Source organism: Vulpes vulpes, chromosome 5 (assembly GCF_048418805.1).
Source record: "Vulpes vulpes isolate BD-2025 chromosome 5, VulVul3, whole genome shotgun sequence".
NCBI classification, from domain to species: Eukaryota; Metazoa; Chordata; class Mammalia; order Carnivora; family Canidae; genus Vulpes; species Vulpes vulpes.
In genome coordinates, this window is record NC_132784.1 from 61,302,533 (window position 1) to 61,563,742 (window position 261,210).

The following is a 261,210-nucleotide window of genomic DNA, read 5'->3' on the forward strand; positions in this document are numbered from 1 at the left end:
TAAACATACATGCTTTCTTAAAATATAGCTTTTGGATTTTTTTTTCTTTTCGTTTTTTGCCTTCGGTCTCCCTCCTTTATTAACAGCCTAGTGTATGTCCTCTCATATAATCTCATCCAAATCTGAGTCTACTGGCCAAAAGTCTACTGCTGAGGAGCAGGATAGAGAGAAGCAAAGAAAAGTAAAGTATAGGCACATGAATGAAGGTGAGGACCATTACTACTTGTCCTAAACCTAGCTGGATCAGGCTTTTCCGCCCCTCTCGAGCCCCTGCCCCAGGTTACTGGGACAATGGAATTTACTTTGGTCCCTGCAACCTGCACAGAGGTTACTGGATGTCACTTCCAGGTAGAAGCCTTCACAAATTGGGGTCCAATTTGCCGTGCATCCATTTCTCTTGCATCAAGAGGGCACATCCATCAGCTTCTCTCCCCATGTGACTGACAAGCAGTCCCCTGCTAACCCGTGTCAGGTGGGAATGAGCAATGAACCTTAGTTGTGTTGACCCACTGAGATCTGGGGGTTGTTATGTCTTCACAGAGTAACAGTTTATCTGCACTGAATGAGGAGAGCATAACAGGAGATGTTAATTGTTTCGTTCTTCCCTTAGGAATCAAACCCCTAGCCTAGGACCACTCGGCTAAAGAGTATATTTCCTAACCTCTATTTTACCTAAAAGTACTCCAGTGACTTCATTAGAGCCAATGAGATATGAGTAGAAATAATATTTACAATTACTGGCTATGTTCTTTAAGAAATGGGGTATATCCTGCTCCCCTTCTCTACTTCCTGCTAGGTGGAATACAGATGTAATGACAGGAGCTAGAGCAACCACATTAGACCAAGAGATAAATATCACATGTTGAAGATGGCAAAGCAGTGAGAAGGAATTTGGGTCCCCCCCTCACTGGGGAACCACCTGGAGTGTTATTACATGAGAGAGATGAAATTGTATTTTATTTAACCCTCGGTTATTTAGACTTTGGTTACAGAAGATGACCTACAACCTAATACCCAATCCATGTGTTAGCCTTGTTTTGACAATTAGAGTGTGGAGAATGGAAACCATATCTCCCAGGGTGCCTGGGTAGCTCAGTAAGTTAAGCATCTGACTCTTGGTTTCAGCTCAGTTCACAGTCTCTTGGTTGTGAGATGGAGCCCTGCATCAGGCTCCGTGCTGAGCATGGAGTCTGCTTCAGATTCTCTCTCCCCCCTCCCTCCCCTCTGCTCTCCCCACCCCCACCAGCTTGAGCATGTGCACACACACTCTCTCTCTCTCATATAAATAAATAAAATATTTTAGAAACCATATCTCTCCTTCCGTGGACTTATGAATGAGTCAAGTGAAATCCCTGCCCTCGGGTTGCCTGAAAAAGAAAACGATCTTACATCTTCTTATGTCAGCTTCCCCAGAAGTAGCCCAAAAGATGAGGTTTCATGTAGGGGAGGTTTATTTCAAAGTTGCTCTCAGAGAAACCAGGAAGGGACAGGGGAAGCAGAATAGGGAAGTGACCAAGCCAAGTCTGGGTGTGATTCTGCGCAAGTCCTGCAGAGGGAAGCTCTAGCCTGCTCCCAGAGGGAACCCTGGAAAGTAAGTCCTGCCTTGAAAATTGCCCAACCCAAGGCCAGGGAGCTGGGCTCTCACACTGCCACAAGTTCCTCGGCCGCCTGATTGCTACCTTGTGACCCTAGGGCTGTAGTAGTAGATCCTCCAAAGACAAGTCACAGGTACTGCTGGAAACAAAAGCATGCCAAAGCGAGGGAAAATGCAACCTCAGATAATGTCCAGGCATCCTGTACCACCTCTGCTCTGGCCAGCGTGGGCTCAAGGGGGAGAGCCTCTTCTAGCCTCTAGAGTAAGACATTCTGGTGAACCAGGGAAGAGCCATAAGCTGAGCAGGAGCACATATCACCTCAGCACTTAAATCTCCACACACCCCACATTCATACACATGCTTACTCATTTACACACACATACATGCCAGTTTTTTAAGAGCAAGAAGGAGGGTGTGCTGTGATTGCCGATGCAGTTATGAAGTGCTCAGCAAAATAAGCCAGGCTCAGTCTCCAGCTTGGGCCCCCAGAAACGTGAAGCCTTGAGTCCCACCGCAGCTCCCCACACTCGCATCTTCACAGGCTTTGGGATGGGCCATGGTAAGGTCCCAGTCAACCACAGCTCCCCAGGCCCTACCTAGAGCCAGCTGGTGTCAGAATGAAAGGACAGCCTCTCTTCCAGGCAGCAAGCCCCAGGCAGACCCCACCAGAGGGCAGTCAGGCAGCTTTCCATTCATCCCAGGCTGGATAGCCCCACAGAGCCCAACACCGAGCAGCTAGTGAGAGGCTGACTTGGGCCTCAGACGTGGGCCTCACAATGCCTCTGAGCTCCAGTTGCTTTGTAATTCAGTGGCATTGGTCCAAAGTGACCGTGGCCTAGTCCTTTCTGTTCTCTGGACCTTGACCTATAAAGCTAGAGATGGAACCAAATGGCCCCTCAGTCATGACATTGCGCTAAGACACAGCTCCTTCTTGACCCCTAAATCCCAGAGAGGCTTCCCACGTACAGCAGTATAACAGGTATAAATCTAGGTCCAAACTACATGATCAACTTTGTGTAATATTTACGTAGCACCTACCAAGATTTGAAGCACCCTATGCATACAAATGCATGAGGTTCTGCTATTATTCCTTCTTTAAAAATAGTGAGGGGTACCTGGCTGGGTAGAGCAAGGGACTCTTGATCTCAGGGTCCTGAGTTTGAGCCCCATGATGGGCGTAGAGCCTACTTTAAAAAATAAATAAATAATAAAGATGGTAAACATGAGGCCCAGAGAGAGGAAGTGAGTTGTCCAAGTCACACAGCTACTAAAGACCAAGCTAGGATGTGAACCCAGTCCATCCGGCTCCAGCGCTGTGTTCTTAAATGCTCCACTCTGCTCCCTCTCCTTTTTTTTTTTTTTAATTTATTTAATCATGAGAGACACGAGAGAGAGAGAGAGAGAGAGAGAGAAGACACAAAAGAGAGAGAGAGAGAGAGAGAGAGAGAGAGGCGGAGACACAGGCAGAGGGAGAAGCAGGCTCCTTGCAGGGAGCCCAATGCAGGACTCGATCCCGGGTCTCCAGGATCACACCCCGGGCCGAAGGCAGGCACTCAACTGCTGAGCCACCCAGGGATCATCCCCTCCCTCTCCTTTTGTAAGCAAGGTCACATACTCCCACTTCTCTAACTCACGTGCAATCTTCCCTTCCTTCCAGGCCACTCTTCCTCCTCCTTCACAGAACCCAGTGAGATTTGCAGACTACTGTGGTGCCAGGAAAAAATTAGGTTGGGGTCCAGACAACATGAGGGTCACTCTTAAGCCAGAGCTCCCCCAGCTATGTACAGTGACATGCCAATGCCCTCTGTCTCTGGGCAGGTCACACAGGTGCCCCTCTCAGGGCCCCGGCAGGGACAAGGGCCGGTCCTCAGGGATCCCACCAGCTCCTCAGAAGGCCACATGCTCAGCACCCACCTACCTACAATTACTGCCCCTTCCTGCAGATCTGAGTGGGGGAGAGCCAGCTTTGGCCGTGCATGGAAGCCACCACCCCTGTTTCTTCCTGCTTTCCATCCCCACACCTGCTCCTGAGCCCACCTGCCCACCAGTGGGTGCACCCACTGAACTTCACCTCCCAACTGAGCTGGCTAGGGGGCAAGTTTTCTGCAGGGTAGCTCTAGTGTTCAGCAAAGCTGTCATGCTTACTCTCCTGCTGCGGTAAGAACAGGAAGGAGATTAACATTTCCAAATATTACACACACACTCCTTTCTGTGCAGAGTGCTTGGCAAATAGTTCAAGAACAAGGAGAAGTTGATAACAGAAGTTGTTACAAAATTCAGGTTAAATCTGCCTTCGCACAGTTTAAATGTGGTCCTGTTCCACTGTGAAAATTTGCCGTAGAGTAAGGCTAGTCCCTTGTGTTGGCAAAAACCTTTTATTTTTTTTAAAGATTTATTTATTTATTTATGATAGAGAGAGAGAGGCAGAGAGAGAAGCAGGCTCCATGTCAGGAGCCCAATGCGGAACTCGATCCCGGGACTCGATCCCAGGACTCCAGGATCACGCCCTGGGCCAAAGGCAGGCGCCAAACCGCTGAGCCACTCAGGGATCCCCCAGCAAAAACCTTTTAGATTTGAGGGTGGTCTTTCCACCTCTAGGAAACCTTGACTTCCCAGGGTAAATGGCCCTCTGGGACCTCTGTGCCCTCTCCCTCCTCCCTGGCACCCTCCCTCACCCCCCCTCCCGAGACCTGTCTGCTCGCTCCCCCACCCACCTCCACAGCCCCCCTGCTCTGTCTTATGCACTCCCTTCCTCTTAAACTCTTTCTTCTCGGGGATCCCTGGGTGGCGCAGCGGTTTAGCGCCTGCCTTTGGCCCAGGGCGCGATCCTGGAGACCCGGGATCGAATCCCACTTCGGGCTCCCGGTGCATGGAGCCTGCTTCTCCCTCTGCCTGTGTCTCTGCCCCTCTCTCTCTCTCTCTCTCTCTCTCTCTGTGTGACTATCATAAAAAAAAAAAAAAAAAAAAAAAAAAACTCTTTCTTCTCTTGCAGCCTTCTCTGGGGTCTGGCCTCCTTCATGCTCCACAGTCTGTCATCTCACTCACCTACACAGCGCTCCCCATCTCAAGGGATACATTCCACGCTCTTGAACATGGTGTTCAGGGCCCACCCATGACATGGTCTTTGCTTTCCCTTCCCACATTATCCCCTGTATCATTGGTGCTGTCCTCTGGATTTTTCTAGACTTCCTTCTAAATGCATTCAGTGTGGCCATGTGACTTGTTCAGACCTATGAAATTTGAGCAGTAGAGGCACATGTCACTCTTGGTGAACTTTATCATGGCCTGTGTACAAGCTGGCACATGTCCTGCCCCCACCATGGCAACCAGGGGCACTACAGATGGTGACGTCTCCATCTGTCTGCATCCCTGAGTGGCAACATCTCCAATCACAGCCCCATATATATGACCTGTCATGGACAGACAAAAGACCAAGAAAGAAACAGGTTTTGGTTTTTTTTAATTATTTTTTTAAGATTTTATTTATTTATTTATTTATTTATTTGCTTACTTACTTACTTGAGAGAGAGACAGACATAGCAAGAGAGAAGATGAGATGCTTAACCAACTGAGCCACCCAGGCACCCAAGAAACATTATTTTTAAGTTGAATGTTGGTTATTGCTGCCCTTTCTGACGGATATAATGTGTCAGTTGGGCCTATGACTGTTGCAATTCCACCTTGCCAGGCAACCGACCATCCCTTGAGCTTACTGGGATGGCAGGACTGCCCTCTTTGAGTGACGTTCTCTGCTCCCCATGCCCACTCAGCAAAATCCTCTGATCCACTGAGACTGAGCGCAGTTGCCACCTGTGCAAGGAAGCCTTCCTAACTTTCCACCCAAAGCAACTGAAGAAAAGGAAAAATTCTTCTCTACCCTTAAGGTCTTCTAGCTGGACTAAGATTCAATTGACATGAGACAGATCAACAGGAGAAAAAAACCAAAAATTTTATTACATGCCCTCAGAGGCCAAATTATGAAATTAAGATACAAAGAAATGACCATGCTAGGCAGTTTTTATACTTTTTAGACAAAGAGACAATAAATCTGTGAGGAATAGACAGGACAAAGAAAACAACCTTGGAAAGCTCGATTAGAAATTCTAAACAGAACTTGGACTGGGGCGAATTAGTAAAAAGTAACAAGGATCATCTATATATCCTTCTCGGATCTAAATTTCCCATCTCTGGAGATAAGGGTCTCCTAGAGCAGGGAGGGTACCTTTCACAAGGGAAACTTATTTTTCTGCTTTTATGGGGACAGAGGAGAATCTGAGTGTCCTTCTTGTACAGACTGTCTCTTAAGTAATTTCTATTTAAAATAATATGCTAGGGTGCCTGGGTGGCTCAGTAGGTTAAGCATCTGACTCTTGGTTTCAGCTCAAGTCATGATCTCAGGGTCATGAAATCTAGCCTCATGTCCAGCTCCTCACTGAGTGTGGGGCCTACTTGAGATTCTCTCTCTCCCTCTGCCCCTCCTCCTGCTCACACTCTAAATGAATAAATCTTTTAAAATAAAATACTAAAATAATCAATAGGCCAAAGTGGCACATTTCGGGACAGCCTGCCCGGGACCCCTGCACAGCATTAGGCATCTTCTTCCTAGGATGCCTGGAGAATGCCTCCTTTATAATCTGGTCACACTTCTGGACCAGAATGGCCACTGTCAGCCCACTCAGAAAAAGCTGGCCCTTCCAGTGGATGAGCTCCCCAGGGCACAGCTCGGTGACAGATTATGGACTGGACTTCAGGCTACCTTCCCCTGGGCCTGTCAACTGTGTCCAAGGTACAGTCTGCACTCTGTCCCCACCTACCAGGCTCCTCTCCACACAGCGAGCATTTTATGGACTTGGCTTAGGGTACCTTCAAGAAGCATTCCCTGAGGGCGCCTGGTTGGCATAATTGGTTATGCGTCTGATTCTTGATTTTAGCTCAGGTCAAGATCTCAGGGTAGTGGGATCAAGCCCTGTGTCAGGCAAATGCTACTGCGTGTGGATTCTACTTAAGATTATCTCTCTCTCTCTCCCTCCCCTTCTGTGCTCCTCTCCCCCTGCTCTCACCTGAGCTCTCTCTCCCTCTTAAAAGAAAAAAAGGGATCCCTGGGTGGTGCAGCGGTTCGGCGCCTGCCTTTGGCCCAGGGCGCGATCCTGGAGACCCGGGATCGAATCCCACATCAGGCTCCCGGTGCATGGAGCCTGCTTCTCCCTCTGCCTGTGTCTCTGCCTCTCTCTCTCTGTGACTATCATAAATAAATAATAATAATAAAAAAAAGTAGTGTTCACTAAAAGAAGAGTCTCTAACATATCTAAAATTATGCCGTCCATTTCCCATCCCTCCCCTCCTATTGCTCCCCCATGCATTGTTTCCTGACCCCCAAGCCCAGCACTATTTGGCAGCAGAGTGGTCAAGAGCATGGAATTTGCAGTCAAGCAGACCTGGGTTCAAATCGTGACTCTACTACTCACTGCTAGCCATAGCTCCTCAAGGGAGTACTTGGGTCTTCAGGCTCTTTCCCTGGGAGGCTGGAGCAGCCACAGAAGGCCTCACTGAGGAGGGGACTGTGGAGACAAGGGCCGAAATGCGGAGAAGGAGCCAGCTGTGCAAAGGGCTGGGAGAAAAACATTCCAAACAACAGAAGAGCAATTGCAGAAGCCCTAGGTAACCAAATTCCATAACTGGCCATGTTTCCACCTCTGGTCTCCTTTCCACACCTGGACATACCAGCACCCACCGGGAGATGTCTAGGCCACAGGTCACCCAGCATAACCTCCTTGTCACATCCTTCACTTGTGAGTTACCAGCAACGAGCCATCACCTTCATCTCCAGAACCTCGGGAGCTGCCGCGGACCGAGGCAGGAAGACCAGGGCGGTGCTGCTAAGTTGACTCTAGGCACCAGGCTGGGTGGCTAAGCTGGTTATCTCCGGGGATGCAGGGAACATTACTGCCACCGCCAAAGACTCTCAGTCGGCTTGTCCTCCTGGGTGGAGCCTCCAGCATGCCGATAGGGCCCAGAGGAAAGTAAACACTCTTGTCTAATCTTCCCCTGTGTGATCATAGAGCCGCCTGAGGTGGCCGCTCCCTCAGCCAAATCTGGTCCCTCCGTTTCCTTCTCCTAAGGGGGCCACAGGGCATCGGCGTCGGTACCTGATCTGAAGGCCTGGTGGCTAGAACTCAGCTCACCAGCAGTTGATTCCATCAGTCAGGGCCCTCAAAGCTCCAAGGTCTTTCCTGAGCATCAGACAAGTCCCCTGAACACAGGCTTGTCAGAGCCTCAGACTCAGCCACATATTCCCTGAAGAATGAATACGACCCGAGGTCTAAGTTGCCAAAGGCTGGGGAGAAATGGTTCGTTGCCCTACATTCAGGCCAGTGCCTTGTGATCTGGCAGGGTCGGTGTTGCATGAACGAGGAGCCCTGGCTCTATGGAGCTGGGCATGAGTCAGGTGCCATCTGTAGGACAGCTTCCTGTCTCCTGCCGCCACTCCAGCTGGGGCTGTGCCCACTGTGCCTGGCACCCGGGAGAGACAGCTCTCAACATCACTTTTCTGCTGTCCCAAGAAGCAGGTCTGGTGACAGAAGCAGGCCAGGGTTGAGAAGGAGGAGAAGCACTTCCAGCCCTGGCACCTGCGGGCCCATGGGAGCTGGCAGCAGTGGATGCCACTGAGCCTTCTCGGAGCTGTCCCAGCTCAGTGCTCTCCCAGCCTGAGGACCAGATGCCTCGAGTCCCAACACTTCAATATTTTACCTTTTGGCAACCTTTGGTAAGTGACACTCCCTGGCTCCAGTTGCTTCATTCTAGGATGAGTGGATTGGACTCGTTTTAGGACAGCAGATGGTCCAGACTGCATGCCAACGCTGAGTAGCGTGACAAGTGGCCGAGGGGTGCATGCTGCTCAGTTCGGGCATGTTGCTGAGGCCATATCGAGGGATCAGATTGCCTGGCCATGTCTTCCCTGAACTTGGGGTGGGGTGTGACAGACCAGATGCCATCTAACTCCCACCCATGAACTGGAGGACCCCTGGGCTCTCTCCTGCGGAACATTCTACCCCTTGGAATGGGCTGAGATCAGGTAGTTAAAAGGCAGAAGTTATTGACGGAAAGGTTGTGGATTCCTTCAGCAGAAACACAGGTTAGGCCGATGAATCACCTCTCCTAAAGGAATAAATACCAATAAAAGGACTCTGGGTACAAGACAAGACAGGAAGGTCAGAGAAATCAGACAATATTTTAAATGCTTTGGATGACCTGCCCTTTTGCTGTTCAGCTTGAGATGATGCCGACAGCGAGCAGTAATTGGAGGGCCACCGGCTATGGTTATCCCTCTTACAGCTCACTAGCAATGACTATGGCTCTTATCACCTCCAAGTTTGGAGCAGGAATTCCAGCAGGCAAGATGCCACCTCCATCATTTACTGGATTCCTTCTGGGGTCCCGCACAAGCCGACCCCTCTCTGTTACTCCTTCCCCACTTCCCTTCCAAATCTCCCTCCACTTCCATCCCCCCACCCCACCTCCACCACCCCGCTTGACTCCCTCCCTACCCAGGCCCATCTGTCACCCTGCCCATGGCCCTAAAGAAGAAGAATCCAGGGAAGGGGGTGTCCAGATGGTTTTTCCTAAAAACGTCCTCATCCCTTCCACATCCAGGCCCTGACATGGCTCCTCAAAGTCTCAAGGAGGGGCGGGCAGGGGGTAGTTCTCAGGGGAAGAGCCGAGGGGATGAGCAGAGGAGGCTCCCAGTGACTCAGTCAGAGAGGTCCAATCCAGGTCTGCTCTTCTTAGGCTTAGTGTTCTTGGAGTAACACTAAAGGCAGAAATTTCAAATTGCAAGTTTTTTTTTAAGATCTTATTTATTTATTCATGAGAGACACAGAGAGGCAGAGACACAGGCAGAGGGAGGAGCAGGCTCCCTGCAGGGAGCCTGATGCAAGACTCCATCCCAGGTCCCCAGGATCATGACCTGAGCCCAAGGCAGATGCTCAGTCACTGAGCCACCCAGGGGCCCCAGAATGCAAGTTTCTAAAACTTATTACACAAAATATTTCAAATCTCACAAGAGTGAAAAAGGATAGTGTCATGAACCCCACGTACCATCACTTGGCATAAAAAATTACAACACTACTCTCTAGCCCAGGCCGCCATAATGAAAGACCACAGACCAGAGGCTAGACCTGATCAGAGCCCCCTTCCTGGCTTGCAGACAGCCCCCTTCTCACTGTGCCCTCCCATGGCGACAGGATTGAGGAAAGCTCTCTGGTGTCTCTTCTTTAAAGGTCTAATCCCATCATGAGGGCCCATCTTCATGGCCTCAGCTAAACCTAACTACTTCCCAACCAACCCACCTCTGAATACCATCATATTGGGAGTTAAGCTTCAGCATATGAATTTGGGGGACAAGGAGGGAGACACAACTCAGTCCATAGCAATTATGCAAATCTTTGTTTTATCTAGACGCTCATTTAAAAAATTTTTGTTATTCATTTTTACTGGTGCATTTTAAGGCACAGATTACCATCTTATTTTAAGACTTTATTGTACACCTCCAAGAGGTAATGATTTTTTTTAATTTTTTAAAAAATTTTATTTATTTACTCATGAGAGACACACAGAGAGAGGCAGAGACATAGGCAGAGGGAGAAGCAGGCTCCCTGCGGAGAACTCTATGCAGGTCTCAGACCCAGGACCGTGGGATCACGACCTGAGCCAAAGGCTCACCCGCAGAGCCCCTAGGTGTCCAGAGTGAAGGATTTTTAAAATATATGTAACCACAATGCTATTTTATCCCAAACAAAATTACCAATAGTTTTAATGTCATCTAATGTCCTGTCTGTGGAAATTTAGAAGTTTCCCTAATTCTCTCAAAATGCCTTTTAACAGTTTATTGATTTGAATTAGGGATCAGGATCTAAAGATGTACACATGTATTGCATTTGGTTGTTGTCTTTAAGATTTTGAATACATAAAAGTCTTACCCCTTCTTATGCTTTGTTTAAAAAGTGGGAGTGAGGGCAGCCCGGGTGGCTCAGTGGTTTAGCGCCACCTTCAGTCCAGGGTGTGATCCTGGGGTCCCGGGATGGAGGCCCATGTCCGGCTTCCTGCATGGAGCCTGTTTCTCCCTCTGCTTGTGTCTCTGCCTCTCTCTCTCCCTCTGTCTCTCATGAATAAATAATAAAAATAAAATCTTTAAAAAATAAATAAATAAAAAAATAAAAAGTGGGAGTGAGATGCACCTGGGTGGCTCAGATAATTAAGCAACCAAGTCTTTTTTTTTAATTTATTTATTCATGAGAGACAGAAAGAGAGGCAGAGACATAGGCAGAGGGAGAAGCAGGCTCCATGCGGGAAGCTTGATGTGGGACTCGATCCCATAACTCTGGGATCACACCCTGAGCTGAAGGCAGATGCTCAACTGCTGAGCCATCCAGGTGTCCCAGCAACCAACTCTTGATTTCCGCTCAGGTCATGATTTCAGGGTCGTGAGCTTGAACCCCATGTTGAGCTCCATGCTCAACCAGAAGACTGCTTCTCTCCCTCTGCCCTACGCCCCCCCCTTCTCTCTAAAATAAATAAATAAATAAATAAATAAATAAATAAATAAATAAATAAACAGATATTTAAAAACAGGGAGTGGGTGGGGGGGTCAATTATCTTACAGAATGTCCTAAGTATTGGGTTTAAATGATTGCTTCCCTTGTCCCTTTATCTACATACTTCCTAAAGACTGACAGTCAGATTCAGACTTGGGTTGAAAATTTTTTATTGGAATACTTCATAGACAGTTCCATGGGTCTCTTACTACATTATTTCAGTAGGCACATCACTGATAGATGCTGGGGTTCATCAGATGTTATCGACTTTATCTGTTGGACTTCCCCCTTGAACCTCTTGTCTTATGGTCCCAATATCCACTGATGCTTTTCTCCTAGATCCTTTGTTTTATTAGGAACTGCAAAAGAATGATTTCCTCATTCTACCATTCCTTCTGAATTTAATTCTGGAATTCTTCAATAAAGAAGAACTTTCATTCAGCATTATTTTTAGTTACCTGGAATATACTTCACTCAGACAAAAATAGCATAAATATTAACCATTATTTCCCTTTCTCTATCAATGTTCAGAATAAGGCAGTGCCCTAGCAATCCCCTATGGTGACAAAGTAGATGTTACATGATATTACATGGAGCTCATGGCTTCTTTGTATATTTAGTTTGTTTCTTTTGAGTTGATGTGATGCTCAAAATGTCCCACACTTGGCCAGTGGAAGCTTCTTCCTACTGATTCCTGAGCGTTTAGATAGGACTCCAGTGATCTTTGGAGGCTCCCAACTTTCTGGACTTTCAAGACGTGCTAGGCTCACCCTATGCATTTCTCCACCCAGCCCTGGAATCAGTCATCTCTTCAAGAATCCCTGATCCTCTAGTGGTAAATGGTATCTAGAGGCCACAAGCTGGGCCTCCAGATATTCTCTGCTATCACATTTATCATGACTTCTAGGCTTTTCGGCTGCCAGAGCCAGGAGATATGGTCAACTCGTGAGTAGCACAGGTCTGAGCTGTACAGGTCCACTTACACACGGAATCCTTGTAGTACGTACGGTGCAGTGCTGTAAATGTGTTTTGCCATCTTTATGAACTTTTTAATAACACTTTCTTTTCTCTAGCTCACTTTATTGTAAGAATACAGTATATAATATATAATATACATGGCATACAAAATATGTGTTAATCGACTTTGTATGTTATTGGTAAGGCTTCTGGTCAACAGTAGGCTCTTAGTAGTTAAGTTACAGGGGAGTCAAAAGTTATATGCGGTTTCTTAGCACCATGGGGGAGGGGGTCAGCAGCCCTAAACCCCACATTAGTCTCAGGTCAACTATACATATTTTGTTAGAAACAGAAAAATAATGAATTAGTACAAACTTAGACTTCCAATTCAAGTTTGTAGATGGTGGGGTTTTACTTCAACTTTTTTGTCGTGGACTTACATCTCTTTTTTCTTCCCCTGAAAGTCTTGCATCAGGACAATATTTGCAAAATTAATTACTCACTGGCTTTGACCTCTAACTTCAGGGTTTCAAAATAACAGTGGCAACATCACCAACAATAAGGTTACTAGATGCAGTTCCAGATTTCTTTGGTTTTTTTCCTTGCTGTCCTTATTGATTATCCTTAGAAAGTACCCCCCAGTGAATGTAGAGTTAAAATTCCGCATTTTAAAGCCACTTGAGGGGCCCCTGGGTGGCTCAGTGATTGAGCATCTGCCTTTGGCTCAGGTCATGATCCCGGGGTCCTGGGATCGAGTCCCACATCAGCCTCCCTGCGAGGAGTCTGCCTCTCCCTCTGCCTGTGTCTCTGCCTCTCTCTCTCTGTTTCTCATGAATAAATAAATAGAATCTTAAAAAAAAAAAAAAAGTTAAAGCCACTTGAGGGGCACCTTGGTGGCTCAGTTGGTTAAGCGTCTGCCTTCAGCTTGGGGCATGATCCCAGGGACCTGGGATGAGCCTGAGGTCAGGCTCCCTGCTCAGCGGGGAGCCTTCTCCCTCTCCCTCTGCTGCTCCCCCTGCTTGTGCTCTCTCTCCTCCCCTCCCTCCCTCTCTCTCTCTTTCTCTCTCTGTCAAATAAGTAAATAAAATCTTTTTTAAAAAATTAAGCCATCTGAGGTAATGTTGTGCTCTGTGTGGCTATGTCACCAACTTGATAACCATTGGGTTCATTTGTTTAGTTTGTTCTCAATTCTGAGAGATGTCTTTCTGATTGATGGGTTCTATAAAACATTTACCTGCTTGCAGAGTCAAACTATAAAACAAGAAAAATCTCACTTCTATCCCTACCTTTCCCTATTAATAACTAGTCTTATTAGTTTTGGGTTTCTCTTTCCACTGATTCTTATTAAAAGTATGCATGTCTTGGGGCACCTGGGTGGCTCAGTCAATTAAGCATCTGCCTTCGGTTCAGATCATGATATGGGGTCCTGGGATGGAGCCCCACATTGGGCTCCCTGCTCCATGGAGAATCTGCTTCTCCCTCTCCCTCTGCACCTCCCCCGCTTGTGCTCTCTCTCCCTCTCTCCCTCCCTCCCTCTCTCTCTCTATCAAATAAATAAACAGATTCTTAAAAAAAAAAAAAAAAAAGTAAAAGAGTATGCATGTCTGTGTATGTAAAAGCAGCAAGCTATAAATACTGTTCTGTTCCGCCCCCTCTTTTTTTTTAAACAAACAATATACCCTGGAGGTCTCTACTATCCCCTTCTTTTTTCCATCTGCATTATACCCAGTTGTGAGACCTGCTCTGTAGCTTATCTGATTGACATCCCCAGTTGACTGTCACTTCGGGCATGCTGCTAAGTCTTTGCTTTTGCAAATAACGTTGCAGTGCAGAGCTGGTACATACATTTTATTAAAAAAAGAATCACAGGCCCAAAATGGCATCACTTAGGCCAAGTCCCCAATGGTAGCTTTATTAATACATAATCTAACTGTAGTTTCAACCTCCCCTAGAAATGTAATCTTAACCAGTCAGTCAGGAATTTTCTGATTAACAAATGGGCCCTCTCCATCCCCTAAAGGAAGACGAGGTGATCTATATGATAAGACAGCTTGGTTTTCCCCCCAAGGGAAAGCGGCCTCACCTGGAACAATTTCTTTTGCTGGTAACTCTCTTGCCCAACCCTACTTCTATGAATTCTTTCCATTTTGTACAACTCAGGAGTTCTCCCTCTATTTGCTAGATAAGATGCTGGCTGATTCATGCACTCTATACTAAAGCCAATTAGGTCTTAAAAATATATGGGGTTAAATTGTTTAACAGTAGTTTTATGTTTTTGCCAACATATCTTTGGATTCAAAGCCTAGAAGTAGAATTGCTACATTTAAAAAGAGCATGTGTGGGACACCTGGGTGGCTCAGTGGTTGACCATCTGCCTTCGGCTCAGGGCATGATCCCGGGGTCCTGGTCCCTTGCATGGAGCCTGTTTCTGCCTCTGCCTGTGTCTCTGCCCCTCTCTCTCTGTCTCTCATGAATAAATAAATAAAATATTTAAAAAAAAATTAAAAAGGGCACATGTGTGTCATTTGCTAGGTGCTATCAAATCCCTTCCATAAGTCTGGGCCACCAAAACTAAATTGCAGCAATGTGGAGAGTTGAGGGTAAGATGCAGTGCCCCCACTCCTTCTATACCACCCAGCCTGGGCACCAGGCCCACCTCCCATTGTTCTACTCAAGACTCAGACCTAGAGAGAGCTCACAGAGGAACACCAGGTCCCCAGCAGTCTTGGAAAGAGCTGTAAAATTCCCATTCTCTTTACTTTGGCTGGAATCATACAGTTTAATGGGTAGCCTCATACATCTCAGGCTAAGCAGAAGCTGTAGGTAGTCTTTTTTTTTTCTTTTTCACCTTCTTTGATTGACAAGCTTATTCCTTTGTCTGTTTGGTTTGGCAGAAAAAGTGTTTCAAGCCTTGGATCCTTTTGGGGAGTTATGTCAGGTGCTCAGCAAATGAAGGTTAATGGTAAGTCTGTTGGTTGATTTGACCCTGGTTGGTGTTTCTTTACAAATGCACAGAAAACTCACATGGCTAGGATGCATTCAGTCTCTTACTCATCCAACCAACACGAATTGAACATCCTCTTAGTCTGCACTGTACTCTTGTCCCTAGGCTAGAAATAAAAATCTGTACAGCCTACATGTTGAATCCAGCCCACAGCTGCTTGAGGTTTGGCTCACACTGTTTATTATGGGTCTGTTTTGTTGTTTTTTAAGAAAGTAGTTGCTTACATTTGAAAATAAGGATTTCACATAAGCATCCAGACTTCTGACATCTCTTGAAAACTTGGCCAGTCTGGCATCAACAGCCAGACATGGCAACTCTGATGGGAACAGGGTAGAGGCTGCCTCCCTGTCACAGGCACGTGCTGCCCTTTGCCCATGCTGCCCATCCAGCCTTTCCATTCATCTCCCTCACCTCCTGCACCATGAGTTCTTGAGCCCTGCCCTAAGCTTCCCAATGGCAAGGACTGCTAGTGTCTTTTTTTTTTTTTTAAGATTTTATTTATTTGTTTATTCATGAGAGAGACACACACACACACAGAGGCAGAGACACAGGCAGAGGGAAAAGCAGGCTTCCTGCAGGGAGCCTGATGCAGGATTCAATCCCAGGACCCCAGGATCACAACCTGAGCAGAAGGCAGACGCTCAACCACTGAGCCACCAAAGCGTACCTTAAATGTAATTGTTTAGGGGATCCTTGGGTGGCTCAGCAGTTTGGCACCTGCCTTCGGCCCAGGGCATAGTCCTGGAGTCCCCAGATCGAGTCCCACATCGGGCTCCCTGCATGGAGCCTATTTCTCCTTCTGCCTGTGTCTCTACCTCTCTCTCTGTCTCTCTCTATATATCTATGTATCTATTTATCTCTGTCTCTCATGAATGAATAAATAAAATCTTTAAAAAATGTGTTTATGTATTTTTTTGGTAATCTCTACACCTAACATGGGGATCGAACTTACAACCTCCCAAGATCAGGAGTTGCATGCTCTTCTGACTGAGCCAGCCAGGTGCCCCAAGGACCACTTGTGTCATATTTGACTTTGACTTTTTGACATCCAGCCCAGACCCAGCACACAGTGTGAGTTCTCAACAAATGTTTGTTGTGTGAATAACAGGTCTCTTGGATGCATGCATCACATTTCTTCTAACATTAAAATTATGTAAGTGTAATACTGCTCTAAGTGGATCTTTGGAGCTGACTGGCATCATGAATGCCCCTGGTCTGTGCCATCCCACCACCTAAAATCATCTGTATGCCAGTGTGCTGTACTCGGTGTCTTCACAGTGACACTTGACCTCCCTTCCTCCTGGCAATCTCCTCTCCAAATGAGGACAGCCTCATGCCTCACAGGCCTGGGGGGACTACACCAGATCAGCAAAGCCAAGCATAGCACCTGACACTTATTTTTAGGACATTATTAGCAGCACCTTTATCTCCAAGATAGGAAGAGTCTACCCACTCCTGCTAGAACTTAGTTTGGGATTGTTTGTTTGTTTGTTTGTTTGTTCCAGTCAAGCCCCAAGGAAGAGATCATAATAGAAATCTCTGTATTCTGTGAATTTTCTAAATCCCCTCCTCACAAACACTGATGAGGATAGAGATCTTATCAGAGAGGTTCATATGACTTATCAGGTCCACTTAGCGGCCCTCAGGGGGACAACTAGGGCAGGTCAGAGTACATATAATGAGCAACTCGTGCTGGCCATTGCATGCTCAGAACCCAAGAAGAAGGCATGAAGTGGTTTGGGGTCCTCTGGCTGGTGGCCCTCTCAGAATGCTTAGTCACGTAAGTACAGGGACTTCAGGTGGCATCCACTCTTTTTCTGGACTCTTTCTTGTCCTCTTATTCTCCTGCTCCACCATGGGTAGAGAAGAGCATATAATCATTCCCAGACTATCTTAAAGTTCAAGTATCTATTTATTGATCAGTAGCTTACCACGTGCACCATGGGGTCCAGGTGTCTTGAGGCAGCCCTGCAGGGTTGTACAACTCCAGGAGTGCCAGTCATATCATGAACTATGTGAAATGGCACCCCTTGGAATTGTTCAGTGCACAACCTGTGCAACTGTAGGCATGGCCCTGTCTAGGAACAGCATTTCTCCTACATTTGTTTCTAGGTCTTCTATCTGCTCTCCCTGCTCTCTCTCCATTTCCATATACATATCTATATCTCTATCTACCTATCTCTTTGTCTTTGTCTCTTTGGATGTCTCTGCATGCAAACTCTGTGTTTTTCTAGTTTGTGTCCTTCTTGTTTCTCTGTCCTCTTAATTTCTCTAATTTATTCCCCATCTCCTCACTTCCTCCTCCATAACCCCTCTCTTCTGGTTGAGCCCTGAGAAAAAGATCAAGAGAGCTACTGATAGGCCCAGTTTTGCCTCTAACAAGCAGTGTGACCATGCCAAGTCACCAACTACATATAAAGAGAGGATGATTTCCACTCTACCTCCCCTCACCTCCACCATGGCTTCTTTGAGAAAAACACAATGAGATGACAGTAGCAAGAGGGATGGCTGCCTTTATTGGGACCTCCTATTGGTCAGATGAATGATAGCCATCATTTTGCTTAACACCCCAAACATTCTATGTGAGGGAGTTATTGTCATTCCACCTTTTTGCAGGAACAACAGAGGCACAGAAAGGGCATAGGGCTTACCCAAGATCATACAACAGAACCTGTATTCAAACCTAAGTTTATTGCCATGGTCTTTCCATTCTGTTGGGTGGCCTGTCTTGATGATGATATCATAAAGATGCCTGGAAAATACACGGTAGGATTACAGAGTGAGATGTGGCAGTTACATGTAACATGGGGCGGGCAATTACTGTCTCTCATTCATTTCTCTTTCCCAACGCTGGCTTACAGAATCCCTCTGACAAGGATCAAGTCCATGCGAGAAAACCTCAGGGAGAAGGACAAGCTGAAAGATTATCTAGAGAAGCATCCTTACAACCTGGCCTACAAGTTTGTTGAGTCTGTAGATCCAGACACAGGGGTCTATTATGAATCCATGAGGAATTACCTGGATGTAAGTGCAGTAGGCAGAATGGCTCCACAGAGCACACCCTAGGGCTCCAGCCAAGCGTTGGGGTTCACATGACTGGAGGTATGAGCAGGGATGCTGGGGCTGGGGCTCTTGCAGGCAGAAACAAGGGGGAATAGGAACCCTTCCCAGAGAAGTCACCCCCACCCTCAACTCCGATCTGTGGCAACCAGGTCTGGCAACGATCTGGTGGCAGGTAAATATCCATTTCAGCACCAGCAATACTTCATTGGGCACCCATGAGCCACAGCGCTTGGCTTGAGAGATTTTGTTCTTTCTGAACTAATGCAAATCACTGAGTTATAGTTGAAGGGGAGCCATGTCTGCGTAAACGACAAAACCCACTGTGACCCAAGTTTGACACCCCCGGCAGAGGCAGTGCAACCTCCACAACCCCAAGAATGACACCAGTAAAAAGGTTATTAAGTGCCTACGGTGTGTGAGGCCATAAAACACTAACATAAGATCATCATTATTGTTAACAAGGGGTCTCATCTCTTCTCCAAGAATGTATAGTACAACCTGAGAGACAGGCAATAAGTTAATGAATGTAAAAGGGTCAACTACATGGTATTGATATTATGTTTTGAGTTTAGAGGAATGGGCCTGTAGTGACATTAGGAGGGCTGCCTAGAGGGGGAAGCACTCAAGCTGGGCCTTAGAGGGTGGAAGGATTTAGTGAGCTACGGGTGACACTGAAGAGCTTTTCAAATAGAGGCACTAGTCTGAGTAGAGGCTTTAAGGGGAGTGGTTGAAAGCTGATTGCAGGAGACATGAGACACCCAAAAGAGGCAGAGGCACTGGGAGCCAGAGAGGACGAGGGCCTCGTCCAGGCCTCCTTCAGCACCCCTTCTTGGCCCCCGCAGCTAGCCTACGTTGGCACCATCGGAATTGGAACACCCCCACAGGAGTTCAAGGTCATCTTTGACACAGGCTCGTCTGACCTGTGGGTGCCGTCCATCTACTGCTCCAGCCCTGCCTGCGGTGAGTGCCTCCAACCCCCTCTCGTGCACCACCATCCCTTCCTCTGTCCTTGGCATCCTGACAGACACTCACCTCCTGTGTCTGCAGCTAATCACAACGTCTTCAACCCTCTGCTGTCCACCACCTTCCGGGTCTCGGGACGGCCCATCCACCTCCAGTACGGTTCTGGGACAATGTCAGGATTTCTCGCCTACGACACCATTCAGGTAAGGTGGAAACCCAAAGCTAGGGCAGGCTGGTCCAGGGAGAGTGACTGCTTATAGGGCCAAATGTAGGGTCAGGGGGGAGCACCTGTCTTTCCCAAAGCCTCCCAGCAGTTGGCTGCCTGCCCTGCAGGGCTGTGTCCCTAGGAAGACAGTACTCTCCCCCCAGCCCCCCTCCAGCTGACACACAGACTCCTAGAACAGCCACCCCAGAGAGCAGGTCATCGCACTGGTGGACCTTAGGGCCAAGGATTTGCAGCTTCTTTCCCCTCGATTAGCTCAAGGCTGATTTTGCTGGGAACAGGGACAGCAATGCAGAAAACCACCTGCTTTTATATTCTCAGACTGTGCCAGGCATGGTGCTGGGTGCTTTCGTTGTAAGAACTTGTTTGACCCTGTGTCAGCCCAATGGGCAGCCACTACTACTGCCATGAGGCAGATGCAAGCACCGAGGTATGGGGAGAGTGAGTGCCTTTCCCAAGGCACTCCGGTCACCCACCTGCTAAGAGGCAGAACTGGGATGCGAAGCAGGACTCATACCCTTGGAAGATACTTTGGGGGAGAGGGCAGAGAGGGCTCCAGGCAAAAAAGCAGAGGCTGGGGCAGCCTGGATGGCTCAGCCGTTTAGCCTGCTTTCAGCCCAGGGTGTGATCCTGGAGACCCGGGATTGAGTCCCACGTCGGGGTCCCTGCATGGAGCCTGCTTCTCCCTCTGCCTGTGTCTCTGCCTCTCTCACTCTGTGTCTCTCATGAATAAATAAAATCTTAAAAAAAAAAGAAAAGAAAAGAAAAGAAAAGAGAAGTGGAGTCTGCAGCAGTGGAAGGGCCCTGAGAAATGGGTTCTTACCTTTGGGGGACTTTGAGGCTCTAATAAAAACTGTGGGCTGCCTCCCCTAAAGTGCCTGAACACACACACACACACACACACACACACACACACACACAAGCATATTTCCCACGCAGAATTTTCATAAAAGCCCTGATGGCTGCATGGTATAATAAGCATGTCTATGTCCTTGGTGGACACAGAATCCACAACGAATTGCAATGAATTTGCTCCATTTCTGTCATCAGAGTAATGCCCAAGAGAAGACTGTCCTCCTCTCTCTTCCTTTTGTCTTCAAATGTGAACAACTTGGCCCCATTCTGCATCTGTTTCTCCACCTGTAAAAAAGGGATGATGTCAGCAAGAGGAGTAGTGTTGGTTAAAACCCACATAGTCCACGCAGACAGAGCGTGTACCTCGTGCCAGCGGAGGTCCCCGAGGGCACTACCATGCCTGGGTTGTCCTCTGCCGTGTTCGTGGCACATGCCTGCCCACCTCCACCCAGCCCCACTTTCTAGCCCTCTTCCTGGTAACCCTCTCTTCTCCTATAGTTCGAGGGCCTCGTTGACAAGTCTCAGGCATTTGGCCTGAGCCTGAGGGAGCCTGGCAAGTTCATGGAATATGCAGTTTTCGATGGCATCCTGGGCCTGGCCTACCCCAGCCTCAGCCTCCAAGGGACCATCCCCATTTTCGACAACCTGTGGAAACAAGGTCTCATTTCTCAGGAGCTCTTTGCCTTCTACTTGAGCAAGTAAGTCTGGGCTGGACGAGCCTTTTGTCCAAATCAGCTTAAGATGCCTCCAAGTTACATGATAAATTGTAGATTACTTGATCTTGAAGTTTCTTGAGACCAGGGGTCAGCTAACTATGGCCTGGGGGCCACGTCTGGCCCACCACCTGTTTTTGTAAATAAAACTTTATTGAGATGCCACCATGCTCATTTTTTCCCATTCTGTCTGTGGCTGCCATTGCTCTACAGTGGCAGCAGGGAGCAGTCACAATGGATATCATGCAGGCTGCAATTCCTGAAATCATGATGATCTGGCCCCTTCTACAGGAAGATTTTCCTGGCCCCCTTTTTCCAAGTCCCGCATTTGACCAATGGGAGAACCCAGGCTCAGAGAAGAGCTTGGTACAAGGTTGGCCAGGCAGGTGCTTGTCGTGGCAGGCCCTGATCTCAGCCTGTAGGATTCTCCCCCATGGTGTGTGGTCAAGTCATCAGCAGATCTCTGGTCCCTGGGCTCAGTAGCAGGAAGAGCTGAAGTCCCCTGTCTGGTTAAGGGTCTGGGGCAGGGGAGAAGCACAGAGTAGAGGAGGACCCTTTTGACAGGCTGTACCTTCCTCACCAAAGGTGGAGTTTGACCCAGAGATGTGTGTAGGAGGCAGAGTGTGGTGGAGGCTCTAGAGGGACCGGAGTTCAAACTTCAGCTATATACACGAACAGAAACAAGCTGCTGAACCCCTCTGAGCCTCAAGAATACTAGTCCCAGTCAAAGAAGATTTGTTCAACAAGTATTTATTGAGTGCCTACTATGTGTTGGTGAAGGAGACAGGCAAGAGGCAGAAGAGGCAGGGAAGAAATAAATACACGAGTAAAGGGAAAAGATAACTCTGGATAATACTCGATTCTGTGGCCGCAACAAGCCAAGGTGATAGAACAGACAGTGATAAGTGTGGATGTAGAGGGGCTACAGCAAAGGCCTGTCTCTGAGCTGAGTCTCTGTGATGGGAGAGAGCCCGGCTGCAGAGGCAAAGTCCCGGGCAGAAGGGAAAACCTGTGCGATGGCCTGAAGGAGCACCCAAGGACCAGCAAGGGAGCCAGTGCGGCTGGAACAATGCAGGAGGAGGGGAATGGGAATGGAGCATGGGGGGGCGGGGGCTGGGGGGGGGCTGGTATTGCAGGGGCGAGGCTACTTTGGGGTTTTGCTCTGTGTAGGAGTGGAGGCCTCTGGCAGGGATTAGGCCAGGAATAGACTTGATCCAATTTACATTTGTGAAAGTTCACTCTGGGTGTGCCCTGGAAAATGATGCAGTGGAGTGGAGGCAGGGAGGCCAGGGGAGAGGCTTCAGCAGTCTCTTTCGGAAACAGAGAGGGGCAGCTTGGTCCAGAGAGGTGGAGGGAAGAGGGAAAATAATGGACATATTCGGGATATGTGTTGGAGGAAGGGGCAACAAGACTCGCCCTTAGATTTGCTGTGGAAGGAAGGAGAGGGGTGGGCAGAGATGTGTCCTCCCTCACTAACATATTAGCGTGCTCCCAGGACCTGCTCCATAATTTGTAGGAATGATGCAAAACAAAAACAGGAGGCCCCAGCAGAGAGGTGGGAACTTGCTAAGCCTGGGGCTCTTTCCTGAAAGAGGCTTTTCTGAAAGAGGACAGGCCAGACCTCTCTGGCTGCCATGCCCTCCAACTGCATGGCCGACTGCTCTGATGGCCGAAGGGGACAGGCAGAGGGGGTGGTCAGAGCCAGCCCTGCTGCCTGACTGTGCAGGTTCGAACTCAGCCTCACCGTCCACTAGCCAGGCCCTAACCCCTCCGTGCCTCAACCTCCCTGTCTGTAAAGAGCAGGGGAGCACCTACTCCACAAGACTTTGTGATATGTGAACAAGTAAGCTGTGAAGAGTGAAGGGCACAAGTGAAGAGTGTGCCCTTAGATGGTGCCTGGTGTGTTTGCTGAGCTTGGGAAAAGCATCCTGCCCCCTCCCCTATCATCTTGCCCATCCAGTGAGCTCTTCCTCCCCCCCCCCACCCCCAGAAAGGAGGAGGAGGGCAGTGTGGTGATGTTCGGAGGCGTGGACCACTCCTACTATAAGGGAGACCTCAACTGGGTGCCCGTATCCAAACCCTTCTACTGGCAATTATCCATGGACAGGTAAGTTCGTCCCCCTGAGGGTGGCTCCGGGTGATCCTCACACACGCACACACGTGCAGACACGTGTAGACAGACACACAGACATAGCCCCCTGCCTTATGACAAGGCCCTGACCAAGCTGAGGGCTCAGTCCTGAATCTCGGTGCACGAGGACAGGGGAAGTGGAGGCCCTACAGACCTGGGAAGCTGAACTCCCTCTGGCAAGAGGGGCAGGTGGAGGTGCTCATCCACCTACTGGGAGCGGGCGGAGGTTGAAAAGGGGATGGGGGGGAAGTCCACCAGCCTGACAGGGTTCCTAGTACATGGGACAGGCAGTTTGAAAACAGGGAAAGTCCTGGGCAAACCAAGACGGCTGGTCACCCTAGGGAGAGGCTGCCCAGCCAGGGAGAGGGGTCATCTTCATTCTGGAGGTCTGAAAGCAAATCACATGAGGCGCCACCCCCACCACCCCCTGTCTCGGCCTGAGCGTACAGTGCAGCAGAGAGCATCAGAAAGTAGGGAATCAACCTGAGAACAAGGAGGCGATAACTAATGTGATTCTGTGTGACACCAGCATACAAAAGCTTAAAATGTCCTTTGGAAGCTTCCACAGCTGGTGTCCTGCCCCCTGAGCTAGATAAGGTGTTTCCTGGCCAGGGCCCTGGCATGTGAGCTGGGAGCTGGTGGAGAACAGCCTGTGGCTCTCTTCCTGTCATTCTGAGCACCTGCAGCAGGAGAACCTCCATCTGCCCTGTGTGACCCCATAGTGAGCCAGACACCAGATACAGAGCTCTCACTGTCCCTCTCTCACTTACTGGTTCATTCATTCATTCAACAAACTCATGTTGAGCAATCTGCTATGTGCTAGACACTTGAGGGAGGCCCTGAGGATAGAAATTGCTCTTACATCTAGCAGGGCAGATGTACATGAAACAAGTCACACAAATAATGAATTACTGTCTTGATATGTGCCAGAAGTGAGTATAGGTATGCTGAGGTGACCAAGAGAGGAGGCTGATTTAGTCTGGGGATAAGACTTCCCTTAAAAAAGTGACAGTGAAGCTGGAACCTGGAAGACGGGGAGAAATTAGCCAGACAAAGGGAGTGGGGATGGTTCTAGAAAGGGACACCAGCCTATGCAAAGGCCCTGAGGCACCAGAGAGCTTGGGACATTCAAGAACTGAAAGAAGTCAAAGAAGATCAGTATGATCAGAACAAAGAGAAAGAGCTGGAAGGCCTGAGCTAAAGGGCTGCTCTGGATCCAGCCAGGGAGGGGGTGGTAGTGAAGGGAGCCCCAAGCGTGATCTTGGAACCTGCTTTATCCTCCGTGATCCTGGAACCTGCTTTATCCTCCGTCTCTCAGCATCTCCATGAACGGAGCGGTAATTGCATGCAGTGGTGGCTGCGAGGCCATTATTGATACGGGAACCTCGTTGCTGATTGGCCCATCTAGTGTTATCCTCAACATCCAGAAGATCATCAATGCCAAGCAGTCCTACAGTGGCGAGGTGACAGGTCATGCCGCAGGGCCGTCTGGGGTTCTCCATACACTGAAGGACCAGTTGGGCCAACCTTCTCTCTCCCTTTCTCTGACAGTACATGATTGACTGCAACACCATCAACACCCTACCCGACATTGTCTTCACCATCAATGGCGTCAACTACCCAGTGCCAGCCAGTGCCTACCTCCAGGAGGTGAGGGGCCAACCCTGGGGCCAGGTCCTCAAATCTGGGACTTGCAGGAATGTTGGGGTAGCAGCCAGAAGGAGGAGCCCCCTGGAGCCCAAGCCACACCATAGCAGATATGGCCGAGTGGCAGAGGAGGGTCACGTGGGTCTGGGAAGGCTGCCTAGAGGAGCTGAGTTCGGTCTTAAGGGGTGGGTAGGGGGTGAGGGTAGGGGTGAGGAGAGAAGGAAAGGCAGTCTCTGTGGAGGGAACAGCCGAGAATGTGAGTCACAGGAAAGACACAGGACCCAGGCAGTCCTGGTTCCTGGATGGGCACCCACTTTTCAGTTGCTGGGAGAGCCAACTGGCTCAAAGGAAAGGAGGGAGAGGAAGCGGAGAGGCACTGGTTGTTGAAGGGGAGGCTGCAGGTGTGGGCGCAGTCTGACTGGTGAAAATTTCCGTCCCCTCCAGGGTCAAGAGGGCACCTGCTACAGCAACTTTGATGAGGGCAGAGGCGGCTTGTTCATCTCAGACTCCTGGATCCTGGGTGATGTCTTCCTGAGGTTGTATTTCACCGTCTTCAACCGAGGGAACAACACGATCGGCCTGGCTCCAGCGGTGTAAATGCTGGGACTGCTCAGGGAAGCAACCACGCCGTCCCCAAACACACACACACACACACACACACACACACACACACACACACACACTCGGGGCATTCCTGCCCTGGTGCCCGCCTGGGCTCTGTCTGCGGCTCTGTAAAGCCCTGCTCTCAGTAGAGAATAAAAGATCTCATTTTCCGTGGAGCACCTCTCTCCGGATCGGGAGGTGCCTCAGAAACAGGCAGGACTTCCGAATCTAGTCTGGACCAGAGTGAGAGGAGCCCAAAGCCAGCTGGCCTCAAAGAAGAGGGAGACTAACGCCTGGAAGGCTACTGGGGACCCAGGATGCGGGAATCAGAGCAGGTCCAAGGGCTCGGGAACCCACGAGATCAAAAGCTGTCAGCTCATTCTTTCTCTCCCTTCCCTCATCTTTGATCCTCTTCTCCTGGCAAGTTTCTTTCCTCAGTCTTCCATGTGTCCTCGGGGCTTTCTAGCCTTAAGGGATGCAGACCGAAAGGAAGAAACCCTAGAAAGGAGCTGAGTACCCAGCAGGGCTCTGATCGGTCCACATCAGGCTGTGTCCGACCCTGGACCAGCCACTGTGGGCAGGCTCTGGGGTACTCTGATTGGTTCTCCTTGGCCACGTGGCCTCTCACCAGTGCCAAGGGTGTGATCGACAGTTTCATGCCCAATCACGTGGCCCCCTGAGCTGAGGAGGAACAGTCCCCAAAAGAAGGGGCCGAGGTGCGTGCTAGACAGCTGGGAGAGAGGTCATGCCAACACCTCCAATATCCGCCACCTCCACATCCAGAGGGACGGTTGAGGATAGTAAAGGTAGATTCTATTTTCCCATCGCAAAAGCCTAGTTGGCAGTGGCCTTCTGCCCCTGGGGGCTCTGAGTGAGGTCCTTAAAACTCAGATGGTCCCACTCTGGCCACCCATGAGTGCCAGGTGGAGAAAATAACAGGCATTAGTAGGAGGTCCGAGGACTATGGGCTTTCTCTTTGGGGGAGTCAGGGAAGGTTGGGTGAGCTGGCACTGACCTCAGTCTTGCCCCAAACCCCGCAGCTACTGTCTGTGTGAGATCTACTCTATGTCCACGGTTCTGTCCTAGTCCCTTCAGGATGGCAGAGGAACATGATGTGAGCTCGTGGAGGGGGAGGCCAGACTTGGTAATGTTTTCAAACAAACAATAAAAATTAAAAACTGGGCTCAATGAAGACTCAGGCAAATAGTTTGTAAAACTCATGCTCAAGTCCTCTTCATGGACTATAGGCAACTTCTCTTTTGGTCAGAAGCCACCAATAAGAGCAAGACTAATAGGTCTAGTTAATTACATATGCTCACTGTCTCCCCATGACCCCCCACAAGGCAGAGAATGCTGCCCCCATTGTACAGATGAGGGAGGCATCCGAGCTGCTGGCTCGGATGGGCTCCAGCTCCCAATGACAGACACCTTGTAGACCCTCAGTAAATACATGTTGAATAAGCGAATAGATGAATTAGTAAGTGCTCCCACCAGCACACACTGCTGCATCCATGGCAGGAGACATGTGTGGTATCTCTGTGGCTTACGGCCACTCCATCAACCATAAAAGGTTGGGCTTTGCTCCCCCTAAACAAGCCCAAGATCAAGGCTGGAACTGGTGCCTTTTAATGAACTAAACTTTCCTTAAGGTTCCTGTATGTGTAGCCTGTGCTACCAACATGAGCATAAAATCTGATCTTCAAAGCAAAAAGCCCTCCACCACACCCCAGCCCTCCACTTTTACTCTTTGCCAGTTGCATACGGAAGGGATGTATCCAGCCTCTGGTGACAGAGAATGTGGAGGAAAAGGAAAAAGCTCTTGAACACTTCTTACACGAGGGCAGATTGGTACCATCTTTTCAGAGATGATTTGTCCTTAAAGGAAAAGGGGGGTAGGAGCTAAGCATTATTCCATGAAAGAGAAAGTCTTCTAACAGAGAGGAGATGGTGCGGTTGCACCCAGCAAATCCATTCCCATAGAAAAGCCCTCCGGGAACGGACTGTGACGTGCTGTCACCTAGTGGCCAAGATGGGTGTTGCGCACGCGCTCTGCGTCCTCTTTCAGGTCGCGGTGGACCTGCCCCTTGGTCCCAGCTGCTCTGCAAGAATGGCTATTTAGTAACATGAAACCACTGTCATATCGGCTCTCCCACCTTTAGACCTGATTTGGGTCTGTCTTGTCTCTCGATAGATCCCCAAGTGCCTAAGTTAGGGCCCGGGACATGGTGGATGCTCCATAAATATCCTGGGGATGAATGTTATGTGAAACCAATGTTAAGAGGACGCCTGGGTGGCTCAGTGGTTGAGCATCTGCCTTTGGTTCAGGTCATGATCCCAGGGTCCTGGGATCTAGTCCGGCATCGGACTCCCCGCAGGGAGCCTGCTTCTTCCTCTGCCTATGTCTCTGCCTCTCTCTGTATCTCTCGTGAATAAATATATAAAATCTTAAAAAGAAAAAACAAAAAGAGGGCAGCCCGGGTCGCTCAGTGGTTTAGCGCCGCCTTCAGCCCAAGGTGTGATCCTGGAGATCCGGGATAGAGTCCCACTCGGGCTCCCTGCATGGAGCCTGCTTCTCCTTCTGCCTGTGTCTCTGCCTCTCTCTCTCTCTCTCTCTCTCTCTCTCTCTCTCTCTCCTCTCTGTGTTTCTCATGAATAAATAAATAAAATCTTTAAAAAAACAAAAAGAAACCAATGTTGAGAAAACCACATCATCAGTTCACACTGAGCATAACTGCAAAATCAAGAAATGTGGATGCTAACAACTACTATCAGTTTACTCAGGCTGCCGTAACAAATACCATAGACTGGGAGTGTGGTGTGGGGGGTAGTGCAAGACCTTACACAATTGAAATTCATTTTCTCACAGTTCTGGAGGCTGGAAATCTGAGATCAAGGTGTTAGGAGAGTTGTTTCTTCTGAGGCCTCTCTGCTTGACTTGGAGGTGGCCACCTTCTTCTGGTGTCTTCTCATGGTCCTTCCTCTTTGTGTGTCTTATCTCAATCTCCTTTTTAAAAAATTTTATTTATTTATTTATTTGAGAGAGAGGGCTTGAGCAGGATGAGGGGCAGAGGGAGAGGAAGAGAGAGGATCCCAAGTGACTCCCCATTGAGCACAAAGACCAGTGCAGGGCTCAATCTCATGGCCCTGAGATCATGATCTGAGCCAAAACCAAGAGTTGAACGCTAAGCTGACTGAGCCACCTAGGCGCCCCAATCTCCTCTTCCTGTAAGGACACTGGTCAGATTGGATGAGTGCCACCCATATGACTTCATTTCATCTCAACCATTTCTTGGAGGACCTCATCTCCAGCTACAGTCACATTCGGTGATTCTGAGGGTTAGGACTTCAACATATGGAAATACTGGGGAGAGGGGATGTCACTCAGCCCATTACACAGATAAACACAAAAAATCCTGGGATGTGTCAAAAGAATAGAGGAGTCAGCTGAAAGGGGCTTCCAGGGGCCAAACCCAGGCCAGTCTAGGCATGAAAAGTAAGAATAATAATACTGGATTTTAACTCATTGAATAAAACAAGAATCTATGAATCCATATTGATCAATAAATACAAACAGATAAATAAATACATAGGGTGAAAGGATAGCTGTTCCTCACCACAGACTGCCAATTGAAAAATGTAAATGAAAATTACCACTGTGGCCATCACTTTAATGATTGATTCAGGCACAAATCCTCAAGGGATGCTTCAACTCTGGTGAAGGTCTTCGCGGCGGGGGGAGGGGGGACAGCTTATCTGCACCATTTCAAAGCACCTCCCCACAGAACACCTAGGAATCCCAGCTTGAGAACCACAGTGGAGGATCTGAGCAGTAGATGCCACCTTAAAGTAACCACCAAAGTCAGCACCCAGAGTAGGACTGATCAACACCCAGTGCCTCCCGTGACATTCCTGTGAAAAAACACATAACCTGAATCTAAAAATATAAATACCTCAAACTCAAATCCAGGTACATTCTGCAAAACCAGCCCAAACTTTACAACTGCCCATGTCAAGAACAACAAAAGGCAAGCTAAGGAGCTGTTCCAGACTAAAGGGGGGTGAAGAGACCAGGCACAAAATAAGGCATGAGCCTGAATTGAATCTTGCATCAGAAAAAAAAAAAAAAAAATCACCTAAAGGAACAATCTTAGGATAGCTGGTGAACTTGAATAGGTGCTATGTGTCAGATAATAGGATTGTGTCAAAGTTGAATTTCCTAAATATAATCATTGAACCGGGGTTACGTAAGAGAATGTCTTTGTTCTTTGGAGATACACACTAAAGGTTTAGAGTAAAGGGTCATGATGTCTGCAACTGACTCAAATTATTCAACCAAAATAATACTCTGTGTGTGTGTGTGTGTGTGTGTGTGTGTGTGTGTGTGTGTGTGTGTAGACAGAGACAAATGGCAAAATAACAATAGGTTGAATGTGCATGAAGTATATGCAGGAGCTTATTGCACTAGACTGGCAATTTTTCTGGAAATTTGAAATACTTTCAAAATAAAAAGTTTCAAACTTTAGAGATGGTTTCATGTTTAGTGCCAGGGGTAAGGCAGCCCCAGGACAACAGGGGAAGGGAGGGTGCCTTACCTGAGTCAGCCCCAGGATGGAGAGAACATGTGGGATTCTGCTGTCCACCCTCACAGGCACACCTCCGGCTGAGCAGGGTGACAGGTGCTGGGAGCACACCAGCAGTGTGATTTTCAAGCCTCCAGAGAGGCCCTGAAGACTTCTCTACCACCAGTGATCAAAAGTTCATTCCAGAGGGTCCGTCAGGAGGCTTAATTCACCTGACATCTACTCTGTGCCAGTTTCAAATATCTATAAAAAGTTGATTCCCCCTAGGAGGGGGAAACACACTCTTAAGCTACTCTCATAAAGACAGCTCAAATGCCTCCTCCCCCATGATGACCTCCCAGATGTTCCCTAGAAGTGAGCTCCTTTTTCTAAATGACCTATAGCACCTTGGCTCTTTTTGGTATCCTGCTCTAGCTAACTATTGTGATGATTTTCTGCCCATTATTATAGTGATTTAAGTCTGGGTCTTATTCCTCCCACTCAGATGTGAACCCAATGGAGGCAAAATTAATGGCTAATTTGTCTCTAGTGGGCCTATTGACCAGCACATGGAATGAATGAATGAATGAATGAATGAGGAGATGGACCAGGCAAAGGAGGAATCTGGGTGCTCAGGAACCAGGCCAAAGTGGGTGATGCAAAGCAGTAAGAGGGTCTAGAAAGATGGCAAAGGCTTCCGCAATCATCCGTGGCCTCACAGCCCACCCCTAGGCCAAGGGAGGAGGCCACCCACGCTGTTGCTGCAGATCCTCTGGTTGGAGGCCCCTGCTGCTTCAAGAATGTTTTTTTCATCTGGAGCCTGAGGCCCAGGTCAAGGGTTTTAAATACCCTCCGGCCACTTCCCCAGCTCGCTCCACTGTAACCAAACATGATAAAGTCACGGGTCAGAAGCCAGGACCCAGGTCACTGCCAGAAAGAACAGGGCCTCCATCAGATCAGATTGGATCAGAACAGACACAGAGGGTCAGGTCCAGAGGCGTGCTCACCAGGGAGTAAGTAATGTGGCATTCGGAGGATGAAAGAGCTGGTGCCCCATGGGGCGGGACTCATTATCAGAGACCTAGCCCTCTGTCCCCAGCAGGAGTTCACCCCAGGCCACCAGCTCCAGTGAGTTTCCACTGCACCCTCCACCCTGGGCAGATCCAGCTCCAGAGAGGCACCCTGGGGCGGGGGGGCTGTGAGGGGCAGAGGGGCTTTCTGAGAATCCCTTTGTCTCTGCTGCGGGACTCCAGGCAAACTCCTTGGTTACACTCCAGCTCCCGAGAATTTTCCATACCCCGGTTAATAACTCCATCCTCTGCCAGCCCACTCCCAGGTTCCAAACATCACTTTGTCTGCTTCCAGTTAACCCTTGTATTGCCCAGTTCCAGATGCCTGCCTCCCCCACGCTCCTCTCTTGCATTCTCCCCAAAGCTGGGTTGGAGGCTCCACATCATGCTTCATTCAGCCTTCTCAGGATTCTGCATGAGCACATCCCTACCCCCAAGGAACCACTACCTCCTTTCTGCTTCCTGACTGTGCTTGAGAGCCTGACCACAGCGCCCAGTGCCCTCGCTGCTCAGGGGACACAGAGTTGGGGCTATAGGGTTCCCATGGTCCTAGCCCCTAAAGGTCAGTGGGCTCCTGCTGTCCTGGGCCAATTCACTCACTCATCCTTTCATGTGTTCATTCACTTCATCTATATGGAAACATCAATTCTGCACCATCTGCAGGGGGCATCCCAGCTTCAGCTTGCATACCTCTCAGGGGCAGAGCTCACTACCTATTTATTGCCTTATCCACAAGCAGAAATTTTCCCCCCGGGTTGGGCCCAGGGACAAGCCTTGGGAGCTCTGAAATTGGGTGTGTGTATTCCTGGGAAAGTGGCAGTAAATGCTTACAAGTGTGGGCTCACATTCCAGACAGCCTGGATTTGAACCCCAGCTCTGCCCCCTGCCAGCTGTGTAACCTGTGTAACCTTGAACCACTGAACCTCTCTGCATCCTACCAGTGACACATAAAGAGGAGGGGTATCTGACTCATAGGGTCGTGGAAATGAGACTGAATTCCCAGCACACACTTGCCTTTATACCTGCTAGTCAGTGTCATGCCACTGATCTGCCTCCTTGTCCCAGGGGCTGGTCTGGATGGGAGGGGCTTGGTTTCACCTGCCCTAGGGAGATGGACTGTGCCTGGACCAGTGAGTGTCCTGTCTCCTGTGCGCCATTTGCCAGTCCTCAGAGGTCTGGAAACCAAACCAAACCAATTAGAAATTCACTTTCCTTAGTGAATAAGGAGGATCCAGAGCCAGAGTGAGGGGACTACCTGCTTTTTCATTTTTTTCAATTGTGAAGCATAACCAACATGTAAATAGGTTTAAAGCATAAATACACGATTTAGCATATTGTTATGAAACATTCAAGTAACCCCGTGCAGGCCAAGAAATAGAACACACCAGCTCCCAGAAGCCTTGCACATGTTTCCATTGAAGAGAATTTTCACCCCTACTATCTCAAAAATCTCAGGTCCAGCGGGGCAGGCACAGTTGGCATTAGACCCTCTTAGCAGAAGAGTCAAGGTTGCCTTCCACTGCTCTGAACCCTAAGCAAGCTGCTGAACCTCTCTGAGCCTCAGTTTACCAGCTGAGGTAAATGAAATGGTGCCATATAGTTCAGGATCTATCTCATGGGAAGATCTCATGCAGGTGTATAGGTACCTGGCATGACATAGGTAAGTACTCGACACTTGCAGGCAATTACTTTTGCTAACTTGGGTTGGGACAGCCATGGGGGAGAGATTTTCTAGGGGAGATTTCCTCTGCTCCTGCAAACTCCAAATCTGCAAATGAGGTAAGACACCTAAGAGGTAAGAGTGAGAAGAGCCTCTGTTTCAGGGGTTTTTCAAACTGTAAGTTCAATTTCCAGGGGTTCCATAGGAATGTCTTGTGGAGTTGGCGAGTCTTCATCCTCTCTGCTGCCAAGGCAATTCAGCTTGTTCCCCTTTTCCTATAACGGCATCATATGCATGTAAGATTTTATTTTTTTGTTTTTTAAGATTTTATTTATTTATTTGAGAGAGAGATAGAGAAAGACAGCATGAGCAGAAGAGAGGCAGAGGGAGAGAGAGAAGCAGACTCTCCACTGAGCAGGGAGCCTAACATGGCACTCCATCCCAGGACTCCAGGATCATGACCTGAACCAAAGGCAGATGCTTCACCGACTGAGCCGCCCAGGCACCCCACATTTTATAAAGATATTTTGTCCTTAAACAATTAAATTACTAATGTAAAACTCCTACAAGTTGTAATAAAAGACAAGCAACCTAATGGTCTTTTAAATGAGCAAAAGACTTGAGCAGGCACCAATGGCCAGTAAGCACGCGCTTAGCATTACTATTCAGGAAATGCAGATTAAAACCACAAGAAGGTACCTTCTTACACCCACTAGAGTAGCTAAAATTAAATGATGGACATACCAAGTGTTGACCAGAACGTGGAGCAACTAGAACTCCCACTATCTGCTGGTGGGAGCACAAAATGGTACAACCACTTGGAAAACTGCTTAGCAGTTTGTACTAGAGCTGAACCTGCCCTATGACCCAGCAAGTCCACTCCTGGTCTACAGCCAATAGAAATGCTACATATATTCACCAAAAGGCATGTATTGGAATGTTAATAGCACCATGGTTCCTAAGAACCCCCACTCTGGAAGCTACCCAAAGGCCCATTGACCAGAGAAGAGGTCCAGAAAATGTATATTTACACAACAAAACAATATACAGCAGTGAAAATCACTGATTTGCTGCTGCCCACTATCCTGGGGTAAATCTCATGAACATAATTTGGAGCCAAGAAGCTACACCCAGAGTAGATGTTAGGTGGTGCGGTTTCCCTGAAGTACAGAAACAAGCCAAATTAATCTTTACTGTTTGAAATTAGAGTGGTGATTATGCTTGGTTTGGGGGGGAGTGGATCTAGAAGGGGGGCCTCAGGGAGCTCTGTGGGCCCTTGCAATGTTCTATTCCTTGATCTGGGTAGTGGTTACATGGACTTTTTCGGTTTGTGAAATTGCATGAAGCCATTCCCTATGGTACACACCTTATAGTTCAAGAAATGCTTTTAAAATGATGATGTAGGGAGGGTACCTGGGTGGTTCAGTCAGTTAAGTGTCTGCCTTCAACTCAGATCATGATCTTGGGGTCCTGGGATGGAACCCTGCATCGGGCTCCCAGGTCGGTGGAGAAACCTGCTTCTCTTCCCTCTGCTCCTCCCTCTGCTTGTGTGCTCTCTCTCTCTCTCTCTCTCTCTCTCTCCCTCTCTCTCTCCAATAAATAAATAAAATCTAAAATAAAATAAAATGATGGTGTAAACTGACATGAAATCACCTGGAAAACACATGAACATTTCATTTTTCTTTTTTTTTTAAGATTTTATTTATTTATTCATGAGAGACACAGAGAGAGAGAGGGGGAGAGACACAGGCAGAGGGAGAAGCAGGCTCCATGCAGGGAGCCCAATGTAGGACTCCCGGAATCAGGCCCTGGGCTGGAGGCAGCACTAAACCACCGAGCCACCCGGGCTGCCCCTCATTTTTCTTTCAAAAGCAGGCTACAAGAGTATTTTATTGTCTGGCCCCATTTTCGGAAAAAATAAATTTATTCATTTACGACATTAATGGGGGGATCATTCTGGGTGCGGTTGAATCCCTTTAAAACTTTTATTTGCCTATAAGTAATCTTACAAGGGACATGCATTATTTGTAGACTCGGGCCCCAAAAATGTCATTATAAATTTAATTGTAAAACATGTGCCCATCCCTAGAGCAATTCCGCAGGGCTGAGGCTGGGGAGTGGAAGTGTGTGGTCAGTGTTGGAAGATTGTGTGCCTGGGGCAAGGCCTTGATTGAAAGCCCCTAGGGGACCAGCCAGCCCAAAGCCTATCACACCAGCTCGATAACACTTATCTTGCTTAAATGCTCCATTTCAGTCTTGCCAAGACTGAGTTCTTTAGATCTCATTCCATTGCTTGATTTGATACGTTCACGGAACGTTTCTGAACACCTGTGCCCTTGGCGGGGGGTGCCCTGCCTTAGTGATGGCGTTCTGAGTGCCCCTTAAAGCCAAGTTCAGGGCAGGGCTAATGGCAGTGTACACAGTGTTGTCTAATCTTTCTACCAGGCCAGTCTGGCACAATGAGATTACCTGGCATCCCCCTTGGCAGCCGAGGAGCGGCTCTGGCTGCTGATCAGACCTGCTCATGGAAGACACGTGGTCCTAGAATCGGGGATCTACTGTCCCTCCCAGGAATTCCTATGGGGACTGGGTGGAGTGGCCTCCCTGAGTGCCCCGGGAGGAGACTGTGGCCATGATGGAACATCCACCTTACGTTCTAACCAATGGGCAGGAACTAGGTGGGGGGTAGGGTGGGCGCAGAGCCTGCCCAGGGCAACGGTCTCCCCAGACCACAGACTTCTGTGACACAGGTTCTAGTCCCTAAATAGTGTCACTGTTTAGTTATAGGAACCCATGCTGACCACTTAAATCTTCTGAACTGTGTCAGTAGGGATAATTCAGGGATGATAATAATTCTTAAGAGCCCCTGTATCTCAAAGCACTGAGGAAAGCTTGGAGAGCCTCAGAAGCACAAGCCTTACTGTATGGACGGAGTTTCATATGTCAGCTCCCTTCTTGCCCGATGGCTCACGTTGCCTGGGCAGAAAACTGCCAGGAGGGCTCTGGAATGGCCCCAAACGGAGAAAAGCAGAGGTGGTTATGTCATTCTTAATGGAATTTTCAAGGGGGTTTATATTGTATTTGTTTCTTTTTTTTTTAAGATTTTTATTTATTCATGAGAGATATGAGAGACATATCTCTCATGAATGGGGAGCCCAATGCGGGACTTGATCTCAGGACCCCGGTATCACAACCTGAGCCAAAGGCAGATGCTCAACCACTGAGCCACCCAGGTGCCCTCTATTGTATTAGTTTCTACTGTTGGTGACGAATTAACACAAATTTAGCAGCTTGAAACACTCACATTTATTAGCTCACAGTTGCTGTGGGTCAGGCATCCAGGTTCATTCAACTGGTCCTCTGTTTCAGTGTCTCATGAAGCTGCAGTCAGGGTGTCAGCCAGGGACACTGTCTCATCTGGCATTCGACTGGATAAGGGTCCACTTCCCAGCTTACATGGTTGTTGGCAGGATCCAGCTCCTTGTGGGCTGTCAGACTAGGGGCCTCAGTTCTTTGCTGGCTGTTGACTAGAGGCCACCCCCTATTCTTTGCTGTTTGGGCCTCTCCATGGGAGCAGCTTGTTCCATCAGAGTGAGGGAGGAAAAACATCTATACAAAGAGTCTCACTGGGTGTTACACTATATGTTGGCAAACTGAATTTAAATAAAAGAAAAAAGAGAGAAAAAAAGACTCTACTGGCAAGACAGAAGTGATGATGATCCCATATAATATAATCACAAAAGTGACATCCCATCTGCTTTCCCACATCCTATTGGCTAGAACAAGTCACAGGTTCTCCTGCATGCATTCAAGGGAGGGGAGCAGGAGGGGCAAGGATAATTGGGGCTCATCATAGACTGAGACATAAGCTGGGGATTGGTGCCACCGAGCAGTTCAGCCTCTCTCAAGGTGTTAAAATCTCTAATATGGGAAGACTCAACTATCTTCACCCATCTAAGAGCTTCTCTTTAGTGCAATCCAAAGACCTATCCAGGTGGGAAGGAAAGAGCTCCCCACCCCTATCTGCCCTCTCTTGACTTGACTACAAACCCTTGAAGGCTTGGTGTATTTTCATTTTGCTCATGGATGTACCCCCAGCCTCTTGAACATGCCTGCCCAGCATGTAACAGGTTCATAGTAAAAATGTACTAAACGAATGCGTGAATGGCTCCCTTGGGTTCCTGCCTGAGGAGCCTTCCTTCTGCTTCCTGAACATATTTCTCCTCTATCCAAAATTCCAATGTGGGTCTCACAGACAAGCTATGCCCCCCAGATAGATGCCTGGACACTATCTACCCCTCCTAGATGGACCATGGCCACCCCACTCTCACCCCCAGGATGGCGTGAAAGAGCCAGCCAGCCAGTCACTCTGAGGAGTTTTGGTCCTCACTCGGTTCCCCAGGGCTTCACCACAGTGGACCAGCTTCATCACTGCCACCATTCGATGTGGAAGAGAAAAGCAGGCTGTGACAGGTATTACTCGTGGTTCTGAAGGACCGAAATGGAAGCAGGGGTGGTGAATGCATTGTTCTTTTCTTTTGTGTTTCCTTTAATGGTATTACAACATCTTATTTCAAAGGAATCAAATGGGTCCTCTCCAGGGCACCCCCACAAGCAGAACCTAGTACCCAATTTCCCTTCACCACCACCCCCCGCCCCCAGCTTGTGTGGCTGTTACTGGCTGAACACATCACCTGCTATAAAAGTCAAGTGCATCACGTCTGTTGTCATAAAGTAAAGCATTCCTTTTCTTTTTTTTTTTAAGCATTCCTTTTCAAATGTACGATCTAGAGAGTATTTCCATCTCCCCAAAGCCAACCTTTTCCTCTGGACTCTCACCTGTTTTCTGTTCCCATTATTTTGCCTTTTCCAGAATGTCATATAGGTAGAATCTTACATAGGTAGCCTCTTTGAGTCTGACCTCCTTTATTCAGCATGATGCTTATGAGATTCAACCAGCAGCTCCTTTGTTTCTGTTGCTGAGGGCTCTCCTGTCAAGTGGCTGCACCACCATTTGCATATCCAGGGAACAGCTGAAGGACTTCCAAGTTGTTTCCAGTTTTTGGCAATTATGAAAAAAAGCTGCTACAAACATCTGTGTACAGGTCCTTGTGGGGACGTACGGTTTTCATTTCTTTTCAGTGAATAGAAACCCAGTATTTCAGTGAATCACAGGAGGAAGATTGCTGGGTCAAATGATAAGTACATGTTTACTTTACAAGAAGCTGCTAAGTCATTTTCCAAAGGGGCTATGCCTCTTGCATGTCCACCTGCAATGGTGGCCCAGCATCCCCACCAGCACCTGCAGTTGACAGTTGCTTTCATTTTAGCCATTGTAAGTGCGTGGCTGGTTAGGGGCACCAGGGTGGTGCAGTCGTTTAGGCGTCTGATGCTTGGTATTGGCTCAGGTCATGATCTCATGGTGGTGGGATTTGCACTCATCATGGAGTCTGCTTGAGATTCTCTCGCTCTCCCTCTGCCCCCCCCACCCCTGCTCATGTGTGCATGTGCTCTCTCTCTAAAATAAATAATCTTAAAAAAAAAAGTGTGTGGCTTGTTAGCACTCCATGTTTTATCCTCACAACGATCCCATGAAAGTGGTAGGACTATTATCCCCATTACTCCCAGGTCTTACAGACATTCAGAGGCAGTACTAAGGTCCTTACCTAGACCCTGGATCCAGAACTCTTCATAAGATTCACCCATAGCCTGCAGTAAGCTCTAGTCCAGGGACTGAGGGAGAAGGCACAAGGAGCAACAGAGAAGGGCCAGGATTCAAGCTCCCTCAGGCAAATGTGACAAATTCTCTGTGCCTCAGTCTCTGCATCCATCAAATATGGATAATAATATTACTTAGCAGAGTGAGCTAAGAGTAAGAGATCAATAAATCCAAGCTCCTTGGTGTCTTCTAACTGCCAATGGAGAGAAACACATGGAACATGCTACCCCAGGTCAGTTAGCAGAATGGCTAAGTAGGGAATCATGACCCCACTTGGAGCCACATTCCCAACCTGCTCTTTTTTTTTTTTTTTAAGTTTTATTTATTTATTTATTTATTTATTTATTTATTTATTTATGAGAGACACAGAGAGAGAGGCAGAGACACAGGCAGAGGGAGAAGCAGGCTCGATGCAGGGAGCCCGATGTGGGACTTGATCCCAGGACCCAGGATCACAACCTGAGCTGAAGGCATCTAGATGCTCAACCACTGAGCCACCCAGGTGCCCCCTACAACCTGCTCTTAACTAAGCCCAGCTTTGCCTGGGATTCATCAAAACAGCATGATGAACACTCCATGCACCATATAATCTACTGAGGGAAATGAAAGATGAATAAAACATGCATGATCTTCATTCATTCACTGCATCTCAATCCTGATGGTCCCTGCTATCGCCCACCCACATTTCCCTTCATGTCTAAATTGAGAAGTGGGTGCAAAAGGCTTGGTCCTCCTTTCTTTTTTAAAAATTTATTATGAGGGCAGCCCCAGTGGCGCAGCGGTTTAGCGCCGCCTGCAGCCCAGGGCATGATCCTGGAGTCCCGGGATCCAGTCCCACGTTGGTCTCCCTGCATGGAGCCTGCTTCTCCCTCTGCCTGTGTCTCTGCCTCTCTCTCTGTATAATTTTTTTTTTAATTATTATGAATGGTTTCAGATACACATATTGCATCAAGTATAAAGAATAATGAGCACCCATGTACCCACCACCCAGTGCAAGACCCTCTTGAAGTCCTGATGAGTAGCCCCCAACCCATACTCCCTCCTGGCCAGTGGCAGCTTTGAGCCAGGGGTTTTATCTAATGCTTCCAGAACTTAGGCAAGCATCTGTCGGACCATAGGCTTGACCACATAAGTGCTGAGATCAGTTCACAAGTCAGGGTGAGAAAGTCTGGAGGGGGAAGAAAGAGAGAAGACAGGAAGCAGATATCAAAATACCTGAATGTGGAGATTATGGTGCAAGGATCCACATTTGGGGCACAGAGATGTCTTAAGAGGTAAGTCTGAAATACAAGTGTGCTTTGGACTAACCACCCCTGGTCCCAGCCTTGATCCACACTGCCCACGGCTCCACACTCACCCAGAGGCACTGGGGGATATTTGGGGCTTTCATGAAATCTATGTCTCCTGATTTGGAAAAAACAGGGGTGGCCCAGGGAATCTGATTTCAAAACAAGACCCACAGATAGGGCTTGCTGCTGACCTCCCTCCCCTACAATTTCTGAATCAAAATTTTCTTTCCATTTTGTCACTGAATAAATCCCACAAGGTAGAGAATCCTGTGAGTTGGTAAGTATCCTCTTCTAATAAGAGGATCCTCTTTTTATTTTTTCTTAAAGAGGACCCTCTTTGAAGTCATTCACGTGCTAGTATGAATTTGCCCGGATAGCTTTGCTCCACTGTAGCTGATTCGATCATATTTTAAGCATGGAGCACCTGGGAGACACAGACTCTAGTGGGATCTTCAAGATGGAGGCTTCCAGCCACCTGAGAGGGTGAGAGAGGAGCCCTAGGGAGAGAAGGGGTAAGAATGTGGAAGGTGCAGATCCCAATGACAAACCCAGCCTGGTTCAAGTTTGCTTCCTCCAGCAAAGGAAGGCAGTATTCTCCCACCTGTTCCTCTCCCTCCTCTTCCTCTGTGCTGCACACACCACTTTCCCAAGAGTCAGCCCAATTGCCCTGAGAAACAAGAACCTAGTAGGGCCGTAGGCTAATTTGACACCCTATATTTCCATATGAGGACATTTCTATGTGGAAATGTGTCCTGAGGTCTGAATCACTGACCTAGGCCCGTGCTTTGGGGTAGCAGCTCCAGAAACATGGTTCATCACTGAGTGGGGAACTGTCCTCCGAGAATCCCACCGTCCATCCCACAGGGGCAGATCAGGGTACAATGAGCCCCCCTTGCCATCTGCTCAATGTTAAGTGCACTTTAGACCAATTCTGTCAAAACATTCAGCTTGTCAAGTTTTAATGAATTCCATTATTTAAGTAATAAGCCACCGCTCCATAGCTTGCTCTCTGCAGGTCCATCCCAACTGTGGGGTATGGTTACAGTGGAAATCTACTCAATTGGAAACTTCTCAGATCAGAGCTGAGGGGCGGGGACAATCTTATCGGGAAATTTTCTGTTTGGGGTTACAATTATGGGTGACATTTGAAGGCTGATAAGGCTGATCCCTAAGAACATGGACTGTATATAAGGAGCAACTCCTGCCTGCTTCTGTACACTTTCCACCCACTTACCCTTCTCTGGAGATTGGGACCTGAGAAGAACCATGAAGTGGCTGCTGCTGATCAGCTTGGTGGCACTCTCTGAGTGCTCTATCATCAAGTGAGTCTGGGGGACTCGCAGCACCCGGAAGAGCTTCCATAGGCTCTTCCTTCTGCTGCCTGTCACCTTCCTTTCTTTTCCCTTGCATTTGTCTTCCTTCTTCCCTCATCCACATTCTTTCTGTTTCACCACCTCCAGCCTCCCTTCTTGTCTCTCTGCCCTTTGGGGGAGGCAGCGCTGCTGACACAAGTCTAAAGTCCTTCCCAGGCTGGCTTCTCAGCTCCAGCACTGGGCTGGTGACTCTGGGCAACCACTTCACCTCTTTGCATTAGTGTGCCCAAAAGGGAAGCATCTCTCCTCTTGGCTTCCCTCCTTCTTCCTCTCTTGGGCCAGCTTCCTTTTCCTTCTGAGGTTTCCAGAGCACCCCATAAGCAGATCCCTTGCCTAATTACTCTTCCTCCTCCAAACGACCTGTTTGCAACTGCTTTGCCACAGGGTTCCCCTGGTCAGAAAGAAGTCCTTGAGGCAGAACCTGATTGAGCATGGCCTCCTAAATGACTTCCTGAAGAACCAGAGCCCCAACCCAGCCAGCAAGTACTTTCCCCAAGAGCCTACTGTGTTGGCCACTCAGTCCCTAAAGAACTACATGGATGTGAGTCCCCAGGGATGGCAGTGGGGCAGCTCCAAGGACGCAGCCTTGGAGGAGAGAGGGGCTCCCAGGGGTCTTGGAGGATGGGCTAGGGCTCCCAGGCAGTAACCTAGGTGGCTGCTCCCAGGATCTCAGAGGCATGGGGGTTGCAGGAAGACTTGCAATCAGAGCCGTAGCTTTCATCTGTTCTTTGGTTCATTCATCCAGTGTCTATGCGTCCAGAGCACCTCCTTATGTGTCAGGCATTGTGCTGGGCCCAGTGCAGAGCAAAACCAGGCACAGCCCCTGCCCTCATGCTGCTCACACTCGTTCTATAAGGAGAGACAGACAGTAATCAGGGAGCCTCACAAACCATGCCAAGTAAAGCAGGCCGAGGGCTGTATAATAAAGGTCTCACTCAAACTATGTGGAAGTGGTTACAGCAAACAGCAAAGGTAGAGCAGGGCTTTCTAGGGGACAGGAGAGAGTCCCAGAGGGCTGACAGCTTGTGCCAGACCCCGTGACAGCGGGGAGCAGAGTGCATTTGAGGAAAGGAGGCTGGAGTTCATGGAGAGCAGAGAAGGAGAGAGAGGCACAAGCAAGACCTGAGGGGTGGGTGAGAGGAGCCAAAGACGAGTCTCATGATGGCTTGCTGCTGAATTGTCTTAACCAGGAGGGTTGACACGCCCAGATTGGAGCTTCAGAAAGATCACTCTGACTCTTTCATTTGAGATTCAATGGCCACACCTGTCCTTCAGTAGATGTTATGTGTCCCTAGTGTGAATGGCATTAGGCCCAGGGTATGAAACCAGGTTGCCTGTTGTTGAGAGTTTAGCCTACAAAATCTGCCAGACCTGGTGCAAAGCCAGGCTCAAATGCTTCCTGCCCACATGACCTTGGGCAAATCATTTGAATTTTGAGTGAGCCTCAGCATCTTTGTAAAACATATCTACCATCAGGGTGTCGCTGCAAGTAAATAAGGCAATAATGTTTTCTGGAGTGCTCAGCCCAGGGCCTGACCTTAGTCAGAGCTTGGTAAAGTCAGCCCACCTGGTCAATTAACAAATATTTATAAACCACCTACTATGTGCCAGAGGCTCTGTGCAAGGAGCTAAGGAGATGATAGTGAATAAGTAAAGTTCATAGAGCTTATATTCTAGAGGGCAAGACAGAGAAGAGACAAAGAAATATGTAAGATAATTTCTGGTAATGACAAGGGTCACAAAGAAAAATTAATTAGAGTAAAAGGAAGAAGAAAAATGAGGGAGGGGCAAATTTAGATAAAGTAATCAGGGAGGGCCTCTTGGCAGAGGTGACATTTGACTGGGGCTCTGAATGAGTGACAAGTAGGAGCCAGCCAAGGAAAGATCTAGAATAAACTTTGCCTAGCACAAGAAATACCAAGTGCTGAGGCCCTGGGAGGGGAATGAGCTTGTCATCATTAAAGAATAGAAAGACCAGTGGGGCTGGAACAGAGCTGGCAAGGGAGATAATGCCACCCCTGAGACCAACAGTCCTGACTGTGTCCTTTCTTGAACCTGCTACACATACCTAGATTTAGGAGGCAGACATCTCGAGAGGTTCCCATCATTAGGTGACTCGTTTATCTCCCCACCAGCGATTCAGTGAAAAGGCATTTCAGCATCTACCCTGATGGGTACGTGGGGTTCTAGCCCTTCCTGAGAACGTGCACTCTCTAGGCTGACGAGACTAAGATACACAAGACAAGAGCTGAAGAGAGGACAGCAGATTATTATTGGGTGTTTGTGGTGCTTAAACGAGAACAGAGGGTGACAGGGGAGCAATCGGGAAGACTCCCAGGAGGAGGGGAGGCCAGGCTGGGTCTTGGAGGATGGATGCGTTGGACAGGGAGAGAAAGGCTAGAAGAACAGTGAAGGGCAAGGCAAGAGGGTGGGCTGAGCAGCAGACCCAGCAGAGGCCCCGGGGAGGCCCCAACCGCGAACTGTACGCCCCCCCGCCCTGACAGATGGAGTACTTTGGCACCATCGGCATCGGCACTCCTCCTCAGGAGTTCACCGTCATCTTTGACACCGGCTCTTCCAACCTGTGGGTGCCCTCAGTCTACTGCTCCAGTCCTGCCTGCTGTGAGTGTTTGGCCCTGCCCTGCCCGGGGGGCTCCCTGCCACCACCCCACCTGGGAGCCCAGAACACCCAGGGGCTTCCAATAGGTCCATCTTCAAGCCTGGGGGAGTCACTCGGGGATTCACCCAACAGGCGTTTGCTGAGCACCTACTACATACCAGGCACTGGGCTTAGGTGCCCAGGGATAAGGGGTAACTTACACACGGTCCCCGCCCTCGGGAATTCAGTCCCCAGCAGAGAGAAGTGTGACAGGGCTTAGCACCATGGGCAGCTGGGAGCCTGCTCTGCTCACTGTTTGCCTGGGGGTCCTTGGGAGGACTGGCCCAACGAGCCAGAAGTGGCTCTAAAGTCTGGGGGAAAGGTTACATTTCTCCTCCAAAGCCCCCACGCTCCCACCCGAACCAAGGCACCCACCCTAAGAAGACATTCTCAGCCCATGAGTCTCACTCAGCTTTTCAAGTTTGACTTTGTTACTTCTCGTCCTGGCAGCCAACCACAACCGCTTCAACCCTCAGGAGTCCTCCACATACCAGGGCACCAACCGGCCAGTCTCCATCGCCTATGGCACCGGCAGCATGACAGGCATCCTGGGATACGACACTGTCCAGGTGAGCACCTGCCAGCTTGCCCTCCCAATCCCACCCAGCCCTGAAGCCATCTTCCCAGGACCCTGGTGACCACAGCGCACCCCCTGCCGAGCTAGCTTATTCAAGCAACATGGGTCTCAGTGACAACAAAGTAACCTGAGAGGGATCGCAGGAGGGGAAAGTGGAAAGGACATCACAGACATTTTTAGGTGGGGCAGTACTGGGTAAGGGGGTGGGGCACCAGAAGCCATAAGCCAACCTCAGTACCCCCAAGTCAAATGTTAGGTAGGGGAAAGGAGCAGAAGACAAAAAGTCTCAGTTCTCTTTCAGCACCTCCTCCCCCACTCATTCCCCTACCTGCAGCCCCCCTGAGTCAGGAGAACTCCAAAGGGCCACCGCCTGCCCCCCCCCCCCCACAGGGTGCAGCACGGGTCAAGGGCTCTCTGACTAGTCTGGAGTCGGCTTTGCATCCAGTCATTAGAAACATACACATAGACACCGTGACCATCTGCAGCAAATCCTCCCTTTGCGTCGCAGACTATGGCCATCTGGAGATCCATCGCAATGGTTACTTCCAGCAGAATAACAAGCATTCCCAGGGCCAGTCCTTCTCCCTTCCAGACTGCCACCCTGGAAGCTGGGTCCTACTTGAAATGAAACAGGGATGCTCTGAGCCCAGGGCTGGCACCCCGCTGTGCTCAATCAACATGTGCTGATGGTGAAAATCTTGGTTTCCCCCAATTCAGGTTGGAGGCATCGCAGACACCAATCAGATCTTTGGCCTGAGCGAGACTGAGCCCGGCTCTTTCCTGTACTATGCTCCCTTCGATGGCATCCTGGGTCTGGCCTACCCTCAGATTTCAGCTTCTGGAGCTACACCCGTCTTTGACAACATGTGGAACGAGGGTCTGGTTTCCCAAGACCTTTTCTCAGTCTACTTAAGTGGGTAAGTTGGGCAGGGAAGTCATGACCATAGCACGGGGCTGTCCAGGGCTGAGCAGGTGGATAGGATTTCAGCAAGCAAGGGATTTGAAAGGTCAATGTCTAAGTCTCAAGAGGTAAATCCCTCCCTGATGAACTGTCTCCATTCATCTTGTTTTACCAGTGTGAGTTTTGTCACCTTGACACTTACACAATTGAATGTCATTAGCCGTTTGCTCCCCAGCACCAGTCCTCTCATTGCTGGCCCCCAGAAGTGGATTTAGTGAATCCACTTAAAATGGAGGCCAAAATTCCATAGCAAAAAAAAAAAAAGAAAGAAAATAGGACTTATATCCTGAACAAGGGAACTTTTAAATGATGAAAGCAAATTTCTTCTGTTAGTTAACAAAACCTAGGTTCTGCCAGTGACTTTGAGTTAATTCTAAGGATGAATAAAGAATAAGCCAAGGGTTGGTTTGGTTGAGTAAAGGTTTATGCAAGAATATAAGAGGGTGTCATCAATTTTCTTGAGACACTCAATTTTCCTCTGACAAGTCGTTCTCTCTTGAAGCAATTTGTCATGCTTGACGTTCTTGAGTTGCTAACTGTTCTGCTGTAATCTCGACCTCGTTGGGTTACATTGTAAGGTCAGACGTTTGCAGGGAGGTAGGGTGGGGTTAAGTGAGTGGGGATTGTTTTATCCGCGGCCAGTTCTTCCATGGTTTATTTCTTATCATCACTCACCTTTGCTTCTCTATCTCACCCCAAACTGCAGAGATATAGAAAGTGAATGTCCCCGTTCCAAGAACTCCTGCAATTTACAATAGGAGAAGCCATTCATTTGTTTTTCCTCTTGCCCACTTAACATTCCAATCTGCTCCTACACATAACCTGCCTTTATGGATACTTAGGCGTTTCTTTCATCTCTCCAACCGATCAGGATTTTCTCTACCACAGCACTCTGGACGTTACAGACCACAGAATTCTGTGCATTCACAGAGGCTGTCCTGTACATCACGGGTTATTTAGCAGCTTCCCTGGCCTCTGTTTACTAGCTACCAGGAGCACCCCTGTACCCGGCCGAACCATGATGATCAAAAACATCCTAGACGTTAGCAAATTGGAAACTGCTCCTGGCTGAGAGCAGACAAGCGGACACTGCCATGCATTCACTTCTCTCATTGAGGTCCCCACAGCAATGAGAGTGAATATGCTATAGAAACCGCACGTGTTGGAACCAGAAGGACCTGGGCACTCCCTGGCTGTGTGACCTGGGGCAAGTTGCTTCATGTCTTTGAACCTCACTGTAAAGTGGAAATAAAAATAATGACTCTGTCTGTCATACCCTCGGCACAGCTCCTGGCACTAGCAAGAGCCCAATCGAGGGTGGCTCTCAGGTTGCACCTAAGAGATGTTCAGGTTGATGAATGAATGAATGAATTTCTATCTCTTATCCCAACTTTCCATAGCGATGACCAGAGTGGCAGCGTGGTGATGTTTGGTGGCATCGATTCTTCTTACTACAGTGGAAACCTGAACTGGGTGCCCGTTTCTGTCGAGGGTTATTGGCAGATCACCGTGGACAGGTCAGAGCACATGGATGACTAACATACTGACATGGGCAGGTCTCTTTTCCATATAGACTCGTAGGTAACTGAGCTTTCTAGAATCGCCCCCCAGAACAGCCAACACAGAGAAATGTACCCCAAGGGAAGAACATACAAGTTGACCAAGCCAGAGAGACTGCAAGGAAAGTAACTCACTGGAGGAGCAGAGCTGCCTGGGACCCCCAGATGCTCTGCAACAGTGAGATAGCCACTTCCCTTCTGGTCAAAGAAGCAAGACAACCTACCAGCATACATATCCACACATCCCAGCACTTAAGGGACCTTGAACTGATACATGCCCCTCCCACCCTAGGGTGAAGGGGCTGAATTGTTTCAGGGCATCCTTTCCACTTTCCCCTTTGGGGCCTGCCCCTCCCCCATGCAGACTCCTTCCCCAACTGCTCATCACCCAGCTGGCCTGCTGGGGGGACCAACTGCCCAGGTTTGCCCAGGAATGAGCAGTTTCCTGGGATGCCAGACTTGTAGTACTAAAACCAGGATGGTCCTGGACAACCTGGCACATGCTGGTCACCATGTGTCTGCCCCAGCCATGCTAAAACTTCATCACCTCTTTCACCTCCTGTCTGTGCTCCGTATCTCCATCACTCTCTGCCCATGATGTCTTATTGCAGCTCTGTACCTCCTTAGCAGCCTCTGAGGCTCTGCTTCCCTGAGAAGCTATCCCTAGCCACTCAGCACCACCACCCTCCCCCTGGATTATACTTCTGTTGCCCTGCCATGTGTCCTGCTCCTCCTGTTCCTACTCAATCATAGCCTATCTTTCCAGCCAGCTTGTGTGTTCTCTGCAGCCCAGAACCATGCAGCTGTCTGGTTTTGCATCTCCCATGCCTAGCTCAGAGCAGGCACTCAGTCAATATTTGTTGAGTAACAGAATGCATGCATGAATAAGAGCTGCTGGAATTTCATGTATTGGCTAATGGACAGAAGGAGGGACCCTCTGGGGACACCTGGTTCCTCCTTGGGGAGATATACCCTGGGGACTCAGGGGATCCTTACTTGCATCTCATCCTTAGTGTTACCATGAACGGACAGGCCATCGCTTGCAGTGATGGCTGCCAGGCCATTGTTGACACAGGCACCTCTCTGCTGGCTGGCCCAACCAATGCCATTGCCAACATCCAGAGCTACATTGGAGCCAGCCAGAACTCATACGGCCAGGTGAGTCCAGCCCTGACTTTCCCATTCTAGACCCAAGTGGTAGGTCTGCCATGTAGAAGAAACAGAAGTCCTCTTAACCATCACTCTTTCTAGATGGTGATCAGCTGCTCAGCCATCAACAGCCTGCCTGACATCGTCTTCACCATCAACGGCATCCAGTACCCTCTGCCTCCCAGTGCCTACATCCTACAGGTAAGGAGGCTCTGGTCCAGGCATCCACATGTGCCTGCAGAGACTGTGGCCACATACCACCTCACCCTTCTACCCCCAGACTTCGCACAAGAGAAAGTATACTTCCACAGGCTGAAGCTGACTTCTGTTCTGGACAGCCTCCAGAGAGAAAGAATGCATTTAAAATGAATGTATGAATGAAAATGTGGATGCAGGGCCCCCCAAGGGGAAAAGGGAGGCAAAGGCAGGTGGCAGGAAAAGAGAATTTCTGGTTGGACACCTGAGTCCAAGCCCTGGGTCTCAATAGCTAGCTCATTGATTCCAAGCAAGTTGCAACCTCTCCCGGCCCTTAGTTTCCTGGTCTAGAAATGAGAGATGTCAGTGTTCTCCACCCTCAGAATGTGGTTAGGGTAACTGAGAAGGATCCACCACATCAAAGCTACAAAGTGTTGAGCAAATGGAAACCATACATTCCATAGGGTCAGGGTTTATGATGCTCCCACTGTCTCTACCAAGTAACAAATCTTTACTTGGTAGAGTATGAGCCACAGGACAATGCTTCACTGACCCAGTGGGTCAATGTCATTCAGCAAGAAGTATGTATTACCAGGCTGTCCCCCACGGATGCTGATTAATTAGCAGGGGTAGTGGTGGAGGGGGTGGTTCCAAAACTCCCCAGGTAGTTCTAACGTGCAGCCAAGGTGGTGGCCCGTAGGCCGTAGTAACTGAAAAGGACAAACAGTGATCTGTTTTGCCACTGGATGGGGTCAGAATGGGAAAAGGCTGTGTCATCAGGGCTTCCAAAATTCTTCACAGTAGCTGACTTCTCCCTAAACCTCTTAGTTCTTACGTTAATGTCAAGGTTTGGACATCCACCAGAAACACTGAAAAATGTCTAGTAGTACCTGGAAACCAATAGGAGAGAAAACAGCTTATATAGGCAGACCCCCCGCCGCCCGCCCCCAGCCAATAAGAGCCAAGTCCCCGGACACAAGCCAGGAAGTTCTTCCGTGCACGTGCCTGGTGGTGGCCCGCCAGCCCTGATGCTCTGTACTCAGCACCTTGTCACTGCTGAGCCTGTGCCCCATCTCCAGCTTTATCCTCCTTTTCTCCAGAGCCAACAGAGCTGTGTCAGCGGCTTCCAGGGCATGAACCTCCCCACCTCCTCCGGAGAGCTGTGGATCCTGGGTGATGTCTTCATCCGCCAGTACTTTGCCGTGTTTGACAGGGCAAACAACCAGGTTGGCCTGGCTCCCGTGGCCTGAGCCTGCATCTCTCCTGCCACGTCCCAGCCTTAGCTGCCCACTCTAGATGTATATAATTCTCCCGATTATTCTTCCTATGGGATTGTGGAGGAGGAATCTTGACCCAATTCCCTGTCATTACCAATAACGTAGAATAAAAACCTCACCTCCTGAAAAATGTTCTGTGGAGTTGCTTCTTCTTCCCGTACCACCAGGAGCAGAATGCCAGGGCAGGGGGACACGATGACCATGTCCGCTTGGACAACACCAAACAGTGACAGTGCTACCCGGCCCGTAAGAGAGCCAGGGAGATGAACAGCCCTCAGCAGGTCTGGCCGGGAACACCATATATAAAGACGGGCACCAGAAATGCCAGGCCTGTTGCCTCCTGGAAGAACAGGGCCTCTGGGTCCTTGGCAAGGGAGTCAACTTCTTATTTCTCCCAAAGGCAGTAAGGGATAGGGAGAGGAGGAACGAGGGCAAGGGGAGGCAGCATTGCACTGATGGAGATATTCCCTAAGCAGACCAGGCAGGGGCCAGAGGGGCCACCAAAGCTGACACTCCCAAATCTACCAGGCTGCCATCTGTGATTAGCTGGTTGATCCAGATTAACACTTGAAGATCCCTCAATGTTCTGGGTGTAGGACACCGAACGGATCCATTTCCCTGTCGGTAATTTGAAGAGAATGGTGTTCCAGTTCCTGGGGCAGAGATTATGAAAAGGAAGTGGGCATGCCCGTTAGCAAATATGCCCTAGCCCAGCAAGCAGGAAATACTTAGAGCATTGTTTCTCCCAGTGGGTCTGGTAGCAAAACATCCAATGAAATACAAAGTTACAGAATAAGCATGGAACATATGGCATTCTGGGCCCTTCTTAGAGGTGCACGAGGTCTGTTTCCCAAGGGCTCTGAGCAGTGCTCCCACGAAGTCATCTGTTTCACCTTGACCCAGCTCAGCCTGATGCCAGAGAGCTGGATTCCAGGCTGAGGGCTGGGCCGGGCCTCCCCACGGGAAGGGAGTGACTTTGGGGTGCCCAGACAGGATGGCTTTGGAAACTGTCTTGTCACATCCTCTTCCAATTTGTCATCTGTCACTCATACAAATACTAGATGTTGGACTCTAGGATGCCCTGGGTCTCCCCAATGTCACTGGTACTCTTCCTAGCCCATTTTCCAGAACTGAACATAAACATAAACCTGAAACATAAACCTGATCACATCGCTCCCTTGCTTAAAACCTGCCCTACGACCCAGCAATTGCACTGTTGGGGATTTACCCCAAAGATTCAGATGCAATGAAACGCCAGGACACCTGCTCCCCGATGTTTCTAGCAGCAATGTCCACAATAGCCAAACTGTGGAAGGAGCCTCGGTGTCCATCGACAGATGAATGGATAAAGAAGATGTGGTCTATGTATACAATGGAATATTCCTCAGCCATTAGAAACGACAAATACCCACCATTTGCTTCAACGTGGATGGAACTGGAGGGTATTATGCTGAGTGAAGTAAGTCAGTCAGAGAAGGACAAACAGTGTATGTTCTCATTCATTTGGGGAATATAAATAATAGTGAAAGGGAATATAAAGGAAGGGAAAAGAAATGTTGGGAAATATCAGGAAGGGAGACAGAACATAAAGACTCCTAACTCTGGGAAACGAACTAGGGGTGGTGGAAGGGGAGGAGGGCGGGTGTTGGAGGGGAATGGGTGACGGGCACTGAGGTGGACACTTGACGGGATGAGCACTGGGTGTTTTTCTGTATGTTGGTAAATTGAACACCAATAAAAATTAATTAAAAAAAAAAAAAAAAAAACCTTCAATCAAGGGACGCCTGGATGGCTCAGTGGTTGAGCGGCTGCCTTTGGCTGGGGGCGTGGTCCCAGGATAAAGTTCCGGATCAGGCTCCCTGTGAGGAGCCTGCTTCTCCCTCTGTCTGTCTCTGCCTCTCTTTCTGTGTCTCTCATGAAATAATAATAATAATAATAATAATATCTTTAAAAACAAGAACAACAACAAAAACCTTCAATCAATACCTTGCAATTGCACTTGGAATAAGACAATCCATCTTTCAGGCCCTGGGCGCTCTGGTCCCTGAGCACCTCCCCTGCCTCACCTTGACCCCCCTCACCCTGACCCCTCCTCCAAGCCTCTGTCACCTCCACAAATACCCAGACTTCTTCCCCATCTCTGGACCTCTGTACACACTGTTCCCTTTGCCTGGGTTCCTGCTGACTTTTCTTGACCTTCAAGTAAAAGGCATCCTGCAGATCTCAGCTCACACAGCACTGACCTGCAAAGTGTTCCCTCACCACCCTCCCATGGAGCCTGGCCCCCCTATCTGTTAGGGCACTTGACGCATCCTGCAATCATGTATCTATGGGACTGCCTGTTTTAGATCCATCAAGGCAGGCACTGCTAAAGCCCCGGCATCAAGGGCAGGGCCTGGCACATCGCAGGTGCTCAATGAATATTTGCACACCCAGTGATGAATTCAAGACAACTTTTTGAAAGGGATAAGGAAGTGGCTCTAGTTTCACTGAGGACATGCTTGACACAGCAGATGGGTCTGCTTCCATCTCCACCCACATTCTGTCCCAGTCATACTTGGTCCTGAGACAAAGAGGTGGACTTCTCAGGTTTCTGAGGAGGAATTTCACACTGTCTTTGCTGCTCTGCTGTGTTTGTGTTTCTGGCATTTCTCTAGCGCTTCCCATGAGCCAGGCAGCATGCTAGGCTCTGGGGAGGCAGGCCCTGTTTTCCCAGACCTCTGCTCCTGCCCCCCCGCCCCCCACCAGCTGCAGCTCAGCCCTTCCCTCCCTGCCCCTTTTCCCTTTCCTCGCTCTGGGATTCCTGGATCCAGACAGAATCTAAAAAGACTCCCCTTTAAACAGACCATTTGGGCTGGGAAACCCAGAGCTGACAGGTCTGATCTGACTCTTTCCACTCTGCCCCTCGAGATAGGTAGGATAGATTCACATTCCCACTCTACAGTCTGGGGCTCCTCCTCTATTCATCTTTCTCCATCCCCCGCAGGCCTCGGGGGTCTAAGCACAGCTTGGTCCATCCTTCCCCTTCACACTTGTCCAGGAGTGTATTTTCATCTCTGCAATCTCTGCTCCACCCTCCTCAGGCACGGAGGGTCTCATGCAGTGCTGGTGAGAGCAGAAACTGGTACAGCTCCTAGGCACCATTTGGCAATATTTATCAATGTTAGAAATGCATATGCCTTCCGGCCCAATGACTTCACCTCTGGGAATTTATCTTAAAGCCATAAACTTGCACACGTGCTGAATGATATAAGTAGAGGTTATTTTTGTAGCATCTTCTCTGTAAGAGCAAGATTTGAAACGACCCAAATGTCCACCCATGGGGGGATGGTTAAACAGACTAGGATTAAAAATAAGTGTGCTCACCAGGTACTGGGAAAGCTCTTGAGAAGAGATTGTTAGATGAAATGAATACACACACAAACGGGTGACAACCAGGCTCATACAATGCTATCTTTGCATTACAAAGAAAGAAAATAAGATTTGCTCGCACTTAGATATGGGAACTGAAAAAGGACACCCAGAATCAGAAACCGTAAAAGGAAGAAGAGGGGGAGCAGGGTAGACAGGGGATGGGGGAGAGGTCTCACTGAACACAATTTTACATGACATAAGCGTATTACACATTAGAAATAAGTTAAGGGAGGACATCTAGGTGGCTTGGTCTATTAAGCCTCTGACTCTTAGTTTTGGCTCAGGTCATGATCTCAGGGTCATGAGATTGAGCCCTGTGTCAGGTTCTACACTGAGTGTTGAGCCTGCTTAAGGTTCTGTCTCTCTCTCCCCCACTTCCCCCCACCCTTCTCTAAATATATATATACATATATATGTATACATACACACACACACACACATATATATATATGTATAAAGGGAAGGTACTCTTAAACCTCTGAGTTATCCTAATTTGAAACCTACTATAGTTTGTCCTTGAACCTGTTGATCTGAAAATCTCCAAAATCAGGTCTCTTGAATGGGGTCTGGTCATTTGGCCATTTGAGAACTCCCTACGCCCAGTGAAACTGGATCACAGACCAGGCTTCCAGAATCCTGTCTTCCACATCCTCTACTGCTTCTCAGAAGATTCCCTAAGTGTGGAATCCCAAGTAAGGGACATTGAAGGGTGTGTTCACCCAAAACCAAACACCTGAGTGTTGAAGTCTGAGAATTCAGACCAGCTCCTCCCATTCGTTAAAAGCAGCCCTCACCCATCCTAGGGTCTTGAAGGCAGTCCTCCAGCCTGCTGGAGCCAGTGAGCCCTGGACAGGGGCCCTAGCATCCTGAGGCTTCTTTCAGGCTGGACATGTTCTTCCCAAGTTGGATCCCACTGGGGCTTCCCAACATGTCACATCAACCCTGCCTGAAGGAGGACAGCTCTGACCCCCACCCCGCCCCCACCCAGGTGACCTGGGAAGGGACTACACTGATCACAGTGTGAGGGTCTTGGCCAGCCTGGAGGCCCTCTGCAGACAGCTCCCTCACCTCTTCCCTGAGTGCCTGCATGTGGCTGGAAACCAGTGGAAAGGAGACAAGCTCCATCCTCAGCCCCAGGCAACTGGGCATACTGGAGAGCCAACAGCCTGGGAGCAAGAGAGGGACAAGAGTGTGGCATCCTCAGGCCCTTGGGAGGACAATTCTGAGGCATGCGCTACATGGTCTCCCAGAGGGTCTGCAGAAGAACTGGGTACCAACTGCCCATAGACGTGACCCACACTTTAACACCCGGTGATTGATTTTCTTCCTGTCTCTATCTCACCGCCCCCTCCCTCACTGTGCTCCCTGGGATCACTTTCCAGGTCAATGACTCTCCCCCAGATCTCTGGTCTGCTCTTGGGGGAGCCCAAACCAAAATAGGGTAATCACACTGCCCTACCATAAACTATCTCTGAAACCCCACCAGAAGAATCCAACCAGGAGTGATGTGAAGAGACAAAGCCCAAGCTGGAAGTCAGAGAAACAGGGCTCTCCTCCCAGTTCAGACTTCACCATCCACGCAACCTTAGGACACTTCTTCTGGGCCTCTGTGGTCCCCACTGTAATTGGGGAGAGGAAGTCTAGATAAGTGTTTTTTATACTTGGACCACCGTGGGGAAAACGTTTACAGCTGTTGTCCTGTCCTTTGCTTTTCTTTTATCATTTTTTTTATCATTCAAAATAAACATGATTTTCTCAAGCTCAAGAGAGAGGGAAACTGGTATTAAAACTCAAACTGCACTTTACTGAATAGCAATGAGAAAATTGGCACTGACTCTCAGCCACTACCACATTGACAGCTGGGTTGTTCAAGAGGTGACAACATGGAGGCAGCCAATATTTTACACTTCCATCCTGAAATTAGATCCCAGAGGGCATGGTGAGGTGGGCAGGCTGCCCTGGATTGCAAGCATAAACCACTGAGACATATGAAGGCACTAGTGCGTGCCATTGTCACGGCTCTCTATGGAGGGAGGGTTAGGATCCCCACTACACAGGTGAGGGAGCCAGACAGAACTAAGGTCCCTGGGCTGGTCACAGCTGAAGGGCATCCCAGATCTCACTCTACACCACACACCTTAGGTCTTACTGGACAAAAAGATCTCTAAGTCCTCTGCATCTCTCAAGTCTCGGGTTTCCACGCTCCTAACTAGAAATTCATTGTTCCTGCCACCACGCTCGGATTAGGACCTCACAGGCTCACCGGTGTCTGGGCGGATGCTTCACCCTGGCATGTGTGCTGAGTGGCAGGGCAGAGAAGAGCTAGTGGGGAAGGGGGAAGCGGGGCTAATGGCGGTGGGGCTGTGCCCCAGGAGGTTGCAGAATACACGGTTCTCAGTGGTAGCAAGCTGGTGACCCAGTGACAGCATAGCTCCCTTCTGTCTTCTGTCTCCATCCCGCCCCCATTAACAATAGCACTATCCTCTTTCCATCTGTTGTGGATCCACCGCCCAGATCCCCCCACCCTTTGGACTGACGATTTTTTTCTTTGGGACTGATGACTTATTTTCCCAGCTGCTGGGTAGGCTGTCGGCTAATAGGTCTCGGCCTTGGGCCCCTAGGAACAACCTGGCCTGAAGGGAGCTGCCCTGCCAAGGTCAGAGGGCCTTTCCTGAGGCAGCCCAGTTAGAATTACCGGTCAGCACGGGGCAAGGGGTGGCGGTGTGGCCACAGAGCCAACTCAGGACTACTCAGGACTACTCTGAGGGGCCATCCTAGCTTCCAAGGGGGTTGGCTGAGGCTTGCGATCCTCCCTCGCTGCTGCACTCCCTGCCTTCCACCCACAGGGGCCACTGCTGAGAGGGTGCCCTCAGGAACTGTCAGCTCCTGTCCCATACAACCCCCCACCCAAGGAACCCAACCTGCAAAGCCTCCTCTGTCCATCTTTTCCTATTTCCCTGGAGAGCCCCCCAGCATCAAAAGCAGCAGGTGCTTCCACAAGAGCCCACTCCACTCCAGTTCAGGTGCGAGTTTTTCTCCCAAGCTGGGAATGAGGGGTTGAGCTGCGGTGCTAGTTTACCACCTGGGGCTCGGAGTGAAGTTGCCCCACCTCTCCAAAGGTGAGAAGTGAATGAGCAGGGTAGCCTGGGGGAGACTGAGACAGCCTTTAATCAGGGAACCTCAGGGAGGGACACATGATGGCTGGTGGCACAAGCCCAGGGGAATCCTGGGTCCTCTCAGACTCTCCTCCTCTTGAGCAGGATCCTCAGTGGCCCAGACCTTCTTCCAAAGGCTGGCCGCAGTGTCCAAGGAGGATCCTGATCGTGGAGAGGGCCGATTGCCTCTTCTCACAGCACATTCCAAATGCTTCTTGGGGACAAGGCTGCACATGGGGCCATGCAGAAGCAAGCTCCCTGGTGTCAACCAGCCTCATTCGCCCCAGAGCCTCCCTACCAGCCCCAGGACCGCTGGCAGTTTTTTCTGTCCGGCGTGTCCCACGCAGATTCCTGATCTGGAGGCCTGCTTAGCTGGTGGACTCCTCCTCCCGTGAGGTCCCCGCAGCAGGCCACTGAGGGCTGGAGGTGGCCGAGGCTACAAGGGCTGCAGAGAGTCTGGCAGTGGCAGGAGAGAGTCTGCGAGGCCTGAGGAGAATGGCAGGGGTCTCTGAGGGGCTGGGGGCCCTCATGGAATGGACTGAAGCTTCAGTCAGGACAACAGCAGGTGAAGAAGCCCTTCTGGTCAGTGTCTGGGCCCCAGAGAAGGAGGATGAGGGCTCTGGAGTAACAGGAGGAGGCCCAGGAGACCCAGGAGAGACTGGAGGTAGACTGGAGGCTCGTGGAGGGATCAAAGGCCCTAGTGAGGGCTGGGAGGCCCCAGGCTCCCCTGAGAATGTGCCCCTGGGTCCCAAAGGGGATGAGGGTGAGGTGTGGGCTCCTGAGGGGCTCATGGGTGAAGTCTGTGTGTCAGACAGGTTCGTCCTGAGAAGTTGGAGGACACGAAACACTGGCTTCTGAGCCAACGCTGCTGGGGTGCCCGGGCACGAGCTACAGTTGACCGGGGCCTCTGCATCTCCACGGGGGCTCCGAGCTGCTTTGCCCACCTCCACTGCCTTTCTTTCCAGGGAATCTAGAGAGAGGCAGAGGAAACAAGATGCACAGTGGCTCTGTCAGATGGCCAAGGCGGCTCTGGGATGAGCTGCACTGGGGACAGAGGTCTCTCTGCCCTGGCCAGGACCAGCTGGCCCCTGCCTCCAGGGAACACCAGAAAGGAACCATGAGCAGAGGAAGGCAGTCCGCCAAAGTCACTCTGCTGGGCATTGGCCATGTGACTTGGCATAAGGCATGGAACTCTGCTGGGCTCCTGCGTCCTCTTCTGTAAAATGGGCATCATAAGGACCTGCAGGGCCACTCCAAGCATTGAATGAATGGTGCATGGGAATCTCAGCCTAAACCTGGATGTTAACAGGGGACTTTGAGTGATAACCAGGTGTCAGTGTGGGAGGCTCATTGATTGTAACAAACATCCTATCTGGTGCAGGACATTGATCATAGGGGAAGGCTGGACCTTCTCACTTTTGCTGGGAATCCAAAACTGCTCTCAAAAATAAAGTCCATTGAAAAAAATTTCTTTTTTAAGTCTCAGCCTGGAGCTGGCACATCATTAGGGCTTGATGCATGGGAGGAGAACAAGCAAAGGAAGAACCTAAGCAAAGAGAACACGGAGAGGGAATAAGCACAGAAGGAAGAGTACTGGAGAAAGGTATGGTCAGGAGGAGACAGAGGTTGTCAAGCCCAGGAAACCTAGAATGATTTTATATTTCTAAAATCATCCCAAGAATGGTCACCCAACTCTGGATATACTGAAGGCACTGGATTGTACACTCCAAGCCTGTGAGTTGCATGGTATGTGAATTATACCTCAAGAAAACTGTTACTTTTATTAATTATCAAAAGGAGGGCAGCCCAGGTGGCTCAGCGGTTTAGCGTTGCCTTCAGCCCAGGGTGTGATCCTGGAGACGTGGGATCGAGTCCTACCTCAGGCTCCCTGCAGGGAGCCTGCTTCTCCCTCTGCCTGTGTCTCTGCCTCTCTCTCTGTGTGTCTCTCATGAATAAATAAATAAAATCTTTTTTTAAAAAGTACAAAATAGCCACAATGAAGGTAAATTATGGACATGTTAAATCAGAAAAATTAAACTCAAGACACAAAGCACAGAATTGGCAGGAGTATGAGGAGCCAGCTACATCAGGGGGAGTTTCCTGTTTCTAAGGAGCCCCATCTGGTGATGCACTGTTATGCTTAAGGAGGTCCCACACAGCTCCCAACACCCCACGCCCCAGTACTCCACCTGCTAACCACAGGGCCCCAGTGCAACCCATAAATATTGAAAAATAAGTTGTCTGACTCAAGATTTCTCACAGTAGGTCCATTATGGATGGAAAAAGAAGAAGCAAGAAACTACCTAAATGTCAGCTTAAAAGTTAACGGGTGAGAAAACCAGACTAAATGGGAGCTTTTGACAACAGGTGGCCGTGGGCCTCTGTCAGTACTTCAAAACCACATGTTACAGCAGGTTGTCCACATCCTATTTATACCTCTGCCAAAAGATTAACGTGCGTGGCCACTCATGATGGAGAAAGACAAGACGAAGATGATGGTCAAGACAATGTAGAAAAAAAAAAGACAATGTAGGAGCTGAAAGCATCAACTTGGGGCACCTGGGTGCCTTAGTGGTTGAGCATCTGCCTTCAGTTCAGGTTGTGACCCCGGGTTCCTGGGATCGAGTCTCTCATTGGGGTCCCCACAGGGAGCCTGCTTCTCCCTCTGTCTCTACCTCTCTCTCTCTCTCCCTCTGTGTGTGTGTGTGTGTGTGTCTCATGAATAAATAAATAGAATATTTAATAAATAAAAGCATCAACTCTGGGCTTAAATCTGGCTCTACTGCCCATCCGTGGTGTGACCTTGAGCAGGTCACTTCATTTCTCTGTGCCTCTGCTTTCCTCATTGGGAAGACTGAGATGATAATAGGACTGGAGTTGCTGTGAAAAGGAACCTGGCACCTAAAGAGTATTCACATATTAGCTATCACTTTTCTACAAAGTTGATTCATTTCCTAAATTGTAATTAAAAAAATAGAAGAAGAAGAAAGCAGAAGAGATTAGGAAAAGAAGTAAAGAAGGAAAAGGAACAGCAAATAAACACACTTGTCACAGTGTGGCATCGGGAACACTGGATGAGGATGAGCAAGCCCGGGCACAGGCTTGTCCTCAATCCAGGCTGGCTGTGTAATCTTGAGCAAAACCCCTTCCCTTTCTGAGTTTGGGTATCACAGTTCCAGCCCTTTATAAGTTCTAGGTTTCTGGGAAGAAGAGCAAAGTGCAAGAAGCCCATGGAGAGGCTCCAGGACCCAGAGGCCTGCTTACCTGGGCAGGAGGAGCAGCAGTCCCCAGGGGGCTCAGAGGGGTCCAAGCAGGCCAGCTGGCAGGGGACCTTCTCACAGCTCACCTCTCCCAGCTGCGGAAGCACAAGGACACACATGAGGCAGCCCAGGTCATCTCCCCTCCTGAAACAGCACCCCAATGCATCTCTTCCACCCACAGAAAGGTACAGGGACAGAGGCTGAAAGAGCAGGGCCACTTTAAGGAAACCACAAACCTGAAGGTGTTCTGGCAGATATTTAACGTTGGGCAGGCAGGTGGAAGATGGGCTTACACTGGCTAAGGGGACTCAGAGTTTTGCAAAGGGACAGAAGGCAAGAAGCAGTGCCTGGCGGGGCAGCTTCTGATTTGCCAGGCCCGGCTTACCTGGCACATGCACTGGGTACAGGGCTCATCGTCCAAGGTGAACAACTGACCATTCACTACCTTCCTTCCCTCATAGTTGCAATCTGCAGGGCAGAGGAGATGGGGCCGTGAGAGCCATGGCGTGCCTAGGAGCCTCAGATGTGGGGCAGCGGGTCCCACTCACCTCTGCACACCGGGCAGCACTCTCCGTCGGGGTGGAAGGGGTAGGTGCAGGTGATGGGGCAGTCCACGGGGGAGCAGGCCACTGAGCCCAGCTGCACGACACAGAAAAGACACAGAGCCCTTTGTTCTGGGCAGCTGATGGGGCGCTTGGGAAGGGCCATCACAGAACCACCGAGTGACCATCAGAGCCCCCATGGGTGGGGGAGATGCTCACTCAGTTAGAGGCTATCTCCTGACAGAACGCAAACCCCACAAAGCCAAGGGCCTGACCACACCCATGCAGCGCATCTGTGAACAGGCCCCAGCTGAACAAATCCATGAATAACCCAGGGAAGGTGAGCACCGAAAACCAAGGAGAAAGGAGGAGCCTGAACCTCCCTGAAGCAGGTGAATGAACAAGGCCATTCAGAGGCCAAGATGTTCACTCTGAATCTCTCTGATCCTATAGATCTTGTCCTTTCCACTCTGCACGCACCGCCAGCCAAGAAGCTCCACTGGCATCAAATGTCGCCAGCATGATAAGCAATAGGGACTCTTCCCCCCAACCCCATCTTCCAAATCCTGGGTCATATTAACAATCTCACATGCTTTTTCAGACTGAGAGGCAGCCTGGCTTAGGGGCAAAAGTGCACTTCCAGGAACACAGGATTTAACTCTTGGCACTTCAGCTGACCAGTCTTGATCATGATCTTGAAGGAATGACTTTATCTCTCTGTGACTCAGTTTTCTGACATTAGCAGATGGAGATGACAGTGGCACATACCTCATAGGATTCTCCTGAAGATTAACTGAGCTCTTGCAAAGAAAGGGCGGAGAGCCATACGGGCACACAGCAAGAGCTCTGTGACGTGAGTACACTAAAGATTCCAGCACAGACCCTGGGCTTGAGTCCCTCATCCACACCCTCAGGGAGCACTCACACGTTAAGTTACAAGGAGCCCCCAAGATGCCCCCAGAAGCAGAGGACTTTCACCAGGCAGGTTTAAAAATATTTCTCTAGCCCTGGATAAAGATTCACCCTGAGGAGGGCTGGAGGGAGCCAACTTTCACCGTGACCAGAGTGACCTTCCTCTTGGAGGGCTCTGGATCCAGGGCCTGGTGTCAATCCCTGGGTGGTTTCCACAGACAGGGGGTAGGTCTGGGTGGTCCGTACCAGACAAATGCAGCTTAGACATGGGTCCTGCACTGACGGGAACGTCTGGTTGTTGTAGAAGATTCTGCCCGTGTAGGTACAGCCTGCCAGAGAGAGCATGGGGGTGAGCGCCAGCCAGGCAGGTGGCTGGTGACCAGGCTCCTGCCAAGGGTGAAGGTCTGAGAGTTTTCTGCATTGCAGAGGGCAGGCCAATTGCTTCCCCAGGCAGTCATCCCGGGGGTTTAGGGAAAGGACAAAACAGAGGTCTGGATTGGGTGCTGCCTTTTTTTTTTTCTCCCTGGATTTAGCTGAAGGATCAGAGTGCCTCCACTTCCAGGGAAGAGAGCGTTTCCTTCTCTGCCCCTCACCGGGCAGGAACAAGCCAGAGGGACTAGGAGACACAGTGCCCAGGCACCACAGCCGTCCTCTCTGCTCCCCGACCCTACCCCTACTCAGCCAGTCCCCACCTTCCAGGACATTCCCCCACATCTCTCCTTTTGGCTTCCCCAAGCCCGCCAAGGCCTGATCTGAGTGCTGCCACCTTGATGACATTCATCACAGCCTAGTAAGTATGAAAGCAGGTGAGAGCACAACAGGGACATATTTCAGAACATTCATATGTTATTTGTTAGATAGGGATACATGTTACAGATGTGTGACATAGAGATAGAGTTACTTATTTCATGAAAAGAGATTAGGAAAACAAACCAAGAGGCTAAAAGTGATAAGGGGCCCTTTTTAATTGTTTTTATTTTTGCTGTCTGCACGTTCTTCAATAAAATGTTACTTCTGAAATCATGAAAAAAGAGGAAATTAATATAAAAAAATGAAGTATCATTGCTATGTTCTCTCGCTGCCCACTAATTGTTTCACAGGTGTGGTTCCTTTGTCACCCCACCCAGGCTATAAGCTCAGCATATCTCTGTATCTGCTTCCAGCACACACACAGGGCCTGCCTTGGGCAAACTGCTTTACGTCTCTGAAGCCCTCATCTGTAAAATGGGCTTGCCCTGTGCGGCAGTGGGGATGAAGCCTGTGTGGCCCATCCTCTGCATGGAGGAGCCTGGTGCAGGGTGATCCCAGATGCGCGGGGGGGCGGGGGGGGGCGGTCAAGTATTCCCACCAAGGGGAGCAGGGGTGTTATGCAGAAAATCACCTGCAGAACAGTCCGGGCAACACTGTCCAGGGATCCGAATTGGGTGAGGGCAAGAGTCCACGCAGTCTGTCCTCTTACAGCTCACTGAGCCATCTGCCTGAAGGAAGAAAGAACTTCACCAAGACCCCACCTGTAACAACAGGCCCTGTGCCTCCCTGCCCCATTCCACCCTTCTAGCACCATCCCCAAGAAAGGGCAATGCTGTAAACTGGCTGAGGCTTGCCCAAAGGGGTCCATGATGTAGCTGGGAGGTGGGGGAAAGGGGGTGGGAGCCTTTCATGAGAACTCCCCTATCTAAGGAGAAGGAAGGTCAGAGCGGGGTTTTGGTCTCTGTGACTTCCTGTCCCTCTCCAGCAGCAGCCAGAGCTCACCACCACCCCATCCAAATCCTTCTCTCAGCCATTCCCTGGAACCCTCGTTCACCCCAAACCTATGGAGTACAATAAAATCTTATTTTTATAGAAAGCTATTCCACCGGAAATGTCTATTTCAGAAGACAAAAGCACCACATATGGTTTCTTTCTTTTTTTTTTTTTTTCTCAAAGAATCTGAACGTCGATGAAGGTTTTGTGTTGCTTTCTCATACTACGAGTTCTCTGGATCAGTCATCAAGCGAAAGGCGGAGGATGTGCCCTCCTCCCAACTGTAGCTCTGATGAAATGTTTTCAAGTTTTGCAAGGGTCTATGGCTTTTTAACAAATGCTGCATCTGGGAGACACTTGAAGGCTGTGCCTCTCTAACACCAATGTGCACATGAGTCACCCGGGATTAAAATGCAGATCCTGAGTCCAGACTCTGCGTGTCCAGCAGGCTCCAGGCATGGACCTCATTTTGAGAAGTAAAGCTCTAAGATCCAAGGGACTAAATGCTCTTCTAAAGCAGAAAAGAATGCCAACGTGTACTTAAATGATGAGCTGCAACAATAGCGTTTCTTGGTAAGTGGCTGTGTTTGCATCTGGGTCCATCTGACTCTCACACCTGTGCACCATATCATTATCCACTTCAGATGAGCTGAGGCCACAGATTCAGGCTCGTGAAGGAAACCCTGCAGTATTGCAGGGAAGCCCTGAACCCCAGAGCCTCGGGCTGTCCTGCTCCTTCAGTTACCCATGCCTGGGGAAATCCTGCGCTTGGGACCCCTGACTCCTCACAAGCAGTGGGTCACACCCCATTCTGAACAAATGAAACCTGCCAGCATAGGAGGAAGACAAAGGGCGGGCTAAGGCAGCCCAGCTTCAGGAGCAGCAGGGATGCCTGGCCAGGAGGGCCTGGTCAGGGGTGAGGCAGGGACAGCCTGGGGGAGCAGCCGAAGGCATGCAGGTTGCCATTCACCTGGCAGATGCATAACTCACAGGGGTCACCAGGAGACCAGATCTGTCCAATCGGAAACTCAACCCCGTTGTCATCGAGAGAGCAGCCTGGCCAGGGGACAGTGAGGGAGAAAGGGCAGGTGGGCACAAGTGCCAAGGAGGCCTGGAACACCTGCCAGACCTACAGCACACCTCCCCCCACACCAAGAACAGATGCTTCCACACGTGCCTGGTACACACAGCAGGCTCACACAAACATACGCTTACCTGCAAAACCATAAACATATACATTTGTACACAGGCACACACACACTCACAGATACACATGCACGGATGCTGGGGGCCCTCACCTGTCATGGGTGTGGACTCCCGGCAGGTAAAACAGCACTGTCCAGGGCCCAGCCACCACTCCTCGCGGGGGCAGTCCAGTTCTGGACATGGTGTGAAGGAACATTCCACCTCCCCATTCTGGAAGAGAACCGAGGGCACAGGCCAGTGAGGGCAGCTCCCTGGGCCTGGGCCATCTGAAAGCTAAAGAAGAGGCTGGCTGGCAGCTGTCCCCCTTCTAAAAGTGACAAAGAATCTCAAGGGAGGGGATGGAGGAAGGGGCAGGAGGAGGCCGGGAGCACGTTCTGAGATGTCCTGTCTGTTGAGCTGGGGGCCCCTGCCCAGTTAAGCTGGGGGCCCCTGCCCACCCGGGCTGCAACTCCTACACCTCTTCCCCTCACTTCTGCAACAGCCTCCTGCTCTCACTCCAGTCTGCCCTCACTCTGCAGCCAGAGAACGTTCTCATGTACCAATGTGATCGCATGGCTCCAAACCTAATATCCATCAGCAGCTCTGCCAAGTCCAGAGCCCTCAGCCTGGCCGGCAAAGCCCTTCATGACTTAGTCTGAGGCAGAGACTATAGGGCCCCATCCTCCCCAAGATCCCTTCCCCCAAGTCCTACCTCTGGTTAACAGGGACCGAGCTCTCCAGGTACCTGGACGGTTCCCTCCCGGGCACTGCACTCCCCGGGGAGCAGAGAGAATGTGTATAACTGACGATGCCCAGCTCCCTGGCCTCTGGGCACACCCGTCTCTGCCGTGCACCTCATTCCAGAGCTCCCTGTGGTATCTTCATCAGGCTCCCTTCCCTGCCTATCCTGCTTCCCTGGCCAGCTTCTCCTGAGAGCATTCAGAAAATCACTTACGTGAGAATCCTGCACTGAGCCCTGCTTCTCAGATCCCAACCCAAGCACCATCCCTGTTTACAGCCTCTTCTATTGCCTGACGCCCACATTCTGCGCTCCAGCCAGAGGGACATCTTTAGGCCCTTACAGCAGGCCATGACAGAGGGAACTGGGGCTGTCCTGTGTCCAGCTGTGTCCTCAGCACTCAGCATTGCTCCAGGCACACAGTAGATGCTCTATAAAAAGCTCTGCAGCAGGGTGACCTTCAAGGAGACTGTGGGCCGGCCTTGGTGAGGGCAGGTCCCGTTAATGCCTTTGCTGCCTCAGTGTCCCTTCTGCCACATGGCAGCTCCTATTCTCCTGGTCAAGGCACGCTAGGGAAGTCCTGTGCCTGGCCCCCCTCCTGCAGCCACTTACCTGGCAGACACAGGTGGTACACTCGTCACCACCCCCACTGAACACAGCTCCGTCTGCATACCACCGGCCGTGGAAATAGCATCTCACTGCTGAGGAGAAAGGGAGAGGCAGCTCAAGGGCTTTGGGCTGGGGGCAGCTAAAAAGAAAGGGGAACAGTGGGCAGCGGGACCCTCGGGAAGCTAACATACTCCCACCGTGCTCCACAGCTTGCCCCACTCAAGGAGCCAACCACTCCCCTCCAAACCCTTGATGAAAACTAAGCTGTTGCTTAAAAACTGATGGAGAATGAATCACATGTAAAATAATGTCCTTAACCAAAAAAAAGGGAGGGGACTCCCCAAATAACTAAAGAGTAAGAGAAAAGCAGAAATGAGATAAGACTGCCCCAGATACCTAAGGCAAGGACTGGGACCTATGCCACCCCTGGAGGCTGGGAGGAATCAGTGAAAGCCTCTCATCTAAAGATCTCCTCTCCAACCCCACTCCAATAAAACAGCCCGAAAGCTGGCTTAGTCAGACGCCCCTGGATTCAAATACCAGCTACACAACTCACTAGGGACAGATTTGGGGCAACATACTCAATTTCTCTAAGCCTCAGTCTTCCCATCTGTAGATTGGGGTTGATAAGAGATGATAACAGTTCCTACTTCATAGGTAGTATATTACTATTAAAAAACGTCTTAGCTAAAAATAATATTTAAAGGTTAAGAAAAGCATGTTTTTTGTTTAAAGAACACCAGTTTTGTAATTAGTAGGCTTGATTTCAAGTTCTGTTCTGGTATTAACTGGGCAGTCATCACTGACGTCAGTGAGCCTTGGTTTTGTCATCTATAAAATGGGGCTGTGCATAGTACTCCCTCAAGGCTGAGCCACACAAATGCAGTGAGATCAAGGGCTGGCAGGCAACAACACAGAGCCATCAGGGAACATTCATGATGATGATGAGGTCATCCCAGGAAAAGAGAATCACATTTTAAACAAAGGACAAACTCGTTAGTAGGGAAAGGGAGATGCCCTCCCAGTCTCAAGACAGAGCCATGCCAGGAGTGGACTCATAGCCCTTCCTGGCTGTGTGGAAGGGGGGGCAGGGCACTGGCTGGGCTGGGAGCCCAATCAAGCTTCCAAACAACTGTGCACATAGTAGGTGCTCACTTAAACTGGCACTTTGAAATGCTTCGCTTGATCTGAGTTTCTGAAGCAAAAATCAATCTCCTTCCTCTGCTCCACTCACCCTGCTCCCAAAATCACACCAAAAAGCAAAATCCTCCCACCCAAAGCCCGAAGAGTCACTGACCTGGAACACAAGTACAGCAATCTGACTTCAGGGAGGTCTGACAGGGGCCGGGAGGACACTCTGGGGAGATGCAGGACACATTTCCCGCCTGAGGAGGGAGACATGGTGGTGGGGGGGGGGGCAGAGGTGGGGAGGAGGAGAACTAGGTCCTACACCCCATCAGCTCATTCCCTACTTCACACCATCCCTCAGGTCTCCTGTGCAACACCAACGCCTCCTAATGGAAGCCATCCCAGACTGCTGAATGCCACCATGGTGACACAAGGACAGTGTGCAGGGACCCAGGCCCCAGTGTTACATCCTCCTAAAGCATAACAGAAGCTCTGGAAGGATGCCAGGTAGAGGCGAACAGAGATTGCTCCACCACTTCCCTGTGCATCTGAGTTTTGAACCAGGTGACTCTACTGGCTATTCAAAGAATTAAATTTAAGACCAGATTTTAAGTGCACCTGGGTGGCTCAGCAGGTTAAGCATCTGCCTTCAGATCAGGTCCTGATCCCAGGGTCCTGGGATGGAGCCCTGCATTGGGCTCCCTGCTCCACAGGGAGCCTGCTTCTCCCTCTGCCTCTGCCTGCCACTCCCCATGCTTGTGCTCTCTCACTCACTCTCTCTCTCTCAAATAAATAAATAAATAAATAAATAAAATCTTAAAAAAAAAAAAAGGTAAACTTTAAAATTTAAAGTTAAGGCAAACTCCTCTCCCCCTCCCACCAGCCCCCAAGCCAGCCAGAGCTGAGCTATAGTGTTTGCTCCTTCACTAATGAGTCCTGAGATTCTGGCCAATGTTGGTCAGCTCACTGAGCCTCGATCTCCCTATCTGTGAGATGAGCTGGAAACGACCCTTCCATCGGGGATTGCTGAAGATACGTGCCACAACAGGATCCATGAAAGTACTCAGCCACTGCACATGGGTCCCCGTGCGTGGCACCCAAGGGGACCTCGGTACAGGGCAGCGCTTGCTGTCTATGTGCCCTACCCCCTGTCCTGCGGCCTCTGCTGTCACCACCAGGCCAGTGACAGTCAGAGGATGGCAGTGAGGAGTGGTGGACAGAGCCCAGGCCATGGACGCAGACAGACCCCGGCTCACATCCCAGCTCATGCCTTGGTCTTTTCATCTGTAGAACAGGGCCAGGAAAGCTGACCCAGAGGAGCTGCCAGGAGCCTCGGGTGAGGCAACAGAAGAAAAGCCCCAAGCCCTGAGCCTGGAACTCACCAAGTACTCCTAGTCGAATCTGTGTGACAGCACCTGGCAGTGTCCGGAACACAGTAGGTGCTTAATAACTATTCTTAGAGAAACGAATTTACCTACAGCAAAATAATCCTCTTAATAAGCTGAGTCTGGTAATAAGCCTCCTCCCTCCCAAATGTGGATACCTTTGTGCTGGCAAATATTTTGCCTGGAGAGGAAAACAGCCTCCCTGGTGGGAAGTTTCCGAGGGAGTTTCATCCCCTCCCCTTCCTAGATGGATGGATCCTGTTTGCCTGCTGGCTCCTGGCTCCTCAGACCCCCCACGCCTTTAAATGTGACAGGTTCTGACCAAAATTCACAACCTGGGAACTCTTCCTCCATTTGACAAGCTCACCTTTAACATCGGATGTTTCCCTCTTCCTCTAAAACCCCCAAATGGTTAGGAAAATACCCGCAAGGCCTTGAGGCTCTTGTGATGCTCACCAGGCAGACACAGACAGTGCAGTTCTCGTTGGGAGGGGAAAACACGTCCCCTTCGGCTCGAATGACGCCACTATGAAAACAGCCTTTGAAAGACAAACAGGAGTGGAGGCCTTAGACATCTTCAAAGTAGAGGAAGCCTGAGGTCTCATTACTCTTCCAGGCATAATGTACCTAGAATCTTCTCTCACCGGCCTGGATGCCCAGGAGTGGCAGATCTAGATACCCAGGACTGTGTGGTCCTAGGACCCCTGGAGAAGTAAGGAGATACCCACAGAAGATGGCCTAGGAGAGGGTCCCATTCATGTCTGTAAACCCAGAACTCTATTGAGAACATGGCATTTTATTCCCATAAGGCAGGAAGGCCAGTCAGGCATCCCTGGGTTCCAAACTCCGGTCTGTCCATTCCGTTACCTGAGTGACCTTGGGTATGTCACTTAACCTCTATGGACTCAGTTGTTTTTATTGTGAAATGGAAACACCATGTGCCCTGCAGGGACCTTGGGAAGATCCACAGCCTCAGATGTAAGGTGCCTAGGCATTCACATTCAGGGCTCAGGACATAGTGGGAACATGGTAAAAGGTCATGATTATCATTAAGTCTATTCTCATTCTAACCCTTTGGAAGATGTCTTTGCTGCTGCTCCACCTGCAGCGGCCTCAGCATCTTATCACCAGGAGCTTCAGAGAACACAGAAGTTTAGGCCCCTTCCCGGATCTACTGAATGGGAAGCTGTGTCTTAATAAGATCCCAGGGATTCCTGTGAAGAGCAAGTTTTGAGAAGCTCTATCCAAGGACTCGTTAAGATGCAGGGTCTTTATTGTAAGCAGATTATGGGAGTAAATTGGAAAGGGGGACAGAATTTACAAAGAACTACTCCTCTGGCTGTAGGAGGGGAGATGGGGGAGGGGACGGGGACCACTGGGTTGATCTGGAGAAACTCAATGAACGAATGAATGAAGCTCAAAGAGAATCCACAGATGATGAAAAGTTCCCCTGAGGGATATCACAGCATAGACCAGTGGTTCTCAAAGTGTGGTTCCCGGACCAAAACATCAGCATCACCTGGGATCTTGTTAGAAATACAAATTCCCAGGCCCTGCCCATACCTGATAAATCAGAAGCTCTGGGGGTGAGGCCCAGGAATTACCCTTCAGGTGATTCTAATGTACCCAAAAATTGGAGAACAGTCTTTCAGCCACAGAAGGACTAGGGAAGGGAAGAAGTAGGACCATGTGGGGAACTCACAGCCTTCCCCAGACCAGCTCCCACCTGCACACGACGGACAGCACCCCCCATCTTCAGAGGGAATCGGGTGGGAGCAAGCAGCTTCACACGTCACCTTTTCACAGGTCACCTCCCCATTCTGCAAGCAGAAGCAGGAGTTCCAGCCATCACAAGGCCCTGGATGCCAGACCAGGGCACCCCCAGGGTCTCTCCCACCTACCTGGCACCAGCACTGGAAACACCCAGGCTCTTTCCAGTGGCTCCCTGATTCATACATGGCTCCCAGGTGCCAGCAGGCAGAGGACCTTGGTGCCATCTGTGTGGCTGCTAGGCCCCTGGGCAAGGACGGGGTCACCTCCTGTAGTTGTGAGGGAGGCCCGAGGGTCCCCGGGAGGGAGGCACTAGGTATAGGGATAGGCACCAGGGTGGCCAGCAGCTGAGTTGGGGCAGAGGACAAGGACGTGAATGGTACAGGGGTGGGAGAAGGCAGGCTGGTGGTCCTGACCCCAGTTCGGGGCCCCGGGGCCCCAGAAGGGGGACTGTGTCCAGGGAAGAGGGCAGGCCGGCCTGCCTCTGGGAGCAGCAGAAGCATCTTGGGTGGGTGCTGCAGGGGCTGCAGGATGGCCGATGGGGCCAGAGCGGCTTTCGAAAAAGCTGAAACAGAAGCAAAGGTGTCTCTTGAGGGAGGCAGTGGAGGCAGGAGGCAAGACAGGGGTGGGGGCGGGGAGGGTGTCTGAACAAAGCTCCTTCACCACCAGTCACTGAACGTCTCTGGGCCAGTTTCTTCAGCAGCAAAACGGGTCTAATACCACCTGTTCGACCCAAGACCACAGGGAGGGCCACAGTGATGATCACACAAGGTGGATGGAACAACACCACAAGAGCCAGCCCAATGACAAGTTGGGAGTAGGTCCCCTGCTCCCCACCCAGAGGTGGCTTCCCAGGAGGGGATGCTAAGGCCTGGGATGAAGGAACAGCCTGGGGAAAGCTTGCCATGAACTAGAAAGAACACGTTCAGTATCTAGATGACCTTATATGCATGTTAATAGGCACACCACTGAAGTATGGCAGTGAGCTGACACCACATTGTCCAAAGTGTCCCTGGGAGCCCAGGTTCCTAGGACTCCTGCCAGTCACATGCTCCTCTATCATTTGTTTTTCCTTTTTACCATTTGAAAGAAAACAAAAGGGTTAGGGAAACAGTAAAATGACAAAGGATGACGAATGGATAAAAAAAAGTGGAAGAGGAAGTGAGAAAGTGATGAGTTGGAAATAACAAGACGAATTGAAAAAGAACCGATGGAAAAGGAAGAAGGCGGGAGTGGGCACAGGGTGGGCCGGGTGGGGCCTGTTGTGGGGGCAGAGCCTGGGGCCAGGGGCCAGGACGGCAGGCTGGTTGCTCACCTTCACAGGACACGCGGTCAGCTCGGAGCCTGAAGCCAGGTCGGCATGTACACAAGAAGCTGCCCACGGTGTTATGGCAGGAGTGGTGACAGACTCGCCTTTCCAGTGGCCTCCGACACTCGTTTACATCTGTAGGAGAGCTTCGCTGCCAACAGCTGCCTTGTTGGGGCTGCTGACCCCTTTTTTCTCCATCCCTGAGCCCAGAAGCCTGGGGCAGTCTCCTCGCCATGTTCTTATAGGGTCCATCCCTGCCTCAGGGTATGGGACGTGACTCAGATGTCTAAGAGGGGCTGAAATCTACGGCTGGTTCCCTTGGAAGGTTCATACACCCAGTTGGCATTTAACGGATGCACCAGGGACTCATCTCCCAGCACTACTAAGGGATGGTTACCTGCTGGCTGGTGGGGATGAGCCCTGCTGGGAATCTCATCTCCAAACCTTCCACCTTCCCACGTGTAAGTAGGGGATAGTGTGGCCCCCTCTGAAAAAGAGTCTCAAGAATCGCTGTACTAGTCAACGTAGACTGTGGAACAAATACCAAACTCCGTCAGAACAAGGTCTGTTTTCAGGCCCATGGGACCCCCACCTTCAACTCATGAGCCAAGCTTAAGCCAAACATGCCAATCCCTTTCTGGAAATTTCTGCTAATGGGCTAAGAAAACAGGGGTCTCCTTCTAAACCAGAGGAACCAAGACATAACATGCTTTATTTACCAAGGGGAGCAAAGGCAGCCAAGAAAATGGGTGAGCAGAGAGGAATCCTTGGGGTGTATCTGGGAGAGGGGTAGAAGAGAAACATAACAGGATGAAAGTGGCATGTGGCCAGGAAAAGTCCAAGACAGGGTCTTACATGAGGAGCCACGCCAACCCCAGGGAAAGGCAGGCTCTGAGCAAAGGCTCAAGTGCTTACAGGCTCCAGGCGGCCAGGAGGTCCGGACCGCTGGCCTTTCCCTGTCCCTGGGCTCACCCTGCCCATCTTTCTGATGGGCAGCCTAAGTATGAAGACAACAGGGTCCCCCCACCTTACCTACACAGGAATGCTGGTTGCCATGGAGATGGAAGCCAGGTCTACAGGAACACCTGTAGCTGCCTACGCTGTTTTTGCATCTCTGCTGACAGGGGGTCCCAAGGCATTCGTCAGTGTCTGCAAGGGACCAAGGCAAGACTGCAGCTCATTTCCCCATGGAGCGTCAGAACTGTGTGCTCCCCTCTTCCTCTGTTGCCATCCCTCCCACTCGGGGCTGTGGGGGACCCTCCTAAACCCTCTCTTTCTCACCACCCACATTCGGCATATTAACGAAATCCTCCCTGGACCAGCCCTCTTCTCTCCATCCTCCCTGTCCTACCCCAGCCTGGGCTTCCTTTGCCTCTCTGATCTGGAGAAGAAAAATGGCCTGGTGCCTCTCCTTGCGCTCCTCCCAAGCCATCCACTACACTGCATCCGGGATATTCTGACCAAACATCCAGGCCACTCTCTGCTCTCGCAGACGCCAATGCCACCCCACAGCTCACAAGCCCTGGGCAGCCTTTCCCACATCCTTCCCTCTCCCTCACCTTTGTTCAGCCACCTTGCAAATGCACCATGTCCTTGTGGGCCTCCCTCTCTGCCCATGTTCTTTTGTCTGCCCAGAATGCCTGTCCATCTTGTCTGGGGGAAAACTCTTATACCTCAAAACTCAGCTTGCATAGCACCTCCTCTGTCAAAGCTTCCCCATGCCACTGTTTGAAATCGTGAAAAACTGGAAATGATCTCTATGTCCATCAACAAGAGAAGAGTTAGTACACTATGGGATATTTGTGCTGCAGAGCACCAGGCGGCATTTTAAAAAGAGCAAGGCAGGTCTGTTTACCCTGATACGGAGAGATCTCCGTATCAGCTCCATTGCTGAGAAGAAGATAGCAAGCAGAGAACAACTGGATTCAAACCCCCAACTCTAACATGATCTTGGGCAAGTTACTTAATTTCTTTAATGAGGAAAGTGTAAATAAACAGTAGCAGTCTCACAAGATCAGTCTGAGAATGAAATGAGAACATCCACGTCAAGTGGTTGGCATGATGCAACTGTCAGCTACTCATCCTGTCTCTGTGAGTACATATGTGTGTATGGACATACCGTGGGGACAGGCAAGGAGGGCATGCGTCAGAGCAGTAATAACCAGGTGCTGGGTGAATATGTTCAAGTCCTAACCCCTAATGTGATGGGGCGGGGGGAGCCTTTGGGCAGTGATTGGGTTTTTTATTTATTTATTAGTGATTCGGTTTAGATGACGTCATGAAGGGGGATCCCGCATAATGGGAGTAGTGCCCTTATAAGAACAGCCATCAGAGCTTGCTCTCTCTCCCCTTGAAAACACAGCAAGAAGGCGACTGTCCACAAGCCAGGAAGGGGGGGCCTGAAAGAGAACGGCCTGGCACCTTGACCTCGGACTTTTGGGACTCCAGAACCATTAGAATAAATTCTGTTGTGTAATTGGCCCATTCTGTGGGATTTTGTGATAGCAGCCCAAGCAAACTAAGATACCAGGCTTGGAGAGCAGAGCGCAGGAGTGGCAGAAAGGGTCTGGAGGTAGCAGCTTTTAAAATGTAGTTCACAATTTATGACTATTTCAAACAATAGAAAATAATACCAGTTTCATAGGGAACCTTTTTCCTTATCTGCCTCAAGAGAGAATGCTTCCTCTGTAAGTAAAAGTCATCTTAAAGGGATAGGTAATTATATTAAAAGATCTCCCTCATCCTCCTCACTCAGGAGCAGACTCCTTCTCTTCCCCAGGCTCCCCCAGCATTTACCCCTCACCCCAACCTAATTCTGCCCTCCCCACCAGACCCAGGCAGCTCAGCCACCGGGGCAGGTGGAGCTAATGTAGGCAGCAGGTGATGGACTGCAGCAGGCATATCTCTTCCATGGAACCTCCCTCACCTCAGTGGCCTCCTCCATCCTGTCCTTGGCTCTCCCCTCAGCATCTCTGGCTGTATCCCTCCACCCTGCAGCACCAGTTCAGAGCAGGGGCTGGACATGCCAGGATTCAAGATGACTCCAGTGCTTCCTCCTGGGATGGCCTTGGGTGAGCCCCAGTCAGTAAAGTACGGATGATAACAGTATTGCCCACAGAGGACCATGAAATGCAGTAATGCATGGAGTGCACCTGTTGGGCTGGGTGGGGCCACGCCTTTGACTCAGAGCCTGGCCGTGGTGGCATTACCTGTCTCTGGGCCACTCACCTTGGCAGCTGTGGCGGTCGGCAGCCAGCTGCATGCCTGGCCCACACTCACACACAAACCCGCCTTCCGTGTTCACGCACTGGCCCTCGCAAGAGGAGCTTAAGCATTCATCAATGTCTGGGAAGAGAGAAAACATCCTTGCACAGACCAGTCTGCATGTGGTTGGGTTCAGGGGGAAAAAAAATTGACCCCACAAGGACACTGTTTCAGGAGAAGCCTACCTTCAGCAGGGTGGAAACCACTCCGCCCCACAACACACACACACATACCCCGAGGAAGACCAGGCACCACCGGGAAAGTCATTGGCTATGAGTGAACGACCAGATAGCAGAGGTTGAGGGCTGGGCTCCTTTGTGACCCACAGAGACTGGAGGGCAGAGAATAGCTAAGACAGAACCATTTCCAATGGCCCCACCACAGGGCAACCCTAGAAGGGCAGAGGAGAGTGAGCAGGAGGGCTGATCCAATTCCATTAAATGTTTATTGAGCACCACTTGTATGTGGCAGATCTGGAGGGGTGCCATGGAGGACACAAATGTGACCAAGACATGGCACAGACTCTCCAGCTGGTTATAGTCTGCTAACATTAAAAGCCATGGCACATGCCCAGATGCTGGAGCCCCACCAGGTGATACATGCCCCACCGGGAAATGCCTGGCCCCAGAAGCTGGAGAACAGATGCGCAGAGGACCACGAGGCATCAGAAGGAGGGCCACCAGCAGAGAGAGTCTGAGGAGCTTCCTCCTGCCGGCCTGGGCAGTGAGAGGCTGAAGCAGTGGGTTGAGGTTCAGCTGTGGAGTGCCAAGGAGGCCCCAAGGCTTCTGCCCAGGGCAGGGGGACCAGATCCAAGTAGTCCTTTGGGGAAGTTCAGGCCTGTGGGGTGAGGAGTGCCAGGGACAGAACTCCCCACCCCTGGCTTCATGGCATCCCTTCTCTAGGAGCCACAGCAGGTCTTAAGGACCTATATAATCTATGCCACCCACTGCAGTCTGCATCTGAGTCGCCCACCCCCTGGCCCCGTGCCTGCTGGACACCTCCATCCTCCCCACTTGCTCTCCTCACAGCCAGCCCCTGGGGACCACATGAATGGCCTCTAGAAAGCCCACCCTGACTAAACCCCATCTCACTGGGATCCCTTGTGATGGTGGCCAGTGCCCTCCACCCCCGCCCCTGCCTGGTGCTAACTTTGACATTCTCTGGCTCTTCCAGGTCCAATTTGCCTCTGCAACAAGAAGTGTGTGCAGAAAGTGCTCCCTAGAAAACACATTCATGGGAGGATTACTGTTTCAGCCTTCCCGAAGAGGATGTGGCAATGGGCCCCGAGCACTAAAACTCCTTAGTGAGACCCTTGACCCAGTGGTTCTCCTTCTGGGAATAATGGGAGAGGCCCATGAAAAGCCTCTTTACTGCAGCATTACTTGTCGTAGTGAAGCATCGCAGAGAACCTACACAATGGACAGCAAGTTACAGCAACCACATACTCGGCCGCTAAAAATGACGTTGTGAGGACTGTTCCCCACCCACAATACAAAGTGAGAAAAAGGATGAACAAAAACTTTACGTAAGGTATAATTCCAATTTATGAAACACACAGATATACACACTTCACGCACACACACACAAGTGCACACACAAACACACACAGGTGCACACACTCACAAACACATATGCATCCAGGGAAAAAAGCAAAAGAAACGACTTCATTTTAGTAAAATATCTCTGAGTAGGGGCTTTGGGGATATGTCTGTTTTTACCTTCTACCCTTCTTTTATACTTTCCAAATGTTCCAAAGTAAGTTATTTTTTACTTTCATATTTGGGGAAGAAACATTTATACAAAGTCAAAACTCAAAAAAAAAAAAAAAAAAGAAAGAAAAGAAAAGAAAAAGAAAGGCTTTCTTTCAGCTTTCCGGAAAGATACTCAAGAAACTGGTCCCAGTGGCTGCCTCTGAGAAGGCAATAGATCTGCCTGTGAGAACGCTTTTAAAATCACAAACAAATGCACTGTTAGAAAACAATTATTGAGGTTGGCTTTCCTGGTCTTTCAAATACCAGGGTCCCAAGGGAACGTTCCGTGGTCAGCCCAGTCTCCAAGTCCTGGTTCCCTACCCCTCTGTGGGTCTGGCTCCCCGCACTTCACTGGTTACGGCCCCATTATGTGGTTATCCTGACTTGTCTCCCCTCGCCTGTTCAGGAGCAGGGATGGACAACAGCAGGAACCAAGCCGCTACTCGTCACCCCAGCCCCTAGCTCCATTCCTGGCTCACAGCAGAAGGGACCTGTTTCTTGTGTTGGCCTGCCTCCCTGCCCACACTCCAACCAGAGCTCGGCCTCGCTCAGCCTGGCCTGGCATCTCTCTGGAGGCTGTACTGGTGGGAGGGATGGAAGATGAGACAGGATGCCCACTCGCCGTGCAACCCACACCATGCCCAGGTCTCTCACCTGTACACCTGATGCCGACAGCTGTCTCTGTCATGGAGAAGCCCACAGGGCACACTCGGGCCACCTCCTGACAGCCGCCATGGTTACAGGTAAGGTCACAGCCATACTCGCCACAGGGTCCATGGACTTCTAAAATGGATCACATCCATGAGCACACACCCTTACCGCAGTGCCAGTTGCCCCCCCCCTCACCGGGGCTCCTCCTAAATTCTGTTGGTAAGGTGGCTCTAGAGGGAAAGACTGGAACTTAAATCCAGCTGTGCCACTTGCTAGCCATGTAACCCTAGGTGAACCACTAACTTCTGTGCCTCAGTTTCCTCATCTGTAAAATGGAGATGAGAAGGCCTACCAAGTGGGTTTTTGGAAGATGATATTCTGAAACAAAAGCCCTGAGCCTGGAACATAGTCTCAGTGTCAAAAGAGTATTTCCCACCAGCCACGGCCCACCCCCAGTTACCTGGGCAGGTGGCTCCTTGCTCTCCATCCTGGCAGGAACAGACATTGGGAGCAATGCAGATGCCACTCCCACAGCCAAAGGAGCAGAGGGCTGAGAGGAGAAACGCAGGTGAGGGAGTGGGGGGCCGGGGACCCCAATCTGCCCTACATAGGCCAGCCCAGGGAGTGAGCACCCTGCTGTGGAGGATGTCTGGGGCACAGGGACAGGCACTTACGAAGGGTACAGTGCCCACTGCCCATGGAGGGTGCCCAGCCAGGGCAGCAGCCACTCCCGAAGCCCGAGAGGCAGACGTGGGGGCCCAGCCGGCGTCTATAAGAGAGGAGAGAGCACTTTCCATATTTCTGTGCTGGCTGAGGGATTGGTCTGCCATGCAGGGAAAGCCTCCCAGCCAGTCAGTAAGTCAGTCAACAGTTCTTGAAACCTGCCAGAGGAGCAATGGGAAGTACCCCTCTGCCCCCGCCAAAATGACCCAGATGGTCTCTCCTGGAGGCAAGACAAAGACAAAGGTAGGAGAGAAGAGACACCAGCTTCCTACAGACACCACATGAACACAGAGCAGCAGTTCCCTCTATCAGGAAGGTTCTTCCTCAGAAATGTACCCAGCCCAGGGCACCCAGCTCAGTGGTTGAGCGTCTGCCTTTGGCTCAGGGCATGATCCCAGGTCCTAGGATCAAGTCCCACATCTGGCTCCCCACAGGGAGCCTGCTTCTCCTTCTCTGTCTGTGCCTCTTTCTCTCTCTGTGTCTCTCATGAATAAATAAATAAAATCTTAAAAAGAAAGGAAGGAAGGAAGGAAGGAAGGAAGGAAGGAAGGAAGGAAGGAAGGAAGGAACGAACCCAGGTCACTCGCTCTTTTACCTGGGTCTCTCTGCTCATGCACCTTCTCAGAGAGATCTATCTTACCTATCCTTATCTTGCTTTATTCTTCTCCATAAGAAGAAGTACTTCCTGGGACATTCAAGTACTTATCAGTTTGTTGATTCATTCATTGTCTGTCTCCCCTCTCATTCTCTGAGGACCAGGGCTTCATCTCTTTGGTCCACTTCAGTGTCAAGAGGAATGCCTGGCACATAGTAGGTGCTCACTAGATGGCTGTGGAGGGAAAGGCTGAGAAAGGAAGCCAGGAGAAGAGACAGAGGAGGAAGGCAGCCCCAGAGATCGCATTCCCCAGGTGACATCTCTGGGGTGGAGGTGAGGGTGCCAGGAAAGGGGAGCCAGTTTGCCTGACACTGGGTGAGGCATGGCGGTACAGCCATGAACAAGCCTCCCTGCCCTGAAGGGACGCTGGGCAGATGAAGAACCAGGTGATAACAAAACAGTGTGACTGGTGCCACAATGGGACAGGCTTTGGAGTCCTGAGGAGGGCCAGGGGAGGTCTTCTGGAAGGACGGAATCTGGGCTGAGATGGGCAAGAGGAGTCGGGGCAAGCCATGAGAGTGGAGGAAGGGAGAGGGTGCTGGAGGCAGAGGGAGCAGGTGCTCGTCCTGGAGGGGATGGGTGGTGACTGGAAGTGGCCCTGTGATGGGCTGGGCGGAGAGGGGGAGTCCAGCCGGGTTTTAACTGGGAATCCTGGCACAAGGGGAGAGGAAAACCCTCCCCAACTGCACTCTAGCCCTGCCCGGAGGCTGCTGCCCTGCCAGGCGGCCTCTACAGAGCACCCACCTGGTGCCAGGTGCAGCAGCAGGCACCAGACGGATGGCAAAGGCATCCACTCCACGCGGGAGAGCAGCTGTCAGACGTGACAAGTGCTCTGGGCAGGGGAACTTTGGGCACACTGGGTACGGACGGCTCCGCAGCGCACCGCGCCTGGAGCCTCCAAGAGACTTCTCTGGAGTCATCACAGAAGCAGCAAAGAAGCTGCCCGGGGAGGCGGGAGGCGGGAGGCGGGAGGCGGGAGGTGTTCCCGGCCGCGCGGTCTCACCCCCCCCCCCTTGCTGGAGCGGTTCTGGCGGCCGCTGGGGGTGCCCTGGGGGAGGGCCCGGCGGTCCTGCTCCTAAGGCGGGGCGGGCCCTGAAGGGGCCGGGAGCCACCAACGCGGCAGGCAGGCGACCCTCGGGCGCGGGCCGGCGCCCCGGGCAGCCTCGGCGACAGGCGGCAGGCGGGGGGCGGGCGGGGGGCGGGCGCGGGGCACGGCGCGGGGCCGGCGCATCACGCAAACCCGCGGGGAGGCTCTAGGCGAGCGCTGCACCGACCGGGGGCAAAGGGGCAAACCCCGCCCCCGCCCGCGCACGGCGGAAACCCGGACGTGCGCGCGGAGAGCCGCGCGGTTCAAGGTCCGCAGCCGCTCGCCGCCGTGGTGCCCTCCCCGGGTGCCCTCGCCGCGGTGCCCTCCCCGGGGTGCCCTCCCCGCGGTGCCCTACCCGCGGTGCCCTACCCGGGGTGCCCTCACCGCGGTGCCCTCCCCGGGGTGCCCTCGCCGGGGTGCCCAGCCGCGGTGCCCTACCCGGGGTGCCCTCGCCGCGGTGCCCTACCCGGGGTGCCCTCCCCGGGGTGCCCTCACCGCGGTGCCCTACCCGGGGTGCCCTCACCGCGGTGCCCTACCCGGGGTGCCCTCGCCGCGGTGCCCTACCCGGGGTGCTCTCCCCGGGGTGCCCTCGCCGCGGTGCCCTCCCCGGGGTGCCCTCCCCGGGGTGGTCTCCCCGCGGTGCCCTCCCCGGGGTGCCCTCGCCGCGGTGCCCTCCCCGGGGTGCCCTCCCCGGGGTGCCCTCCCCGCGGTGCCCTCGCCGCGGTGCCCTCCCCGGGGTGCCCTCGCCGGGGTGCCCTACCCGGGGTGCCCTCCCCGGGGTGCCCTCCCCGCGGTGCCCTCCCCGGGGTGCCCTACCCGGGGTGCCCTCACCGCGGTGCCCTCCCCGGGGTGCCCTACCCGGGGTGCCCTCGCCGCGGTGCCCTACCCGGGGTGCTCTCCCCGCGGTGCCCTCCCCGGGGTGCCCTCGCCGCGGTGCCCTCCCCGGGGTGCCCTCGCCGGGGTGCCCTACCCGGGGTGCCCTACCCGGGGTGCCCTCCCCGGGGTGCTCTCCCCGCGGTGCCCTCCCCGGGGTGCCCTACCCGGGGTGCCCTCACCGCGGTGCCCTCCCCGGGGTGCCCTCGCCGGGGTGCCCTACCCGGGGTGCCCTCACCACGGTGCCCTCCCCGGGGTGCTCTCCCCGCGGTGCCCTCCCCGGGGTGCCCTCGCCGCGGTGCCCTCCCCGGGGTGCCCTCCCCGCGGTGCCCTCCCCGGGGTGCCCTCGCCGCGGTGCCCTCCCCGGGGTGCCCTCCCCGGGGTGCCCTCCCCGCGGTGCCCTCGCCGCGGTGCCCTCCCCGGGGTGCCCTCGCCGGGGTGCCCTACCCGGGGTGCCCTCCCCGGGGTGCCCTCCCCGCGGTGCCCTCCCCGGGGTGCCCTACCCGGGGTGCCCTCACCGCGGTGCCCTCCCCGGGGTGCCCTACCCGGGGTGCCCTCGCCGCGGTGCCCTACCCGGGGTGCTCTCCCCGCGGTGCCCTCCCCGGGGTGCCCTCGCCGCGGTGCCCTCCCCGGGGTGCCCTCGCCGGGGTGCCCTACCCGGGGTGCCCTACCCGGGGTGCCCTCCCCGGGGTGCTCTCCCCGCGGTGCCCTCCCCGGGGTGCCCTACCCGGGGTGCCCTCACCGCGGTGCCCTCCCCGGGGTGCCCTCGCCGGGGTGCCCTACCCGGGGTGCCCTCACCGCGGTGCCCTCCCCGGGGTGCTCTCCCCGCGGTGCCCTCCCCGGGGTGCCCTCACCGCGGTGCCCTACCCGGGGTGCCCTCCCCGGGGTGCCCTCGCCGCGGTGCCCTCCCCGGGGTGCCCTCGCCGGGGTGCCCTCCCCGGGGTGCCCTCGCCGCGGTGCCCTCCCCGCGGTGCCCTCCCCGCGGTGCCCTACCCGGGGTGCCCTCACCGCGGTGCCCTCCCCGGGGTGCCCTCGCCGGGGTGCCCTACCCGGGGTGCCCTCACCGCGGTGCCCTCCCCGGGGTGCCCTCGCCGGGGTGCCCTACCCGGGGTGCCCTCACCACGGTGCCCTCCCCGGGGTGCTCTCCCCGCGGTGCCCTCCCCGGGGTGCCCTCGCCGCGGTGCCCTACCCGGGGTGCCCTCCCCGGGGTGCCCTCACCGCGGTGCCCTCCCCGGGGTGCCCTCGCCGCGGTGCCCTACCCGGGGTGCTCTCCCCGCGGTGCCCTCCCCGGGGTGCCCTCGCCGCGGTGCCCTACCCGGGGTGCTCTCCCCGCGGTGCCCTCCCCGGGGTGCCCTCGCCGCGGTGCCCTACCCGGGTGCCCTCGCCGCGGTGCCCTCCCCGCGGTGCCCTCCACGCGGTGCCCTCCCCGGGGTGCCCTCCCCGCGGTGCCCTCCACGCGGTGCCCTCCACGCGGTGCCCTCCCCGGGGTGCCCTCCCCGCGATGCCCTCCCCGCGGTGCCCTCCACGCGGTGCCCTCCCCGGGGTGCCCTCCCCGCGGTGCCCTCCCCGGGGTGCCCTCCCCGCGGTGCCCTCCACGCGGTGCCCTCCCCGGGGTGCCCTCCCCGCGGTGCCCTCCCCGGGGGTCGGCGCCGCAGGGCAAGCGCGGGGGGCTCGGCCGGCGCCGGGTCTCCGCCGCCCCTGCCCCCATCCTGCCGGGACAGCCCCGCCCGGGGCGCCGACCGCTGCTGCCCGACCCCCCGGAGAGGTGCCCCCCGCGGCTGCCGGAGCCCCCGTCGGCCCCACGCCCGGGGCGCCCCGCGGCGGGACAGGGGACGGGCGCGAGGCGCTTACCTCTCGGCCGCGAAATGCCCGGGCGGCTTCCTCCCGCCGTGGCTGCGGCCCGGGGCCCCCGGCAAGAGCAGCGCGGCGCAGGCGGCGCGGAGGATCAGTCCGGCCCACATGACCGGCGGCGGCGGGTCCCCGCTGGCTGGGCCCGGGCGCCGCGCGGGGGAGGGGGCGGCCGGCCCTCGGCCCTCCGTCGGCCCTCGGCCCTCGGCCCTGCTCCTGGCGCCGGGGGAGCGAACCGGAGAGCCCGGAGCTGGCACGCGGGCCCGAGCGGGGACCGGGGCTCGGAGAGGAGGGGCCGCGCCGGCCGCCGGGGTCCTGGCACCTCGGAGCGCAGCGCACAAAAGGCAGCGCCGCTCGCCGGCCGGTGGCCTCTCGAGGAGGCGCGGAGCCCGGGGCGGGGGCAAAGATCAGGGACCCCTGGGGGCGGGGTTTCAGCCTCGGCCCACACCCGCGGCCCGGGGTCGGAGTCGGCTTCCTGCGAAGGGCTGTGGGCGTCCGACCGAGGGCCGCGGAGGAAAGGTCCCGGAGCGCGGCTGGCGCTGGAGGCCGGCGCCGGGCACGGCTGGTCTCGGGGGAGCCCGAGCTGCCACAGCTGTCCCGGAAGGTGAAACGCTGGGTCATTCCGCTGCTGGGCAGGTCAAGGCCGGCTTCCCGCCTGCCGGCAGGTCCGCACACTAGTCCAGGGTGTGCGGGTCATGGATCCACCTGCTCCCTGGCCAGAGGACACTAGCGAGGCTTGAACCCAGAGGCTCCTCTTGGCCCCCCTCTGTAGCTGCCCCAGGCTGCAACCAGAGGCTGGTAGGCGGGGAAGTGGGGAGCAGGTAGTGGAGGGAGATCGGACCATCCAGCTGGGAGGAAGCAGGAAGGATACCCAAACTACCCTGGGCCTTGTGCAGGAATCCTCCCTAGCCACCCAGATCCTGTGAGTCAAGCTTCTGCTTAAACACTTCCAAGGATAAGGAACTCACCTGTCAAAAGGCAGCCCAAGCCAGTTTTGAGTAACTACATCTGTTAGGAAGTGCTTTATTTCCCAGCTAAAGAATTCCAGTTCCTTTGGTTCTGCCTCTGCAGCTGCCCTCCCACTGGCTACCTTAAGCTGTCACTGAGATCCTTAACACTGGTGACCACAAATGACCATGGTGTACCAACAATGGTCTGGACTTTTGTCTCCTTCCATTCCTTGCAGATACCAAAGTTTTATTAACACAGCCTAATAGGACTTGGCTTTTCCGGCAACCATAGGATGCTGGTGGTTCACAGCGGTTTCCAATAGTGGTGTTTCCGGCTGTCATGCTTTCATGTTGTTACTCTTGTTTCCTGAACTCAAGCTGCTAAACCAATCTCCCTACCTGAACCTGTGCACTTGAGTTTTCCCAGATGTTCAGATTTAGGCCCATTATCTCACCTTGTTAGTCTTTTTTTTTTTTTTTTTTAAGATATTTATTTATTCATGAGAATACACAGGAAAGAGAGTGAGGCAGAGACACAGGCAGAGGGAGAAGCAGGCTGCATGCAGGGAGCCTGATGTGGGACTTGATTCCGGGACTCAATCCCGGGTCTTCAGGATCACGCCCTGGGCTAAAGGCGGTGCTAAACCACTGAGCCATACGGGCTGCCCTCACCTTGTTAGTCTTGATCCATCTTCAAATCTAAGCAACAAATTCTCAGCAACTAAGTCACCAAAATATTCTGTATTGTAAGATGAGTGCAACTTTCATATTACTGTTCATCCCAAGGGATCTCTGGATGGCTCAGCGGTTTAGCACCTGCCTTGGGCCCAGGGTTCATGTGATCCTGGAGTCCCGGAATCAAGTCCCACATCAGGCTCCCTGCATGGAGCCTGCTTCTCTCTGCCTGTGTCTCTGCCTCTCCTTCTGTGTCTCTCATGAATAAAAAAAAAAAAAAAAAAAAAGGCCATCCTGAGTCATAAGGACCCTCAGGATCCTACAGCAACTTTCCTTTTTGCCTCAGACATCCAAAGGTGCGCTTTCTCTCTGTACCATTCATACCGCATTCCTCGCTGTTACTTAATCTAACCCTGAATTATTCAAGAATAGGGCTAAACATAAAGGCCTTCCTTCACTTGAGCCCACGAAATCTACCACACCAGTGCCCTATATTATGCCTACCTAGGCCACCACTCAGTGTCAAACAGGTGCTCCTTCCCAATCCTGGAAGCTACCCACAAATGCTCAACACAATTACACAGGACTAAAAGTCCCTTTTACACACCTGTCACACCTTGCGCCATCTTTTCACACACTCCAACACACCCCAGCTACCTCCTCCCTGAACTCCACAACTCTCTGCTGTGGCCTCCAGTCCCGTCTCTGGCTCACCCCAGAACTATGGCAGGGTTTGCTCCACACTGGCCAGTGAGCACCTGGATAGTTGAGATGCAGCTCTGTGCTTGAAGAAAATCCTCATTTTCCCCTCAAGAGGAGCTCAGGATATTTAAGACTTAGTAAATTTCTACTGGTCAATTTCAAAAAAAAAAAAAAAAAAAAAAAGAAAGAAAGAAAAAAGAAAACAACAACAACAACAAAAAACAACTTTCTAAATAGTCTCTGGCATTTCTTTCCTTTCCCTGGTTCATTTTGACCTGATGGCACTCACCTTGCTCCTCTTACCATCAGTTTGCTTCTTTTGCTTGCTGTTTGCTCTTTTTCTTGGCTTTTGGTTTGTTAGACCTTGAGGCTTCTCAGAGTTTGAACTCTGACAGCATCTAACTTAATATTATTCATCTTCAAGAACTAGTTTAGGCATATCCCCTGGTTATATATAGTTCTTCCCCGCTTCTGTGGCCTGTGGCTTCTCCATAACAAAAGGGACCCTCCGCTGAGGGCGGAGGATCCAAGTTGTTGTTGGCTGTAGAAAGGAGGCCTCTGGCTTGTGACCCTTCCAAATGGTCATGTGATGAGTCAGTGTTTCTATTATTCTCCCAAAGGTCCACTCGTGCAGAGGCCTGGAGTGAGTAGCTCATCAGCGCCTACATGGAAAGGAGCCATTCCAGCTGGCTGTAGCAAAGCTCCAAGGGCAACCTTTCACCCCTGGAGAGGTGATTAACGGTTTTTAAGAGAGGATGTGGGAATGTGGCAGAATGTCAGTTTCCAAAGAATTGCTGGAATTCAATTCTATCCTGACTGAATATACTCAAGATTATAAGAAACAAACAAACTGCAAGGACTCTATGGCTCCCAAAGCCCAGACTGAAGCCATGGATAGTAATAACCTTCTACTCACTGAGGTCTCCATGCTGCAGGTCGGACCACAAAAAAGCACCGGAATAATCATCCTACCACATGCTCTTTCTGATCTTAGCACCTTATAGTCAATCCTCCAACTAGGATTAACATTTTAAAATAATCACAATCTGGAGACTGTTCGTTGCTTTGCTGCCTCATTAAAGTTGGTCTCTGGCATGGGGGCAAGCCTTTTCAATTCAAACCATGACTTGAAGAATTCAAATCACAGTATTGAGTTTCAAGTTCAAACTGTGGTTTTTGAGAGATGCTGATGATTTTTTCCCCTTAAGACCCTTAGCTCCCACCCTCAGAAATTCCAGAAAAGGGGGAAAGAACAGTAATGAAACACAAGGAATAAAAAATAAAATAAATACAAGGAACGCTTCTAAGGAAGGAAGCTTATTCCAGAAGACCCCCAAAGCAGAGATGCTTCCTTGCCCTTTCTCCTTTAAGCTAGAATCTCTCTCTCAAAACCACAGTTTGAACTTGAAACCACAATTTTCCTGACACTGTATCAAAGGCTGATTTTAAAGGAGCCTGCCAATATGCCTAGGATCAACCCTACTCTCCGCTGTTGAGACACAGCAGCCTTTATTCCCACTGGATCACTGGTGGAAATGTGGGTGCAGGCACTCTGACCCACTGAGCTGAAAGAAGACAGGCTCTGTTTGCTGTACAGAAGGGTGAACCCCAAATGTGTCCTACTCCTGTATTTTCAAACCAAAGGCGCCAAAGGTTTACTTGATTAAACCAGAGGAAATAAAATCAGACTCCAAAGGGCATGTGGCAACAGGAAGCTGAGAGATGCAAGAAGAGCTACTTGCCCCAGCCAAGGAGCAGCGCCTGGGAGCTAGTTGGCCAGACATTGTATACACACCTAAAATGACATAAGGAAAGGCAGCCCAAGCAACTCCAAGGCTTGCCAGGTTACTAACAGAGGCAACTGGGAATCACATGGTGGCTACAGAGTCAACAGCAACCAAAGACCACTGAATTTTAAAAATTACCCCTGGGATCCCACCAAAAATGATTACATGGCAAAGGAGACACAGGGGTCATTTCACTACTCAAGAGGAGCTGTTGTGGCAGCAAAGTGCCTTGCAGCCACTGCCCTAAAGGAGGGAGACAATGGTGCCCTGAATTAGGCGTCGTATGACTGGGATGCTGGGGAGTTGGGCAGCAAGAAGGAAAGTGGAAGCAAATGGATCTTTCTTCTTAGATTCTACTTTATTTGGTAAAACTCAGAAACTAACAACCAATTCACCGTCCCCACCTCCTTCCCCCTGAAGAAGGCAGTTCCCCAGAGACAAAAAGGCTGTGGCGGCTTGGGTATCACCCACCATCTTCAGATTTCAGACTCGGGCAGCTCATGGCCTGGTGGTCAGGCCTCCAGACCCAAAGCTCTCAGGCAAGACAGAAAGCAAAAGGAAGCTCTCACTTCAGAGACAATGAACCCGTCCCGCCCCCACTTCCCCCTTACCCACAGCCTCCCTGCACCCCCAATCTAAATAAAAAGATAGCAGAGGACAACATATGAGTGTGAGATACACCACACACACACACACACACACACACACACACACACACACACAGCTTCCTTTCAGCCCAAGAGCTGCAAAATCCCTCCCTGGAAGGAGGACAACTGGCAACACCAATCAAGACTTGGTGGTCCAAAGTGATGGTTGGAATCCTCTGAGACTGGTAAAAATCCAGGGAGAAAATATTCCACCTTCACCCCATTTCCAGGTCTCCAGTGAACTGGTTTTAGTTCAAAGAAATCCCCATTTCCACACAGGTACTGTGGCTTCTGGGACAGCTGGCTCAGGGAAAGGTTTCCCATGGCCAAGAAGACAATGGTGGGGGAGGGGAGCAGGGCAGAGAGCAAAGCCTTCGGGAAGGGCCTGGAAAGGGGATCCCAGCCCTGGGCTAATGGATCCGTGTCAGCTCCTCCACAACTTTGATCAGGTCATCTGCAGTGGCCTCTCGCTTCATCCCGCTGCCATCATCATACTGCAAGGAGGAAAGGGGAGCGCTGTGAGGGCCACAAGGCTACTCTTCCCTCCCCAGGGAAAGGGGACAGTCAGGAAGAGGCACCTGGCTCCAATGCCACGGCAAGGAGGAAGGTCTCTTCAGAAACCCATGCCCCTCTTCTGAAAGGTTCAAGTCAGCAAGACCTACTTACTGACAGCAAAGCTGGCTCAGAGGCTACCATCTGGCATACATTTCTCCCCCTCCCAGGATGTTCCCCAGAGGCACCATCTCCAGTTAGCAATATCCCAAAACTCCACATTGTGGAAATTTCTCTTCCCTGCAGGATCCTGACCTGATCCAAGAGCCTCCCATCTGTGAGTTGCCAGAGATCCCGCACATGCCTGAACATGCCCTTGCTGCTCCAGCACAGAGGTCACATGCGTAAAGTTCCTAGTATAGTGCCATGACCCTTGGCTACATTCCTTTGCCCTCAGACTCCACCTTCCCACAGGGGAAGGAAACAACTTAGAAAGGGCCACCAGCATTTAAGGATCAAGGCAGGAGGCCCCCAGTGTTCTGAGACCCTCCAGCACGCCCAGCCTTGCCATGGACTTGTGTCACAGGCGTCACAAGTGCAGGGCCACGTACCACACAACTCACCTGCAGGTTTGCCACAACCTCCTGCATCTTGGGCCGGCTGATGTCCAGGAAACTCTCAATCAAGTCTCCATCAATGAAGCCCGTGGCTGGTTCTGTTTTTCGCTCAGTATGAAAGGATCTCCAGGTGGACGGGGGAGTTAAGGAATGTGTGAGATCTGCAAATAGCCTTACTCTTGGTCACCCCCACCTCTGCAAAGACCACAATCTACAGCAATCATCAGATGAGAACAGGAAACATTTTCAAAAATCACATTGCTTTTTGGACAGTTTTGGAACTAAAAGACATTAGGTAAAATTATTATCCAAACTAAGGTTTCTCAACTGTTAATGTTTTTAAAGCTACAGATGAGACCCTCCTTAGCACAAAGCCTGGACATATGTGGACATTTTCTACAAGCGCTCCAGGTAATCAGACATACACACCGGGAAGAACCATGCTCCTAAGTCTAGCCTGGATCTTCACAGATGAATAAACTGAGGCTTAGTGAGACAAGAGGCATGCCATCAGTCCATCGCCTCCCTCCCAGGCTAGAGCAGAAGCCCTCCCACCTCCTGCTTGGGGAGGACCTTTTCCATCTCCTGGAACGAAAAAATGTCCAGCAATACTTGGATCCTGAGTGTCCCGAGGGGGCTGATCCCTGGGCTTCTGGAAGTTTCCCGCTTCTTCAGTCTTCCCCTTCTTCCACTTCAGTCTTCCCCCTCTCTCATAAGGATTCTCAGATACTGCTGTCCCCAACATCTCCCGAAGTATGCTCCTAAAGAAGTCATCTAAACTGCCTATTTGACATGTAAGGCCAGAAAGACCAAAAGCAGATATATTTCAAGAACACAAATATGTATTTCCAAGATGAACCAGGTAAACTGGATGGTAGTACATGGGGATTCACTATACTATTTTCTCTACTAGTCTTTGAATTTTTCCATGAGAAAACTATATTAAAAAAACAGAACCAAATACATTTCCTAAGTGGATAGCAGTTTCCAGAAGCAGCTTAGGATAATGCGTCAGTCTACCTGTGCTGGGACATGCCTCTGGGAAGGATATAAGGAGTGCTCAATCTTGCCCACACTCTTGATGACTTTATTGAGTCGATTCTGCATATCCAACAGGAGGTTGTACCAGCTCTCTGACAGCGAGGTCACCAGCCCTGAAGAAGCAAAGGAAGCCGGGAGCTACAGAACATGCAGAGCCCACAGCAAGCATCTTCTACCAAGGGCAGCCCAGGAAAGCAGCACAAGGAAGGACGACCTTGTGGCAGCCTCTGCTAGTGAACTCCTAGGTGGTGTCCAACTGCTCTTCCTCACCCCTCAGAATGGTGGCCCCCTAGGAAAGGGGCCCGTGTGGGAGTGCACCCTGCAGGGGCTAGCCTTACCAATCATGCCATTGACTGTGCCAAAGAGCACTGAGCCCTGTGTAGGAGTGGAAGTCTCGCCCAGATTCTGCATGACCAGAGAGCCATGGCAAAAGACGTTGACAAATTCACCCAGATGGAAGAGACCGACCTCCTGGAGGTGTTGCCGCTCCTCATCAGTGGTGGCAGCACTGAAAGGCAGTGGGAGAAACTCATTCCCTGCACCTCCTGTCCCCACCAGTGGACACTCTGTGCTCAGCCTCTCTGGTGAGTTCACAGTGGCAGAGCCGGTCTGAGAGGCTGCCTGTTGTGGCTTTGATTCCCTTGTGAAAGAATTCTACCCCGTGAAGAGGAGCACCGATGCCTGAAAGAGCACCCAATCACCTGAAAGAGGACGCACCACCAGACCCAGGGGTGCCACCTCCTCCACACTATTCCCAAAGCCGCTACTCACCTATCCTTCTGACACACAAACAAGTTAAAAGCATTTTCAGCTCCCAGGAAATTGTCATCATCCAAGATTTCAACAGCACTCATCCAGTTGGGATTGAAGTCTCGAGCAATCTTAAAATAGATAAGGTATAACAAGAAAATATATTCAGCAGTTACATGGAAGCCAGTTCTGGGACCGTCTTTTGGCCAAGGCTGAGAGCCTGCCCTGCAGACGATGCAGCTCTGTGTTTTACAACTGCCACTCTAAAGGGATTCTACCCCCAATCTCTGGCCAAAACATCCCATTTGGTTGTAACTGACCATAAATGGAACCTACTCAAATTCAAGTTGAGGGGAGGGAGGTCTCTGAAAATACCTAATCAATGCAGAATGTACACCCCAGGGAAAACCTTCTGCCCCCACTGGACTTGATTACCCCCATCACCAGAGAAACACTTGCAGGGGCCACATCCTAAATGAGAGGTCTGCTCCCGTCCCCCAAATACCTCTTCAAAGTTCCCCTCCATGGGCTTGTAGGCAAGCAGCAGCACTGATCGCATCAGGTCACCCACCAGGATGAAGTCGCCCTTGGTCTTCAGGTAGAGGGCCATGATATTGTTGTAATGATTGCACTCAGTGCGAAGCTCCTTTTCTGTTGTCCACTCATAAAGCCGAACCTGGGAAGGACATCTTGTTTCTCTCAACCTGAGGGGCCCAAACTCTCGGACTGACCACTGTCCCCCTCCTCCACCCTCCATCTGCAGCACCATTTATCAAAGGGCACCATGGGATGTGATATGGTTTGCTGTGGATTTGCATGAACATTTTTTATTTTGGTATTATATATTTATGAAATACGAAAATAGAGCGAGCACATCAAAACAATAATACAAAGTTTTCCTTTACATAAAAATATGAGTCAGTGTAAAGAAAAATGCTAAGTAATAAACAGTGATGCTAAGGACACAACAACAAAAGATGGTCTTCTCATGACTGAAGGGTGATAACTGACCAGAAATATTTCTGGAAAAAGAAGATCCATCTCTAGTTTCCTGATCACAAAGGAACAAGATGGCCTCCCAACAAACCGTTTTTTCTGAACCCTTCTGAAAACATAAAATTCCAGAACATTCTGATGTGAACGCAACAAGAAGGGAAAATGAATGGAAAGTCCAACAGATACACTGTCAAATAACTAAAGGACTCTTCAAGCATTAGTCTGTGGCTGCCCAAGGGCTTTTGTCCCCTTTCTGTCTTCTCCACTGCAATGTTTCTTCAGTTACAACCATACATCCAAACAAACGCAGATGCTTTACAATTAGCATACAGATGAACAAATATTTGGCACAACCCAGTCAGAAAAAGAGAGACTCAACTCCCTGGAGAAGCCTCCACTGGCAGACCCTTCAGGATCCTGGTGGTCCCATCCCTGGCTTCTGCACACACAAGAACTCATGGGCAGAATATATTAAGCCATGATTTCTCGGGGTTGTGTAAAGAACCTGACCTCCAAGATTTATGCATGACAATTACACTGACCACCACACCCCCACTGGCAGGGTCAGGGGTGCCTAGAGGCCCCCATATTTGTTAAGCCCAGACTAACAGAGGAATTGAAAATGGGGCCAAATGTTCTATGTGCTACTGGCTACATCCCCTACCCTTCCACTCCACACTCCCAGTCTCCCAATCTGCTGTGAAGACAGTCAAGGCTAAGGTAAGACATCATCAAAACCCAAAATGCCCATTCTTAACCCAACAGGCTCTACATGACTGCTGTCTAATATGGGAGCCATTAACCACATGTGGCTACATAACACCAGAAATGTGGGGTGCCTGGGTGGATCAGTCAGTTAAGCATCTGACTCTTGATTTCCACTCAGGTCATGATCTCAGGTAGTGGGATGGAGCCCTGCATCAGGCTCTGCACTCAGCAGGAAGTCAGCTAGAGATTTGCTCTCTGTCTCCTCTCTCCCCCTCCTCCTCCCCTTCCTCCAGCACATACTCTCTCTCAAATAAATGAATCTTGGGACGCCTGGGTGGCTCAGCGGTTTAGCGCCTGCCTTCAGCCCAGGGCATGATCCTGGAATACCGGGATCGAGTCCCACATTGGTCTCCCTGCATGGAGCCTGCTTCTCCCTCTGCCTGTGTCTCTGCCTCTCCTTCTCTGTGTCTCTCATGAATAAATAAATAAAATATTTGAATATATATATATAGAATATTTTTTTTTTTTTCAAAATTTGAATGCCCTTGGGCAGCCACAGACTAATGCTTGAAGAGTCCTTTAGTTATTTGACAATGTATCTGTTGGACTTTCCATTCATTTTCCCTTCTTGTTGCGTTCACATCAGAATGTTCTGGAATTTTATGTTTTCAGAAGGGTTCAGAAAAAACGGTTTGTTGGGAGGCCATCTTGTTCCTTTGTGATCAGGAAACTGGAGATGGATCTTCTTTTTCCAGAAATATTTCTGGTCAGTTATCACCCTTCAGTCATGAGAAGACCATCTTTTGTTGTTGTGTCCTTAGCATCACTGTTTATTACTTAGCATTTTTCTTTACATTGACTCATATTTTTATGTAAAGGAAAACTTTGTATTATTGTTTTGATGTGCTCGCTCTATTTTCGTATTTTGTAAATATATAATACCAAAATAAAAAATGTTCATGCAAATACCACAGCAAACTATATCACATCCCATGGTGCCCTTTGATAAATGGTGCTGCAGATGGAGGGTATATATATATATATGTAAAATAAATAAATAAAAGGGGGTGCCTGGCTGGCAGTCAATTGAGCATCTAATTCTCAGTTTTGGTTCAGGTCGTGATCTCAGGATCATGGGGACTGACGATCCCCATGTTGGGCTCTGTGCTTGGCAGAGTCTGCTTGGGATTCTCTCTCCCTCTGCCCCCTCCTGCTCATGTGTGTGCACACATGCGCTCTCTCTCTGTCTAAAATAATAAATCTTAAAAAAAAACCCAAGAAAACAAAAGACACACTTGAAATGGGCCTAGCCCAAATTGAGCATACTTTTGAGTGTAAAATATAAATCAGATTTTAAAGTCTTTATATGAAATACATTCACAAAATATCTTCTAATAATTTTTATATAAATCACATATTGAAATAATAGTTTAGATATACCGGGCTACATAAAATACATTCCTAAAGAATGTATTTATGTATTCCATAAAATACATTCCTCATTTAACTTCATCTGCTTTTTACTTTCATTCACATGGCAACGAGAAAGTCCAAAATCACAACTGTGGCTCCTATGGTATTTCCTTTAGACAGCAATGGCCTAAACACCTGCTACCCTACCTCGTACCCAACCCCTCCAACTCCTGCCCACGAGCTCTGACCCCCCTGGTGCACAGTCACTGGGCAGCCTCTCCTCTGGCCATCCCCTTTCTCTAACTCAAGGGTAGCTTTTTCACAAGGACTCCAAGCCATCTCTCTCAGCCTCCCACTACGGCTGGGACTGGGGGACAGACGTCCTCCCTGCACTTCCTGCCAGCCCTTTCTCACTTCCATCTTGCCTCCTCCCTAAAATACCAGTCCCGAAGCTCACTCTACCAGACTCTGCCAGCACCACCAAGTCTGAACACCCCCATGCACACCCCCACCCAACATTCTCTCCAACACAACCTCTTGTAATTCTTGGTGACTTCTACATTCAGAGAAGACCCAATATTGACCTCTTTCCGTTCTTGACCCCCTTCTCCCCACATTATCTTGTCCAACTAGTGGTCACCCCTCAGAGCCTGTCACTAAAAACAACTCAGATGCCCCGAGTCCCTCAGCATAAACTTTGAAGATTCTCGACCCCATTGCCCACTCTCCCTTGATCCTGCTCACCAAACATAACCCAACTCTGGCATAAGTCTAGTCTTCAATAACAGCTAAGGAAAAACAATGGGAGCCCGATGAATGGTCTCACTTGAACTTCGAGACCACTGATGACAGTGAGTTCCTCAGACTTCCCAGTAACTGGATACTTTCCTGGTCTGTTACACTCCAGGTCCTGAAACAAGAAGCCATACCTCCTCAAACCTCTACTACCTCCACTTCTACCCTTCCTCTCAGCTTCTTCCCAGAGGACGGACACAACCAATAGAGGACCTCTGGTGCTTTCACCATCTGCGGCCCACACGGCGTAGTGGGTCCCCCCTCTCATAGGTCTAATTCAAAAACACGGCTCCAGCCCCTCCTCTCTTATAGACCATTTTCATCAGCACAGAAACACAGTCATATTTCCACACTCAAAAAACTAACAACGCCCTTGTCCTGTCCCCCACCCCGCCCTGCAATCACCAAGACTCTTCTTCACTGCAAAACTTGTCAAGAGCATTTTCTAGTTTTCTAATGCTAGCAGCCCTCTCCTCCCAGTCCTGGTCAAACCCTCTTCTATCAGCCTCCCATTCTACCACTCAAGCAAAGGAGCGCTGGTCCAGGGCAGTATCACCTTCCCTGTTGCTAAAACCAGCAGCCAACTCCAATCCTTAGATTACTTTCTGGCAGCATTTGCCATCTACCAATTCCCTCCTACCTGATGATGCTTTCTTTCCATAGCTTCCAGTTTTCTCTCTTGGTCCTTTTCCTACTTCACTCGTCACCATTCTGTTTGGTGTGATCTTCCTCATCACTCCACCAGGACTCAGTCTTCCTATCTTTCCTCTACCCACTCTCAGTGCGTGGATGAGCTTACGGCACCCCATCCAGACTGGTGGCTTTAAATGCCATGTCATAACCACTACCCGGCCATCCTCAGCCCAGCCCTTGCCTGGATTCCAGACCTCTCATCCAGCAACCACCGTGACATCTTCACTAACCCTGACTACTGAAACTACTGACACATGTCCAAAATCAGGCCTCTGATTTCCCTACTGACACATAGTAAGAAAAATATATTTGAGGATGTCTGGGTGGCTCAGTGGTGGAGCATCTGACTTTGGCTCAGGTGGTGATCCTGGGATCGAGTCTCTCTCTCTCTCACACACACACACACACACACACACACACACACACACACACAAATTTGGTCTCTGCTGCCAGTTCTTGACCCAGAGCTCCTAAAACCCTTGTAACTTCCTAGGTGTGAACAGTATTTTACACTGAGCTCCTATATCCTCCAGAATTTCCTGGGTGCTAGGAGTCCTTTATTCTGATGAGGTGGATCTTGATGGTTCCTGGATAGTTCAGGACATGGGCTAGTCACCATGACAAGAAGCCTAGACCTGAATGCCCTCTTCCCCAATCCTCTGGGGGAGAGGCTAGAGCTTCAGTTAGTGGTTGATCATGCTGGGGCACCTGGGTGGCTCAATGGGTTGGGCATCTGCCTTTGCCTTAGGTCATGGTATCAGGGGTCTGAGGATAGAGTCCTGCCTCAGGCTCTGCTCAGTGGAGAGTTTGCTTCTCCCTCTTCCTCTGTGCATGCTCTCTCTCTCTCTCTCTCACAGATCTATCGATCGATCATGCCTTGGTGATGGAACCTCCATAAAAATCCATCAAGTACAGGTTCAGAGAGCTCTCGAGTTGGTGAACACACCCACACACTGGGAGGATGGCATACATCAACTCCACAAGGAAAGAAGCTCCTGTACTCAGGACCCCTGTGGACCATGCTCTTATGTTCATCTGGCTCTTTGTATCTTTTATGATAAGCCAATAAATATAAGTAAACATTTCCTTAGGTTCCGTGAGCTGTTTCATCAAGTATCAAACTTGAGAGGAGGCTGTGGGAACCCAACTTTGTAGCCATGTTGGACAGAAATTTGGGTACCCTGGAGCCCCAGTGCTGGGGATAATGTCTGAAATGAGGACAGTCTCGTGGGACTGAGCACATAAGCTGTGACATCTGACAGCAGCTCCGGGTAGCCAGGGTCAGAACTGAATCGCGACAGCACAGTTGCCGTCTTGAGTCAGAAAACTGGTTGGTGTGGGGATAAAAACCCTACACGTATGGTGTCACAGTGTTGAGTAACGAAACATTCTCTTTACCTTCCAAACCCACTCTATTCAGTCTCACCCTGTCAATAAATGGCCATGCCACCCACCCTTCCTGTTGCTCAGGCCAAAAGTCTTGGCCCTTTATTCCCCCCAACACACAGGTCATCTTCCATGCAGCATCATAGCCTCTCCGTGTTCACCTCTTCCATCAGCAATCAGCAACCTCCTCCCCGCAACAAGAGGCTGTTGTCTCCATTACCACTACAGCCTCACAGATGTCACCACTCCTGTCCTTGGGCCCCTCCAGCCTTTTCCAAGGTGTAAAGTGATCTTTCCAAGACCAAAGTCCAATCACATCCAAATATTTGCTCAAATCCTCCTGAAATTTCCAACATTCTCAGAGTAAAACTGAAAAGTCCTTAAACAGCCTGTGCATTTGATCCCCTGGCTGCTCTTGATTGACCTCTCTGCATCCTCTGGCTCACTCCCACCTCCGACTCCTTGCACTTGGCTTCTCTCAGACATAGGCATGGCTTATCTCTCACTTCCCTCAGGAACCTGCCTGGAGGTCACTGTATCAGCAGAAACCCCAACCCTGTAATCAAACAACCATCTCCTCCTCCCACCCCATGCTCCTTTTGACACTCCTCCAGTCCCTGTCCCATTTTTATTTTTCACCATCTTGAAAACATATATGTACTATCTGCTCATAAGCCCCAAAGGGCAGCTCTTTATCTATTCTGTCCACTGCTCTATCTCAACACCGAAATATGCCCAGCCCTCAAGTGTTCAAAGAATAGGTTGTGAATAAAAACAGCTACCGAAAGTCTTGAATGCTTTTTACTCGCATACTTCTCAGCACCTTGAACAACCCATGATGCATTGCGGGGCTCCAAGAGGGGACACAGGACAAATATTTCCCAAATGTATTTGACTACAAAACTGTTTAAAACTTTTTTGCAAGGGAGGAGGAATCACGGCAGAAGAGAAGCAGACTATTCCACAGGATCAGTATTCTGGGGATATACATAGGATAACGCAGTTTGGCTCACCTTGTTCCATAAGGATGAAATAGTCCCCTGTCACCACACATTTGGGAGTGGTTCTCACCTTTTCCTCAATATCCACAGCACTTAGGATCTGATATGCAAGGGGGCTTCCCATAACGGAGGCTAACACCTGAGCCAACCTGAGTTCCTCCCTGGACTCCCAGTTCCACCTCCCATTCCCAATACTCTGTCATTCTTAAAATCTGTCCCATACCCAGCCTCAGGGAACATAAAGGGGACATGCTCTGTAGACGATGGTGTGCAACCTAGGGTGTGATACCAAGTGGTGTGGGCCTCACCGTGCTGTTGATGCTGGCTAAGAGCTTCCCATTAAATTCCACCATAGAGTACACAGCTCCTTTCACTTCCTTCTCGGCCACAGTCTGTAGCTTTCCTAAAGGGAGAAAGACAGACTCTAAGACTCCTTTCTTAACTCATCCAAAGAATCCTGATTCCCCCTGGCTCGAATTTCTGCTCCCAAACCACACATCAGAATGCAGGAAATGGAGTCAAGTGTCCACTGGGGTTAGCCACCACCACAACTGTGAGCCCCAACATGATGTGCAGGGACTGCAGACTGTGCCTAAGATCTGCCTGCCCCCCAAAACTGCTGATCCAAAGTCCAAGATGGAGACCAACTCTCATCTTGGCCATCTGAACTGAGGTTTTTGTCTTGATAGCGAGTCTTTATAACCATCTTACGTGGGGGAGATGAGAAGAGATGGATAAATGAACACGAAGCGCTAATACTGAGCAACCAAGGGGAAAGCAAATCTGGGACTCCTCTTATCTTGGCGACTAGACTTTCTTACTTATAGTTTACATCTCCCCTCATCTGCCTTTCAAAGAGTAGAAAAAGAAGCACAAGCCAAATTTTACTTGTGTGTCTGCTCATTCCCCTCCCCCAAAATTTATTCCAACTATCAGCAGCCTGAGTGGAAGGAACAAAAATGCTCAGGTCGTAGCAACTAACCCAAGCTCTTCTGCTGCTTAACTAAGCAAGCTCTGCAACCAAAATGGTTACTTTCCCAGAATTTCAAATCTCTCAATAGCTGGGGACTGTGCCCACTCACCGTCAGAATACTGAAAGACCACAATTCGACCTTGCTTGGGCTCTGCCTCTTCGGGATACACCATGGCTGTGCCCACAATGAAGTACGTGTTGGGGTCTTTGCCCAGCTTGCAGGAGACCAGGCTTAGAGCATACTCATTCTGCAGAAACTGGTGGGCATGAAGCACTGGAAGGAGAGCCAGAGAACATGACTAGCTGCTACTGATCCCCACACATATGACCCTGTACTCCAGGGAGGCCCCAGCTTGGGTCCATGCACAGTGTCCAGCTCCTGTTCTTCCTGTCTCCTCGGCCTGTCCATCCCTCACCAGCCTGTGCTGACAGGAGGCGGCCCAGCACCCTGGATTCCTGGCCAATCCAGAGGCCCCACCCCTCCTTTCTTCTCCTCCTAGAATGGTCTACCACAAGGTCTATCAAACTGTGGAATTGATCAGAGCCCAGAATAGACTGGTTCAGGGAGGACATAGGCACAAAATGACAGAAAAAGCTCATCTGTACCTTCAAAGGTATGCTGGTCAATGATGAGAAGATTGTGCACCTCCACCTCTTCTCCAAAGGAGGTCTCATGCGGTGCTGTGCTGCTGGAGAATAGCTTGCTGGAGCTGACGCTGCTGGACAGGGCCTGAGAACAAAGAACACACAGTCCCTTTCAAAAGCAGACCAGGCACTGGAAGCATCCAGGTGATGGGGTCAGCCAGGATCAGGGAACAGAAGCCAAGTCTGAATGAGGAAAACTGAAGGTTGGCAGCTCAAGTGGAACCTGAAGAACAGAGAGCTCTGGAGAAGGTTCAGGGATGGAGAATATGGAGCCAAATTCCGTATAAAATTGACACAGCAGTCCAAAACAGAACAATCTAATGGTTACTAATTACCATTAAAACAGTGATGCCAACTCAATCAAACCAAGCTAATGAGGAACTAAGGTAACCTAATAAGGGGAGAGACTCCGTATCTCTCAACGGAAAGAGCAGGGTGCACGTGAAATAGAAAGGTGTAAGAATCATATAACCTGGATTAAGGAAAGAAGTCTCACCACAGATGTTTGGGAGCAAGAAAAGCATAGAATATGTAATGTAAGACAATCAGCTAATATCTCCAATGAGTCTACTACATGGGGCTGTAAATTGTCCTACTATCCTCTGTATTTCACAAATGAGAATTTTGAAGTTTAGATTTACCCAAGGTCACACAGGCAGCGATAAACCTTGAAGCCAGTTCTGTCAGACTCCAAATCTCACTTCTTACCTATTATGCTATGCTGTCCCCAATTATGCACATCCCACAAAGTATCCAAATTGATGATGAAAGAGAATTATTCATCCTGCAAGGAAGGCTACAGAGTATCAGAATCACTGACCACCACACTTATCCCCAGTTCTTTCCCCAACGCTCCGAGGGGGCCAAATCCAGCTCACTACCTGTGTTCACACTGGAACTCAACTACCCTACCTGCTGTCTGTGGCTGTTTCTTTCATGGCACACTGGAGTAGTTGCTCCCTATGGTTGACAATGCTATACATATTACATGATCCTTTCCAGAAAAGTTCGTCAGCCCTACTCTAATGCTATCTTTCTCTGTCCGTGCCCTCACCTGGGTGCTAGCACTGGGCCTCAGGGCCGTTGTGCCGCCACTTGTGTCTTGGACTTCGATCCGGCTGGAGAGGACCCCAAAGCACTGGGACACTTCCTGATAGCAGATCTTCCTGGAGAGCAAGTGCAGACAGTGCCTCTGAGAACAGGTCGGAGAGGGGAAGCACCCCACACCAACAACCAGATCACTGTGTTCTGCGGCCCTCCTGCCCTGGCCCCCAACCCTGGCCCTCACCTGGGAGACTCATAGAGGGGAACTGTGCGGATGTGCAGTTTCTGGATCTCGTCGATGGTGCCAATGGTGAGAGTGCTGTTGTTGGCCAGTGCCAGGCTGGAAAGAAGGGTCTAGGTTTAGACTGAGTAGACCCAAGAAAAGAAAGGATACTACAAGGTAACTCCACAAGGGGAAGAAAAACAAGATATAATTACACTAGCTTCCTGCGGGCAATGGTTCTCCACCTGGACTCATGCTAAAAATCACCTGGGGAGACATGACATATTCCAGTGCCTGGTCCCACTGCCACCCCCATCTTATTTATTAACAGGTCCAGCTGAGGTTTTTAACTGCTCTCTCCATTTAATGCTCTTGTGTAGCATTTGAATCTAGAACAGTGATTCTCAAATTACCATTTGCATTAGAATCAGCAGGAGGGCTTGTTAAAGCAGCCAGCCAGCCCCTAACCCTCCAAGGTCTGAGTTTAACATTTATCTTTTTTTTTTAAGGACCTTATTTATTTATTCATGAGAGACACACAGACAAAGACAGAGGGAGAAGGCGGCTCCCTGTGGGATCAAGCTGTGAGACAAAGGAGAGGCTCAACCACAGAGCCACCCAGGCATCTCCCTGAGTTTACATTTCTAATGAGTTCCCAACTAGTGCGGTGGCTGCAGGTGAGGGACCATACTTTGACCAAGTCTTGCTTTAGGGGAATACAGAATGATCTCTAAATCAGGGATTCTGAAACTTGACAACCCTTTGAATAACCTGGGAGGTTTTCCTGAAAATACAGATTCTATGGTCCAAACCCTAGATCTACTGAATCAGAATCTGAAAAGGATTCAAAAAAATATATACCTTTTAAAAAGTGTCCCAGGGATTTCTAATGGGTAGCCCAGATGTGAGAACCTCTGCTTTACATTTCCCATCTCAGCTACTTACACTGATTTGACTTTGGGAAAAGGCTAGAGAGGAGGGTTTGAGGAAAACACCATGATGTCCTCAATCAATGGCTCCTGCTAAAGAAAGAAAAAGAGGCTCACCTGTCAGGATACCCATCAGAGTTTAGGGGACACATGTAGTTGACCTCCTTGAGGTTGACATTGGAAAAGACCAACTTGTGGTTGCTGCTGTAGATGACAGTGGGGCGGTCAGAGCAAGCAAAGACGTTGGTGGTAGAAAGAGAACGGAAAGTCCTCAATACCGTGGGCTGTGTGCCCAGAGTCACCTTCTTACGGTCGCTCAACAGGCCTATAGAAAGAATGGCATCAGGAGAAAGAAGGAAGGAAACAAGACAAACAGCTGGGCTGTGAAGGTTCAAAGCACTACCCAGAGGCTACGGCAACTCTACACTCCTTACTTCTCCAAAAGCCCTCCATTCAAAGTGTGATTCTTACCTGTCTCAACGTTGAGCCCGAAGTAGAAAAGTGCCCCATCTCCCAAGGCACAAAGGAGATAGTGGCTACTCTCAAAAGTGGTCATCAGGATGGAACGAGGAATGATCTCTGTGGGAAAGGGGCACATTAAGACTTGCTCCATTTTCTCATTCCAACCTTCAAAAGATCCTTACAAAACACCTACCTCCACCCAGCATCTCTTTGTGCAGCAGCTCAAAAGACGGCAGCTTCAAGATACGTGCAGAGATGTCCGTCCACAGGCCAATGGCACAAAGAGGGGACAGCCCATTGCTGTCTCCCAGTGGCGTGATGTCCAAGCAGGCCACTTCATGTTCCATCTCTGTGTGGCTGAACAAAGATGAATATGGCAGAGGAAGGACCCTAAGGATGAAAGAAGCCCCAGAGAATAGGAGAGGAAAAAAAGAGCAGACAGATAAACACACACCTGATCTGTCGGAGCTCCTGAGGATGGATCTGCAAGTAGTAGAGGGCCCTTCCCACAGCTACTACCACCTGGCTGCTGTTGCAGGAGGCCACACTGATGTTCTTGCCCTGAGGCTCCTTCCACTCACTGACCAGAGCTTTGGGTTCCTGAGAGACCAATCTCACAGATGCTGAAGTGATCTAGAAAAAGAAGAGCAAGGTCTCCAAGCATCTGCTGGGATCCATACACTAGTGGGAAGGTGGTAAACAGTGCCCTAGCGGAGCCCTAAAAATAAACTACAGAAATCCTCTCTGCCATATGTATTTTTTCCCTAAACTCCTGCAACGATTAGTTCTGATAGATGCCATTTTTAGTTGAAGCCCCAAATCAGACAAGCTGAAGGCTGCTTCCAACTTACCTACCTGCAACCAGAAAAAAGGCAACTTGTTTTATTCTGATTAAGTCTTGGGAGAGGTAGCAATGGAGGAAGACCCCATGACTACCAGTCTAGCAGTTTTTCTCAACCCAAAATTCAGTCCTCTAAAACAGCCAAGTTCTTTACTGTGCATGAACCATTAAAATTATTTAAACCTTGCAGGTGTCTAGCTGGCTTAGTCAGTGGCATGAGTGTGTAACTATTGAGCTCAAGGTCATGAGTTCAAGCCCCATATTGGGTGAGGTGATTATTTAAAAATAAAACCTTAAAAAATAAAATTCTTTAGAAAAGGCTATGAAAATATCTTGAAATATACTTTAAAAAATCTATTTCATCACTGACATAAAACAAAAAGCAGATTGATGACACTGTAACATATGTATCAATTCATCTTAACCTATCAAAGCTGACCTCCTATTAATAATAGATACATGAACTGGAACCAGTCTTCAGGCTTTAGTTAGAAAAACCTGCAAAGCAATGAATCAGTATCTGGGCACCTCCCACACTTGGTCCACAAACCAAAATAACCTTCCCTCTGGCTTTTATCAAATCTACCACTGCTAAAAGGAAGACCGAAGTGGATAAAAAGACGGAAAGAAAGTGCCATACCTGACACTGGCAAACATGGACTTTGGCCACAGTTAAGAAAAGTCAAGAGTTGAGGAGGGTATGTAGAAGTGAAGAATGCCAGGGGTCATTCCAAACTAAAATCAACTGGAGGTGGGCATGGTGCTCAGAAATCAGGCTCTCATGGCTATCAAGTGTCAAAAGGATATGTGACCCCATACTGCATATATAGATTTAAAGCAAATTCAAAACAAAGTAAGAGCTCTGGTTCCAATAATTAATGTGAAAATGCTGTCAACAGTCAAATATGGATGGGAGCACTAGACCTAAATAGGTATATATTATTACAAGGTAAGAAATGTGTCTCAGAAAATAGAGCATGGTTAGTGCTAAAATGATACCCCAAACCATAAAAAATATTATGATCCCAGTCTGTAAGAGAATGTGAATAAATACAACATATATATATTTGTACAAAAAAAAAGCTAAAAGGAATAACTCCAAAGTGAAGAGCTGTTGTCTTCTCTGAGTGGTGGGTTATTGGGTGATTTTAATTTTTTTTTTCTAGGATTTGTTACTTTCAGAGGCATAAAAATGGACTGTTGTGAGGCACCTGGGTGGCTCAGCGGTTGAGCATCTGCCTTTGGCTCCGGGCGTGATCCCAGGGTCTGGGATCAAGTCCCACATCGGGCTCCCCACAGGAAGCCTGCTTTTCCCTCTGCCTGTGTCTCTGCCGCCTCTCTCTGTCTCTCCTAAATAAATAAAATCTTAAAAAAAAAAAAAAAAAAAGGAACTCATAAAATCCTGCAGTGCTCTATACTGCACTCTAGATCAAATTCAAGTCCATGGGGCTTGCCCCATTCTCAGTTACTACCTGGATGAGTTGTTGATGAGCCACGTTGCCACAGAAGAAAGTCTGCTGATCATCCACAAAACCCATCAGTTCGGTTTCTTCCACTTCCTCTCCGTTTAACATGAGGACTCTGCAGGAGGAGGGAAGACTGGGTCAGCCAGACCTGCTCTCCCACCTTGCAACCTCGACAGGAGCATCTGGAGTAGGCACCAGACTCACCCTTACCTTGTCTGGCCCACAAAAGAGAGCACCAAAGTGTCATCAGTCTCCCGGTTTGGGTCAGACCGCAGTGGCCACAGACCTGGAACAAAGATCAAGGATAAAGATGCAGAGCAGAGCCCAACACTCGAGTCGCCACATCTAAAGAAAGGCAGCCTGGCCTCAAGAAGGAGCAGGAACTTTGTGGAGTCCACACTGAAGCTAAAAGAGCCACTCTCTTCTTTCCTGGCTTTAAGATTCCGAAGAAGCTGTTTTTAAAACTGTTTTGAGCTTAATATTTTAAAGTTTTTCCTTTGATTCTGGATAGGATGATACGTTTCTAGTACTAGAAAACAAAATTTATCTTTAAAATGTGTACATAGAAGTTTCACTCCCTGAAACCCATCCCCCAAATAAGTCATCAATAGTCTCTTGTTCAGGGCAGCCCTGGTGGTGCAGCGGTTTAGCGCTGCCTGCAACCTGGGGTGTGATCCTGGAGATCTGGGATCAAGTCCCATGTCAGGTTCCCTGCATGGAGCCTGTTTCTCCCTCTGCCTGTGTCCCAGCCATTCTCTATCTCTCTCAATAAATAAATAAATAAATAAATTAATTAATTAATTAATTAAATCTTTAAAAAAATGGAAAAAAAATAGTCTCTTGTTCATTCTTCAGAATTTTTTTTTTTAATTTAAAGAATTTGGTAATCATTGTTTTACAAATACAAATATAGGGGTGGCTGGCTGGCTGAGTTGTTGGAGTGTGCATGTGTGTGGGTCCAAGCCCCGTGTAGTATTTAAAAATAAAATTTATAAAAGGTTACACAAGGACACACACATATAAATAAAACCTATCATATACTGTTCTGCACTACGCTTTTCCATTTTATACTAAAGCCCTTATCACAATAGTACCTTGTTTTTGACAGTGACACAGCATTTAATTGTACAGATGTACCAGTTTTAAGTCTCCACTGATGGGCACTTTTTCAGTATTTTGCATACAACGCCACAACAAATGATCTTGTATTTACATCACTCTGTCTATATGAAGGTCTATGGGATTGATGCTTAGAATTAGAAATGTCCATAAATCACTAAATTAAATGCAGGTGCAGTTTTGGCAGAGTTTACCAATGTATGCTTATCTCCTCCCAGCCTCACCCACAGTGTTGTCAAGCTTTTGGATTGGATTCTGGTCACCTAGTATATAAAGAATGGTATCACCATTTGTTTTTTACTTTTAAAGATTTTATTTATTCGTGAGAGACACACAGAGAGGCAGAGACATAAGCAAAGGGAAAAGCAGGCTTCCTGCAGGGAGCCCAATCCAGGACTTGATCCCAGGATGCTGGGATCACAACCTGAACAGGAGGCATACACTTAACCACTGAGCCACCCAGATGTCCCCCACTATTCAATTTTGGTTTTGGGGGGATTTTTCGTTGTTTTTTTTTTTTTAAGATTTTATTTATTCATCAGAGACACAAGAGAGAAGCAGAGACAGGCAGAGGGAGAAGCAGGCTCCATGCAGGGAGCCTGATGTGGGACTCGATCCTAGGACCCCAGGATCAAGCCCTGAGCCAAAGGCAGACACTCAACCACTGAGACACCCAGGCATCCCCACTATTCAATTTTTATTTGCATCTCCCTTAGTACAAGTGAGGCCTGTTACCTGTCTATGCCTGTCCTTTGCCAATCTGGGGGCAAGACTTTTGGTGATCATGGGATGCCTGGGGGGGCTCAGTGGTTGAGCAGCTGCCTTTGTCTCAGGAAGTGATCTCGGAGTCTAGGGATCAAGTCCCACATCGGGCTCCCTGCATGAAGCCTGCTTCTCCCTCTGCCTGTGTCTCTGCCTCTCTCTCTGTATCTCTCATGAATAAATAAAATCTTTAAAAATTAAAAACAAATTTTTGGTGATCTTCTTTATAGAAATGTTTCAACATTAGGGAAACGAGGCCTTTGTCTATAAGATGGACTACAAACATTTTTATCTGGATTGCCATTTCTTATGACTTAGCTTTGAGCATTTTGTTTTTGCCGTGCAGAAGTCTTATGTTGTTGAATTAATTAATCTTTTCCTTTGCTTCTGTGCTTTGAGTCATAGTTTAAAAGGCCTTCCCCATTCTAAAATTATAAAGGGGGGGCATCTAGGTGGCTCAGTCGGTTAAGTATCTGCCTTCAGCTCAGGTCATGATCCAGGGGTCCTGGGATCGAGCCTCACATCAGGCTTCTTGCTCAGCAGGGAGCTACAGCTCCCCCTGCTTACGCACGTGCATGCTCTTTCTCTCTGTCAAATAAATAAAATATTTTTTTAAATAAATAAAATTATAAAGGAATTTGACAACTTTTTTACTTTCATATAATTTCCTTTTTTTTATTTTAAAGATTTTATTTATTTATTCATGAGAGACACAGAGAGAGAGAGGCAGAGACAGGCGGATATTGCAGCAGGCTCCATGCAGGGAGCCCGATGCGGGACTCGATCCTGGGACTCCAGGACCATGCCCTGGGCCGAAGGCAGGCACTAAACCGCTGAGCCATCCAGGGATCTCCATATAACTTCTTTTTTATATTAAGTCTAATCCATTTGGATTCTAGCAAGGTATGTAAAGTACAGTATGGATCCAAACTTATCTTTCCCAGTTGATAACTCGGAACACCATTTATTAAACAATTTATTTTTTTTTAAAAATCATCTTTAGGGCAGCCCAGGTAACTCAGCGGTTTAGCGCTGCCTTCAGCCCAGGGTGTGATCCTGGAGACCCGGGATCGAGTCCCACATCGGGCTCCCTGCATGGAGCCTGCTTTTCCCTCTGCCTGTGTCTCTGCCTCTCTCTTTCTGTGTGTCTCCCATGAATAAATAAAATCTTTAAAAATATAAAAATAAATAAATAAAAAAATCATCTTTATCTCACTGAACTGAGATACTACCATCAGCATACACTAAATTCCCACAGGTCTATTTCAGGACTTGTTTTTTAATTTCTGGATTTTTGAGTCTGCTCAAGCAAACTCTGCCTATTAGTGCACCAAAACTATACTTTAATTTACTAAGGTTTAATGGTATGTTTTAGTATCTGGTAGGGCTAGTCCTGTCTTGCTGCTCCTTTTTAAGTCTTCCTGGCTTTTCTTGCTTCTTCCTTTTTCCATTTGGACTTCGGCTTATCTAGGTCAAGAAAAAAACCTCTTGATATTTTTATTGAGATACATTTAATACAAAAATAGGTCAAACAGAGATCACTTTATAATTTAGTTTATAGGACCTTGATATAGTTTTCTTTTCTTTTTTTTTTTAAATGTAAGGAGCACCTTAGATTTTTTTTTTTTTAATTTTTATTTATTTATGATAGTCACACAGAGAGAGAGGCAGAGACATAGGCAGAGGGAGAAGCAAGCTCCATGCACCGGGAGCCCGACGTGGGATTCGATTCCGGGTCTCCAGGATCGCGCCCTGGGCCAAAGGCAGGCGCTAAACCGCTGCGCCACCCAGGGATCCCTTGATATAATTTTCATTTGATCAAGTCTATCCTTTGAATTCTTAAGGAGTATTTTAAAGTTTTTCCTGTACAGGTTTTGCACATTTCTTGTTCAATTTATTCCTTGGTATTTTACCTTTTCATTACTATTGTAAATTGGCTCCTTCCCCTCCAACTATACCTTCTATTTTTTTCTTTTTTTTAAAAGATTTATCTGAGAGAGTGAGAGAGAAAGCACAAGCACCAGAGAATGGCACAGGGAGAGGGAGAAGCAGGCTCCTCACTGAGCAGGGAGTCAGACACAGGGCTGAATCCCATGATCATGACCTGAGCCAAAGGCAGACTGAGCCACCCAGGGACCCCTTGATTGTACCCTCTAGCAGACTGTGTTTTCATATGAATGCTATTGATTTCAGTACATTAATTTTATACCTTGCTGCCTTAATAAACTCTGTCTAGTTTTCAGTCGATTCTCCCAGCTTTTATACTTTTATGATCTCTTCCTAATTCATAACTCTCTATTTCTTTATTTACCTGTTTCTATCCTCTTATTACCTGATAGTCTAATAACTTTTTTCTTTCTTTCTTTCTTTTTTTTTTTTAAAGATTTTATTTATTCATGAAAGACACAGAGGAGAGAGAGAGGCAGAGACACAGGCAGAGGGAGAAGCAGGCTCCATGCAGGAAGCCTGACATGGGACTCAATGCCGGGACTCCAGGATCATGTCCCGGGCCAAAGGCAGGCACTAAACCACTGAGCCACTCAGGGATTCCCACTGAGCCACCCAGGGATTCCCTAATAACTTTTTTTTCTGATGTGCCTTCTATTTGTACCTATGTTTTTGCTTTATGATTCAATCTGGTCATTTTCTTGTAATAGGTGAGTTTAGCCCATTTATATTTACTGATACTTGCCAGATAGATCATACATTCATGCAGATGTTTGATAACAGTTCTATTACCTTGAGTCATGTCTACTATTTATACATAAAAATCTTTCACTGGGACGCCTGGGTAGCTCAGCGGTTGAGTGTCTGCCTTTGGCTCAGGGTGTGATCCCGGAGTCCTGGGGTCAAGGTCGCATCGGGCTTCCTGCATGGAGCCTGCTTCTCCCTCTGCCTATGTCTTTGTCTCTTTCTCTGTATCTCTCATGAATAAAATCTTAAAAAACAAAAAAAACAAAAAAAAAAACTTTCACTATATAGTCTTTCTTTGATCTTTTTGATTAGTATAGCTCTCCTGGAATTTAGGTTTGTATTTTTGTTCCAGAAGTTACTACCAAAAAAAAAAAAAAAAAAAAGTTACTACCTTTATACTTACACCTTTGTATGATATTCTATGATATTCTCAGTCTCCTCTTTTTTCAGGGATTCTATCAGTTCTCTTATAAAAATATTAGACTTAACTTACAAATGTTTCCTTTCCATGTCTCTACTCCTTATGCAATTTTGGTCAACAATATATATTTTCAACTTTACTTGCTTTGCACCTTTTTAATTTTTTTAGAGATTTTATTTATTTATTCATGAAAGACACAGAGAGAGGCACAGACACAAGCAGGAGAAGCAGGCTCCCTGCAGGGAGCCCAATGTGGGACTGGATCTCAGGACCCTGCGATCATGACCTGAGCCAAAGACAGATGCTCAACCTCTGAGCCACCCAGGCATCCATTTGCACTTTTAAATATGTTTAAGCTTCTACCATTTATTTCTCATTAAGACTTTTTTTAAAATTCTTCATCTGACCTGCTTTCCTCTAAGCTCTCACTCATGTGCCTTTACAACACCTAATGAGGCCAAAAGCCAAGGTCACTTAAATAAGATTTGCATCCTATGTCTACCAAAAGGTTACCTTTGATGCCTGGTAAGTCAATGCTGGCATGCTCATGGATTCCGATTCCATTCCGGATGATCCGCAAGGAACCTTCCTTGAAAGCCCCAGAGCAAGTAACCAGCTGCAAGCAGAGAAAAGGTTTCTAAAAAACTACCTTCAGAGGCTGGGGCCATCATACTGATGCCTAGAAGATAAACGAGCTATACCTAAACCCAAGGACCCTTTCAGCAGAGCTAAGTTTGAGGAAGCCGACTCAACAGAGGCTGATTTCCAAGTCTCTCAAATTTACCAAGCAGATAGGACATTCTAGTCCAAGAAGCAAAGAGCAACTACCATTGCTCCTAACAAGCAGGCTTCCATCCTTGAAACCTAGTCTACTAGAAAGATCACAGGATCTGGAGTCAGACACACCTGCCACTTGGAGGTTATGTGACCTTGGACAAGTTACTTGATTTTTTCCTGCCCCAAGCCCTCTCACTTCTTAAATGGTCAAGAATTCCTATCTAAAAAAAAAAAAAAAAAAAAAAAAAGAATTCCTATCTAATTAGGGTACTCATGTGATCACAGATGATGTATATCAGTATCACAGGCCAAAAGATGCACTCAATAAAAGGTAGTTATCCTTGCATCACTGGGATTAATGAGTTATGCTCTTAAAAGTTATCTTCAGTGGGCATGCCCTACTCCAGACAGGCAAGTCTTAAGAGGACATGGTTTGAGTGGGTGTATCAACTATCCATTTTTGGGAATGATCTTCTTACCTGTCCCTGCCCCTGCCTCTCCAGGTCCACCACACACATATCCACAATGGGTCCTAAATTGGTAAAGGTTTCCATGGCCACTACATAGGAGCCTTGTTCATTGCTGTCAACATTGAGCTAAGAAGAAAAAAACAGTTAGTGCTGGAATGCTCCTAAGAGAGCCACCCTAAAGAGGTTATCACCCAAAAGAAACTCTCAATCCTTTTAGATCTGCCCTTCCTGTGCTCCACTGGATGCTTCAACAAGGGGAATGCTGACTAAGGAACATGGTTGGCCTATAGGAGATCCACTCATTATTCAGGAATTTCTCATCTGTGAGTCCCATGGATTATTATTATTATTATTAAGATTTTAAAATTTATTTATTCATGAGAGACACAGAGAGAGGCAGAGACATAGGCAGAGGAAGAAGCAGGCTCCCTGCGGGGAACCCGATGCAGGACTCGATCCCAGGACCCCAGGATCACGACCTGAGCCAAAGACAGACACTCAACCCCTGAGCCACCCAGGTGCCCCCCATGGATAGATTTCAAAGCAGCAGGTTGGAAATTAATGCGTTCTCATGCATTTTTTGGCAGGAATGGTCCAAAGTTTTTGTCTTCTAGACGGGATCTAAAACATTAGACTATGATCTACTTGAAGCTAGGAGTTGGGTCCCATTTATCACTGTATCCACTATGCCCAGCACCTTGCCTGGCACATCTATTGAATGAACTTTTAAGGCAAAGAGCTAGTCAGGGGAGGATGTGAAATCAGCCAAGGAGAAAGCTGCATAGTACAGATGTGGATGAACCGAAGAAATTCTGAGAGGCTCCAAACAGAGGAGAAACTTAAGGAAGAAGCAGTGGAGGTGGCAAAGAAGCAGCCAGAAAAAAGAAAGTATCTTCTCACCTTCACAAGCTGGGAGTCCCCAAGGCGAGACCCAACAAACACAACACCATTATCAAGGTATGTCAAGCATTCAGCAATAGAAGTCTAGAAGAGAGCCAATGGAATGAGAGACATTAGAACCAACACCCCATGACGCAAAAGCAAAATGTCCTACCACCTCGTGAACATCTGCTAAGAAAATGAACAACTGCAGCCATGAGTCCCAAAATGATTCTCCATTTCAAAACCTCAGTTCATACTAAACAAATGTTCCTAAATCTCTGAAGTTTGTGACTCCATTTACCACATCCTTACTGTCAGGAAAATCTATACTTTGTCTTGTAGGTACCTGCTCCAAGTCATCATTTTAATCCCAATGGTTCCAGTTTCCTCAAAATAATTAGATACCTCTAAAATTCACTGCATCATTCATAAACTTTGGGGGGAACTTCTTCCTGGAATTGAATATCAGCATTAGATTAATCTTTAATTCTGAATGGTATCCTTTTTATTTCTCTTCCTTTTTATACTTGAGATAGTGCTCAGCTGTCTGTGAAATTCTTTAACATCTTATTCAAAATCCAACTTCCATAGCAGGACTGACCATTTGTTTGCTGGGTGCTAAGGAGTACAATTCCCAGTCTCACACTGCTCACACTGAGTCACATTCCCAGACTCACATCTGGGGTCACTAGGCCCCTAGGAGAATGTAGCAGAGCAGGGACAATTCCTACCTCTCCGAGGAGCTCCACACGGAGATCTTTGAGGGTGACAGTGCCATCCATCTGTTCCTCCTTCTCCAAAAGCAGCATGAAGAGCCTTCCCTCCATGTCTCCCAGCAGATAGCGGGAACCATTGGGGTCCACACGATTGTGACACACAATTGTGCTTTGCTGCCAAGAGGGAAGACATGGTCATTAGACATTAAATCTACCACAACCAAAGAGCAAACCCTCGTGAACCACTCCCTTTACCAAACCCATCCATTTCACGAGCAAGGAATCCACTTAGCTAAGACTACCTGTGTGAAGACAATTTATTCTGAAGACAACTTTCTGAGAAACTCAATATACCTTAAATGTTTATTTACATCATTTCACTGGAAAATGAAAATATATAGAAAGTAGGAAGCAGCTTGAAGTATTAATTGGACTATATACTAATTCAGATTTTGTTATTTATCCTCACTACTACTGATTACCTCCCACTGTTAACGTTACCATAGATTTTGTTACTTAGGCTTTAACTTAATCTTTTTATTAATTCTTAAAACTTGAAACGTTAAAGTTTAAAACTTTTATAACTAATTTTTTATGTCTATATAACTTATTGCTACATTATCTGCACATGACTTGAGCTCTGAAAACATTGAACAAAATTTGCAAAATTCTCCCCTCCTTCTTAAAGTTGCCCTAGTCAATGGAAAGGGTAAACCTACTTTCATTATTACTTCTTTCTCATAGTTAGCTAGCAAGCTATCAGTAAGCAAAACCAGGCCAATCTCTTTGTATTCCCAATGACCACACAGCAAACACTATGACAGACATCTTTAAACGTCCCTTTGACAAATGAGGAGAAAGAGAGAAGCAGGGTAAGAACAAGGGTGAAAAACAGAGGAGGGAAAATTAAAAGACCACTGCTCACCTTGATGATAGGAGGAGCAATTGCCAGGTATTTGTCACCATTGTGATAGGTGATTGATTCCTGTCCAATGATGATGGCCCCTCCGAAGGGCTCTGGGACTGCAGGAGGAAGGGCAGCATTAGAATGCTCAGCACTTTGGACCCGCCAAGCCCTACAGCAACAAGGGCACTAATCCAGCCAGCCATCTCTGAGGCAAACCTTCAGACAATTATAATTTTTTAAAAATACAGCAAAGTCCAGGGAACATGATAGCTTTAACTGAGATTGCTGGCTGAGAAATTTTAGGCTGGCATTATCTAACCTTAGTAGTATTTTAATTGTCACTCTGTTGGTGCTTCTAAGTTCCTAGGGATGAAGAGTCTTCTCTGTGCTCTTCCACCTGCATTCCTTCCCTTTTCTCTCTGAAATTTTGATCCTTTCCAGCTCGAAGCTTTTATTTTTCTCCTTGTTCCTTAGCTTAATTTCCCCCATTATGAGGGCCACCATGTAGAAAAACCAATTTTCACTTGAGAGTTTTAAAATTTCTCCCCTAGGTGAGCCACATAACATAATGTTGTGACGGGGATACAGGATTAAGAAGCAAAGAGGCCTGGAGTCGGGCCAAGGCTTTGTCAATGAGGCACAGGCATGGGCAAGCCCCACAGGCCAGGCTTCCTCAACTGTGAGACAGTCAAGATTAGATAAGTTCTATAAGGCCCCTGCAGTTTTTAAATGTTATGCCCAACAAAAACATAATGAGAACAATTTCTGCAAGCCACTCTACAAATCAAACGGAGGGTTTTGTAGCTAATCCCTCCACCCCACATAAAGGAAAACTGTACTTTTTGGAAGAAGTAAAAAACAGACAATCCCAAAGACAAAAATGGGAAAAGCAAACGAAAGTACATTTAGAAAAAGGAGACCTCAGGACTGCTGAGTAATGCATGTCCATAATAATAATAGCACTTGAGCACTGAAATGAAGCAGTGAAGGTGAGGCAGGAACAAGGTGAGGAACAGGCCCAGACCTTGTGTGGGGGCACATTTCCAAAACCCCAACCAACCTGCAATCACCATGGAAGCTTCAGCTTCTACATTTTCCTGTTTCCAAGGGCCCTTATTGAACTCCTTCTCTCGGAGAGACACCTCGTAAGTTTTCACATGCCGCCCCTGAGGGTCCTAGGAGAGGAAAGGTGGAGGGTGAGTCCTTAGGACAGGGGAAACCTAAACTGGAAAGGAGTCCTGAAAAGGACAGACCACTACCAGCCAGCATCTGACCATCCCATCATGGTGGCCTTAACCATCCCGACCCATCCGTAAGTTGACAGCCACCAACTAAGGCTATGACTGGGTAGACGGAGACTCAGACCTATTGTTTCTAACAATTCAACCAACCAAGGCAGACTTAAAAATTAGAAAAATCAACCTGGCATACCATACTAATCACTATAAGAAATACAATATACGTACTTATGTATGTGAGTACATACAAGATGTATGTATGGTCTATATTCCTTGGCCTCAAAGAACATATGAAGTAGCTTTAAAAAAAAAAAAATCCACTGAGAAGCTAACTGCATCTAAGAGATTAAAAAATTTGTTTGAGGGGTGCTGAGCTGGCTCAGTCGGTAGAGCTAGCAACTCTTGATCTCAGGGTCATGAGCTTGAGACCCATGTTGGGTGTAGACTACTTTAAAAAGTTTGTTTGATACGATTCTTAAAAGCATTCTGACAGGATGACAGTAGGGAACAGAACATATTGCTCGTCTACAGTTAACTAAAACATCCAGTCCTAACTTTGTCAACACCATCTTCTCTTCCCCCCTCTCCTTCTGAATCATGACTCAAATCAGTGCTAAGGCTGTCAAAGTCACTTCTGAGAGACTGAAAGAACAGAGAGAGATGGCCTTCACAAAGGCCAGATGAAAGCCTAAGAAGTTATGGAAAGAATTCAACAATGTGTTTCAGGGCAGGGGCCACATCTTAATCACTGTTTATAGCTCCTGACACACTTAGAATGACTGCCTTTCACACAGTAAATCCTCAAATATTTACCAATATTTGACTTTTTTCACAAAACAGGGGATACTCATTTTTAGTTGATGAAAGATCTTCCCATCAATGACCAAGGGTAAGACTGAACTTCAGGAAAAGTTCAAGCTGGGGGTTTGATTTGGGCCCCTGAGAGAGAGAGAGAAAGAGAAAGAGAGAGAGAGAGAGAGAGAGAGAGAGAGAGAGAGAGAGAGAGAGACCCACACCCACACAGGAATGAAGATCAGTCACAACTGGCAGCTCTGAGGCTAGGAACACAGGGTCAGCCTTGAAGAGCCAACATCAGTATTTTAATAACCTGGTATTTACAAAACTGAAGAAGGGAAATTCTAAGTTGTTGTTGTTGGTTTTTTTTAAAGATAGATTATTTGTTTGTTTATTTATTTATTTATTTATGAGAGACATAGAGAGAGAGAGAGGCAGAGACACACACAGGAGGAGGGAGAAGCAGGCTCCATTATTTATGATAGACATAGAGAGAGAGAGAGGCAGAGACACAGGAGGAGGGAGAAGCAGGCTCCATGCAGAAGCCCGATGTGGAACTCGATCCCAGATCTCCAGGATCACGCCCTGGGCTGCAGGTAGCACTAAACCACTGCGCCACTGGGGCTGCCCAAATTCTAAGTTTTTATTTCAGCTCTGACTGTTATTTTTTTTTTTTTTTATGATAGTCACACAGAGAGAGAAAGAGAGAGAGAGGCAGAGACATAGGCAGAGGGAGAAGCAGGCTCCATGCACCAGGAGCCCGATGTGGGATTCGATCCCGACGTGTGATTTGATCCCGTGTCTCCAGGATCGCACCCTGCGCCAAAGGCAGGCGCTAAACCGCTGCACCACCCAGGGATCCCCACTGCAGGGGATTTTGTTTGATCTTGCTTACTGTGTTTTGACAGTCAGAGCTGGGGATCCCTGGCTGGCGCAGCGGTTTAGCGCCTGCCTTTGGCCCAAGGCATGATCCTGGAGTCCCGGGATCGAGTCCCACATCGGGCACCCTGCATGGAGCCTGCTTCTCCCTCCTCCTGTGTCTCTGCCTCTCTCTTTCTGTGTCTCTCATGAATAAATAAATAAAATCTTAAAAAAAAAAAAAAAAAAAAAATCCCCTGCAGTAATTTCAACCTCATTCAAATGAACTTGATTTCAACCAGCCTCTGAACTCTTAACACTTATGGTGACACTAAAAAACATACAAAAATACATCAGTATTTTCAATACTTGACACAACTATCAAATGTACCTACACACAGCACTTGGATTCGGACTAGGTTTTCTTCCACCATTTATTCAACCATATGTAAGTGAAATGACCTCACGCTGTATGGCTCTTTGTTTAAAAGGGTAAGATTTTACCAAGATACAAATAAGTTAGTCTGATGCTCTGCCACCCCGCCCCCACTTAACAAATCTGGCTCAGAGAACAGCTGCCCAGGATCAGCTCTGCTAAAGTTTTAGGCACAGACTAAAATAGAAGTCAACAGCCAACAAGTCACCAGAAAGGGAATGCTGGACAAAATGCAAACCTCTCCTTAGAAGACATAAGTAAGGCATGACTGAAACGTTTTTATTTTGCTTATAAGGCCAATTTCTAGATCATTTCTCTACAGTATGTTTTAATAATCCCCTAGCATGCCGTTAAGAGACTCAAAGTATAAACTGGGTCACCCTATAAAATCTCCAAGGTCCACAAGAATGTAATCTCGGGATTAAAACCTGCTACCAGAGCCAGAGAGCTTCCTGCCTCATTAACTACTACTGCACTAGAGACACAACCGAAATCGGACCCATATTAACTATACCACTTAAAACATTTCCAGACGAATACATTAAACTCTCTGCCTACCCTACTACCAAATCCAGACAGTCCAATTAGCGAAAATCAACGCCCACTATGCAAAACCACATAGCTTCTCCCTCTCTCTCCTCTGGCTCTGTACCTGGTAGACAAAGCAGATGGTAGGTGCTTGGCAACCATATAGGAACTTGACATCGATGACATGCAGCTCCTCGAGGCGGATGTTAAAGGCCTTGAGCTCTTTATTGTCCCGGTCTAGCGGAATAACCTTGAAAAGGCCATCATAGAGTCGCAGGCCAATCATCCGGCACTCAGGGTCAATGATGCCAATAATGCCAGTCTCTGAGGGGCGGCCAATACGGTCCTGAGAAGTAAAACTGGGGTTAGGGAAGAACCTCAACATTCAGAGTAATAGAAGATACGAAGCATCTCTTCCCTAAGATGATTTTCAGGGTGGGAATAAAACTAGTGGCATCCACTTGACATGTCACGGAGCCCACATGTTAGTGCACATCTTTTTGCAAAAACACTGAGTCTCAATGAATTAGTACCCTGTCCCCTGGATTCTTCCTTTCTTTGTAAAAGCTCAAACCCTTAGTGTTATCTCTGTTTCTCTGATCACAGAGAGAGCTGCCCCTAGCAGTTCAAGTTTCTTTTTTTGAAACATGACGGCTTTACCCCCAAAAACTCTCATCAGTTTGAAGCAGCCACCTCACCTGGACATTGCCATGGGCTCGCGTTATGATATCAATGCTCTCGCCACTCTGCTTATATTCCAGGATGCAGGCATTGTATTTAGCTGTCAGGATAAACAGTAGGTCCTTGCTCTCCCCCTGGAAACCAATGTAATATCATCAAAAGAAGTTCTTTTTCAAACAAGGATACCTACCCAGCCTCTAAACATCTTTCTTTAAACATGCTAAATTCTTTAAGAACTTTCTTTTCTCCCTAAGAGAAAAGTCCATACTGAGTAGGTAATACACACCCTTAGGGTGTGTGCAAAAGGCCAAAACTGAACCTGGTAAACATCTAGTCTGCACTTTAATGACTGTGCATCTCTACCCTACCTACAATAATGTCTTGTCTGTTTCCATCTCAAGCTAACCTCATTCTGAAAGATGAATATAATGCCTCCTCTAATCTTCTCCAACTATTTGAAGAGAGGAAAAAATAAAACATGAAAAACAAGGGAAGCTAAAATGGACCTACAAAGCCTTACTTAGTTATTAACAGAGCCCCAAAAGAGTAAATATTTTGTCCAAAGGGTTAAAATTAAGATTTTGAATCCACTGCTTACTTGTCAGATTCAGTTAGAATATAATGAAGCAATACGGGTGAAAACATTTGTATTACAATAATGATAATACCGTGATAACCACACAAATGCTTGCTATGTAATAGCTCCTGTGTTATTAAAATATTTCATCTTCACAATAACCCAGAGATTTTCTACTGTTATCCTCATTTTGCAGACAAGCAAATAAGGCTCTGAAAGGTTAAGAGACACCTAAAGTTAAAATTAATAAGGAGGAGCACCTGGGTGGCTCAGCAGTTAAGCAGCTGCCTTTGGCTCAGGGCATGATCCCGGAGTCCCGGGGTTGAGTCCCACATCAGGATCCTTGTATGGAGCCTGTTTCTCCCTCTGCCTATGTCTCTGTCTCTCTCCCTGTCGCTCATGAATAAATAAGTAAAATATTTTTTAAAAAATTAAATAAATAAATAAATAAAATTAATAAGGAATAAAGCTAGGGCTGCCTTAATCTAGAGCCTACTCGCCAAATCAGTATGGTGACCCACGTTTCAAACTGCTTTGATTTCCCCTTCTTTTTTTAAAAAAAGATTTTATTTATTTACTCATGAGAGAACCCAGAGAAAGAGTCAGAGACACAGGCAGAGGGAGAAGCAGGCCCCATGCAGGGAGCCTGATGTGGGACTCGATCCAGGGTCTCCAGGATCACACCCTGGGCTGAAGGCGGCGCTAAACCGCTGAGCCACCAGGGCTGCCCCATCAATTTTTTCTTAGAGTCTCTCTTCTACTTCTAGGAAGCTTGTTCAAGTATACAAATTGAAACCCACCAATCAAAAGAGAAGCTTTTCTCTCCTAAACCTCATTCCACTCATCCCAAGCAAAACTGTAAAACAACATAAAACCATCTAAAACAGTTCTTCATTGCTGGGCCCAACCCAGAGCACTTACCTTGGGCCTGAAGAGCTCCATGACTGCAATCTTCCCATACATGCCCACCTCTTTGACGGGCCGAAGCCCCTCAGCAGTGACCACATAGATCTCCAACCTCGTGTTTTTGGCAATCAACAGGTTCAAGTCTTCGGCTGAAGTAAAGTGTCCTGAAAGGAACAGATCCTCTAACTTTGGAAGCCAGAACAGTATCTAAATAATCCTATCACTTCTACTTAAAAACCTCCAGAAATCTCATTTACTTCGTATATTTCTCTAGCTCCCTCCATTCACTTCCTTCTTGCCAAACCCAGCACCTCGGAAGAGTTCACTTCGTACATTGAAGAAAGCTACTTCCCTAATCAGACTAAGAAAACTGGATTGGGCCTGAGGGCAGCATGTCCTTCAGCTGACAAAGACTGTGAAAACCTTTCAGATTTTACTTCTGTGCCCTCAAATTTTACTTCTCCTACTCAAGCGGCAGACTTACCTAGTTAAGAGACGCTGGGAAGAAAAAAAAAAAAGAGAGACGCTGGGAAGTGTTCATCCCCAGTCAGTCCCTACTTAAATCCTCACAAAATCTTTAACAGCAGAATGAATGCAAATTCTGAGCTTTACATGAAAACACTGTTTTGTCCACACCTCTTGCTTTCCCCACCGGCAACTAATACCCCATCCACACTCCAGAGCTTCCCACTCTCCAAAAACAGAGTTTCGTTTTGGAATCATGATTAGAGTTTACATAAACATACAAATCTGAAGTCTTGGTATTCTGCTAAGAACGTGGATCAGGATGATTATTCCCGGGTTCTGGATTTTGTGTCCTCTGTAATCCTTAAAGAGCCAACAGGCAAACCCAGCACTGGGCTGGGCCATCCAAACCCTCTTTTCCAGCAGCCCCCGCGAGTAAACAACAGCCCCAGGCAAGGAGGAGGACTCTCCTTCGGGTGCAGGCGCACATTCCTCACATCCCTCCACCTCCTGCACCTCCCAGGCTCTCCGACACGGAAATTCTGACCCTCCAAGTCGCCATCACCCCGGCCCCTTCCCCTGACCACACGAGGCCAACCTCGGGGCCCAAGCACCGGCGCACAATCAACTCACACTTCGCTCTGTCCTAGTGGGCCCGTCCCCGTACCCGAAGGCCAAGCGACCTCCCAGAACGGAAGGGACCCTCCACGCAGCTTCTGCCCCCCAGAAGGCGCGTGCTGAAGGCAGCTTCTCTAAAGTCGTGGGCCGGGGGGGGGTGGGGGGAGAGCTCGGCCGCCGGCACCTTCCGGTCCAGGGACTCGGCCCCGCCCGGCCGCCCCGGGGGCCGCGGGCCTCCCTAGGCCTCGGTTCGCCCCGGCTCCCTCCCTCGCGAGGTCTCCTGCCCCGGCAGCCTCACCGGTCACGCAGCCGTTCACGGCGGTGGGCTTCTGGGCCGTTACCACGTAGTTGTACGACATGTCGAGGTCTGGGGCGGCACTCGAGCGCAGCGACAGAGAAAGGGACACAGGCGAAGAGACGGCGGCCCCCACCCGCGCGCGGCGAACTCCACTGCCTCTGCCTCTGCCTCTGCCTCCGCCCCGGAGACACGTTGCGGGCCAGAGCGGCCGCGTCGCGGGGCATCACGGGACGGCCTCCCCTGGCCTCTTGGAGGACTCGCGGAGCCCGAGGCGGCCAATCGAAGGAGGCCCCGCCCCGAGGCCCCGCCCCCGAGGCCCCCGGAGGCCCCGCCCCGAGGCCCCGCCCCGTCTCTTACCGCCGGAGCCCGCAGTGCCCGGATGAGAGCGCGCCGTCGGGGGTCGTGGAGGAGCGGCGGCCGCTGCGGAGGTGTTCGGTGCGGGCGCGAGCGGGTGGGGGGCTGCGCGGGCTTCCTCTCCGCCCTCGGAGCCTACCCGCCACCCTCAGCCCCAGTCCGTGGCCCTCGCTCATCCGTAGATTCTGTCCTCTCCGCCTTCCATTGCTCCGGGAGCTGTCGAGGCTCTTCTCGTTTGGAACCGGAAGTGCTGCAGAGGGCTGGACGGGGACGGGGGTGACAGCAGTGTGTGCGCCTCCCCGGCTAGAACCGAGGGCCGAGGGCCGCACCTCCCCCTGCCTAGCACCCCCTGTTCCTCCGCTCTCAGCCGGTTCCCTCACCTGACCCTGGCCTCACCTCTCACCTCGAAGGACACTAGGAGGCTCGCCTCTCCCTTTAAAACTGTTCTATTTTTCTGACTTAGAGGAGCCCACTGGGCCCTTTGCCCGGCTATGTTAGCGTCCCTGCTGCTGTACCAAATTCTGGCCTCAAACACAAAACTAGAATTTTCCTGGTTAATGTTCCAGGAAAGCAGTCAGCCCCGCAATCTCCAGGCCACTTCACATCAGACAGGCTTTGCAAAGAGTAGGGGAAACCACGAGGCCTAGAAAAGAAAGCAACCTCCCTTTTACGGATGAGGAAGCGGAGGTTTGGGGACTTGGTTCACCTAAGATCGCCCGGTCAGGCCGAGGCAGAGCTAGGTGGGGGATCTAGTGCCAATTCTTTCTGTTGCAGACACAGCGTAAGTTCTTGGATGACCCCAAGATACCTTTGCACAGGCTGAAACTGCAGGGAGCTAAGATGTCTTTGTAGTTTATTTGTGTGGTTTCCCACACCAAGGACTCTGCTTGACTTTGGAGGCCCTGAATTACTGGTAAAAGAACACAGCCTTTGTAGAAAGACTAGGCTTGGTTTTGGATGCTCCTTCTTACCAGTACGATCTTGGACAAGTCACTAGAGCTCTCTGAGTCTGGTCCCCAGAAGTAAGACAGAGTCACAGCTTCAGTTGCCTCCTTCCTGGTGTGGTGCCAAGACCAAGTGTGTGAAGGTCTTCGTAAACTAATTCACTGCACACAATACCCATGTAAGAGATGAAGTTACTCTGTGGGTAACGGCTCTTGTGATGAGATAGGGTGCTGCTCCCGGGCATAAAGGCAGCCCTATGCCCAACATGAATCAGTCTGTCTTCTGGCAGCCAAGCGCAGGTGTGAACCTTGCTCAGCCCCACGCTCTTCCCCATCCCCAGTGCACGTACTAGAGTTTGGACTTGGATCAAAGTCTGGGGCAGCTCCCTCATTACTAGGGCCCTGGAAGCGTGACTGCCAGTAGGCTGCCAGTGCCTCCAGCAGCTCATACTGTCACCCTCTTCAGGTGCTGCTGCTACCTTCACTGTGAGTAGACCCGGGGAGCATCCACAGGATTTCGAATCCTCTGGCAGTTCATTGCGAAGGTGTGGATTCAGCGTGCTTTAGAGCCTTCCCCACCATGGTGAGTGCCCATGAGGGCCAGGGCAGAAGAAGGACACTGTGGTCTTGGAGCAGTGGAGGTGCCAGCTCTAGGCATGCTGAAGTTCCCTACACCCTGACCAAGAGATGCTGCTGCCGCCTGTGATTCAGAGAGGTTAAGAGAGAAGGTCACCCTCCCTCTTAGGGCTAGATCCCTACTTCCCTCCATTGCCCAGGGCTGCAGCTCCTGAGTCCCTGCAGGGGCCATCTGGTCCTGGTCTAGGTAATACGTTTAGATTAGAACCTTAGATTACAATGTTAATAATTACTTACTCTGAATAGACATTATATCAACAGCAGAAGGAGCCATGAAGGATCTGATGCCTGTTCCTGAGCCGGGGACAAGTGTGGGCTAGTCCCAGAGGTAGGATCTACACTGTGGGAGGCTCAGCATGCCCCTGGGCATTGTTCCAGGCCCACTCTAGAACTAGATCCAAACCAAAGCAGGCCTTGGACAGCCTTGGGTTCAAATTTCAGCCTGTCACCAACCAGAGACCTTCATACAAGAGACTCGTCTTCCCTGAGCCTTTCCCCACCCCCACCCCCATCCTCAATGTGAGGCAGATTAAGGCCCAATCTCCAAGTGGCTGTGAGCTATTGATCAGACTAGAATCCTGGGGTCCTCACTCAGTGCCTGATCAACTTTTCCTTTTCCATCCTGTCAGGCTACTGAGAACCAGGATTGGTCCTAGTCTCCGAGCCCTCCTCTGGCTCTGTTTCAGAAGTGGTTGCAAATCCCAGGCAGGACTGTCAGGGATGGTGGGGGTGGAGGTGGGGGACACATTCTTGGAGGGTGATGGCACTGGAGGCTGGGCTTGAAGTTAAGACCAAATCACAATTTCTTTGCATATTCCAGTCCCCGGAGGGCTCTCAGAGCTACAAGCCTATGTCCTTACTAGGCCAAGACCTCTGCCAGTCTCAGCCTCCCTTCAGCCCCTGGGGAAAGCAGCATGATAAGGCTAAAATGGAACTCTCTTTGGAGCCAGGCCGACCTGGGCACTTGCTGTCTGTGTGACCTTTAGCAAAGTCATTAAACTATGCCTTGGTTTCCTCTCCATGCCAATCTTTTCTCCATAGGTTATTGGGAATATTTATTGAATGAAATATGCTCAAAAAGCACTTAGACCCCGCACCTGGCTTTTAGTCAATACCTGGAAACAGAGCCAGGAATAACCGGGTTTTTTTTCTGCTTGCTTCCTGCTGACCTGGGCTGCTCTCCTTAGCCCAGAGTAAGTGGGCTCAGCCCACTTTCCTTAGCCCAGGAAAGGCCAGAATTTGCTCAAAGGAACCAAGTGCCTGCAGGGAAATGCCCCTTGACAGGCTCAGCTGTGCTGCCCAGGGCCACCAGGCGGCGCTGGGAACCTGCCCTCTGGGCCTCTGTTGGGCTGCTGTCTCTCTTGGGGACAGAGGCAGAAGCTGCAGCCTGCTCTACAAACCTCGTTCAGCTCACACCAGCTCTTCAGAGCCTGTGTGAGAAAGGGAGTAACCGTCGTTTATTCAGTTCTTTTCCATAACAGGTATATACTCTAGTTTATTAAGTCACCGATTCACTAAAGAAGACAAAGGTCAGAACAACAAGGTGGCTTCCCTGAGTTCTCACAGCTGGTGAGAGGCAGACAGGGGATTTGAACCCAAGAGCTCATGACCGCAAAACCCAAACCCTGTGCCACTCTGGCCCCAAGGCTGCCTACTGCTGGCACCCTGTGTCAGCTCAGCTCTACCTTCAGGCCAGTTGCTCGAGACCCTGCTACCAGAGTTTCCCCATGGCCAGGTCCCACCTTCTGCTTCTGAGGACCTGCCCACCTCTTCCTCGTGGTCATTGGTCACTCAAGTCATTCTAACTGGCTTCCTGGCCCGGCTACCGTACGATTTTACCACCATGGTGTGTACTCTCCCTCTGCTTAGAATATCCTCTCCTTTTTCCCTACCACCCCACACCATGGCTCTCACATTCTTTGCTTTCCTAACTCCTACTTATCCTTTGCAGAGACTCCCAGGATCTACTGAGGAGGTGGTACAAGTGCATTCCTCTTGTGTAGCACTTCCCATAGCATGTGGAAATGATATTTGTGTTTCCATCAAGGGCAAGACCAGCATTCTGTTATGTCTTCACTCCCAGTGCCTTGCACTAGGAACCCGGAGAGGCTCAGGAAGTGTTGTTTGTCCAGTACCAGAGGCCCTAGTTGGAATAGCAAATGAGTGTGGGGTCTCTTTTGTACCTTCTGGCACAGGTGCCTCAGCGTGGAGCTTCTCCTCTGACAGGAGAAGGCTGTTGGGCCCTAATTTTATGAATTTTTTCTAGACTCAAGACTCTGGTTCCTTTCTTTTTTTATACTGAGGCTTTTTTCCAGGTAAATTTAAGCCACGGTCCAAAACATGCCATACATTTTGCTGTCAATAAGTAGTCCCAAATATAGAGAACTCACAGAAACATCCAGCTAATAAAGTCATGCCCAATTCAAATTACTGCTGTGTCCCTGGAGTTTTTATGGCTGAGGAGTCTTTTTTTTTTTTTTTTAAGATTTTTTTATTTATTTATGAGAGACACAGAGAGAGAGAGAGGCAGAGACACAGGCAAAGGGAGAAGCAGCCTCCATGCAGGAAGCCCGGACATGGTACTGGGCTGAAGGCGGCGCTAAACCACTGAGCCACTCGGGCTGCCCTAGCTCAGGAGTCTTAACCATAGCATTGTGGCTGGGCAGCATGGGAGTGTCCCTGTCGCTATACCTGGAACTTCCTCCTGACTCTTCTCTTGTAGAACTCCAAGAAGCTGGTGAACACAGTGGCAGGCTGTGCTGATGATGCCCTTGCTGGTCTGGTGGCCTGCAACCCCAACCTGCAACTTCTACAGGGCCACCGTGTGGCCCTCCGTTCTGACCTGGACAGCCTCAAGGGCCGGGTGGCACTGCTGTCAGGTGGGGGCTCTGGCCATGAGCCTGCCCATGCTGGTGAGTAGTCTGGGCCAGAGGTGGGGGCCAGATGCTAGGCAGAGTGGATGGGGGCTCCCGGAAGATCCTCAGTGCTGCTAGGACAGAGCCCTGGTCAGGTCCTGATTCCTTTTTGTTTGTTTATTTTTTAAGATTTTATTTATTTATTCATAAGAGACACACACAGAGAGAGGCAGAGACACAGGCAGAGGGAGAAGCAGGCTCCTTGTGGTGAGCCCGATGCAGACTTGATCCCAGGTCCCTGGGATCACGACCTGAGCCAAATGTAGATGCTCAACCACTGAGCCACTCAGGTACCGTGGTCCTGGTTCCTACTGTCTCAATCCCTGAGGCTGTGATCTGGGGCCAGTCATGGTCTTTATCTGGGCTTCAATCTGTATGTCTTTAAAAACACAAGGTTGGGCCAAATCATCTCTGAGGCCCTGGCAGTTCTGTGAATCCTGGCTTTCCAGGCCCCCACTGACCCTTTCCCTCCCTCATGAAGCCTTCTTGACATTTCCAACCTAGGGTGGTATCCCTTTTCTGAATTCCCACCCCACAGTTTCACATGCAACACAGACAGTTGTGGATTGCTTCCTGTTCAGTGCCAGGCGTGTGAGCCTTCTCAAGAACTTCCGGGTGTGGGGGCGGGGCGGGGGGGACACCACGCTTTGTCCCCTGTAACCTTTCCTATCTCTCTTGACAAATCCATCCCTCCACTAAGCAACCTTACCTGTTGTTACCTGGTACTGTTTGGGGCCCTAGGGGTCTAACAGCAAACCAGAAAATAGGGGTCTGCCCTCACAGAGCTTCTGTTCTCCTTTGGGGAGACTGTAACCAGGTAAACACGTAAGTGAAGGAAAGTATCCCGAAGCATGTGTAGTGAAGTAGCAAAGACAAGAGAACAGGGAAAAGGAACAGGGAGTTGCTAGGGATGGGGTGATGACTGCCTCGGTTGGGAGATCAGGGGAGGCCTCTCCAAGGAGACTGCTCTTCAGGAAAGGTCTATGGAGGGCGACCCAGATGCTCTTTCAGCACCAAGCACACAGTGGGGCTCACCAAACCATGAAGCCCAGGAGCGTGGGAAGCCCTGAAGATGGCAGGCACAGGTCCCCAGCCAGCATCTCCTCCATTTCTAGGTTTCATAGGGAAGGGGATGCTGACAGGGGTCATCGCGGGGGCTGTGTTCACCTCCCCAGCAGTGGGCAGCATCCTGGCAGCCATCAGGGCAGTGGCCCAGGCAGGCACAGGTAAGCCTAGTGTGTGGGAGGGCTGCTGTGGGGAAGGCAGGCACTGATGGGGTCCTGCTGGCTGCTCCTGCAGTGGGGACCCTCCTCATTGTGAAGAACTACACTGGGGATCGGCTCAACTTCGGCCTGGCCCGGGAGCAGGCCCAGGCTGAGGGCATCCCCGTGGAGATGGTGGTCATTGGAGATGATAGTGCTTTCACCGTCCTGAAGAAGGCAGGCAGGCGGGGACTCTGCGGCACAGTGCTCATACACAAGGTGAGATTTCCCACCTGGGACGCTGGCTGGCCAGCACCCCTCACCCCCAACCTTCTCATTCCAGGCAGCACCTGGACCTTTCCAGCCACCCCATCCCCCCAGGACCACTCCTTCCCCCGTGCTCCCTGATCCAGGAAGGCCCACCATCCCCTGAACCACCTAAGCCCAGAACCGAAGCATTCTTCCCAGACCCTTCCCTCTACTTCCCCCACACCGAGCCAGTTGCCCTGTCCTAGTGATCTGACTTCCGAATTGCCCCTAGAATGCACATGCCTCTCGGAGCCCTGCCCTTCCTGTCCCAGCTTTGGTTCGGTGCCCATGTGCTCATGCCCAGCTGGCTGTAGCTGCTCCTCCCTGGGCTCCCCACCTGCTTCCTGCCAGGCTCCTCCAACGTGTGTGTTCCTCACACTGCCCCAAAGGTGTCTTTTGAAAATGTGCATCTGACCAGGGTTGTCCGCCTGCTGAAATCCCTCTAGGGTTCCAGGAGTCAACCTAGGCTTCTTGGTCAGGCGCCCACCACACTCTTTTTTTTAAATTTTATTTATTAAAAATAAAAAAATTTATTTATTTATTCATGAGAGACACAGAGAGGCAGAGAGGCAGAGGGAGAAGCAGGCTCCATGAGGGAGCCTGATGTGGGACTCCATCCCAGGTGTCCAGGATCACACCCTGGGCTGAAGGCAGCGCTAAACCGCTGAGCCACCAAGGCTGCCAGCGCCCACCACATTTGTCCCTCCTCCCTGATTTCTTTTTTTTTTTCAAAGATTTTATTTTTATTTATTTATGAGAGTGAGAGTGAGAGAGAGAGAGAGAGAGAGAGAGAGAGGCAGAGACACAGGCAGAGGGAGAAGCAGGCTCCATGCTGGGAGCCTGACGCGGGACTCAGTCCCAGGACTCCAGGATCGGGCCCTGGGCCGAAGGCGGGCGCCAAACCGCTGAGCCACCCAGGGATCCCCCTCCCTGATTTCTAAATTCCTTTCTTGTCAGCCCTCATAGGCTCCCGTAATACCAATTCACTCCACACCTGGCTGCAGCTCTGGGACTTTGCTGATACCTAGCCTGAGACTATGAAAATCCTTTCCCTGTTCAACCCCGCTTTGGCCTGGCTAACTTCCTCAGTTCCATGAAGGGCCAGCTCTGATGTCTGTCATGTGGGGAGGCTTCCCTTCTCAGTGCTCCCATCCTGTTGTGATGTACCCCCTCCCAGTTAGTGTTGGGTTTGTGTCTGTTTCCCCAACCTCACCCTAGATTCAGAATTTCTCCAAGATTGGGACTGTCACTCAGTCACCTTTTTTTTTTTTTAGCACACACTAAATGCTTGGCAAAAAGTGGGTGGGTGTGCAGGTTGGGAGAAGCTGCTGCCATGCATGTGCCATGAGAAAACTCTAGGCTGGTCATCAGGAAACTGGCTGCCAAATAGCTGTGTGACACTGGACCAGTCACCTCCCTTCTTTGGGCCCCTTTCTACATTTGCAAAGTCCCTTCTGGTTCCAACAGATTGGGGTTCTAGAAAATTCCAGGCAGGTGCCCTGTGAATGCAGAGGGTGCATTGTTCTGCCCAAAATAGGGTGGGCCAGGCTGATGGGACAGAACTGGTATGCCTTCTGCCCAGCTGGAAACAGCCCCGGCCCCTTCTCTCCACAAACAGCACACTGACTCCTTCCTCTGATCTGTGGGGGGACAGGTGGCTGGTGCCCTGGCTGAGGCAGGTGTGGGGCTGGAGGAAATCACAAATCGGGTGAGCGTGGTTGCCAAGGCCATGGGTGAGTGCCAGCCCAGGGATTTGGAAGGGGAAGGTGGAAGGTCAAGGATGACCTTGGGACAGACTAGGCACAGGTTCCCTGCAGGTGCATAGAAGGACTTTCTGGGCGATTCCCTGGGGGCTGAGGGAAAGTCCCTGGGGCCATTCCTGGGGTCCCATAGCCTTGGGTCCCCAAGGTGTGTTTCTCCCTCACCAGTGAGGTGAAGAGTGTGGCAGCCTGGCTCAGTGAAGAGGGCTGTGGTGGGCAGGGCCCCCAAGGAATGGCTTCTGCCCAGCCTGACACCTGACACCAAGAACAGAGCAGTCACCCTTTCCATGCCTCACTTCCCACAGGGACCCTGGGAGTGAGCTTGTCCTCCTGCAGTGTCCCTGGCTCCAGACCCACCTTTGAGCTCTCACAGGATGAAGTAGAGCTAGGCCTGGGTAAGTTTGGGGCCACCCTTGGCCTGGCCCTGCCTGTGCTCTGATTTTCCCCATATCTTCTACCCTGGGAGCTGTCTTCTTTGTTCACCTGGACCTGGTGCCATAGCGCTCTTAGTACTTTTTTAAGCTTTTTTTTTTTTTTTTTTTCAGTTTATTTAAGTAATCTGTATACCCAATGTGGGACTCAAACTCACAACCCTAAGACCAAGAGTCATATGCTTTTCTGACCAAGCCAGCCAGGTGCCTCATTGTATTTTTAAGTGGGCACTGGAGGCCCTTCTGGCACAGCCTGCATGGTCTCTTTACCTGCTTTGCTGTTCATACCCAGGGCTCTGGCCACAGGAGCTCTGTGCCCCACCTACCTCCTTGCCTTTGCTCACACCATTTCTGGGCCCTCATGCCCCAGCCAAAATGCAGGCCTCCTCTCAGAAGTGGTTCAGAGGCCACCCATCTCCCCTCTTCCTCCCCATTGTGCTTCCAGAGTGATGAGCAGAGGCCATGGGGCCTCACTGTGATTGCTTCTAGTTAAAGCTACTTAACTAGTTAAAAGGTAAGTAGTTAAGGCTCTGGCTGTGTCCACCACCCAGCCATAAGCTCCCAGGGAGTGGAGACTGTATCTTTTTCATTATTCTGCCCATTGCTCCCCACACTCCTCACATCCACGGCGCCTAGCCTAGTGCTGAGCACTTTGTAAATCCTTGAGAAAAACATGATGATTGAATCCCTCATATGGGCCAGTGGTGACTGAGTCTATCCACAGGGATCCACGGGGAAGCTGGTGTGTGCCGCATAAAGGTAAGTGGACTCCCTGGCCTGGGCTGGTCTAAGACCAAGGCCTTCCAGCACCACTCACTCCTGGCTCTCGCTCTGCCAGATGGCAAGTGCCAATGAGATTGTGACACTCATGCTGGACCACATGACAGCCTCCTCCAACGTGTCCCATGTGCCTGTGCAGTCCGGTGAGGGGTTGTCCCGCTGTCTCCCAGCCTTTCCTCCTACTCTGGGCAGGGCACCTAGTGAGTCTCACATGGGTGTTGTGTCTGCAACACAGGTTCCTCAGTGGTGCTGATGGTCAACAACCTCGGTGGCTTGTCATTCCTGGAAGTGGGCATCATAGCTGATGCTGCTGTCCGCACTCTGGGTGAGCCCCACACCCTGGAAGGGGACCTCCCCAACCCCTGGCACACCTTTCCCTGCAGCCCTGTGAAGCTGGACAGAAGTAGCCATGATGGGGTCTTGTGATGGCCCAGAGCAAGGACTGTGTGGGCAGACTAGCCCAAGCCAGACCATCATGGTGCCAGCTGATTGCTGGGTGCCTTGAGCCTCTCTCCTCATCTGTGAAGAGGGGACAACAGTAGTTCCTGCCTTTTAGGGTTGCTGTGAGGATTATGTGAGATTACACAGACATATCCCACTTAGCAGCAGGGCCTGGCACCCAGTTAGAACTCAATAAAGGAGACTTGTGATCATCTGTGTGCCCTATAGAGGGGCACCTCCAGGGAATGTGGTTGTTCGGGGCATCCTTGAGGGATGACCTGAGGGAATCTGGCCATCTCACTACTAACTTTGGGTTCCAGCTTCCAAAGTCCTTGTTGTCCTCTTACTGTTTCCTTCTCTGATGCTCTGAGGATGATCGCCCAGCCTCCCCTCCTTCCCTCATGGACTCCCATGCTCTGGTATTGCAGAGGGCCGTGGGGTGAAGATCGCCCGTGCCCTGGTGGGCACCTTCATGTCAGCCCTGGAGATGCCTGGCATTTCTCTCACCCTTCTGCTGGTGGATGAGCCTCTCCTGAAACTGATTGGTGAGACCTGGAAGTTGGGGTCATCCAAGCCAGGCCTCCTTTTAGCCAGAAGGAGCCATAGGGGACTTGGAGAGACCTCATCAGGGCTGACCGTGACCTCTACAGAGACACTCTTTGTGGTTTCTCCAGCCTTCAGCTCTCATTTGAGTTGATATTAGGATCCTCCCTAGGGACCCTCCATGACGCTTCCCTTATAAATAGTAGGCACTTGGTACTTGCTTATTGATATGGAGGGAGCCAGACACCAGGTGGGGAGTCCAGGCCCCACTTGATCCCTGACTAGCTGACCTGTGTCTCTGAGTCATCCTGCTGTCCCTAGATGCTGAAACTACGGCATCAGCCTGGCCTAATGTGGCCAAAGTCTCTGTGACTGGGCGGAAGCGGACCCGAGCAGCCCCTGCTGAGCCTCTGGAGGCCCCTAATTCCACTGTTGCAGAAGGTACCTTGCTGTTGTGGCGGGTGGCCCTGGGGCTTTGGCCCATGCCCCAAGGGTGCAGGATATGCAGGGGCTCTTGTACCCACACATCCCACACTGGTCAAGGTGGGCTGTGAAAGGGCCAAGTGGGCCTCTGTCACACTGTCCTCCATCTGCAGGTTTGGCCTTGAAGCGGGTGGTGCTTGTGATGGAGCGGGTGTGCACCACCCTCCTGGGCCTGGAGGAGCATCTGAATGCCCTGGACCGCGCTGCTGGTGACGGGGACTGTGGTACCACCCACAGCCGTGCTGCCAGAGGTTGATGCTAGGGTCCCTCTGGGGTGGAGACAGGGGTTGGTGTAGAATATGGGTTCTGAGATTTTGGCATTTCATGAACCAGAACAATTTCAAAAGCATGGGGAGTGTTCACATGGAATGGCCAACATTTTATTTTGCCAAGAGATCATTCATAGAATCTGGCACCCCTTTCACCTTTTTTTTTTTTTATTAGAAAAGACTCTCCTAATGCTACAAATGTAGCAGGGTGGTCATTGCAAAATAAAATGTAATCTTTTTAAGATTTATTTTGTGGGGAGAGAGAAACTCAAGCAGACTCTGTGCCAAGTGTGGAGCCCAACACTGGGCATCCTATGACCCTGAGATCATGACTTGAGCTGAAACCAAGAGTTGGTTTGCACCACCAGCTGTACCGCCCAGGGGCCCCAAATGTAATCTTTTAAAAATTACATATTTATGTAGGTATATGTGTATGTATATGCCCCAAGATCAGGAGTCGCATGTTCGACTGAGCCAGCCAGGCATCCCAAAATGTAGTTTTATAGTGAATAACTTTAGGTTCAAGGGAAACTCAATATAATTGTCCTTATTTTTCTCAGCTTACTGAGACTAATGAAAAGCTCTTAATTATCCAGCATAGTTCTATCAAGAATTAGGCCTACCCCAGGCCTGGCACAGCTCTCAATGCTCTGAATAAAACAGTGAGCAAAGCAGATAAAACTCCCTGCCCCCGAGGCTTGTGGCTTATGGTCAGGTGGGGGAGGTGAACAGGCTACAGGAAATATCAGTGACTAAGATAGAGGATGGCGGTACAAAGGGCTGAGGAGGAGAAATGAAGCAGGGAAACGAGGCACGGAACATCTCAGGATGAGGGTGTATGGGGGAGGCCTCACCTCCTAGGTGACTGCCAAGGTCCCTATCATTCCCCATTTCCCAACCCTGCCCAGACCGCACACAGGATGTGGAAAGGGAGCTTTGAGAATCTCCTGGGTTGATTCCCTCAGTCTCTGCCAATGAGGTCAGGGCACAAGCAGATGGAAGGGAGGGGTCTCTGAATTCATTTTTCTCTGCCTGCAGCAATCCAGGGGTGGCTGAAGGAGGGTCCACCCCCTGCCAGCCCTGCCCAACTACTCTCCAGATTGTCCCTCCTGCTCCTGGAGAAGATGGGAGGCTCATCTGGGGCGGTGAGTACGAAGAGGCACTGGGACCAAAGGGCTGACACAGTGGGCTGCCAGGCTGCCTGAGGCCCAGGCCAGCCCCACGTGCTCAGTGTTCTGGTCCTCCCCAGCTTTACGGCCTGTTCCTGACTGCAGCGGCCCAGCCACTCAAGGCCAAGACAGACCTGCCAGCCTGGTCTGCTGCCATGGATGCTGGCCTGGAGGCCATGCAGAAGTGAGCCAGAACCCCATGCCTTAGACCAAGGGTGGGCTAGGAGCAGTGAATGGTGTCACCTGCTCCCAGCCAGGCCCTGTCCCTACCCCCAAAGTGAGTCCCTGCAGGGAGTCTAATTCATCCTCCTTCCCTGCCAGGTATGGGAAGGCTGCTCCAGGGGACAGGACTATGGTATGTATTCAGCCCAGCCTTTCCCTTTCCCTCTCTTGAGTATGGAAGCCCTGGAGGCCACTGTCAGTGGCAGGGCCTATCCTCAGTCCCCTCTCCCTCACCATATCCAGCTGGATTCCCTGTGGGCAGCAGGGCAGGAGCTCCAAGCCTGGAAGAACCCAGGGGCCAATCTTTTCCAAGTTTTGACCAAAGCAGTCCAGGTGAGTGAGGCTGGACCCAGCGACCCAGGAAGACAGACTTAGAGCCACCAGGCTCGCATATCTGTAGGACTTTGAGCAAGTTAATATCCTTCCTGTACCTGTTTCCTCCTCCAAACGTGGAGAGGAGTACCTGTCTCCGGGTAGCTCTGAGGCTTGAGATATGTGGAGCCCCAAGACAGAATCTAAGACATTGCAAGCCCTCAGTAGATGGTAGTCTCTTGCCTTGCTAGAGGTAGGTGACAGGTGACCTCTCTACCCTGATGACAGTACTTGGGGTGCTAACAGAGCTGGGACAGGAGGGTAAAAGGTCCTTGAACCTGCTCCCACACTTCCACCCAGAGTGCAGAAGCTGCAGCCCAGGCCACCAAGAACATGGAAGCTGGAGCCGGAAGAGCTAGTTACATCAGCTCTGCAAAGCTGGATCAGCCAGACCCTGGGGCAGTGGCAGTCGCAGCCATCCTCCGCACCATCCTGGAGGTCCTGCAGAGCCAGGGTGTGTGAGGGCCTCCTGGAGTGCCTCCTGGGCCGCAGGGCCTCTCTCACTGCTGTGCACAGGTGGCCAGTCACTTCCTCCTGTTTTCCCACTGTTACCCTCCCTCACCCCTTGTCCCTGTAGCCTGTCATGAGTTCAGCAGAGAACCCTCTGCCAGCCTCCAGAATTCCTACAGGAATGCAGGCTGAGTGGGTCATGTACTGCTTTAGCCCTGCCTTTTCTCATTTAGAGAAAAGGCACCCAACTCCTTCTGGGTCATGCCGCTCTGCCCCCAGCCACCGTGGGGCCTCAGTGATACGCATTTTCCTAGGGTGGCAACATGGCCTTTAACTGGCCATGCTAATTTGGTTTTAAGGCTCCCTGAGAAAGGCCTGACCATGAGTGAGTGTGGAAAAGCAAGCGAATAAAAAACCAGATTGAAACAAGAGCTTCTGGGGATCCCTGGATGGCTCAGCAGTTTAGCACCTGCCTTTGGCCCCAGGGCGTGATCCTGGGGTCCTGGTATCGAGCCCTGGGTTGGGCTCCTTGCAGGGAGCCTCTTTCTCCCTCTGCCTGTGTCTCTGCCTCTCTGTGTCTCTCATGAATAAATACTTAAAAAAAGAAAGAAAGAAAGAAAGAAGAGCTCCTGCTGCTGAGGGATCTTTTTCCAAGGGTGTGAACCAGTAGGTCCACTACTGCCCCAGGTGCTAAGGCCTCAGCCCCTGGTTGGAATGATCATGACCCATCCACTACCACCCCACCCAAGGGCAGGGTCTGCGCAGCTGGGCTGGCTCTACTGGGATCCCTAGTCTTGGTTTCACCTGAAAGGTGTGCTTTTCTCAGCACTAAACTGACAGAATTCACGTATTCTTCAGGAATCAAATGGGCAAGTGCAACGCCAGAAGGTATCACCACATTCTGAAGCTCAGTGGTTGAAGAGAAACTGCACCCAAGCCAAACCTCCGGTCTCTCTAGAGCAGTCACTGATGGCATGTGGGCAAGTGGGAGGGGGCTGCCGTGTCTGGTGCATGGTGGAGACAGTATAGCACACGCCTGGCGTGGGCATGATTGAATCCTGATTTTGCTTCAGACCAGCTACATAAACTCAGGCCTAGTATTTAGCCTTTTGGAATTCGTAAAATCAGAACAGTATCCATCTCAGGGATGTGGACAAGCACTGAAATGAACCAATGGACTCAGTATGGTCCAGGTGCTTATTTGCTGAGAGTTACTATCATCACCAGTGTCTGCACCCAACTCCTTCTGGGTCATCTGCTCCACTGCCAGGAGGTGTCTATAGCTGGTCACAGTGGGAAGGGGGCTTTCCATGGGTTTTGGGCTTTGCCCAAACTTGGCTACAGGCTCCCTCAATCCTTGGGCTTCTGTTCAGGACCCCCTGTCCCCCCATGGATGTGCACCATGGGTTTCCAATCACTACGTATGGTGATTGGGGTGCACAGATGCACATACCCGGCAGCTGAGAAGGGGACTGGCATAAACATCTGGCCTATAGATCCCAACTCCACCATTTCCTGACTGAGTGACCTCAGTTACCAGTGACCAAGTCACTTATCCTTTCTGAGTTCCAGAGTATAAAACAGGAAACATTTCCTTCCTTGTGAGCTATACAAGTACCCAGAAGCTTTTTCATTACTAAGGACATCCACACACACCACAAGTCATACCATTCCAGGAGGATAGTCATGGGATCTTTGGTGCCTTTTGGTTTGTTCCTCCCCAGAGGCTTTTACAAGTTTCCCAGAGCTCACTTAACCACAATGTCATTACACTAGAGGAGGCTTTGATTCTTAAAAACATGATAAATGGAAATCAAGCTTCAGGTTACAGGCCTATCCATGTGGAAAGAGGGGGCGCTGGTCACATGACTGAGGTGTCTGGCAGTTATCCCAATGGCTTCAAAGGGTCCATCACTCGGAAGTTCAGTCACAGTCCTGCTGACACCAGGCCGTGTGGGGTTGGAGCGGACAGCCAGCCTCCTCTCCACCTGCCAAGGGTAAATGCATCCCAGCCCCCAGGTATTGTGTCGTTTGTCACTAAGCACAGCAGTATGGAGCCTGGGACCTGGCAGGGCTCATTTGGAAAGGGCAGGAAAAGCCACTGCCACCACTTAAGAGAGGAACAAGATTTCTCCCGTCCTCACCCTAACCCCAGCTTCTCAAGAGGCAAGCAGCTGTTCACCCTCTGGCATAATAGGAGACTGGGTTTGGCCAAGCAAGTCACCAGAGAGGGAAATGAGGCAGTCTGATACTCAGCAGGGAGCACCTTGGAAAGTGGCTGTGGCCCCTGGGGTCCGCTGGGCACAATGTACCACAACTTTGGCTTTTTTATGGTGAGCTGGAGAGTGAAAATCAGCTGGGTTGGCACTTTGCCAAAAGAGCGAAGCGGCAGAGAGGCCCTGATCTGGTGAGGGGCAGCAAAGGAAGTCTGAAGCACCCTTGAGGATCATCCCTGTTGGACAGGATGTTGTTGGAAAAAGAGGCTACCAGGGTTCATCAGGCTGCCTGACCATGACGGGCATGTAAGTCATAGGGGAGGCCAGGATCTAGGCCAGAGCTGTAGCAGTAGAAGCAGAGCCACATGGTCACAATGTAGGCGGACAGGGAACGTGGCAACATGAAACAGAACAGCAAAGAGCAGTCAGCTGCTCAGCTTCTCTGCAGAAGCTGCTCTGCTGCCATTCTCCCCCCATACTTCCATCACCTCAAGATGTTTGTGCCCAGCCTCACATCTTGGTGAGCTGGATGGAGATGATGGCTGATGATGCCCCCCCACAGTGGGGGCGGCCCAAATGAAACACATGCCTTTAAGGGAAAGCTGCTGGACACCATTACCATACAGATTGGTGTAGATACAGATACCTCACTCTTCACATACAGATTGCCCTTGACTCCTGGCTCCTTTGAGCTGTCAAGATTTTCTGTCACATCCTTGGAGTCTAAAGGGGAAATCAGCCTGACCACACAGAAAGCAGGGGCAGCATGAGCAGCTGTGGTGCAGGGAGGAGGCCACAGTGAATGAAGAACCCAAGAAAGTGACGCCAGGAAGGAGTACAGAAGCCGAAGCCACCAAGCAAGGAGGGTGGGCAGCAAATTGGTGGAATGAGCAGACCACCCCCCCCCCCCAACCACCACATGGAGGCCAGAAGAGATTGGGGCCCAGAGCCCAAGGCAGGTCTGTCGCTGAAACCAGACAGGAGCCCCGGGCAGAGCAGAGCTTCTGAGGGGAAGCACCTCCACCTGCTCCTGGGTGCCCCTTCCTGCTTCACTCCCCATCACGCAACAGGGGCTGGAAAGACAGGCAGAGACACAGGGGTTAATGGCATCACACCCTAATGTGCAGGCCTGAGTTCTTCAGAAAAACCCCCAACCTGTAGAGCGGTCCCCAGGCAAGCCACTTCATCTTTCAGGGAAGCCCCAATGTCCCTCGGCCTGACACACACCCCATCTCACCACAACCTTTGCCTGAAGCTTGGCCAAGAACAGGCAAAACCTACTCCAAGCACTGCACCCTTTAGCAAGCACCCGCTAGATAAGCTCCTACCCCTCAAGACTAGCTCGAAGACTGGAAAAGAAGAAATTACAACACCCTTTCTTCATGCGCAAGCACTTTCTTGGGGGAGAGAAGGCCATACTTTCCCCTCATGAAACCACAGAAATTTGAGGGGACTGGCGTAAACATCTGGCCTATAGATCCCAACTCTACCATTTCCTGACTGAGTGACCTCAGTTACCAGTGACCAAGTCACTTATCCTGTCCACCTGTCCTCTCCCAAGAGGCAGGCCCCAGGAGCTGCTGAGCCCAAACAGCTATGTTTGTCACAATGGCTGGGATGTGCTTTGATATCTGTGCTCCCCATCAGCCAACCCAACCCCACCTTCAAGATACTGGGTTTCCCACCATGTTACTGAGTGGTCTTCCTAGCAAGGCCCAAGGCTTTCCTAGGTGAGTCTCCTCTAGACTCAGCCCTATCCCAAACTGGAAGGGGGAAACCAGGACGCCATACCTGTCCCTCAGTCAGGATCCCTGGTTCTGGGCGTTTCCAAGATGAAACCAGGAGGATATAGAGCACCAGTAGCCCAAAGACCACCACCAGCATCCCAAGGCTGTTGGCAAAGATAGCCTCACTGGGCAGATTAGTGTATGGTTGAGTGGCATTGTTCCTGAAAATGACAAAATAATGTGGGCCCCTGAAAGGTTTTTCACCTGTTTTTGCCCAATAGGAGACCCAACACCATTAGCAGATGGTGAGAAAAGCTTCCAAGGACCATCTGTGACCTGAAGCATTAACGTACTAAGTCCCTACCACCACCACAAAAAACATCTGCAGACTGCTTTTTACCTCTGACAGAACTAAAGCTCTAAGAGGCATGATGAGCTTGCCCAGAGTCAGACAACTAGTAAATGGCACAGCCAAGACCTAAACCCAAGTCTGACTTCATATCTTATTTCCTTTCACTACCCACACCCCTGCCTTAAAAAAATGGGGAGACGGTAGTGGCTAGGCATGAAGGCTGCAATCTTAACTGAAACCCCAGCTCTGCCACTTCCTCACTGTGTGCCCTTGGGTAAGTTACTTAACCTCTCTGTGCCTCAGTTCCCTTATTCGCAAATGGCAATGACAACAGTATCTACGTTATAAATGATTAAAGGATTCAATTTAAGGTACCTAGAACAGTTTCTGAGACATAGTAGGCACCAAGTCAATCTGAAGGTAAATAAATATTTGCTGACCAATTTACCAATCTCAACCTAAAGACTTCATGACCCTCCAGATCAGGAACAAGCTCAACCCCAAAGTCTCCCCTCCCTTGGCAAGGTCCTACGATCACAGGGTGCATCTTTTGAAGACCCTATGCTTTCCCGTCCATGTTAGAGTTGCCCCCCCCACCCCACTCACAAACTGAAGAAAAGCTTCTCGTTAATGCCAGAAATGACAGATGCGATGGACAGAGACAGGATGATGACTCCAAAGAAGACGTGGATGGGTTTAAGGAGGCTGCGCAGCCACATGGACATCCAGGGCAGCAGGAAGACAACAAAGCCCAAGAACCACTGTGGACACAGGGAGGAGGTGCCTGACCACACTGTGCTGTGCCCAGTGGTGCCCCAGGCCATCCCACAGCCCCCTGCCCTAGGGCCTCCTGCCCTGCGGTGGTCCCTCACCCTTTGTTACTGGCTCAAACCTCCCACTAGGTGCCACTCCAGCTTTCATGCTGTGGTTGGCTGCTCAGTCAAACCAGCACATCCCATGAAATGCTTAGCTATGAGCCCAGTCTCCTAAAATCCCAGCCATCCCTGTGTGTCTCTGCTTCCTTCCAGTCCTGGCCCCTAAGACTCCTTGCTCATACGGGGTTGATGTCAAAATGCAAAAACCACTTCCAGAATTGCTTCCAGTTCAAAGAAAGGTGGGAATGGGAAAGGTGGAAAAGACTACCTAGAGTCAGTGTGGCACATGCTGTGATGAAGTTATTAGCTCAGCATGCTCCGGAATGACAGAGGAGTAGTGTGATGGGTAAGAGCAGGAATGGATGAGTGTGGGAAGCAGCAGCGTCCTATGGCTATTTAAGCTGCCACTGCTATGGGGATGTGGCCTGTGGGGCTGTGTCCAGCCAGTGAGCAGAGGGAGTGTGTGGCACAGGTGCAAGGAAAGCCCCAACCAGAGCCCACGGCCACCAGCCGGTAACAGGAACCCAAAGGGGAGAACGCACCTGGCAGGCAAAAAGGAAGACGGTGACAATGCCCAGCCAGCTGTGCAAGGAGTAGAGATTGGTGATCCTGGAGCGGCGGTGGAGCTGAAAGACGGCCACCAGCCCCAGCACGGTCAGGATGAAGGCCAGCAGGTGCAGCATGGCGTGGCCGATCTTCCATGGCAGCTTCGGCCCCACCCACGACTGAGGCAGGCGGTACAGCAGTGACGCTGCGGGAGAGAATGTCCCAGGGCCCAGACTCTTCCCCTCTTGCTCCCCTCAACACTGGGGGAACTAACCTCACATGGCCCCGCACAGCTTCCCAACCAGGGGAGAAGGAGATGCTGGGATGCAGCACCCCCTTCTCAGCATCTCCTATCCCTGTGTCATTGCTGGGATAGCAGTTGGCCATGATGCGGGAAGAAAACATAGTAGTAAAAAGGGAGGAGTAGGTTTATCAATCTGCCAGTCTGTTGTTACATCATATATGCACTTGTGTGCAGCTCTGCAGGTAAAAAGGCAATGTCACATTCATTATTTTTTTCTAATTGAATACTCACAACTGTTAGTGGTCACAAATGCAGGCTTTTAGCAAAGTTAGATGGCCTATGTCCACATCCTGGCTCTGCCTCTTGGCTATTTGACATCTTGTTTCTAAATCTCAGTGTCGGGCAGCCCCAGTGGTGCAGCGGTTTAGCGTCGCCTGCAGCCCGGGGTTTGATCCTGGGGACCCTGGATTGAGTCCCACGTCAGGCTCCCTGCATGGAGCCTGCTTCTCCCTCTGCCTGTGCCTCTTCCTCTCTCTCTCTGTGTCTCTATGAATAAATAAATAAAATCTTAAAAAAAAAAAAAATAAATCTCAGTGTCCTCATCTGTAACATGGGGATAACAGCACAGCCCATCTCACAGGCTTCTTGGAAGAACAAAACAGGATGATGTATCTGAAGTACACAGGATAAGCTGCTATGATCCATGTTGTCATTGTTCCCATTTTACAGGTGGGGAGATGAGGTTCACCAGGGCCCCAAGGCCCAGCTCTGAATGCATGGGGCACAGATGAGTCTGGCAGAGTAAGCAGTTCCCTCATGTAATCCTGACTGGGGGACGAGAGGCTTCAGTCTTCCTCTCCCTAAAGCAGAAGTTGGCAGACTACAGCTCACGGGCCAAATCCAGCTGTTTTTTAAGTAAAGCTTTATTGGAACACAGCCACATTCATGTTTTCCAGTTATCTATGGCAGATAGATAGCCAGTTGCAATGCAGGTCATATGGCTTGCAAAGCCTTTACTCTCTGATCCTTTATAGAAAGATATTGCCAACCCCTACCTTAGAGTATCTGTAAAGGTACCCTTCTCAGATGCCCCATTCTCACCATTTTTTCCTACAAATGATACCTGGGCTCAGAAACAGCCCAATCTGTCCTACTCTCATAGACCCAATAACTCAACAGTGACAAAAGCTCTACCACAGCCAGGGCTGGGCCACAGTATGTTTCCCATGACCTCGTACTCACCAGCACTGTAGAGTACCACTGAGCCAACAACCATGAATACTGGATGATAGTTGAACATGAGAAGGGTGCCATCCCAGGCAAAGCCACCATGCCACAACTGCACCCAATAGATGGTGAGGATGATGCACATCAAGCCCAGGAACCACAGCGAGTAAAAGGACAAGTAGAACCATCCCACAGCCATTCTGATTAGGCGCTCCTGGAAGAAGCATAAGTACATATGTCCCTGCTGGCTCTGCTGGCTTGAGTGCATCCCACATAATAGCTAAAGGAGGTAACACTGAGCTTGCTCTTGCTGGAAGTGTGGACACTTTTCACTTTAGCTCTCCTGCTACCAGCCTGGGCACTGCCCCGTGAGACTTGGAAGTCCTGATCTCTGGTTATGGACAGTAAGGATGGCCCCACCCCAGTACCTGGTAGCTCTGGCTCAAGGCTCTTGGCCCAAAGCCCTGGGATTAGCCTCTCTTCACAGGACCAAAAGGTAAAGAATCCACCCCACCCTATCCCACTGAAAAGAAGGGACAGGAATCCAAACCCAGGCTAGATCACACAAATGCCTAGGCCCTCGGTTCTAACAGAAGGTGGAAAAATTATAATCTACAAGGAGCAAACACCCTGCTATTAGGCCAGCTGACAGGAAGTCCTATGATCTCCCACTTCTATAGGAAAGTTCTTCAGCAGCTGGTGAACTCTATGGGGCTAACCCTCCTATTGAGGAAGTAAGACCAGGCCTTCACTCTAGAGTCCCCACACTCTACACCTTGAATTGGACAAGCCTCAGATGTCCTAGGCCTGAGACTTCTGCTTTCTCTTCCTCTGGGGAAAGTTCAGAGGAGAAAAGAGGAAGCGAGAACTCACGGTCTAGAAAGCATGAGTTTATTTTGAGATTTTTCTATGTCCTTGATAAAGTCAGAAACCAGCTCTGGTTTCAGACAAACACCTAGAGCCCTGAGCAGCTGCTCGTACAAACCAGGCAACTGGGCATGAGGGCTAGCAGGCAAATACACAAAGCCACAGGACCATCTCTGCTCTCAGCTAACATGTAGGCAGTATGGGCCCAGCTCTCAAGGCAGTCAGCCTGTCCCACGGACTCACACCAAGGAGGAGACACTAGGACATCCTGCAGTTGATACCTCTCAATCTGAACCAGCTAATAGAAAAAAAGGCAGGTCCCTTAAACAGCTAAGAACTCCCAAGGAGATAAGACACTTGATTCCTCACCCTGTAGACTTAGTGGCAGACTGACAGAGTGATGGCCGAGGCTCCAATTCTTATGAAGTGGGGCACCTTGAGCAAATCACTTAGCATTGGTAGGACTCATTCTTCTCATCTGAAAGAAAAGCATGGTAATGAGAATACACTGAAGAGCAGCCATGAGCAGACACCCCACTAGAACCCATTTGCTCCTGTGAGAAGTTATCATCCCCATTTTATAGATGAGGAAACTAAGGCTCAGGAAGATTAAATGCCAGCATTAGGACCCAGGAAATGGGCAGGAAGTTTCAAACCCTTGTCTGTTTGGCTTTAAGGCTCCTGTTTTTTCCTTGACCATAGACTGTCAGAAGAGCAAGTGAGAAAATGTCCATGAGGACATTGTAAGGGCAAAGTATTCTACTATTGTCACAGCAGTCCATCCTACCTATAAGCTACAGCCTGAAGCTTGTGGCCTCCATGCCAGGCCAGGCCTCTTGGTAGCCCTGATACTATGCCATGCCAACTCACTCCATGGCAGGTGTCCACCTAACTAGAAACAGAAACAGACACTGAACGCTCAATGTGACCCAAGTTGGCAGTAATCACTGAGAAGAGAAGACTCGAGGGGCTGGGGGAAAAACAAAGTTCCATAAGGCTGAGGGTAAATAACACCATAACACCACCATCTTCATATAAGTTTTGTGGCTCAACTACAGAGCTCAGAGATTTGCCACCCAGCTTCAGAGGTGTCCCCTTAGTCTCTGTAAGAGCAGAGAAAGTTTCAAGTCACCAGATGTTCAGTCATCTCCCAGTGAAGTCAGCATGAAGCACCTAGTCAGCAGGTTGGATCCATCAGACAAGTATCTTTCATGACTTCCTTTTCCTTCGGAGAAGAAAAAACAAAAGTAAATATAATCCAAAAGGGCTGTATCCACCCTTCTACAACAGATTCTGGATTACTGCTCTGGGACAGACTTAAGAGTTCACCATGGGGACACTTTTCTGACAGAGGGCTGTGATGTTATACTGTTCACAGTACACAGATGAGCCCTTCCTCTGCCAGAGAGTACGAAAGAAGAGAAAAAAGAATAAAGTGAAAACTGCAGCCCAAACTCTGAAAATATTCTCTCATTTATTCCATGAAAGTAGGCTGTGCTATGATTTCAGGATGGGCTCACCATAGTTTGGTCTCTGATTCTGCCCTCACTTTGTAAAGCCCCATTCTAAGGCAGATCAGCTCCTCTTCTATCAGGGGCCGGAATGGTAAATACTTTAGGCTTTGCAGGCCGTAGCCTCTTTCCTGATTGTGTCAGCAACTCTTCTGATGGAGTGCAAAAGCAATCATAGACAATACTTTCACAAAAGAACACAGCCATGTTCCCCAAAGTGCTTATTTATGGGCACTGAAATTTCAGGTTCATATCATTTTTATGTATCACAAAATATCCTTCTTCTTTCTGTTAATCAGTTAAAAATGTAAAAACCATGCAGGCGGTGCATCAAACTTCGTCTACCACAATCTAAGAGATGTACCCTCCAACCTAATACTCTCCTCGGTCCCTTGACAAAAAAGGGTTCTGCCTGGTTGCAGTAAAACAGATCAGGCCCCTGCGCAGGAAATGAGTAAGTTTCCATTCAGCCCTTAATCTTAGGAAAAAGGACTCTATTCCGAATTCTTAACAATATTTACTTTTAAAATTTAGAACTACAAGTGGATGAAGGAACAGAAAGTCAATTTGCTGCCCCCACTTCCCAGATGAATGGTGGAGGACTTGGGAATCCTGAGAATCAGACTTCGGGTTCAAGTCCTAAACTCTTCTCTTACAGATCAAAATCACTGGGACCCAAAGAAGGGAAGTGGCTCGGCCACGGTGAGTGGCACAGCGGGTACAGGAACCCAGGTTCGCTTCCCTCAGCTCCAAGGACTCCTCAGGTCCAAATGCGGCTTCTGTAAGGTCAGGTCCCCTAAATTCCAATCAGGAGGTAGCAAAGCAAGGCGCTCCTTAGCGCCCCAGGGATGACAGACCGGCCTCCCGGACTGCGGACTGCTCGGGCTGCTCGGGCTGCTCGGGCCTGGCTCTGGTGCCCCGGATCCCCTGTCCAGGGCCCTCTGCGGGGACGAAGGGCCGCGTACTGGTCCTGGCCAGCCTGGGCTGACAATTAGGGCGAGGGGCTCCGCTTGCTGCCAGCGACTTCCGAAGCGCTTTCGTGCCTGTACAAGCAGGCCACACCTGCAGAAGGAAGGGCACAGACAACGGCGTCCCATTCCCTACAAGGGAAAGCCGAGGCCAAGGGAGGGGTGGCGAGCGACAGCGCAAAGCAAGGAGGCAGCGGACCCAGCGCTCGAGCTCCCTAACTCCCCGCTCGAGCTCCTCCTCACCCCCGAACCACAGTGGGCCGCAGGGGTCTCCGAGGCCCGCCTCTGTCGCCGCCCGGCGCCGCAGCCAGCAGGACTCCAGCCGAAGCAGCCGGGAACTCCGCAGCGCCCGTCGCCGGCCCCGCAGCCCCAGGGAAAGCGAGCCGCGCCACCTTCCTTATAGGCGCGCGGCGCTTCCGGTGGCGCCCGCGGCCGCCTGGGAAATGGAGTCCAGCCGCCGGCTCCCAGCCCCACGGCCCCGAGGCGTTCCTTCCCCAGGGGGCGCCGCCGCTCGGCGCGGTCCCTCACCCCCATCTCGCGCTCGGCGACGCGAAACCTCCCGCCGGGGGCTGGCCTTCAGCGAGGCCGCGGGCAGCAGCTGGGAAGGCAGGAGCTGGATGCGGCGACGCTGCGAGGGCCCGAGGGGGCCTGCCCAAACGCGGCGGCCGGGCCGACCGCAGAGCGGCCGGAACGCCGGGGAGGCGGGTGCGCGGCGCCGACGGAGCCCGCGGCCGCCACCTACTTCCGGGCTCTGAAGGCGGTTTCCGGAAGCCAGGCCGGCGTCCCCATGACAACCGGCGTTGGGTCTCGGAGGTGAGCGTGCTGGAGGAGAGGGTGAGGTGACCCGAGTCGGAGCCTCCGCTGTTCGTGTGCAGGGCGGGTTTTCTGCCAGGTAGCCCCGTTATGAAGTGGATGGGGAAGGCCTGAGAGGAAGACTGCCCTGGGGACCAAGGGGACGCGGGGAGGGGAGCTGTGGACAGACCGAGCCGGCTTGGCCCCCTGGCGAATCGCCGCCGCGCTGCAGCGGAGGCGCTGGGCGTCCTGACGGCAGCCAGCCGGGGGCGGTGGCGCCGTGGCCTGGCGCGCGGGCTCGGTGTACCCCCTCGCTGTGAGGCCTGCCCCGCGCACCGGCGACCCGGGGCGACTTGAAGTCTGGCCCTGTGGAAGTGTTCTTGCCTGCAGGACGGAGGGAATCACCCTCTCCCCTTTGCCGGGTAGCTGCGAGGGTTCGAGGCAGCTGGCCTGGTCGCCACGTCTGTCATAGTGCTGGTGGTAGGCGGCGGCTGTCCTGTCGTCTGACGAATGAGGGGGCTGGGCGTAGAGACCGTGTGGTCCTGCAGCCATTACGGTGGGGCTTCTCCGCCAGGGGAGCTGGATGCGGTTCCGGAACCTGTCGGAGCCTCCGTGTGATACCGGGGATTATGGTCACACTAATGGCTGGTGCTCAAGACGGGTGTAGGATAAGTGACCCCGTGGATAATGATTGCAAAACGTTTTACAGATGTTAGCTTGATCTTGTGCTCTGACACTTCAGAGCATTTTGAAATTTGCTTAGAGATTTGACCGAGGTGGAAGGGTCACAGGACACCCCCAGAACAATTTCTGGGCCTTGGAATATGCGAAAGTAAAGGCCAGGCTCCCTTCATATGGTGCCACTCTGTTGTTGCCACCTTAAACAGAGTCTTGCGGGAGAGCACTATTTCTTGCTCACCTCTTGCACCCCTTCCTACTTCTCTGGCTCCGACATCTTTCCCACCTAGTTACCTATCAGCCCATCTGTTATGTGAGAGGCAGCTTTGGGGAGTACTTAGGAGCACAGACTCTGGACCCAGGCTGCCTGAATCCCAATCCCAGCTCACAGAGCTGGGACAAATTATTTTACCTCTCTGAGCCTCAGTTGTCCTAGCTGCATAAGGGGTAGAGTGATAATAGTGAATCTTCTACTTCACACAGTTATTGTGAGATTTACAGAATTTCAGTGCTTAGAATAGCCCCAGGCAGGGGTGCCTGGCTGGCTCAGTCGGTGGAGCATGTGATTTGATAACGGGGCTCAGGGTCAAGAATTTGAGCCCCACTTTGGCTGTAGCGATTACTTAAAATAGTCCCTGGCATATTGTAAGTGATATATAAAGGCTTGCTGCTGCAGTTAGTATTAGAATTAGTATTAATTGCACAATCAGACAGACACTCTTTGTAGTACTCCTAGATTCCTTTGAACTCAAAAGTGGTTAGAAAGATTTGTGCATTGGGGCGCCCAGCTGGCTCAGTTGGAGGAGCATGTGACTCTTGGTCTCTGGGTCATGAGTTTGAGCCCCACATTGGATGTAGAGATTACGTCAAAAGAATAAGCAAAACTTAAAGAAAAAAGAAAGAGCTCTGCATTTAGAAGTTTCCAGGCATGGAGAAAGTTTGAGGATAACGCTCCCCAGAAGGAGTGACTAGTTGGGTTTTTTGGACATGGTAGTGGTTTTGGTCATTGACGTATTCCAAGCACCTACACCTGGCATGGATTAGAGCCTCAATAAATATTTACTGTATTAATGAATTTCTCCCCCCCCCCCCCCTCCCCAACAGGCCCTTGTCTTCAAGGTAAACAGCTCTGATTTGAGGAACTAGTGCTTCTCCCTCAGTGCTGGGGAGAAAGCCAGGAGCTTTCTTTTGGGAAATTGTGGAATGTGCCCCTGGGGGCCCAATAAAGCAGAAGGAAGATGCTCCAGACCAGTAACTATAGCCTGGTGCTCTCACTGCAGTTCCTGCTGCTGTCCTATGACCTCTTTGTCAATTCCTTCTCGGAGCTACTCCGGATGGCTCCTGTCATCCAGCTGGTGCTCTTCATGTGAGTTCAGTGGGTGGGACTGGACAGCTGACAATTGTGATTTAGCATTTTAAAGTTATTAATAGAGAAACCTCAGGGAAAATAAAATTTTGCGTATCTTGGGTACTCCATAGACATGTCAAGGGTCCTGTATTAATATACCTCTAACAAGGGTCTGGGATCCAGGGAGCAGTCAGAGGGTCATTTTCTCTATCTGTGAGTAGAAATATTGTCTTACATTGTCATGAAAGAGGATTACAGAACCACAGGTTAAAAGGGCAGTTCTATCAGTTATATATATATATGGGATAGAAGCTGTTGGCATTTTTCTTCCCCAGTGGCTTACAGACTCCATGAGGCTAGTTTCAATAGAAAACTGGTGTTTGGACAGCCCCGGTGGCTCAGCAGTTTAGCGCCTGCCTTCAGCCCAGGGCATGATCCTGGAGACCCGGGATCGAGTCCCACATCCGGCTCCCTGCATGGAGCCTGCTTCTCCCTCTGCCTGTGTCTCTGCCTCATTCTCTCTCTCTCTCTCTCTGTGTATCTGTCATGAATAAATAAATAAAATCCTTAAGAAAGAAAGAAGGAAGGAAGGAAGGAAGGAAGGAAGGAAGGAAGAAAGAAAGAAAAGAAAGAAGAAGAAAGAAAGAAAGAAAGAAGAAAGAAAACTGGTGTTTGACTCTTCCTTCATTCAACAAGTGTTCATTGGCCTACCAGACAGTATTCCAGGTGCAGCAGTAAAGCTGACAATTTCCTGCTCTCATGGAGTTTCCACTCAAGTGGAAAGAGACAACGAATACATTTTTTTATTTTTATTTTATTTTTTAAAATTTTTATTTATTTATTCATGAGAGACACAGAGAGAGAGAGAGAGAGAGGCAGAGACACAGGAGAAACAGGCTTCATGCACGGAGCCCGACATGGGACTCGATCCTGGGTCTCCAGGATCAGGCTCTGGGGCAAAGGTGGTGCCAAACCACTGAGCCACCCGGGCTGCCCTACATTTTTTTTTTTTTTTAAAAGATAATTTTGAATAGTAACAAATGTCATAAAGTGGATGGAAAGCGGATGGGGTGGAGAGGGGAGGGCTACCTAAGGCAGTAGAGTTAAAGGAGGCTTTCTGAAGACGGGACATCAGAACTGAGACTTGAATGGCACTAAGACACCAGCCGTGCCAAGATTAAGGGAAAGGCATTGCCATCTCACTAGATGGAATTGTGTGACAGGTGGTATTGGCTTTTTTTAGACATAGGGAAGAAAGCAGCTTCTCCCAAGTGTCTAGAAGGTTAAGAGCGTCAGAGCAGGGAAGCCTTGTCTATGGGCTGCACCTCACTGATGGGGCCTGCAGGTAGTTCAAACCTCATGTCATTTGGGCCCCAAAGGCCCATAACACCTTGGGGGGGGGCGGGTTTCAGAGGGCTAGAGCACAGGGGAGACCAGACTTCATGGTGTCCCTTAGGACTCAGAGCCAGCTCTTGGATCATCACACAGACCTCCATTTGGCTGTGCTTTGTTTGATGTCCACAGCATCCAGGATATCGCAATCCTCTTCAACATCATCATCATTTTCCTCATGTTCTTCAACACCTTCGTCTTCCAGGCTGGCTTGGTCAACCTCCTATTCCACAAGTTCAAAGGGACCATCATCCTCACAGCTGTGTACTTTGCCCTCAGCATCTCCCTTCATGTCTGGGTCATGGTAAGAGCAGAGCTTAAGGAGCAAGGAGTATCTTTTCCCTAGGAATTCAGCATCATTCTTTTATATCTCACAGAATCCTTGACAGGAAACAGGTGTGTTTGTGGTGAATGAATGTGGTGCCACCTGGGCTTGGGCATATGTGAGTTGCATAAAGCACTTCTGCCCAACCTTTCATGTTAAAGGACTGCCTTATCCAAGAGTTAGGGGACGCTTCTGGAATATTCCGTTCACCTTTGCCCCAAACAGTCCTGCCAGAGGTAAAACAGGAAGGGGACTCTGTTTCATCATTAGCTGTTTGGGCAGGTAGGCGTTGGGACAAGATATTGTTAGATATCAGTGTCCCGTGGGAAATGGCTGTGCCAAGAGTGCCACTTGCCCTTTAGTACCTCATGCCCTCAACTCTGTTCTCATCACTTATACCAGAAGGACTCCTCTCCAAGGTGCCAACATGGCCTCACAGTAGATCCCAGTTTTCATGGTTCCAGATTTCTCCTGCTTCATGAACTGTTCCATCTCTTTGGAAACATCGCCTATGTTTCCCAAGTACTCATCTTGATCGAACACAAGAAAAGCCCAGGAGGCTTCCCTAGTCACTTCTCTACTAAAGCCACCTTCTGGGGCAGCCCGGATGGCTCAACGGTTTAGTGCCACCTTCAGCCCAGGGTGTGATCCTGGAGACCCAGGATCCAGTCCCATGTCAGACTCCCTGCATGGAGCCTGCTTCTTTTCCTCTGCCTCTGTTTCTGCTTCTCTCTCTCTGTCTCTCTCTGTCTCTCATGAATAAATAAATAAAATCTTAAAAAAAAAAAATAAAGCCACCTTTTTAGACTAAACCTTCTTAAGTTGCCCTTGTTATTCCACAGAGAGAAGTAGGGCTCACAGGAAAGAAACAGCAGTGCCAGAGTCTCTCTAGGTGCTTCCTGAAAAGGATTGTCTCTGCTCTGGGTCCTGGGACCAAAATAGGTCCTGGCTTTGTACTCTGTACTATAAAGCTGTTAATCTGATTAAATCCTGAGTACACTAAGCCTTAATCTGACAGGAACTGAGCCTGAGATCTTCAAGGCCAGACAGTGACCAACACTGCAGTCCTGAGATAATGTGTAGCACTTCTCCTTGGAAAAGGCCATGGAATAAAAGGGAATAAGTAGCTAAGTTCAAACTTCCTCCTTCAGAGTTAAAAGGATATTTCCTTTGCACAGAAAAGGGAGTTTGAAGCTCCTTTGAGAAATACTCCTGGGAGTTGTGGGAAGGAAGAAGGAGGGTGAGATTAGCCTGATTTTTTTTTTTTTTTTTAAGATTCTTATTTATTTATTCATGAGAAACACAGAGAGGCAGAGAGACCTAGGCAGAGGGAGAAGCAGGCTCCCTGCAGGGAGCCCGATATGGGACTCAATCCCGGACCCGGGATCATGCCCTGAGCCAAAGGCAGATGCTCAACTGCTGAGCCACCTAGGTGTCCCGATATTAGCCTGATTTAAAACCAAGTGGCATTTTGCAGCTCTCTGGTCACTAAACTTTCCCTTTCTACTCATGTCTCCTTCAGAACTTACGCTGGAAAAACTCCAACCGCTTTGTCTGGACAGATGGACTTCAAACACTATTTGTATTCCAGAGACTAGGTAAGGACCAGAGCAACCTCAGGCCTCACTTTGGTTTTACCTGTGGCTCAGGCAGCTAAGGGCTTTGGTCCTAGCTTTCCCAGTCCATCATTGCCAGAATGGGATGAGTGGAACAGCCATGGCAAGAACAGGAAAGATGATGGCCCACTGCCCTTGCTAGTAGTCACTGGGAAATCATGAGGCAGAGCTCCTTTGCCCTATTAGGTTGTGTCCTTAGCCTGTAATGAATATTCAGGAGCATCCCTGAAGTTTCTTTCCTATTTATTGTTCACAGCAGCAGTGCTATACTGTTACTTCTACAAACGAACCGCTGTGAGACTGGGCGATCCTCGCTTCTACCAGGACTCTTTATGGCTGCGCAAGGAGTTCACACAAGTCCAAAGGTGACTGCTTCTTGTCACACTGATGGGTGCCTTTCCTTCCTGACAGAGGCCACATTTATGGCTCTGTGGGGTGGGGTTTACCCTATGCACAGGAAGCAATGTGACTTTCGTAGGACAGGCTCAGACCACTTGTGTTTAGTAGTCAAGAAGGAAGATCTTCCCTCTTGCAAATTAAAGTGTTTCCCAATACAGGCTTTAGTACATAACCCTCCCTGGCCTCCTACCTCAGTTCTGCCCCTTTTCCTTTCCTGCTCTCTACTTCTCTTCCTCATAGAAGGCTGTGAGGCTTGATCCTTAGGAAGCTATCACTTAGCCTGGTACAGGAGGGGCTCCTGGCACCTGGTTTCTTTGCAGCAAACATAATTAATGGATGCAAAGAGTGATATTTTTGAGCTCCTAACTCATCACACTGTAGACATTTAGATTCTATACCCAAGGCACTTTTTTAACACTTTATAAATAGGAAATAAATTGAATTCTTTTTCCATAAATGGTGGAGTCTGTCTGTCTAGTGTCGCAGATAAGAGGTATATCAAGTCCTGGCCTTAGCATTTGCTTGACCCAGTGGGCAGCTTCAGTCACAGAACAAACACAGGTATTACTGAATGCCATTATGAGTACAAGCTATTTTTGTAGAAATTCAGAAAGCATTCTGATGCCCCGCCCCAAACCTTGGAATTCCAGATTTCTGTGCCTTTTTTTTTTTAAAGATTTATTTATTTATTTTTACAAATGAGAGCAAAAGAGAGCAAGAGAGTGCTCGAGTGTGTGTACATGCACACACAAGCAGGGGAGGAGGAACAGAGGGAGAGAGAGACAAGCAAACTCCACACTGAGCATAGAGCCTGACATGGGGCTCAGTCTCAAGACCCTTAGATCATGACCTGAGCCAAAACCAAAAGTCAGACACTTACTTAACGGACTAAGCCACTCAGATACCCCTGGACTTTTGTGCTTTATTCAGACTCTCCCCACCATCAGAGCCCTAAACTGCACTCAGAAGAATAAAAATCCCTAACCTGTTTTGGCAAAAGAAACTTTTAAAATTCATGTGTTCGTGGTATCAGTTTTCTATTGCCAGAATAATATGTAACAGACCACCACTGAACTTCAGTGGCATGTGACAATAGTTATGTGGCTCTTGAGCCTTGGGGTTCAGCTGATCGGACTGGTTTAGATGATTTCTGCTAGGCTTGCTCATTTGTGTGTCAGCCAGGCAGCTGTGATGATCTTGGGATTTGGGGCTTTTGGCAAACCTAGGCTGGCCTCAGCTAGAATGACTGGGGTGTTCTGGTTCTCATGAGTCATCCTCCAGGGACTAGCCTGGGTTCATTCACATGACAGTGGCAAAGGAGCAGAAGAATAACCCCCATTGTGCAATACTTCAAGCCTCTGTGTTGTGTCTCTTAGACTCCCATTGGTCAAAGTAAGTCATATGACTGTGCCCAGAGCCCAGGTAGGAAAGCACTACAAAATGTCCTGGTAAAAGGCACAGATAAAGGGAGGGCCATGAATTGCAGCCTAACCACATCAGAAAGTTCCTCTGTGAAACATCATTCAGAAGTATTTTAGCAGGGGTTGGCAAACTTTTTCCATGAAGCACTAGATAGATTTTGAGGGCTATGTGGTCTTTGTTGCAACCATAAGCATACCTTGCTTTAGTGCACTTCACAGATACTGTGTTTCTTACAAATAGAAGGTTTGTGGCAACCCCGTGTTGAGCAAGTCTATTGGCACCATTTTTTCTAGCAGTATTTGTTTGCTTTGTGTCTGTCACATTTTAGTAATTCTTGCAACATTGCAAACTTTTTCTTTGTGGTTATATTTGTTATGTCCTCTGTGATCAGTGATCTTTGATGTTGCTATTGTAATTAATGGAGGCACAATGAACCACACACACGTTAGGGAGAAAAGTTAGGCCATAGATGTTCAGCATGTTGTGACTGCTCCACCGACTGGCTCTCCCCCATCTCTCTTGCTCCCCTCTGGCTTCCCTATTCCCTGAGACACAACAGTGTTGAACTTAGGCAAGTGAATAACCCTATATTCAAGTAAAAGAAGAGTTGCACGTCTCTCACTTAAAAGCTAGAATGACTAAGCTTAGTGAAGACGACCTGTCAAAAGTCAAGATGGGCTGAAAGCTAGACCTCTTGTGCCAAACAGCCAAGTTGTGAACGTGAAGGAAAGTTCTTGAAGGAAATTAGAAGTGCTGCTCTGGTGTTCCCACAAATAAAGCAAAGCAGTCTTGTTGCTGATACAGAAAAAGTTTGAGTGGTTTGGATAAAAGATCAGACCAGCCTCAACACTCCTTATAAACCAAAGCCTAACCCATAGCAATGCCAAAACTCTTCAATTCTATGAAGGCTGAGTGGTGAGAAAGCTGCCCAAGAAAAGTCTGAAATTAGCAGAGGTTGGTTCATGAGGTTTAAGGAAAGCAGCCATCTCCATAACACACAAGTGCATGGTGAAGCAGCGGCAGGACTGCTGAGGCAAGACCCTCCTCCAGCAAAAGGATTATGGCTCACTGAAGGCTCAGATGATTTTTAACAATTTTTTTTTTCATTTTTTTAAAGGATTTATTTATTTGTGGGGAGGTGGAGAGAGACTCTCAGGCAGACTCCCTGATGAGCATGGAGCCCAAAGCAGTGCAGGAATGGCCCCCACAACCCTGATATCATGACCTGAACCCAAACCAGAGTCAGATGCCCAACCTACTGAGCCACCCAGGTACCCCAGCAATTATTTTTTAATTAAGATAAATATGTAGGGTATTTTAGATATAAAGGTAGTGAACACTTTGTAGAGTATGGTACAGTGTAAACATAAGCTTTATGTGCCCTAGGAAACCAAAAAATTCATTTGACTCACGTTATGGCAGTATTTCTTTATTGTGGTGGTCTGGAATCAAACCTATATTATCTTTGACATGTGCCTGTACTCCACTTGGGCATTGTCATTGTAGTATGAAAGGAGCCATAGATGATTTGTCAGTGAATGGATGCAGCTGTGTTCCAGTAATACTGAGGACACAGATTTGAATTTCATATCATATTCATGTGTCACAAAATCAAAATATTTTTTGTAGACTTTTTTTAACCATGTAAAAATGTAAAGCTATTCTTAGCTCAAGGGAAAAACAAGCTAGATTTGCCCCAGGCCATAGTATGCCTGGTTTAAAAGGCTAGAATAAAGTTCTAGGGAAAGAAAGACTATAGGTAATCAGCTGCACTGTCAAGATCTTAACAGTTATTAGAAAAGAAAAGGTACAATGTTTAAATAAACCATGTAAGAAAGACCCCATATCCTGTAATTGGAACAAGTGATCTAAAAAAACCTAACAAGGGCAGCCCTGGTGGCTCAGCAGTTTGGCGCCATCTTCAGCCCAGAGTGTGATCCTGGAGACCCGGGATTGAGTCCCACGTCGGGCTCCCTGCATGGAGCCTGCTTCTCCCTCTGCCTGTGTCTCTGCCTCTCTTTCTCTCTGTGTGTGTCTCTCATGAATAAATAAAATCTTTAAAAATAAATAAATAAAAATAAAATAAAAGTTAAGCACCTGCCTTTGGCTCAGGTCATGATCCCAGGGTCTTGAATGGAGCCCCATGTCAGGCTCCCTGCTCAGCAAGGCGCCTGCTTCTCCCTCTCCCTCTCCCTCTCTGCCCACTGCTCTCCCTGCTTGCGCTCTCTTTCTCTGTCAAATAAATAAATAAAATCTTAAAAGATTTATGCGGTTAATCTTCCCACTGCTCCCACTGCTGTATTTCAGCCATTGAGTTCCTTCTCCATCCCCTCCCTGATGATCTACATTTACTTGTATACTTCTTATAAACAATGTAACATTTCAGAAATATTTCTACCAAAAGCAAACAAACATACAGTTTGCCATAATCCCATCCCAGTCATTTCAAATATTTGACAATATGTATATATATTTTATATGCAGCTGTGATTATGGGGAATATGCCATAAAACAGTTTGCTCCTCTCCTACTTAGCGATAGAAATGTGTTTTTAAGATGGAATGTTAAAGTAACTCCTTGGGGACAGTCAGCTTTCAGAGTTCAGAGGAAAGAAAAGTATTTTACAAATGCTTGGAGACTTTATTAGTAGGATAAGGTTGCTTCTGGCTAAGTAGTGCCTCAGTAACTAAAAAAAACCCCATAAAATATAAAAATTATCTTTTTAAAGGGCCTCAGAATTACTGAAGGAAAGAGGACTGGGGGACTTGAAATTCTAAAGTAGAGAGAGTCATAGAGAAGTGAGCTGACAATTTGCAGCAGATTTTTCTCTGGGGGTATTTGCTGATTCTGGGTTTGAGCAAGAAGCTAAAAATCCATGCATTGCCCAGAGAGAGGGTTATAGCCAGGAAAAAGTCTGCTGAGCCAGGTTATCTGATAACACTGGAGAAACAACTGAGGGCTGGAGGAGCTTAAAACACAAAACAATCATCTCAAGATATTTACCAAGTCTTAGGGCCAGAGGCTATCAAAAGCTAAGCCTCAAAGCTCTGAAAAGCAGAATAGAATTTTTGGTAGATATATGGTACTGATAATTAGAATTCAGGACCCGCCAGTGGGAGGGAACTGTGAACAGATAAAAAGCTCAGGACTCCTTACTAGGAACAAGATGAAACAGGTAAGCTGACACTTATCATAATTGCCGTAGCCTCAAACCATTTAGTTCCCAAGTGAGTTGACACTATATTTTTATACATAATTTCTGGATCTAAAAATTACTGGCAGTCAGGAGATAGGCCCATATTATTTTTATTTTTTTATTTTATTTTTTTAAAGATTTTATTTATTCATTCACGAGAGACAGAGAGAGAGAGGCAGAGACACAGGCAGAGGGAGAAGGAGACTCCAAGCAGGGAGCCTGACATGGGACTGATCCTGGGTCTCCAGGATCACTCCCTGGGCCAAAGGCAGGCGCCAAACCTCTGAACCACCCAGGGATCCCAGGCCCATATTATTTAAAACCAGAGTAAAAGAATAGAGAAGGGTGACCCAAATACTGAAGAAAGCAGACAAGGAGTTTATGATTGAGGGTTGTGCTCTCTTTCTTTCTCTCTCAAGTAAATAAAATCCTTTTTTTTCCTTTTAAAGATTTTATTTATTTGAGAGAGCCCAAATAGAGCAGCAGGCAGAGGGAGAAGGAGAAGCACTGAGCAGGGAGCCTGACACAGGGCTGATTCCAGGATCCTGAGATCATGACCTGAGCCAAAGGCTGACACTTAACCAACTGTGCCACCCAGGTGCCCCTAAATAAAATCTTTAAAACTAACAGGGCAGCCCCAGTGGCTCAGCAGTTTAGCGCCGCCTTAGCCCGGGGTGTGATCCTAGAGACCCAGGATCAAGTCCCACGACAGGCTCCCTACATGGAGCCTGCTTCTCCCTCTGCCTGTGTCTCTGCCTCTCTCCCTGCAGGGAGCCTGATAAGGGACCCGATCCCAGGACCTTGGAATCATGACCTGAGCCAAAGGCAGATGCTCAAACACTGAGCCACCCAGGTGCCCTATACTCAGGGACTTCTAATAATGGCTGAGATCCTGTTGGAATGAGGAACAGAGCAGAAAAAGCATTTAGGAAAACAATAGTCAAAAATCTCCCTAATTTGATGAAAGAGAGATTTATAGATTTAAGATACTTCACAAACCTAGAGAAACACAGAAAGGCCATCATCACTAGGATATCCTGGTCAAATCATTGAAAGCTAAAGATGAAAAGCAAATCTTGAAAACATCAAGAGCAGACAACATACCTCATATAGAGGAATAACAATTGATGGTTTGCTTCTCACTAGAATTTGGAAGCCAGGAGAGAATGTAACAACATCTCTAAGATACTAAAATGAAAAAAAAGGTCAAGTCAGAATTCAGCATTCACCAAAAATATACTTCCAAGAATGAAGTTGAAATAGATATTTTCAGATAAAAGAGAATTAGCTGTCAACAATTCTGCACTATAAGAAATGCTAAAGGAGTTATTTGGCTTGAAGGAAACGACAGATGGGAATTCAGATTCTCAGAAAGGAATAGAGCACCTCAGAAATAGTAGCCAGTTAAAGACTTTCTTTTTGTCTTTTTTCCTGTTAATTTCTTTATAATATATATGAATTTAGAATGCAGTTTTTTTCCTAGTATACAAAATATTGATCAGTATATGGTAAATATACTGGGCCATAAAGCAATTCTCAATTTAAAAGAGTATGCTCTTTGACAATAATGGGGCTGAGCTAGAAATCAGTAACAATAAGATAGCTAGGTGGTTCAATCTAGGTCCAATCAGGAGACAAGCTATACAATCATTTAAACATAAAAAGGGTATTACTATAAAGAATTATTAAATTATGGCAAAAGAATAACTACAAAGATGTAAAGAGAATTCTAAAAGGGGCCTGAGGACTGAGGGAGAGTACTCAAGAAAGGACAAACTTGGCAAGGTCCCCCAACCCCAAGGCGGGGGTTCAGACCTCACTGCAGCCCACTGGATGATAGACAGGTTCACTGGCTTAGCTAGGCCGGAGCTGCTTCACAGTTGTCAGGCAAGACACAACCCTCTAAACACAGGTAAGCTGAGGCTGGTGAGTAGGTGCAGGGAATGTAAGGATACCATCTGCAGGCACCAGGCCCAGAGCATACAGTATCCACATTGGAAAGATTGCAGGAAACAACCTTCAGGCCACAGGTGAGCCAAGGCTGTTGGGAAGGTGACCAAAATAGAGGAGTGTCCTGTGATGAGGCCTGGCGTCCAAGACCTCCACACAGGGCATGGAGGGCCATGGGAATTAACCCTCCAGGGAGAAGAGCCAAAGTTGGTGAACAGATGTAGGAGAGCAAGTTGGGGCACTGCTGTGGGTATGTGGTGTCCATGCCTAGAGGGGTCTGGGAAAAATGATGGTCCAGGGCAAAGGTAAAAAAGGCTGAGGGTACAGATGCAGAGAGTTAGGGGGTTGCTCCAGGTGCAAGGCCTGGAGCATGCAGTATCCTTTTCAGGAAGGTCACAGCAAAGTAGTTATTGGGGCTGGACCAGGTCTGCCAGGTTGCTGAGGGAGTGCCTGCTCCTGGTGTGTAGCTGGAACAGAGCACCACCTGATGGCCCCTGATGGCCCTGTGCACCTGCACTGCTGAGAGACCATGGCACTGGAGCATGGAAAAACAAACCAGAGTTCACTGGAGCCAAGAAGACACAAATCCTTTCCTTCCCTGAGTGTCCCTCCACTGCCCTCTACTGACAAAGCTAACATCATGCTCACTGTAAGGAAGGAATGCTGAGTCCAGTCCATTATCAAAGAATAGGTACTAAAGGGTGGACCTGGAGCCAAGGCAAAAAATAGGTAACAAAATCCATCTTTTTGACTACTCAGATTCCATATGCCCTTCGATACATATTTGAATCTCCCTATCAGTTACATTCCTACCAATAAGATATATCTATCCTTAAAAGTGATGTTCTCACCTTTCTCACAAATGAGAAGACACTGTCCCAATAGTCACTGTATCCAGTACTGACTGTAGTAATTACTCCACAATTTTAGTCATAGTTCCACTAAATATTCTATTATCTAAAGATTAAATTATAAAGTTGACCTCCTACAATTTGTACATTAAAAGGGAAGTAAAGGGATCCCTGGGTGGTGCAGCGGTTTAGCGCCTGCCTTTGGCCCAGGGCGCGATCCTGGAGACTCGGGATCGAATCCCACGTCGGGCTCCCGGTGCATGGAGCCTGCTTCTCCCTCTGCCTGTGTCTCTGCCTCTCTCTCTCTCTCTCTCTATGTGTGACTATCATAAATAATAACAAAAAAATAAAAAATAAAAAAATAAAAGGGAAGTAAAAAGGAGAAAACAGTGTGTACAAATAAACACAAAAATAAAAGAAAAACATGCAAAGCTATTGTAGTCTTCATTTTTCTAGTTGGTCATTTTTGTAGCTAGTCCAAGGTCATAGTTGGGATCCATGGCTTTCTTCTTCAACTACCTATTCCATATTTCCCTTGTCTTCAGCTGAGCTTCTGCTGCTCTGGGCTCTTTACCTGGTAGAGGGACCCAAAGTCTCATTCTAAAAGATCTTGGTCCTTAATTGCCCTGCTTTTTGGGTAGCATGGATGCACTCAGAGGTGCCCCAGAGAATCCTCTGGGTTCCAGACAAAGTCTTCCTAGCCTCCATTGTATAGCAGCAGTAGAAATTTCCCTTGAGAATCAGCATCAATTACTCCAGCCAATAGATTGGACCCCCTCCCTTTTCTTCACCCAGTGGTTTATGTGTGGGGCATAAGGAGCCCCATATGGCCAAGTGGCAATCCTATCTTGTAATTCAGTGGTGCCATTGTTATATCCCTTTGTGGAACATTCCTCACTTGAGAACTAAGATTTCCAAATCAGCAGGCTCAGATTTTTCAGGGTAAGAGGCAAAAACTCTGTGGATTGGTACAGTGTAATAAGATGAGTCATTCCTACTCCCACCTCTTGGTACCTGGATCAATTGTATGCTGGCCAGGGGGATGAAGCACCATATAGTGGTCTCTGATTCAAAGATGTACTTTATTCTGTAAATCAGCCATCATTCTTTCATGGATTGTCTCCCACCTGGTGCTATAACTGAGTCTTCAGGAAGCTCTTCCACTTTTTAGTGAAGCCCCCTGGTTCCAGGTGATGAAATATGTGTGGGAAGTTCTGTTAAGTCCATGGGCATAAGCCCATTGCCACACTTCCTTTGCTGTGAAATGAGTATCTTGATCAGATTCAATTTTGTAGAGTACGTGGTGAATGTACATGGTGTTTCTTTTGGGAGGGCCCTGGGAAATGACACTCCAGAGCGTGGGTGGGCCAAGGGTATGCAGAAGTGGGTATGCAGAAGAGTTGGGGCACTACTGCAGGGGTAAGATCTGGAGCCTCTGGTGTCCATATCAGGAAACCTCTGGGAAACACCCTCTGGGATGCAGCAAGCTGAGCTGGTGGGCAGGAGTACAGAGGGAGCTGGATGCTTTGCAGGTGGTGAGGCTTTGGCAAGTTTGTCGCCAAACCTGGGCTGGAGCTAGAGGATTGCTGCAGGACCCTCCACTCTTGGCACACAGCTAGGGCAGAGCACCACTGGATGTCCCCCCACATACACATCTCTGACAGACTGCGCAGCAAGAGCAGATGCATACTGGAACCAGGAAAGCCCTTCTTCCTGCAGTATCCTTCTAGTATCATCTTATCATCATGCTCACTGCAAGGGAGAAATTCTTAGAGTCTAGTCTGCTACCCCAGAATAGGTGCTGAAAGGTGAATCTGGAGCTGAGGGGCAGTATATTGATAGTTGCCACACTGGGAAAACACTAAATATTTAGCAGTTAAATAATACACTTGTAAAGAATCCATGGATCAAAGAAGAATTCATAAGGGAAATTAGAAAGTACTTTGAATAATAATGAAAAGAAAACATTAAAATGCCTACAATGCAGCTTTTATTAGAAAACAATTTTTTTTTTTAAGATTTATTTATTGGGACACCTGGGTGGCTCAGTGGTTGAGCGTCTGCCTTTGGCTCAGGGCATCATCCCAGGGTCCGGAATCAAGTCCCACATCAGGATTCCTGCATAGAGCCTGCTTCTCTCTCTGTCTATGTCTCTGCCTCTCTCTCTGTCTTTCATGAATAAATAAATAAATAAAATATTTTTAAAAAATGAAAGAGGGAATGTTCCTATAGATCTTATGCATATTAAAAGGATCAGAAGGTTATCGATAGTCAATTTTATGCCAATAAATTTGATAAGTGTTATGAAATGAACAAATTCATCAAAAGACACAAATCACCAAAACTGGCTCAAGAAAAAAAGAGAAATTGAATTCATAATGAAAAGCCTTCCCATTAAAGAAAACTTCAGGTACAGATGACTTAATTGATGAATTCTATCAAACATTTGGAGAAGAAATAATAATCCTACATAAACTCTTTCAGAAAATAGAAAAAGAGAAGCATTTCCCAATTCCGATCATTTTATGACACCCTGATATCAAGATTGACAAATATTTCACATGGAAACAAAACTATAGATTAATATCCCTCAAGAACATAGATGCAAACCGTTTTCAAATTCTAGCAAATTGAATCCAGCAATGTAAAAAGAATAACAACATATCATGACCAAGTGGAATTTATCATGGAATGTAAAGTTGGTCTCACATTTAAAAATCAATACGTGAAATTCACCAAATCAATAGAATAAAGGAGGAAAGGCATTTGATCATTAAATAGATGTAGCTGTGATGAAATTCACACCCATTCACGATGAAAATTCTCCATAAACTAAGAAGAGAAATTTCCTTAGCTGGTAGAAGCCATCTCTGAAATACCACACTCAATGGTGGAAGACTGAATGTTTTCTAGAATTGGGGAAAAGGCACAGATAATCTGCTCACACTACTTCTATTCAATATTGTACTAGCTGGCCCAGAGCAGTAGGAGAAGGAAAAAGAAAAAAGGCTTGTTTTTTTGAAAGTAAGCTCTAGGCCCAATGTGGGGCTTGAACTCATGACCCAGAGATCAAGAGTCACATGCTCTACCATCTGAGCCAGGCAGACACTCCAAAAGGTATGCATATTGAAAAAAAAAAAAAGAAGTAAAACTGTCCTTAATTGAAAATGATCCCCATGAAAGATGCCTGAGTGGCTCAGTGGTTGAACGGCTCAAGGCGTGGTCCCAGGGTCCTGGGATTGAGTCCCACATTGGGCTTCCCACAGGGAACCTGCTTCTTCCTCTGCCTATGTCTCTGCCTCTCTCTTTCTCATGAATAAATAAAAGCTTAAAAAAAAAGAAAAGAAAGAAAATGATCACCATGAACATAAAAAATCCTAAAGGATCAACAAAAAGTCAGTACAATTATACGTTAGTTTGATTTAGCAGGACATTGGATTACAAGATCCAGCCATATTAGCATGTAGAGGGGAATTTATAACCTTAAAACAAATATTAGAGAAGAAAGACTGAAAAGGTAAGTTTTAGGTTTCCATCTCAAAAAGAACACCAAGTAAAACCTGAAGAAACTAGGACGAAGGAAATGAGGACGAGCAGAAATCTATGAGAAAACAAATATAGAGTGAAGAAAAACCAGAAGTTGTTTAAGAAAGATTACTAAAATTGATAAACACCTATCAAAAATAATCGATAAAGGGGCGTCTGGGTGGCTTGCTTGGTTAAGTGTCCAATCCTTGATTTCGGCTCAGATCCTGATCTTGGGGTTGTGAGATTGAGCCCTGTGCTGGGCTCCATACTCAGCTGGGATTCTGCTTGTCCCTCTCCCTCTGCTCTTTTCTCTCTCTTTCTGATAAACAAAAAAAAATTTTTTTTAAGATTTTATTTATTTATTTATTTATTATTTTTAATTAAACATTTTTTTTTTTATTTATGATAGTCACACAGAGAGAGAGAGAGGCAGAGACACAGGCAGAGGGAGAAGCAGGCTCCATGCACTGGGAGCCCGACGTGGGACTCGATCCCGAGTCTCCAGGATCACGCCCTGGGCCAAAGGCAGGCGCCAAACCACTGCGCCACCTAGGGATCCCAAGATTATATTTATTTATTCATGAGAGACACACAGAGATAGAGGCAGAGACACAAGCAGAGAGAGAAGCAGGCTCCATGCAGGGAGCCCGACGTGGGACTGATCCCGGGTCTCCAGGATCACACCCTGGGCTGAAGTCAGTGCTAAACTGCTGAGCCACCCGGGCTGCCTTTTTTTTTTTTTTTTTTAAGAACAAACAAAATCTTTTTTTTTTTTTTTTAAGATTTTTTATTTATTTATTCATAGAGACACAGAGAGAGAATGAGAGGCAGAGACAGAGGGAGAAGCAGGCTCCATGCAGAGAGCCTGACGTGGGACTTGATCCAGGGTCTCCAGGATCACGCCTTGAGCTGCAGGCGGCGCTAAACTGCTGCGCCACCAGGGCTGCCCAAGAAAAAACAAAATCTTAAAAAAATAATCAAGAAAAAAGTCAGGAAGAAAAAGGGGCTATCACTATATATCCTGTAGGCATTAAAAAACATGAGGCTGTTATGAGAAACTTCTCATCAACACACTTGAAAATGTATAAAAATGGGAAGATGTTTTAAAAACACAAATTTTTCCAAACATTACTCAGAAAATAGAAAATCTGAATCTGAAAGCAAGTATACATTAAAGAAATTTGGTTATGATAAAATCTCCTACAAAGAAAATCCAGGTTTAGGTGGCTTCATCAGTGAATCCTTCTTCTAAAGAAATAAAGTATTTTACACAATTTCCTTCATGTAACAAAAAGAAGAAATATTTCTCACTTCATTTCAGGTGCCCAACTTAACCTTAATGCCTAACTTGACAAGGTCCTTACAGGAAAGTAAAATTACAAACCAATCTCTCTCATAATGTATGTAAAAACCTGAACAAAATATTAGCAAATGAAATTCAATGATATATAAAAAGTGTACTATAGCTACTAAACATCCCCAAGACCACCTCCAGACTCACTGATTTGCTAGGAGAACTCACAGGACTCAGCATACTTTGGCTATGATTTATTATAATGAAATGATACAAAGCTAAAGTCAGTAAAAAGAAAATGTGAAGTCTAGAAGAGCAAGTTTCCAAGAATCCTCTCCCAGTGGAATTACATTAAGATTTGCCTAATGTCTCTAGCAATAAGTTGTGATAACATGTATGAAATGTTGTCTACCAGGTAAGAGACTTGGGTGTCCAAGGATTTTATTGGAGGATAGCTACATAAGCAACCTCTATTTAGCATGTACTTACCAAAATTTGACTCCCAGAAGGAAGCAGGTGTTCAGCATAAACCACATAGTTTGTACAAACAGTTTAGGCACAGTGAGCCACTTTGGATAGGTGGAAACACTTCTGAAACCAAAGTTCCAGACATCAGCCAAAGGCCAATCTTGCAAGTAGGACTTCCTAAGGATAGTAGTCTCGGGCCTGCGATGTCAACTCTTTTCTGCATAATATCACAAGCAAATGAGTTTCTTCCCAGGAATGCAAGCTTAATTATACCCTTGAAAATCCATGTAATTCATCCCATTCGCAGAATAAAGTGGAGAATCATAGGATCATCTCAAGGGCTGCAGAGAAAGTATTCAATAAAATGTATCATTAACATTTCAGCAAACTAGGAAGAGAAGGGACTCTCTTAAACTGATAGAGTATCTGCAAAAAAAAAAAAAAAAAGGCCTTATTTAACATATTGATGGTGAAATCTTTTTGAGAACTTTTAAGATTTCTTAGCAACTTTCAAATTTGCAATACAATATTATTGACTATAGGTCATCATGAGGTACATTATTACATCCCCATGACTTATTTGTTTTATAACTGAAAGTTTGTACCTCTTGATGCCTTTACCCATTTTGTCCTCCACACACCCTTCCACCCTCCCCTCAGGCAGTCATCAAATTATTCTCTAGGAGTTGAGTTTTGTTTTAGATTCCACATGTAAGTGGAATCATATGGTAATTGTCTTTCTCTGTCCTATTTCCATTTGGCGTAAAACCATCAAGGTCTATCCATGTTGTTGTAAATGGCAAGATCTCATTTTTATTATGGCCAAGTAATACGCCATTGAATATATACAGCATATCTTCTTTTCTCCACTCATTGGGAGATGTCCATTGATGGACACTTAGTTTGTCCCCATATCTTAGCTATTATTATGAATAATGTGGCAGTGAACACAGCGATGCATCTATCTTTTCAAATTAGGGTTTTGTTTTCTTGGGATGAATACTCAGTAGTGGAGTTACTGGGTCATGTAGCATTTCTGTTTTTAATTTTTTGAGGAACCTTCATGTTTTCCAGAGTGACTGCATTAAGACACATTCCCACCAACAGTGCACAAGGGTTCCTGTTCCTCTACATCCTTGCCAATATTTGTTATTCTCATTCTTTTGATAATAGCCATTCTGACAAATGTGTGGTGATATCTCACTGTGATTTTTTTTTCACTGTGATTTTGATGTGCATTTACCTCATGAGTGATGTTAAGCATCTTTTCATTTTTCTATTGGCTATCTCTATGTCTTCTTTGGAAAAATGTCTATTCATGTCTTCTGCCCATTTATTAATTGGATTGTTTTGTTTTGTTATTGAGCTGCATAAGTTCTTTATATATTTTGGTTTTTTTTAATTTTTATTTATTTATGATAGTCACACACACAGAGAGAGAGAGGCAGAGACATAGGCAGAGGGAGAAGTAGGCTCCATGCACCGGGAGCCCGACGTGGGATTCGATCCCAGGTCTCCAGGATCGCACCCTGGGCCAAAGGCAGGCGTCAAACCACTGCACCACCCAGGGATCCCAGTTCTTTATATATTTTGGATATTAACCTCTTATCTTATATATGACTACACTGTAGGGATGCCTGGGTGGCTCAGTGGTTTAGCGCCGCCTTCAGGCCAGAGCATGATCCTGGAGACCCAGGATCGAGTTCCACATCAGGCTCCCTGCATGATGGAGCCTGCTTCTCCCTCTGCCTATGTCTCTGCCTCTCTCTGTCACTCATGAATAAATAATTTTTTTTAAAAAAAGACTACACCATAATTGCTCCTGCCCCCGGGGACCCTGGCTTATTAGCTGCTTGCTTTAAAAGGTGCTGAGCCCTTACCCTGGGGTTCTCAAATGTGGCATCATCCATTGTGTGCACCACTATCTGGGCTCATTGTCACTCATAGGACTTGGGTGCAGGAGAACCAGGCTGCTGTCCTGCCATTCCTGCTGTTTGCTGTGCCAGGAGCAATTCGGTCTTACCATCTACTTTGAGTTGTGGCAAGTTTACTCCTAGCCATCCTTTATGAAAAGGGTGAGCAGGGCCAGATGGTAGTTTTCAAGGCTAGATAGAAGCCACGTTGTTTCTGTTGGTGACTATTGAGCCTAACCAATAGCATGACAGAAGCTGTATGCAACATGTAAATGAGTGGGTGTAGCTGTGTTCCCCCTAAGGAACTTTAAGTACAAGACAGAGCAGCTGACCCATCTTCCTTTTAGAGATGGACCATTTGAGGCTCAAAGTCGTAACTTGCCTAATGTCTCTTATTCCACGGGTAGTGGAGGTCCGTAAGTGGAGGTAAGGAGGGCTGTTTGCCACCAGACCCCTTTCCACCTTTCCCCACCTTACTGTGTTTTGCTCACTGCTACTGAAGAAAATCTGCTTGCAAGTTCTGCCAATGATGGGAGGCACAGGGGGAGCTAGGAAGGCGCAGAGGAGAGGGGAGGGAAACCAGGTGGTTTCTCGGCTTCTCAGACTGTGGCCGCCTGGGGGTAGGACTTCTCCATCCCTGTCTCCAGGTGCCTGGAATCGCTTCTGCTCCTCACCTTTTATGCCTAGAAGAAAAAAGCTGCCCCACCTCCATCCCAGCTGGCGAGGAGCACAGCGCTGTCCTTGTTTGACCTCTCTTCAAACGACCGACCGGCTGCCTGCCCCGCCGGGCCCCTCCGCGGATCGACAGCCAACCTGGCCTGGGTCCCCTGGAAACCCTTTTCCTGACACCTGCCCTGCGGGTAGTGAACCCCGCTTCTACTGCTCCAGACGGTTTCCAGGCTTCCTTGGAAACCTCAGCTCCCAGCCGCGGGTAGGGCCCTCTCGGCGCGCGTCCCCTCCTCCCGCACCGGCCCCGTCACGTGGTGATCACGTCCCCTGTTGGCGCCCCCCGTGCCCCGCGGAGGGAGCGCGGGTTCTGGCTCGCTTTGCTGTCGGCCAGCACGGAGGACCGCTCCTCATGTGCTGAGCACGGTCGCGCAGACCATTTCTCACTCGTGGGGCTACGGCCTGTTTACTACTCCTGCGGCCAGACCGCCACAACTGACCGCTTCTACCAATGTACCGTCACTCGGGTTGGGGGAATCGAGAACCGCCCCTGCCCGAGCCACGCGGGCTACCGCCTCGCGCGCCGGGACTGGCCCCAATCACCGCGAGGCCCGCGTACGCCCAGTCCCCTCCCCGCGCAGGCGCGGCAGGCCTGGAGGCGGCCCCGGACCGTGCGAACCATAGAGTGCCGCGGGCGGGCAGAGGGGCCAGAAGCGGGGGGCGCTCCATCCCCCGCTTCCGGCCGGGCCTCGCTGCTCTGGGAACGGCTGTGGCCGCGCACGCAGTTTCCATGGGGACAGAAGATGGCGTCGCGAGGTGAGATTCTGGAGGTGTGTGTCTCTGGTCCTGTTGCCTTCGGTGCCCCTCTCTCCCCGTTGGAGCTCACCTGAACTCTTCGTTTCCGGGTGTAGGGATGTCGCTCGTCGCTTGTGTAGAGTGGGGCTTCGCAGCCTCACCCATCGAGTGCCTGAGGTCTCGAGCTGCGGGTCTCAGCAACCCCCAAACCCCGGGCTGGGCCTGTTCTAGGCCGGCTCGGTTACGAACCTGCTGTGTGTCGTTGACAGGCCAGTGCTGGCCTCTGCGCGCAGCGACGGGATGAGATCTTAGACTTTCACCCCGAAGCCAAGAGTCGGGTTTGGCGTGATTCCGGGGAAAGAAGCGGATTAAGGAGGCCCCCGACACGCACACACCCTCATTATCAGCGATAAGAAGTACCCCCAAGAGGCCCTTCCCTACAGCTGCGACCTCGTTTCCTTCAAGTTAGGCACAAAACCATTCGGAGCGCAGAGTGATACGCCGTCTCGCACATCCTTCTCACTTGTGCTCGTCTTTTCAGGTAAACGGCTGTCCTCCACCCCGCTGGAAATCCTGTTCTTTCTGAACGGGTGGTACTATGCTACCTATTTTCTCCTGGAACTCTTCATATTTCTGTATAAAGGTAAGGCCTGGGGCTTGACTAATCTTGTCCCAACATCCCTTCCCCACTTCAGCCCAGCCAGAGCCAACTCCCATCAGGAGCCTTATTTTTCGTCCTTTTCGTTGCTCCTTTTTACTGCTAGTTAGAGAAGTGTTTTCATCATTAACACACACTGAGTTAACATACCCTGCAGCAGGCTAACAGATCCTGTCCACATCTCACTAACTAGTTCATGGAAAGCTGATAAGACTCATGCCCTCTTTATTCCCAAGTGTGGGGGAGTTCTTGTGGGTGCTCTTATGTTTGCAAACTCTGGCTTTTGTGTCGGCAGCTCTCCTCCTACCATATCCAACAGCCAATCTAGTACTGGATGTGGTGATGCTTCTCCTTTACCTTGGAATTGAAGTAATTCGACTGTTTTTTGGTGAGTGTTGTCCAGAGAATATTTCCATTCCTTCTCAGACAGACTGCTATCTGTAACTTAACAAGAGGTACATAACCTAGTTTCACAATAAGAGATTGGATCTGATGGAATGTCCCATTACTCCCTCTCTGAAGTTTCAAGCTGCTTCATTTTCTGGGTCAGGCTTTACTAGTTTGTTGCTCTGTAGAGACAGAAGTGGGCAGTAGCATGAGTTTTTTTGTTTTGTTTTGTTTTTTTAAGATTTTATTTATTAGAGAGAGAGAGGGAGAGAGAGAGAATGAGCAGGGGGAGGGGCAGAGGGAGAAGCCGACTTCCTGCAAAGAGCCTGACTTGGGATTCAATCCCAGGGCCCCGGGATCATGACCTGAGGTGAAGGCAGATGTTTAACCAACTGAGTCACCTGAGATTTTAGATAGGTTCTTCCTAACTTCCCAAGTGCTATGAGAGCCTGCCTGGTTCCTATTACTAGCTTGCTTAGGAGAATAGATTTGACTATAACTCCATGTTCAGGGCAGTATATGTCAGTCAAGAAAGCACTAAGGTCCCCTCTTCTCTCTGAACAGGATTTCTTTAGGACAAATTTTTTTATCCTCCCAGATCCAGAGTAGATTCCTTATTAGTTAGAAAATATCTCATCCCAGGAAACAATGTTAAAACACAGGCTGAGAAGAAACAGTATTTGCAACATATGTAACAAAGATAGAAGGCTCACAGGAGTAACTAAAGATGACCTAATTTTAAAAATTGGTAAGGGACACTAATAGGGAGTTCACATAAGAATAATTACAGAGAATCATTAATCATGATAAAATGTCCAAACTCATTAATAAAAAGCAAATTGAAACAAGGTAATAATTTCATCCATCAGATTAGAAAGATTTCCAAATACCCAGTATTGTAATGGGTATGGGCACCAGGTCTTTCTATTCCACACTCTTTGGGAATATAAGTTAGAATAATTGTTTTTGCTAAATTTTTGTCATGTAAAATTTGTATTATTTTTAAAAAATATTTATTTATTTGAGAGAGAGGGCATGAGTGGGGTGGAGGGGCAGAGGGAGATGGAAAGAATTTCAAGCAGACTCCTCACCGAGCACAGAGCCTGATGTAGGGCTCAATCCCATGACCCTGAGATCATGACCTGAGCTGAAATCAAGAGTCGTACCCTCAAGTGACTAAGTCACCCAGGCACCCCTAAAATTTGTATTTTTTTCTGAGACATAACAATTACGCATCTAAAACTGGTTGGTAAAGAAACAAACACTTCCATAGATATGCAAAGGTATCTATAGGAGAAAGTTTATGGCCACGTATTTTGTAACAACAAAACATTAGAGGGCTGTGCCTGGCTGGCTCAGTCATGGAGTGTGCAACTCTTGATCTCTGGGTTGTAAGTCCAAGCCCCAAGTTGGTGTAGAGATTACTTAAAAAATATATATATCTTAAAAAAAAATTAGAGGGTGCCTGGGTGGCTCAGACGGTAAAGCATTTGCCTTTGGCTAGGTCATGATCTCAGGGTCCTGAGATTGAGCCTCATTGGGCTCCCTGTTTAGCATGGAGTCTGCGTCTCCCTCTGCCTCTGCCCCTCCCCACCTCATGCTTGTTCACGCTCTTTCAGATAAATAAAATCTTAAAAAAAAAAAAATCGGAAACAACTTAAACATCTGGCAATAGGGGATTAGTTAAAATATGGACTTGCTTCCGTGAAATTGTTCATGGCCATTAAAAAAAGAATAAGGTAGTTATATGTGAAAAGATACATTAAATGGGAAAAAAAACAAGTTGAAAATAGTATGTAGAGTGTGATTCTATTTTTATTTTTTAATTCTATTTTTGTAATAATAAAGAGTAATATGTAAGTATGCAGACATAAAAAAACCTGGAACAGTATGCATCATTCTATAATAATGGTTATCTCCGGTGGGGAGCCATGGGGTCTTTTAGTTTCTATATTTCCTAAAATTATTTTCTGTATTTATGTTAGTTGATTCTTTTTTTTTTTTTTTAAAGATTTAATTTATTTATTCATGAGAGACACACAGAGAGAGGCAGAGACACAGGCAGAGGGAGAAGCAGGCTCCATGCAGGGAGCTCGATGTGGGACTTGATCCCGGGTCTCCAGGATCAGGCAGTACTAAACCACTTCACCACCGGGGCTGCCCTAGTTGAAAGATGCTCAATGATTATATATTGTAATTAAAAATATATATATAGGGATGGCTGGGTGGCTCAGCGGTTGAGCGTCTGCCTTCAGCTCAGTGTGTGATCCCAGGTTCTGGGATCGAGTCCCACACTGGGCTCCCTGCGAGGAGCTTGGTTCTCCCTCTGCCTCTCTGTCTCTCTCATGAATAAAAAAAAAAAAAAAAAAAAAAAAAAAAAATTTCCCTGAGTAAAGAAGCTGTTGTCCCTTGAGTGGGAGCCAGACTTGAAGCAGGACCTTTGGAGTGAATGACTCCGTCCTGTGACACCTCCAAAGCCCTTCATTTTTAGCACGCTAGGACCCTCTTTATAAATCTGCCCATCCCCATTCAGGATAATTTTTCTCTGCCTTGCCAGTCCATCCCATCCCATTCCCTCAACCTTTTCTCTGAGCCCAGGGAAAGCAGGCCACATGGAGGTGACTCCATGGGCTGTATCTGACAGGTACAAAGGGGAACCTCTGCCAGCGAAAGATGCCACTTGGTTTTAGCGTGGCCTTGACCTTCCCATCTGCCATGATGGCCTCCTATTACCTGCTGCTGCAGACCTACGTGCTCCGCCTGGAAGCCATCATGAACAGCATCTTGCTCTTCTTCTGTGGTTCAGAGCTGCTGCTTGAGGTGCTCACCCTGACTGCTTTCTCCAGGTACTGCTGCTGAGGGTTCTTTCCTGTCACCTGAGGGTTGGGTTCCCAGCTCATCCTAGGGAGGGATTCATTGTTCTTCTGAAGCTTGAGGGGTCTGAAGGACTTTCAAGGGGAAAGGGGATGCCTATGGGACTGCTTTTTCTACTCAGGGTAGACGGTTACTTAGGGAAGACATTCTCTTTGTTCTTTGGGGCCAAGAGGCTTGAAATACAGAACAGTTCAGTCCAGCTGCTCTTGTTCACTGGTCTTTTAACATTTTCTTTTTTTTTCTTTCTGCCATCAGTATGGACAGGATATGAAATACAAAAATTTCAGCCAGCAGCCCTTATGGGCTGAGACCACAGATTCTTCTGGTCTTTAGCCACATCAATGAGAACTGGTGGGTCAAGTTGTCCTGGGACAGGTTGCAGCTTTTCCTCAACACAGACATTTGGGCAGCAAACAGCATAAGGCCACTGGGCATCATCTTCTAAACCAGGACCATCAACCTAAGAGACTGTTCTACACTGCAGTGTAGGGAGGGGCAAGGTTGTCCTGTCCTGGCCCTTCTCAGAACCAGTTCTCTGTTGACCTCAAGTTTTCTTTGATCCTCGTGGCCAGAGCATCTTGTGTGGACCAGGGAGGCTCCTTGGGCTTCCAGCAGAACCAGAGCCACATCCTCCCCGTGTATGCTATGCCATACCTGTCACATGGGCAGAGAGCCTCCGGATGCTTTGCTCCCAGGGTGATGCAAAAGCCTCTCATTTCAGTTCTGAGACTGAGCTCCAGAACTTCTTTTAGCGGCTCATAGTGTTATTTTTCTACTCTCATCATGAAACAAACATTATTTTATAATAAATGTATATTTTCCATCATGGGAGTTGAAGCCTTTTCCTTCTGGCACCTATCCCTAGAATTCTATCCACTCCAAGGGAAGGTAGGGACTTTCCTAGCCAGTGGTTTGTTTTCAGGCTGTGCTTAGCAATCCTATGCAGACACGAAGGCAGTGATTTTCTCCTCTCAGCTCTAGCCTAAATTAATCCTTAAAGGCACTGTTAACTTATGTATCTTCTTCAGGCCTGTCATCCAGTAAAAGACTGCTTATATTCTTCACCTCTGCCTCAAAGCCAGCTTTTCTCTCATTCCTCTTACAGATGATAGTCAGCTTTCCAGAGTGAGGCATGAATAATTAGAAAAAGCATATTCAAAACTTGCCAGTATTTTTTTTTGTCATTTATTTTAAAATTTCAAGTTAATGTAAAAGGAACTTTTTTTTAAAACTGGGGAAATGTTGCCCCACATGAGCATATAATTCATTCATTCCCTTCCCCAAGTAACCATCTTTTTTTTTTTTTTTTTTAAAGATTTTATTTATTTATTAGAGAGAGACAGACAGAGGGAGAAGCAGGCTCCATGCAGAGAGCCTGACGTGGGACTCGATCCCAGGTCTCCAGGATCACGCCCTGGGCTGAAGGTGGCACTAAACCACCAAGCCACCGGGGCTGCCCCCCAAGTAACTGTCTTTAAAACTATTTCTCATCTTGGTTGGTAGTGGCTTTTTTTTTCTTTCCCCCCAAAAAGCCACCAGGAGCCATGACAGACTCCACTTTAGAAAACTTTGAGCCATATGGCCCCTCTGCTGTCAGGGGAATCCTAGACTATCTGCTCTTGCTCAAAGTCAAAAGTTAATTGGTCTTTAAGCATTTCCATGCTGGCTTTTAATTCTGCTTATTTCCCGTGATGGAGCTCATTCTCAGCCTATGAAGGTCTCTACTGGCCAAAGCGCTGATAATTTTGGTTTCCACAAATTCTGTGTTCTTGACTCCTGGCTGCTTTTGGGGTCTATCCAAGAACTGTAGTAGACAGCTGTAATCCACTACGAAACAGTAACCAAAAATCCAGTAGGTACTTCCCTGATACTTCAGTCACAAACCTTTTCTGCAGCTCACACTGCTGCTTTCTCTAGCTTTTTTTCTTTTTTTAAGATTTTATTAATTTATTCATGAGAGAGAGAGAGAGAGGCAGAGGGAGAAGCAGGCTCCATGCAGGGAGCCTGACATGGGACTCGATCCCGGGTCCCCAGGATCACACCCCGGGCTGAAGGCGGCACTAAACTGCTGGGCCACTGGGGCTGCCCTCTCTAGCTTATTTTAAAGACGTTGCTAGCATCAAGCTAGACAGGAACTTGTTCTCCATGGCCTCCCCATTTCTTTTAGAGGTTCAGTAGTTAAGGTCACTCTGCTGGCAACACAGATAAATGACTGAAAGGCTCAGTTGGAAGTTTAGAAGTGACCTAAAATTAAAAGGGACCTTAGAAAAGGATCTAATCCCCCACTTTGCAGGCTTAGAGAAAGTAACAGCCAGGTAATCGTACTGATTACCAACAGTTAAATCTAAAAATCTTGTCCTTGGAGTCTCAGTCTAGATCAAGTAAATTCCACTCCTCAGCAGGTACCACTTGAGGATGAAAATGAGTGGTTGGAAACAGGTTTAGAGCAGAAGTCCTCTTGTTGATTTCATGGTTCTCCAGGAGCTTAGTGCCTTGTGCTTCTTGCAGATGGTTTCATGGGTGTTCACTCTTCCTGGTGCTTGCTGGAGCCACCACGTGAAGATAGAGTCAAGCCAGGGTAGAACGTCCTACAACAGAAACTGAGGCAGCAGAGGATGGGAATGAGCATAGTCTTTCAGGGTTAATGTGGTCAGATGCTATCTTCACTGAATGCCAAGGGAAGCCACTTTACAGTCCATCTAGACAGGATCAACATTCTGGAACAGTAGAGAGGACCTAAGTAAAGGAGCAGGCCTTGGTCACACAGGCTGGTAGAGATATTCTAGACCTGCTCAGATATTCACACTCATGGCTAGAACTTCTCTAGAGGCTGAGGTCTGGCCCAGTACAGGAGACACTTAGGACACACAGATTCAGGTTTCTGGCTCTGTACCATGGCAGCAGTGTCTAGGAGACGAATACTTACCCAGTGCCTGGCAGAGTAGACTTAATCCATACCATGATCCTACAAGGCAGAAGATCAACTCAAATGTTAAGTCGACCTGTATCTGAGGGCATTCAGCTTAAAAAGAGTTGGGGTTTGAACTAAGAGTAACACAAAGATCATTCCTTTTGTTACACCATGGTAACTCTTCAATGAAGAATGTGTTTACATGTCTAAACTACCAGTCCTCACAATTTAATTTACATGAAATTCATCTAGAACATAAAAAGTAGATTTCTAGACTTCATGTAGATGTAGATGCAGCCCAAGAATGGGCTTTTCAAAAAGCAAGCACAACATGTAACCGAGATGGTTGGAACCATCAAACTTGCCTTGAGAGCCCACTCTTTATTTCCCACACACTGCGTATGGTCGTAGAGCTTTGGGGGCTTTCTCTCCCTCTGAAGGTTTCTTGCTTTTATGCTGATCTTGCCTTTGTTGGTCCAAGCACACATTATGTATCACCTGGTCTCTGGTTCATCTTCTTATACATGTAAGCTCTTTAGTTACAAGAAGCTTTCTGGAATTCCAAACTCTCCCACAACACTGCTAAACTTTCCCGATGTTTAGACCATAGTCCAATTTCTAAAACCTGCTCACATTTGTTTGCTCAGATTCTTAAAACAATGCCGTGTGGAAGGCAGAACAGCTATGGGTGGGTCTCAGCCCACAGTCCACAGGTGGTGTCCATAGGTGGTGTAAGCGGGGGGGGGGGGGGGGGGGGGGGGGGCAAACATACCTCCTGACTCCAAGCAGAGTCCTCCCACCCAGAACTTGAGAACATCAGAACTGAACTCTAAGGGGAGGACACTTAACTCAGGGAATGAATCTTAGGAATCTTGAAGCGTAAAGGACGACTTGGAATTTTTCCTCCCTTAGTTTAGATGGCTAAGGAAGCAAGCTAACCCACAAGGGGGCACTTGCAAAGATCTGCACCAGAGGCCCCCTAGTGTACCGCAGGCAACCACATACCCGACCGGTGACCTGCGATTCCAGCTCAGAACTTGGGGCTTCAGCACCATCCCATAGCCTCTACATCAGTCCCAGCCCGTGTCCCAGACACCTCAACAAATCTATTCAATGCGGAATCCAAAAAACAGCTCACACCCCATTTATTATTTAAAAATATTTTGTTACAAAAGGAAAAAAATACAATGCAGTATAAAAGATTGACAGCGTCATCAAGTTTATTACACAATTTTCAACCTATCAGAAAGACAAACAAATCACCGACAACAGGGGGACGGGGCCTTGGCCTTTTTGAGGGCTGGGTTTTTCTTTCCTTTTGCTATCAGGAAATAAAACTAAAATTTTTGTCATTGAGTAAAAACAAAACAAGAATGGGGAGAAAAAAATTCTCCGGGTAAACGGCTTTTCTGGTATTCTATTTTTTTTTTTTCCTTAAACTGTCACCGTACTTGGTTTTCTCTACATTTTAAAAAGACACCCGGAGCTGCTCCCGAGGATAAGCACATTACTTAACGCTTGGCCAGTTGGGCGGGGGGCCATGTTCTGAAGTAGAGGTGGGGATGGGGTTGGGGGACAGGGGGAAATAGCTACAAACTGTAGCCTCTGTCCCAAGGGAATGTGCCTGTCCAACCCTGGGGGCCCCCTCACTGACTGACCATGGGCTAGGTCAGAAACGTGCAGGGCACAGAAGAAGGGTTGGGTCCAACTCAGTCTCTCCCCTCTGAGCCAGAAGGGTCTCCAGTGGCCCTATGTCTCACACGCCGTCTCATCTCCTGTTAGATGTCACATGCCCTGTAAATGCATGCAGAAGCAGCAGCCATCGCTCTGTGGGTACCGCAGGACCCTGTTACTGCTGCTTCCATCAGCAGCAAACACACAACTCGGATGTTCTGTGAAGAGCAATTCCATTGGCCTGTGTAGAAAATGACCCCCGAGTGGTGGTCCGTAGGACTCTGAGCTGAGCTCGTTCAAGTCAGGCTCCACTTCCTCCTTGCTCCTCATCAGAGGCAGGAAGTACCTCCACATAGAGTGAAGGAAACTATTAATACGTCAATAGTCCAAAGGTGGAAAGACACCAAATTTATGACTACCTGCCTATTAGTGCCAGGTTATCCCACAGTAAGTAAAAGTATGTACCTGGGGGATGCAAGCGCATGCTCACATTGAATCTGAAGAAAAGCCTATATGGAAGTAGGCCTAGCCTGCCCTAGCTTGCCTCCTCTCCTACCCCTCCCGGTACTTCACAGGGCTTCTTCAGTGCTGAGGTCCGATGTCCCCATCTCCCAAGGGCAGCATCTTCCTCTAAAACAAGGAAGCAGCCTTCTTGGGGGAGGGGCTCCATGTGTGAAACAGAAAAGCCCCAGGAAAGGGAACACCTAGTACAGCTGGTTACTGCAAGAGGCAACCAAGCAGGAAGCAGCAGTGGGTGGTAACTGGCTCTGCCAGGCTCCCAGCAGCAAGCAACCTCATGGCCTTCTCTGCTTACGAGGGGCAAGTCCAATGAGGCGGCTGGGCAGCAGGGAGGTGGAAAGACTCAGTCCTCTGGGAGGTCAGGGAAACAAACTGTCAGTATGGAAGAGGGAAAAGCAAGAACAGGAGAAGCTTTTCATATGGGAATTTCTGTTCTCAGGATCCCTCCTCAAAGGGCTGAGAAGGTAAAGGAGTTAAAGAAGTGGTATGTTAGCAAGGGGATTGGACCCTCTTGGCCCCATCAAACCTAATGCTGAGGGCAGGACCCTGGGCTTATTTTGGCACACCCAGTCACTTCTCCTAGATCCTGCACAGAGGAACCGTTTTCTGTGGGAAGAAAGTCTTCCCATCAACCTCACCACTGAATTCCTCCTGGAGAATCAGAAACTCCTACGTTTCCTTGGACAAAGCACCATTCTCTATGGAGACCAGGGGCCTAGACATGTTTTCTTCCTGTCTGCCACCCCTTCCAACCACATGGAAGTCTTTAGGTTCCTTCCCCTGACAAACAGGAGGTGTGGGATTGGGAGGGCTGCCAGGCAATCTTCCAATCTGTAGGGCAGAGGGTATTCCCTGGGTGTCTGAAGGGAGTTAGGGGTTTGGAGGAAGGGAGAGGGGTGGAGTGGCCTCCGTCCTTTAGTCCTGATCAAGGTGAGGAGATGCAAGTCCATTAAAAAAACATTTGCTTCCAACCAGACTCCTGCAATGAGAACATCAGAAGAAAAAGAAAACACATGTTAGAGATTATCTTCTGATTGATGTGTTTACAGGAATTATACTGGCATTGTCTAAAGTTACAATGTATGAAGTGAGGTATATACACAGACAGAATGCAAGCCTGGGAAAGTGAAGGAAAGAAAGCAGGATTGTCTGGAGGTGTCTGGGTACTGTCCATAGTGAGGGATGGTTGCAGGAACTACAGTGAGTAGAGAGAAAAAGCAGTAACATCTCACTTTACGGTTAGGGAGAAACAGACAATGAAATGAAGTCTCAAAGCAGTTTGACTAAAAAGGAGACTGGCTGGAGAAATATGAAACTATGACAATCCAAAAAGAGTTGCAATAAGGGAATATAGGGAGTTGAAATACCATTTCAGAAAATCTGTTCTGAGCAACTCTGAGCTTACCTTAAGGGGAGGGGTAAAAATCTGGAAATGGGAGGTACAATGGTAAGAAAACACAAATGTGCACATAACCAAATCTATTAACCCACAAACACCCAAGAGGCCCTAGCAGGGAGCATGTACTTAACACAGGAACTCCTAAACCCTCAAGAAGCCCTGTTTAACACATCCTTATGCATCCGTGTGCGCGCGCGCACACACACACACAGAACCAAGGATGTACTAAGCTATACTAAAACTCAAGGGATTTTAAATCTTTCCCCAGACGACAGCTTTGAGTAAGGGGTCAAGTAGCACCCTCATATCAAGCAAGAGTTATCTGGCAGGCCAGAACAGAGAGCAGAGCGTGGAAGTGAAAGAATTCGTAGTCACAATTAAGAACTTCCACTGAACAGTAAGGCACTGTTCAGCCCCTCACCACATCTCTGCCAAACCTAAGGCCCCTAGTATGCCCAGCCCTTGTTCCAGGGTTACAGTTATCAGTCAGTGGGGAGCAGCCTGATCAAGCTGACCGCATAAAGGAGAATGAACAGCGAACAGGAAAAAGAGAGATTAAATCAGGCTTAGGACTTCTTCTAATGGCCAAACCCATAATATAGCTTCCACACAAATGCTCACTCTTTATGTATGCACTTCTTTAAAAAAAAAAAAAAAAAAAAAAAAAAGACTTTATTCATGAGACACAGAGAGAGAGACAGAGAGAGAGAGAGAGGCAGGCAGAGACACAGGCAGAGGGAGAAGCAGGCTCCGTACAGGGAGTCTGACATGGGACTCGATCCCAGGTCTCCAGGATCATGCCCTGGGCTGAAGGCGATGCTAAACCGCTAAGCCACCCACGCTGCCCTATGTATGCACTTCTGTAACCTGGAGGAACCACCTAAGGAAAAAAAATCCACAGGCAGCTTGCTCCTTCTACATTCTACTATTTCGGCTTGGGAACCTCAGAATCTGTTCTAGAAGTTTCTGTCTTCCAGCTTCTCTAAACACCTATGCTTGCAGCTACTTGTCTCATTTCCTGAGAAAACTCTGAAGCCCGCAGTGCCTCTCCCCTTCAAACCATTTGGGTTTCTGTATCTTTGCACTGGATCAAAATTGAACAGAATGTTTAGTTTTCATTGGACTGGGAGGAAAGGAATGAGGTGAGAATGATTATATTTTAAATACAATAATATCCCCAAATAATGAGCCAATAGCTGAGAACTACAATAAGTTGAAGCCAAAGCCACACATTACCTAAGAATATCCTCAAATTCCAAAGCATACACACATATACTCCAAAGGAGATGTAATTTGGAAACTGTTCAAAACAAAACAACAAAGGATAACTAATACATCAGGAGAAATCAACTGTTGCACTCAAATCTTACAGGTTGTGGTTACCTTTGGTGGTAATGTTTGGAGGCAGGCAGAAAGGATGGATAGAAAAGCTTGCTGTTGTATTGCTGCCTCTAGATGGAACAAATCTTTTGGCTCTCAGGAACACTCATCCATACAATATAAACACTAGTATTTTTAACTAAAATGTGTCATACACAGAACTTCCAACAGTTCTCCAGCTAAATGGACCCACATACCATCTCCCCAACACGGAACCTCCTACATCACGACTTGGTGACTGAAGATAGAATGCAAAGTCCTTAAGATGAGAATGTGAGCAACTGACATTTTTTGGGTTTCTGATTCAGTTCTTTTGGACTAGCTATCTGGATGGAATAACCAACATACCTAAGGGATAAAAAATGGGAACCTGGAAAACCTTTTTCCTCCTGTTGTCATAGGCTCACACCAGCCAAATGACTGTTTTCTGAGAACTACAGGGTTACAGGTTCTTCAGAGTTATTCAAACTGCATCACTCTTATATGGAGGAACACTTTATGAGAAACACTCATTTATGACATTAATGAGAAACACTCATTTTACAGGTGGAAAAAATGATGCAAAATGACAGTCTCAGGTTCAGATGTTTAGTACCCAAAATGCTAGTCTATCAGTGGATCTCGCAATTTCTCTTTCAAAAGACTGTTAGGAGAGCCACCAGGAATGGTGACATGCAGTTACATACTCTAACTGCTAACCCAAATGTGGCCCTAGAGATTATAATTCATGCTCTGCATGGACAAGTACCTCCCTGGTCACTATTCTCTAGTCTTTTCCAGTATGAAGGACCCATGCTGTGAGCAACAGGATTAGGGGAGAGGTGACACTCAACCCCACAGCAACACTAGCAACTGTGTTAGCTCAAACAAGAGCAGGGAGATGCTACTACTACCACAGCAGGGATGGGACAGGAACAAAGGTCTACCCTAACACCCACTCTCCTTTCCACTCCAAGGCCGAATTAGGCCAGAGTCCACTTCCCCTGGAGAAATATGGGTACCTCCTTAAACTCAGTTTGTCGCAAAATCTAGAAGTATCTAGCACCCACAGCCTGTTAGTTTTATATAGATTATCTCAGATTTCAGTGATACCATGCACTTTAAAATTTTGTGGAATTGAGTGTTTTAGAAACAGAAGGGAAGCAGGTAAAAAAATGTTAGTTAACCTTTCATTTTCCCACTTACCTCCTACAGAAGACAACAAAAAGTAATTTCCAGCTAGAACCACTTTTATCAATGCAGATAATGCAAACAAAGTCGAGGGCAGCAGCCAAACATAACTGAACTCCTTTCTTGTTAGTAGGTTATCAGTGGGCCAAACATGGCACTTTCTGTTTACAGTCCAGATATTGCTAGTGAACTATGGGCATTCCCAGGTAGCAAGAGGGTCTCTTTTCTTTTTTTTTTTAAATATTTTATTTAATTTATTCATAGAGACGGAGAGAGAGAGAGAGAGAGAGAGAGAAAGAGAGAGAGAGGGGCTGAGACACAGGCAGAGGGAGAAGCAGGCATCATACAGAGCCTGACGTGGGACTCGATCCAGGGTCTCCAGGATCACGCCCTGGGCTATAGGCGACGCTAAACCGCTGCACCACTGGGGCTGCCCAAGAGGGTCTCTTTTCTCATCTTCATTCAGGTACCCATCTTGCCACCCCCAAAGAACCACAGAGAGCCCTTCCTAATCCTCACCCTCCTGTTCAATTACCATTACTTCGGACCAACCAAATTGGCCAAAAAACACCCAAAAAACAAGGACATTTTCGTAACACACTTGATGTGAATGAAACCATAAAGTTGAGAAGAGACCCTAAAGAGATCTGGGTCTTGCAGTGGCCTCCAGGAACCATAAACAGATCATCCTAGCCAGAATCTAGACTACTTTTAAAGGCCTCCACAGAAACAGAATAAACAACACTCTTTGGTTACTTATATACTAGAAACAATCATACAAAGTTCTGAGGACAAAGCTGGAGTCCCTGGATCCAGCCAAGCCTAACTCAACTTCTCAATAACCTGAGTTAATATAGTTCCCCTCACAACTCTACTTTTGTTTTGCTAAAAAAAAAAAAATTAAAATTAAAATAAAAATTAAAAAAATCAATCACTGTCAATAAGTTTTTCATTCCCAAAACAGATCCTTCCACTGAAGTATCCTCTTTACAACCTCTACATTATTAAATATGATTTTTTCAGATCAGCTTTCTCCTAAAGTATCCTGAGTTTCAAAATCCTAATAGATACTAATTCTTTTTTTTTTTAAAGATTTTATTTATTTATTCATGAGAGACACAGAGAGAGAGAGGCAGAGACACAGGCAGAGGGAGAAGCAGGCTCCACGCAGGGAGCCCGATGTGGGACTCGATCCCAGGACTCCCAAGATCACGCCCTGAGCCAAAGGCAGGTGCCAAACTGCTGAGCCACCCAGGGATCCCTAGATACTAATTCTTAAAATTGTTAATGTTGCACATTGAAAACTAACAAGTAGACAATGGTCTTACTTTTTTTGTCTTGGTCAATTTCCTAATTTTGTACTTGAAAGTTTGGCGGGGTGAAAATATAACTGGCTATCAATACTGAAAACTCGGTATGTGACGAGTATCATGAGTGCTAAATGCTCTAGACAGAATGTCTCACTGAATTCAGCAATTCAACGAAGACAGCTGTGTTTACGGTCTTCATTTACACATGAGAAAACTTAAGAACAAAGTAATGTGGCCTGCAGACACTGTGCTCTCATCCCAGAAGTCATGCTGTCTCTCAGATACCGGGTTAAGGCAGACAAGACACAAACAGAACCAGCTCAATTTCAGGTCCATTTCAGGATAAGACTTCTCCAAAGGAGCAGGAAGAGCAAGCAATCTGCCCTCTTCAATTTTCTGTTACCTAAGTCAAAAGTCCTCCCTTTCTCTTTAACTGCTTTAAAAAGAGAGCAAAATCTTCACGATCACCGGTATTTTGTCCTTCGTGGCAGGCCACCCATAGCCAGGAACAGGGGCCCGTCTCACCTGTCTCAGTGGTGCCGGTCCCGCTCTCTATCCCGGTGTCTCTCGTGCTCCCGGTTCCTTTCTTGGAAATAATCATCATGCCGATCTTCGTTATGAAGCAGGTCCCGATGCCTCCTGCTGCTCTCCCGGGACCGGCTAGGTGACCTCTCTCGGGACCGATGTCTTTTCCTATTAGAAAGATCCTTCAGCCTCACTCAGAGGACCGACTACGTGCCTTCCAAGAGTGTTGTGTTCTGGTGTCTTCCAGTATTTGTCTGAACCCCTTTTCTATTATGGGCCCAATGTCTGAGGATGTCAGCTCTTTGAGGACTAATCTTTTTTTGGGAAAAAGGAACAATCAAATGTGCTGAGATCTTACTAATGTATCAGGCACAGTGCTAGGAGCTTTACATGCTTATCTCATCTCATCTCTACAACAGGGCTGTAAGAGAAGTACTATTATTGTCCCTTTTTTAAAATGAGAAAAATGAGGCTTAGAAAGCTGGTGACTGCCACACTCAAAGCCATACAGGAGCAGAAATGGGACTCGAATCCAAGCACATATGTCTTCAAAGCCCGTGTTCTTAACTATGCCGGTCTATCTTTATTCCTAAATAGCCCACTGCCTCACTGAACAACGGATTGCAGACATTACAACATTCGTTAATGCAGATGTGACTAATTCCTTCCCCTTAAATAAGACAGCAGAGGTAGGCCTGTTCTTCCAGCCAGGGCCTTGCCACATCCCCTGGGCTCTCTTCCTCTCCCTGCCAATCCCTGGAAGAGTGCTGCTCAGGGCTGGTAGGCTGTTGAAGCAACCAATAACTCACCTGGACGAGCTTCCGCTGGCACCCACACTGTAGGACTTGGCTTCAATGCCATGAAGACAGTCCTTAAGAGAGGAGATGAGGACACGGCAACGCTCATCATTGGCGACCCGGGACTGTTTGATAACAGCAATGGCTGTGAGCAGCGTCTCAATCGCGTCACTGTAATCCCCTGACAGGGGACGGATGGGAAAGGCCAAGAATGAGCAGAGGCATTAACTGGACCAAAAGGAGAACTCAAGAGGGCACAAACAGTAACTAGTTGTCTCACAGAACCACGGTAAGATGAATGAGGCAGAAGTGGCAGGTATAAAAGTGGACGGCATCTATATTTCAACAGTCTGCAATCAGGGATTCTCAGATGTTGACAGTGGATATACAAAGAGGTGCAGGGTAGTCTGAGAACAATCAAATATCCGTTACAATAAACAATGTGCGTACTTTTTGACCCAGAAAGTCTAAGAACAGTTCTACTTCTGTTCACAAGCATGTACGCTTAACAGTGTTATTTTTCAGCATTATTTTATCAAAAAATTAGACACAAATTAAATTTCCTTCAGTGGCATCTGGCTATATAAATTATGTGATGCCGGTTTTATAAAATACTACACAGTTGTTAAAAAGCACGTGATAAATCTGTATGTAAACAAAGTAATCCACATAAAGCGCTTAGCACAGTGCCAGGCACACAGTAAGGGCTCAATAAATGTTAGATATTATACACTGATAGATGTCCAGAACATTAATTTTTTTAAAGTCGCAAAACAGTATTCCGTTTTTGTAAAAAGAATAGAAATTATATTTATGTTGTCATATGGACAGAAAAAAAATCTGAGGGACAGACACTAAATTGTGGAAGGTGGTCTTGGTGGTGGGCCTTGCATAGAGGACTTTCATTAATTACCACTGCACATTTTTTTTAATTTTTTTAATTTTAATTTTTTTCCACTGCACATTTCTAAGTCTGAATTATTTTAAATCTATAATCAGATGTGTGTACACATATACATAACATATACCTAACATGTCTGTATGTAGAGTATATTATATATACATGTTTTTAAATTTCGCTGCCATGAAGAACTAGCCCCTTCATTCCCCAAATGTGCACAGTGCCTGGCTCAAGGTTTGTGGTCATGGGGTAGGTACTTGCACAATGCTTTTCCATGCTAAGTCAAGTGCAATACAGACAGAAGATAATGCAAGGAAAGCATGGGAACTAGACAGGAGTCCAGTGAAGAGGACTGGCAGCTTCCTCTGTGCAGGGCAATAAGAATAGAACGGAAACTGTGGAGGAACTGTGATTCTGTAGAGATCCAGGAACACCAGGATGTCAGCTCTACCAGGGCAGGGAATTTTTGCTTATTTTGTAAGCATTCAGTAAGTATTTGTGGTTTGAATGACTGGAATGAGAACAACAAAAACGGACAGAGATAGAGATTCAGTTATTGATCATCTTAAGGTGCAGGAGTTTGTAAGGAAGAATAATGACTATTTCCTTTATACTCCTCTGTATATTGAACTTGTTAAAATGAGCACAGATTACTTTCTAATCAAAAAATCTTTCAGAAAAAAAAAATCTTTCAGATGTCAGTTTTCTGGAGGAAAAAATAAAGAGAGAGAATATATGTATTTCCTGTCTTTAACCTACCCTGTGGATTCAAATTTTGCAGCCAAAGATGAAAAATTACAGAAAACAGATGGCAATATTTAGTGTTATTTCCTAGGAGATCTGACAATCTACATTTACATCAGTGTGGGAAACTCACAAGAAAGAAGTCTGACTGATACCATAACATGAGACTCGGACCAAGATCCTATAAAGAACCAAAGATTCCATACTAGGGCTCTCAGAGTTACAGCTTCTGGTTCTGTCCACTTAATACTGACGGGGGCAAAAGTTAGTTCTAAGGGCATATATTATGTCTTACGATGACACCCAACAGACCTGCCTCTTTCTAGGAGACGCTACAGAGAGGTCAGCAGTTCTGTCTAAACCCCCAAATACAATGAAATTCCATATCAAACCATATCTAGTCCTAAGAAACCTGCAGTCTACACTAGGACTAGACACTAGATCCACTGATCAACCATTGAGATCTCCATGAGGGCAGGAATTTCATTCTACAACAGATACTACAATGAGATACTATTTATAATCTAGGCACTAGGTTTGTTTTCATGAGGCAGGTCTGGATACAGGCTTAATAAAGTAACAACATTAGAGCTTCACCCAAGCCACAAAACCACAGTATCAGATTATATACTACTGAAAATGTGCCACTCTTGAGAATCTAACAGTACTCCAACTTTATCTTGTTGAACTTCTTCCCAAAGGAAATGACAAAACATGGAAAAACTAAAGGTAAGGAGAACACAGCAGAGGTAAGGGTGAGTTACCTGCACTGGCTCCAGATACCGCTTTGGAAATGGCACTGCTGGAAATTGCTCTATTTCGCTTCATGATCTCTTCAAATTCTGCTTCACTCACTGTAGAGGGCGGAGGGCCCGAATCTCGGCTGCACAGAAATAACACCATTCCTGATTGCCCAAGCCTCTTATCTTTACCATAATCTACACTACAGTGTTACTTAATCATGTTCTCCTACATAATGTCTTAAATGGTTCTCAGCCTGTTCACATTATATGTGTTCACATTCTCTTCAAGGACAGAATTTACAACATATTCTTTTGTAATTTTGGCATGACCCAATGGCACTAGACATTTGCAGCATCCCTAACAGACACGTGTGGCTCTTAATTAATTAATTAATTAATTAACAAAAATATTTTATTTATTTATGCATGAGAGACATAGAGACGAAGGCAGAGACACAGGCAGAGGGAGAAGCAGGCTCCACCCAGGGAGCCCAACATGGGACTCGATCCCAGGTCTCCAGGATCATGCCCTGGGCAGAAGGTGGCGCTGAACCACTGAGCTACCGGGGCTGCCCTGTGGCTCTCAATTTAATCAAGCTCCTTAAAAAAGGATTACGAGGGATCCCTGGGTGGTGCAGTGGTTTGGCGCCTGCCTTTGGCCCAGGGCGAGATCCTGGAGACCCGGGATCGAATCCCACATCGGGCTCCCGGTGCATGGAGCCTGCTTCTCCCTCTGCCTGTGTTTCTGCCTCTCTCTCTCTCTCTCTTTCTGTGACTATCATAAATAAATAAAAATTAAAAAAAAAAAAAAAAGATTACGAAAGACATGATTAGGGTCAAGAGACTAAGATGCAAATGAAACACCAAATAAAAAAAACATTATCTAACGGATGGTTAACTATTTCCCAGGACTCAACACTATGACAACAGTTTCTACAAGGGAAAAACACAAGAATTCAGGCTTACTTACTTCCTCAGGGAGAATAAACTACGTAACACATGGTCTACCCTACTATACCTGGCTCAAATCTGAAAGAAACAAGATAGTCCTTACCTGCCATGGTGGTTATAGGGTGCTGAGGCCTTCATGTAAGTATCTGGTGGAGGCCCCACTGTAGCATTTGGTGGGGGGAAGAAGGCTGGATTGAGGTGAAGGGCAGGTGGGATGGCCCCAGGGGGAGGTACAGCCAGATGAGGAGGTAATCGAGGAGGAGGGGGCATGAGATGCTGGTAGTGGATGCCAGGAGGAGGAGGAGGGACCCCAAAGCTTGAGGAGAGAGGAGGTGGGGGCGGAATTGGGGGTGGGGGCAGACCCATCAAGGGGAGGGCTGAAGGAGGGCGATTGAAGTAGGGCAGCACACTGGGGGGCTTATCCACACGGGCAGATGAAGGTACAAGGTTCTCAGAGGGTGTGGCCCGTCCATCAGCAGAATCACTAGAATCCCGTGAATGGGCCCGTGGAGGTATTCCTATGAAGCAAAACAGAACTAACGTTACTGCCCAAGGCTTTACACGTACCCATGGGACCAGCTCATCCCTCAGCAAGAGTCCTCGGATACCATACTGAGGAAGGTGACAAGCAGCTGAGAAAGAAGGTAAAATCATCTATTCCCTTTTCTTTGGCCTCAGAAAAAAAGGGCTGAGGCAAGTTAGTTAAGTCATAAACCCAGAAAGCAGTATCACTCCAATTCCATGTCAGAGAATGCTCTTTATCTAGAATTCTCTGTGGTTCACACTCAATTTATCCTTAGACTGGTTTTCTATTTCTAAATGCAGGATCCTGATTAACCCAGGAGAAAATGACAGTGTTGAAGTTTGTTCATTACTGTTCAGCTGGAGTCAAGTGGATGTGGAATCCCCTTCCATGATTAAGAGTTCAGGGCCTCTCTCCTTAGACCAGTACTAGTTGACCTGAGACCAGTACTATGCTATTGTACATCTGCAATGTTCTCTCTGCAATGACATTTTGGCCAGAGAATTTGGGAGAAGTGAGGGAAGGGGAGGGGGAGATACTTCCTCCATCTACATAACAAAACTCATCACTGGGATGGGGAAGAGACATACACCACAGAAGACTGGAGGTCAAGTGAGAAGTAGAAAGAAAACGGGAGGTAAGCCAAGATAAGACATGTCCACAGATTGAGCAGATGGTACACAGCTGACAGCAGGGACTCCTAGTAAAAAGCTTAGTAAAAAGCAACTCTCGTATCTGGGGAACTCCCACTATATTTCAATGGCCCAAACACTGTACCCCACAGGAAAATCACCACAGCACTTTGGTATGGTGGTGTGCACAAGGGCTCACAAATGCTTTTACACAGCTGGGAATGTGGCTGTACACTGTAAAGTCACTCAGTTAAACTTCTTCACTCTCTCCAATAGTCTACTCCAGGCCTGGTTAAGGTGGAACCCAACAGAAGAACATGATCACATAACCTTAGAAGTCTTGGAAGCAGAGAGATGCTGTTAGCAGTCACATGTGGGCAGAAAGGAGAGTGCTCCTTAAACTAACACTTGCTGATAAACTCAACTCCAGGTTCAAGCATGCAGGGACCTATTATCTCAGCAAACACCTTACTTTCTCCACCATAGCCTATCACCGGTGCCTATCATGGCATACTTGTGCTTCATATCTTATCTATATGGCAACTTGCTTCTTCCCTGAGTTCTCTCAAACCAAAGAAAAAGGTATCTGTAAATGGGATCCTCTGAAAGTTAGCCATCTTCCCACTTTTTCAAAGATTGTTTTATATCTATGGCTACAATCCCAGAGTAGCAACCATTTTTAAGCAGAGGAAGTCTACTAGCTGTACTTAGTGAATAGAACCCATGTCTGTCAACGTGACAGAGCAGAAAACAGCACTCAGTCACCACCATCATTTCAGCAAAGAAACGGAACACTGAGGAGTACATAGCTAAGCAGAAGTAGGAATGTTATCCCTAATGTAACTGTACATTTATGCAGCTTAGGAAAATTAGAAAAGGGTTGAATTATACAAAGACTCTGAAACAGAAGAACTTGAAAATTCAAGTTGTCAAAGAAAAGTGTGTGCCTTTTAACCCAGAGCAATGGGAGTTCACACTATATCCATCTAGGCTCTCAATCTAGTTAAAAGAACAGTTGTTCCTATGCAAATAGAGAAGTGGCCATATCTTCACCTTCAATCAATCAATACAAGGTCCCAGTGGACCACCCAATCAATACAAGACACTATTTTGAGAGCAGGACCTAAGAAATGACAGAACACAGGTGATGACCCCCCCCCCCCCCCCATCAGAAAAGAAAAGTAAAGGCAGCTGGCTGCTTCAGGCAGGGCATTGCAGGGTGGCTGCACTTTGTGAGGTCAGGATAATCCAAGGTCTGGTCCTCAGGTTTTGTGGGTTCAGAAACTCAACTTTAATAGTTCACCCAGGGTGACTGTACCCTAGAAAATGGATTCAACGCTAACCAAACTCACAAGAGACTGATTCATAAACCAGAATGCCAATTTATTAATTTACAATGAGAAATATAACTGCCAAGCAGACTGGAATACTTGTGTCGGCTGGTCAGCGCATTCTCTTCCCAGTAGGAGAGCCTATTTAGGAAACCAAATTAGTGTCAGAAGGTGACTTGGTGAGTACAGAATCAGAACAAAGGGAGTAAGGTGAACTCAACGGATGCTATCATCAAGCTAAGATAGTACAATGCAGCTTTATTAGTGGGAAACACTTGCCAGGCAGACTAAAATATCTGGTAATTGAAAGGGCACTCTCTTCCCCTGGACAATGCTGGAGAAACATTATTAAACTCTTCTTTTCCAGCACTCCTTTTGGTTGATTCCTTACAGAGCGCCCTTCCAGCATATGTTTATGACAAGATTATAGCCATCTTTATAAACATTACCTGTATATTAAGGTGGCTGCTTGTTAATTTATACAAAGCACATGTTACAGTTAAGCCCATTCACTATACTGATTTAAGACAAAACCATATAATTTAGAGTTGACAGGAACTTTAAACATCATGTATCTACTTCAGAGCAGAAATAGTACAGTGACTTGACCAAGGTCACACAATGAGTCAGTGGCAAAACCAGACTATAATCTGAACCTCTCAGCACAGTGCTCTTTCTTATACACAGCCTCATTTTTGGGTCTACTAATTAACCTTGCCAACACTCATAACCACCACCACCCTCCCCCAAACTCCTCCACATTGTAGGCAGAGCCCACACCACAGAAAACAAACCCACAAATTTGCCCCCCTTCATACAGATGGTCTCCACGTACCCCCTCTTGGGACTCGGACGCACTCACGTTTCCGAGCCTGTGCCTCAAACTGTGACAGGTTCTGCCGGGTGGCCGGCCTCACGTCCACTTTTTCTCCATTAAGAACCTTTCCTGGCAAGAGTTCCAACAATTTGTGGACAGAGTTTTCAGAGGCTACCACCACCTCAGCATACCTTGAAGAAGAAAAATTAAAAATGAGTGAGATCTATTAGCCAATCAAAAGAACAAAGAAACTCTCTTCCACTTTTAGTGAAAGCTGGTAAAATAAAAGATATCTTGCTAACAACATACACAAAACTACCATCAATAAAAAGGCGTCAGCCTATAACTGTCCTATTTATTTGGATCAAAAATCAGCTTTTTTTGCCCCTCAACGGATGGACATTGTTACATTGCAGCAAGGTCCCCATTCTAAGGCAGTCTGTCAAAACCAAGGCAATAACCTGGGCCAGGGGTCAGAGGGATTAAAATCCAGGGCCAAAATACAGTGTAGATCTTTATCCTAATGATGACAAACTAAAAGGGGCTTCTCAAATCCAGACCTCACCCTTTGGACTGGCCATTTGCTCGATTCTCAGCAAATTTCAACTCCACCACATCATAGACTCCTATAGAGCGAATAACCTGGATCAGCTGCTGGTCTGTGGTCCACTGGGGCCGGCAAGATGGAAAAGGAAGAAATGTCAAGAGCTACACCCCCTCCCCACCTAGAATGTCCCAAACCCTCTCCCCAAACCTAGGATTCTAGTCACAATCATGACCTCCCACAGAAACCCAAGAGCCCACCAACATTTCAATTATTGCAGGCTTTTATTATCCTCACCCATCCAGCATTCCAAAACCTCCCACCACTCCCCAAACCCCATCTCTTGAGATTAAGAAAATTAAAACCTATTTTAACTTTGACTGCCATTTGGGCTGGCTGGTCATCAGTTCAAAGAATGATTACTAGCAGCTTTTAATTACAGACCTGACAGGCTACAGTTTAACCAATGTCAGGAACTTCCCCCTCAGTATGTGCATTTCCTAATTTGGACCCTCCCTCTACCAGCCCCAAAACATGTCTATCACACAAGAATTTCTGCATAAGAATCACCACCTACCCTGAGTGTACTAGAACTATCAAGGTCTTTGATCCTGTCACCAATCGTTATCAAAGAACCAATGAATGACCCCACCAAGAGTTCAAGCTGTTCACTCTGAAATCTCATCCCACAGATGACCCTGCTAGACATAAAGCCCCAGGGTCAGGGGCATTAACAAGATGGCAGAAAAAGCAACTACCCACTTAATCATTGCTTTCTTCGGCACCAGTACGTCCTCAGGATAGTTCTCTTTCAGAGATCAATCCAACCTGATCCCAGGAAAAAGAAATCCAACCCCATCAGAGCACAAAACAGTGCAACAGTGGTTTTTGAAAATGCCATCACCCCCCAGCACTCTCCCTCCAGCCTACCCAGGAAGCTTTTTGGTTCCCCATGCTCACCCAGGAGAAGCTGCCCACGTATACAGCAGCTCGCCTATTGCGGAGGCCGCTGTACGTGTACAGGATCGCAGGGCTCTTGTTATTGGGCTTGGGAGATGGCTCTTGGCGTACAGGAGGAGGTGGCTCAGTGCTGCTGCTTCTGTCATCTGAGGGCTGTGAAGTGGCTGTCAACACGTCATCATACAGGTCAATCTGATCTGTATTGTTGAACTCTGGGTCCTAAGAGATGAAGGGTTGGCAAAGGTGGGTTTGCAGACCTCCCAATGGGTTCATTCTATATCATTCCAGTTTACTTAGAATCCACACTCAAATATTTCGTAAAACGTACAAAACTTCCCTGTCGTACCCTAGGAAGCTAGTAAGAATAATTTCCTGGTAAGAATACTTTTTTACGTAAAACCACTTCACTGAATTATGCTTCTGTAGCTTTTTCTCTCAAGACCCTCTTAGAAGTCTGCAATGCTTCTAGCTTCAGCCAACTGTGAGAATCAAAAGATACATGATGATTACAAAAGCAAACTAAGAACACATAAAGATGCACCTGCTACTACTGTCAATGAGGTTAGCTTCTAAAGACCACACCTAAGATACAGTAATGAAAAACTTATTTTCCACAACTTGTACTATTTCCAAAATCACGAGTTACACAAATCTTCTTACTCTATTTAATAAGAAAAAGAGTAAAAAGTATATTCATTTAAAAATAAAAGGGAAAAGCATATTCAAGTGGGAACCCAGAATGCAAGAAATAACTGAAGTTACTGGTTTAAACTTTTATTTTTACACAAATGATTCAGAGAAGCTCTAAAACTCATAGTATGCAATCCTATCTTTCTATTAAGTATCCATTGAAGAAACATTTTTATTTTTGTCATTTATAAAGATTTTAATTTATTTATTCATGAGAGACATAGAGAGAGGCAGAGACATAGCCAGAGGGAGAAGCAGGCTCCATGCAAGGAGCCCGATAGGAGACTCAATCCTGGAACCCCAGGATCATGCCCTGAGCGAAAGGCAAATGCTCAACCGCTGAGCCACCCAGACGTTCCAAAGAAACATTTTTAAAAGAAAGGAAAGGAGTAACTCTGGGAGATTTTCCCTTAATATTTTTTAGGTGACAATGTAAATCCAATACATGATTGTGACACTTATAAGAGATTTCTGGGAGCAATGCCAGAGATGTTTAATGATACCACAAAAACAGTGAAGTTCTCTCAAAATATTAAGGGTCAGAAAACAGGACAAGCACCTCATAAACTATGTCACAGTAAGCATTTACAATATGAACATGTACTCCGAAACACAATGCAAAATATACTTTTATCATGTGTTATGTTTACACGTTTATTATTGTTATGGAATAAATGTGTTTGTCCCCCCCAAAATGCAGATGTTGAAACCCTACTCTCCACTGTGCTGTATCAGGAGGTGGGGTCTTTGGGAAGAAATTACAATTAGACCAGGCTTTAAGGGTGGAACCCTATTGAACAGGATTAGTGCCCATATAAGAGCCAAGAGAGAGCCTGCATGCTCTGCTCTGCATCCCATGAGGATACAAACTGGCATTCTGCAACCTAGAAAAGGGCCCTCACCAGAAGCCAATCTGACTTCAGCCTTCTAATCTCCAGAACCGTGAGAAATTTGCTGTTGTTTATAAGCCACTCAGTTTTTGGTATTTTGTTATAGGAGTCAAGTTAACACTATATACCTCGAATCTTAAAACCATGAAAACCACCAGGAGACCTTAATGTTTCAGATTTGCAATGTCAGTTATTTCAGAGAGCTCTTTTTTATGGATCAGAAAGTATTTTTTCAGATAACATTCTAAAACACCCTAACAGTGCCAAAGATGATGCTGCCAAAATGACAGAAGTTCAAAGTGTTTTAGGGAAACTACACCTCATTCATGACACTGCTTTTAAAAAAATAAAGGAAGAACCTATGTTAAGTAACTTTTCTAGTTCCCTGAAGAAACAGAGCACTTCCTCTAATGCAACTCAGGACAGGAAGCTCTAATAGCTTTCTTTGTTCAAGAACTGCAGATTCTAAGGTGAGACTAGAGAGGGAACTCACTACAAAATTCATTCCTAGATCTACATACCATCACATACTTCTGAAAACAATCTTTTAGTTTCTCAGTTTATCTGAAGTACAATAGAAGAACATGCACACAAAGCATTATTGGGCTGTTCTGATACTGAATAAAAAAGGATTCTACTTCCTGAGGCATGTAAATAATTTCAAATACTACAAATACTCTCTAAAAAAATCCCACAGAGAGTTTATACCTTGTAAAAATATTGGAGAGAATTGCAAAAGACAGTAACCTTTTTAGAGGGAACTTAAGAAAAGGGGGGTGCCCAGGTGGCTCAGTTGGTTAAAAGTTCGACTCCTGGTTTCTGCTTAGGTTGTGATCTCAGGGTTGTGGGACTGAGCCCCAAGTCAGGTTCTATGCTCAGCATGGAATCTGCTTGAGATTCTCTCCCTCTCTCTGCCTCTCCCTGCTCATGTGCTCTCTCCCTTTAAAGTTAAATAAATAAAATCTTAAGAAAGAAAAAAAGAAATCAATGAGACAAAAAAGCACATGAAGACTGTTTTAGATAGTCAAAATTATAATAAGCATCTTACATAAAAAGAATATATATGTAAAGAACAGGAAGAGAAGCTAACATTGGAGAGCACAGGGTAGATAATAAAGTGAGTAAAATGAAGGGCTAAAAACCTGACAAACATAATGGTGAAAAATACTTCATAGCCCTTCTGTTTCAAAGAACTGCAATTCTAAACAAAATCATTTACTTATTTATATAGTAGGCATGGTAATATGCTCTTATGGTTCAAGGTAGGAAGAAGATGGAAACCACTTGAACACCCCTCCCATGTTCTAATCCTTAGAGAGCACTACTTTAAAAAGCACCACGGTGCTTTTTCAATTTAAATCAAGGATTATGAACTAGAACTTATGGGGAATGAGTACTTCATTACTTCAGTGAGTACTTCAGTACTCCGTGGAACCAAACTTAGAATTCCTTCTAGGCAGTATCTGTGATTCAGAAATGTACGTCTAAAATTTTTAACACAGGGCAGCCTGGGTGGCTCAGCGGTTTAGCGCCACCTGTGGCCCAGGGCCTGATCCTGGAGACCCGGGATCGAGTCCCACATCGGGCTCCCTACATGGAGCCTGCTTCTCCCTCTGCCTGTGTCTCTGCCTCTCTCTCTCTCTCTGTGTCTCTCATTAATAAATAAATAAATAAAATCTTTTAAACAAATTAAAAAAAATTTTTAACACAAAAATTACCACTGATATTGGGCAGTGAACTAATATGCAGATTCGTATAGCTCAGAAACCACACATTACCAGGAAATCTCCCATACTGCAAGCCTAGGCAATCTACTCTTTCAGGGACCCCCTAGAGAGCAGATAGACCCAAGTCCTGAAAACCCTTGTATATGGATTACCTTACCACTTTAAGAAGCACAAAAGGATTCAATGAATCCAAAATTGTCACAAGATTCAAATGGTTTCTCTGGGCCATAAAACCAGGGGTCAAAAAAGCTGGTGGGAACTGTTCTGATTCACAAAGCAGGCCTGTTGAGGAGTTTGTTGAAGAAACAACGTATCAAGTTGTGTTTGGATTTAAATCTACTAGCAACACCAATTCATTTTAACTTCTTCAGCTGGTAAGACAGAAAAACAGGCCTGACATTTTTCTGATTACCAAATGTTGAATTAGGTTAAAGCAAAATCTAATTCTACAAATTAAGTGAAAAATACAATGTTTTATGTGCACTGATGCTGAAGGTTTCATTCCAGGAAGATCAAAAAAGTATGTATTTAAAACTGAATGAAGATCTCATGAAAAAATTTGTTTAGTACTATAGAAAGAACTATGACTGTCTCTTTAGCTTTTAGAGAAAAAAGGACTTGTATGATTTTGAATTTAAATAAGAACTTCTCCACCTGTACGCTCACTGTTTCTTTCTACCCTCCAATTCCCTTTTCCTAATTTCTGAGGGAAGAAAGGCTATGATTTATTTTTTCAAGGCCACCTACTCGATACCAATGTTTCTTTTAATTGTAACTAAAACTCAAAGTTTTTGGCTTTATAATGACAATCTCTAGTCCTCAGCTTACGCCCTCCTTCCCTGCCACTGTCCACTGCTCTCAACCACCAGGAATGCAAAGTCTTTTTAACACAGGGATCCATTTCTTCCCTGTTCCCTCCCTAGCCCTGACACTGTGCCTAGCAAAAAGAAATTGCTTAATAAGTACTTGTTGATGGAAGCAGCGAACAGTATTGGGCAATATGCAAAGAGACTTGCTTTGCACAAGGAACAGAGGCAAAATACTCAGCAAAGCGGCAGCTCATGCTTACTTTTCCAGAGTACCTTTCCCCAGCCCAAGAGAGCAACTGTGAATTTTGACTCCCAATATGACAGGAGTAAAGCAGCTCTACAAAAGAATTTTTTACAGCTCATGTTGTAAGAGATCAGAGAGTCAGCACCCTAAGGTTCCACCCAGGAACTGCATTCATTTTGCTTGGGGGGTAGGGTACATGTGATACGGTTCTCATGCCTGGATCAGCTTGGGATGAATTCTTAATATTCCTTAAAAAAAAAAAAAAAAAAAAGATTTATTTATTCATGAGAGACACACACACAGAGAGGCAGAGACACAGGCAGAGGGAGAAGTAGGCTTCCCACAAGGAGCCCGATGAGGGACTCGATCCTGAATCCCAGGATTATGCCCTGAGCTGAAGGCTCAACCGCTGAGCCACCCAGGCGTCCCTTAATATTCCTTAAACATTCTAAAATACAATCTGTACTGGCTGCCTTAAGGTCTAACCTTGCTTTTAACAATTCTTCCCAAACAGAACTTTAATATTTCTTTAGCAGCCCCCAAATTACACTAAAAGCAGCTCTACCAAAAATTAACTCATTTGGCGGGGAACACACAGAGACACACACACACCCCTACCCACCCACCCGTCTCCCTAGACCTTCCACAAATGGACATAAAACATTCAAAATCTGTACTTCTTTCAACTTGCCAAGCATTAAATATTGTGTTTAGTATAAATGTCTACTAGATACCACATACAATCTTTGGCCTTAGACCCGTTATAAAAAAACTTTTCTAAAGCAACAGGACAACAATTAATTGTTGAGTCCAGTGACTTCTACACTAACAAAGCAGTGACCACTGGACAAGGCCTGTGCTTCATCTAGAACCTCCAAGCTATATAGCTTAAGAAATTATGATATTCCATTTTCTTAGACTAAATGCGGCTAGACTTGCGTGTTCTGCGTACTTCTCAATGAGCAGCATTGTTATCAACCCAGAGAGAAGGAAATTAAGGGGGGGGGGGAAGGGTTTTTATTGATAATAAGAACTACGAGAACCTTCTTTTCTTCCTGTCTTGCATTAAAAATAAAACAAAAACAACCCACAACTTGTAAAGAGTAGTAAAGATCTGATTCAAAGTAATATGGACAACTCAGGAAAATAATGGTGTGTAACTAAACTAATACACTAAACCTTTCTTTCCATCCATAATTATTTGACTTGTTTGGGCTTAAAATTTTTTTTTCATGTATTTAGGTCAATCGGCAGCCACATGTAGAGGACTCCAGTTTACCTGAGTACACACGGGAAGATGACTATTAAATATTCTACTTCAGGAGGCTGTATAATGGGTAGAAGGTCACTATACTATTCTACTCAGGTGTTCTAAAATCTCCATGTTAGAAAACGGCATAATATGTTAAAAATATTAATATAACTTGTGCCAAGTGAAAAAAAAATGACACGTATGAAACCTTTGTTGCCTTGTATAAAAGTCAGGGTCCAACCAGGGCACCTTCTTTAATCTGTCCTTTTTATCCTTTTTCCAGGTCCTTACGTGTACCCATGTAAGATGCTAATGAAAGGTGCTAATGGGAAGAACCAGTTTACTCATCTAAAATAGTGCTGAAAACAATTCCCGCAAGATATCACTAACTTTTAAATACAGAGTATGGAACATTCTTGAGATTGACTTCAATGTTAGATTATCATTTCAAGGAATATCACTGCATACTGTTCCTTGAGGTAGTATAAACCGACCGACAAATCCAGGGTATACCAAGGGGTCTATATATGCTTTTTAACTGGTTTGTCCAACACCCTTACCTCTACCCTCTAAACAGTTACATTCATCAATAAAATAAAATTTATTACACCAAAATGCCTATGCACCTCTCAAGACTAGAGGCAAACTACTTACAGAAGGAAGACCCAAAACAGGCAGAATGGAGCTGCAGTTAAATGTTAAAGTATCTTTTACACTGTATTTTTGTACTGCCTTATGGAGGAGGGGACTACATTTCCCCAGCTGCCCTTTCAAAGAGCTGCAAGGGGGGAGGGTGCCTGCGTGGTTCAGTCCATTAAGTCTCTGACTCTTGATTTCAGCACAGATCATGATCTCAGGTATGTGAGACCAAGCCCTCATCAGCTCTGCACTGGGCATGGAGCGCTTAAGATTCTCTCTCCCTCTCCCCTTCCACCTCCTTCTCCCTCTCTAAAAGGGGGGGTGGGGAAAATAACCGCAAAGGAAAAGGTATGAACACTGTCCTCATGAATACTACAGCAAACGTAAGTGTGATTTTCTTAAGTGTGGCTAGTCTTTGAGGAGACTGACACCCAAGTCTGGCCTCCTGGGGGAGCAAGTTCCACAGGTTGATTCACCATTCTATTATATCTAATTTTTATTTGCTCTTAAAGCTTGTAAAATTAAGCCTTGGCAGCTAAAAACCAACATAAAACGCAATGGTCAGACGTCTTTAAAGTCTGTGGTAGAGTAAAAAATTTAGACCCGATAGAAGGATGTTCAGGCCTAGCAAAGACTGTCAATGCTTGAAACCCCTGCAAGTTTGGTCAAAGTGATTCAGCTGAGCCCAGAAAACCCCCATGCCGATGACCCCTCACCTGATTGAACTCCTCGTCAGCATATATATCAATCAAGTCCACTCCTTCTGACATGGCTCCGGAAGGAAGATCGCGAGCCGGAGAACGGACAAAGTAAGGAAGATGCCACTGCGGTATCCTGAAAGAGGCAAGGTAGAAGGCATGAGGGTCCCGGGCTGGGAGGAGAGCGATGGTTGCCAACCTCCGGTCTCCAGAGACGCAGCATCCCGGCAGCCCAAGCTCGGTCCCGCTCGGTCCCGCTCGGTCCCACCCGCTCCGCCCCGCCCCCGGCCTCGCGCCGCCCCTCGAACTCCCAGGCCGCCGGGGCTCGCGGGGCTCGCTGCCCATCACCCTCGGGCCTGACCCGAGCTGCGCCGCGGCTGCCCGTGGCGCGACGGCAAAGCCCAGGCCTCTGCTGCGAGGGGCCCTGCGACGGCGCTGCCACGAACGCCCGCGGAGAAGCCCGCAGCGCCAGCCCGCCGCACCTGCCTAGGCCCCCAAGCGTCCCCGGCTCGAGTCCCCGCGGGTCCGGATTTCCAGCCGCTTCCACTCCCCACCCAGGCCCAGTCCTCGCCCCCAACTAGGCCCGCCCCGCTCCCTCCCCACAGATTCCGCCCGGCGCTCTCGGCCTCCTCCTTCAAAAGCCCGCACCTCCCACCGCCCGTCGACTCCGACCGCCCCAAACTCAACCGACCCCCTCCCAGTCTCAGAGCTGGCCCCGAGCCCTCTTCCGGCTCAGCCGGCCCCCGGCCGCGCGCCCCCGTTACCGGGAATATGGCGGCGGCGGCGGCGAGTCCAGACTAGGCCCGAAGCGCGCGAACCGCTCTCGGCCCCAGGTCCCGCCCCCTCCGCCCCTGGCGTCACGCGTACAGCCACTTCCGCCATACGCAGGGACGCATCTTCCGGCTCAGGCCCTCGGCGCCGAAGTCCGCAGCTCAGGCGTTCGGAAGTTCCCGGAAGTGGCCGAGCCGTAGGTTTCCGGAGCGGGTCGGGAAGGATGGCGGTGGCCGCCACGTTCCCGGGTCTGGCACGGGTGAGGCGAGTGGAGATTGTAGGGTCCTGGGCAGGCCATAGTGGGGGCTGAGTCTCGTCCTACAACGCAGTCGTGGAGACTGCGAGGAGCATCCAGCTGCCTGATACCCCAGGGCAAGGGCAGAGCCAAGGAGAGATGCGCCTTGCAACGTAGGAGATTCAGGTCACATTCACTCCTTCCCGAGCCCGCTGTGCCCGTCTCGTGCGAGACCCGGTTCAGATTTCACCTGTTTCCCCGGTGGAGCTGGCTGCGCCGCCTCTGTGCCAGATCTGAAGTCTGTCTATTGCCTAATACCTGTTACGATCGTACAACCGGAGGGCATGTCGTTGCAGGCTTCTCGTTCACACTGTAAACTTCTCTCAGTACTTTTTTGCTGCTTCTCAGGATATATTTGTAGGTTGCGTTTTCGCTTGTCTCAAGATATTTTCGAATTCCCCATTTGATCTTTGACCCATTTGAACTATTGGTTATTCGTGAGCTAGAGTGTTGGTAGTTTTCACGTATTTGTAAATTTTCCAGTTTTCCTTCTGATGTTGGTCTCTACTTTCATTTCATTGTGGTCATTTGTGGCATTTTAATCTTTTTTTAATTTGGTAAGACTTATTTTGCATCCTAACGTGATCTGTCTCGGAGAATGTTCCTATCCAAGCGTGCTTGAAAATGATGTATCCTGCTGTTGGTTGAATGTCCTGTATGTGTCCGTCTTGGTCCATTTGGTCTGTAGCTGTTGTTCAGGCCAAATGGCTTCGGTTTACTGTGTTGACCTTTTCTTTCTGACCAGGAGTTCTATCCATTACTGAATGTGGAATATTGAAATCTATTTTTACTGTGTTGCTGTTTATTTCTCTCTTCAGTTCTGTCAGTGTTTGCTTCATGTGTTTGAGTGCTCTAATGTTGATTGGAAATACATAACCGTTAAATATTCCTGGTGCATTGACCCCGTTACCATGATATAATAAATGTCCCTTATTTCGTGACGGTTTTTGACTTAAAGCCTGTTTTGACTGACATAAGTAGGGCCATCTTGGCTCTCTGGTTACCATTTGCATGGACTATCTTTTTTTATCCTTTTGCTTTCAGCCTATGTATTCTTATATCTAAAAGGAGTCTGTTGTAATAGCATATAGTTGGATCTTACTCTTTAATCAAAACACTAGTGTTTTGATTGGAGAGTTTAGTTCATTACATGTGAAATAATTACTGATCCAGAACTTATTGCCATTTTGTTCATTGTTTTCTATTCGCATTGTAGCTTTTGTGTCCTTTTTCTCCTCCCTTGCTGTTATCCTTTGTGTTTCTCTTTTCTTTCTTTCTTCTTTTTTTTAGAGACAAACTTTAATCCCTTTCTCATTTTCTATTGTGTATCTCCTATTCCTTTGGATATTTTCTTTTTGGTTACCATGTGCCTTATGCAAAGCGTAATTTATTTGAGAGAGTGCAAGCGCACAGGGAGCAGAGGCAGAAGGAGAGCATCCCAAGCAGAGTTGGCATTGAGTGCAGAGCCCAAGGCAGGGCTTCATCTCAGGACCTTGAGATCATGACCTAAGCAGAAACCGAGTTGTTTGCTTAACCAATTACACCATCCAAGCACTCCCACAATTACATATTTTTTTATATTGTATTATCTTATGTTTTTCTTTTTTCTTTTATTTTTTTTTATGATAGGCACACAGTGAGAGAGAGAGAGGCAGAGACACAGGCAGAGGGAGAAGCAGGCTCCATGCATCAGGAGCCCGACGTGGGATTCGATCCCGGGTCTCCAGGATCGCGCCCTGGGCCAAAGGCAGGCGCTAAACCACTGCGCCACCCAGGGATCCCTATCTTATGTTTTTCTATTTTAACTTCTGTATCAGAATTAGGGCAGCCCGGGTGGCTCAGTGGTTTAGCACTGCCTTCAGTCCAGGGTGTGGTCCTGGAGACCCGGGATTGAGTCCCATAAATAAAGTCTTAAAAAAAAACAAACAAACTTGTATATCAGAATTAAGAGTGATTTACATATCACTGTTACAATATTACAATATTCTGTTTGTCATTTGTTAATCTTTACCAGTGATCTTTATGTTTTCATAGGCTTTTGTGTTTTTTTTTTTTTTTAATTTATTTATTCATGAGAGGCACGGAGAGAGAGAGGCAGAGACACAGGCAGAGGGAGAAACAGGCTGCATGCAGGAAGCCCAACGCAGGACTTGATCCTAGGTCTCCAAGATCACACCCCAGGCTGAAGGCGGCGCTAAACCACTGAGCCACCGGGACTGCCCTGGCCATTTTTTTAAATAAGCTTTCTGCCCCTTTCTCTTCTCTTCTTCTGAGTTCCCATATTATTTATACTTGTTTACTTGATAATGTCCCATAAGTCCCTTATGTGCATTTCACTTTCTTTTGTTCTTTTTTTAATTCCTCTGATTGGGAAATTTCAAATGACTTATCTTTGAGTTCACAGATTCATTCTTCTGCTTGATCAAGTCTGCTAGTTGACCCTCATAGTAAATTATGTTTGTTTGGTTTTTATATTCTTTGGTTCTAAAATTTGTTCTTTTTAAATATTTTTCTGTTGATATTCTCATTCTGTTCATGCATTGTTTTCCTGAGCTGATTGAACATCTTGAAGACAGCTGTTTTGAGTTCTTTGTCAGGTAATTTATATGCCTGTTTCTTTAGGGTTGTCTTTTACACATTTATTTCGTACTTTTGATCGGGCCATGTTTTTTCGTGTCCCTTGAACTTTATGTGGTGTCTACACTTTTGAAAAAACAGCTCTCCCAGTCTTTTTGGACTGGCTTTGTACAAGGAAAGACCTTTGTCACCAGTCAACTTGGCTAGAGATTCCAGGAGCCTCTCAGACTTTTGTCTTCTTTAGGCTTGTGCATGTAAACTCCAGGTTGGAAGGATTTCATGTCTTCTTTTTTCAGGAGCCTCTTACTTGGTTTCTGGGTTTCTCATAAAAGGGAATTGGTCCATGTGTTGTTGAGTTGGTGTCTGTGTGAGAGAAGGAGAATGTGGGACTTCCTGTTCCATCATCTTGCTGATGTCACTACCTTATAATTGCATCTTGATAGGTTTTGCCCTTCTCCTGATTGGGAGCCTTTGGGAGATTAAGGACCATGCCATCACTGTATGCTCAGATTTTAACACAAACAAGCAACTAAAATGTATACCATTCCACAAGAATTTTAAGAGAATACAAAGGAAAGAGAAAATATTTCTATTGAAGAATTTCCAGAGATACTTGTTAAGAAGATATTTGCAGTTAGAGCTGGATTCTAGTCTTAACTGCAATTACTGTTTAGGTGACCTTGGTTAAGTTGTTTAACTTCTCAGAGCCTCCACTTCCTAAGTTATAAAGTGGGGACAGTATCAACATAACTTCTTAAGAACTAAATGAGATTGAATGCATTTAACACCTAGTAAGTATTGAGTGGATGACTGAGGGTAACTCCTCATAAAGATGTTTGTGGTTTATTTCAGATGCTTGCTCTGTCAAGGCGCCACCTAGTGTCTCCTTTGCTCAGCACACCATCCAACCGTTTCTACAGAGGTGATAGCCCAACAGACTCCCAAAAAGACATGATTGAAATCCCTTTGCCTCCATGGCAGGAGCGAACTGATGAATCCATAGAAACCAAAAGAGCCCGGCTGCTCTATGAGAGCAGAAAGAGGGGAATGTTGGAAAACTGTATACTTCTTAGGTAGGGAAATACGAGATTTGGTGTCACTGCTCTTTCACTGGAGATAGCCTTTTCAACTTTGTTCTTTTTCTCATTTTTAGCCTCTTTGCTAAAGAGTATCTGCACCACATGACTGAGAAACAGCTGAACCTCTATGATCGCCTGATTAATGAGCCCAGTAATGACTGGGATATTTACTACTGGGCTACAGGTACTGGCATGATCAGTAAGCAGCATGATGTGAAAAATAGGATGACTTGCACCAATTTGAGTCTGGAATATTTTTTTCTTTCTATTCATGCAGTGGACACTCAATCCAGTAAACCCTCAACCCCAGTAGCACTCCAAATTTTTCAAAGTGTGCAAAGTTGTTTTATTAGTTAAAGTTCTTTGTTTGCAAGTAATGGAAACCTGTCTAACTTAAGCAAAAAAGGAATTTAGTGGGATGGTGTGGAAAGACAGTTGTTATAGAAAAAACAGGCTGGCAGTGGTATGGAACCCGACAACTGTAGAAGGCTACATAGGAAGAGTTTCTAGGTAGTCTCACTTCAGCACTACCTTTGGGAAGAATGGTTCTTACTATATATAATTAGGATTAGCTTTGGCTGTGAGTAAAACAAACAAAAAATCCAAAACAATAATAGCTCAAACAAATCAGGATTGTATTTTTTCTTTCTCATAACAATTACAATCCAAAACAATAATAGCTCAAACAAATCAGGATTGTATTTTTTCTTTCTCATAACAAGTCCAGAGGTAGGCATTCCATTCAGAAGCCATGAACTCCAGATTCCTCTTGATTTACTTCTTCATCCTCAGCATGTACTGTCTTCCTCATGGTCACAGGTGGTTGCTGCAGGTCTATTCATCATGTCTGTGTTTCAGCCAGGAGTAAATGTGTAGAAGCACATGCCTTATTCTTTATGGATCCTTCTCAGGAGATTATACACCACACTTCCACTTATTTTCCATTGTCCACAGTTCAGTCACATGGCTTTGCCAGTCATGATGAAAATATAGTCTATTTCATGCATCCAGCTACAGTGGGAGTTCTGTTATCAGGAAAAATGGGAGAATGGATCTTAGAGCATATCTCATTCATTTTTGCTACAGTCTGGGTCTTCTGGTTTTATGTTTGCAGTCTATATTTGAGTCATAAAGTAGAAACCATTCTGTAGGTTCTGAGTATAAAGTGACATAATACAGAGTCCAGAGGCTTATATAAACATTGGAAAGCCCACAAAGTGTAAAATGTTTACTCTCTGGCCCTTTATTGTTAAGTAAAATTTCATCATGTGGATGTACCACAGTTTGTTTATCCATTGACCAGCTGAGGGACATGAGGGTGTTTCCAGTTTGAGGCAATTATGAATAAAGCCACTACAAATGTTTGCATATAGCTTTTTGTGGATGTAGATTTTAGTGTTTCTTGGATAAATACCCAGGAAAAGCGTCACTGAGTCATATGGTAAGTGTATGTTTAGGACAAATTTTTTTTGTAACAGGACAGGTAGTAAATATCTTAGGTTTTGCAGAGCATACAGTCTCTGTCATGAGTCTTCAACTCTTGCTATTGAAGCATGCAAACTGCCACAGACCGTAGGTAAACAAACAAGTGTGGCTGCATTGCAATAAAATTTTGTTGACACTGAACTTTGATTTCATATAATTTTCGTGTGTCATAAAATATCCTTTTGACTTTTTTCCTCAGCCATTTAAAAGTCATGCTTAGCGGACAGGCCCTACAAAAACAGGCAGCAGGCCATAGTTTGTTGACTCCTATGCTAAGTGAAAGAGGCCAGGCTCAAAGACTGACCATATTTTTATTGTATGATTTAATACATTGGCTGCCCTGAGCTGAAGGCAGATGCCCAACCACTGAGCCACCCAGGCATCCCCAAAGAGCAGTTTTTAATTTTGGTGAAGTACAATGTTTTATTTGGTGACATAGCTGATTGTGCTTTTGATACTATGTCTAAAAATTTGCCTTGGGACGCCTGGATGGCTCAGCAGTTGAGCGTCTGCCTTTGACTCAGGGAGTGATCCCGGAGTCCCGGGATCGAGTCCCACATCAGGCTTCCCGCAGGGAACATGCTTCTCTCTCTGCCTATGTCTCTGCCTTCTTAGTGTCTCTCATTAATAAATAAATAAAATCTTTAAAAAAAATTTTTTTTTAAATCTGCCTTATCTGAAGTAAAAGATTTTCTTTGTTTTCTTCTAGGAATTTTATAGTTTAAGAATCACTTGTTCAGGGGCGCCTGGGTGGCTCAGTTAAGTGTCTGCCTTCGGCTCGGGTCATGATCTCAGGGTACTGGGATCAAGTGCCACGTTGGGTTCTCTGCTCAGCAGGAAGTCTGCCTCTCCGTCTCCCTCTGTTCTCTCTCTGTCTCGCTCACTCACTGTGTCAAATAAATAAAATCTTTAAAAAAAGAATCACTGGTTCAGTTTCTCAAAACATTCCTGCTTGGATTTTGATTGGAGTTGTGTTAGATCAACAGATCAAATTGGGAAACTTAGCAATTCAGAATTGTCTGATCTGTGAATATGATATATCTCCATTTTTCGGTCTTTTGACTTTTAAAAAAACTATTCTTTAAAAATTTATTTGGGATAGAAAGAGCACATGAGCTGGAAAGAGGGGCAGAGGAAAAGGGACAAGCAGAGTCCCCACTGAGCAGGGAGCCTGACATGGGGCTCGATCCCAGGACTCTAGGATCATGACCTGAGCCAAATGCAGATGCTTAACCAACTGAGCCACCCAGGCACCCTTTAGGTCTTTGACTTCTTTAAACAGCATGTTTGTTTTCTACTGTTGTATAACAAATTACCCCAAAACTTACTGGCTTAAAACAAACCTACTTTTATTATTTCAACTTTTCTGTGGGTCTGGAATCCAGTCATGGCTTAGTTGGGTCCTACCCTTTACTCTGTCACAAAGTTATAATCAAGGTGTCAGCCTACGATCTGGGGCTTCATCTGAAGGCTCAGCTAGGAGAGGATATGTTTTAAGTTCTCATATTGGCACAAATTAAATTCCTCACAGGTTCCCCACCTGCAGGCCTAAGTTCCTTGCTGGCTGTTGCCTACAGGTTGCCTTCTGTTCCCTGTCCTTCTCCTGCTGGGAAGCTTGCTTCTTCAAAGTGTGCAAGCCAAGAAGGCAAGAGAGGAGTCTGCTACCAAGATGGAAGTCTTAGTGTTTTGTAACCTAATCACAGAAACAGAAATGACATTCTGTTATCCTTGCCATCTTCTGGTGGTTAGAATCAAGCCATTAAGGTCCAGCCTGAAGCAGTGGGGTGGGGTGAGACTCATACAAAGGGCATGATATCTGGAGGTGGAGATCATTGGGGGCCATCCTAAAAATCTACAGTCCATGTTTTGTAGTTTTCGGCATATTGGGGCATATTTTGCTGGATTTATACCTAGGTATTTCATATATTTTGGGACTGTTATAAATGATACTTTAAGAAAAATTTTCAGTTTCCCATTGTTGGGAGGATATAGATAGAAAATTGATTTTTGTATACTGCTATTTTGTAGATTCTTTGGGATTTTTTCTATGTAGACAACTGTCATCTGTGAACAGAGAAGGTTTTCTTCTTTTCCAATCTGTATGCCCTTTATATCTTTCATTGGTTTTACTGCATTGTCTGGGATCTCTGGTATAATGCTGAATAGCAGCAGTTAGAGCAGCATCCTTGGCTTGTTACTAGCATTGGGGGAAAGTAGTATTTCACCTTTAATATAACGTTAACTGTAGGTTAGTTGTAAATGCCTTTTATCAGATTGAGAAAACTTCCCTCTTTTTTTTAATATGTTGAATGTTTTTTCATAAATGTTGAATTTTGCCAGGTGCTTTCTAGGCATTTCTATAGAGATGATTGTTTGGTCCTATGATTTTTTTCCCCTAGTTTAGTGATATGATGAATTTTTGATTGATTCTTTTTTCTTTTTTTAAGATTTTATTTATTCATGAGAGACTCAGAGGGAGAAGCAGGCTCCCTGTGGCGAGCCTAATGCAGGACTGGATCCTAGGACCTTGGGATCACGCTCTGAGCTGAAGGCAGACGCTAAACCACTGAGCCACCCAGGCGACTCTGATTAATAGACTTTCAAATATTGGATCGATCTTGCATCACCATGATAAATACCACCTGACCTGGATATGTATTGCTTGATTTGATTTGCTAATAGTTTGGAGATCTTTGTGTCTGTCTTCATGAGGGTACTGATGTGTAGTTCTCTTATAATGCCATCTGGTTTTGATCAGGGTAATGCTGGCCTCTTAAAATGAGTTGTGAAGTGCTTTCCTCTTTCATTTTCTGGAATAGTATGTAGAATTGCTGTGATTTCTTCCTTAAATATTTAGTAGAATTTCCTAGGAAATTCATCTGGATCTGAGGTTTTTCTCTGGTGGAAGTTTTTAACTGTAAAGCCTAATTTTTTTTTTATAGCTATGGAACAATTCAAATTACCTGTTTCTTTTTGGGTGAGGTTTGTTAGTTAGTGTGTTTTTAATAAATTTGGCCACATTAACACCTAAGCTGTTAGTAAGTCTGTGGATATAAAGTTGTGGTCATATTCCCTTTTCCTCTGAATGTCTGAAGAGCTGTAGTGAGGTCCCTCCTTTATTTCTGATATTGGTGATTTGTGGAGTTTTTTCTTTTTTTCTTGATCAGTTTGGCTAAAGGTTGATCTTGATCAATTTTATTTATTTTTTCAGAGAACCATAAAAATTTTGATTTCATTGTTTTTTCTGTTTTTCTTTTTCTTTTTTTTTTTTTTTCCATTTGAAAGTAGTCATTTATTAACTGACCAGATTACAAAAATAATCATGGTAGATACCTTAGTTCATCCTTCTAATAAGCCTATTGATCTGGTCTTCCCTGTTGCCAGCATCTGCACCTTCTACAAAATGGGTGGTCTTTTTCTTCATTCTGCCACGTGGAGAAGATAATTTGTTTTTTTTTTTTTTTGAGAAGATAATTTGAAGGGCCATAAAAAGTTGTTGGCTTCTTTGAAACGTTTTCCAACGGTATAGATCTCGTGAATCAGATCCTCCATGCAGATGATGCCATATTTACCAAGAGACCGAGCAATCAGTGTGTTATCCGTCAGGGCAATTCGCTTCTTGTTGATCTTGCCATAACCACGCTTGTAGATCAATTCATTCACTGACTTCAGGTTTGGGTACCCCCATGCTATATATGGTTCCACAATCCTTAGCATGTTAACTGAAGCCTTGTTGAGCTTAACAAAGGTGTCATTGAAGATCTGGCGAAGGCAAAGAAGCTGCAACACCTTTCGAACCTTTGGGCTCACACCATTGATACCTCTGATCCTGATGACAAATGCCAACTTGGGTTCTGCAGGCACGTAGAAGTTGCCGGCTTTTCTCGCCATCCTCGCCATGCGAATCTCAGTTCTGTACGTCTGCCTGTATTCCTTGTGGTAATGCTTAGCCTTTTCATAGATAAGCTTCCTCCTTGCCTTTCGAAGCATCTTTTGGGCAAACTTTTTTCTCAGATGCTTGATCTTCAACTCCGTGAAGTTCCTTCGCTTTTTCTTAAGGGTTTCCAGCACAGCAGGAACCTTCTTCTTCTTTTCTGCACCCTCCATGGTTCCAGCCGGAAAAAGAGGATGTTTTTCTTTTTCTAATTTCATTGATTTCTGCTTTTTATTTTCTTCTGCTTGTGTTGGGCTTAATTTGCTCTTATTTTTTTAGTTTTGTAAGATGGAAGTTGAGCTCATTGATTGAAACCTCTTTTTCCAATGTAAGCATTCAATACTATTAATTTCCCCTTAAGTGCTGCATTGGCTTCATGTTGCAAATTTGAATGTGTTATGTTTTCATTTTCATTCAATTCCTAATTTCCCTTCTGACTTCCTCTGACCCATGAGTTGTGTAGAAGTTTCATTTAAAATATTTCCAGATTTAAAAAAAAATATTTCCAGATATTTTTCTGTTACTGATTCCAGTATGACCACAGAACTTATGTTGTGTAGTTTTAGGTCTTTTAAGTCTCTTAAAATTTGTTTTGTGGCCTGAACTATGGCTGTGATACCTGATAAATGTCTCATGTTCACTTACTTGAACATAATGTATCTTTTGAACCTGTGGATGAACTGTGCTATAAATGTCAACTAGGACAACTTGTTTGATGCTGTTCTTCATGTTCTCTATATTCTGACAGGTTTCCTCTGTCATTCTGTTAATTAGTAAGAGAAGAGTGTTGAACTCTCCATTTATAATTGTGGATTTGTCTATTACTCCTTTCAATTTTCTGTTTTTCTTTCATATATTTTGAAGCTTTGTTTTGTGAAAACATTTAGGATTGTTGTATCTTCTTGATGAATTGTACTCCTTTACCATTTTTATGTAATGTCTTTATTGCTGATAATATTCTTTGTTCTAAAGTATCTGATAGTAATTTAGATACTCCAGCTTTCTTTAGATTAGTGTTTGCATGGTATGTATTTTTTCCACCTATGTTAGTTTTTCTATGCTACATATTAAATTACTAGAAACTTAGTGGTTTTAGATAACATAGTTCATACATATTTATACATATACTCATAGTTCTATAGGTGAGAAGTTCTATAGGCCTGTAGCTTAGTCTGACATTGGTATCAGCTATTCTGCAATCCTGTCTGGAAGCTCATTCAGGTTCTTAGGAGAATTCATTTCTTTGTAGTTGTAGGACTGAGATTCCACTTGTCTTGCTACCGTCGATCTCTTTCACCTCCTGGAAGGCACTTGCAGGTCCTTGCTACATGGTTCCTTCCATCTCAGCAATGGAGATTCTCCCTCACATGGAATACCTCTCAACACTTCAAATCTCTCTGGCTTTCCTTCTGCCACCAGCTGGAGAAAACTACCTTTAAAGAGCACATGTGGGGGCCTCAGTAGGTCATTTGGTTAAGCATATGACTCTTGGTTTTGGCTAGGGTCAAGATCTCATGGTTTTGAGATTGAGCTCCGTGCTGGGTGTGGAGCCTGCCTTAAGATTCTCTCTCTCCCTCTCCCCCTCCCCCTTTAAAAGACTAAATAAAGAGCACATGTGATTTGGTCAGAACCACTTGGATAATTTGCCTTTCCTGAGGTCAGCTGTGCCATATAACGTAACCCAACCATGGTAGTAAAAATCATGCTCACAGTCCTGAGGATTATGCAGGGCTTATATATCAGGGGAGTGGGAAATACTGAGGGCCAACTTAGAAGTTTGCCTCCCACACCATCCTTTTACATTTAACCTATCTTTGTCTTTATATTTAGATCGAGCTTCTTATAGATAGCGTATGTAGTCTCTTTTTTTCAGTCTTATAGTCTCTGTTTTCATTGGTGTGTTTTGGCTATTTGCATATATTCAGTGAACAATGTGGTTGAATTAAGATCTGTCATCTTTTTCTTGTCTTTTCCATCTGTTCTTTTTCTCTTTACCCCTCTAGTTCCATGTTTTTTTTTTTTGGATTAAAAAAAAATTTTTTTTTAAGATTTCATTGATTTATTCATGAAAGAGAGAGAGAAGGCAGAAGCAGGCTTCCCACAGAGCAGGGAGCAGAGAAGCAGGCTTCCCACAGAGCAGGGAGGCAGAAGCAGGCTTCCCACAGAGCAGGGAGCCTGATGCAGGACTCGATCCCAGGACTCTGGGATCATGACCTGGGCCGAAGGCAGATGCTTAACCAACTGAGCCACCCAGGCACCCCTCCATGGTTTTTTAATTGAGTATTTTATTTTTTAAAAAGATTTTATTTATTTATTTATAAGATTTTATTCATTTATTAATGAGAGACAGAGAGAGAGAGAGAGAGAGACAGAAAGGCTCCATGCAAGGAGCCCTATGTGGGACTCGATCCCAGGACTCCAGGATCATGCCCTGGACCAAAGGCAGGCACCAAACAGCTGAGCCACCCAGGGATCCCCAGATTTTATTTATTTATTTGAGAGAGAGAGAGAGAGAGCACATGCATGAGCAGGAAGAGGGGCAAAGAGAGAGGGAGCAGTAGACTCCCCACAGAGCAGGGAGCCCAATGCAGGGCTCGATCCCAGGACCCCGGGATCATGACCTGAGCCAAAGATAGATGCTTAACTAACTGAGCCACCTAGGCATCTCTTAATTGAGTAATTTAAATTTCATATGACCTCCATTGTTAGTTTATTATTTATTACTTCCTATTATAATCTTTTAGTGATAGCCCTTGGCTTTACATATACATCCTTAATTAATCAGTCTCTCTTCAAGTACTATTAACTGTATCACATACGATGTAAGAACTTCACATTAATATACTCCCAAATCCTCCCTCCCATCTGTTGTCGTAGTTTTTACTTAAGCTGTAAGCCTACACTATATTTCTTTAGTTTCACTTTAGACAGTCATTTTTAGAGCCAATTAAAATAAGGAAAAGAATATATTTTACATTTGTATATATAAATTATAACTTTTAGGGGATCCCTGGGTGGCTCAGCCATTTGGCACCTGCCTTCGGCCCAGGGCATAATCCTAGAGTCCCGGGATTGAGTCCTATGTCAGTCTCTTTGCATGGAGTCTGCTTCTCCCTCTGCCTGTGTCTCTGCTTCTCACTCTCTGTGTGTCTCTCATGAATAAATGAATAAAATCTTTTAAAAAATTATAACTTACATTGCATCATATATATATATACACAAAAATATGTAACAGTGTATCAAATACACTAAGCTTTATTTTAATTGTCTAGAGATTTTCATTTCTTTGTATTTCTTTTCTTTGTATAGATCCATTTTTCTATCTGTATCCTGTTCCTTCTGCCTGAAGAACTTCCTTAAATATTTCTTATAGTGCAGATCCACTATTATGAATTATCTCTGTTTTTGTAATTTTTGAAAGATATTTTCACTGGGTGTAGAATTACAGGCTCACAGTATTTTCTTTCAGCACTTTACAGGAGCATACTTCTTTTGCTGTTAGTGTGCAGGATTGAGTCAGTCTGATTGGGAGTTGGCACTGGCTTCGGGTTTGCTGTCTTGGTTACCTTCATTGTACCATTAACTTCCAATTCCCATCGAGTTACCAGGTTCTGTTTCCTGGTTTGTGTAGCAGACAAGAGGTCTGCTATGTCTTTACTCCTGTATATGTAACATATCTTTCCTGAATGTTTATAGCGTTTCATCTGTGGTTTTTAGCTGTTGAATGCGATGTGTCTTGATGTTTGTCCTTGGTATTTTTCCTGCTTGGGTTCCCTGGGCATGTTGGGTCCTATTACACAGTTTCTTATTACTCTACAGCTTTTCGATTCTGTTTTGTGTCTTTAAGTCTTTTCTTTATATGTATCAGGTTGGGGAATTTCTATTGGGTAAGACCAATTGATTTGTCTTCCAGTGGCCAGTTCTTTCCTTGACTGCAGTGTTGAGTCTCTTGATTAGCCTGTTGGTCAATCTGCTTATTTGCTACTGTATTTTTTTTTTAACATTTATGTTTGACTTTTATAGTTTCCAACTCTACTGAAGTTGCTCATCTGTTCCTACATTTTGTTTACTTGTTCTGCTAGAGCTTTTAACGTATCAGTTCTTTAAATTTGGTAGTAGTTCTAAAATTGGTGTCACCTCCGAGGTTTTTTCTGTTGACTGCTTTGTCCCTTTGCAGTGTGTGTTTGTCTCCTTTTGTATGCATGTGTATCTCATAATTTTTGATTGAGTGTTAGACATTATGAGCAAGACAGTAAAGACTGAAGTAAATAGTATTCATGCCTGGAAATGGGCATGCTTCCAGCAGGCTGTTAGTATGGGGATGGAGTCAGTCTAGTTAGGAGTTAAGCTTGCCTGGATTCTGTTAGGGCTTTGCTTCCTTTCACTGCACCACAAGCCTCTATTGCTACCATCTGCTTTGAGTAGGGGCTGAGTTTCCGGAAGGTATTTCTCAATGTTCCTGTTCTACCCTCAGCTTTCAGCCTTCCTTCTATTTTTGTGCCTCTAAGGGAATCTCTGTGCTCTTCTTGCTTTTCCCCAGCAGTAAATTACTGTTGCTTCCCACTTAGTGCTTCCCTCCCATGGGGCGGGGAAGGAAGGCTGGGAGAACATTTTCTGTTATCCTGGTTCAGTCCCTGTGGCCCTGCTTCTCAGGGATGGGCTTTCTCTGTGGCCCTGCCTATCCCACAGGAGTAGAAGTTTGTTTTGTTTTGTTTTTCTGTTCTTTTTTCACCATCCCAAAAAGGTCTCCTCACATGTGTTCAGTCGGAGACAGGATTTGCAGACCTACTCCCAGTTTCTTATGGCTTTTATTCTGTAGAGAAGAAGGGCCAGGCTGGGCTTTATGCTTTTTTTGCAGTCTTGGCTGCTCCCCTGCTTCTGACCTGCACCGCTCAGGGAGGTATTCTCACACCTCCTGACCTGAACCTACCATGGATCAGGATCCAGGAGCAGGAGCATACTCGGAAGGTTTGTTGAGAATAGTCCACAGGATGTGCATTCCCCCAGTGTCTGTGGCTAGCCCACACTTGGCTTGTAGCAGTTTGTAAAAAATTGTAGCCAAACTCTTCTTCCCTGCCAGATGGTCTCTAGCATCTCTTCTTCCTGGGCCTTGTCTCAGGCAAGCAGATGCTCATGTGCAATTTCTCCTTTGAGGGCCTTCCCTTAGATCTTATTCTACTTGGTTGCCCCATGACCTCAGTTCTCGGATGACTTCACAGAAAGTCATGCTGTTTATGGTTTTTCTGGCTTTTCTTGTGAGGATGAGCACAGTGTTCTTTCCAACTTGTACCATCCTTAGGGGAAGCCTAAATCTCCTGGACTTCATTTCAGTGATCACAGAAAAAGAAAAAGATGACAAGCCCACTAGATGCTGGGCTCAGTGCTGAGTGAGGGGGAATTCAGCTTTGTTTTGAGAAATTCTCTCTCCTGGCATTGTAGTCTTGATAGGAGAGTCATTCTCAAACACATTACCTAAGCTTTCCCCGGGGAAGGCTTTGCTTGTAATTGGAATCTTACTCAAGTGTCTTAGGGTGGAGAGAGAGAGGTGGGAGGTAAATAACCATACTGGGACCCCCTCGCACACTTCTAAGACACACTCTCATGTCTTTGCTCCATGCTATTGTGGCCTCCATCCAAACCTGGTTCTCCAGGTTCACATCCATCTTGTGTTCCTCTAATAGCCTTCTAAGAAATTCTTTTTTGCTGAAGTTAGTAGAGCCACTAGTTTGTCATGTACAACCAAGGACTTCTGCCTCTGGAAATGTATAAGCTGGAAGAAGAAACCCAATACCCAGAAAACACTGAGATACCAAGTGCAAAGCAAAATGGTGCCACCAAGCTTGGACAGGTCAGGGGTCGGCAGACTTGTTCATTAAAGACCAGACAGTAAATATTTTAGTCTGTGGCCATATGGTCTCTGTTGGAACTATCCAGCTCTACCATCCTAGGTAAAAGCAGCCATGGACAATATGTAAACAGATGGGAGCAGCTGTTCCAATAGAGCTATTTACAGTACAGCTCCTGCTGTAGGCTACCATGTATATTTAGAGGAAGAATGGAGACAGTCTGTGTATCTACTGGTTCTTTTCAGAGGCCAGAGTTTCAGGTTTCAGGGTCCTTATGCCTGAGTACTGACTGACATAATTCTTTCTGCCCATTCTTCTCTTGCAGAAGCAAAACCGGCCCCAGAAATATTTGAAAACGAAGTCATGGCACTGCTGAGAGACTTTGCTAAAAACAAAAACAAAGAGCAGAGACTGCGTGCCCCGGATCTGGAATACCTCTTTGAAAAGCCACATTGAGGGCAGCCTGGGTGGCTCAGCGGTTTAGTGCCGCCTTCAGCCCAGAGCATGATCCTGGAGACCCAGGATCAAGTCCCACGTCGGGCTCCCTGCAAATAAAATCTTTAAAAAAAAAAAAAAGAAAAGAAAAGCCACTTTGAGCTGTGTACCACTGCCTGACATGGGGGCTCAGTCCCTGGACTCTAGGGTAGACAAGACACTGGCCTTGACCTCCTGCTTCTCCTTAGAAACTCAGTCCACCCAGGCCATTTGTCTTATCTCAAGTGATGGACCCATCTCATAGGACATGTCAATGTTAAGTGTGACTCATTCAAACACTTATTTTGCTCAGTTTTAATCCTCAAAAGGGGTTGCTGGTGTTGCCACCACTCTGGCCTATTCCCTGGCTCCTCGCTCTGGAGGCAGGCCTCTGCCACAGGAGGGCACTGTTGGGGAAGCAATTGTGCTGGCTCATTGCTTTAGCCAGTAACATATGCCTGGTGAAAAGAGGCAGCCAGCTGCTGGTGCTGTGTGTTGAGCTTTCCTGAGCAGCCCAGGGCTTTGTTCAAGTGAAATCTCCCCGACCACCTTCCAACCTAGTATGGTTCTTCCTGCCAAGGGAGATGGACCCAAGCCCCCTGAGCCAAATCTTTTAGAGGCACAGCAGGCAGAATGGGGCAGCCAGCAGGAATGTGTGGGTATGCTGCTGACGAAGTCTACATCATCATCATCAGATTTTCTCCAAAACATTCACTGTAAACTGAAGATAATTAAATATTAAAGAATATTTTACAAAGGAAAAGTCACAGTTCGTCAGCCCTCACACAATTATTGCCTGTTTTCATATAATCCATAGTGATTTGTCTAGAACTTCACAAGGTGACAACAGGTTTTTTGTTTTTTTTTAAAGATTTTATTTATTTATTCATGAGAGACACACAGAGAGAGAGGCAAAGACACAGGCCAAGGGAGAAGCAGGCTTCACGCAGGGAGCCTGATGTGGGACTCGATCCCGGGACTCCAGGATCACACCCTGGGCCGAAGGCAGGTGCTAAACTGCTGAGCCACCCGGGCTTCCCGACAACAGGTTTTATTCCCATGTAGCACAATAGCAAACTTTTCTGTATTTCCACAGTCTTCCCAATTACCATAGCTGACAAGTTGACAACACGCAAGCAGTAACATCTTAGATGAATCATTTGGGAGTACTGAGCTCTGGGACAGGAAGATTTATGTGTGGCTAGCAGTGGTCTTCCCAGCAGGATTTTGCTCTCAAAACCATAACTGAGTCAGAGCAGTCATCACCCAAGGGTGGGTCAGGATCATCCGACGGTGTGGACCTCAAGAAGGCAGGCCAGGAAGCTTAAACGTGGTTGATGATCACAGGAGATGCACGCAGAGAGGAAGGGCCTGCTTCCAGGGTTCTAGACCTCAGGAGTTCCCGGAGAGCCTCTTTCTGGTCCTTCCTGCCTCTCAGTGTCCCCGGCTAGGGAGAGAGAAGAAGAGTAGCAGCCTTTGCTTACATGACCTTGTGAACGCCTCGTAGCACCCATATGGAAACATGGTATTATGCTAATTTTATAGAAGAGAAAGTGGGATCAGTAATTTGTCCAAAGTCCTGTGGCTATTCAATCAGAAAGTGACAGTTCAGTTTTCCTCCAAAGCACGTGAACTTTCCACTAGAACTGTCTCCTTTATTGGCAGAAACTTAGTAGAAATTCATGCTTTGCGGTTAGGGCAAAGACATGATGTTTCTGAGACATGAACCTGTGTGTCACAAAGAGGGCACATAGCTGCCAGAGGGCTTCCCAAACGTGGTGATCGAGGGCAGCTCTCAGAAGCGAGGAAGCAGTGCAGGCAGTGGTTTCAAGTTCAGATCCTGGTTCTGCTGCTCACTTGCTGGCTAAATGCACTGGCCTGAGCCTCAATTTCCTCATCCATAAAATGGAAATGACTCCTTATCTTAACTGGTTGTGAGTGTCAGATGAGAAGAGGAAAAGCTCGTACATGTCTTACACGGCCCCCAGCACGCTCTGCTCTTAGTAGATATGAGGTGTTGGCGCTTCATCATGGCCTCAGCCTGAGACTTAAAGCCATCTCCTGACACCAGTTGCCTGGCATGTCACAGGTCACCAGAGCTCATGTGGGGCAATCTCCTGTCTAGGTGGGAAAGCAGAGCCTTTAAAGGAAGGGGTGGAGGGACGGGCAGGAATCTTACCAGCCAGAGGAGACAGAAAACACCCTGGGGGTGAGAAGCACCATACCTAAGGGGGTGCTGACAGTTGGGAGGGAGAAAGCAGGACCCAGGAGGGCTTACCTCAGACCAGCCGCAGACCTCCTTTGATGGGCTGGAGGGAGGGCATTAACCAACTGGAGGGTTCGTGTAGAGAGACCTAAACCACTGCAGGAAGTGCACAAACTGGTCAGCTACTTAACCATCGGTTCTGGACGCTCATGCAACCCAGCCTGACAGCCCTGACAGCCTAGTATGCAATCTGGGCTCCTCCTTGCCCCCTGGGGGTTTGTAGTCTCCTTACCCTGATTTTGTCTCATTTGACATAATGTTCAACTGTCACCACTGTCACCTGGGACTGGCATGCTTCTAGTGAATTGTTTTCCTCCCAGACTGTTGGCTTGTGTCCTCCCTGAAAGGGAAGGATCTTGCTAACTTCAGCTACTCAGTGTCCACAAGGGTACTATGTAAACAGTTTTTACCTTTATTAGGCATTAACTAAAACTAGGTCGGCCACAGTACATTTTTCAAAAAATAATAAATAGCAACAGCCAGCAGCCCCCTCAAGGATCTGTGGTGGACAGGAGCTGGACCCATTGCTCTCAGTGTGACACATCTCTGCTCAGTGACCTCATTCCAAGCCTGAGCTGGGCAGATGAGCATCTGGCCCTGCCCTGACCTCTGAGGAGTGGTCTCGGAAGCCCTGCTGCTCAGGCCGCCTCGTGACACATCACTCCGGGCTGTAAAGTCTGTTCTCTTCCCATTCTTCCCTCTCAATAATTTTAAGCCTTCAGAATGCACAATCCAAACCCCTTGGCCCAAGCTCTGTGCCTGAGTGGACCTGTTAGGGTCATTGCTAGGTACCTCTTACTGGCTTTGGGCATTATCTGGAGGTCATCTGGTCTGTCTTGTAGCTCCAGCCAGGGTGGTACACTCACAAACCTGGTTCATATTTTTAAACTTCACCAGGAAAAGAGATTCACTTGGCAGAGTTAAGAGTCTCACATTTATCCTTCAATCCATCTGTCTCTCTGCTGTGGCTCGATGAAGAGGAAGGATCCTTGATATGGAAGCGGGGCAGCCTTAAGTGGCCAGCAGATCTGGGAGACCTCTGAGCTGACAGCCCCCGATAGCACAGCCTGCCATGTCTAAGGGGGCGGACTTGCCATCCTGCAGCTGTCAAGTGAATGATGCCAATTAGCTTCCAGTTAGGCCACCTCATGACACGTGAAGCCCTCTGGGAGTGAGGAAGGGTGCAGAATCTTCTTCCCTAGTCAGCTAAAAGGGCATTGGTGGAACAGGTGGCCTGAAAGGGGTGCTCTTTCTGCTTTAAGAAACACATGTCTGTTAGCAGTCTGACATTTTAAAGTGGATTACAGAAAAGTGGAAGCTACCCAAGATAAGAGGCTTGAAGGGGGAAGATGTGCAGAGAAGAAATCCACCACCTCGTAACCTATAAATCGCAGAAGAAGGGTCAAAGTCCTTTGCTGGTTCCCAGGTCTTGCTGGAATCTGGATACTCTTGCCAAAGAGGAGAATGTTCTCTTTAGAAACAGCACTGTGAACACGTCTTACATAACTACACATCCTAGCATGTAGTTTTAAAGAAATGATGGTATTAAGATGTGCATTTTGTCTGCCAGTGGATTCAAGTTATTTAGTTAGTATCGAGTGAAATGTTCACATTTGGCAAGGCCTCGGAACACACGGTGAGGGCAAATAGAGCAGCGCGGTTAAGGGCAGCTGCTTGACAATCATACCTAAGTCAGACTCCTGGATCTCCCATTGATCAGCCAGGTGGACAAGCATGTTAATTTAAGTTGTCCACGCTTCTGTGGAAAGGCTCTTTTACAGGGGAATAAAAAAGGAACCTCCCCTCATGTGTGGGTGTAAGGACCCAATGAGGTCATGCGCGTAAGGTGCTTATTAACAGGGCCTGGCACCTTAGAAGCGCTCAGTGGTAGTCCCAGCAACAGTACTCTTTGCTGGTGGTAGGCCCAGCCCTGCTTAGAGTGTCGCGTGGACTCTTGCCGAATGCTCATGATGATAATATGAGATGTGTACCCTTGGCATTCCCCTTCCACAGATGAGAAAAGTGAGGCTTGATGAGATTAAGCTACTTGCTCTAAGTCACAGATGGGAACTAGCATTTGAAGACACGCCTTAGGGAGGCACCACATGCTACACCTCCTTAAAACAAATGCCATCACCAGCCCCCTTCTGTTACTGGCTTCTGGTCTTGGATCTTCTGTTGGTCCATGGAGGACTGCTGCACAGACTTCACAGAGACCCTCCCTTGGTTCCCTACAGGAGCCCTGGGCCCTGACTCCTGCAGAAATGATGTCATGGCCCCAGCAGCTCCAGCCTTAACCCCCAGAGCCCTCCAAATAGGACACGTGCAACCTCCAGATGATGGTTTGGAGTTGAGAGACACATTGGATTTCAGGGGTCAATCAGAAGGCAGGGCTCAAACTGCCCTGTTTCAAGGGTTTTGTCCTTATGTCAAGCAGCCTAGATGAGGTTTGAAGCTTTCTGGATCTTCTGTCATTATCCGTCCTTTCCCTCCAAGCTGGAGGGCTGGATGCGGCTGTTGGAGAAGGCCACTCGAACCCCATTCCAGGTACTGAGATGAGTTGCCCAACCTCCAGCACACTACTGCCTCCAGTGTTTTTGCTAACAGGCCAGTACTGGCTCCTTCTAGATAGAGGCCCTGAATGCCAGGCCTCTTGTGAGCAGGACCCTCACTCCCCTGTTTCTTTCTCTCAGCTCCCACTCCCTTGTTAGGGTCTTATAAAGGTGAGAAATTGCACTAGATAATGTATTTCCAAGTCAAGTAGAAAAAGGCAGTTGAGTTGGTTCAAAAAGGAAGTGATAACTCAGAAATTAATTAGATGCACTGTAAGAGTCTTCACTATGTTTTGCATTAGCAAAATGTTCAGTGAAGCTATTGCCTTCTCTAACTCAAGAGGAACCGCATGTGCCTTCCACACTGGCAACCCATGGGAAAGAAGTTGGAAAGCTAAAACCTAGTCACCTCTGCTGGCTACTTTTGTCTGCATTTGGTGAGGATTCGCAAGGAAGAGGTGAGCCCAGGAAAGAATTACCTAGTGGTTAAGTAGTAAAGAAGGAAAATAGAATCCAGACATCCAGGGTTGAGAAATCTTCTATACCCCAAGGAGAAAAAAGACAAGATATAAAAAAGTTAGGGGCAACAAAAACCCAGTAAACGTTTTCCCTTGGATAAAGTGACTCAGGACAGGACCAGACTGGGGCATGCCTCCTATTTATTATTAAAAATAGCCTCTAGGTAGCCATTGAGGAGAGCAGGAGAGGTACGGAGGTGAACCAGCAAGACAAGTTAGGTTCTGGAATTGTCTAGGGAAAGACTAGGCGAGTGTGGCTGTGGGCACACAAAAGTGACTGGGTTAGAAGCGAACATTGTGTTGCCAAGGGAACCACGAGCCGGGGCTCCCTCCCCTCACAAATAAAAGTCCTCGACAGTTTTCAGCTGTAAAAGGACCTTTGGCTCTCCAACCATCCATGAGCAGGAGGGAGACTATGCAGCTGCCAAGGAAGACAGGCTCTGCCTCATCCACTTCAGAGGTGGCCGAGGAGGAGCCCCCCAGAGGGAAGAGACCAGGCCAATGCCAACAGTGGCCAGGGGTCTCCTGCGAAGTGGGACCAGTGAAGGAGGGAGGCCCCCTGCAGTGCCGTACGGTGTGGGCCAGGGGGTGGGTAACACACCTGCCTTTCCAGTCCATGGGTCGCTGGTCCAGGAAGAGCTCGTTAGATGAGAAGAGGCTGGAGTGCCAGTGTCACCAGAGACACCGGGCCTTGCGAGCCAGGATGCAGGGACTCTGGACAGGACTTTGGGTGGTGTCTCTTGAGGAGAGCGTGAGATGGTGCCATGTGTAAGGAGAAATACTGGCCGGCTTGGCAAACAAGGTTGGGTTGCGGCAGAGCCCGCAGTATCCCCCCGCCCCCAGTTGCTGCCTCTCCCTGAGCAGCAGGAAGAAAACACGCGCCCAGCCTGCCTTCAACAAGGCCCCTGCTGTGCCTGGAACTGGCAGACAGGACACAGGCAGAGGTTATGAAAGCCACTTTCAGGCCTGGCCCTTAGCAACACCCTGAGCGGTCCTCAGCCTGCTGCAGACACTTGAGACATGTGCTCCAGATGCGGTGCCTAAGGAGGAAGGTCACCCAACCGCACAAATGAGACCTAAACCTTTACTGTGTCAAGTCAGGGTGATTTTGTGCTTTATTCATTTCCTCGTTACGGCCTATCTTGTCACTGGCACATCTTGTTGTGCCAGACACAATGCAATCGGCCTTTGAACAATGTGAGGGTGAACACACACAACCTTTGACTCCCCCAAAACTTAACTACGAAGAGCCTACTGTTAACCCGAATCCTTATTGATACTAAACAGTCAGTCAACATACATTGTGTATGGCATATATATATATAATATGTATACTATATTCTTACAATAAAGTGGGCTAGAGAAAAGAAAATGTTATTAAGAATATCATGAGGGGGACGGGCGCCTGGCTCTAGAGCAGGTGACTTTTAATCTCAGGGTTGTGAGTTCGAGCCTCATATTGGGCATAGAGCTTACTTAAATAAAAAAAAGAGGGATCCCTGGGTGGCGCAGCGGTTTGGCGCCTGCCTTTGGCCCAGGGCGCGATCCTGGAGACCCGGGATCGAATCCCACATCGGGCTCCCGGTGCATGGAGCCTGCTTCTCCCTCCGCCTGTGTCTCTGCCTCTCTCTCTCTCTCTCTGTGACTATCATAAATAAATAAAAATTAAAAAAAAAAAAAAAGAGTATCATAAGGAAGAAAAAATACATTTACAGTACTGTACGTATTTTTAAAAAAAGATTTTATTTACCTATTTTGAGAGAGGGAGGGTGAGCAAAAGAGAGAGAGCACGAGCAGGAGGAGAAGCAGAGGCAGAGAGAGAAGCAGATTCCTGGCTGAGCAGGGAGCCCAATATGGAGCTCTATACCCGGACCCAGGATCATCACCTGAGCCGAAGTCAGATGCTTAACCACTGAGCCACCCAGGTACCCTGGTACTATACTGTATTTATGGGGAAAAAAGACCAAACCAGGTATAAGTAGACCCTCATAGTTAAACCTGTGCTGTGCAAGGGTCAACTATATATCACTGCCACTTCTTGGACATAAGATTTCATCTTGGCCAGTCTCTCTCTGTTTCTATGCTCCAGCCTTCAAGATCCTCCTTCAACCTATTCTCTCCACAATCCCTCCCACCACAGGGCCTTTGCACATGCTATGTACCTGTGGTCAATCTGCCGTCTTACTCTTCACAATGACTGGGTTAAACCACTGGTTTTCCACTTAATGCAATTTATGCCAAACCTGCAAACAAACAGGAAGATGAGGTGATGAGGGCCTACTTACAGCAGCTGAGACAAGAGACTGGACTGAGACTTTGTGAGAAAGTTTTTGACCCTCAGAATGATAAGCCAAGCAAGTGGTGGACTTGCTTTGTGAAGAGACAGTTCATGAACAAGAGTCTTTCAGGACCTGGACAGTGAAAGGAGCCTGGGCAGACACTTTCCACAGACAAGGGCAGCGTTTTACAGCAAGATGTACACAGTTCTTTGCCTTTATTTGATAAACTTTTATACAGAAGAAAAAAGAGACCGTGTCTTCACTTGAAAAGCTCTTTATCAAGAATTTGGGTGGGGGAAGGAAGAATGGGTTGTTGAAGGGTGATTTGAAATTTTCTGCAATATTAAGCTGGTGCTTAATAAGTAATAATAAACTTCTAACATTCCATGTCAAAAAACAAAACAAAACAAAACAAAACAAAACAAAACATCTTCAACCTCAAACCATCCTCAAACCTGTGACTTTTCATTTCCCTCCATTCTCAGGGAAAATTGACTTCCTTCAGGGAAAATTAGAGCCATCAGATAGCTACTCCCTTATCTTCCCACATCTGCTCCTACTGTTCTCCTATTCCAACACTGGAGCTGTCCCTCCTCCTGTGTGCAGCCAGTTCCTCTACCTATACTTCGGATCCCATCCCTACCTTATTCCTTCCTTATCATCAAGCCACCCTAATGTGTTCATGTGTCTCACTCAATGGCATCCAGACTTCTTTGCCAGGTCCTTCCCCTTTCCTCCCCTTCACAACCCAGCTTCTCTGAAGGTTGATGGTACCGGTCTCCATCCTGTCTGCTTCATTATTCAGTGAGAACATCTCTCACCAGGTCCCCCAGGAACTGCAGGTAGCAGTTGACATGACGCAGAGTTGTGCTACCACCTGTGCCCAAGAAAAGAAACCTCCTTGTCCCCCGTTTTCATGACCCCACATCTCCTTAGGTTTCCTTCGGCCTCTCTAGCCACACCCCTGCAGCTGTAGAGGCCCATTGCCCCCTCTCCAATCATCAGATGTGAAGCTCCCCACGATGCTGTCCTAGGAGCCCTCCTCTTTTCCCTCAATACTTCCTCTAGTGATCTCACCCACAGTGAGGTGCCCAATACCAACTGTATGTGGGCAGTTCTGGAATCTATGTTTCAAATCCATTGTTTCCTTTGAATTCCAGCCTACATATATAACTGCCAGCTTGGCTCCTCCAGTGGATCTCAAAAGTCCTTCAAACTAGTTCCTTCACAATGGAATCAGGCTATTCCCCGTCCCTCTTCCAGGACCCAACCTTCTCAGCTTTTCTCTGTAGTTTCTAAGCAAATGGTGCCAGCATCGTGTAGCGGCTCAAGCTAGGACTTGTCCCAAACCTCCCCCTTTTGTCCATGACATCGCCAAGGCCTGCAGACTTACTTCTAGAATAGCTCTTAAATCCACCCACTTTTTCCTTCCCTAGCATCATCACCATGATCAAAATTGCTCACAACCTTCAACTGGACAACTGCTGCAGCCTTTTGACTGTAGCCACCTCAAATCTGTTCTCTGCCTGTGACCCTGAGATCAGTGTATTCCAGTATACTTTTCTGACCATGTCTTCCACCTCCTTAAGACACTTCCATGGCTGTCCACTGCTCTTAAAAAAAGGAAAATCCTTAACGTGACCTACATGGGTCCTGCATCTTGGCCAGGCTCTTTCTCAGGCATCTCTTCTAGATGTTCCTTTAACCTCATCCTACCCCAACCCTTCCCACCACAGGGCCTTTGCACATGCAGCTCTTTCTGTCCAGAATGCTCTTTCCTCCATTTCCTTCTTTACCTCTTGCCCTCTTTTGAATCTCAGCTCAGGTGCCACTTCCTCAGAGAAGCTTTCCTAACTTCTCAATTTTAAATCCATCTGGTGATTCTCTAATTAATGACTGCCTCCTCACTAGATTTTTTTTTTCTAGATTTTTTTTTTTAAGGATTTGCTTATTTGAGAGACAGAAAGAGAGAGACAGAGCGTGAGCGCATGAGTTGTGAGAAGGGCAGAAGGAGAGAGAGAAAATCTTAAGCAGGCTTCCCGTTGAGCACAGAGCCTGACTGGGAACTTAATCTCACAACCCTGAGATCATGATCTGAGCCAAAATCAAGAGTCAATGCTGAACCAATTGAGCCATCCTGGCACCCCCTTCCTCATCAGATTTTAAGTTCCATAAGGACAGGATTAGATTTGTGCTCTTCATATCCCTAGTGCCTGGCACATCACTTGGCACATAGAAGGTATTTCTAAGGGGCACCTGGGTGGCTCAGTCAGTTAAGACCTTCGGCTTGGGTCATGATCTCAGGGTCCTGGAATCATGGACTCAATGCTTTGGGCTCATTTGGGCTCAATGGCTTCCTACTCAGCAAGGAATCTGCTCTTCCCTCTCCCTCTGCCTGCCTCCCCCTCTGCTTGTGTTCTCTGTCTCTCTCTGTCAAATAAATAAAACTAAAAAATAAATTTAAAAAAGGTGTTTCTAATTATTTTAAGAAATGAATTAAAAAATTGATGTGTAATCACACTGCAGAGTTCAAAGCAAACTTTCCGACAGGAAGAGCTGTAGGTCAGCAGTCAGAGCCCTCTTGGGTGTCCTGCTGTGTTGACATATTTTTCTCTCTCTAGTTCCAATGGTTCAGTGTGCTTGAAGGAATGATCCCCAGCTTTCCAGGTGGCTGCATGCCCTTGGACTGGGGAGAAGGGTTTTTAAATGAGTGAAATCAGTCTCTCTCACTGTGGAAAGTGGAAAGTTCTTGGTTCCCTGCCAAGGCCTCTGGAAGGGAGCAAACTCCCAAACCCAGGCATGCTTTGGGAAATAGAAACTCCATGGAGGGCCCTGAAGCTGGGGGCACCTGGGTCCACCCACCCTTGCTGAAGGCGGGCGTTCTTCCCAATATTTTCCCAGTACCCATCTTGTCTGCCCTTCTCATAAGCCAGGACGGAAGATGGGCTCGCTGTGGCCTGCCAAGCCATGCTTTCCCAGGAGGTCTCATTCATGCTCACAACATGCCTCTTTTCAGAAGAGATTGCATTATCCCATTTCTACCTGAGGAAATTGGAACTCAGAGATGCTTGCCTACGGTCACACAGCTGGGAAGCAGCGAGACAGGGCTGAAATCCAGATTTCCCCAGATCCTGGCGTGCACTTCCCAACACCCTACTTGTCCCAGATGTACCCTGTACCTTGCCTTCCTGAACTTTGCTATATCTGTGCACCACCTATACTAATATTTACTTACTGTCTTCCCTAAGTTGAGTCCCTTCTTTATTTAAACAAATTAATTTTTAAAAGGAAACTTTACATCACCACTGTAAATGGGAAAAACCGTTATCAGTGGTGTCACTTGCCCAAATTAAGAAGGTAGCTATAAAAACAAATGCATTGGGGGTGCTTGGCTAGTTCAGTCAGTTGAGGATGTGACTCTTATTCTGAGGGTCATGAATTCAAGCTCCATGTTGGGCATGGAGCCTACTTAAAAATTTTTTTTAAATACATAAAATGTTATGGAATTTTTCTAACATTTTATTTATAAAAATATCATATATACAGCAATGTTGAAAAGAGTCTTACAGTGAATAACTGTATGTCCTGTCCACTATTTAGATTCTACCATTAACTTTTTACATATTTGATTCATTGACTATCTGCTCATCTTTCCATCCCTTTCCACGCATGAATCCATCTACTTTTTGATTCATTTCAAAGAAAATTATAGATTATCAGAAGGCTTCCTCAAAATCTTTCAGAATACATATCATTAACTAGATGTATACATTTATTTAAAATTATTTTCTTGGGACGCCTGGGTGGCTCAGCGGTTGAGCGTCTGTCTTTGGCTCACGTCGTGGTCCCGGGGGCCAAGATCAAGTCCCAAATTGGGCTCCCTGCAGGGAGGCCGCTTCTCCCTCTGCCTATGTCTCTGCCTCTCTCTCTGTCTCTCATGAATAAATAATTGTTTTTAAAAAAGTTGTTTTATTTTGCTGTAAAATTTACATCCAATGAAATACCCGAATCTTAAGTGTATATGTGCTGCATTCTGGCAGATGCCTACACCAGACTTCTATCAGGATGCTGGAATTACCATCACCCTAGAAAGTTCTCTCATGCTCTACCCTGGTCAGTCCTCATAACACACAGGTAACCATATTTATAACGTTTTCTTTCACCATAGATTAGTTTTGTCTGTTCTAGAATTTAATAAAGATGGAATCATACTGTATATACTCTTCTGTATGTGTCTGCTTTCACTCAGCATACTGTTTTTGGCACAACCTACATCTATGTTTGGTCCTGTTTAGTGTTGAGTCAAATGCATCCCATTGAACAACTCTACCACATTGTCTATCCATTCCACTGATGGGCACCTGAGCTCCTTCCAGTATTGGTCTATAGATGATTCCTTTTGTGAATGAATATTTTTATTTCTTAGTAAATATCTAGAGGTAGAATCGCTAGGTCATAGGTAGGTGTATGTCTAGTTGAAAAGCAAGTGCCAAAAAAAAAAAAAAAAGAAAAAAGAAAAAAGAAAGAAAGAAAGAAAAAAAGAAAAGCAAGTGCCAGAACTTTCTCCAAAACAGACATATACCATTTTATACTCTCACAGACAATGTATGAGAGATCCAGCTGCCCTATAACCTTGCCAGCATTTGGTGTTATGCTTTCAAAACTTAGCCATTCTCATGCATAGGTATGGATACCTCCCTATGACTTTAATTTGCAGTTCCCTGATGATTGAATATTTTTTTCACGTGCTTATTGGCCATTCATATGTCTTCTTTTGTGGGGTGCCTATTCAAGCCCCTTGCCCACTTTTAAATCTGGTCGTTGTCATTTTATTACTGAATTGTAGGAATTCTTTATACATTCTGCATACCAGTCCTTTACTGATATATGTTTGCAAATATTTTACCTAGTCTGGGAGTTATATATTCATTTTCTTCAGTGTATTTTGAAAGGCCAAAGTTTTAAAAAAATTTTAAATTAAAAATTTTTTAAGATTTTATTTATTTATTCATGAGAGACACACAGAGAGAGAGAGAGAGAATGAGAGAGGCAGAGGGAGAAGCAGGCTCCATGCAGGGAGCCTGACACGGGGACTCGATCCAGGGTCTCCAGGATCACACCCTGGGCTGCAGGCGGCGCTAAATAGCTGTGCCACCAGGGGTGCCCCGAAAGTTTTAAATTTTGATGAAATCGAATTTACTAGCTTTTTCCTTTTATGGTTATTGCTTTTTGTGACCTGTTTCAGAAGGCTTTGCTTCTCCCTAAGTCATGAAGGTATTTTATATCTTGAATGAAGTTTTAGATATGGTGTGAGGTAAGGCTTGAGGCTCTTTTCTATTTCTATAGAGATGCCCAGTTATTCCAACATATTTATTAAAAAAGACTTCCTGTCCTATTCGCTTGCTGTGACATCTTTGTCAAAGATCACATCTGTAACTGTGAAAACAAAGCCACGTTATTAAATTTAAAAAGATTTTAAATAAAATGTTCAAATGAAAATTAAATGCAGCTAAAAGTAGTCTAATTGAGTTACAAAAAATCATATTTAAAAATAAGTTCCTCACTGAGAAAAATGAGACTGGCAAGGACGAGTCTGTCATAAAAGGTTACTTGGTTTTTTAGTATCATTTATATCTAAAATGAAAATAAAGTTCTCCATCATAAAGCAATTCTCTTTTTAAACCATGATATTAACCAGCTTCAAGAATGCCAACAGCCCATATGTATGTAGGTGGTGAGAGCAAAAGATTTTAACTGTTTTTCTAATACAATTGTTTATCAGCTTGTCACATAAAAACTGGTTGTCAACGCCCAGGAGTATTTGTTGTGGCGATGTGTGTATAAATTCAGTGCTTGAAAACCCACACCAGCCATCCCCATCACCTACGGTGCCTGTCAACTATGTGGCCAGAGGGTCACGTGGTCACGTGGTCGGTATCCTGGTCAGGAGGACAGCCAAGATCCTGCTTCTTTTAGCTTTAAACTGAGACTAACAATAGCGAGATGTATAGCTTATTGTGTAAGGCACGCCTCTCACTTAGCTCACTTACTTTTCCTAGAGAAAGGCAGAAGCTCTCTGGTCATCCCACTTTTAATGGGAATCAGAGGTGCAGAAAAGCCATGCCACCTGCCCAAGGTCACTCAGCTGGTGAGCTGCAGAGGTCCCACGTTCAGCCCAGCAGCCTGACTCCACGTGTGCTCTCCCAACCCCTTTGCAGTTTGGCCTTCTTGTAAGAAAAGAGTTTGGCCTCCTGCCTGTATGTACTGTTCCAATTACCCAGTAATTTTGGTTTATAAATTGTTAAAAACCTGTCTGTCTCCATCCTAAAACATCACGGAGCATGTCCCCTTTGGGAGCACTATGCTGCTCCTCAGGTGCCTGCCACCTGCATCCTCCCAAGCACCTACTGGAGGCCACTGTGAGGGCCCGGGGGGGCACAGCTGCCAGAGTACCCCAGAATCCCTCTCACACTAGCCTTGCTGTCTAGTTGTGACTCCCAACACCACTTAATGACATAGCTTTCATCTCTGACAACAACACCCTCTCATTCAGCTTGAGAATGATCTCCTGAATAGTTCTTGAAGAACTGTCTGAGAGATATTAACAGAGAAGTGATCTAGGCAGATCTATGCTTTAGGAAGTAAGTGCCCAGGGCAGGGAAGGACATTCCAGGCACAGGCAACTGTATGGGGGAAAGTTGTTGACAGTGCAGGGCATGCTTGGAGAGTCCCAGAATGGCTCATGGTGAGGCTAGAGCAGAGAGGCACCTGGCAGATTAGACTATGATCATGAATAGACCTCCAAATCTCAGTGGCTTAACAGAGCAAAGTTTATTTCTCACTTGGGCCAAGTCCAGTGTGAATGGGGCAGCTCCTCATGGGGTGACCGAATGACCCAGGCTTTGCCTTGTCAGTGTGTGGTCTCCACACATCGCGAGGGTTAGCAATGAGGCCTGGAAGAAAGGAGGGCAGATTTTGGATGTCATGATGAAATGTTTACACTTCATTCTAAAATAATAGTGTTTATTTTATTTTATTTTTCATATTTTATTTATTCATGAGAGACACAGAGAGGCAGAGGAAGAAACAGGCTTCCCACAGGCAGCCTGATGTGGGACTCAATCCCAGGACCCCAGGATCACAACCTGAGCAAAGGCAGATGCTCCACCACTAAGCCACCCAGGTGCCCCTGAAATAAGAGTGTTTAAAGATGATAATGCCTCAAAGTTAGAATGGGCTAAGTTGTGCTGTGTTAACAACTAGCCGCAGACCATGGTGGCCCCGGACAGCTTGCTCACACCATGTGCGTGTCAGGCCAGTGAGGAGGTTGGTGTGACAGCTGTGTCATCCTCGTGCCTGGACTCACCCTGGCAGAGCAGCCCCTTCTGGAAGACTGCAGGTCACAGTGACAGAGGTGGCTTAGTGGGCCCGAGCTGCTGGAACAGAGCACCACAGACTGCGTGGCTTAAACCACAATGCTCCGGGCAGCTAACTTCCCTGCCGTGACTCAGTGACGCAGGCTGCTCCCATCAGTTCCTCTGTCCTAACATGGGGTCTCTACCCACCGAGAGTGGAACATGCATGGCCACTTCTAACTCCCTCCAACTGGGAGTAACAGTTCTCAGTCCTCCAGAACTGGCCACACTGTGTTTATCTTACCTCAAGAGAGTCTGGGAAATGTAAAATAATCCCAAGCACTTACTGAGTGCTTTCTCTGTGCCGGCTGTGTTTAAGTACTTCAATGTCTCTTCTGAATCCTTGGCCTCACTGAATTCTGCTGTGTGCCCTCACCACTGTGACCTCATCACACAGCTTTCAAGAAGATAAGGGCGCCCACGAGCCCAGCCCTCAGAAAGAAAGGGCTGGAGATTTGAACCCAGATCTCTGTGTATCCAGAATGCTTGCTCCTCTTGACCCCTACCCTGACTTCCTTGCTGGTCACTGCTGAAAATACTTTTGTCCCATTGGAGCACTGGGATTGGATCCTGATTTTCTGCTCTGTTATTTCATCTTCCCCAGGAGTCATTAATTTTTAAACCTGGTGCAAGATCACCCAGTTCACCCAGAGGAGAAGGTAGAAGAACAAGAACGGGCGGAAACAGAAGAGCCATCAAATAAGCATGACCGAGTTCTTCCAGGAGGTGTCTACCTACGGGGGGAATGAACCAGAAGTAGTAGTGCTGGCGAGGCGGGAGGTGGAGAGATTGTGCTCAGGTCATGAAGGGAATTGTTGCCTTTCAGGAAAGGCAGAGACAGAGAGAGCAGACGTAGGCCCTCAGACTCGGGCTCTTTCAGTTTCTCGTAGTGAGGCAGGACCACAAGAGAGAATGAGCTTGGGGGTACCGCTACAGCGCAGACGACGAGGTGGAGGAGGAGGCGTGGAGCCAACCATCATTCCCGTCTGTTTGAAGGAACCAGTTCCAAAGTCCTGAGGCCAAAACAACACGTCTCAAACTTAGAACAAGCCAAACCTCCTGTTCTAGCCCAGCCCCCTCTTTCACAGGCAACCAGGGCCAGAGAAGGGTGGTTAATTAGGGAAAGTCACCACCATTTGTGCCAGAGCTGGACCTCAAACCCATGTTCTAGAAAAGGCTCAGGAAGGAGCAAGGATGTGACCTGGTCTCATTCAAGACAGGAGACTCCTGCCCCTTCCTCTCACCTAAAGGGCTCCACCCAGGCTTTTCCTGGGGGCAACACCTGATCCAATCCCTCTGCCCCCAGCACCGCCATTTCTCAGTGCCCACCTGAAGCCAGGCAACATCCCCTTTGGGCCTGCCTGGGCCTCCAGCACAGGGACTCCCAAAGTAGAAATCTAGGGATATCTGGGTGGCTCAGTGGTTGAGCGTCAGGTCATGGTCCCCAGGTCCTGGGATCAAGTCCCGCATCGGGCTCCCCGTGGGGAGCCTGCTTCTCCCTCTGCCTGTGTCTCTGTCTCTCTGTGTGTCTCTCATAGATAAAATCTTTAAAAAAAGTTTTTAAAGTATAAATCTAATATGATCCAGCAGTTCCACATCTAGGTATCTACCCCGAAGACATGAAAGTAGGGCCTCAAAAAGATATTTGTATGCCTGTGTGCATAGTGGCATTATTCACAATAACCCAAAATGGAAACAACCAACGGTCCATCCATGGATGAATGGATAAATAGCATGTGGTAAATCCACACAATGGAATACTATTCAGTCTTTCTTTAAAAAAAAATTTTTTTTGATACCTACTACAATGGGGATGAACCCTGAGGACATGATGCTAACTGAAATAAACCAGACACAAAAGGACAAACACTATATAATTCCTCTTATAGGCGTCCCCGAGAGCAGGCAAATTCATAGAGGAGAGTAAGACAGTGGTGCCAGGGCCTGGGGGGATGAGAGAGTGGGGAGTGAGTGTCTCATGGGCATGGTTTCTGGGGAGATGAAAAAATTCTGGAGATGGACACTGGTGATTGTCATGCAATATCATGAACAGAGTCAATGCCACAGAATGGTGCACTTTAAAATGGTTGAAGTAGTAAACTTTATGTGTATTTTACAATTTTTAAAAAAGGATAACCAAGTCCCCTCTCCCCACCACCCCACCCTCCCGCTCAGCTGCACCCCAGAGGCCCATTTCTCACTTCTTAGTCATCTCTGCCATTTGGATGATTTTAAACCTTTCTTCTGTGGCTTTTCACCCTGAGGTGCCCAGCACCAACCAAGGAGTGAAGTACGGGCAAGGAGAAGGGAGGCACAGACTTCTAAAAAGAAAACTGAGCCATCAAAGCTCAGATTTTGAAAATAGCTTGGAGAACCTTCAGTTCAACCCAGGAGGCAACATCAGAGCAGCCACCAGCTTGCCCTCAGTGCCAGCCTGGATTCAAATAACAGCCCCTTCCCCCTTAGCCGTGTGACCCCAGACGACTTACGCAGCCTCTTGGTGTCTCAGTTTCCTCATCTGTAAAATGCAGATGCTGACACTATCCCCCACCCCAAGGGAACACACCTCACTGTGGTGAGGTTTGAGTGTGTTGATACATGTGAAGCACTTAGAACGGTGCCTGCTACCAAATACAGCCCAATAGAGTTTGCTATTGCAGCCTCAGGAGGCTACACCTGCGGCATCTCCTGCAGTTCCCCGTGATTACCGCTGGGTGTCGCCGCACAGCAAAAAACCCCCAAACAAACAAACAAAACAAAACCAAAAAACAAACCCCATGATGAGCCCCTGGGAGCCCAGACTTAATGGCAGTTGAGTCTGGGAATGGACACCTTCCAGAGTTTCTCCCCATCCTCTATGGGCTTCAGCCCAGGCTGTCTTCAGCAGCTCAAGAGTTTGCCATAGCGCTGCCGGCTATTTCAAACTTTTCACCACCTCCAGCTGCTGAAAGGAAAACCTGGACAACCTCTCCCAGCTGAGTGCCTTCCCACACAGTGCTCCAGGCACCTGGACCCATCACCGTCCCCAGCATGCCGGCGCTACCCATCTTTGCCCTTGAGGGGCCCTCCAGGTGGCGAGCCCTCCATCCTCTCCACCTGCTAGACACTGAGCAGAGTATTTCAAGGGCTTTATGTGTACCACCACGCTGTTGGTAGGAATCATTTTCCAGTAAGGGAAACTGAGGCATAAGTCACACACATGGAATCTTAGTTATTGTGTGATAGAGCTTCAGAGTCTGAGCTCTTGCATGGAACCACTTTTCTATGCATCTCTGAGCCCAGGGCCTCTCTGTGGGGGTCAGGTGTGGCCACAAGCTCTGTCCCTGGCAGGCCCAGGCTTTTCAGGCTGAGGGCAGCAAGGGCATCTCCTGGGCGGGTGGTCCCCCCCTTCCCTGGGTACCCTCTTCATCCACATTTTGCTTTCCCCTAGGAGTTGGGGTGCTCTGGAGCCGACTCACACCAGCTCGTGAAAGTTGAAGGCAATACCTCCAGGAAATTTGTGAACTGGTTGTTAAATTCTGCCATTGGTAAAAATCAAATTATAGGGACGTCTGGGTGGCTCAGTCGGTGAAGCATCTGCCTCTAGCTCTGGTCGTGATCCCGAGGTCCTGGGATCGAGCCCTGTGTTGGGCTTCCTGCTCAGTGGGATGTGTGCTTCTCCCTCTCCCTCTGCCTGCCTCTCCCCCTACTTATACTCTCTCTGTCTCCATCAAATAAATAAAACCTTAAAAAATCAAATTATATAAACTTACAATTTATTAAATTATATTAAAAACAAAGGTAACAAAGACTTCAAGGTCATCACCTCCTTGTTTGTCATCCATGGTCTTGAGGTCACTTCTGACTATTGGATCCATATGGTGCAAAGTCTACATAGTGGGGGCTCCAGAGAGGCTGAGTATGACTTACCAGCTCCCTGCTTGGTGACCTTGCCTTGGTAGTTTGAAAGCAGCCATGATGGGAGCACAGAAATGTGGCCAATGCTACATATCAGGGCTCCCCACTCCCACTCTGTTCCCCAGAGATCCAGCGGTTAGACATCTTATATGCCTTAAAGCTCCTGTGGAGCAAATGGGCCAGCACAGGGGGAGCAGGGGCCATGAGCTGGATCACTCCCATTTGAATCCTTCACTGACTCTGAGGCCTGGGCAGTGTCCTTGGGCCTCACCTTTGCCATCTGCAAAATAGGCTGAGAACAGCAGTCTTGAAAAACCCAAGAGCTGAATCCACTCAGCCCCACAAGGCAGGTGCTGTTGCAGTCCTAGGTGGAGAGGAGGGATTGGGGGCCAGAAGAGGCTGGGCCCCTCATCAACAGGGACCCATTAGCCTTGAGCCACTCGCAGCTGCTGGGGCTTGTGGGCCTTGTGATCACAGTGCCCTGTTCACAGGGTGGCTGGGGGGATTGTCTGAGGTAACAATGTGTGTGGAAGACCTCAGCACCAATCTGGCTCCAGCAGGACACAGGAAACAGGATCACTCACCCAGAGGCTGTTACAGTGGGATCGGGGCCCACCCATGTTTGAGTCTTGGCTCCTCTCTTTATGTTTTCGAGATCTCTGGCCAGTCAAGACACTGCTAGTGTGAGCCTCGTGTTCCCCATGTGAGAAGAGGATAATAATAGCCACCCGGAGGAGCCACTCAGAAGACTGCCCGTAAAGGATGTAAAGTGTCTGCTGAGAAGTGGATACTTAATAAGTGGGAGTGATTGTTCGAGATTATCTTTTATTTGTTGTCACTCACACAGCAGCTCTGCCCAGCCCGGTCCTTGGGAAGCCGACAACTGGGGCAGGGGCCGGGAACACAGGACCTTGCCTGGGCAGCTGCCCTCATCCCCGCCAGGTCAGCCTCTCAGTGGGCCCTGGCCCTAGAAGGCCTTCAGAGGCGTGGGGACGCTGTTGCTAGGCACCAGTTGCTAGGCGACACACTGTTTCTCCTGGCCTGGCCACCTCCCAGAGGGCCTGGGCTTGTCTGGAGCAGCTGCCTCCTACAGCCTCTCTCGCCAGACCTCAGAGCCACAGCAGAGGGCAGGTGAGGGTGGGGCCGGCTGTGGTTGGGCCCCCCACCCAGGAGGGCAGGCCCAGGAGCTGAGGGAGAGACAAGGAGCCTGAGGTTGGGAGTGAGCTCCAGAGCTGGCGAGGCTAGGAATTGCCAGATGGGAGGGTGTTGGTCTATTCAGCCCCCAGAGGAGGCCATGAGGGGATTAAGATCAGGAGCTGGGAGACAGATACCCTGGACCTGAATCCTGGCTCTAGTGCCAATTATGAGCTAATCCTTCATCACTTGGAATCTTACTTTCTCGGCCATAAACTGGGGAGATAATAAGGTGGAGGGGAAGGTGGGATGAGTTAGAGGAGTTGTGTGTTGACAATGATCAGTCCTTCCTTTAGTCTGGGGTGTGGGTATCTTGGTGGAGAGGGACAGGCCAAGGGGAAGGAACTGGCTGGGTGGGATTCGAGCTTCGCTTCCGTGGCCTCTGTAGCCTGGGCCTGAGACAGACTCAGGGTCTTTGGGCCCCTGAACTAATGGGGTTCCTGGTGCTTCCTTCCTAGGCGACCCCCGGGCCCTGCCCCACGGCATCATGATGGGGAAACTCCCCTTGGGGGTTGTCTCCCCTTATGTGAAGATGAGTTCGGGGGGCTGCACGGATCCCCTGAAATTCTATGCCACCAGCTACTGTACAGCCTATGGTGAGGGCATCTTTGTGCAGGAGCCATCCCAGGACACCGGCAGGATGCAGGGAGGCCCTCCTGCTGAGTGAGGAGCAGCCCCTCTGGCCTGTCACAGTCAGAGGGACCCCAGCACTGAAGTGATCCATCCCCTGAGCCTCCCGAGGCCCGTGCCCACGCTTGTGCTGGCAGGCTGGGTTTGTCCCGCTGCCCCATCCGTGATTCTGCCACACTGACCTTGTGTCTACCCTGTCATTTCCACTTCTTGCTGCCACAGTGTCCAAGGGCCAGGCTTGTGTTCCAGCCCCTGGCTCTATGCCTTCTCCATCCTGAGGACCTGGGGGCCTCTGGGAGGTTTGCTAGCCCTGCCTGGGAAGTCCTGCTGACTGTTCTTCCAGTCCGCTGCCCCATGGCCCTGTCCTGTCTCCTGGCTTCCTCTCTGGCAGGTCGGGAGGAGTTCAAGCCCCGCGTGGGCAGTCACGAAGGCACAGGCTACAGATCCAATTACCGGCCTGTGGTCTCCTACCATGCCAATCTCGATGCCCTGGACAACCCAGCCATGGGGTACAGTCTCTGCAAACCCTTCTCCCTCCCTGCCCCCTGCTGAAACTTAGCTCTCATGGGAGCTCATCCGACCGACTGCAGGCTCCTTGCATGCAGACCCAGAACCTGGCCTGGCCCAGGTCTGGGGCCCTGGGGCACTCGGGTCACAGTGCTCGCCTGGGGCCCCAAGGGAGGCAGACTCCTGAGGCATCTGTGGGAGGTTTGAGGGCACTGTAGCCTCCAGGTGGCCCTGGTAATGGGTCCTCTCCCGCCTCACCCTCAGGGAACAGGTCCGCCACAATTTCCAGTCGGTGACCAATCAGAGTTACCGCCCCCTGGAGGTGCCTGATGGCAAATACCCACTGCCCTGGAACATGCACCAAACCAACTCTGGCTACTCTCGGGAAAAGCCCAGCACCACGACCCCTACTAAAGAGGTCAGTGCTGGGCTAGGGCCAAGAGAGGGGGAACCCAAAGCTGGGGTGGAGGAAGGAGCGTGAGGATCCCTCCAGCAGGGTGGAGCTGCACTGCCAAGAGTTGGTCAAGGCTGAGCTGCCTGGGCACAGAGGAGCCATATGCAGGCTGGGAGCCTACTCCCCGTATCACCTCTGTCCCCATCCTCATCTGCACCGTCACCTTCCCTCCACTTTTATCCCTGTCCCTGTTGCTGCCATCACCTCCACCACCCTGACTCCCATCCCAACCACAACCCTAACCCCAACCCCGTCCCATGGTCTCCAGTATCCCATCCACATCCCCAAGCCCACAGGACATCCTCACCATCAATGTCACAGTCACTTTTGTCATCGTCATCCCTATCTTCCTTTCTATCATCATTATGATCATTGTCATCAGCAGCAGCAGCAGAATGGATACTAAGTCACTCCACTCATTCATTCATTCATTCATTCATTCATTCAAGCAATATGTTCTGAAATCTATATATGAAGGTGCTAAGTCCTGGGGAAAAATTCAACAGGGAAGAGGCAAGGGGTGAAGTTGCATTGAAATGGTTGCAGCTACAAGCCAGGAGGGTGGGGAAAGAGCTGGCTGTGGAGACATTAGTCAAAGACCCAAGGGAGGTTAGTGTTCTCTAAATGTAGCCATGTGAGAGAAAGAGGGTTCCAGGAAGTGCAGACAGCAAGTGCAAAGACCCTGAGGTGCCAGTATCTGATGTGACAAAGAACAGTGAGGAAGTGGGTGGCTGGAGCCAAGTGAGGAGCTAAGGTCCTTGTGGGTCACTGTCAGGCCATGGGATTCCACTCCAAGTGCAGTAAGAAGATTGCAGGGCTCTGAGCAGAGGAGAGACAGGACCTGACTTTCCTGTAAAAGGACCCCTCAGGCTACAGGTACTCTGTAGGGGTCAAGGGCAGAAGCAGAGTCAAGAAGTGACTGCCACCCCCTCACCTGGAGTGTGATTGGCCATTTCCTCCTCCCAGGTCAGGAAGGTCCATTTTGATACCCAGGACTATGGGGCGCAGGCCATCACAGGGCTGGAGCCCAAGGACATGCCCCTGCTCCACCAGCAGCAGGGCAAGGGCTCGCTGGAGTGGGAGAACGCTGGACATGTGAGTAGGCAGCCCCCAGTAAGGGCTGTGAGCTGGGCAGAGGGGCCGACCCACCTCCTTCCCCTCCTAGAGATAGGTACTGCTCCGACTCACCCAAGAAGCCAACCAAATGTGGGCTCAACATACCTAGAAAAGCTGGGGAGAGCCAATGGGACTTGGTGTTTCCAAGAAAGCATCCAAGTGCTCGTGACGGGCTTCCTTACCCATGTTTTAGGATTGAAGCCCAGAGGCCCCTTCTCTCCCCTCACCCATCCAGGCTCCCCAAGCTTTGGGTGGTGAAGTGTGATGTGAGCATTTTATTCCCATAGCTTCTCTCCTTGCATTGGGCCCCTGCCTTGTCTGGGTCCCTAGGTCCCAAGTTTATTACAAGGAGTCCAGTGTGGGATGTGATGGGCTTCATTGTCATGTCCCACTGCGTCCTCCTGGTGGAATATATGGCGCTCTGCTGCCCTGTCAGAGAGGGGTGAGTGCTGGGGTGCTGTACTGGCCCTCCCTTTGCAGACTGTATTGCACAGGTCTACCCGGAGCACAGATGACTGAGGAGCTGCCCCCTGGGCCCTGGTCTACCCTGTGGGCCCCATCCCTCTTCCTTCTATGTTCCAGGGCCCGCGATTCATGACCTCTGAGTATAACTCCAAGTATCTCAAGGAGCCTCCCAACCAGCCAGGTAGGCACATGTCTGAGCTCATGCCTCCCTCCCACTATACTCTCCTACCCCTGACCATGGGGAGAGACACTGGGGGTTCCAGACAGAGCTGGCAGATGACAAAGAGGGCACCAGTGGAAGAAAAAGGATGTAGAGGCAGCCTGGGGACCTGTGCCTTAGTGCCGACCCCAAAAAAAACAAGTCACTGGCTTAGGAGGGCTGTTGGTCCTGACCACAGCTGCCAGTCCCTGCCCTTTCTTTGCCTCTCCTCTTCTCTTTTCCTGTCTTGTTTTCTGTCCTGGACTCTGAAGTCTTCCTGCTGCCCACGATCCTATAGTTCAGGTGTCCAGATCCTTGGGGCCAGCTCCTTCCGCACTGGCAGGGATGCTGAGCCTTTGGGGGCCATGTGGTTGGGCCGGTGGCCAGGGTCAGGGCAGGGGTGCAGCAAAGGGGTATGTCTTTTGCAGATCTCTTGCAGAAGAAATCAATTGGCGCCAAGGAAGAGACTGGCTTCACTGAAGAGTCCCCCAAGAACCCCATTGTCTTCCAGCCGCCCTCCCAAACCCTCCCTGGGGACCCAGTAAGTCAGGTTGGGGCCACTAGCATCTCAGGGTGACTTCTGTTTTTTTGCAAAATATGAGCTGCAGAGCCCTGTGTTCAAATAGATGAAGTGTGGATAAAAACCACTGCTTTGGTCCAGCCACACCAGCTTATGGATGAGAAGACTGAGGTCCAAAGAGGAGAAGAGGCAGAGCCAAGGTTATCCAGAGTTTGGACAAGAGCCCTGGCCTGCTGGTTCTCAGCACTGTTTCTCCCTAGACTCTTCCCTATCCTCTGTTACCCCAATTATGCCCACTTGCAGTGAGCCCTCCTTTGCGCTCAGGACACGGGGCGGCTGCCTCTGCTGGGCTGACACGTCTCTGCGGTCCTCTTTCCAGATCTTCCTACCTGGCAGGAGTGTCGCCAGGTCCGACTTCCTCCCCATGACCCACCCTCATGTAAGCTGAGCCCGGGGTGGTGGTGGTGTGGAAGGCTATCTGACCCCACAGCCCAGGGTCCTTCTGCGCGGCCGTTAGGACAGCACCCGGAAGGCCGCGGGAGGAGGAAGCATGCTCTGGTGCCAGCGGCTGCTCTGATGCCCTAGGGGGACGAGTTCCTGCCTGTGTTGGCCAGAGGATCCGAGCGGGAGACGGGCTATAGCCGAGTGAATGAGAGGATGCTGAACCTCAGGGTGAGTGGCCTTTTGGGTGGCCTCTCAGAACAGCAGCACTCCCATGGGAGGGGGCAGGGAGTTTCCTTGGACGCAGTGGCATTTGGTTGTTGAAGGATGGGAAGAATCAGGAGATTTGCACCCCCCCCCCCCCAGGAGAGGGGCGAAGGCCTAGTTACTGGCAAGTGATGGGTGTCTTTGAACCAGGGAATTCTGTGTGCCTGGAGAGGGAAGGACGAGGTCCAGGGACTGGAGGCAAGTTAGGGCCACATGTGCCTCTGCCTGCCCTCCCTCTGTCCCAGCTGCCTCATCCTGGCCACTCATCACCTTTCTTGTGGCTCCATTCCCTGCAGGTGTTGCCTTCAAGCCCAGAACCTAGCAGCATGAGCCACCGGCAGTTCCAGCCCCCACAGCGGGTACAACAGACAAACATTGCCCTGCTGGGCCGGGAGACCGTGGGGAACAAGGTGAGGCTGGGGTGCCCAGCACCCCCGCTCTCCTGGGGCCAAATCTCCCACCTGCTCTGGACCTGACAAGTCCCCTCCATACCTCTTGTGCAGGAGTCCACGGGGTACAGCCTTAACAACCCCAGCTACGTCCGGAGCCCCTATGATCCCGACATGGATAATCGGTACCTGAGCACCTACAACCAAGGGTGAGCACCCCCTTCCCCATCCAAATCCAGGGCTGGGAAGCTGGCATGCATTTTACAGACAGACTCTGAGACAAGTGATGAGCTCAGAGCCTGTGAAATAGACCAACACTGAATTAATGTGTGTTCCCCCAGAAGCAGCCCCAGAGCCAAGGATTTGAGTGTAAGCCTCTTCCTGGGGAGTGTGGGGAAGCTGGAAAGTTGAGTGGGGAAGGGAAGGCAGCCCAAAGCCAGCATGTTATTAACCAGATGCCCCAAGGGAGACTCTAGAAAACAGTGCAATCACACAACTCAGAACGATCCCAGTTGAGGGGAGAGAGCTAGGGTCCTGATACCCTCACATCCATCTGTCATTAATTAACGGCTGTCCCCACGGGCTGTCCTAAAAATCCCAGGCACTTCCTTGCTAGGAAAGCAAGCTCCAGCAGCCCAAGGGCAGCCCGCCTTCCTGTGTGCTTCTCTCTGATTCTGTGCAGGCCACTGATGCCCAGGCTGGTGGGCAGGGGAAGAAAAATGGGGCTGAAGGGGATCAGGGTGGTACAGTAGGCATCTGCTAAGATATTCTGTGCAGTCCATGGTAGGATCCCATGGTGGAGTCATCTGTCCCCAGAAAGTAAGCTCTTTGCCGAGCCTCCAGGAGGACTTCCAGGAGGAAGTGGCCCTAGAACCATGGGAAGGGCTCCCTGGGCCAGGACTGGATGGGGACGGTGTTATAGGAGTGGGCTAAAGAAGGTATAATTAATTACTCTGTCATCTGTCAGCATGTGTCACCTGTTCCACACTGGCTCCCAACTCCTTGGTCTCCCAAGTTGCCTCTATCCTTGGAGCTAGCCTCCCTCTTTGGGATGGGGACCTTGAGGTTCAGATGGGAGAAGTGGCGCCGAGCCACGCCGCAGAGGCATGACACACATGGCTGCTCTACTTCCCATGAGGAGCGAGGGGGAGGCACAGAGACTCTGCGGGGTTTCAGGGGACAACTGTGTCCCTGCAGCTCCCTAGGCAAAGCCCCCTCCTGTGGCTCTGGCAGACCCTCAGCCCCAGCCACGTCTATGGGGTCCTTCTCCCACCAGCCCCTCGGCTTTCTGGAGCTCCTGCCAGGTGTCAGGCAGTGCAGCTCCGGCCCTTGTTTCTCTCTGTGCAACGCCCCCTTCATAAACACAAGGGCAAGGCCCACATCTTACTCGGCTTGGCCCTTTCAGAGCCCAGCCCAGTGCTCAGTGAATAGCAGCAAAACAGAAGCCAAGTGGAATGCCTAGAGAGAAATGAATGAGACAGGGTCTCCCCTCCTCACCCCTGAGAAGTTCACAGGCCAGAGAGGAAGGTGGCCCACAAGCAGTCCTTTCTGCTCCAGAGTGCAGGCTGGCACAGCACCAGGCAGGCCCATGTAGCTCAGGGGTGGGGGGTGGGGGGTGGGGGGTGGAGGGCGGGGGGTGGGGTGGGGTGGCAGGCAGAGCCAGGATGGGCTTCCCGGGGAGGGTCCGCAAAGGGAGGGGGGCTCAGGGAGTGCCTGGCAGAAGGCGCAGCACAGGCACGATCAGGGAGGCCATCAGGAAGGCAGGAGGATCTGAGGCCACCTGTGCTCTGCTGGAGCCAAGCTTCCTGCCCAAGAAGGGCAGAGGCTGCAGAGATGGGCAGAGACCAGCGGACAGCCGGCATCCCCCCCACCCTCTGCTTTGCTGCAGGTACTTTGAGAATATGCCCAAGGGTCTGGACCGAGAAGGCTGGACTCGAGGTGGCATCCAGCCTCAGAAGCCTGGAGGCTATGCCCTCAACCAGCCAGTCACCCGCATGGAGCCCACTCCCAACCGCATGGAGAGCCTTCGGCGCCTGCACCCCCACGTGGGCAGGTAGCCGGCCCTCCCTCCTACTCTGTCCTTTGTGGCATAGGCTTCTCCCTGGCCGTCCGAGAGGCCCATTCCCTCTCTCTGGCTTGTTTGCTGCTTTTCCTGCTCCTCCCCTGGGCTCCCCAGTGCCCCCTTCCTCTGCAGGGCTGCCCCCTACACGCCTGTGCCTCATTCCTGTCCCAGAGGCCTGCTCCACACCTGCTCCCTGCCAGGCTGCAGGGCGGGTGGAAACAAGGCAGAGGACACAGTGGTTCTGCTCCACTCTGACTCCTTTCTGCTCAATTCAGTTCCTCAAAAATGGCATTTCTAAGACAATGGCCCAGAGTTGTCAGGCAAAAAATGTTTGCGGCTTGGCTGACCTCGCTGAGGGCTGCCCCAGGGGAGGGGCAGGCAGAGGGAAGATCCAACCTTGCCCCACGTCCCCCTCACCTGCTCCCCTCTCCTCTCTGCAGACCCCTGATCTCTGCAGACCCCTTCTACCGAGCTGAGCCTCATAGCAGCCGCTTCACAACACCAAACTGAACCCGAGGCTGGGTAAGGGGCTCCCTGCATGGGCCTTGGGGCAAGCAAGCCCTGCTAGGTCCCCAGCCTCAGAGCCAGGGCTGGGAGATGAGGGCCTGTTGGGGTGGGGGAGTGAGAACCACCCTGGAAACCCTCAGGCCACATCTCTGTTCCTCACAGGTTTGCTAACCCAACAGACAGGAGCCAACTACTGTCCCATCCCCATCCTGCCCTGCTGGGACTCCCCTGGCTACTTTCCTAATGAAATAAAGAGCCATGAAGTGGACCAGGGTGTCTAGTCACTGGCAAGGGGACCTGGGAAAAAGAGGGGGTAGTAGGGCAAGAGTGCAGGAGTGGAGGGGCCGGGGCCACTTTTGGAGTCAGGGAGGTCCAGCTGGACTCACCATGACATGTGGACAAAGATGTAGATTCCTCTCCTGTCAGGGGGTCTCCTACAGCCTGTGCTGGGGAAGGCAGGAAGCCCTGGCAGGAAGCAGGGGGGACAGAGTGGGGAGTGGTAGAGGGGGGTAGAGGAGAGCAAAGGGAGCTCGAGGGGACTCAGTATTTATTTATTTATTTATTTGTTTATTTATTTATTTATTTATTTATTTATTTATTTATGAGAGATACAGAGAGAGAGACAGAGACACAGGGAGAGAGAAGCAGGCTCCCCGGAGGAAGCCTGACATGGGACTTGATCCTGGGACCAGGATCACGCCCTGAGCCAAAAGGCAGATGCTCAACCGCTGAGCCACCCAGGTGTCCCATCAGTGTTCTGTTCTATAAAATGGGGGCAGAGGGATCAGAGTGGTACTTCCAGGGTCCTTCTGGGTCCCATGTTGATGGTTTAAAGGAGAAAGAGGACAGAGGGGCAGGCACTCACAGAGATCCCTCTCCAGAGACAGACTGACAAGGGTCTGTGATGGATGGACACCTGGACACTGACACAGGCAGGGGTGGGGGCTGGTTGAAAGGGCTGGTGTTAGAGAAACCCTTTTGTGAGAATTAAACAAGGCATCGCCCTCCCCCCAAGCAGAGTATCTAAAGAGTAAACTTCTTGTGGGAAGGATGCATCCCTTCTTCCAGATGCTGCAGCCAGACACCAGGGCCTCGGCCTACAAGGCAGAACCTGGGCTGCCTCTCAATGTCTTCCGTCACCTCTACCGGGTGCATTTACACAGTGTACAACTACACAACTGTATGCTGCGGCGCTGCCGGTGCCAGCTCTGCATTTTATAAAGGGGAACCTGGACCCAGAGAGATCCCACGAGTTGCTTGAGGTCCTATGGGCAGAGAGGCAGCAGCCACCCAAGGCTGAGATGTCTTCAGCACCTTCCAGGCCAGCCTGCCTGCAGAGGGGCAGCAGTGGTCTAGCTGCTTTCCTGCCCCCCGCCCCAGTGGGTGTTTGTGGAGCAGTGCTGCTGGCCCCGGGGCCCAGGTGTACCAGGCTTCTTGAACGGCAGGCCTGGGGGCTGTCCTCGCTCGGCCTGGCTGGGGCTCCATGTGGGATGTGGGTGGCTCCAGCTGGCTTCCAGCCCTGGAGGAGGGGGAAGCAGGGGACATAGAGTCTCTCGGTTGCAATCCCAGCCAGACTCAGGACCCAGTGACAGCCCCACAGACCGTGGGTGGCTCCTGCTGCTCCGTGGCCTGCAGCACTATGGGTGAGTTACCCAGTGAGAGATCCAGAGATCTGCCCACTGGGCCAGGTCCCAACAGTGGCCTGGCCACGATGAGCTGGGGCAGGGGCAGGGGATCAACCAGCCCCTCCCCTGCAGTCACACACACACACACACACACACACAAGTAAAGATGGACACAGACTCCTGGAGATGTGTGCACACTAATCCATTTGGACACATAAATGCCCCCACTTGAGCACATACAATGCAACACACACATAGACAAATGCAAACATACACAGATGCGCAGATCTTCGCATAAACACTCAAATGCTGGTCTGTACAGATACACACACACAGAGGCAGACCTGCAGATACAGCAACATGCTTAGACACACCCAAGCAGACATACAGAGACAGGACAGACAGACAGACAGACACGCACACCCCACTTGACGTCTCCATGTCCTTCCACCACTGTCTTGTTATAGCTCATGTTTCTGCTCACCTCTCCTCTGTCTGGCTCAGTAGAGGATAGGGTGTCAGGGACACAGGAGCCTCATACAGCCTTTCTCAGTCCCCTCCCCCTCCCATTGTCCTACACCCTGTTTCCAGGCCATGTGAGCTGGGCTGCCCCATGATGTATCCTGAGTTGGAGGGACCCCACCGGAGGGGAAGGTGGGGCTGAGCAACACCCTTTCTTTCCTTTAGCCCCTGCCTTTGTCCCCTGTGGCCTCTTTCCTGGCAGCCCAACCTCGCCTACCTGTTTGGATCCTGGGCCCCAACCCAAGGGACTGTGTGAAGACCCAGTGACCCAGGGCACGTGGGAGCAGGAAAGGGAGCTGGGAGGGGCCAATGCCTATCTTAGGCAGTTCTGGAACTCCTGCTTGGTGGGGTTGGGAGTCGCCTCCAAGTCACACCTGCCTTCCTGACCTCTGACCACCCCACTGAGTTAGGGCAGGCCCTGTGGGAGAGGGCAGGTGTGAGCCAGACCTTGAAATGGGCAGCATGGTCAGTTGTGGGCGCTGAAGAAAGCCAAGCTGCAGGTGAGGACTCAGTACAGGGGCCAGCTTAAGGCTTGGCAGGATGCCAGGGGGCAGGGGACAAGTAAGGCTGTGAGGTGGGCAACCCCACGGGGAATGGGACTTGGCTAGGTTTCAGGGGTCTTGACTACCACCAGGAGGAGGTCTGTCCTCCTCCCCGGCTATGGGACTCAACAAGGCACATGTCTGTCTTGTTCACAGCTGCGACTCCAAAGCCCAGACAGTGCTTGGCACATTTGCAGTTGTTGAGTAAATATTAGAGAAGGAAAGAAAGAAGGAAGGAAGGAGGGAGAGAGGGAGGGAGACAGGGAGGGAAGGAGGGAGGAAACAACAGAAGGAAGGAAGGAAGCCCCAGATTTGGGCTTCTAGGTGTCACCAGCCTTGGCCACAGGAAGTCAGCCATGCAGGCTCCCTGCACATGCACAGGCTGGCAGCTGAGGCCCTGCTGTGCCCACCCCCACTTGTCTGGATGTCACAGCTGTGACCCCACAGGACCCTGTGCTTCAAGCCTCCAGGGCACCCCTTCTCTCTGTATGTGCCCTCTTGTTCTCACATCATGCCCAGCCTCTGACCAACCCCAGCCACACTCTCTTGTAGGGTCCCAAGGGCCTCACATCCCAACCTTGACCCCCACAAACCCCTGAGACCAAGACAGGGTCTGTGCAATCCCCTCTGTGTTCCCATGACAGGAGGGAGGGAAACTTCCCATCCTGTGACCACTCAGGTTACTGAAACCCCATGGAAGTGAAGGCCTCTGGCCTGTCACTCCCACCCTGTGCTGCCAGGTAAGTGGGGACATGGATACTGTGGGCCCCATCCCCTTGCCCTTCTGAGACTCGAGTCCTTGGTCTGGCCCCAGCCAGCATCCACCCAGTGTCCTTTCTTCTCCCTGCGCTCTGGAGTCAGACCGCCTGGGATCACTCCTGGCTTTCCACACCCGAGGCTGCCTCCTGCCTCCAGCTGTGGAGGCCCTCAGACCAGTCTGAGCTGCCGTGAATAGCAGGACCCAAGCCTGGGGTGAAATAAGATGATGGGTATAAAGTGCTCAGCTGGAGACTGGTGGCTGCCTTGATGCTGGAGCAGAGGCAACAGAGGCCCAGGTAGGAGTGGGGACCTGAGATAGTCACAGGGCCTGGCCTTTGTCTCCTGCTTCGCCCCAGACAGGCCTCCTCAGGACCCTTGCCTGGGAGCAGTACCCTCCTGGGTAAGGTAATCCATGGCCTAGAGGCCAAGGCTGCCCTGTCATGTCTCCGAAGCCAACTTCTGTCAGGTTCTCCTGGAAGCAGCCTGCCTCTGCCTTCACCTAGAAGCCAGGCTTGGGGCGTGGAGGTGAGTGGGTGCTGATCGTAGCTGCTACCAAAAGCTGTTCCTCCTCCCCACAGATACTTTGAAAACTGTTCTGAGGTGTACAATGACAATGATTAGCTTTATTAAGCCCCCACAGCCTGCTGGGTGCTGGGAATATTCCGTGGGTCTTCCTCTTTTCAGCAAGAACACGGAGGGGGCTCCCTCCGGGGGAAGTTTTGGGGACACAGGTGGGGGCTGCACTGACAGCAGTGGTGTGGGGGTGTGGAGCCCCGGGGGCTCATGGGACAGCAGGATGGGGAGAAATCTGAATGCTGTGCTCTTGGGCCCCACTTCTGATGCACACAGACGCATGTGAGACTGCTGCCTGTCACAGCGTTGTGGCAGCTGATGTTGACAGGTACCATCTGGCCCAGGTCATGTGGTGCCACCAGCTCATGGACTTGACAGCTGGCCAGCTGAGGAAAGGCATCTGTCTGTGGACCTGGAGGCCCCAGTGTGTATGTATGGAGGGTAGCAGGAAGCCTGCATGGGGAGGATGGTGGGTTTGCCACACCCAGACAGATGGAAGGCCTGAAGATGAAAATCTGATCTCCACTTCCTCTCTGACCATCTGGAAGGCCACCCATTCTCCTGGAAATTTTCCGAAGAGCCAAATATGCAAGGGTAGAGGAGGAGTCAGATCCAGGAGATTCCTCCCACTGAAGGCCTCAGTTCAAGGTCAGAGGACAGTCTGCTGGGCCTCCCAGGCACTGAGATACTCTGTGCATCTCAAGAGACGCTGCTACAGACAGGGCTCTGCCAGGGAAGTTCTTGGGATCATCAAACTTCACTCCTGGAAAGACCTTTGTGATCACCAGTTAATCTGGGCCAGAGATGAAGCACCCTCCAAAGCCACACAGCTTGGTGTGCTCATACTCAGGTGTCTGTGCTCTAAACAAAGGTCTTTCCCATCATCACATCGCTGAAATGGGGCTCTTGAGCAGGCATCAGTGGGGGTCCAGAAGCTTCCCTAGGAGAGCCAGTCATCGCATTGGCAGTTAGCAAAACAGGGTGCTTTGTTTTCTTTTCCTGAAGAAGGGATGTCTGTGAGTGTGAGTGTGTGTCTTCTGAGGTCCCCAGGTAAAAGGACAGGTCAGAGAGGCATCAGTCTAGCCCACTGAGAGAGAGAGACTGGGTGAGATGCTTCAGCATACCAGGAGTGGTATTTAGGAGACACTAAGGGGCTCTGGACCCCAGCATCCTTACTATGGCCTCAATGACAAGGTACAGTCTCTATGGTAAGAGACTTGCAGCAGAGCCACGTTCTCCCGGAGGGCTCTGGCACCAGGGCTGGGAGGCTAGTTCTGAAGAACTTAGGCAAACTGAATTCTGAGCATCTACAAGGCACCTGGCAGTGTGGGCACTCCCAAGTGTCACAGTAAAGACCCTGTGGCATGGGACAGTGGACCCTCCACTGTGATCATGTGGCTCTCCTACTGTTCTCAGGCTGAAGTCTGATCACATGGGGTAGCGGTCAGAGCTCTTTGCAAGCAACAGACTTTAGCTGATGTAAGCAGAAGAGGAATTTATTAAAAGGATTTCAGAGCTCACAGATCTTCAGGTAGAACTGAGAGCAAAGCTGAGAGGCTATCCAGCCAAAGATGGTGACCACAATTGTCCCATGAGCCTGGGCATGTCTCCCCCACCACTGGCCACTGGACACTAGTCCTGCTGCCCCTTGCCCCCACCCAGCCTTGGAAGGGATCCTGCTCAGTCGGTTCTGCTCTGTGTCTCTCATTGCCAATTCCACATCAGGGGTGGGTGCTTCTGATGGGTGGCTCCCAGGTCCTACATCTGCATCCAGCTTGCAGGGTGCACAGCAGCAGCTGCTCAGCTGTGTGCACAGCCACTGTGGATTTCATGGACACATCAGGAGCTCAGGAATGTACGCTGGTCATTCTGTACCTGAACTTAACAAAGACATCCACCAACTTCCTCATCCCATTTGAATTTAAATTATTCATTCAAGACTCAAATCCCATGAAATCAGGAGTTCTGCCCCTCTTCCCTTTCAAGTCCTTCTCCCTAGGATGGTGTGGAGCTTGCTCTTGGGGGAGAGGCATCTATCTATGTGGAACCCCCCTCAGATGTGTGATCTTTTTTTTTTAAAGATCTTATTTATTTATTCATAAGACACACAGAGAGAGAGGCAGAGACACAGGCAGAGGGAGAAGCAGGCTCCATGCAGGGAGCCCGATGCGGGACTTGATCCTGGGTCTCCAGGATCACGCCCTGAGCTGAAGGCAGATGCTCAACTGCTGAGCCACTCAGGCGTCCCCAGATGTGTGATCTTCATAGGTTGTGGTCAATCCACAATGTGTTCTCCTGGAAGAAACTATGACCCTCTGACCTCTGGTTGCCAGGGTAATGCAAACAACCCTCCAGCTGGAGCACATAGGCAGCCCCTCCAGGTTCATCAGCTGCTGTCAAGCACCCCAAGTCCATCCCAGAGGTGCAGAAACTTCTGGATGTTCTCCTTCATGATATAGGGGAGCGTAAAGGATTCAGGGGAGAGGCTAGCTCACCTTAATTTCTACTCTATTGAGGCTTTTCCATAGAAGCAGGGGGGGTTTATGGGAGGCCTCTTGCATTCTTAGGCCACATGTCACGAGGAAAGGACAGATTCCTTCTGCCCTGGTGTCCCCTATGGGTACCTGGGATGTTTTTCATGCCACCTTCTGCCTCAGTCCAGAGCAGGTGGTGCCCAAACTCCATGACAGGCTGTCCATCTGTAGGGGTGTTGTTCTGCCTCTTCTTTTTCACCTACCAGTTAAGACTTTATCTCTTTTTGGGTGGGATCCAAGCTCCTGTGATGACACGTTTCCCCACTCTAGGGCTTATAGCATTAGCTCTCTTCTCTCCAAGTTCAAAGCCAAGCTTTTGGACCTTCAAAAAATGTGTCTCTCTCAACCCAGCTCTGGCATGGCTAGAGTCTGAACTCTGGGTTTCAAAGCCTCTTTTGCAACTCAAAGCCAAGGAATTGACTCTTTGTTCTGATTTCCCTTGGAGAGCTGGAATATAGGAAGCCAACTTAGTGTCTGGCTGATGGGAATGGATATGTTGAAAGTTGTCCACAGTGGAGCATCAGTTAATATCTCAGAACGACAATCCCCAGGTCCTGTATTACTCACTGATGCTTCATGATAACTCTTCAAGAGCGGGTGACTGACCCTGTTCCAGGGCCAGAACTAGGGTGAGGTGAGGGAGGCCTTCACCAGGCACAAAATTCAGAGAAGTGCCGAAAAACTCAGCAATCAAGATAATAGTTTAATGCAATTACTTAAAAAAAAAGTAAGAGTGAATGCAAAAAGTTCACAATGAACAAAATATCAACATTTTAATAAAGACAGGTTGACTACTACTAATTGTTCCTTTTGCCAAAGGCTCCAATACCGTTCAACACAGCACTGATACTGATCCTATCTTCATTTAAAATTTTAATATTTTGGGCAGCCCAGGTGGCTCACCGGTTTAGTGCTGCCTTCAGCCCAGAGTGTGATCCTGGAGACCTGGGATCGAGTCCCATGTCAGGCTCCCTGCATGGAGCCTGCTTCTCCCTCTGTCTGTGTCTCTGCCTCTCTCTGTGTCTCTCATGAATAAATAAATGTTTTTTAAAAAAATAAAATAAAATTTTAATATTTTGGGGCGCCTAGGTGGCTCAGTTGGTTAAGTGTCTGAGTTCAGCTCAGGTAATGATCCCAGGGTCCTGGGATCTAGCTGCACTGGGCTCCCTGCTCAGTGGGAAGCCTGCTTCTCCCTCTGCCCCCTAGTGTTCTCTGTCTCTCGCTCATAAAAATAAATAAAATCTCTTTAAAAAACTGTATTTCTCATTCACCTGACACTTTAATGTGGGTTAGGTCACTCAGCTCTAAGTGGTGACTTGAGGATCCAGCTTTTCCACCTTTAATACTGCAGAAAATCAAAAAGTAGAGGATTGTGTATGGATGTGGCATATATCACCTGCCCACCTCCACTAGCCCAGTGAGGGTCCAGGCCCCACCTCATTGGCCTGGGAGAAGTAGTTGGGCTGAGTGCTCGGGAAGAAGAGGAAAACAGAAGTTGAGACCCTCAGCAGCCCATGCCACAGGGAAGGGGGGGGCATGCAAGTATTTGGCAGTCATGATTGAGACCTGGGTCTATAGTCAGTTTCAGAACAAAAGATCCAGCCTGCACTTGACCACAGATCTAGGAATGAATTAACATAAGGGCAGCTGCTAGCCATGACCACTGTGGCTTCTTCTTGGGAGAAGGAGCTTTCATGGCCAGAACCCATTAGAAAGATCAGGTTCCTGTCCATGGCAGGAAGGTGCAGCCTTCGCTCTCATGGCCTCTTTTGCTCTACCTCTGGTGTCCTTGGAAGGGACAAAGGAGAAGTCTCACCTTTCAACAAACCAGGCAGGTCACTCTCAGAGCTCAAGTTCCAGGGGAATGTGATCCTCGGGGCATGTCTAGGCTCTAGTTTCAAGGGAGTCTGGGGAGCAGGTTGGCAATGGCTGAGCTAGCCTCATGAGTTTGGCTACCTATTGACGGGCCCTGGTCTAATAATGGATCGGAGACTGCCTGGAATTTGCTGATAGAAAACCCTGAGCCCAGATCACAGTCCTGGGGTGCCCCTGGACTTGGGGACCTCTTTGCTCTGTCTTCTTGAACCTGTTTGAGGTTCCTCGGCTTGTCCTGTGGGTTCTAGGATGCTCCCAGTTGGTCAAACACATGGATCCCTGGAGCCTGGGATCAAGATCTCCAAGTAGAGCAGTCCTGGAAGCCTTTTTGCTGTTTGCAGAATGGGGGCAAGCATTTGGACAACCTTGGTGGTTTCTCCCAATTTCCCCCAGCCGAGAGATATAATGAGACGTAGTAGGAAAAGCCCAGATGTTGCTTTAGGATGGCCTGGTTTTGCCCCTTCCTAGCTGGGTAACCTTGATCGAGCTACTTGTTTGAATTCATTTCCTCTTCAGTCAAAGAAGGGAGATTTAATACCTGCCTGGCAACCCTGCGTTGGAAGGCAGATGAGAAAACCTACAGGTGATCAATAAGTGATAACCAGCATTTTTCTGTGGAAGAGAACCAAGACGAGAGGGGTACAAGTTGCACAAACTCCTTCCCCACCAACACACACACACACACACACACACACACACACACACACACACACCCCACCCACTCCCTGCACTCCTGTCCCAGGGTGTCAGCACTGCCCTGGAGTACATTTCCCTTAGACATCTGCCTGCATGATTTGCCCCCTCTCCTCCTTCCCATCTTTTCTCTGAGGCCATCCTGTCAATGAGGTCTCCCTTGCCACTCTGTTTTAAATGGGGTCCTCCACCCTCCTCCTCACTCTCCCTTGCTTCATTTCCTGCATCACCTGCCTAGCACCTGACAGACCATGAATGCATTTTGTTGATTATCTCCACTCACAGGGATAGTCATTCTTCAAAGTCAAGGTTTTTTGTCTATAATGTTCACATTCACAGTAATCCCCAGTGCTTAGGCATACAAGTAGGGGCTGCATGTTTATTGAATGAATGCCTGAGTGGAGAGGAGAACTCACATTGGGAGGAGGTACAGGTCAGGGGAATGAGCCGTGGAATGGAAGACATGGTCGATCTCCTCTTTCTCCAAATGAGGGAGGTGGACTAGACCCCAGGAGACCATAAACCCCTGGGAATTGTGCACATCGGTGGTGAGTTCCCGCCACCAGGCATTGTTTTGGGATGAGGGTACCTAACTTCTTGCAGACATTTAGCAGAGCTAAGCATCGTCCCTGCTTTCGTGTTTCAGGGTTGGATCTAAAAGGCTCAAATCCTTGCTAAGAACCTGTGATACTGACAATTCCATGATCTTATTCTAGTCTCAGCAGTGACCAGTCCTGCTAAGCGATCCTGGCCCCAACGAGGGGAATGGGAACCAGAGGGGGCCTTGGCAGGGTCAGCGTAATGGGGAAGAGGTACCCATGGGGACATGGGAAGGCACAAAGGAGACTTATTACTGCATGTGTGACTTTCTTCTTATTATTTGAAAGAAAATAGATATATAGCAAGTATGACAAAATTTGAACAATAGTCAATGCTGAATACTGGGCACAGGGATGTTTATCACAGAGAGCTTTGTACTTTTTCTATATTTCAAAAACCTCACAGATTTGGAGGTGGGCAGAGCAGTCACAGCTCGTGATTAGGCATAGAGAAGTCGTTTCTGGGGGGCTGGAGAGACTTGCACTTCGGGCATTTTTCTGGTGTGTGTGTGTGGGCAAAGGGGATGGCCAGGGTCTGAGCCCATCACTGGAGCAGCTGGAGCCCTTTCTTCCCCCCACTTGCTCCCTTTTCTCGGGTCTCAGTTTCCTGCCTTCCTGGGGAGTAGGGAAAGGCTGAGAGGCCCGGTGCTGGGGGTGAAGCTAATTCATTAGTGACGCTTGACAAGGACTGGGCGCTTGCAGTGCCAGCGTGATTCATCAACATGATTGCCCTGCTGCCAGCCTGCGTGGGCCTGGAACACCAGCACATTTTACCTTTACCCACTGAGAAGGGCCTGGTGGGAGGTGAAGTTACATGATTTACTCAGAGCAAGAAAAAGACTCAGAGGAAAAAGAGGGCTGGTCCCATGTGCCCTTAAACCCAGGAAGCTCTGCTAGGCTTGTGCGGGAGTTGCAGGGGCTCCTGTAGCTCCTGCCACGCCCACAGAGCTCAAGAGGGCTCCCTGGTGCTGGAGTGCCAGCTCCAAGCATGAGCATGTGGCGACTGGGGGTGGGGCTGGTTGGGCTTCCTCCTCCACAGCGAATGTTCCCTTAGGGAAACTGTTTGGGGGGGGGGGGTGGTACTCATCCTCTTCCCCAGCAGCCTGGCTGGGTTTTCTTCAGCTTTTTGGTCTCTTCCAAAAAGTTCTCCCAAATGAGTAGAAGAGAGAGTTGACTGGGGTTTAGATGAAGCCCAGAAGGAACCCAGAACCCTCTTCCACCCCAGGTCTGGTGTCTGGGCTCCCTGCCTCAGCTCAGAGTCCCACCTTCATTTTGTCAGTGCCCCTCCCAGGACAGGGGTCTGTGGCTGGGTTCCCAGCTCACAGCGATACCTGCCTCTGTCTCCCATCACTTGTTTACCCCATGCCTTCTCATTCCTTTATCTGACAAATATATATTGCACATCTGAGCAAAAGAAGTCAGAAACAAACAAACAAACAAAAGGTACTGAATAATCTCATTTATATGAAATTCAAGCACAGGCAAAACTGATCCATGAGGATGAAGGTCAGACTCATGGTTGCCTCTGAGAGGCGGGGACTGACTGAGGGATGCACAGGGGATCTCTGAGTGATGGAAACATTACACGGGTGTTTACATTTGTCAAAACTCATCAAACCATACACTTACCATCTCAGCATTTCACGGTATATAAAGTTTGTTCCCATTTAAAAGATGTTAAAGTTTTTCATTGAATACCTACTAGGGGGACGCCTGAGTGGCTCAGCGCTTGAGTGTCTGCCTTTGGCTCAGGGCATGATCCTGGAGTCCCGGGATCAAGTCCTACATCAGGGTCCCTGCATGGAGCCTGCCTCTCCCTCTGCCTGTGTCTCTGCTTCTCTCTTTCTCTGCCTCTCTCATGAATAAATAAATAAAATCTTAAAAAAAAAAAAAAAAAAAGAATACCTACTAGGTGCCAGACCCTGTGCCTGCCAGGAAGGAGATAAATTTGCCCCCAGGGGAGCTGATGTTCCAGCTTACAAGGGGTTCTCATGCTCACCTTGCATTGGCCACTGCTCTCTGCCCCTGGGCTGGCCTCCCTCCCTCCCTGCGGTGGGGATGAGAGTGGATGTGGGTCAAAGGTCTGGGTCCTTGCTGCCTGGACAGGGTCAGTTACAGGGTCACGCCAGCCAGGTTCAAGGGGAGGCAGGGTGGAGGGGAGCCTGCAGATGCTGCTGCCTGGCTCTAACTTCTACTCGCTGTATGACCTAAGACAAGTTCCCTAGTCCCTCTCAGGCCACTTTCCCATCTTTCATATGGGACTAATGATGCTCTCCTTGAAGTTTTGGCAAGAGAGTTAAATGCATCATCATGAGAAGATTCATCGTTTCCATTTATTGGTGTGGTACATGATTAAGAGCACGAATTCCAGCCACTCACCAGCGAGGTGACCTTGGGCAAGTCACCCACCTCAAGTCAAACCCTCAGAGCCTTAGTTTCTCCACCTTTAACATCGGGGTGACGAGGGTGCCTACCTCAGACGTGTGGCCAGGATTGGGCGCAACGCTGTTAGTACAGCGCTGGGACCTGGCAGCCTGGGAGTAAACGGGAGCAGGAGCGAGCTCTGGCAGGAGAGCTCCGAATGGTAGGCGAGGAGGCCGGCACGCAGCCGTTGGTGAGAGCCACAGAATGACCGTGGTCGTCCTTGGGGGCGCTCAAAGGGGCTCACGCGTCCTGGTCCTCTGCCCACCGCCGCCACACGCAGACTTGGAGGGACGTGGCAGGAGCCTGGGGGTGAGTGCCCTAGCGCGGCCCTGTGGGGCAGGGGGCGGGGCCTGAGGGCGGGGCCCAGCCCGCGCCCCCAAACCCCCAGATATGACCCACCCCGAAAAGGGCCGGAAAGTAGCACTGCTCCGAGTTACCATCGTAAAGTGACCCCAGCGGGGAGAATGGCGATGAACGGCCGAGAGCCACTTTCCTTAGGTCCTCGGTTCCTTCTAACTCGCGGCGCCTGGTCCACACTACTGGTCGCCGCACGGCTCCTGGTGCCGGAGGTGTATACGGCGTCGGGCGTCGGGCCAGTGCGGGCGCAGCGCCAGACCCTGGGGCGCGGACCTTGAGGCCCCCGCGGGTCGCCGGGCCCCCGCTCGGGTGGCACCCAGGCCCCGCCCCGCTCTGCCCCGCGTCCGCCCCATTGGCGGCCGCACGCGCGTCGGGGGTTGCCAGGGCGACGGGCCGCGGAGCCGCGAGTCCGAGCGAGCCCGAGTCAGTCGGCCTCCGGCGGAGGGAGCGGGGGAGGCCGGGGGGCGGCGGCGGAGGGCGGCGGCGGCGGCGGCGGCGGCGGCCGAGCCCCGGGCGGGCGCCTCCTCCCGGCCCGGCCCGGCCCCCCCTCCCGGCGCGGGAGCAGGCCGGGGCGGGGGGCCCCAGGAGCCCGCGCAGCCTCGGCCCCGTCGGGGAGGCCCGGGGGCGGCCAGGGCGGGGCGATGCCGGGAGGCGGCGGCGGCGGCGGCGGCGGCGGCGGCCCCGGCCGGGGCCCGTGACCATGGGCATCGCCGAGTCCACGCCAGACGAGCTGCCGTCGGACGCGGAGGAGCAGCTGCGCAGCGGCGAGCAGCAGCTGGAGCTGAGCGGGAGGCGGCTGCGGCGGCTGCCCGGCGCCGTGTGCGCGCTGAGCCGCCTGCAGAAGCTCTACGTGAGCGGGACCGGGCTGCGCGAGCTGCCCGAGGAGATCGAGGAGCTGCGCGAGCTGCGCATCCTGGCGCTCGACTCCAACAAACTGGAGCGCCTGCCCGACGGCCTGTGTCGCCTGCCGCGCCTCACTCGCCTCTACCTGGGCGGCAACCGGCTGCTGGCGCTGCCCGCGGACTTCGCGCAGCTGCAGAGCCTGCGCTGCCTCTGGATCGAGGGCAACTTCCTGCGGCGCTTCCCGCGGCCGCTCCTGCGCCTGGTGGCGCTGCAGTCGCTGCAAATGGGCGACAACCGGCTGCGCGCGCTGCCCGCCGAGCTGCCGCGCATGACGGGCCTGCGCGGCCTGTGGCTCTACGGCAACCGCTTCGAGGAGTTCCCGCCCGCGCTGCTCCGCATGGGCCGCCTGCACATCCTCGACCTGGACCGCAACCGCCTGGGCGGCTTCCCCGACCTGCACCCGCTGCGCGCCCTGCGCGTCTTCTCCTACGACCACAACCCTGTCACCGGGCCCCCGCGCGTCGCCGACACCGTCTTCCTCGTGGGCGAGGGCGCCGTCGAGCGAATGGCCGAGCGCGACGAGCCCACGCCCCGGCCGCCGCCCCGGCGCCCGGCCCGGGCCTTCGAGGACGAGGAGGAGGAAGACCTACTCATAGGGAGCAGTGGCTCCCGGGCCCTGGGGCTTCCCGGGGGCAGCCTTCCTGCCCTGGAAGCCGCCCCGGGACTGGGCACCTGAGCCCCATGCTCCGGGCGATGGACCTGGGCCTGCTGGGAGCAGGGGCTCTGGGAAGGCCTGTGGGGACGACGGACCCCTGCCTTGGGGCAGCAGAGACAGCTGCAGGGACAGGCAGGCCCGGGGAGATACGTGGGAATCTTCACGTATTCCTGGTTGATAAGAAGCCTGCCCCCTGGCTGATCCCTGGGCAGTCCTCAGACCCAGAAGTCCTGGCTTAGTCTATCCCCTGTGGCTCCGTCTAGGCTGGTAGAGTCCCTGACAGCACAGTAGAGATGCTGGCTTCCTTCTGGAACCAGGGCACTGTCCACAGAATCCTCACCCCGGGCCGAGTCTGGATGTCCGGGGTTCCGCACCAACCCTCTTCCTCCTGGAGTTTGGATCTCCCAGACCCATCCTTTCTGGTACAGGAGCCGCTACCTCTGGGGTGGACCACATGCCTGTGGGAGACAGACTTGACCTTGGAGGAGGGCCTGGGCCACGCCCCAGTGCCCAGGACAGAAGTGGGAAACTGGGATTGGGGCCCCAACGCAACACCAACACCGAAGCTGCCCTTGCTCCTCCCCCGGGCTCATTGCACATACCTCCCTCTCCAGGCATCCTAAAATTTGCTTGGGGGAGGGGGCGCTTGGAAGGCAGGGTCTCCACCCCCCACCTTTATTCTGTTCTGTTCTCTCGGCTCATGCCTGGAATCTTGCTGGAAGAAGAGCACGCTCTCTCCCTTTCCCACAGCCTGAGCCTTCCAGCTATCAAGTTTGAAAAGAAGCCACTGTGCCTCTAGGGCCTCCTGCGTGGAAGAGAGAGGTTCTCTGCTCTGGGAATCTGCTCCAGAGCCTCCCCCACTGCCTGCACTCTCCATTCCCTTAAATGGACACAGTCAGGGTGGCTGGCACTGCGTGGGGGCATGGGACAAGCACTGTGTGCCTCCACTCCGTCACCAGGGACAGCCTCAGGGGTGAGGAGTAGGGTGTCGCTCTGCGATTCCCAGGGCCGAATCTTTCCCATCCAAGCAATAACGGGAAGAGGGGGCCAGGGCCAGGGACACTCAGGGACATCATCAGGGGCTGGGGCCCCACATGGTAGTGTTATCTTTAGGAAGGAAAAAAAAAAACTGGCTGTAAACATAAATTATATTTCTTGGAGAAAGAATGTGCGTTTCCCACATGCCTGTTTATTTATAAGCCCTGGGAGCACCGGGTCCCATCGCTATGGGGAACCTGGACTTCCCTTGGCACTGCCCTCTGTCCACATGCCCCAGCTCTGTGTCAGGCTGCCCACGGCCAACAGTCGTGTCCTGACTGGGGAACTAGTAGCTGTCCTCAGTTACAAATGGCTTTGGCTGCTCGAGGCTAGTCTCCTGTCTCGTTTTCACTTGCTCTGCCTGCCAGGCACCCCTCTCACCCCCTTTTCTGTCCTTTCCAGCTTAATTTGTAGGTTCCCGGCTCTTAATATAATTTGAATCTCCCTCAAGCTGGGCTGACCTTTCTGTCTTCTTTTCACTGGTACACTCCCCACCCCCACCCTCTCGCCATATTTCTATTCTTCCCTCCTTTCATCTCCCTCACCTGGTTTTCCTTTTTTTTTAGTCTCTCCCTCTTTATCTCTTTTTTACTCTGTCATGGTATTACTTTCTCCCCTGGTGGTTCAGGGGAAAAAAATAAAAATTTTAAGAAAAAAATCTAAAGCATCAAGCCTAGAGGCCCATCTCCCATGAGAAGATGGTGCCAGGCCACCATCACCATGGTGACAGGGCTGATGTCATACAAGACCCAAAGGTCAGGTCCAGCCCAGCAGCTCTAGAGGGAGGCTTGCGATGGCTCTGGGAGCAGTCGGCTTGCAAGTGAGAGACAAGACCTTGAACAGACAGAAGGAGCTGGTGTGTGGGGAAGATTGGAGGCTGCCTCCTGCTCCAGGAGGACGAGGGGGTCAGGGGCTTGGCTGCAGACCTTATCCCTCCCAGGGTTCCTCAGGTGCCTCTGCTCCCCTTGCTGAAGCTCTGTCAGGGCCCACGGGCCTTCTGGGATCTGGGACCTGGGAGGAAGGAATTCAAGATTTTAAGATCACTCAAGATGGGAACGCAGCAGACCAGAGACTGTCCTCTTGCTCTGTGACTCCTACTAGGGCACAGAGGAACTAGCCCTGGGTCCAAACTCAGAAGGCATGGGTTCCAGTCCTAGTTCTGCTTTTGACCAAGTGACCCTGGGCAAGTCATGGTCCCCTCGGCCTCAGTTTCCCCATCTGTACACACAGCTGTTGGGTTTATTTAGATCTGATGCTACAGCTCAGGACGCCATGGAACCTGGTGTTTGTCTTCCTTCCTTTCAAGCATATCTTAGATGTAGGGGAAATAGGGGTTTGGGAAGAGCCCCAGTCGCCCCAGAATAACTGCTGGCCCCAATAGCCCAGATTTCCTTCCTCTCATTGGTGTATTTCCTTGTACCTCTCCCACTGCTTCTCTTGCCTGAGAACTCTAGGTGGGGCAGAGGCCCCGTGAGTACCCCTGAGCCACTTCCGGGAACAGAGGGCCCTGCCTTGCTGCATTGTCAAACATGGCACCCTTATCCACAGCCACTCACAAGCCAAGCAGGGGCTGCCAAGGCTGAGTTTCTCTCCAGGGAGAGTCAGAGCCCAATTCCTAGCTTTGCTATTTGCTTGCTCTATCACCAGGAACCAGTTCCTCTTGGAAAATTAGACAGTTTGGTTAAAGTGGCTGTTGATTCCTGGCTTGAGAGCACTATTGAGGGTAGTCTTGGTCTCCATATGGAAATGGAGAGACCAGGGTAGGAAGGGGGCCATTGCCAAGGACAGCTGGGCATCATAGATCCCCCTCAGTGCTGAAGACAGCACAGTATTGGGAGTCCCAGCTCACCCCTCATCTAACTGCCTGTGACTGCTCACTTGGCCTTGGGGCAGCAGGAAGAAGGGGAAAAGACTTTTGGGGGATATTTTTAACAGTGGCCCTGTCCATAGTGCCCCAGGTTGTCTGGGGCAGTCAGGGGCAGGTGGGCTTTGGGGGAGAATGCTGAGGAAGCCCTGCAAGAACTGTGTTTGTGCCAGGAAGTTCGGCATCCGAGCAGGAGGGCAGGCAGTAGGGACTGTGATGACAAATGAGCAGAGGCAGCGGCAGGGCTAAGGACAGTCCCAGTGAGGGAAGGGGCTTGCTCATCGATGGGGTTCAGGCCGCCTATCCCAGTGCTGAATCCACACCCTGGGAGATCCCCTCTGTCCTAAGCTGATGGTCAGATCTCCATGTGGAATGGGTGGGACCTGCTCTTGCCCTCTCCCAGAGCCTCTCCAGAGCCAGACCTGGCCAGCAGAACAGCAGAGACTGGTGTGTGTGTGCATGTGTGCATCCTTTCTTAATTTTGTTACAGTCACCCCCGGCTCCTGACCCACCCTCTGGGGCTTGGGAACTGGAGGCCCTGCCCAGAAGCACCTCCCTGCCTCCAATGCCACTATATTGGCTCGCTCAGCCACCTGCCCCAAAGCTTCCTTAAGACACCTGGACGCTCTTGTTCTGAGGATGGACGTTTATTAGTACACTTGGGTGTGCCACACAGAACATGTATTCAGACAGGGGTCCCTGCCCAGGGGGGCTTACAATCTAAACAAGACACAACACGCGCACACACACATGCACATACACGCAGGACACAGACACTGGGAGCAGGGCATCTTCAAGGGACACGAATAGTCAGGGGAGCCACAGGCTGGGGCATACAGCATGTTCAATCATTGTCTGTTGGGGAGGGAGAGGAGAGCAGGACGTGGCCCAGGATGGCTTTTGGGAAAGCAGTAGGATCCAGGAGGGAATTGCATGAGGCAGAGCACACCAGAGGCCACCAGTCCCAGGCACAGGGAGAGATGGGTAAATCTCTTGGTGAAGGCATGGATGCAGAGAGAGCCAACGAGGTGGAAGAGGGAGAACCAGGCAAAAAGTCCAGGAGGAGCCCCTGGGCAAGGGGCTGCCACATCTGCCAGGCTTGACGTGTGTGTGGGGGGTCCCTGCTTTCGGGCCTGGCTTTCCAGAGCCATCGTTCCAGAGAGATCCTGAACAGGCATGGGGTGCTCTTCAAACTACTTACCTGACCTTAGGGCTCCCTCTAATCTCTGGGACAGAGATCAGAAGCCCAAAAGAAAAAAAAAAACACCCATCTTTTAACGAACACTGAAGCGGGGTTGTAAGAAATTCATGGGGCAGAAGGGGACAGGGCAGGATAGGGCAGGCAGCCTTAGGTAGGGGTACCTGGTGCAGGGCAGGGAAGCAGTTGCCCACCCCAGGTGCTGGGAAGCAGGGGTGCAATGGCCCCCTTTGCTCTGGCGGGGGGCAAGGGCAGTGGGGGGACACATGGTAACAGAGGTGCGGTTGTTCCTTTTGTGTCTGCGACAAATTAGCACCTTCCTTCTAAAGTACCCTGAGAGCTGCCAGGCCTCAGCTTCCCCCCAGGCTGTGTGTAGGGTGGCAAGGGAATGGTTATTGCTCTTTCAAGAACTAAGGACACTGGTCCCAGGAGAAGGACATTACTTGCCCAGGACCACAGTGGCTAGAGAAGGAAGACACCAGGGCCCAGTTTCTTCAGACTGGGATTTGACCATGGCCTCTTTGGAGTTGGAGAGACTTTTCTAATCCTACAGGATTAAATCAGAAAAGGGTGGAGAGAAGCCAAAGATCCGGCCAACAGACCCGAAGCTCTTTCTTTGTCCCCACAAGGACCAGGAAGGAGACACTGCTCTGAAACCACGATGGGCCAGCCAGCAATCAGAGGGAGGTCGGGAAGGTGGAGGATCCCGCTTTGGATTGTCTGACCTGCCTTGGAGGGTTGTGATGGTCCCCTGGGAACCAGGAGGTAATGCTGGGCTGGGTGAACCAGAGGGTCTCAGGGAGACTCCACTCCTGACAAGCCTCACTTCAGGCCTGATCAGGATGGATGTATGGCTGCTCTCCTGATTTCTGGGCAGTTGGTGGGTTCAGATTCTCGATCTGAGCATAGGCTGGAAGCTCAGGGAGAGCCTTATCACCAGTGAACCCAAATCCCAAAGGTGACAAGGGGGAGACTCAGTTCCAGGCTCCCCATCCCCCTCACGCCACTGCCTCTTCCCCTGGGAGGTGAGGTAGGACTGGGGCCCGCAGAGGAAACAGCCGAGGCCCTACTTTTTCACGATCCTTTATTGATCAGAACGGGCCCTGCCACAAAAAGCAGGGCCCATTCCCACAAAAATATGATTTTGCAAAGAGGAAATCTTGCTGGCTTAGAGGGTGCATGTGGTGGAAAATTTTTGTTGGTTCTTTTTTTCCTTTTTTTTTTTTTTTGTCCTGTTTTTCTTCATTTCTCTTTGCTGCATTTTTTTCCCCCTCGTCATAGTGGGTTTCTGCCTATCTGTCTCTCTCTCTCTCTCTTTTTTTTTAATAAAACACTTGCACTCAAGGACTCCAACACAATACAAACAGCGGCCACCAACCCCCACCCCTGGGGCCCCAGCCAGGCTGGGGGCTCTGAAGGCCCCCTTGGCTTTTTTGTGGCTGTTTTCCTTGTCCCTTCCCTGGCGTCTGGCGCCAGTGGGCAGGTGCGGGGTCCTGTGGCAGGTGGAATTTGTACAGCAGTTATGTAGGGAGACGGTCACAAGAAAGGATACCTGAACAAGATAACAGCTAAGTCTAGGGTGCCCACAAAGACAGCAGATGACGCTCATGAAGGGACCTGGGACACAGTGAAGAAGAGATAGATGGGCCCAGGCCAGCCTCGGCTATCCCTGGAGACTGCAGGGGGAGGGGCAGGCAGGCCTTGCTTTCCGGCTACAGTAATAATACTTTGCTCCCGGGTAGCACCTTCACAGTCTTCCTGCCAAACCCCCAGGTCAGGTGACGGCGGCCTCACAACCTCCCCTATGAGGTAGGTGAAGTATTATTACCATCATTTTACAGATGGGGAAACTGAGGCCCTGGGAGTGTGGGTGATCTGCCCACGGTCCTGGGCCGGTGGCAGGGCCTCCGTGCCCTCCCCCCCATCCTCAGGTTCCCCCATTCCCTGTTCTCCTATAGCTTTGGCCCACCCCCGCCCTCACGGCCCACCGCCCCTCCCGCGCCAGCCCGCAGCCCTCCGCCCACTACTGCCTCGCCCTGGCCTCGCGCACCGCATCTGCACGTTGGGAAAACGCAGGCGGGCAGGGTTCACCAACACGCCTGGGTGGTCAGACTGGAGCAGGCTCGCCCCAAGGTGCTCTCTGCATACGATTGGCCGAGAGCTGGGGGGGGCAGGACTCGGAAAAGGGGGATGCGGTTGCCACCCATTGCAGGTTGGTTGGTTGGTTCAATCCCGCCCCCCCTCCCGCCCCGCCTGGGGCAGGGGGATACCGGGCGGGGCTGGCACCACGTGGTGGAGGGACACAGGGTCTGGGGGGCGAGGAGGTGACAGGGCCCTCGTCTCGCAAGGCTTCCCACAGCCCCCTGATGGCTTCCGCACGACGTTCCGAGTGCTGCCCTCCCGTCCCGCTGGGGGCTGGTCGCCAGCCCGCCCAATGACCCTGCAGGTGCAGGCCTTCATCTTCAACAGAAAAATTGGGATTTACAAGAAATGTGGGTGACTATTTGCCTTACAAGAGCACTCTTCAGTCTACAAAACGATTCCCCTACTCTGGAGACTCCTCCAGACCCTCTGGGGAGGGGACGCGGGCAGGGGTGGGAGAGCCAGTGGAAGCGGTTTTGGTACGGGCAGCTCGAGGGGCAGCCTCCTGGAGGCAAAGGGCTCCCAAGTTCCCAGGCTTTGGCGCTGCTCGGCAAGCGGGCCCTAGCCAGAGTCCCCCGGGGCCAGGCCCACCCGGGGCGCAGCTGTGCGCCCAGCCCGCGGCCGGAGACGTGGGGTCCGGGCGCCACCCGGCGGCCCGTGCCGGAATGTCAGCCCCGTGTGTATCGATCCCAGCCCCCGCGGGGGGAGCGGGCTCCAGCAGGGACTATCCCGGAATCTGCTGTCTCCAGGGGGAGGCCAGCTCTAGCCTCTTCCGCGGCTGAGGCAGAGAAGCCACAGCTGCTTTGTGCGGGGCAACCCCAGACTTTGCACAATCTGGACTTTCC

The 261,210-nt window shown here is 48.8% G+C and overlaps 12 protein-coding genes and 1 pseudogene across 55 annotated transcripts; 8 read left to right on the plus strand and 5 right to left on the minus strand.

Moving 5' to 3' along the window:
- Nucleotides 1-8,147: 8,147 nt before the first annotated feature.
- On the plus strand, nt 8,148-25,518 carry LOC112911056 (pepsin F-like). The gene is made up of 10 exons (XM_072757323.1): nt 8,148-8,358; nt 15,037-15,104; nt 18,008-18,170; nt 19,052-19,169; nt 19,257-19,375; nt 20,749-20,948; nt 22,954-23,070; nt 24,413-24,557; nt 24,646-24,744; nt 25,186-25,518. Exons 3-10 carry the CDS (start codon nt 18,033-18,035, stop codon nt 25,336-25,338), a joined length of 1,089 nt encoding a protein of 362 aa, XP_072613424.1. The 5' UTR covers nt 8,148-8,358; nt 15,037-15,104; nt 18,008-18,032; the 3' UTR covers nt 25,339-25,518.
- A 15,298-nt stretch (nt 25,519-40,816) lies between these two features.
- On the plus strand, nt 40,817-49,521 carry LOC112911052 (pepsin A). The gene is made up of 9 exons (XM_025987373.2): nt 40,817-40,963; nt 41,399-41,555; nt 43,519-43,636; nt 44,124-44,242; nt 44,968-45,167; nt 46,612-46,728; nt 47,784-47,928; nt 48,022-48,120; nt 49,215-49,521. The coding sequence occupies exons 1-9, from the start codon at nt 40,908-40,910 to the stop codon at nt 49,362-49,364; spliced, it is 1,161 nt and encodes a 386-aa protein (XP_025843158.1). The 5' UTR covers nt 40,817-40,907; the 3' UTR covers nt 49,365-49,521.
- Nucleotides 49,522-55,955: 6,434 nt separating this feature from the next.
- VWCE (von Willebrand factor C and EGF domains) lies at nt 55,956-84,264 on the minus strand. 8 transcript variants are annotated; one of them, XM_072758199.1, is made up of 20 exons: nt 84,011-84,264; nt 76,883-76,977; nt 76,669-76,758; nt 76,212-76,340; nt 73,771-73,887; nt 71,575-71,691; nt 70,549-70,677; nt 69,365-69,798; nt 69,190-69,283; nt 67,920-68,002; nt 66,248-66,335; nt 64,954-65,042; nt 63,716-63,833; nt 63,388-63,473; nt 62,056-62,152; nt 60,921-61,003; nt 59,769-59,859; nt 59,606-59,688; nt 59,225-59,315; nt 55,956-56,930 (listed from the first exon to the last, which is right to left on the minus strand). In XM_072758199.1, the coding sequence occupies exons 1-20, from the start codon at nt 84,025-84,027 to the stop codon at nt 56,329-56,331; spliced, it is 2,733 nt and encodes a 910-aa protein (XP_072614300.1). In that variant the 5' UTR covers nt 84,028-84,264; the 3' UTR covers nt 55,956-56,328. The 8 variants fall into 8 exon arrangements, with proteins under 8 accessions (XP_072614300.1, XP_072614301.1, XP_072614298.1 ...); XM_072758200.1 differs by lacking the exon at nt 84,011-84,264 and adding an exon at nt 81,398-81,750 and having other exon boundaries at nt 69,166-69,283; XM_072758197.1 differs by lacking the exon at nt 84,011-84,264 and adding an exon at nt 81,398-81,632 and having other exon boundaries at nt 64,954-65,039.
- Nucleotides 84,265-85,847: 1,583 nt separating this feature from the next.
- DDB1 (damage specific DNA binding protein 1) lies at nt 85,848-120,587 on the minus strand. Of its 2 annotated transcripts, XM_072758202.1 has the most exons (28): nt 120,104-120,587; nt 119,136-119,392; nt 117,413-117,561; nt 115,932-116,048; nt 115,358-115,579; nt 112,439-112,553; nt 111,397-111,494; nt 110,487-110,645; nt 109,774-109,857; nt 108,883-108,999; nt 108,140-108,242; nt 102,841-102,916; nt 102,637-102,745; nt 100,778-100,956; nt 100,517-100,680; nt 100,333-100,440; nt 99,979-100,186; nt 98,954-99,049; nt 98,720-98,831; nt 97,627-97,750; nt 97,130-97,294; nt 96,356-96,450; nt 89,561-89,731; nt 89,077-89,186; nt 88,644-88,813; nt 88,316-88,418; nt 87,271-87,394; nt 85,848-86,649 (listed from the first exon to the last, which is right to left on the minus strand). In XM_072758202.1, exons 3-28 carry the CDS (start codon nt 117,452-117,454, stop codon nt 86,566-86,568), a joined length of 3,255 nt encoding a protein of 1,084 aa, XP_072614303.1. In that variant the 5' UTR covers nt 117,455-117,561; nt 119,136-119,392; nt 120,104-120,587; the 3' UTR covers nt 85,848-86,565. The 2 variants fall into 2 exon arrangements, with proteins under 2 accessions (XP_072614303.1, XP_025843159.1); XM_025987374.2 differs by lacking the exons at nt 119,136-119,392; nt 120,104-120,587 and adding an exon at nt 118,779-119,099.
- On the plus strand, nt 119,128-132,678 carry TKFC (triokinase and FMN cyclase). Of its 2 annotated transcripts, none has more exons than XM_025987383.2 (18): nt 119,128-119,206; nt 120,543-120,659; nt 123,435-123,624; nt 124,743-124,853; nt 124,927-125,108; nt 126,793-126,871; nt 127,204-127,293; nt 128,054-128,088; nt 128,168-128,252; nt 128,345-128,434; nt 128,979-129,095; nt 129,415-129,534; nt 129,690-129,827; nt 130,884-130,990; nt 131,095-131,198; nt 131,336-131,369; nt 131,480-131,569; nt 131,909-132,678. In XM_025987383.2, the coding sequence occupies exons 2-18, from the start codon at nt 120,657-120,659 to the stop codon at nt 132,068-132,070; spliced, it is 1,737 nt and encodes a 578-aa protein (XP_025843168.1). In that variant the 5' UTR covers nt 119,128-119,206; nt 120,543-120,656; the 3' UTR covers nt 132,071-132,678. The 2 variants fall into 2 exon arrangements, with proteins under 2 accessions (XP_025843168.1, XP_025843166.1); XM_025987381.2 differs by having other exon boundaries at nt 119,134-119,213.
- A 1,050-nt stretch (nt 132,679-133,728) lies between these two features.
- On the minus strand, nt 133,729-143,344 carry CYB561A3 (cytochrome b561 family member A3). 14 transcript variants are annotated; one of them, XM_072758219.1, is made up of 9 exons: nt 143,120-143,344; nt 142,280-142,685; nt 141,245-141,337; nt 140,482-140,590; nt 139,261-139,459; nt 137,771-137,979; nt 136,960-137,114; nt 136,066-136,222; nt 133,729-135,347 (listed from the first exon to the last, which is right to left on the minus strand). In XM_072758219.1, the coding sequence occupies exons 5-9, from the start codon at nt 139,442-139,444 to the stop codon at nt 135,324-135,326; spliced, it is 729 nt and encodes a 242-aa protein (XP_072614320.1). In that variant the 5' UTR covers nt 139,445-139,459; nt 140,482-140,590; nt 141,245-141,337; nt 142,280-142,685; nt 143,120-143,344; the 3' UTR covers nt 133,729-135,323. The 14 variants fall into 14 exon arrangements, with proteins under 14 accessions (XP_072614320.1, XP_072614325.1, XP_072614327.1 ...); XM_072758224.1 differs by having other exon boundaries at nt 142,145-142,685; nt 143,120-143,330; XM_072758226.1 differs by having other exon boundaries at nt 142,589-142,685; nt 143,120-143,302.
- Nucleotides 143,269-169,969, plus strand: TMEM138 (transmembrane protein 138). Of its 10 annotated transcripts, XR_012001614.1 has the most exons (10): nt 143,388-143,483; nt 145,166-145,427; nt 146,934-147,105; nt 148,649-148,724; nt 148,999-149,107; nt 164,388-164,694; nt 165,766-165,867; nt 166,178-166,270; nt 168,914-169,115; nt 169,399-169,969. XR_012001614.1 is itself a non-coding variant. In XM_072758211.1 (6 exons), exons 2-6 carry the CDS (start codon nt 145,300-145,302, stop codon nt 164,848-164,850), a joined length of 948 nt encoding a protein of 315 aa, XP_072614312.1. In that variant the 5' UTR covers nt 143,269-143,404; nt 145,166-145,299; the 3' UTR covers nt 164,851-164,958. The 10 variants fall into 10 exon arrangements, 9 of the variants coding, with proteins under 9 accessions (XP_072614312.1, XP_072614314.1, XP_072614316.1 ...); XM_072758211.1 differs by lacking the exons at nt 165,766-165,867; nt 166,178-166,270; nt 168,914-169,115; nt 169,399-169,969 and having other exon boundaries at nt 143,269-143,404; nt 164,388-164,958; XM_072758213.1 differs by lacking the exons at nt 165,766-165,867; nt 166,178-166,270; nt 168,914-169,115; nt 169,399-169,969 and having other exon boundaries at nt 143,269-143,404; nt 149,002-149,107; nt 164,388-164,958.
- Nucleotides 164,958-169,969, plus strand: TMEM216 (transmembrane protein 216). The gene is made up of 5 exons (XM_025987399.2): nt 164,958-165,245; nt 165,766-165,867; nt 166,178-166,270; nt 168,914-169,115; nt 169,399-169,969. The coding sequence occupies exons 1-5, from the start codon at nt 165,233-165,235 to the stop codon at nt 169,412-169,414; spliced, it is 426 nt and encodes a 141-aa protein (XP_025843184.1). The 5' UTR covers nt 164,958-165,232; the 3' UTR covers nt 169,415-169,969.
- Nucleotides 169,970-173,256: 3,287 nt separating this feature from the next.
- Nucleotides 173,257-196,850, minus strand: CPSF7 (cleavage and polyadenylation specific factor 7). Of its 11 annotated transcripts, none has more exons than XM_072758208.1 (11): nt 196,688-196,784; nt 195,942-196,059; nt 188,975-189,193; nt 188,036-188,139; nt 187,516-187,661; nt 184,530-184,685; nt 184,271-184,328; nt 183,238-183,356; nt 180,841-181,009; nt 180,032-180,199; nt 173,257-175,226 (listed from the first exon to the last, which is right to left on the minus strand). In XM_072758208.1, exons 2-10 carry the CDS (start codon nt 195,993-195,995, stop codon nt 180,037-180,039), a joined length of 1,188 nt encoding a protein of 395 aa, XP_072614309.1. In that variant the 5' UTR covers nt 195,996-196,059; nt 196,688-196,784; the 3' UTR covers nt 173,257-175,226; nt 180,032-180,036. The 11 variants fall into 11 exon arrangements, with proteins under 11 accessions (XP_072614309.1, XP_072614307.1, XP_072614310.1 ...); XM_072758206.1 differs by having other exon boundaries at nt 187,489-187,661; XM_072758209.1 differs by having other exon boundaries at nt 196,615-196,712.
- Nucleotides 196,819-213,151, plus strand: SDHAF2 (succinate dehydrogenase complex assembly factor 2). Of its 3 annotated transcripts, none has more exons than XM_025987455.2 (4): nt 196,819-196,953; nt 200,419-200,639; nt 200,720-200,829; nt 212,236-213,151. In XM_025987455.2, exons 1-4 carry the CDS (start codon nt 196,918-196,920, stop codon nt 212,364-212,366), a joined length of 498 nt encoding a protein of 165 aa, XP_025843240.2. In that variant the 5' UTR covers nt 196,819-196,917; the 3' UTR covers nt 212,367-213,151. The 3 variants fall into 3 exon arrangements, with proteins under 3 accessions (XP_025843240.2, XP_025843241.2, XP_072614328.1); XM_025987456.2 differs by lacking the exon at nt 196,819-196,953 and adding an exon at nt 197,083-197,346; XM_072758227.1 differs by lacking the exon at nt 196,819-196,953 and adding an exon at nt 199,348-199,586.
- LOC112911083 (large ribosomal subunit protein uL30 pseudogene) lies at nt 205,536-206,237 on the minus strand (annotated as a pseudogene).
- Nucleotides 213,152-232,361: 19,210 nt separating the features above from the next.
- Nucleotides 232,362-240,327, plus strand: SAXO4 (stabilizer of axonemal microtubules 4). Its single transcript, XM_025987437.2, has 14 exons — nt 232,362-232,442; nt 232,964-233,101; nt 233,527-233,644; nt 233,907-234,060; nt 235,063-235,191; nt 235,795-235,858; nt 236,305-236,417; nt 236,776-236,835; nt 236,982-237,068; nt 237,401-237,514; nt 237,608-237,702; nt 239,382-239,546; nt 239,996-240,077; nt 240,225-240,327. The coding sequence occupies exons 2-13, from the start codon at nt 232,993-232,995 to the stop codon at nt 240,063-240,065; spliced, it is 1,278 nt and encodes a 425-aa protein (XP_025843222.1). The 5' UTR covers nt 232,362-232,442; nt 232,964-232,992; the 3' UTR covers nt 240,066-240,077; nt 240,225-240,327.
- A 12,756-nt stretch (nt 240,328-253,083) lies between these two features.
- LRRC10B (leucine rich repeat containing 10B) lies at nt 253,084-255,290 on the plus strand. The gene has a single exon (XM_025987458.2). It carries the CDS (start codon nt 253,266-253,268, stop codon nt 254,142-254,144), a length of 879 nt encoding a protein of 292 aa, XP_025843243.1. The 5' UTR covers nt 253,084-253,265; the 3' UTR covers nt 254,145-255,290.
- The last annotated feature ends 5,920 nt before the right edge of the window (nt 255,291-261,210 follow it).

What these genes read in the sequence shown, in the direction of transcription:
- TMEM138 (XM_072758211.1), top strand. Translation starts at nt 145,300, where the DNA reads ATGCTCCAGACCAGTAACTATAGCCTGGTGCTCTCACTGCAGTTCCTG. An exon ending in ATCCAGCTGGTGCTCTTCAT is followed by an intron (nt 145,428 to 146,933) that starts GTGAGTTCAGTG and finishes TGATGTCCACAG; the next exon opens with CATCCAGGATATCGCAATCC. An exon ending in GAGTTCACACAAGTCCAAAG is followed by an intron (nt 149,108 to 164,387) that starts GTGACTGCTTCT and finishes GCCTGGGGGTAG; the next exon opens with GACTTCTCCATCCCTGTCTC.
- LRRC10B (XM_025987458.2), top strand. Translation starts at nt 253,266, where the DNA reads ATGGGCATCGCCGAGTCCACGCCAGACGAGCTGCCGTCGGACGCGGAG.
- VWCE (XM_072758200.1), bottom strand. Translation starts at nt 81,507, where the DNA reads ATGTGGGCCGGACTGATCCTCCGCGCCGCCTGCGCCGCGCTGCTCTTG. An exon ending in TTGCCCGGACTGTTCTGCAG is followed by an intron (nt 61,004 to 62,055) that starts GTGATTTTCTGC and finishes TCTCTCTGGCAG; the next exon opens with GCTGTACCTACACGGGCAGA. An exon ending in GTGCTGCCCGGTGTGCAGAG is followed by an intron (nt 59,689 to 59,768) that starts GTGAGTGGGACC and finishes TCTGCCCTGCAG; the next exon opens with ATTGCAACTATGAGGGAAGG.
- LOC112911056 (XM_072757323.1), top strand. Translation starts at nt 18,033, where the DNA reads ATGCGAGAAAACCTCAGGGAGAAGGACAAGCTGAAAGATTATCTAGAG. An exon ending in TGGCAATTATCCATGGACAG is followed by an intron (nt 23,071 to 24,412) that starts GTAAGTTCGTCC and finishes TCCGTCTCTCAG; the next exon opens with CATCTCCATGAACGGAGCGG. An exon ending in CCAGTGCCTACCTCCAGGAG is followed by an intron (nt 24,745 to 25,185) that starts GTGAGGGGCCAA and finishes CGTCCCCTCCAG; the next exon opens with GGTCAAGAGGGCACCTGCTA.
- SAXO4 (XM_025987437.2), top strand. Translation starts at nt 232,993, where the DNA reads ATGATGGGGAAACTCCCCTTGGGGGTTGTCTCCCCTTATGTGAAGATG. An exon ending in CTGGACAACCCAGCCATGGG is followed by an intron (nt 233,645 to 233,906) that starts GTACAGTCTCTG and finishes CCTCACCCTCAG; the next exon opens with GGAACAGGTCCGCCACAATT. An exon ending in TCCCCATGACCCACCCTCAT is followed by an intron (nt 236,836 to 236,981) that starts GTAAGCTGAGCC and finishes CTGATGCCCTAG; the next exon opens with GGGGACGAGTTCCTGCCTGT.
- CPSF7 (XM_025987450.2), bottom strand. Translation starts at nt 195,995, where the DNA reads ATGTCAGAAGGAGTGGACTTGATTGATATATATGCTGACGAGGAGTTC. An exon ending in CTGACGAGGAGTTCAATCAG is followed by an intron (nt 189,194 to 195,941) that starts GTGAGGGGTCAT and finishes TTCATCTCTTAG; the next exon opens with GACCCAGAGTTCAACAATAC. An exon ending in CGTCCGAGTCCCAAGAGGGG is followed by an intron (nt 184,686 to 187,488) that starts GTACGTGGAGAC and finishes TTTGCTTCATAG; the next exon opens with GAATACCTCCACGGGCCCAT.
- TKFC (XM_025987383.2), top strand. An exon ending in CCATGAGCCTGCCCATGCTG is followed by an intron (nt 123,625 to 124,742) that starts GTGAGTAGTCTG and finishes CTCCATTTCTAG; the next exon opens with GTTTCATAGGGAAGGGGATG. An exon ending in TGAAGTAGAGCTAGGCCTGG is followed by an intron (nt 127,294 to 128,053) that starts GTAAGTTTGGGG and finishes GTCTATCCACAG; the next exon opens with GGATCCACGGGGAAGCTGGT.
- LOC112911052 (XM_025987373.2), top strand. Translation starts at nt 40,908, where the DNA reads ATGAAGTGGCTGCTGCTGATCAGCTTGGTGGCACTCTCTGAGTGCTCT. An exon ending in TGGGATACGACACTGTCCAG is followed by an intron (nt 44,243 to 44,967) that starts GTGAGCACCTGC and finishes CCCCCAATTCAG; the next exon opens with GTTGGAGGCATCGCAGACAC. An exon ending in TTCTCAGTCTACTTAAGTGG is followed by an intron (nt 45,168 to 46,611) that starts GTAAGTTGGGCA and finishes AACTTTCCATAG; the next exon opens with CGATGACCAGAGTGGCAGCG.
- SDHAF2 (XM_025987455.2), top strand. Translation starts at nt 196,918, where the DNA reads ATGGCGGTGGCCGCCACGTTCCCGGGTCTGGCACGG. An exon ending in GAAAACTGTATACTTCTTAG is followed by an intron (nt 200,640 to 200,719) that starts GTAGGGAAATAC and finishes TCTCATTTTTAG; the next exon opens with CCTCTTTGCTAAAGAGTATC. An exon ending in TATTTACTACTGGGCTACAG is followed by an intron (nt 200,830 to 212,235) that starts GTACTGGCATGA and finishes CTTCTCTTGCAG; the next exon opens with AAGCAAAACCGGCCCCAGAA.
- TMEM216 (XM_025987399.2), top strand. An exon ending in CTTCATATTTCTGTATAAAG is followed by an intron (nt 165,868 to 166,177) that starts GTAAGGCCTGGG and finishes TTGTGTCGGCAG; the next exon opens with CTCTCCTCCTACCATATCCA. An exon ending in AGTAATTCGACTGTTTTTTG is followed by an intron (nt 166,271 to 168,913) that starts GTGAGTGTTGTC and finishes TGTATCTGACAG; the next exon opens with GTACAAAGGGGAACCTCTGC.
- DDB1 (XM_025987374.2), bottom strand. Translation starts at nt 118,839, where the DNA reads ATGTCGTACAACTACGTGGTAACGGCCCAGAAGCCCACCGCCGTGAAC. An exon ending in TAGCCAGCATCAACAGCACG is followed by an intron (nt 89,732 to 96,355) that starts GTGAGGCCCACA and finishes TGTCCTTCCCAG; the next exon opens with GTTCGGCTTTATGAGTGGAC. An exon ending in GGCAAGATTGAGCACTCCTT is followed by an intron (nt 87,395 to 88,315) that starts ATATCCTTCCCA and finishes TCCCCCGTCCAC; the next exon opens with CTGGAGATCCTTTCATACTG.
- CYB561A3 (XM_072758219.1), bottom strand. Translation starts at nt 139,444, where the DNA reads ATGGCTGTGGGATGGTTCTACTTGTCCTTTTACTCGCTGTGGTTCCTG. An exon ending in TCTTCCTTTTTGCCTGCCAG is followed by an intron (nt 137,115 to 137,770) that starts GTGCGTTCTCCC and finishes CTGTGTCCACAG; the next exon opens with TGGTTCTTGGGCTTTGTTGT. An exon ending in GAGAAGCTTTTCTTCAGTTT is followed by an intron (nt 136,223 to 136,959) that starts GTGAGTGGGGTG and finishes TGTCATTTTCAG; the next exon opens with GAACAATGCCACTCAACCAT.